At 44.7% G+C, this 288,358-nt stretch overlaps 1 protein-coding gene, 1 long non-coding RNA gene and 2 pseudogenes across 13 annotated transcripts; 1 reads left to right on the top strand and 3 right to left on the bottom strand.

Annotated features, from left to right (window-relative positions):
* Positions 1–12,457: 12,457 nt before the first annotated feature.
* Positions 12,458–106,987, bottom strand: LOC135917133 (uncharacterized). Of its 12 annotated transcripts, none has more exons than XR_011508064.1 (16): positions 106,954–106,987; positions 105,129–105,414; positions 99,253–99,380; positions 88,206–88,565; positions 86,263–86,404; positions 74,510–74,598; positions 67,496–67,855; positions 60,359–60,500; positions 48,542–48,630; positions 40,047–40,406; positions 37,371–37,512; positions 28,251–28,339; positions 22,116–22,475; positions 20,210–20,351; positions 17,300–17,388; positions 12,458–12,691 (listed from the first exon to the last, which is right to left on the bottom strand). XR_011508064.1 is itself a non-coding variant. In XM_070524073.1 (6 exons), the coding sequence occupies exons 2-5, from the start codon at positions 99,286–99,288 to the stop codon at positions 74,510–74,512; spliced, it is 627 nt and encodes a 208-aa protein (XP_070380174.1). In that variant the 5' UTR covers positions 99,289–99,380; positions 105,129–105,577; the 3' UTR covers positions 69,038–69,112. The 12 variants fall into 12 exon arrangements, 2 of the variants coding, with proteins under 2 accessions (XP_070380174.1, XP_070380173.1); XR_011508063.1 differs by lacking the exon at positions 106,954–106,987 and adding an exon at positions 105,537–105,583; XR_011508062.1 differs by lacking the exon at positions 106,954–106,987 and having other exon boundaries at positions 105,129–105,577.
* Positions 34,277–35,758, bottom strand: LOC139049303 (uncharacterized; annotated as a pseudogene).
* LOC139048694 (uncharacterized) lies at positions 83,092–84,743 on the bottom strand (annotated as a pseudogene).
* An 18,690-nt stretch (positions 106,988–125,677) lies between the features above and the next one.
* On the top strand, positions 125,678–284,889 carry LOC135915650 (uncharacterized). The gene is made up of 3 exons (XR_011507761.1): positions 125,678–126,647; positions 127,367–127,503; positions 284,771–284,889. It is a non-coding gene; the product is annotated as an uncharacterized lncRNA (long non-coding RNA).
* The last annotated feature ends 3,469 nt before the right edge of the window (positions 284,890–288,358 follow it).

Raw genomic sequence — 288,358 nt, 5'->3', positions numbered from 1 at the left:
ATTTCCAGCGAGACTGTGTCGACCTTGTCTTCTTAGCGTCGATACTTGGCTGACTCGCACCTTTTTTTGACCAAGGGACAAGGGGGGTAGATTCTGGGCACAGCGCGGTGTGTAACGCCATGTAATTATATTGGCAATGATTACGCTCGTTAGCCCGTAATTGTGCGTACTCTACAACTAATTATCGCTTCTTGTGGGCACTGGTGAAGTCGCCTTCCAGTCTCCATCACCTCCAGCAAGCCCTGCTCGGTCTAAGCAGACTCGCTTCATTTGCCAAAAGTGTGCTGTGCGGCGACTTTGCCTCACCATGCCTATAACTACTGTGGTGCACCCTTTACAGGAGAATAGTGTTATGGTCAATATATATATAAAAATATATATATTGTATTTAATTACGCCTTTACCGTCAACTTTAGCTGCTCTTCGACAAATCTTAGTTTTGAGCTTGTTGAGGCCTACATTTCGATAGCCCTTGTGATTCGCTAGGATGTACTGGAGGCACGAAAGGTCCGTTTGTGTTCTAGAAGAGAGAGAGTGAAAGGATGACATACAAAGGGTAGGGAGGTTAACCTCTTGTTCCGCTAGTTCTAGCTAGTTCCGGACGGCTACCCTGCACTGGGTGAAGGGGAGGGGCACAAAGAGAAGGAGAGTGGAAGGGGAAGAGAAAGAAAGACATCGAGAGATGAGCACAAACCAACCGCGTTTACTGGAAGCGGTTTTCAGATACCCAGATACCAAGATACCAAGCGCATCTCGTCCCAGATGCTGCACTGTTTTCCAAACTTGTACTCGAGAAAATAGGGCTCGAAGTACCACTTGGCTCTCGCATACGAATAAGTCATGGAGCTAAAGGGAGCGCAAACCATAACACATAGTGTGAAATAATGGCGCAACTAACCACTTGCCCAAGGATACTAGACGTATTCTCGGGTTTAGTCCATAATTGTTAATGCGTTACTATTAAGAGTGCCAAAGGGGAAAAAAAAAGTCTACGTGTGTGGAGTCTAACGAACTATTTTGCACTGTATACATATCGTCGCGTTGTAGTGACGTTGAAGAACACAGTATAGACAAAACTGTTAATCACGAAACCAACTTTTCATTGGGCAAACTTGTGCCCGCAAGAGCAAGTGACACCGAGGCACAACGATAGCTGAGCACAGTCGGCGGTCGTCGAAATCTGATCTCCGAATCAAGCACGTCGGCTTGCATACGTGACTCATCGTAGATTCGAGCGCAATCGCTGTGGCCGCGTGCCTTCTAGAATATACTCCAGAATTCGCGTCCCGCATTCAATCAGATAACACAAGGTCCGGTAACAACAGACAAATAAAGAAATACGTGTCCTTCCACTCTGTGAAGAAGGATGACCAGCGAAGCTGTGTATGTCCTTAGTGGCGAACTGCGTCTCCGCCGCGGGTCGGCCTGGGATTGCACTATCTTCGGGATCGGCCCATGTAAGGAGAGTGCTTAACGCCTGCTTCCCCTCCGCCGCGGGTCGGGCCGGCATTGTCTCCGGGGAGTTTTTGCTTACCATACCGACAGAAAATTTTCTTGGACGGTAGAGGTATAGAGCTTCAATGTAAAAACCATCGATAATATTCGAGAATCTTACGAGACATGCAGGCGCGCTCGGCACTGAGCGATAGCGTTAAACATTTGTTAGCGAGTAAAAAACGGTCACCGGAGATGTGTGTATATACATATGTATAACAGACACATCTCATCAGTTACAGCATTATTTCTAATAGTTATTGCATGTCATTAATGACTAATGTCAGGCCTAGTGTCTCCCGTTCTATCTTGATTGCGCGGCCGTCAGGCCCATCTCAAGTTCGTAGTACATTTATTGTAGTCCTATGTGTGGGCATAAATAGGCACACAAGATCCCTGAAGATGCTATCAAGGACTGCCTATAGTCAGGAGCTGGTATGGTCTCGGTGTTGGATACCTCAGTGTCTCGAAGCACGCGCTTAAAGCGCGGTCTCTAGCAGTATAGCGGAAAGGCCAACGCTATTCTTATATATATATATATATATATATATATATATATATATATATATATATATATATATATATATATATATATATATATATATATATATATATATACATACAGGAATATCGTTTCGCATATGATATATTTTCGCATAATGATACCATATCGTTCACTTCTACTTCACTCATAAATAGTGCTCATTGCGACTCGGCATAACCGATGTCATTCAAAACTGCATCCACAGAAAGAATATTCATTTTTCTTCGTTTCGTCACGAGCACGATCATGTCGGCTCTTATACATAAAGCAACATCTCGATGTGTCCAGACACATTCTGAGTTTAAAGTGCTTGGAGAAAGGTACGCCATAGGAATCTAACAGCCCGTCTCGATGTGTTAAGATCTGTGGTAGAAAAGAAATATTGGCTATACAAGTATCATGCATCGCATTTCGTCATTGTCACATCGCTGGGTATACGTCTCACACTGTACATCCACGTGATTTTGATTTTGCATTTCGGCATAGCGTGGGAACTTGTTTTCTTAAAGACTCACGAAGGGGTATTACATAAGATATCTGACGGCCGCAGCTTGACGACGAAAACCGAAGAAAGAGCAAAAGGAAGCCACACATTTCAAATCTCAAAACAAGTTTTATAAGTTGTTTTTGTTGCAGTACATTGTTGTCTTACAGCAAGAGCACGCTCTACAGGTGCGAACGAGCCGTCCAGATTTACCTTGCAATGTACTGCGAAGCGTTCGAAATGTAACTGCCCTAAAAGGACTAATAGCCAGCAACGGTTTTTTACTTTCACTTTACTTTTACTTTATTTACTTAACGACCCCACTGCACAGATGGTGAGTGTACAAACAATGTTATATATACCATAGACCATAAATCAGTTTAGAATAATCCTCAGTTGGGTGAACTGGTGAACGTTCATTATGAAAAAAACGCTGCTAAAACGGAGACCTAGGAAGGACACGGCACAAAGCGATACTAGCAACTGTAAATTTTATTTAGAAAAAGGAGTTCTTATATACAGAATGAATGCACGTCACCACTAAGCCACTATACCGTTGAAAACCAGAATGCAAAGCGATATATCAAGACGGAAACACGAGTGCCTTCAATCACAACCAAGGCACGTGCCAGAACCCCATTATTCAATCTAAGACGCAAAGGCCTCTGTCATTCTTTATCGAAAAAAAAAGCAACTTCGCAGTTTGAAAGAAGAACTTACGGCTGGCAGACACAGCCATCCCCAATTCCTCAATGCGATAGCCTTCAATGACCTCTATAACGGATTGACTCGTGTGCATGTCAATGACGTCAGCAAGTCGTCAGCCATGCCCGGTGGCTGACGACTCGGCGCGGCCTAGGCCAATCGTGTGAGGTAAAACTGAACGCAAACAGAACGCGCGCTTTGAACAGCGATCTCCAGTCGCACCCCCGAGAGCCACTGCTACACAAGTAACTTGAACCTCTTGAGAGTGTGCCAACTGCGGCATTATCGTATATCAGTCGGGAAGATGAGTAGGGGGCGCTGGCAGCTGCTAGGAACCAGCGAGTACAATGTAAGTCTCACCTAATATTGGATAAGTGGGTGAAGTGTATTTCATTTCCGTAGAGAGATACGTTACAAAAAGAAGAAACAGAAATAGGGGAAGGGGTCGAAACGCAGGAGCTCACAGGAGAAGCGTGCGTAGCATAGCATTAAGAAAGTACGTAACGCGTACGAAATGGCGCAGACCCGTCCTGTCATTGGTCTAAATGTCCAGAACTTATTCAATATCAGGTCGCGCACTTTCAAACGGAACCGTTTTGGTCTAGGAGACTCCAACAGTACATCATACTGAGATAGGTTGCACACATCAAGAAAATCCAGCACTTCCCATAAGCGATTTCTTTCAATGCGGTACGCCGTGCGTGCTATCGGAGCGGTGCTGCGAGTTTCGCTTACATTGCAATTAGGCTGCACGCAGACAGCACTCTCGTCAATGTAAGGAACTATACAACCATCATTTGCAATGATGTGCGCACCGTGTGAAATTAGCGGTTGCGAAAAGCAACGTAGAAAATTTTATCGACTGGCGGCATCACGGACAAAGTGCAGATAAGGAATACCGAGATGTAGGACGATATACGTGATGTACGATGGTTTTAGCAAGCTTATTCACGCTAGCCAGAATTTAAGGTGTTGCGCCGTGATATTGAGTATTCCGAAACGGTGAAGCCAAGTCGCAAGGCTGACACTCTAGGCTCGAAATTCAAACTGGCCAGAGTTTCAGGCATGATTGTGAGTCCTCAGAAGCGGTGAAGCTATATCATAAGGCTCAAACGAAAATCAAACAAACAAACAAAGAACGAACCAAAGAAATAAGATAAATACAATGAATAAATAAATAGATAAAGAACGAACTGACGGATGAAGGAAATTGCGTGTCTCAGAACTTCACTGTAAAAATTAAATTAGGCCTTGGCAACTACCGCGCTGATGCCAATATCTCAGCACAGCTTCGTAGTTTTCCATTATGTCTGAACCATTAGGATTTTACTATATTAGCGTATATTGTGTGCTACACAAGAAGCTGGCCATGGTAATTTGCCCGTGAATTGGGCAGTCAAGGCGACGCTAATGGCAACGAGGCCAAAATTTCCTCTCTGAACGTTGAAGTTTAGATCGTGTAAAGGAGGCCGCTATTTTCAGAAGGAGGGAAGAAAGCTCTTTCAAGGTTTTCTGCAGGGAGCACTTCTATGTTAAACCTGGTAATTTGCATACTGAGCTGCCGTAAACTTTTGCTGAGGCCACTGGTCATGAGTGAGAAATGTCTGCTACAGCGTAGGCGACATAGAAGTTTTCTACTAGGTTATTATTACTTTTTTTTTTGCTCAGAATGTCTCTGTTTGCGGCTGAGGCAATCTTCCAATTTAGGGCAAGCTGAAAGGCTTTCACTTGAACGCTAAATAGTTCAGTGCGAAAGTCGAGTGAATGGAAAAGGTGTTTGGTGAACATTGATGGGTTTTGGGACAACCTAACTCTTGAAGCGCAGTTCGGTTGACGTGTCGTGGGTGAAAAAGTACTGTGACGAAAATTTGCGGCCCTGCGAAAGTGCTCTCTACTGAACGAACGGTAATATATGGTCAGCGCCTGCGATTTTCGAGAACAGTCAATTTAGGCTCCCTATAGGTGACGGTCTGACCACGGGTAAAAATTTTGCATCCGCCCTTGCTCCTCTTTGGAAACTTCTTGCCGGCTACTCAAATGATGACTTCATTGATACTAGGCAAACGCTCGTAGTCTTGTTTCTCAGAATCACTACTACCCGTAGCAACATTCAGGATACGCAAGTATTAGCTTGCGGCAAATCCCTCAGAGAAAAAGTAACAACTGTTGTTTGCTTACTGTAGGAATCTATTAGGTGAGCATTCAGAGTTTACGAGAAGCTTGTTACAGTGATGTTCGCCGCCCTTAGCAACAGTGCGAATATCAAAATGCCAGGATCGAAATACGCGTTAAGTAGGAAGTACTCATTAGGTGAGTATTTAGAGCTTATGGCATGCTTCCTACCATCCAGGCCATAGCCTTTAGGAACAGTTGAGGTAGACTAGCAACAGTAACTAAGCAAGACTTAAGGCATTAGCGCGTAAACGCTTAACATTAAGGATGTTGGCAAGATAGACGCGTTGCATGTTCTTTGGGCATTTTCGACAAGCAGGCGCATGCAGTGGGAAATGATGGACTTTTGGAATCTCTTGTGATATTTATAAATATAGCTATGTAGTTGTCTCATTTCAAGTTAGTACTTAACAACTACATATCCAAGGGGTATGTTGATATTCCATGAGACTGCGACCTATGTGACATAGACGTCGTTGGCCACTGGGGAAAAGAAAACGACGATTGTAAAGATTGTCTTTCCGCCATCTGGGCAGTGCTGCAGCTCGCTGTGGAAAGTTTGTAAATATATTTTCATTTATATTTGCTCCCGTGGGAGTATATATATATATATATATATATATATATATATATATATATATATATATATATATATATATATATATATATATATACGTGTGCGTGTGTTTGTGTGTGTAGTGGGAATGGAGGCCAGATTGTGTTAGACAAAGGTGCGCAGTTTCTGTAACCCATATAGAATCCTCACTATAGAATCCTATAACGCACGCACACACGCACGCACACACACATGCACGCACACTCACGCACACGCACACACACGCACACGCACAAACACCCACACAAACACGCGCGCGCGCGCAGACGAAATGTGGGGTCGCCAGTGGTTAAAGCTTGTAGCATTGCATCGGCTGTGGACGCAAGTGAACGCAAACTACAAATAATAATTACCAGCAGGCTTCTTCCATCCTCCATATTTCTGCAAGGTCTGTTTGCTTAGTCTCAGCATAGACCATAGATTTTAGTGTGGTGTAATTTGAAAATGTCCATACCAAAATGGTGATAGCACCAACATTTACAGTTGCGTAATTTCGTTGCGTACGCTGCCTGAGCCAGTCCAGGCACTGTAGCACAATGAATGTACTACTGTGTTTAGGAAATTGCACCTATATCGAGCTATCATCGTTTCGTATATAGGTTAATTACATCGCTAAACAGCGAAGGTCCTACAAAAAGAAAAGAAAGAAGAAAATGTCATCCTCTCAGTAATGATATTTCGTATCCGGTATAAATCCACGATAACCGTACTCAAGTCTCTGAGCTTGAAGTTATAATAAACATCGCAATATCCTGTCCCAGAAGCCACATGATAATGAGTATGAGCTTTCGAACTTTGCGAGGAGTGCACGAAATGAACAGTACTTGTTCTCTCTGCCGCAAGCTGTGTTTCATGCTTGTACGGACATCATATGGGCGAAATGCTGGTTAATAAATAACCGGTAAGCTATTGCTCTTCTGAACTGAAAATGCTGGGACCTTGTTCTCGGTAACACGTAGAGAAGGACGGCTAATCCGATTCCTTCAGTCTCGCTCCGAGATAGCACGTCACTATGAAAGATTGCGCTGACCCACATTTCCTAACGTACGCTTCTACGGTGAGAAATTGTGAAAGGTCCCAATTTCTCGTGCCATTCCACGCCAGGATAAGGGCCTGCTGGACACGTTCCTGTATTTGACTGGTGTCAAAGCAAAGCGGCTATGCTAGCAGCACAAACCGTATGGCAACCCTAATAGTATAACATTCACGAAGACGAAAGAAATGCAACGAAGCAATGCCAAAAGAAAAATGGCATCTTATAAAATTTACAGGTGCTTTCATGCCTTCCTCATTTAACAATTTATTCTTCGTAGAAAAAGCCGAGACGACCTTGCTACCATCAATTTGAGATTGATCCAAACAGAAGAAATGGATCTGTTTCTAACTTGATGAATCCATACTAGGAAATGCGTGCTTCTTGTACGATTTACCTGTTCATCCGTGAAAGGTATCAGAAGTTGCTGCACTTTGTAAGCGTTGCTTCCTTCGTCTCGATTTCATACGCAGGAGGCCTTGTTCTGAGGGCTGCTTTCCTTCATTCCGACTCAATGCTCTCGCATCGTTCCTTCTTTGGTTGAGGCTTACGGCGGAAGAAGGCTGCCTTCCGGAATATACGTCTCACGGCTGAGGTGTTAGAGGTTGGCAGTTACCTCCTCCGACATAGGGCCAACGAGCCACTCAACTAAGCCATGAACGTATAGGCTCATTCACTTCCCCCGCGTTCTGTATGCAGGGGGAAGCCAAGGCACATTCCACGAGGTGACGGGGAAATGTCCCAAAGAGTCGTAGGCAATAATCTACCGCCAGAATTCTATGCTTATCCTCTCCAACTCTCTCGCTTGCATCTGCCGACGAGTAGCTCCATACCTCCACACTTGACAGTGACACCATCCATAACGCGTCTATTTGTTGCATTCATTCTTTTCTCTCCATCTGCTTATCCTTTATTCCCAGTATTGATGACCGTCCGCTCTGTTAGACCCTATAGTGTGACTTTCTTCTATGCAGCCTGCATCTGACTTGTTATCACTGCCGATTTGTTGGTCTCTGCTCAATCTTTCTTGTGTGATTTTCAATGCACTTTCCCTCATCTTTTGTTTCGTTATACGATGTGTACCGGCGTTGTATATAGTTCTGTCAGCCTTTTTTCCCGGTCGTTCAACGCATGCCTTAGATCCCGTCGTTCGTTATCTTTCGCTGGCTGCACTACTGAAGAAGTGTCTACGCATAGCTTCCCCTATACTCTGCTTATTTTTTATTTGCAGACCTTTTCTTCCGCAGACCCTCTCATAGCCACACAAGCTCTTATGTCTTGCAGTTCTTTTAAATCCTTCTTACTTCTTGTTTTTCGGATAGCGCCCGCCTGCGGTGCGAGAAGAAACCATTGCGAGGCTTACTTTTTTTCCTCTTTCTATCTTGATTACTACATAACCTTAGTCTTTCGATCCCGATCCTTCATTTGAACTTTATCTGTTTGTATATTTCTCGTTTCCGTTGCCTCATTGTCACGAGTATTTCTCTACGAAACGCTTACCTTAAGAACAAAAGGAGTTTAGGCCGTGCCTGTCTGCGAGATATCTTGGTCAGCGTCGTTTGATCGCCTATCGTCATTTTTTTTTCCTTGATGTTATAGTGTTCCATAGAGTCAGTTTCCTAGCGTTTATCTTCGCTGTCCCACACCCGTCTTGTCCACAATAGAACACCAACTTCTTTTATTGTAGCCTGTACTTGTTTTTGCTCATTGTCTGGGCATACTAATCTTGCGGGCCGCCACGTTCTGTGTCACACCGACTCTTTGCAGCTTCCCGCCAGAAGCACCCACGGGGCGCTGCCAACGTTACGCAATACTTAACGACTTCGAATGGCATGCATAACCTAAAATAGGACGAGTTAGCACAAAACGGTCCGGAAAGAAAAGATGAAACTACATCACAATGCCACTAGAAAAAAAGAAGGCAGACCGAGCTTACTTCGACTTGAAGCTGCCCTCTCCTTACATTATATAAAAAGTTACAACAGAACCCATCTCACGAAGAATGTAGACGTTACTTCGATTAGCATTTGACTGAGGCAGTGATGCCCTATGTTGCCAATCCCGAAATGCATATGCAGTCGGGCCCCTCCCACGGGTGAAAGTTTTGCAAAACAGGCGTGGCACTGCTTTCCGTGAAATCCTTGAATCGGCCCGTGACACGAGAACGCAAGAAGCGGCACGCTAATGCGCTGCTCCAGAAAAAAAAGAAAAAAAGAAAATCTGTGCTCAGCTATGCAAGATGCAGGGGGGGGGGGAAGTCTTGTAAAGTTCATTTCTATGACCTCATGCAGTGAATCGTATTGAAGGAACCCAAACAGCCATGGCGTTTATTTCTAGTACCATTGAAAGAGCAAGGCAGGTGTGGCACTGCCATTATGTGCATCTAACTTGCATATATGCGCTCAAGGGCTGAAAAGTTAGAAGATATGCCTTTAAAGAAATGCTCCATGCGTGATACGTATGGTACGTCTGTGCAGTTACATGCCGTGTCTATTATCAGTCTTTAGAAATATTTGTGTGTTTGTACGTTTTGTGCCCAGCCTCGCTGTCGGATGTCAGGGGGTTGAGGGAGCTTGAATACGTCTATTTGCGGCTTTTGCGTTAGCTTTCTTTATTTCTAAATGGGAAATTTTGATTTATTTATTTATCGATTGACTGACTGATTGATTAATTGATTGATTGGGTGAGTGACTCAATAATTGAACGCAATCATTGCAGTTGAAATTCAAAAAAAGAAGGTAGGTAGCAGCATGCGTACAAAGGATATCATGCACACAGTTTACATCTTCTTGCAGGTATTTTCTTCTTTCTGTTGTCAAAAATATATGTCAGTCACTTTTGTCACCTTGTTGTGGCACTGTCACAAAAACATTGGCTGTGAAAAAAGCATGACCGGAAGTTTTTCTGCCATGAATGCCGTGAATGAATACGCTGCTGTCACGTCGCGGGTAAAAAAAAGGTCTATAAATACGTATGGCGTGCTTGTTTCTTTATTTTAGATGATAGAAATTTTAGATAACCGCCCATGGCAGGTAGCATAGTCCTTGTTCTTCAGCTGGATTACTGAGATGAAAAGTTTAAATGCACAATAGACAAATTAACAAATATTCACTAACTTTCTCATTACTTTACATTCCGGTCCATGTTTCAATTTAGAACTTGTAGCCCGCGAGTTTGAGAAATATGTCTTCTTGCAACGATATTGAAGAACCCCCCGCGGTTCGAGACCTGCGCTATGAAAGTTGCCGTAAACGTGCATCCTTATTCCTTTTACTTTACTTTTCTACCGAACCGTCGCTTTATGCAGTGAAGCCCAATGGTAACTGGAATGCTCACGTATTTCGCCGCACAATTTGGGGAATGAACGCCTGGGAATTTGCGTCAGCCTCAAAATTCATTCCCAAGTGGATACGCCTTGCCATCTCTCCGGCTACAATTAGTAAGCTGCAATATCGGCCACATTGTTATTATTTAAAAAAAGTGAATGAGAAAATTCCTGTTAAACAGTCGACTAGGCATTTCGACTTCTCACGCAAGTGATGTCCACCTCTGAGTAATCCAGCTCAATGTGCACAATTATGTTATCTGCCACATGCGATTTTTTAAAATTCCTCTATGGCCTAAAATAAAATGCCCAGTATCCGTGTGTCTCTGCGCACGTGTTTGTACTTCAGTGTGTTCACAGTCGCAGCACAGGTGTGAGTGCCGCAGAAACCCACAGCACAGCGCCTCCAGCTAACATCTACATATATCTTTGGTGGGTGCCCTAACACCCGCCGTGGTTGCGCAGTGGCTATGGTGTTAGGCTGCTGAGCACGAGGTCGCGGGATCGAATCCCGGCCGCGGTGGCCGCATTTAGCTGGGGGCAAAATGCGAAAACACCCGTGTACTTAGATTTAGGAACACGTTAAAGAACCCCAGGTGGTCGAAATTTCCGGAGACCCCCACTACGGCGTGCCTCATAATCGGAAAGTGGTTTTGGCACGTAAAACCCCATAATTTAATTTAATTTTTTTTGGTGCCCTAACATTTACGCTATAGTGCGACTGTGGCCTTTTGTAGCGTAGTATCGTTTGACATCGGCACGTTACTGATAAATTCTGTACCTCAGAGCGAGCTATTTCTTAGGTTTAACAACGGCCGATTACAAAATGCCAGTTCGCCGACTACGCCAGGATGCATGCGCAGGAAAGCGGTGAACGCTTCGCTTTGAGCCTTACTCGGCGAGTTCCGCAGTGCGGCAAATCGGAGCAGCAGCAGTAGCTCCGCGCCCGAGTTGCCATCGTGAATGTCTCCGCGCTTTGGGCTGGAGGAGCGCAACCGTCCCTCGCGTGCCTCTTGAAGAGCCCCTTCAAAGTGGTCGTATCAACTGAGCAGGAATACCATCACAACTGATTTCGGCACCGCTGTTTTCTTTCCTTATTTTATTTAATTTCTTCTTTTTCCTTTTTGCGGCGACATTGACGCGGCGACGTTGAGGTAACCAGCGTTATTTGTAACGCTGTCAATCATGTATAATTATTGTGATAGCAACTATACGAATACTCAAGGCCCGTTTTTGCCGTCGCCATGATGTTTTGCATAAAGTCCAAGGGTGACAACACCGTTACTTAGCGTTTAGTTACTTAGCAAAGCAGACGAGGATTGTTGTTGTGGGGACAAGACAAGGCCCAAAGCAAGTAATCCTTTTTTTTTTGAGTGGGTACACTGTAGGAGGATCTGTTGAGCAGCTTCGACGCGCGCGAGTTGCCAGCCGACACCATTGAGGTGCGAACGCGGGAGGCCGCTCAGGAAACACTTGCTGGCTTGCTGGACCAATGTGCCCTCGGATCCCTGCTACTCTACATGAACTAACTATACTAGAGGGCAGGGCTGGATTAGAAACACTTCGCCGAAGTATCAGTCAAAGCTAACTACGGTTTCTCGTGATTACATCCCCCTTTTGGTTTATTCTACAAGGTGTCCCGGCTAACTTTAGCCAGATTTTAAAGATATGCAAATGCAACGTAGCTGGAGAGAACAAAGGTAATTTTATTTGCTGTCACTTGGAGATATTCAAACTACTTTAATTTCATGCGGCGTGAGAAGATAATTTGTGGTAATTAATGAACTTTTCTACTATTATAATTACATTAAACGTGCCAATGAGAAAATTGTAGAGTGAATGAAAAACTCCCGATACAGCTTTCTGCTGCTCAATACGTCGCACATAAATGTTTTTTTCCGAGCATTAAAGAAGCCCGCGAATACATGCAAAGTGCCTGAAGCGGCCAGTCGCATGGCACTTTTGATAAACTTTGATAAGCTTGAGCGGTTTGGTAAAAGAGGAGACTGGGGATCAGCATAGTCAGTGGAAGATACTCCAACCAGCCGTCAGTGACGGCCGCAACCTTCTGAGGAAACAATATATCGACTGCTTTGTAGTATATTGTGAAAACAACGAAACATCGACAGGTTCATTAGAGGCCATAATTCTTAACCCAAGCACTTCTTTGAGTGCAAAGACACAAAGAGGGTCCCGGTGCATCTCTGTTGCTTGGAAGTAATTAAGGACGACATTTTGCTTAAAGTTCAGTTACGAAGTTGTAACGAGGTCACGAACTTCATCGAAGATCTGAAGAGAGACTTGGGAATCCGGATTTGCTGAAATAAACAAGAGCGAAAAATCAATAAACAATGAATTGAGCAAACACCGAAGTAACCGGACGCTAGCGGCAAACCTTTCGCTTGACCTAAGATGCCGGATGAAAGCTAATGAGCGTCCCAGGACGCTTCGCACGGCTAGCTTGACGTTAGCTAAAACTGACGAAACCTGTGGAGTTGCATTGCTCTTTTTTTTTCTTTGTGCTTTACAATTCTGTTTTTGAAATATCATTGATGAGATGCTTATATCAAACAGAACTAGCACAGCATATAAGTAATTAGCTACAGCGGATCGTGCGTTGTAATGACAAGTGCTATACGTACACAAAGAAGAGTAGATTGAAAAACAGGTGGTGAAAGCAACGGTGATAGCGTCAGATAACTGGCTACGCTAGTCCCAACGAGAGCCGCTGATACTGATTCATCATCGTTTATATGAGGTACTTTAAAGGAAACTGAGAAGAAAGATTGGTTATTTCACACTGACAAAGTATTGTCTGTTTCTACTTTCGGAACTTCATTATCGCCAATTGAGCGTTAAGAAGTTGTTTACTAGGAGAACGCGGGAAAGTCTAAAATCCACTTCATGACATTAGTGCTGTAACGCAAGCGCCTCTCACTTATTCGGTGATGTTCATTCGCCTAGTTCAAGAATTGTTCCGCAATAACCATTACCATAAAATAAAGAAACAAACGTTAAATTCAGTTTATTGCTGCTTTAGAAAGCAATTCGATTTCCCACAACCAATGCAACGTTTGCTTGGCTTTAGGAGGTGCCGCAAAAATCTACGACTTCTTAGTGAGTTGTTGCGCCTATTTTTTCATCTCTGCGTCTTTAATAGCTTCATACTGTAGTCATGGGCGACTTCAAAGCAAACGTGGGGAAAAAGCAAGCTGGGAAACGAGCAGTATGGAACTACGGCATCGATTCTAGGAATATTTGAGATATATTGCTAGAATTGACGGGAAACAAAGTAAGACTACGAGTAAAGAACCCCTTCTTCAGGAAGCACAATTGCATGAAACGGAGAAAAAGAAGAAATGAAATATATTTCATACTCTCCGCCAATCTCTGCATAGTGCAGGATGTAGAAGTCAAAGTGTCAGCACTTCAATCTCTTTGCAGCTTTATCACGCACTAATGGGGCACTAATATGCTACAAAAATGAAATTACTAAAATAAGGTACCTCGTCAAACTCCTATTTTTGCGGTTGAGAAACAAAAAAGTTTGATAGGTGGCGAAGAAACTTAAACATAAGGACGGAGTAACGAATGAAAAAAACAAACACAAGATATGTTGCTTTTCACTGTTCGTTTGTAAAGACTCTTGCATGATTGGAACAGTAAATTAAGATAAAGAAAAAGTTACAACCTCGCTGGAATAAACATAAAGAAGTGATAGCAAGCTGCCCACTCTCTGGGGCGTAGACCAGAAGCATAATCACGAGGCGCTTGCCTAACCGAGCAGCCGTGTTTCCATGGTGACGCCTGTATAATTACGTGCACGACGCCATAACTTTGCCATGCAAGTGTCTTCCCCTCAGAACACTCACCGCCGTAATAAGCAGGGCTCAACTGCTTGATTGATGTGTCTGTCTGCGCAAGCGTGGGCGCCGGCGCATATCATAAGGCCATGCCGGCGTAGACCCTTCGCGCGGGCCATTTTGATGCCCACTGCCAGCGGTCTCTTTGCCCAGCGAAAGGCAGCCTGCTAGAGTAAAGTGATTTTTTTTCTCCATAGGCTGGTTCCTGGTCGTGCTACTTTGCCGCAGTGAGGGCCGGTCTGAGTTTTTCCTACAAACTCGTGCAGCGGTGCAGCCGAGTGCAGCCTAATATGGGGCCGTTGAGCTGGTATGCGAAATAGGATCATACGCTCACTGGTGGCTTTTTGAAAAAATGCATTTCTGAGAGCCAGCGTTACTGCAAAGGCTGAAAGTTTTTTTTTTTGAGGTTAGTCCCTCGTTAGCGACCACCCCTAGCTTTCTTTCTGCAATACAACCACATGCATAGTCGTAGCAATAAATTTTTTTCTCTCGGGTCAGCAGCCACTGGGACATCGGAAAGCCAATCAGTCTGGTACTACTGCTAATGAGAATAGTCTGATATGCAGAAGGCAGTATAAGGATCTCCATCGCTTGTCCCTCCTGTTGACGAACTCGGGAAGACCACTAAGGTTGCGTTCTTTGGCGTTTCATTGCCAAGCTACCAAATTCTACAAATGTCAAATAATACTGGTATCAGGCCAGTGGTCGACAACTTCGCAGGCTTGGTGATTGTCTTCTATCATGAAGTACACATTTTTCATCCGGTGCCTCACGCACTCTTCATTTCCCATCAACATATTGGGCTGGAATCTTTGTGGCCAGTCTGCTTAAATTACATCAGCTCGAGAGCGTCTTGCTCTTGGAATGGTGCGTTTTATTTTCACAATACCTAACCGGCTAGTGTAAAGTGTGAAAATAAGCAAACCTGAGTTGTAGATTGATTGACGAAATGAGCTCTCTTTGAACACATTCTTATGCATTTAGAATTACTATTATTTCAGTGTACATTGAAAGATTAAGTACTATTTGCCTACATTACAGCTTGCATACTACGGTTTATTGTAGTATGCAATTCCGGCTCAGTTTCTTGAAGAAGGCATTTTCTCGTTGATTTCTTGCACAGAACAAATTTAATTATATGCCGTTATTTCGCGACGCACGTTCATCTTCACAGAATTTGTTCTAATAAACTTCTGACGAGTTCTGTGGCCATTCTGTCACGGTAACGCTATGAACTGGACTCATATTCTTTTTGTGGGGCGAAGTCGTATGCTTAGTTTTTCAGTTAAGATATTTACCACTGGTTGCCTTGTACAACCCCGCGAGGAGAACCGAAGAATGATCATACTAGGTAAGGGAATTTCGCAACGTAAGGCGTGTTTAGTATCACAATCGGGAGGAAGTCCGGTGTCTGCCAACCACCTTGGAAACAAAACTGCATTCCCATTAAATCAGCGTAAGTTTCTGGCATGTTTAGTTGGTTTGGCTGCTTCTGGTTCACTACAACTGTTTACTTCCTGATGCGACAGTAGGAAAACGTAAGCGTATTTGCATTCGATTAGCCCGTTTAGTAAACAGGTCAAGCGTAAGCCCTTTGATGCTGATTTATCGAGGCCTCTGTAACAACGCATTGCGTTTAGTTCAGCGTGTTCGCGTGGTGTGACGGGTGTAACTGCGAGATAGTTATCCAGTGGACCGATGCGCTGCAGTGTAGAATTGAGCCTGTTTAGATCGGAAGCACCACTTCGATTGGGTGAATAAAAGCGGGGAATCCTCACTGCGTTCCATATTGTATGGAAAGATGTGAACCGGAGAAGCCATTTAGCGCAATCCTCAGTTCCCAAATTTAGTGCAATAGACGAGATACAGATGGGAGCCATAGCACAGGAAGGAAGACTTCTTCCCTGGAGTACATTGATTGGAGTACATTGACTGGAGTACATTGATCCTGGCAGCGCGTTTATTACAGCGGCTTTGACTCTAGTGCTGACCGTGCGCGTCTCCATACCGTCTCTCTCTCTCTCTTCAATCTCTTCCCCTTCCTCTTTCCCCCAGGGTAGGGTCGCCACCCAGACTCTCAACTGGTTAACATCCCTTCCTTCCTTACATCTCTCTCTCTCTCCGCGTTCCTGAAGTCTGTCCCCTTCCTTTCCGGATTGCAAGAAACTACGAGGGGACATCATACAGATTGCAAAAAACCTGGTCGTTTTATAATCAAAATCACCATCATCATTATCATCAGACCATTATCGCTCAACTTTCGCAGAGATTGACTGCTCCAGCAAGCGCGGCACCAAAAAGCCGAGCATCACTCAGGGAAAGGGGGTGGACGGGGGGAGGGACGTGTTTTTAGTGGTCACCGTGACCTGTGGGGGCTTCACGCAAACCTACTCACAGTTAAAGATTATTGCATTCCCTTACTGTGAAGGTTACTGCCAACTACCGAAAGAAAAAGTACGCAGTTCGCATCGCAGGGCTTTGCGGAAGCATTTAATTATGAGGTTACAGATTATGTAAGCATAACCTTCTGTGTAGGATAACGTGACGGGACGTGTTTTCATGGAATTTCATTAAACCCGTTTTATTGACAGTTCTAACAGGAAACAAGAATATTTGGCAGGCTCAGCCGTAGTTAGTGAAACCGGCATAGCAGCTGATGGTGACAAGGCAACGATTACGACTCGTAAGGCCTACAGGCCTGTAGAAGAGGCTGTATAGCATCAGTTGCGGTTCACACTGCCACAAGCACAGCTGTGCTGTGTAAGTGTGTGGCGATAGGCACCAGTTGCAATTGTGCTTGTGCTCCTCCTATATCTGTCTAATTTTCTGCCCCTTCACTTACGTGCCCCGTTGGCCACTGTGCGGTGTAAAACAGGATTGAAAACAACAAACAGGGTTGAACAACATTGAAAACAGTTGTAAAGCTGATTAGCTATTAGAAACAAAGTGTACCACAGTGAAATACAACTAAGTTAGCATATACTTAGCATATGGTCATGTTTGGCATTGTGGTTATACTAATTAATTATTCTTTTGCGCAAGTATAAGTCTGAAGTTACTTACTTATATGTAGAAGTAGCCCATTGTGGTGAGGAAAAAGAGAGAGTGGACTACACCAACCACTACTTCACCGACAACGAAAACGCAATGGACTGAAAGAAAAGAAAAAACGGAGCATTGTTTTTTTTTTTTAAAAAGCAGTACCTCAACCAAGCTTCATTGCCATGCAGTGCTGCTGAAAGCAGGCTCTGCACCAAGAACAGATATCGCAATTCTGTAAACTGGACCCCCTAAACATTCAAAGCGGGCAAATTTGATTCATACATTTAAATTTTATGTGAATATTTTAGATTATTTACAGGGGTCTTGCAATGGTTCTACTCGAATCTTAGTGGTTTATTGGAAAGGCATGTATATTATATCAATATTGTCCGAATGGAAATTGACCCAGGCTACCTTTAAAAGTTGAACAATTCAACGAGGCTGATTCTTGGGCTAGTTGGTACGGTTTACTCATGATGGCAAAGCCTCTAGCACAATTAAAAAAATTGGAGGACGCTTAAGCTTCGCCTTCAAGAGTGGAACGTGACAGCGTTCCCGTCGACCCGCCAAGGGGTGTAAGACAATGGGCTACGGCGCAGCGACTACGCGCCCCGCATCGGACTCAGTGAGCGTCGAGCAACGCAGCGTTCGGGGCGGCAACGACATGTGCGCCTGAGCAAGTGACGCACGCCTGAGCCTTAGAAACAGCTCGTTTCTAAGGCAACACCGCATTCACTAGAGGCGCTTATTGTACCGCTTTGAAGCATCGAACTCGTGGCTGAGTGGTAGCGTCTCCGTCTCACAGTCCGGAAACCCTGGTTCGATTCCCACCCAGCCTATCTTGCAAGTTGTTTTTTATTCATGAAGTGCCTGCTGGGATTTATCGCTCACGGCCAACGGCACTGACGCCAACGCCGACACCGACGACACCGGCTTTTATGTGACACGAGCTCCTTAACGCTGTCACGTTAAAAGAAGAGGGACGTGACAGAGACACAGGACGGCTCTATCTTGTGTCTATCTCACGTCCCTGTTTTCTTTAATTGCGAGAAAGCCTTTGTCATTATGAGTATAAGATCTTATTTGGGATATATTTGGCTTAAGGCAGATTAGAAGAACTGGTGAGGTTTATACAAAGCTGACTAACGGCCATGTCCTCTGCTCTAGAGGTCCCTAAATAAGAAGATACGGTGTGGGATTCATAGTCCATAAGGACGTAGCAGTCAACGTTGACGAATTCTACAGCGTTAATGAGAGGGTAGATGTAGACGTTATCAAACTTAGGAGATATCGATCAAAGGTAGTACAAGCCTACGTTCCGACATCCAGTCACGATGACGATAAAGTAGATCAGTTCTATGAAGATGTTGAATTTGCGATGAGAAAAGTACAAACACAGTATGCTGTAGTAATGCGCGACTTCGATGCAAGAGTGGGGAACAAGCAGGCTAGTGAACGACCAATTCGAAGCTAAGCTGCCGATTCAAGGAACGCTAGAGGAGAGGTGCTGCTAGAATTCGCAGAAAGGAATGATCTGCGAATAATGAACACTTTTTTCAGGAAGCGTAGCAACAGAGAGTGGACCTGAAAAAGCCCTAATAGTAAACCGGAAATGAAATTGATTTCGTACTTTCTGCCGATCCCAGCATAGTGCAGGATGTAGAAGTGATAGGTAGAATAAAGTGCAGTGATCATAGGCTAGTGAGGGCTACTATTCACCTCAATTTGAACAGAGATAGAGTAAAATAGGTCAAGAAAAAACACGTAAACTTAGAGGAAGTAAAGGTAAAATCAGACAAGTTCAGGCTGGTACTTGCAAAGAAATGTGTATTTTTGAAGAAAAACGTCGTTTTCAAGGGGGGCGACATACATTAAAACTCACAAATACCTTAGCCTTCCCATAAATAATGATCTGTCATGGGATATGCATGCTTATGCCAATCGCATATTAGGATATCTTCATCGTAATTTTTCTACTGTTCCTACACCTCTAAAACTAACACTCTACAAAACCCTACTTTGTTCAAAACTACAATACGCATCTGCCATCGAAACTCGTGTGTAAATGCAGTGGCGTTATGAAAAAAAAAAGAAACTTGGGTTGCCCATGAATACCACCACGTGAACATTCAGGGGCGTCCACAAGGAAGGAACGACGCAGCAAGTGAAATGTAGGGGTGAGGGTTCACGTGTTGGCATAGAACACACTAAGGATCACAGATGCATGTGGAGATGCATGTTCCTTTTGTTCTTTGTTTAAGTTACTGCAACTTCTGTGAGATCAAGGAGACTGTCAGTACACCTCCACCTGCTTATATGATACCCGTATGGTAAGCTCCACTGACCTACGAGTTCGGCGAACTGCATTCCATTGCATTCTTTTTTAAAAACTGTTCTTATACAAATTTCACGCGTGTATGAAAAAAAAGATAAATGACCAATTGTGTGACATCAACATAAGAGAAGGGCGAGAAGAATCTAACTAGCGCGTTATTTTTTTTTAAATATGTGAATAGCTAGCTTTCTCTGGCCCTTTTACCCGTATTTGCGGCGGTCGGTTGCTGATGGTCGGTAGTCACACCTTTGCCGCCAAAGATGCCGATGCAAAGGCCATGTGCTCTCACACGACAGTTGTGATGCTCAACATAACAAGTACAGCTCTTTGAGGCGCGCACTGCACCGTGACAGCTCGGAGTGCCTAAACCCATCAATACATTGGTGGAATGCTCATGAATGACTGCCCGCTACTTCTAATTGAAGCAAATACCTCGCTAGAATCACTTGGCTATTCGCTCCCACTGACAATCACCATTGTTGTACGCACACTCATTTCCTCCTCTTATTGAATTTTTATATTGCGAGAAAGTCTAAGAAAGTGTTTGCAAAGGAGAAGCTATGAAAACAAAAATGTAATTATCCACATTCACTTACCCAGCGCTACGGAAAACGGGTAAAAATCACTCGTCCTGCAGTACATCGCGATCAGCTCCTTCGCCGCTCCACTAAGTAACAACATGCAGGAGCATACGTCGCTCGCGGACACCAGGACGTAGGATATCTGTCGGTACCAGGCCTGTAACAGAAAACAGCAGGTAAGTTTTGCCACTGTGTCATTGTCACATATTATATATATATATAGGAATGCTTAACGAGACGTGACTATCCATTTTGGAACATTATGATCAAGGTTGCATATGCTTAGCTTATAAAGTAGAATATATCGCACACTTTGCCAAAGGCTTTAGAAAAATGTAAACATATGAAATTGGCAAAAGAAGAAGGGTCAAGTATTTGGTATAGTGTTTGATTAAACGTTAATACTTGCGATTCATATGAGAATGATTTTTGATATCCATGTTGTGATGAGGAAAAAATTAATTAAACTCAAGAAAATCTGCAAGCTTAGTAAAGATATGTTCTAGTAGTTTGCAGCAGGTGCTGTTTAATCATAATTTGTAGGCGATGATTTGCTGGCGAATTTGTGCGAAGGAATAATTTTTCCTGTTTTCATTTTGACAGAACAGTTTATGTGTTTAGCGATTGTTGGAATGTTTTAGTTAATATAATGAAATTGTAAGAGCAGGTGTTTTTCATAAATTTAGCACTGATGTTACCAAAGCCGGGGAACGAATGTTTATTCAATGAATGTGTTAGTCAAATAACACTAGAAACTTCAACAGTCACTGGAGAAATAATTAAAAAGTCTGCCACTCAAGACCGGTAGTTCAATATCCGTAGTGCACGAGAAATTTTTAACAAAGGTATTATTCGGGAGAGTTGCGCATAGGTTCTTGGGAAATAGGTTCTCAGAGCAATTGTTAAAAGCGATAGAAACATCGGAAAGCGGATGTATGACGCACCATAATTTTTTTTTACATTAGTTGTCAACGTACATGGTAATGTGGTTTAGAAGAGCGTTTCTTGAGCGCATTTGAGTGTGGCTACATACGCGTTAGTTGCTAATGTGTAGGCTTTCCATCATCAGTCAGTGGGTGATTGCTTTGCAGAACGACAGTCCTGTATTTTTGTCGGATAGCCGCTTTAAATGAGTGTTGTACCAAGGCTTGCGCGGGTTGCAAGTTATAGTACGGGTTGGGATGTGCTTATTGAAAAGTGATTTACCTCTGTCGAAAATATATTCCGGTTTGACTGCACAGTAAAATGCTCAAAATCCCTCGAGAATATGATAAGAAATAGATACGGCTCTTTATTTATTGCTTCAAAGTTAGGTCTCTTAAAGTCTCTAATGATTTTTTATTGTTACTATTTGGAAGTTTCGGAAATGAAGTATTAAGGTGAATATTTAGTATTAGATGGTCACTAATACTGGATAAGCAATAATAATAATAATAAATATTAATAGTTATAATCGGGACGATTGGTTAAGATCAAATTGAGAATGTTTACGGAATCGGATGCGATTCTTGTGGATTGTGTAGCTAACCGATTTCACGGAAACGTCGTACAAATAACCAAGAATTCTTCTGAATCAGAAAAGGATAGTAAGTTAGGTAGATGGTTGTTCCAAACCATGTTAGGAAAATTAAAGTCGCCAATAAGAAAGGAGATGAAGAAAACTTTGTGATAATAGGAGCGAATTACATCATGGCATGTAGATTGTCCCTTGTGCACGCCTCTACCACCACTTTCAGAACTGGCCGAGCCTCTAGTGCATAATCGTAAACTACATAAAGAATCACAAAAGCATGCTTTATAACATGCTTCATGATATTACGATGACCAATCGTCTTCCTCCGCATGGCAATATCTTTTCTTCACACGTGTGCACTAATCCATCACACAATTGTGCACAAAAGCTTATAGTGAAAACACGTACTGCGACCACAGGTCGTCCTAGTGCCAGCAGTTTTCTCTGTTGATGAATAACGTGGACTGTGATGATCAGGTAGACCACCAAGAAGCAGCCATGCGGGACACTGTATTTTCTCGCATCGATGTACGGCAGCGCGGCTAATGCCAGGTCAGCCAATGTGGCGAATCGCATATCGGATGATTCCGATGAGAATTGGTGCCGCTGGTCTTCGGCAACGTGCGGCGCCCGACTGATTAAGTAGTTGGCCAGCTGGTTAAGATAGACGCCCTTAATGCAAGCAGTTAATAATAAAATCGCCGTCCATACACCTCGTCCTCTGCCAAAACTCATGCAGCTCGAAACTGTCGGAAGGATCGGTGTAACCTGGGAACGAGAACCAAGGAAGACGTAAATAGCAAAGGAATTAGGACACTTAATAAATACAAAACCACGCAAAATATTGGTGTAAAGAACTAGTTTAATGCGGCAGGTGTGAACAATGCGCCAAAAAGTAAGGCAGTGCAGAAAAAGCACACAAGCACCATCGAGCTATCATCACGTAATATACAAAGTTAGGGTAATAATGAAAATATTGCATCCCTCTGCAAATCCGACCAAGTGTTGTAAAACAATACTAACACAACAGTAATCTTCTCATTTTCAGGTTGAATATTGTATTGACATGGCAAGCGGGGCGAGTGGGTGACGGAACATATTCCTAGGGGTGGGCAGCACAACCCGGACGAAGGACAAAAGGAAGTGCGCGTTACGAGTGCAGACTAACAACTAGTTTATTTCTCACACAAGTGAATAAATATACAGGGAATACGATCATGTGAAGTACCGTGTACAAGTGGTGAAAGAGTGTCAGCCTATCTTTCTATTGAAGAAAACTCTATTTCCTTATTATGCTGAATGATAAGTCTGACTAATGCATGCGGTTTAGTTGACATGCTTGAAGTAGGTTCCATAATTTCGTGGTTGATTTGATTTCTATTTTTTTATAAGATTTCAGTTTTTTTTTCGAACAAGATTTGCATGGGCAATTTCAACAATACCTGCCCAGATTCGAGCCTGTTGCATTCCCGGCCGCACCTTGGTGCTCCCTAAGGTGGATGTTAAGGCAATGTCCCGTCTACCCAAAGTACTTTTTGCCACATGAAAGTGGAACAACGTAGACCACTCCCACAGAGCATGCCACAAGCTGCCCCATGTATTTGACGCGGGGCAGCTTGGACGCCTGTTTTGGTCTATTGGCGCGATTGGAAATATTGTTTAACGAGTTTTTAGCTGAAAAGACGACTTGTACACCATATTTCATGGCTGTCTTTTTAACGCATGCCCCATCTGATCTAAATAAGGGATGACTGCAAACTTTTTTGCCGTTTCGATCTGGTTCTGGGGTGCTTCCACTTTTTCTATGTTCTTCATGATCCCTTCACATATTGATACGACAACAGACACTTAAAAAGTAACCTTTTCTAGACGATTAAGCTGTTTCAAAAAGCTCAGATTGGCGATTTGATGGCATTCTTTAGCATTGCCTCTTTTCACTAGTTTTGGTTCACTAGAATTGGTTTTCTTGTGCTGAGCTACTACTGCCAACAAACACATTGTGCAGTTAATATTCCCTGTAAATCCAAAAATAAATTTCATTACTAATCGGAAGTTCATGAGTAAATCTGGGACCCATTACGTCTTTACAAAAGGCTGTGGGAATAACGCATATATCTTTGGAACTTGTTCTACAGTCGATAAGTGCTAAGTAGTCGTCAATAATCCTGAAGCGTTTAATCATTGTTCATGCCAAGGTGGTTTCAAGTTCCCGGTCGAAACTAGCAAGAAAGATCTTGCCATGAATTCGTGCGACATGAGAGCCAATGCAGACCTCCTGCTTCTGAACCCTAACTTCGTTATCCCACGTAATTAACGAGGAATTTAAATAAAAAACCAAGAACTCGAGAAATGAGTTAACCGGGACGTCACCGTCTTTCTTGAGCTGAAACTCATTGTTATCCATAATGAATCTTTGATGGTCGTCATCAACTGATTTCCAGAAAGGCAATAATATAAATCAGTGACTTCAATCGTGGATACACCCCTTGTTGAAAAAAAAAGCGAACTTCTGACTTTTTATCTTGTAAAGGGCGTTCTACCATGAGCCCTGTTGAGTTCTTCTGAATATAACCAGAGACTACGTGATGCGAAGTGTTGCAACCTATCGCCAGGGAGAAGAAACCTAAGCCCACGATCAAATTGCTGAGCCTCACCGATATTGTAGTTCCAGGTAAGCGCATGAACAGTCTTAAATTATGCAAAAAGTTTTAGCTAGAACCTTGCCTACACACTGTCAATAATATAGCCGCCGTTACATCAGTGTCCTGGCATGAAAAAGTATATGACCAATTCAGGTGCACTTCTTAGTGCGTCGACTTGTTCGCCAGATCTCAAGGAAACCGGAATGAGAAAGTGCAAAAAGTTCCAACCCCTTAAGCAATATTTAAGAGATAACGAAATGAAAGTATTGACCACTGATAAAGAATGGTATTTCGTCCTCCTAACCGAAGGGCGGTTTTCTGTGAGAGCGTCAACTGCTTTAACAAAAAACGTGCAGAAGGCACACACTGAACCTAAAGAGTCTAACATCAAGCGAATAAATTGTTGCTGGAGTTGAACCTTGAGCGTCTATGTAGTACAGTAAAAAAAAAGCCAGGAGTTGAAGTTTGAGGTTTTCTTTTTGATAGAAACGCATACAAGTGAGCATCCTTCGTGCACCATTCTGCCTGAGAGAAACAGTTTGGAAGACATAGACTCTTGGCTTCACTAAAACTTAACAGGCATTCAAGTAGAAAAGCCAATCAGAGCAAAAAACTCAGAAGTCGTTCGGTTTTTTCCAAGAAGTGGTGTATCCACCCTGCACAGCCTTCAGTGGTGGCATCAGATTTACATTATCCACTTCCTAGAGATCAGTTGATGATGACGGAGATTGCATTATGGATAACGATGAGCTAGCTTAGTAATGCGGAAATTTTTTTATTGCACCTACGCAGGTGAAATGTACTATCGCATTCAGTACGAGTTGCGGTGGGGCATAGACTAGTCAGTAATTCTAATTTCTAATAAAAAAAGCAGTGCCACTTCCCTTATTAGCATGGCGCGAATAGTGCTGTTGCGGTATGGCACTATTAGCAACGCTTTTCATTGGTTTTTCTTTTTTTTGGGGTGTGTGTTGGCTCACCAACGTACCATGGCAGTGGCTTCACAGAAAAAAAAAGATAAGAAAAAAAAACGGACGCTAGCGTTCCAACTCGCATTCAGCTCGACAGTATGCGGCAAGATGTGTACGCAAGTGCACCCATTCCATATTTAGGCAAGGTTGCTTGAGGAATTAGGTTACTCCAATCACGCGCAGGCGTCTGATTACTGCAAATCATGCCAGAACAGATAACGTATTCCGTGCTGCAGCGCTCGGACAAGGGTCCTCATAAGTTACAAAAACTTGGAGTAACCGAAACAATCAAGCGATAGCAGTCGCAAAAGACACTGCGCTGAACAAGCGAGCATCACTATGCTGAACTACGCGCCTTTCTCAGTGACGTTTCTCATAGCGCTTACGCGGCAGCGACTGCTAGGTATTTAGTGCAAGAACAGCTTCACTGTGTTTGCCAATACCATTTCGCTATCGATAGAATAACAACTTTCTTTGTTGTGCTTATATACAATTGTGAGGTAGCGACTGCCAAGTATTTCATGCTAGAGCTGCTTGACTGATTGTGCCAATATCGATTTCCTATAAAAAATTACCAACATTCTTTGTTGTGCTTCCATAAAATTGCGTGGTAGTGACTGCTGAGTATTTCGTGCAAGAGCACCTTGACTGAGTCTGCGAATATCATTTCCCTATCGACAGAATAACTACACATATTGCATCGAGGTTACGCGGATCATCTACTTTAGAGACACACGAAACACAATTTATTTATTCAGCTGGTTCACTTTCCATTATATCTCGCCAGCATTTTTAATCAGACTAAAAGTTGCCCCCTGAAGATGTTCACATGGCGTTCCCATGTGCTTCCGATCCAGCATTCCGGCTGCCGTCGCATACATTACGCTAACTGTTGGTGTGTATAATGTTCTAGCGTCCCTGAACTAATGGTGTAATGAATCGACACTGCTACTCGCTTACACATATATCATGGCGAAATCCTATGGTTGAGACACCGCAAGAAAAAACACGTGTTTTGTTGCCTGCACATCGCTCTTTCCCACACGGTAAAATATAGTCCTCAACAAAACAACACAAAAGAGTATCGTTCCGCGTTTATAGCTTCCGAGATCACCACTGTGAAACAAGGCGCGTCAAACCTGACATGAATCTCAAAGGCCATACAATATGCAGAGTAGTTGCAGTTTATTCTGTCAGGTAGCAGCATATGATAGAGAGCGTCTTTGAGGTCCTCTTTATCTGTAGCTACATACTTTAGGAAAATCGGTTTTACCAATCACATGCGTCACGTATAATGCCCACCAGTGTTCTCAATTTTGCCCTCTAAGACTGATGTAGTGACTTTTGGTCTTTGCTTTTTAGTTTTTTGCCTTCTTTCCCAACATAATCAGTTGTAAATTCGACGGTGGCGAAAACATGATTTTTCATCACTTTTCGATACTTTTCATTAAAACAAAATTGACCACCTCAATAAAGAACTCGTAACCAACAGTCACCAAATTGAAATTTTCTTTAAATGTCACAACCATGAGCCAATTTGGGGCAGCGGTTGTCGAGAAAAGCCAATTCTCCTTTTACATGTATTTTGATAGGAGCACCCGAGCTAAAGCTTCCTTTACTTAAATTGGGTTTGAATATCAGAAGGAATTCATTTCTTGCCAACTTTGGCCGTATCTTTCTCAGAAATATGCGTATTAATATTTTGAAATTATTTTAGCACACTCCGTAGTCACAGGTGAAAAGAAAGAAAAATTATGGTAGCTGTAGAAATACCGCAATTTATACAAAAAATTATGAAAACAAAATTTTTATTGCTTTTTACTGGGCCGAAAAATTACACGGCACATTTTAAAAGGCATTGAATTATGACGTCATAGGAAAGAAGGTTGCCAATACAATGTGCTAAAAACAAATTAGCTGTTGGACCTAGATTCAGACCTGAATAAAAAAAACTTACCTCCAGCCAACATTTGCACCTATGCAGAAATTTGAGAGCGCTCAGGTGATCGAAACATTTTCTTCTACGAAAATGCTTCAGTGAAAGCTTATTCACACAATAGCCACGTAACCCAATTTTTTAAAAGAAAATATATGAGTATCACTTTTAGGTCTGGGGCGTTTCTCGTGGAATAACCCCTGTGTACAGATTCATTCCCGGCCCCTACGTGCAACACTGCCGTGAAGGAACGCTAAGAAAAGAAAGACACAGTCACGCTCATTTCTATGTGCGCTTGTTGCGACCATTAGCTGACTCGATCGAGAATTACCGCCACCTTGCATTCTATGCGAGCCCTACATTTCCAAGGCAAAACTATTGCCTTCTCATTTATGTACGCTTGAATGAACGCTCCGGCTGGCATTTCTATATCCAGCAGCCCCCTGACCACAATGTTTCACAGCAGAGGACTGATGGGTGAACTCTGTACGCTGAATGGCGCAGAAGACGAACTGCACCTGCACAACGCAGGAAGGATCCTGAGCAGAAAGTATCAATCTACACAGTAGCCAGATTGGCTGGCACGCCAATGAGGCTCATCAATGAATTGGCCATTAAAAGCGAAGCCAGCAGATAGCGATGCATACATGGGGTAGCACGGTCGGGTAATTTTGGGGTGATTCCGGAGACGAATGTGGTTGGTTATGTCCATCGGCAGGGCAATTTCGCTCCGTTAAAACGCGGTGTTAAATACATGGACCTCCATGGCTTCTTTAAAAGTCATTTCATTTATTTCGTTATATCCATAATTTCATCATCCTGTTCTGTGATAACGAGGTTCTAGTTCACTTCACGCGATTCATTAAACAACATTCAAAAGAGTTGTAAAGGTAATTAGCTATTAGAAGCAAAGTGCTATTAGAAAGCTATTAGAAGCAAAGAAACAAACTAATTAATTATTCATTTGCACAAGGTTAAGTCTGAAGTTACTTACCTAAAAAGCCAGGAACCACATTGTGGTGATAGTAAAGATGCTGTGGACCAACGCCACAAGCACCTCCAAGCAAACAAAAATGATATGCACTGAAAGAAAAGAAGAGAAAATGGAGCATTGTTTTTTAAAAAAAAGCAGCATCTCATCCAAGCTTCATTGCCATGCAATGCTGCTGAAAGCAGGCTCTGCACCAAGAACAAATCTCGCAATTCTGCAAACTGGATCCCCTAAACATTCAAGCGGGCAAATTTGATTCATACATTTATATTTTGTGTGAATATTTTAGAATATTTACAGGGGTTTTGCAGTGGTTCTACTCGAATCTTAGTGGTTTATTTGAAAGCCATGTATAATATATCAAGTTTGTCTGAATGGAAATTGACCCTGGCAACCTTTAACAGTTAAACAATTCGACAAGGCTGATTCTTGGGCTGGTTGGCACGGTTTACTCATGATGGCAAAGAATACAGCAAAATTAATAAAAAAACAGGGATGCGACAGAGACACAGGACGGCGCTATCTTGTGTCTATCTCACGTCGCTGTTTTCTTTAATTGTGCGAAAGGTTTGTCATTATGAGTATAAGATATTATTTGGGATATAATTGGCCTAAGGTAGATTAGAAGAACTGGTGAGGTTTATACAGTGCTGTCTAACGGCCATGTACTCTACTCTAGAGGTCCCCAAATAAGCAATACGACGTGGGATTCATAGTCCATAAGGACGTAGCAGTCAGCATTGACGAATTCTACAGCGTTATTGAGAGGGTAGCAGTAGTCGTTATCAAACTTAATAAGAGATATCGATCAAAGGTAGTACAAGCCTACGTTCCGACATCCAGTCGCGATGACGACAAAGTAGATCAGTTTTATGAAGATGTTGAATTTCCGATGAGAAAAGTACAACCACAGTATACTGTAGTCATGCGCGACTTCGATGCAGGAGTGCGGAACAAGCAGGCTAGTGAACAAGCAATTGGCAGCTACGGCGCCGCTTCTAGGAACGCTAGAGCATAGGTGCTGGTAGAATTCGCAGAAAGGAATAAGCTGCGAATAATGAACACCTTTTTCGGGAAGCGTAGCAACAGAGAGTGGACCTGGGAAAGCCCTAATAGTAAACAGGAAATGAAATTGATTTCGTACTTTCTGCCGATCCCAGCATAGTGCAGGATGTAGAAGTGATAGGTAGCATAAAGTGCAGTGATCATAGCCTAGTGAGGGCTACGATTCACCTCAATTTGACCAGAGAAAGAGTAAAATAGGTCAAGAAAAACACGTCAACTAAGAGGAAGTAAAGGTAAAAGCAGACAAATTCAGGCTGGTACTTGCAAACAAATGTGCGGCCTTAGAACAGAGAGATGAAGATGACATGAAGGTAATGAATGAAACCGTAACTAGGCTGGCTTCAGAGTGTTACGTATTCGTATTGCGTATTACGTATTGGGAACAGACGACCAACGCAGCGCCAGGAAGACAATCACCTTTATTCGTTCGGCGACGCGCTTTTTGAGCGCTAAGCAGCCAATCAGGGAGTGGCAAAAGAAAGGATGATATCGTGGCAAGCGGGGCAATCTTATCTGGCGAATGCGACCAGCACCGCGAATGTTACAAGAGGCAGCAATTGAAGTGGGAGGCAAGGCACCAGGGCAACCAGTAGGCAAGCTCTCCCATGTAACAAAGGACCTAATAAAGAAACGACAAAAAGTGAAAGCGTCGAACTCAAGAGATAACATAGATTTCGCGGGACTGTCAAAACTGCTCAACAAAGCGAAAATAACTGATATTCGAAATTATAACGTGAGAAAGACTGAAGAAGCCAAAAAAATGGACGCAGCCTGAAATTAAAGCGAAGAAAACTTGGTATAGGACAAACCAAGATGTATGCACTGAAAGATAAACAGGATAATATCATCAGCTATCTTTAAGATCTAGTAAATGCAGCGCAAGAATTCTATACTGACTTGTACAGTACCCAGAGGCGTCAGGATGCCTCAATTACAAACAGTAATGAACAGAATACAGAAGCTCCTCCTATAACTAGCGATGAGCTGAGAAAGGCCTTGAAAGACATCAAACGACGAAGAAGGGCAGGAGAAGATGGACTAACAGTCAATTTAGTCGAAGATGGAGGAGACATAATGGCTGGAAAATTCGCGGCTCTCGATATGAAGTGTCTATGGACTGCAAAGGTCCCAGGAGACTGGAAGCATGCAAACAATAAACTAATAACGAAAAGGGAGACGTTAAAGAATAGAAAAATTAAAGGCCCATTAGCTTACTCCCAGCGTTATATAAAATATTCATCAAGATATTATCCAATAGACTAAGGGCAACATTGGACTTCAGCCAACCAAGGAACAGGCAGGTTTAAGGAAGGGATACTCTTTAATGGATAACATCCATGTCATCAATCAGGTATTCGCTGGGCAGGTCATGTAATGCACAGGAGAGATAGACGTTGGACCATTAGGGTTACAGAATGGGTACCAAGAGAAGGGGAGTAGGGAACCGCGGAAGACTAGACAGGGTGGTGAATTTAGGAAATTCGGGGTGGCTACTTGGAGTCGGTTGGCGCAGGAGAGGGGTAGTTTGAGATCACTTTGAGAGGGCTTCGTCCTGCCGGGGATATAAAATGGGCTGATAATGATGATGGTGGCGGTGGTGGTGGTATAGTATTCAATATACGGAATTGTGATATTCTTTCGTTGCCTAATTGCAGAGCTGTAAACTTTATAGGTAGTTTCTAGTGCTGAAAATGTGTGATTCTGAACAATTCCTGCATAATATTTTGACGACCTCAATCACCAATTCACTAACAATAATGCCTAGTTTACCATTCTATTATAAGAATTTTATTATAATAATTCCTATTATAATTCTATTATAATCTAGATTATAATTAGATTCGAATAATTCTAGATTATAATATCGATTCGATTATAATTCTATTATAATCTCTATGTACGTGGATGTACGTGGAGTCATCTTTCCGTAATTAGTATGACATAAAGGCAACAAGAAATTTCCTTGTGCTGCAAACCTTGTGTGATTGGGATTAAAAAGGAGATCAGAACTAACAATGCTCTAAGAAACTTGTTGAGTTAGTAATCTGAACAATAATATTGCTAAATGATAGTTAAACAAATCAGTAACTTGAATGCGGTTTGTACGCAGTTGTGAAGAGGCGTTAGAGAAAAAATGGCTTCGCGTTATAATGCGGATAGCCTGATTTTGAATGTGCTGAATAGAGGAATTACCCCAAGAAGCGATACCATAAATGATATGACTACATATGAAAGCGAATTAAAACGATAATAATGCTTCTTTGGAAAAAAATGCACGTGATTTGAGTAGTGCTCTAATGTCAAATGCTGTTTTTTGTTTGAAGTGTGCAATGTGGTTAGTAAATTTAAGGTGGGGATCTAATTTGATGCCGAGGAAAGAAACACAAGTGGACGCAGGAATGTCATGCCCATTCAGAGTTATGGTCGGAGAGCAAGGTAAATGCCTCTGTGATGACTTAAATAACATGAATTGCGTTTCAGCAGGGTTTATAACTAGAAAATTGGCGTTACAACATTCAGTAATTTTTCACAGATCACTGTTTAGTTTCAATGTTAGCGAAAGTAATGATTTAATGAGAAAGCAACAGTCGTATCGTCGGCGTATAATACAGGTAGAGTATAATTAAGGCAGTCAGGTAAATCATTTAAATAAATGGTAAATAATAGTGGACCTAAAATCAAGCCCTGAGGCACTCCTTAGTTAATAGTTTTGCTCTCAGCAAAAGCCCCGCCTGCGTACACTGTTAATTCACGATTAAACGGATAACTTTTTAATAAATTAAGAGCTGGACCAGAAATGCCAACAGACTCCAGTTTAGTAAATAAAGCTTTGTGTTTTATTGTATCAAAGGCTTTAGTAAAGTCTAAAAAGGCCGAGCCAACAAAGTATCCGAGATCAAGTGAATGTCGAATATAATCAGTTAATGCTAGCAAATCCAAGTTAGTCGAGCCTCCTGAACTAAAACCGAAATGACAGGGTTTCAGCAAGCTAAATTTGTTAAGGTAAATGTTAATACGACGAAGTATTAATTTTCCTACAACTTTACTAATTGAAGGTAAAATACACATGGGAGGATAGTTCGCGACTTGAGCTTTCTCACCCTTTTTATGAGCAGGAATGACTTTAGCTTTTTTAAACTTCTAGGGAATATACCGGTCTTGAACATAAGGTTAATTAAGTTACTGAGAGCATCAGAAATCGTCGGAGCAACAAGCTTTAAATGAAATGCGGAAATTCCATCAAAACCAGGACTTGTGTCCTTAAAGTTGCAAATCTCAGTAAGGACTTCATATGCTACAGGAAACAAAAAGAAAGATTTATCGCATCGGCTCGTATGATAAGCAGAAGGAACATGGGTAGTATTATAAATTTCATAAAAGTGATTACTGAATGCGCGAGCAATGCTAGGCGGCTCAGTGATAGTCACAATATTGCAGATTACTTTTTCAATGGAACTGCCAGAACGCGGCACATTCAGAAACTCGTTGATAAGTTGCCCTTGTTTTTTTGGATGAAACTTATTTTTCATGAATTCATTTTCGTAATATTGTCTTTCAGATGTCTTCAATAAATTACTCAACATGTTGCAATATTTCTTATAGTGTAATGCTAAATTCACATTGAAAGGCTGTTTTTTATTCTTCCTATACGTGTTTTCTTTTTTCCTCATGCTCACAAGTAGCCCATTAGTGATCCAAGGATTATGCGGAAATTTAAATTTCTTTTTGCACTTAACAGTGACAGTGTTAGCATGAACAGTTTTTAAAAGTAAAGAGGAAAATAACTGAAGCGCTTCTTCTGGATTTAGTTTGGTAGCTATAACTGTCCGGTCAATTTTCTCAATTGCATCAACAAAATTTATAATATCAAGACGAGACGTAAGATAACAAGGATCTGACCTAGGAGGGTTAGATTTGAATGTGACGAATACAGGGTAATGATCTGATATGTCTATGTCAATTACACCAGACTCTGGTGAAGGCGAAATATTAGTGAGGGCATGGCCGAAGAGGGAGCTGCTTCCTTGAGTGGAAATCCTGGTGGCCGAAATTATTAATTGCTCAAGCCCAAAGCCAGAAAAACAGTCCGAATAAGCGCATACAGTACTATTGTCGACATCGAGAAAGTTAATATTTATATCATCTACAATTTGGACAGGCTTGCTTTCACTAGTAATTGTTCGAAGAACTAAGCTAAGATGACGAAGGAAATCAGGTATGTAAGAAGGTGCAGAGTAATGTTCCAGAAAGAAGATGGGAAGTGTTATCAGAGCATATTGGTTTATTCAAACGTTATGACTTCCTGCGCAACAACAGCCCTCATGTAAAACCCCCCTCCAGGGGCATTTGAAGAATAAAAAAACAACTGAAAGTTGTGTTGTGAAAAAAAAAATCAAATAAGTATCCCAAATATGTCGTATACATCATTGCAAGATCGTGGGAGGCTAACAGTCATCAGTCTCATAGCTGGGCCCTTCCTTAACTGCCATGAGTGATGGGCATATTTTGGGTAATAGTAATTGAATTCTGACTAGTTTTCACTTTATGGTCTAACATACTTGAAGGGTCTTTTTAAGCAGCCCTTGTTAAGGCAAACTCAAAGGAATCAGTTTAGGATCAAAACCTAAAAAGATTTGTAAAAAGGTGACAACATACCCTAACTGATGCTGTCAAAGTGTCATTCAGTACATAGCTACACTGATCAAACATCACATGCACATCGATTTAACTTGCTAGCGTTAAGTTTCATACGCCATTTGTTAGACTAGAGTGACACATTGTAGAAATTCCTGTGAAGCTTATATGGATCATCAAGGTTTGTGATCTTTCGGTATATTTTACACAATTATCTGCAAACAGAATAATTGATTATGATGTTACACATTAGGGAAATTATTGTGATCGTGTGATCGCTTAGCAGCTCGTCGTTTTTTTTTTCGGGCTTGTTTTTTGTCCGCCGTTGACTAGCGCTTGGCGTTCTTCAAGCCTCTTCGGTACCTGCTTTGGCAAGCTACTGTGGTGTAGTAGCCAGTATCGACACCAGCCTGCCTGAAGATGTCCACCGTGCCACTATTTCCATTGTTGAAGTGACATACAATCGTATAGTTCGAACCAAAGACTGCGCAGGCCTATACATAGACATCTTTAGGGAGGCGCTGCCAGAGCATCCCATTGAAGCAATTATTCGCATTCTGTGTTTTTTCTTGGAGACATTTCGTTGAAAGTTCATCAGAAGAGAGGTTTGCATACAGAGGTTTCACTTTGTTCAGGATGTCACTGGAAAAACCTGAACTGTGCTTATAGCGTTCTGTGCCCAGAGCTCTCACTCGGTTGTAGGCACACCAAATTTTCACACCGATAGGACACAAGCCATGTCTAGGAGTTCCATCGGTCAAATTACAGTGAAGGACTTGCTAATGTGGCCTGCTTCATAGCTTGTAGGTTCCCCAGATTTCCTCTGATTGCGACAACGTAACAAGTTTGCGATCTATCGGTCATAACATCCGTGAAATTCCCTTTACCTCCAAGTCCACGTACTGTCTGTTTCAGGTTCCTCAGTCGGCATCCGACACGCTTTTCCACATGCCCAATGAATTCAAGTTTGCGCACAGTGCAAGTTCCGCACATATGTTTGACAGCCGCATGGCTTTTCGAGTAGTCGTCTCCATAAAGATCAATGTTCTCACGCGTCGTTTCGGACCGCTTGAACACACGCTACCCTTCTGCCGCCTCCATGCTACCAGCGCTGCCTGTCTGGTTGGCTTGGTAGTCAGTGTGGTTCACCTTCCATTCTTCGAACTCAATGCTTGTGGAACACTTCTTCATATTTCCACATGCCTTGCACTTTTTGGACATTACTTCCTCGTCAATCACCTTTCCTGTGTCCGCTGATATAAGAGACACGCAACAATTCAAAGAGTGCCCACGCTTTAGCCAAGTGCCGTCGCCCGATACGCCACACTCGTTACTGCCGACAACCTGGCGCCCTTCTGCAGGAGCATCCATCACTGACTTTCACGCGATAATTTTCGCAGCATCACAGAGCTTGTAAGAAACCTTGTCATAGGCGGAATGACAAAGTGGCAGTGGCATATTCATAACCTTCGAAAATGTCAGTGCGCCAGTACGTCCTTTCCCCAACTGGCGCATAGCGTAGACAAGCGGAACGTTGTTTTCAGCTGCACTTGCTTTTTATTTGATGAGAAAATCAAATGTTAGTGGGCACATGCACTACATACCACGGTGTATACAAAACATACCCCTTGGCGTGAACGCTCCTCAAGCTTCAGTGAAATGTTTTTGCATTCCGAGAATGCCAGCGATGCCAAAACTGAGGAAAGAATTTTGGCATCTATAATCCTGTGCCCCTGCAACACACCTTCTGGTGGCACTTCACAGTCTTCCTGCAACTGGCCCAGTTTCACTTCACTTGCGGAAACAGCCATATTCACGTCACACTTCGCCGAGTAGTTCGTCGAGTACTGATTGCCGCAGAACTGGCGTTTCGCCCTTTGCTTCGCTCGGAACTTAGCCGTGACTTGCTATATTGTGTAGGAAAACAATCTAGGACAATGAAGTGACGAAACAATAACTTTAAAGGGCGGTACAACGCGTCGCCGCAGTGTAAATACGATGTCAGGTCATGCGCCCCCGCTTGACAATTTGTTCAATTTGAATAAAGAAATGATTGCGATCACCATTGCTCAATTCTATCAACCTTTAATATACGTCGCCATAAACTTATCTAAATGTATGCTGCATATTCGAGCACAAACATAAGTTTGGTTTAATGATTGAAATGTAGGTTTCATATTTACAAAATGTCAGTCTGAGTTTCAGAGAGGTCTGCCAGTACTTGTATAAACATCATAACTTTTGAACAGAAACAGATAAAAGCATAATTTTTGCAGCAGCACAATTCTGAATGTCTGTAGGTTGTTAAAATTTTAAAAAAATTATTTCACTATTTTTGAACAAAAACATCGTTTTCACGGTTGGCGACATACCTTAACGGTCACAAATACCTTAGCCTTCCCATAAATAATGATCTGTCATGGGATATGCATGCTAATACTAATCACATGTTAGGATATCTTCATCGTAGTTTTTCTACTGTTCCGACGTCTATAAAACGAACACTCTACAAAATCCTACTTTGTTCAAAACTACAATACACATCTGCCATAGAAACTTGTGTGTACATGCAGTGGTGTTATGAAAAAAAAAACTTGGCTAGCCCAAGAATACCACCACGTTAACATTCAGTGGCGTCCAAAAGGAAGGAACGACGCAGCAAGTGAAATGTAGGGGTGAGGGTTCACATGTTAGCATAGAGCACTCTAAGAATCACAGATGCCTGTGGAGTGTTCCTTTTGTTCTTTAAGTTACTGCAACTTCTGTGAGGTCAAGGAGACTGTCAGTACACCTCCACCTGCTTTTATGATGCTCGTATGGTAAGCTCCACTGACCTACGAGTTCTGCGAACTGCATTTTATTGCACTCTTTTTTAAAAACTGTTTTTATAGAAAGTTCATGGGTGTATGAAAAAATAAAAGATAAATGACAAAAATATGTGACATCAACATCAAAGAAGGGCAAGAAGAATCCAACCAGCGCAAGTGATCTTTTTCTTATATGTGAATAGCTTCTCTGGCCCTTTTACCCGTATTTGCGGTGGTCGGTTGCTTATGGCCGGTGGCCAAACCTTTGCCGCCAAAAGGTGCCGATGCAAAGGCCATATGCTGTCACACGACAGTTGTGATGCTCAACCTAACTAGTACAGCTCTGTGAGGCGTGCACTGCACCGTGACCGCTCGGAGTGTCCGAACACTTCAATGCTTCGGTGGAGTGCTCATGAATGACTGCACTCATCAACTTCTAATTAAAGCAAATACCTCGCTAGAATCACTCGGCTATTCGCCCCCATTGACAATCACTATTGTTGTGCGCACACTTATTTTTTTCTCTTATGAAATTTAATATTTTGAGGAAGTCTAAGGAAGTGTTTGCAAACGGGAAGCTATGAAAAGAGAAATAGAAATATTCGCATTCACTTACCACTCATAAGAACAAATCCATAGAAAATGTATTCACTAAAATACAAAGCGATTATCTTCTTTAGCGATCCAGTTAGTAGTAGAATATCGCCGAACCAGTCGCTGACCCTGATGAGTCTATCGCGTGTAGTTCTGAGGACCCCCTGTAACAGAAAACAGCAGGTAAATTTTGTCAATGAGTCAGTGTCTCATTACAAAACTATAATGTTTGTTGACAGCTTGTATTTGTACATATATATATGCCGGGTGTCCGAACTACCATGTACCAAGATTTAAAAAATATGCAAATGCCACATAGCTGGACAGAACCAAAGTAATGTCGGCCGTCGCTTGGAGATACTCATATTAATTTCTTGCATTCCGCCTAATTACATATTTAGAGTTCGCATATTAACCAACTTGTCAAATATTATAGTTAGATTAAATGTGTCAATGAGGAAATTGTAGAGCAACATGAACTTCTGATACAGCTTTCTGTTGCTCACTAGGTGCTACATGAAAGTTTTTCCAAGTGTGAAAGAAGCCCGCAAATACACGCAAAAATGGCGCGTGACTGGCTGCTCGAGCAAGCGGTTGGCTTGCTCGAGCAGCCGACGTATCCGACGTGATGATTCCACATTATTTTCCGCGTTATATCCACTCCTAAATACTTACATGAACTTGTCGTTTCTAAAGCAACATTATTCAGGTAGTACACAGGCAGGTTATCTTAAGACCGGGAATCTCTCATGAATTTATACTTGCTAATGTTGAGTTCCATTCACCACAATCGGCACCGATTGCTGCCGTTACTATGGTCGCCTTGGAGCAGGGTGATGTCGTATTCGTTAGTTATTTCTCTGAAGACTATACATTTATCTCCGAATAAGTGAACGTCATAAGTTATTGCTGAAGGTAAGTCATTAAGATGGATAAGGAATAACAGAGGTCAAAGAACGGAGCCTTGTTGCACACCAGGCTGGACGTCGCTATGTGGTCAGTTATGACCATTAGCTGTCATAGCTGCCACGAACTGGGAATGGTATCTTTGTTAGAACATTATGATCAAGGTTTAATTTGCTTAGTTTATAAAGTGTATGGCACATTTTGTCAAAGGCTTTTGAAAAATCTAAACATATGCAATCGGCAAAAGAGAAACGGTCAAGTATTTGGTGTTGTGTTTGAGTAAACGTTAATACTTGCGATTCGTATGAGAATGATTTTTGATATCCGTGTTGTGATGGCGAAAAATAAATTAGACAGAAGAAAATCTGCAAGGTTATTAAAGATATGTTCTAGTAGTTTGCAGCAGGTACTGTTTAATGATAATTTGTAGGCGATGTTTTGCTGGCGGATTTGGGCAAAGGAATATTTTTTTCTGTTTTCATTCTGACAGAACAGTATATGTGTTTAGCGATTGTTGGAATATTTCAGTTAATATAATGAAATTGTAAGAGCAGGTGTTTGTCAGAAATTTAGCACTGATGATACCAAAGCCGGGCGACAAATGTATCTTCAATGAATCTATTAGTCAAATAACACTCGAAACTTTAACGGTCACTGGAGACAGTTAAAAAGTAAGTCACTCAAGACAGGTAGTTCAATATCAGTAGTGCACAGGAAATTTTTAACAAAGGTATTATTCAGGAAAGTTGCGCATAGGTTTTTGGGCACAGGGTTCCCAGGGCAATTGTTAAGAGCGATAGAATCATCAGAAAGCGGATGTATGACGCGCCAGAATTTTTTTACGTTAGTTGTCAACGTAGATGGTAGTGTGGTTGCTAAGCATATTTCTTTAGCGAATTTGAGTGTGGCTACATAAGCGTTAGATGCTAATGTGTAGGCCTTTGAACATGAGCCTGTGGGAGAGTGCGTTGCAGAATGATAGTCTTTTTTTTTTGTTGGATAGCCGCTTTAAATGATTGTTGCACCAAGGCGCGCGCGGGTCGCAAGTTATAGTACGGGTATGGATGTGCTTATTGATTAAGGGATTTGCCTCTGTCGAAAATATATTCCGGTTTGATTGCACAGTAAGATGTTCAATGTCGCTCAATAATATGTCAAGAACTAGACTCGCCTCCCTATTTATTGCTTCAAAGTTAGCTCTCCTATAGTTTGTAATGACTTTTTACTATTTGGAAGTTTCGGAAATGGAGTATTAAGATAAATATTTTGTATTAGATGGTCACTAATACTGGATAAGTAATGGATAAAAGAGGCTTAATCTGGACGGTTGGATAAGATCAAATCGAGAGCGTTTACGGAATTGGATGTGATTCTTGTGCCTTGTGTAGCTAATCGAGTTCAAGAAAATGTAGTACAAATATCCTAGAATTCTTCTGGATCAGAAAAGGATACTAAGTTAGGTAGATTGTTGTTCCAAACTATATTAGGAAAATTAGAGTCACCAAATAAGAAAAGAGGTTCAGAAAGCTTTGTCATAATAGAAGCGAGTTACATCATGGCATGTAGAGTGTCCGTCGTGCACGCCTCTGCCTCCACTTTGAGAACTAGCCCAGTTGCAAGTGCATAATCGTAAAATACACAAAAAATAAGAAAAGCATGCTTGTTAACTTAACATGCTTCATGATATTACGATTACCAATCGTTTTGGTCCGCATGGCAATATTTTTTCCTCACACATATGCCCTAATCCATCAGAAAATTATGCACAGAAGCGTACAATGAAAACACGCACCGTCGGACCACTGTTGCTTTGGAGCATCAGGCCGTGCTGCTTGTGTTGCTTGTATGATGAAAACAGAAGATATTCGCATAGCAACAATGCGTGCAGCAGTAGGTACTCTTCAGCATTGAAATACGGGAGGCCCGCCAGGCATACATCCGCGATAAATGCAAATCGCAAATAAAAAACTTCTGAAAGAAACGCTGGCCTGTTGCCTATGTCTATATTTCTTGCTTCTTCCACAAGTAAATTGCACACCCGTTGGAGGGTGAACGCCTTGATGAAGCTCACAACAATCAGGACCACTGTCCAGCCTTCCCAGCTATGCCCCCAGCTGAGGCATGCGGAAATCGTGGGAAGAGGTCCCGTCACCTGGGTACGAGAACCAAGGAAAACGTAAATAGCAAAGGAATTAAGACACTTATTAAGTACAAAACCATCGCAAAATATTGGTGTAAAGAACTATTTCAATGCGGCAGGTGTGAACAATGCGCCAAAAAGTAAGGGAGTGCAGAAAAAAAACACCATCACCATCGTGCTATTATCACGTAATATACAAAGTTAAGGTAATAATGAAAGTATTGTATCCCTCTGCAAATCCGACCAAGTGTTGTAAAACAATACTAACACAACAGTACTCTTCTCATTTTCAGGTTGAAGATTGTATTAACACAGCAAGCTGGGCGAGTGGGTGATTGAACATATTCCTAAGCGTGGACAGCGCAATACAGACAAAGGACAAATGGAAGTGCACGATACGAGTGCAGACTAACAACTAGTTTATTTTTTCACACAAGTGATTAAATATACAGAGAATGCGATCATGTGAAGTACCGTGTACAAGTGGTGAAAAAGTGTCAGCCTATCTTGTCATTCAAAAACACCGTTTCCTTAGTATGCTGTAAGATAGAAGTCTGACTAATGCATGCGGTTTAGTTGACATGCATGAAGTCGGTTCCATAATTTCGTGGTTGATTTGATTTCTATTTTTATAATATTTCAGTTTTTTTTTCGAACAAGATTTGCATGGGCAATTTCAACAATACGTGCCCAGATTCGAGCCTGTTGCATTCCTGGCCGCACCTTGGTGTTCTTTAAGGTGGATGTTAAAGGGAAGCTGAAATGTTTTCCAGAAAAAATGAGTGAACATGTGTACATAATGGTTTTAAACCCTCCGAATTCGAATATCGTATTGAAATTGAGCGACAGAAAGCGCAAATATATTTTATTTCGACGAAAAGTGCAGCAGCGGACACGCCCAGCTCGCGCGTCTCGTTTCCGCCTGTGATTGGTCGGGCGACCCGTGACGTCAACTTTAGCGACCGACCGCTGCCGCTCCACATGAAGCGCGGTGCCAGGTAGTTTGGTGCCGTAATGGAAAATTAAGAGGTAATAGAAAATTTAGAGAGACTGCGTTTTTCTGAAGAGTTCGGCGTTGCTCCCTACACGTACGAGCCGATTGCAAAGAGCCGGCCTCTCGAAGAAGCAAACAATGCTGGTGCGAGCAGTGCTTTCTACGAGAACGAAAGCGAAGTCTTGGGATCTCCTCGTGTTGGAAATGCTCTTTGGTGAGTATGTTTTTTGCAAAGCGATCTAGTGATCTCGCCGATCTTTCGCTGATCTAGTGAGCTCGTTTCCGGTCAAACAACTCCAGTGTTGTGTTCCTGCATGCCTCCTCGTGGAACGTAAGCGGGGATGCGATTGTCGGCATTTGTGCGCTGTCCAAAGCTGTCGGCAACCTACAAAGACGGTTCAAACGCGTGAGAAGCTTCCCGGTTCATGCAGTACGTGTAGTGACCTTCATCTGTGCGCCATCCGCACACTACTCGTAACCGAAGTCGTAAAGGCGGCGAATTCTGTCGGCTACGTGAGACGGTCGGTTTCTCGCTCTGCGCGAGAGACGGGGGGAGCGTAGCGTCCTGGCGTGCGCCGGCTTTCCAGCACATGGAAACTCTACATTTGCACTGCGTTAAGGTAGCTGCGTGCAGGCTGTTTTACAACACACTTGCAAATAGAAAATTCGCGGCGCTTTGCGACGAAACCTGCGTCGAGGGCGGGAAATAAACATGCACCTTCCGTTCAGCGTGCTAACATGAAGGAGCTCGCAGTAAATCAAAATCCAGGTTTGGGCGAGTTCGTGTATTCATAAGGCCTTCCAACACCAGTTATCATCAGTCAGTCCGCACTCGTGCCGTCTTTGTTTTCGTTGCTCCGATCTTTTCGCGCTGCGTTTAGAAAGCCTGCTAGTAGAAATTCTCGTGATAATCGTCGTCACGGAAGTGGTTGGAGCATAGCAGTGTTGTTCTTGAGGGCTTGAAATTCTTTCGCTTTACAGCAGCCTCCCACTTCCTTAAAAGCTTCTTGTCTTGTGGGAAGCAATGGAAGACAACATCGTCGCGGCCGCTGGTGTTCGTGCAACCGTAGGCTGCACAGAAAGACGGCATGATCGGCCCACCACATCAGTTGATGCTGCGCACGTTGACCACCACTTTACATACACACAGACGCACCAACAAAGAAATGCAGGGTTGATCGCAGCAGATTACGACGACACGCACGCAGAAACAAGCACGGTCAGGCACGGTCGCGCAGGCTGCGAAGGAGCAAAACACTAAAGTTGACGTCACAACACCGCGGTTTCAAGTCTCCGCTCGCATCGTCAGCGTCAGCAGCAGCGCGCGGCATTCGACGGGGGGCGGAACTACATCGCAATTTCAACCGACGATTACGTCGCTTCTATTGGAAAAAAAAACAAATTTGACCTACATGTTTTATAAGGTTCCCGCATCCGTATATGAGCGTCTTATTGAATTCGACAGACTCTTCAGCTTCCCTTTAGGGCAATGTCCCGTCTGCCCAAAGTGCTTTTTCCCACATGAAAGTGGAATAACGTAGACCACTCCCACAGAGCATGCCACTAGCTGCCCCATGTGTTTGACGCGGGGCAGCTTGGACGCCTGTTTTCGTCTATTGGCGCGATAGGAAATCTTAATTAACGAGTTTTTAGCTGAAAAGACAACTTGGCACCATATTTCATGGCTGTCCTTTTTTTAACGCATGCCCAATCTCATGTACATAAGGGATGATTGCAAACTTTTTGCCGTTTCAATCTGTTTCTGGGGTGCTTCCACTCTGTCTATGTTCTTCACGATCCCTTCACATATTGATACGACAATAGATATTGAAAAACTGACCTTTTCTAGATGATTAGTCTGCTTCAAAAAGCTCAGATTGGCGATTTGATGGCATTCATTAGCATTGCCTCTTTTCACTAGTTTTGAGTGCGCCGGCGCGTTGTTTAGAATTGGTTTTCTTGTCCTGAGCTACTACTCCCAACAAACACATTGTGCGGTTAATATTGCCTGTAAATCTAAAAATTAAATTTCATTACTAATCGGCAGTTCATGAGTAAATCTGAGACTCATTCCTTCCTTATCAAATGCTGCGAGAATAACGCCAATATCTTTCGAACTTGTTTTGGAGTGGATAACTGCTAAGTAGTCGTCAACAATCCTGAAGCACTTAATCATTGTTCATGACAAGGTGCTCTCAAGTTCCCGGTCAACACTGCCGAGAAAGATCTTGCCAAGAATTGGTGCGACATGAGAGCCAATGCAGGCCTCCTGCTTCTGAATCCTAACTTCGTTATCCCACATAATGCACATGGAATTTAAATAAAAAACCAAGAGTTCGAGAAATAACTGAACCGGGACGTCACCCTCATTCCTGAGCTTAAACTCATTGTTATCCATAATGCATCTTTGATTGTCGTCATCAGCTGATTTCCAGAAAGGCAATAATATAAATCTGTGACGTGAGTGCTATAGGCTGCGCATGCCGAATACACCCCTTCTAGAAAAAAAAAAAACTTCTGAGTTTTTTACTTTGAATCGGTCTTCTACCTGGAGCCCTGTTAAGGTTTTCTGGATATAACCAGAAACTACGTGTTGCCAAGTGTTTCTCTAAGACACAATTGTGTGTAAAGGTTGCTCAGGTTTATGCTTTTTTATCCTAAAGAAAACCTCAAGGTTCAACCCCTGACTTTTGTTCACTGTGCTACATAGACGCTTCAGGTTCATAAAACCGCAAACAGACTTGAGGCAGTCCCGCAGTATCTTGGCCTGGCTCATTCCATCAGGCCGCAAGATCTTACAAATTTTCTGGTTTGACCAAAAGTGGGGCAGAAAATTCCGCGCAGAGGCACAACTTATTCTGGACACGTGTCATGGCTAAGATTGCAAGACGTGCAAGACGTCCAAGATGCCAAGAGGTGCAAGGGTTGCGTCTTGGCCTTTCACCAGGGCACGTGTCCAGAAGAAGTTATGGCTCCGTACGGAATTTTTTGCCGCACGGTTGGCCACACGAGAAGGATCTGCAAGATCTTGCAGTGCGAATGAATGAGCCAAGCCAGGATGCTGCGAGACTGCGTCAAGTCTGTTTGCGGATTCATGAAAGGAAGACAACGAGAGTGCCCTCGATACCACGAGTTGTCTAGGACAAGCCAGTATTAGCCGGAATTAGTCTGTAGCAACGTCCGGCGCAACCTATCCCCAAGGAGAAGAAACCGAAGCTCATGACCAAAGTGCTGAACCTGACCGATATTGTCGTTTTAGATAAGTACATGAACATTCTTAAATTAGGCCAAAAGTTATGCCTAGAACCTTGCCTACATCCAGTCAACAAGATAGCCACCGTTAGATCAATGTCCAGGCATGCAGAAGTAAATGTCAAATTCAGGTGCATTTCTCAGTGGTTTTACTTGTTCGCCAAATCTCAAGGAAACCGGAGTGGCAGAGTGCAAAAGATCCAACCCCTTGTGCAATTTTTAAGACATAACGAAGTGAAAGTATTGACCGCTGATAAAGAATGGTACTTCGTCCTCCTAACCGAAGGACGGCTTTCTGTAAGAGCGTCAACCGCTTTAACAAAAAACGTGCAGAAGGCACACACTAAACCTAAGAAGTCTAAGATCAAGCGAAGAAATTTTTGCTGGAGTTGAACCTTGAGCGTCTATGTAGTACAGTAAAGAAATGTCAGGAGTTGAAGTTTGAGGTTTTCTTTTTGATAGAAACGCATAAAAGTGAGCATGCTTCGTGGACCATTCTGTCTGAGAGAAACACTTTGGAAGACGTAGTCTCTTGTTTTCTTCACAAAACCTTAACAGGCATTCAAGTAGAAGACCCATTCAGAGCAAAAAACTCAGAAGCCGTTCGGTTTTTTCCAAGAAGAGGTGTATCCGCCAATTTCAGCCTTCAGTGTTGACATCACAGATTTACCTTATCCACTTCCTAGAAATCAGTTGGTGATGACGGAGATCGCATTATGGATAACGATGAGCTAGTTTACTACTGCGGAAATTTTTTTATTACACCTACGCAGGTGAAATGCACTATCGCATTCAATACGAATTGCGATGCGGCATAGACTAGTCAGTAATTCTAATAAAACAAGAAGTGCCACTTCCCTTATTACCACGGTGCAAATAGTGCCGTTGCGGTATGGCACTATTAGCAACGCTTTCATCGGTCTTTTTTTTTTGTATGTGTTGGCTCACAACGTATGATGGCAGCGGCTTCACAGAAAAAAAAGATATGAAAAAAAAACGGTTGCTAGCGTTGCAATTCGCATTGAGCTCGACAGTGTGCTGCAAAATGTGCACGCAAGTGCACCCATTCCATATTTAGGCAAGGTCGCTTGAGGAATTAGGTTACTCCAACCACGCGCAGGCGTCTGATTACTGCAAATCATGCCAGAACAGATAACGTATTCCGTGCTGCAGCGCTCGGACAAGGGTCCTCATAAGTTACAAAAACTTGGAGTAACCGAAACAATCAAGCGATAGCAGTCGCAAAAGACACTGCGCTGAACAAGCGAGCATCACTATGCTGAACTACGCGCCTTTCTCAGTGACGTTTCTCATAGCGCTTACGCGGCAGCGACTGCTAGGTATTTAGTGCAAGAACAGCTTCACTGTGTTTGCCAATACCATTTCGCTATCGATAGAATAACAACTTTCTTTGTTGTGCTTATATACAATTGTGAGGTAGCGACTGCCAAGTATTTCATGCTAGAGCTGCTTGACTGATTGTGCCAATATCGATTTCCTATAAAAAATTACCAACATTCTTTGTTGTGCTTCCATAAAATTGCGTGGTAGTGACTGCTGAGTATTTCGTGCAAGAGCACCTTGACTGAGTCTGCGAATATCATTTCCCTATCGACAGAATAACTACACATATTGCATCGAGGTTACGCGGATCATCTACTTTAGAGACACACGAAACACAATTTATTTATTCAGCTGGTTCACTTTCCATTATATCTCGCCAGCATTTTTAATCAGACTAAAAGTTGCCCCCTGAAGATGTTCACATGGCGTTCCCATGTGCTTCCGATCCAGCATTCCGGCTGCCGTCGCATACATTACGCTAACTGTTGGTGTGTATAATGTTCTAGCGTCCCTGAACTAATGGTGTAATGAATCGACACTGCTACTCGCTTACACATATATCATGGCGAAATCCTATGGTTGAGACACCGCAAGAAAAAACACGTGTTTTGTTGCCTGCACATCGCTCTTTCCCACACGGTAAAATATAGTCCTCAACAAAACAACACAAAAGAGTATCGTTCCGCGTTTATAGCTTCCGAGATCACCACTGTGAAACAAGGCGCGTCAAACCTCACATGAATCTCAAAGGCCATACAATATGCAGAGTAGTTGCAGTTTATTCTGTCAGGTAGCAGCATATGATAGAGAGCGTCTTTGAGGTCCTCTTTATCTGTAGCTACATACTTTAGGAAAATCGGTTTTACCAATCACATGCGTCACGTATAATGCCCACCAGTGTTCTCAATTTTGCCCTCTAAGACTGATGTAGTGACTTTTGGTCTTTGCTTTTTAGTTTTTTGCCTTCTTTCCCAACATAATCAGTTGTAAATTCGACGGTGGCGAAAACATGATTTTTCATCACTTTTCGATACTTTTCATTAAAACAAAATTGACCACCTCAATAAAGAACTCGTAACCAACAGTCACCAGATTGAAATTTTCTTTAAATGTCACAACCATGAGCCAATTTGGGGCAGCGGTTGTCGAGAAAAGCCAATTCTCCTTTTACATGTATTTTGATAGGAGCACCCGAGCTAAAGCTTCCTTTACTTAAATTTGGTTTGAATATCAGAAGGAATTCATTTCTTGCCAACTTTGGCCGTATCTTTCTCAGAAATATGCGTATTAATATTTTGAAATTATTTTAGCACACTCCGTAGTCACAGGTGAAAAGAAAGATAAATTATGGTAGCTGTAGAAATACCGCAATTTATACAAAAAATTATGAAAACAAAATTTTTATTGCTTTTTACTGGGCCGAAAAATTACACGGCACATTTTAAAAGGCATTGAATTATGACGTCATAGGAAAGAAGGTTGCCAATACAATGTGCTAAAAACAAATTAGCTGTTGGACCTAGATTCAGACCTGAATAAAAAAAACTTACCTCCAGCCAACATTTGCACCTATGCAGAAATTTGAGAGCGCTCAGGTGATCGAAACATTTTCTTCTACGAAAATGCTTCAGTGAAAGCTTATTCACACAATAGCCACGTAACCCAATTTTTTAAAAGAAAATATATGAGTATCACTTTTAGGTCTGGGGCGTTTCTCGTGGAATAACCCCTGTGTACAGATTCATTCCCGGCCCCTACGTGCAACACTGCCGTGAAGGAACGCTAAGAAAAGAAAGACACAGTCACGCTCATTTCTATGTGCGCTTGTTGCGACCATTAGCTGACGCGATCGAGAATTACCGCCACCTTGCATTCTATGCCAGCCCTACATATCGCAAGCAAAACTATTGCCTTCGCATTTAGGTATGCTTGAATGAACGCTCCGGCTGGCATTTCTATATCCAGCAGCCCCGTGACCACAATGTCTCACAGCAGAGGACTGATGGGCGAACCCTGTAGGCTGACTGGCGCAGAAGAAGAACTGCACCTGCACAACGCAGGAAGGAGCCTGAGCAGAAAATACCAATCTACACAGCAGTCAGATTGGATGGCATGCCGATGAGGCTAATCAATGAAGCGGCCATTAAAAGCGAAGCCAGCGCAAAGCGATGTATACATGGGGTAACACGGTCGGGTATTTTTGGGGTGATTCTGGAGGCGAATGTGATTGGTTATGTCCATCGGCAGGGCAATATCTCTCCGTTATAACGCGGTGTTAAATACATGGACCTCTATGGGTTCTTTAAAAGTAATTTTATTTATTTCGTTATATCCATTATTTCATCATCCTCTTCTGTGATAATGAGGTTCTAGTTCACTTCACGCGATTTATTAAACAATTTGAAAACAGCTGTAAAGCTGATTAGCTATTAGAAACAAAGTGCACCACACTGGACTACAACTAAGTTGGCATATACTTAGCATATGGTCATGTTTTGCATTGTGCTTATACTAATTAATTATTCATTTCCACAAGTATAAATCTGAAGTTACTTACTTATATATAAAAGTAGACCATTGTTGTCAGATAAAACACGGAGTGGACTGCCGCAACCACCACTTCAAAGGAAACAAACAGGCAGTGAGCTGAAAGAAAAGAAGAAAAAATGGAGCATTGTGTTTAAAAAAAAAGCAGCATCTCATTCAAGCTTCATTGCCTTGCAATGCTGCTGAAAGCAGGCTCTACCCCAAGAACAAATATCGCAATTCTGTAAACTGGACCCCGTAAACATTCAAAGCGGGCAAATTTTATTTATTTATTTATTTATTTATTTATTTATTTATTTATTATTTATTTATTTAAAAATAATTCATTTATTTATTTAGTATATACTGCAGACCAGATCGGTCCAAGCAGGAGAGGGTACACACATTTGTTACTAAGCACTATGCCTTAGGATCATCAACGATGGTGAAGGTACAATTTACATCCAGAAAATATAATATCAAAACTAAACAAGGTTACAAAGGAAATACAATTTGTGAGAGTACGTGCCCCAAATACAGGTACATAGACAAAAAAGCACACTATGCACAGTTATAAAGTAATCATAATTTCTAACCATATATATATAGATACCTATATACAGGCTCTCAAGAAGTTGAAGAAAGGAGAGGTGAGTCATGAGGCAGGGAATTCCAGTCGGATATTGTTTTAGGGAAAAATGAATGTTTGAACAAATTTGTGCGGGCAAATATTGGCTTGATGGTATGACTATGTTTATGTCATTTATGACATTTATATTCTATGCGAATATTTTAGATTATTTACAGGGGTTTGGAATGGTTCTACTCGAATCTTAGTGGTTTATTTGAAAGCCATGTATAATATATCAACTGTGTCCGAATGGAAATTGACCCTGGCAGCCTTTTAACAGCTCAACAATTCAACAAGGCTAATTCTTGGGCTAGTTGGTACTGTTTACTCATGATGGCCAAGCCTCTAGCACAATTAATAAACAGGAACCTGACAGAGACACAGGGCGGTGCTATCTTGTGTCTATTTCACGTCCCTGTTTTCTTTAATTGCGCGAAAGGCTTTGTCATTATGAGTGCCAGATAATGTTTGGAATATAATTGGCTTAAGCCAGATTAGAAGAACTGGTGAGATTTATACAGCGCTGACTAACGGCCATGTCCTCTGCTCTAGAGGTCCCCAAATAAGAAGCAATACGGTGTGGGATTCATAGTCCATAAGGACGTAGCAGTCAGCATTGATGAATTCTACAGCGTTAATGAGAGGGTAGCAGTAGTCCTTATCGAACTTAATAAGAGATATCGATCAAAGGTAGTACAAGCCTACGTTCCGACATACAGTCACGATGACGATAAAGTAGATCAGTTTTATGAAGATGTTGAATTTGCGATGAGAAATGTACAAACACAGTATGCTGTAGTAATGCGCCACTTCGATGCAAGAGTGGGGAACAAGCAGACTAGTGAACAAGCAACAGGCAGCTACGGCGTCGATTCTAGGAACGCTAGAGCATAGGTGCTGGTAGAATTCGCAGAAAGGAATAAGCTGCGAATAATGAACACCTTTTTCGGGAAGCGTAGCAACAGAGAGTGGACCTGGGAAAGCCCTGATAGTAAACAGGAAATGAAATTGATTTCGTACTTTCTGCCGATCCCAGCATAGTGCAGGATGTAGATGTGATAGGTAGGATAAAGTGCAGTGATCATAGCCTAGTGAGGGCTACGATTCACCTCAATTTGAACAGAGAAAGAGTAAAGTAGGTCAAGAAAAACACGTCAACTAAGAGGAAGTAAAGGTAAAAGCAAACAAATTCAGGCTGGTACTTGCAAACAAATGTGCAGCCTTAGAACTGAGAGATGAAGGTGACATGGAGGTAATGAATGAAACTGTAACTAGGCTGGCTTCAGAGTGTTACGTATTCGTATTGCGTTTTAGGTATTGGGAACAGACGACCAACGCAGCGCCAGGAAGACAATCACCTTTATTCGTTCGGCGACGGGCTTTTTGAGCGCTAAGCAGCCAATCAGGGAGTGGCAAACGTAAGGATGATATCGTGGCAAGCGGGGCAATCTTATCTGGCGAATGCGACCAGCACCGCGAATGTTACAAGAGGCAGCAATTGAAGTAGGAGGCAAGGCACGAAGGCAACCAGTAGGCAAGCCCTCCCATGTAACAAAGGACCTAGTAAAGAAATGACAAAAAGTAAAGGTGTTGAACCCAAGAGATAACATAGAATTCGCGGAACTCTCAATACTGCTCAACAAAGCGAAAATAAGTGATATTCGAAATTATAACGTGAGAAAGACTGAAGAAGCTGTAAAAAATGGATGCAGCCGGAAATTAGAGCAAAGGAAGTTTGGCATAGGACAAACCAAGATGTATGCACTGAAAGATAAACAGGGTAATATCATCAGCTATCTTTAAGATATAGTAAATACAGCGCTAGAATTCTATACTGACTTGTACATCACCCAGAGGCGTCAGGATACCTCAATTACAAACAGTAATGAATAGAATACAGAAGCTTCTCCTATAACTAGCGATGAGCTCAGAAAGGCCTTGCAAGACATCAAACGAGAAAGAACGGCAGGAGAAGATGGACTAACAGTCAATTTAGTCAAAGAGAGAGGAGACATAATGGCTGAAAAACTGGTGGCTCTCAATATGAAGTGTCTATAGACTGCAAAGGTCCCAGGTGACTGGAAGCATGCAAACACTACACTAATCCACAAAAGGGAGACGTTAAAGAATAGAAAAATTAGAGGCTCATTAGCTTACTCCCAGCATTATATATAATATTCATCAAGATAATCTACAATAGACTAAGGGCAACATTGAACTTTAGTTAACCAAGGAACAGGCAGGTTTAAGGAAGGGATACTCTTTAATGGATAACATCCATGTCATCAATCAGGTATTCGCTGGGCAGGTTATGTAATGCACAGGACACATAGACGTTGGACAATTAGGGTTACGGAATGGGTACCAAGAGAAAGAGAGGTGGAGTAGAGAACCGCAGAAGACTAGGCGGGGCGATGAAGTTGGGAAATTCGTGGGCGCTACTTGGAATCGGTTGGCGCAGGAGAGGTAATTTGAGATCACTTTGACAGGGCTTCGTCCTGCCGTGGATATCAAATAAGCTGATGATGATGATGATTGTATGGTATGCAATATACAGAATTGTGATATTTTTTCGTAACATATTGCAGAGCTGTAAACTGCATAAAATGCGTAAATTCCTGCGTAAATTCCTGCATAAAATTTTGACGGCCTCAATCACCAATTCACTAAAACAATGCCTAGATTATAATTTTTGTTTTACATGCAAAAAACGTCATCAAATTTAGTGCAGCTATTGCCGAGAAAACAATTTCTCCTTTACAATGTATTTAGAAAGGAGTCCCCGAGCTAACGCCTTCCTTTAAACACACACACATGAATCTACTTTGCAGAAGTAAAGTAACGGATGTGAACACAGCGGATAATGTCAAGTTTTTTTTTTAAGTTTAGGAGCTTGAGGATTGTCCAAGTGTAAAAAAAAAAGATGTGTGGGAAGTTGGTTACGTTATATATACATATATATATATATATATATATATATATATATATATACATATATATATATATATATATATATATATATATATATGTATATATATATATATAGAGAGAGAGAGAGAGAGAGAGAGAGAGATGTAGGCACGAAAGCACACTGGCTCCGTTGGTATAGCATAAAAGAAAATAAACACCACATTCTTGTACCATGACTGGTAGGCCAGCGTTGGTCAAGTTGACTCTGGCATCATTCTGACAAAGGGAGGTCTTCCAGCGGAAACTGCTGACAGTAAAAAAGCAGGTGTTTTCTCGTGCATCTCATTTCTTCTGTGCTATATACAGGCTGTTTCCGAGAAAATTTTAAAAATTTTTACACTTTGCCTGTCGCAGATAGCCCAATTCTATTTTGTGAGCTGGTCTACTCAAACTGGACATTACTTGCAAAAAGCTTATATGCATAAATGACTAATTAACAAAGATTATCTAAATATGTTTTAACTAATTAACTTATGGCCCATATTGAAATTTGCAAATTCAAGCCGTGGAGTTCACAAGGCAGATCCAGTTGGAATGAATTCTCATGATGACACCAGTCTCGAGATATTCCCAAACTTTGCGGAGAAACGCATCAGCGTGCCAGTAACTTCCCTCACAAAAAGTCATTTTGTGCATTGAAGCACAAAAGTTTTGGAACACCAATGCGTTTATCCGCAATGTTTGGTGAATTATTGCCTCGAAGCTGGTGTGAACCACTTTTAACTTAAATATGGGTTTTTACATGCTAAAACAATGATCTGGTTATGAGGCACGCCATAGTGGGGGACTCCAGAAATTTGGACCACCTGAGGTTCTCTAACGTGCACCTAACTCTAAGAAGACGGGTGTTTTTGCATTTCGGCCCCATCGAAATGCGGCCACCGTAGACGGGATTCGATGACACCACCTGATGCTTAGCTGCCTAGCACGATAGCTACTAAGCAACCACGGCGGGTGTGCTAGCCGGAGAACTCGTTCCAAGTGGACTTGCCTTGTGAACTCCAGGGCTAGAATTTGTAAATTGCAATATGGGCCATAACGTGATTAGTTAAAATGTTCATTAGCAGATTTTTCTTAATTAGTTGATTGAGGACTTTAATTCTTTTGTGTGCAAGTAGTGTCCGCCGCATTGAGTAGACCACCTTGTGAACAATAATTACTTATTTATATGATTAATTAATTACAATGCCCTCAAGGCCTTCAGCCGCGTTGCAGATGGGGTGGGTAAAAAAACAAACAAAAGAGTACAGCAAAAAGCAAAAATCACAATGGAGATGCGTGTTAAATGATATGCATTGTGATGGCTGTTTTGAAGGATGGCGTGTCTTCAATGCAGGCAATAAGAGGCGGAGGGTAGCTCCACTCTGCGCTAGTCTTAGGTGAGAAAGAATTAAAACCACGCTTGCTGGTTTAAAATGAGTGCATTTTACCCGTACTGACATGAGGGACGGAGACTTGGAGACTGACAAAGAAGGTCGTAAACAAGGACCGTGCAAGGGGCGATGGAACAAAGAATGTTAGGCGCAACGTTGAGATACAGAAAGAGAGCGGTTTGGATTAGAGAGCAAACGGGTATAGCCGATATTCTGACTGACCTCAAGAGAAAAAAATGGAGCTGGGCAGGTCATGTAATGCGCCAGTTAGGTAATGGTTGGAGCATTAGGGTTACAGAATGGATGCCAAGAGAAGGGAAACGCAGTCGAGAACGGCAGAAGACAAGGCGAAGCGATGGAATTAGGAAATTCGCGGGCGCTAGTTGAAATCGGTTGGCGCAGGACAGGGTTAAGAAGATGCCTTCGTCCTGCAGTGGACATAAAACAGGCTGCTGTTGCTGGTGATGATTACAAAAGTAACTTCAAATTGGATAGAGCCTCAGAGAAGTTTCTGCGCATAAAACCAAGGGGGCGGTTCACATTGTTTGTGGCATATTCGATGTGCACGCGCCAGGATGGGCTGTTAATAATGTGAACACCAAGATATGTATAAGATAAAACACTCTCTAGTGGGACTCGATTAATCTTGTAATCGAATATTTTGGACGGATCAGTGTGACGTGGGATGGACATAAGTTTAGACTTAGACGGTTTAAGAACCATACACCGTCGCTCACACCAATTATATGCGTTGTCAAGATCGCAGTGAAGGGCTCAACTATCCTTAGGGTTAGGAAAAAAAGAACCCAGTCGTCAGCAAAAAGCTTAAGGGAAGAGTTCATTCCGATCGGAAGATCATTATTATATATTAGAAAGAGTAGGGGCCCAAAACAGAACCTTAGAGAACAGCAGATGTGACGGCACGTGTTGATGATAACGAGTCTTTAGCTGATAAAAACTGAGAGCGGTTAGTCAACAAACATTCAATCCTTTTGAAAAGATTAGGGTCAATATTCAGGAAACTAATTTTAAGATGGAGTAATTGATGTGACACCTTATCGAAAACCTTAGCAAAGTCTAGAAAGATACAGTTGGTTACCAAACCACTATATAAAGCCGATGCTAAGACATTAGTGAAAGAGTTGAGTCACGCAAGAAAAATTCTTTCGAAGGCATTGCTGACTAGAACTAAATAACCAGTTGCGTTCAAGAAAAGAAACGTGATTAGAGTATACAATGTGCTCTAGAAGTTCAGAGGGAATGCTTGTTAATGAAATAGGCCTGTAGTTAAGAAGAATTTGGATTACCTTGTTTCAAGTGTGTAACCACCCTTGCTACCTTTCAATCAGCTGGCATTGTGGAGTGTTCAACGGATTGAGTGAAAAGGTGCGCTAACTATACACAGTAGAGTCTTTCAAAAACGCTAGACGATAACTTCAGGCCCTGTATGAACTTCACAACACCTGTGAAATCGATGACAATGGGGCCCATGGGCAAAGATTATTCTGTCTGCTACAGGCAGCCTTCACAATATTTTCAAAGTGTACGCTGAGGCATATATATGTGCATGTGTATATATATATATATATATATATATATATATATATATATATATATATATATATATATATATATATATTTTAACTTCACCATTGTAAACAAGTCAGGCAGAAAACATGAAGATGCTGACACGCTATCACGAGCACCTGTTGAATCCCAGAATCCTGACGAGGAAGACGACAGCGCCTTCCTGAGCGCCCTCAGAGGGCCGGATATGCTCAATAAACAGCGATCGGACGCTGAGGTAAGACCCACCATCGATCACTTAGAAAGCGGCATCGCGTCCATTCCTCGCCCTATTTCGCGACAGTTGTCGTCATTTTGCCTAAGAGAGGGCATCGTATACAAAAAGACACAGGTGCCGGCGACAAACCACATCTTCTCGTAGTGCCTCAAGCCCTTCGCGATGACATCCTATTAGCTTGCCACGACGAGCCGACATCTCCTCACTTTGGACTCTGAACAGCGTGCGACAACTGTATTACTGACCTAGACTGACTGCTTGCATCAAACGCTACATGAAAGGATGCTGTGAATGCCAGCGCCGCAAGTCACCACCCTTCAAGCCTGCAGGCCTTCGATAACCCTTTGACCCTCTGCGTACGCCATTTGATCAAGTTGGAAGGGACCTTATTGGACCATTTTCCTCGTCTGCCTCCGGCAATAATTGGATCGTTGTCGTAACTGATTACTTGACGCGTTACGCTGAGATGAAGGCACTACCGCGCCGGACAGCATGTGAAGTTGCCGAGTTTTTTATGCATCACATTGTGCTTCGACATGGCGCACCGTCATTCATCATCACTGACCGAGGTACGGCATTTACGGCGAAGCTTCTGGACAACATCTTCAAGTTGAGTTACACGAGTCATCGAAAGGCCACTGCATACCACCCTGAGGCTAACCGCTTAACAGAAACACTAAACAAAACACTGGCAGACGTCATCTCTATGTACGTGGAGGTGCAGCACAAATCGTAGGACGAAATCCGGCCGTACGTAACATTTGCGTACAACACTGCCCCGCAGGAAACTACACGATTCACGCCGTTTCGCCTTGTTTATGGTCGAAATGTTCAAAATATGCTAGAGGCCATGATTCCGTATGAAGACATCGATCAGATCGACCAGTTAGCTCTTGAAGTCGAGGAGTACATTCAGCAGACCGAGGAATCACGTTAACTGGCCCGTGTGCGCATAAGACAGCAGCAGTGTATAGATGCAGTAAGGCACAATCTCCACCATCGACAAGTTACCTATGAGCGTGGTGACCTAGGTTGGGTTTGCACTCCCATTAGACGACGAGACCTCAGCGAGAAACTCTTGAGCAAGTACTTCGGACCATACACAGTACTAAAGCGTTTAAGCGACGCGAACTATGAAGTGATTCCAGAAGGAGACCGGCCATCGCCCAAGCGCTGATTACCACGCGCAGAGATTGTACATGTTGTCCACCTCAAGCCGTATGTTACACGGTGATGTTAATATAATGTACTGGTGAAGCAAACTTTATTTTTTTTTTGCTGTAGTTCCGTCGTCCTTCAAAGAACTGCGTAGCATTTTTTTTTGTTCACGGCCACAGAACCCATTTTTTTGCCTCATGTGCATGTCCGTATGTGTGCTAGTGTGTTTCTTGCTTTTTGTCTTACCCGATTTTTGCATTTTCCGTGTACGTCTTGCGTTTGGGCATCGAGTCGACACTTCATTGGGAGGAGAAAGAATGCCACCTGGTCTTTTGAGCCAGCAAACGGTCGGCATTGCGTGCCCAGCAAAAAAGGCGAAAAAGACGACAAAGATAAAAGAGATCCTGAGCCAGCTGTAGAACCGTCCCTTGGTTTCTGGCTGCTGGTACTGTTGCTTGCTCTTGCCTTAGCGTGGGACAATATATACACCCAAATGTGCTGTCTTGGATTAAGCTTTTCCCCAATCGAGCTAAATATGCCACAGCCAATAACTATTCATCTGCTCTGTCATGAGTTGCATCCGGAGTGCCATGCGGATATGAAACAGCCCTCATGTGAATCCCCCCTCCAGGGCATTGGAGGAATAAATAAAAAAAAGAACTGAAAATGATGTTTTGAAAACAAAAAAGACAAATAAGTATTCCAAATATGTCATATACATCACTGCAAGATCGTGGGAGGCTAAATGTCCCTAGTCCCGTAGCTGGACCCTTCCTTAACTGCCATGAGTTCACCGTGTGATCGTTCAGCAGCTCGTCGTTTTTTTTTTTCGGGCATGTTTTTTGTCCGACGTTGACTGGCGCTTGGCGTTCTTCAAGCGTCTTCGGTCCCTGCTGTGGCAAGCTACTGTGGTGTAGTAGCCAGGATCGACACCAGCCAGCCTGAAGATGTCCAGCGTGCCACTATTTCCATTGTTGAAGTGACATATACCATCGTAAAGTTCGAACCAAAGAGTGCGCAGGCCTACATAGAGATCTTCAGGGAGACGCTGACAGAGCATCCCATTGAAGCATTTATTCGCATTCTGCGTTTTTTCGTGGAGACATTTCGTCGAAAGTTCATCAGAACAGAGGTCGGCATACAGAGGTTTCATTTTGTTCAGGACGTCACTGGAAAAACCTGCCCTGTGCTTATACCGTTCTGTGCCCATAGCTCTCACTCGGTTGTAGGCACACCAACTTTTCACACCCATAGGACACAGGCCACGTCTAGGAGTTCCATCGGTCAAACTGCAGTGAAAGAAACTTGCTCATGTGGCCTTCTTCATAGCTTGTAGGTTCCCCAGATTTCCTCTGATTGCGACAACGTAATAAGTTTGCAATCTATCGGTCATAACATCCGTCAAATTCCCTTTGCCTCCAAGTCCACGTACGGTCTTTTTCAGTTTCATCAGTCGGCATCCGACACGCTTTTGCGCGTGCCCAATGCATTCACTTTGCGCGCAGTGCCAGTTCCGCACATATGTTTGAGAGCCGCATGGCTTTTCGAGTCGTCATCTCCATAAATATCAATGTTCTCACGCCTCCATGCTACCAGCGCTGCCTGTCTGGTTGGCTTGGTAATCAGTGTGGTTCGCCTCCCATTCTTCGAACTCCATGCTTGTGGAACACTTCTTCATATTTCCACATGCCTTGCACTTTTTGGACATTACTTCCTCGTCAATCACCTTTCCTGTGTCCGCTGATATAAGAGACACGCAACAATTCAAAGAGTGCCCACGCTTTAGCCAAGTGCCGTCGCCCGATATGCCACACTCGTTACTGCCGACAACATGGTGCACTTGTGCAGCAGCATCCATCACTGACTTTGACGCGACAATTTTGCGGCATCACAGAGCTTGGAAGAAACCTTGTCATAGGCGGAATGACAAAGTGGCAGTGGCATATTCATAACCTTCGAAAATGTCAGTGCACCAGCATGCCCTTTCTCCAGCTGGCGCATAGCGTAGACAAGCGGAACGTTGTTTTCAGCTGCACTTGCAGCTTTCTTTTTTTATGAGGAAAACAAATATTCGTGGGCACATGCACTACATCCCACGGCGTATGCAAAACATACCCCTTTGCGTGAACGCTCCTCAAGCTTCAGTAAAATGTTTTTTGCATTTCGGGCACGCCAGCGACGACAAAACAGGTAAGAATTCCGACATATATAATCCTGTGCCCCTGTAGCACAACACCTTCCGGTGGCACTTCACAGTCTTCCTGCAACTGGCCCAGTTTCACTTCACTTGCGGAAACAGCCACATTCACGTCACACTTCGTCGAATAGTTCGTCGTGTACCGATTGCCGTAGAACTGGCGTTTCGGCCTTTGCTTCACTCGGAGCTTAGCCATGACTTCTTATATCATGTAAGAAAACAATGTAGGCCACTGAAGTGACAAAACAGTAACTTTAAATGGCGGTACAACGCGTCGCTGCAGTGTAAACACGATGTCAGGTCATGCGCCCCCATGTGGCAATTTGTTCAACTTGAATAAAGAAAATATTGCGACCACCATTGCTCAATCCTATCAACCTTTAAAATACGTCGCCACAAACTAACCTAAACGTATCCTGCGTATTTGAGCACAAGCATAAGTTTAGTTTAATGATTGAAATGTAGGTTTCATTTTTACAAAATGGCAGTTTTGGTTTCAGAGAGGTCTGCCGGTACTTGAAGAAAAATCATAACGTTTGGACAGAAACAGATAAAAGCATAATTTTGCAGCAGCACAATTCTGAATGTCTGTAGATTGTTAAAATAATAAAAAATGAAATTCGCTACTTTTGAACAAAAGCGTCGTTTTCAAGGGTGGCGACATACACTCACAAATACCGTAGCGTTCCCATATATAATGATCTGTCATGGGATATGCATGCTAATGCTAATCGCATGTTAGGATATCTTCATCGCAATTTTTCTACTGTTCCGACGTCTATAAAACTAACACTCTACAAAACCCTACTTGGCTCACAACTACAATACGAATCTGCCATAGAAACTCGTGCATAGATGCAGTGGCGTTATGAATAAAAAGAAACTAGGGTAGCCCATGAATACCACCGCGTGCACATTCAGTGGCGGCCACAAGGAAGGAACGAGGCAGCAAGTGAAATGTAGGGGTGAGGGTTCACATGTTAGCATAGAACACACTAGGGATCACACCAGCCTTTGGAGTGTTCCTTTCGTTCTTTGTTTAACTTACTGCTACTTCTACGGGATCAAGGAGACTGTCACTACACCTCCACCTGCTTATATGATACCCGTATGGTAAGCTCCACTGACCTACGAGTTCGGCGAACTGCATTTCATTGCATTCTTTTTTAAAAACTGTTCCTATACAATGTTCAGGCGTATATGAAAAAAAAGATAAATGACAAATTATGTGACATCAACATAAGTGAAGGGCGAGAAGAATCTAACTAGCACAAGTGATCTTTTTTTAATATGTGAATAGCTAGCTTTCTCTGTCTTTTTTACCCGTATTTGTGGCGGTCGGTTGCTGATGGTCGGTAGTCAAACCTTCGCCGCCAAAGATGCCGATGCAAAGGCCATGTGCTCTCACACGACAGTTGTGATGCTCAACATAACAAGTACAGCTCTTTGAGGCGCGCACTGCACCGTGACAGCTCGGAGTGCCTGAACCAATCAATACATTGGTGGAATGCTCATGAATGACTTCCCACAACTTCAAATTGAAGCAAATACCTCGCTAGAATACCTTGGCTATTCGCTCCCATTGACAATCACCATTGTTGTACGCACACTTATTTCCTTCTCTTATTAAATTTTTATATTGCGAGAAAGTCTAAGAAAGTGTTTGCGAAGGAGAAGCTATGAAAACAAAAATGTAAATATCCACATTCACTTACCCAGCACTACGGAATCCGGGTAATAATCAGTCGTCGTGCAGTACATCACCATCAGCTCCTTTGCTGCTCCAGTAAGGAGCAACAGGAAGGAGCTTATGTCGCTCCCGGGCACCAGCACGTCTGAGATCCGTTGGTACCACGCCTGTAACAGAAAACAGCAGGTAAGTTTTGCCACTGTGTCATTGTCACATATTATATATATATATATATATTGTTACGGTTAATGTTAAACCGGCTTTATTCAAGGGACGAGATGGATGATAAAGTCAAGATGGCGTCCTGAGGCTGCACCAGCTCACTTCTTCTTCCTCTTCTCCTCGCCCGGCTCATGCCGTAGCAATCCCCGGTTGCCAGACGAAGCCCGCTGGGCAAGTCCAAATCACTCGGAAGGCGTAGGGTGAAACCGCTTAAGACGGGCAACATGTACTAACTGGGTCCGGCTAGACCGACGACCAGTCGACGTCAAGCGTGCCACTACGTACGTCAAGTCACTCAAGCGATCTACAATGACAAATGGGCCCGTGTACTGGGGTAAAAACTTTTCGCATAAGCCACGTTTACGTTGCGGAGTCCACAACCACACAAAGTCTCCTTTGGCGTACGAGACAGACTGGTGTCGGCTGTCATAGCGCTCTTTCGATCGGTCTTGGGATGCCACAGTACGAAGACGAGCGATACGCCGGGCTTCTTCGGCAAGACAAAGCGTCTTGGCAACAGAGTACTCGCTGTGAAAGTCAAACGGTAGTATAGTGTCAATGCAGCTTAGCGGTGAACGGGCGTAAAGGAGATAAAAAGGACTGTAATCGGTCGTCTCATGCTTTGCAGTATTATACGCATAGGTGATGAAGGGGAGTACGTCATCCCAGTCCTTGTGATCGGAAGATACGTACATGGCCAGCATGTTAGTTAGAGTTCTGTTCGTACGTTCGACAAGCCCATTTGTCTGAGGGTGATAAGGCGTTGAATGACGGAACTGCGAACTGCAGAGACGAAACAGTTCTTCTACGGCGTCCGCAACGAACTGCCGACCGCGATCGCTAATGATCACACGGGGGGGACCATGTCGAAGAATAATGAATCGAAGCAAAAACGTTGCAACGGACGCAGCTGTTGAAGATGGCACGGCCGCCGTTTCCGCGTAACGGGTCAGATGGTCGACACATACGATCACCCATCGGTTGTCATTAGATGATCGGGGAAATGGGCCCAGAAGATCGATACCCACTTGTTCAAATGGCAGGCGAGGCGGCGGCAGAGGTTGGAGAAGACCTGGCGGAGCGGTCGTAGGGCGCTTGTAGCGTTGACATTGTTCGCAACTGGCGACGTAGTGCTTGACCGTGTCCCGCATTCTGGGCCAGTAAAAACGCTCCTGTGTCCGGTTCAAAGTTCTTATGAATCCTAGATGGCCAGAGGTCACATCGTTGTGCATGGCTCTCAGTATGTCCGTTCGCAGACTCTGCGGCACCACCAGAAGGAAGCGTGCGCCTTTAACAGAATAATTGGTCTTGTAAAGCAGGCCGTCACGGACACAAAATCGACCGGTGGCTCCAGGACGCGATGCGGCTACAAATATAGGTTCCAAACCAATATCATTTTCCTTCTCTGCTTTGAAAGTCATCGAGTCTGGGAATGTAGAAGAAATGGGAGCAAAACAGTCATCAAAATTGTCTTCGTCACACTCCGTCGTCGTCAGAGGAAGGCGGGAGAGACAGTCCGCATCTGCGTGGCGACGCCCGGACTTGTAGGAAATAACGAAGTCGTACTCCTGCAGTCGAAGAGCCCAACGTGCCAGTCGTCCACTCGGGTCACGGAGATTCACCAACCAGCACAACGCGTGGTGGTCAGTAATGATAGTGAACGGGCGTCCGTAGATATAAGGTCGAAATTTGTGGACAGCGAAAACAGCTGCCAAGCATTCTTGCTCGGTCACAGTGTAATTGCGTTCCGCCTTAGTCAAAGAGCGACTAGCATAAGCCACAACGTGTTCAGCTCCTTGATGACGTTGCACAAGTACGGCACCGATGCCGATGCCACTGGCATCAGCGTGCACTTCCGTAGGTGCGGATGCATCGAAGTGACGCAATATGGGCCCTGATGTTAGGAGAAATTTCAGCTGACGGAACGCGTCGTCGCAAGCCGATGTCCAGTTGAAAGGGACGGCTTTTTGGAGAAGACATGTTAGGGGGTACACCACGTCGGCGAATCTTGGGACGAAGCGCCGAAAATACGAGCACAGGCCCAAGAAACTCCTCAACTCCCGCACTGACTTCGGTGCTTCGAAGGAGCTGACTGCCTCAATCTTCCGTGGATCTGGCCTCACACCGTTTTTGTCGACCAGATGCCCAAGCACTAACGTCTCGGTTTCTCCAAAACGACATTTCTTGGCATTTAGGATCAAGCCGGCTTGTTTGACACAATCCAGAACAAGATTGAGACGGCTGTTATGTTCACTCAATGTGCTGCCAAAAATCACCACATCATCGAGGTAGCACAAGCAAATTTCCCATTTAAGTCCTCGGAGGATAGTATCCATGAATCGTTCGAATGTTGCTGGCGCGTTACAAAGGCCGAACGGCATAACGTTAAATTCATAAAGACCGTCTGGTGTCACGAAGGCCGTTTTCTCCTTATCGTCTGGGTGCATGGGTATCTGCCAATACCCTGATCGCAAATCCAGTGATGAGAAGTAGGCAGCGGAATGTAGACAGTCGATGACATCATCAATTCTAGGAAGCGGATACACATCCTTTTTGGTGACCGCATTCAGTTTCCGATAATCAACGCAAAACCGCCACGATCCATCCTTTTTCTTTACTAAGATTACTGGTGCTGCCCACGGACTAGAAGACTCTTGGACAACCCTTTTCCGCAGCATGTCTTTCACCTGTTCAGCAATAACTGTCCTCTCTGCTGAAGAAACGCGGTAAGGCTTTTGCCGAATGGGGTGCGCAGATCCGGTGTCAATTCTGTGGCGAGCACGGGAACGAGGGAGTGAAGCCTGCTTGTCGCCTTGTGCGAAATCGAATACAGAAAGATGTGCCCACAAAACTTGTGCGAGAGCGCGGCGCTCATGTGAGGGCAGTGCTTTGTTGATCATTCGTAGGATCTGCTCTTCAGAAATGCTTCTTTGGGGATCGCTAGCATGAGACTGCTCCTCCTCGCTTAGCACTGTAATGGAGCTGTAAGTAATCTCGTCAAATTCAGCAAGCTTCATATCACGCGGGAGAACGGCAGGGACGCAAGAACAATTGAAAGCCCACAAATTGGAGGCGCCATTCACTACTCTCACGACAGAGCGTGGTACAAGTACATCTTTCTTTGCGCAGCTCGACGTAAGTGGCTGGACTTGCGCGTCAAACGATGAAAGGTCGGCAGCAGCGAAATTGACAGGGATACGTGACAGCGACCAAGGCGGTAGCAGCAAATCGTTCGAAACAACACAATAGTTTTTCACTGGTAAGGATGTGTCGGCAAGGGTGGCGAGAAGCGCGCTATTCAAAGTAATTTCGCCTGTGCCACAGTTAACGGATGCACCACAATCCTGAAGAAAGTCAATCCCGAGAATCACATCGTGAGTGCATCGCGGCAGTACGAGAAATTCTGTTTTAAGATCTTCTCCTCCGAATAAAACACTTGCAACACAAATACCAAGGGGAACTAGGCACTCTCCGCTGACACCACGAAACGTCACACCATCATTCCACGGGAACATAACTTTCCTACCCAGTCTCTCTTTGAAAGTCACACTCATGACGGAAACGGTAGCACCAGTGTCCACTAATGCCGTTGCAGGTACACTATCAATTAACACACGCACTTTGTTCTTCACCATCATAATAGGCAGAGGAGTATTTCGCAGATACACAGACTGTCCGGCGACCTTACCTCCATCGGCCGCGCCGGCTAGTTTCCCGACGGCGGTGGAGACGTAGCACGTCGCCGTGGTGACGGTGAACGGCGTTGGCGACTGGTTGGGGGCGTCAGGCTGCGGTCAGAAGCTGGCGAGCCACTCCTTCTACTATACTGACGGAAGGTATTCCGAGGTGGCGCGCCTGTGGTGTTTGCAGGGTCTATCGGCCAACGATCGTCGTAACTATCACGTTCAAAATTATGCCACGTTGGTGGTGGGCCATATGTTGTTGTCTGTCGGCGCCGGCGACAAAAACGAGCAATGTGTCCTGAGGCGCCACAGCTGTAACATACAGGAGATGCGCGACCGACGTTGTATGCCTCGGAGTCAACCCTGGGACGCTGCGAATAATAAACGCGATCTTCCGAATTGCGATTCGTGGTGGTAGCTCGACGAGTTCGTTGATCGTGCGTCATGTCGTCGGGAAAGGTACGTCGGTGCTGTCGCAGCTGATCAACTCGACAGTCTGGAACGCCTGGCGTGGCAGACAATGCTGACACAGCAGATGCATGTTCTTGAGGTTGGTTGGAAGTGCAACCAAGCTGTTCGACATCCGCCCCTTTGGTGTGTCGTTCAAGTTCTTCACGGACTATTTGCCTTATAGTTGCCGCAAGGTCAAATTGAAAGCTGTAGTTGTTTTCGTCAACGCTTGCCACCGTGGTGACATTGGCTAGCCTGCCAAACTTTGGCGTGATACGGCGCAGCTTCAAGGCCTCAAATGTGCGGCAATGCTTGATGAGGTCGGCGACCGAGGCGAGACTCTCCTTGCCGATTAAATAATTGTACACATCCTCGGCTATGCCTTTGAGAAGGTGTCCAACCTTGTCCTCTTCGGACATTCGAGGATTGACAGTCTTGCAAAGCTTCAGGATCGCCTCTATGTACGTAGTACAGGTCTCACCTGGGACTTGAGCGCGCTGAAGCAATGTCTGCTCCGCCCGCTTCCGTTTCGTGGTGGAATCGCCAAAGCACTCTGTGAGGTGAGTAACGAAGCTGTCCCACGTTGTGAACGTATCTTCATGGTTCTCGAACCACACTAGCGCCGTGTCTGTGAGGAACAGAACCACATTGTCGAGCTGAGTCGTGGAGTTCCAGCCGTTGTACTTGCTCACACGCTTGTAGTGGGTGAGCCATTCCTCCACGTCCTCGCCGAATTTTCCAGAGAAAGGGCGGGGCTCCATCTGATGCATCCAGGCGCCGGTTGTTCGCACTGGAGCAGCCAGAGAAGGCTGTTCGTCGCTGCTGTGGGACATCGGGATCTCAAGTGGTGTTGGAGGCAGTCGAGCGAGGCGTCGGCTCCGGCGTGGCACTTGCTGCAGCAGCTCCGTCGTCTTGGTTGAAGTACCCCGCACCTCCACCACAAAACTGTTACGGTTAATGTTAAACCGGCTTTATTCAAGGGACGAGATGGATGATAAAGTCAAGATGGCGTCCTGAGGCTGCACCAGCTCACTTCTTCTTCCTCTTCTCCTCGCCCGGCTCATGCCGTAGCAATATATATATATATATATATATATATATATATAGGAATGCTTAACAAGAAGTGACTATCCATTTTGGAACATTATGATCAAGGTTGCATATGCTTAGCTTATAAAGTAGAATATATCGCACACTTTGCCAAAGGCTTTAGAAAAATGTAAACATATGAAATTGGCAAAAGAAGAAGGGTCAAGTATTTGGTATAGTGTTTGATTAAACGTTAATACTTGCGATTCATATGAGAATGATTTTTGATATCCATGTTGTGATGACGAAAAAATTAATTAGACTCAAGAAAATCTGCAAGGTCAGTAAAGATAGGTTCTAGTAGTTTGCAGCAGGTGCTGTTTAATGATAATTTGTAGGCGATGATTTGCTGGCGAATTTGTGCGAAGGAATAATTTTTCCTGTTTTCATTTTGACAGAACAGTTTATGTGTTTAGCGATTGTTGGAATGTTTTAGTTAATATAATGAAATTGCAAGAGCAGGTGTTTTTCATAAATTTAGCACTGATGTTACCAAAGCCGGGGAACGAATGTATATTCAATGAATGTGTTAGTCAAATAACACTGGAAACTTCAACAGTCACTAGAGACATAATTAAAAAGTTTGCCACTCAAGACAGGTAGTTCAACATCCGTAGTGCATGAGAAATTTTTAACAAAGGTATTATTCAGGAGAGTTGCGCATAGGTTCTTGGGAAAAGGGTTCTCAGAGCAATTGTTAAAAGCGATAGAAACATCGGAAAGCGGATGTATGACGCATCATAATTTTTGTTTTTACATAAGTTGTCAACGTACATGGTAATGTGGTTTAGAAGAGCGTTTCTTGAGCGCATTTGAGTGTGGCTAGATACGCGTTAGTTGCTAATGTGTAGGCTTTCCATCATTAGTCAGTGGGTTATTGCTTTGCAGAACGACAGTCCTGTACTTTTGTCGGATAGCCGCTTTAAATGAGTGTTGTACCAAGGCTTGCGCGGGTTGCAAATTATAGTACGGGTTGGGATGTGCTTATTGAAAAGTGATTTACCTCTGTCGAAAATATATTCCGGTTTGACTGCACAGTAAAATGTTCAAAATCCCTCGAGAATATGTTAAGAAATAGATACGGCTCTTTATTTATTGCTTCAAAGTTAGGTCTCTTAAAGTCTCTAATGATTTTTTATTGTTACTATTTGGAAGTTTCGGAAATGAAGTATTAAGGTGAATATTTAGTATTAGATGGTCACTAATACTGGATAAGCAATAATAATAATAATAAATAATAATAGTTATAATCGGGACGATTGGTTAAGATCAAATTGAGAATGTTTACGGAATCGGATGCGATTCTTGTGGATTGTGTAGCCAACCGATTTCACGGAAATGTCGTACAAATAACCAAGAATTCTTCTGAATCAGAAAAGGATAGTAAGTTAGGTAGATGGTTGTTCCAAACCATGTTAGGAAAATTAAAGTCGCCAATAAGAAAGGAGGTGAAGAAAACTTTGTGATAATAGGAGCGAATTACATCATGGCATGCAGATTGTCCGTTGTGCACGCCTCTACCACCACTTTCAGAACTGGCCGAGCCTCTAGTGCATAATCGTAAACTACATAAAGAATCACAAAAGCATGCTTTAAAACATGCTTCATGATATTACGATGACCAATCGTCTTCCTCCGCATGGCAATATCTTTTCTTCACACGTGTGCCCTAATCCATCACACAATTATGCACAAAAGCTTATAGTGAAAACACGTACTGCGACCACGGGTCGTGCTTGTGCCAGTAGTTTTCTTTGCTGACGAATAACATGGACGGTGATGATCACGTAGACCACCAAGCAGCCGCCATGAGGGACACAGTATTCTCTCGCGTCGATGAAAGGCAGTGCCGCCAATGCGAGGTCAGCTAATGGGGCAAATCGCAGGTCAGATGACTGCGATGAGAACTCGTCCCGCAGGTCTGCGGCCACGTGTGTAGCCCGACTGATCAAGAAGTTAGCCAGCTGGTTAACATAGATGCCCTTGATGCAAGCAGTTAATAATAAAATCAGCGTCCATGCACCTCGTCCTCTGCCAAAGCTTAAGCAGCTCGAAACTGTGGGAAGGATAGGTGTTACCTGGGAACGAGAACCAAGAAAAACGTAAATAGCAAAGGAATTAAGACACCTAATAAGTACAAAACCATCGCAAAATATTGGCGTAAAGAACTAGTTTAATGCGGCAGGTGTGAACAATGCGCCAAAAAGTAAGGCAGTGCAGAAAAAGACCACCATCACCATCGAGCTATTATCACGTAATATACAAAGGTAATAATGAAAATATTGTATCCCTCTGCAAATCCAACCAAGTGTTGTAAAACAATACTAACACAACAGTACTCTTCTCGTTTTCAGGTTGAATATTGTATTGACACGGCAAGCGGGGCGAGTGGGTGACTGAACATATTCCTAGGGGTGGGCAGCACAACCCGGACGAAGGAAAAAAGGATGTGCGCGATACGAGTGCAGACTAACAACTAGTTTATTTTTTCACACAAGTGATTAAATATACAGAGAATACGATCATGTCAAGTACCGTGTACAAGTGGTGAAAGAGTGTCAGCCTATCTTGCTATTGAAGAAAACTCTATTTCCTCATTATGCTGAAAGATATGTCTGACTAATGCATGCGGTTTAGTTGACATGCATGAAGTAGGTTCCATAATTTCGTGGTTGATTTGATTTCTATGTTTTTATAATATTTCAGTTTTTTTCGAACAAGATTTGCATGGGCAATTTCAACAATACGTGCTCAGATTCGAGCCTGTTGCATTCCTGGCCGCACCTTGGTGCTCCCTAAGGTGGATGTTAAGGCAATGTCCCGTCTGCCCAAAGTACTTTTTGCCACATGAAAGTGGAATAACGTAGACCACTCCCACAGAGCATGCCACAAGCTGCCCCGTGTGTTTGACGCGGGGCAGCTTGGACGCCTGTTTTGGTCTATTGGCGCGATTGGAAATCTTGTTTAACGAGTTTTTAGCTCAAAAGACGACTTGTACACCATATTTCATGGCTGCCTTTTTTTTAACGCATGCCCAATCTGATGTCCATAAAGGATGATTGCAAACTTTTTGCGGTTTCAATCTGTTTCTGGGGTGCTTCCACTCTTTCTATGTTCTTCACGATCCCTTCACATATTGATACGACAATAGATATTGAAAAACTGACCTTTTCTAGATGATTGGGCTGCTTCAAAAAGCTCAGATTGGCGATTTGATGGCATTCTTTAGCATTGCCTCTTTTCACTAGTTTTGAGTGCACCGGCGCGTTGTTTAGAATTCGTTTTCTTGTCCTCAGCCACTACTGCCAACAAACACGTTGTGCGGTTAATATTATCTGTAAATCCAAAAATTAAATGTCATTACTAATTGGCAGGTCATGAGTAAGTCTGAGACCCATTCCTTTCTTATCAAAGGCTGCGAGAATAACACCAATACCTTTGGAACTTGTTTTATTGTGGATAGCTGCAAAGTAGTCGTCAACAATCCTGAAACACTTAATCATTGTTCATGCCAAGGAGCTCTCAAGTTCCCGGTCAACACTGCCGAGAAACCCGCCGTGGTTGCTCAGTGGCTATGGTGTTGGGCTGCTGAGCACGAGGTCGCGGGATCGAATCCCGGCCACGGCGGCCGCATTTCGATGGGGGCGAAATGGGAAACCACCCGTGTGCTTAGTTTTAGGTGCACGTTAAAGAACCCCAGGTGGTCAAAATTTCCGGAGTCCTCCACTACGGCGTGCCTCATAATCAGAAAGTGGTTTTGGCACGTAAAACCCCAAATATTATTATTTAACACTGCCGAGAAAGATCTTGCCAAGAATCGGTACGACATGAGAGCCCACGCAGACCCCCTGCTTCTGAATCCTAACCTCGTTATCCCACATAATGAACGTGGAATTTAAAAAACCAAGAGTTCGAGAAATGACTGAACCAGGACGTCACCCTCATTCCTGAGCTTAAACTCATTGTTATCCATAATGCATCTTTGATTGTCGTCATCAGCTGATTTTGAGAAAGGCAATAATATAAATGTGTGACGTCAATGATGAAGGCTGTGCATGCTGGATACACCCCTTCTAGAAAAAAACGAACAACTTCTGAGTTTTTTACTTTGAATCGGTCTTCTACCTGGAGCCCTGTTAAGTTTTTCTGAATATAACAAGAAACTACGTGTTGCCAAGTGTTTCTCTCAGACACAATTGTGCGCAAAGGTTGCTCAGGTTTATGTTTTTTTATCTCAAAGAAAACCTCAAGGTTCAACCCCTGACTTTTGTTTACTGTGCTACATAGACGCTTCAGGTTCATAAAACCGCAAACAGACTTGAGGCAGTCCCGCAGTATATTGGCCTGGCTTACTCCATCGCACCGCAAGATTTTACAAATCTTTCTGGTTTGACCAACCGTGGGGCAGAAAATTCCGCGCAGAGGCACAACTTATTCTGGACACGTGTCATGGCTAAGATTGCAAGACGTGCAAGACGTCCAAGATGCCAAGAGGTGCAAGGGTTGCGTCTTGGCCTTTCACCAGGGCACGTGTCCAGAAGAAGTTATGGCTCCGTACAGAATTTTTTGCCGCACGGTTGGCCACACGAGAAGGATCTGCAAGATCTTGCAGTGCGAATGAATGAGCCAAGCCAGGATGCTGCGAGACTGCGTCAAGTCTGTTTGCGGATTCATGAAAGGAAGACAACGAGAGTGCCCTCGATACCACGAGTTGTCTAGGACAAGCCAGTATTAGCCGGAATTAGTCTGTAGCAACGTCCGGCGCAACCTATCCCCAAGGAGAAGAAACCGAAGCTCATGACCAAAGTGCTGAACCTGACCGATATTGTAGTTTTAGATAAGTACATGAACATTCTTAAATTAGGCCAAAAGTTATGCCTAGAACCTTGCCTACATCCAGTCAATAAGATAGCCACCGTTAGATCAATGTCCAGGCATGCAGAAGTAAATGTCAAATTCAGGTGCATTTCTCAGTGGTTTTACTTGTTCGCCAAATCTCAAGGAAACCGGAGTGGCAGAGTGCAAAAGATCCAACCCCTTGTGCAATTTTTAAGACATAACGAAGTGAAAGTATTGACCGCTGATAAAGAATGGTACTTCGTCCTCCTAACCGAAGGACGGCTTTCTGTAAGAGCGTCAACCGCTTTAACAAAAAACGTGCAGAAGGCACACACTAAACCTAAGAAGTCTAAGATCAAGCGAAGAAATTTTTGCTGGAGTTGAACCTTGAGCGTCTATGTAGTACAGTAAAGAAATGTCAGGAGTTGAAGTTTGAGGTTTTCTTTTTGATAGAAACGCATAAAAGTGAGCATGCTTCGTGGACCATTCTGTCTGAGAGAAACACTTTGGAAGACGTAGTCTCTTGTTTTCTTCACAAAACCTTAACAGGCATTCAAGTAGAAGACCCATTCAGAGCAAAAAACTCAGAAGCCGTTCGGTTTTTTCCAAGAAGAGGTGTATCCGCCAATTTCAGCCTTCAGTGTTGACATCACAGATTTACCTTATCCACTTCCTAGAAATCAGTTGGTGATGACGGAGATCGCATTATGGATAACGATGAGCTAGTTTACTACTGCGGAAATTTTTTTATTACACCTACGCAGGTGAAATGCACTATCGCATTCAATACGAATTGCGATGCGGCATAGACTAGTCAGTAATTCTAATAAAACAAGAAGTGCCACTTCCCTTATTACCACGGTGCAAATAGTGCCGTTGCGGTATGGCACTATTAGCAACGCTTTCATCGGTCTTTTTTTTTTGTATGTGTTGGCTCACAACGTATGATGGCAGCGGCTTCACAGAAAAAAAAAGATATGAAAAAAAAACGGTTGCTAGCGTTGCAATTCGCATTGAGCTCGACAGTGTGCTGCAAAATGTGTACGCAAGTGCACCCATTCCATATTTAGGCAAGGTCGCTTGAGGAATTAGGTTACTCCAACCACGCGCAGGCGTCTGATTACTGCAAATCATGCCAGAACAGATAACGTATTCCGTGCTGCAGCGCTCGGACAAGGGTCCTCATAAGTTACAAAAACTTGGAGTAACCGAAACAATCAAGCGATAGCAGTCGCAAAAGACACTGCGCTGAACAAGCGAGCATCACTATGCTGAACTACGCGCCTTTCTCAGTGACGTTTCTCATAGCGCTTACGCGGCAGCGACTGCTAGGTATTTAGTGCAAGAACAGCTTCACTGTGTTTGCCAATACCATTTCGCTATCGATAGAATAACAACTTTCTTTGTTGTGCTTATATACAATTGTGAGGTAGCGACTGCCAAGTATTTCATGCTAGAGCTGCTTGACTGATTGTGCCAATATCGATTTCCTATAAAAAATTACCAACATTCTTTGTTGTGCTTCCATAAAATTGCGTGGTAGTGACTGCTGAGTATTTCGTGCAAGAGCACCTTGACTGAGTCTGCGAATATCATTTCCCTATCGACAGAATAACTACACATATTGCATCGAGGTTACGCGGATCATCTACTTTAGAGACACACGAAACACAATTTATTTATTCAGCTGATTCACTTTCCATTATATCTCGCCAGCATTTTTAATCAGACTAAAAGTTGCCCCCTGAAGATGTTCACATGGCGTTCCCATGTGCTTCCGATCCAGCATTCCGGCTGCCGTCGCATACATTACGCTAACTGTTGGTGTGTATAATGTTCTAGCGTCCCTGAACTAATGGTGTAATGAATCGACACTGCTACTCGCTTACACATATATCATGGCGAAATCCTATGGTTGAGACACCGCAAGAAAAAACACGTGTTTTGTTGCCTGCACATCGCTCTTTCCCACACGGTAAAATATAGTCCTCAACAAAACAACACAAAAGAGTATCGTTCCGCGTTTATAGCTTCCGAGATCACCACTGTGAAACACGGCGCGTCAAACCTGACATGAATCTCAAAGGCCATACAATATGCAGAGTAGTTGCAGTTTATTCTGTCAGGTAGCAGCATATGATAGAGAGCGTCTTTGAGGTCCTCTTTATCTGTAGCTACATACTTTAGGAAAATCGGTTTTACCAATCACATGCGTCACGTATAATGCCCACCAGTGTTCTCAATTTTGCCCTCTAAGACTGATGTAGTGACTTTTGGTCTTTGCTTTTTAGTTTTTTGCCTTCTTTCCCAACATAATCAGTTGTAAATTCGACGGTGGCGAAAACATGATTTTTCATCACTTTTCGATACTTTTCATTAAAACAAAATTGACCACCTCAATAAAGAACTCGTAACCAACAGTCACCAGATTGAAATTTTCTTTAAATGTCACAACCATGAGCCAATTTGGGGCAGCGGTTGTCGAGAAAAGCCAATTCTCCTTTTACATGTATTTTGATAGGAGCACCCGAGCTAAAGCTTCCTTTACTTAAATTTGGTTTGAATATCAGAAGGAATTCATTTCTTGCCAACTTTGGCCGTATCTTTCTCAGAAATATGCGTATTAATATTTTGAAATTATTTTAGCACACTCCGTAGTCACAGGTGAAAAGAAAGAAAAATTATGGTAGCTGTAGAAATACCGCAATTTATACAAAAAATTATGAAAACAAAATTTTTATTGCTTTTTACTGGGCCGAAAAATTACACGGCACATTTTAAAAGGCATTGAATTATGACGTCATAGGAAAGAAGGTTGCCAATACAATGTGCTAAAAACAAATTAGCTGTTGGACCTAGATTCAGACCTGAATAAAAAAAACTTACCTCCAGCCAACATTTGCACCTATGCAGAAATTTGAGAGCGCTCAGGTGATCGAAACATTTTCTTCTACGAAAATGCTTCAGTGAAAGCTTATTCACACAATAGCCACGTAACCCAATTTTTTAAAAGAAAATATATGAGTATCACTTTTAGGTCTGGGGCGTTTCTCGTGGAATAACCCCTGTGTACAGATTCATTCCCGGCCCCTACGTGCAACACTGCCGTGAAGGAACGCTAAGAAAAGAAAGACACAGTCACGCTCATTTCTATGTGCGCTTGTTGCGACCATTAGCTGACGCGATCGAGAATTACCGCCACCTTGCATTCTATGCCAGCCCTACATATCGCAAGCAAAACTATTGCCTTCGCATTTAGGTATGCTTGAATGAACGCTCCGGCTGGCATTTCTATATCCAGCAGCCCCGTGACCACAATGTCTCACAGCAGAGGACTGATGGGCGAACCCTGTAGGCTGACTGGCGCAGAAGAAGAACTGCACCTGCACAACGCAGGAAGGAGCCTGAGCAGAAAATACCAATCTACACAGCAGTCAGATTGGATGGCATGTCGATGAGGCTAATCAATGAAGCGGCCATTAAAAGCGAAGCCAGCGCAAAGCGATGTATACATGGGGTAACACGGTCGGGTATTTTTGGGGTGATTCTGGAGGCGAATGTGATTGGTTATGTCCATCGGCAGGGCAATATCTCTCCGTTATAACGCGGTGTTAAATACATGGACCTCTATGGGTTCTTTAAAAGTAATTTTATTTATTTCGTTATATCCATTATTTCATCATCCTCTTCTGTGATAATGAGGTTCTAGTTCACTTCACGCGATTTATTAAACAATTTGAAAACAGCTGTAAAGCTGATTAGCTATTAGAAACAAAGTGCACCACACTGGACTACAACTAAGTTGGCATATACTTAGCATATGGTCATGTTTTGCATTGTGCTTATACTAATTAATTATTCATTTCCACAAGTATAAATCTGAAGTTACTTACTTATATATAAAAGTAGACCATTGTTGTCAGATAAAACACGGAGTGGACTGCCGCAACCACCACTTCAAAGGAAACAAACAGGCAGTGAGCTGAAAGAAAAGAAGAAAAAATGGAGCATTGTGTTTAAAAAAAAAGCAGCATCTCATTCAAGCTTCATTGCCTTGCAATGCTGCTGAAAGCAGGCTCTACCCCAAGAACAAATATCGCAATTCTGTAAACTGGACCCCGTAAACATTCAAAGCGGGCAAATTTTATTTATTTATTTATTTATTTATTTATTTATTTATTTATTATTTATTTATTTAAAAATAATTCATTTATTTATTTAGTATATACTGCAGACCAGATCGGTCCAAGCAGGAGAGGGTACACTCATTTGTTACTAAGCACTATGCCTTAGGATCATCAACGATGGTGAAGGTACAATTTACATCCAGAAAATATAATATCAAAACTAAACAAGGTTACAAAGCAAATACAATTTGTGAGAGTACGTGCCCCAAATACAGGTACATAGACAAAAAAGCACACTATGCACAGTTATAAAGTAATCATAATTTCTAACCATATATATATAGATACCTATATACAGGCTCTCAAGAAGTTGAAGAAAGGAGAGGTGAGTCATGAGGCAGGGAATTCCAGTCGGATATTGTTTTAGGGAAAAATGAATGTTTGAACAAATTTGTGCGGGCAAATATTGGCTTGATGGTATGACTATGTTTATGTCATTTATGACATTTATATTCTATGCGAATATTTTAGATTATTTACAGGGGTTTGGAATGGTTCTACTCGAATCTTAGTGGTTTATTTGAAAGCCATGTATAATATATCAACTGTGTCCGAATGGAAATTGACCCTGGCAGCCTTTTAACAGCTCAACAATTCAACAAGGCTAATTCTTGGGCTAGTTGGTACGGTTTACTCATGATGGCCAAACCTCTAGCACAATTAATAAACAGGAACCTGACAGAGACACAGGGCGGTGCTATCTTGTGTCTATTTCACGTCCCTGTTTTCTTTAATTGCGCGAAAGGCTTTGTCATTATGAGTGCCAGATAATGTTTGGAATATAATTGGCTTAAGCCAGATTAGAAGAACTGGTGAGATTTATACAGCGCTGACTAACGGCCATGTCCTCTGCTCTAGAGGTCCCCAAATAAGAAGCAATACGGTGTGGGATTCATAGTCCATAAGGACGTAGCAGTCAGCATTGATGAATTCTACAGCGTTAATGAGAGGGTAGCAGTAGTCCTTATCGAACTTAATAAGAGATATCGATCAAAGGTAGTACAAGCCTACGTTCCGACATACAGTCACGATGACGATAAAGTAGATCAGTTTTATGAAGATGTTGAATTTGCGATGAGAAATGTACAAACACAGTATGCTGTAGTAATGCGCCACTTCGATGCAAGAGTGGGGAACAAGCAGACTAGTGAACAAGCAACAGGCAGCTACGGCGTCGATTCTAGGAACGCTAGAGCATAGGTGCTGGTAGAATTCGCAGAAAGGAATAAGCTGCGAATAATGAACACCTTTTTCGGGAAGCGTAGCAACAGAGAGTGGACCTGGGAAAGCCCTGATAGTAAACAGGAAATGAAATTGATTTCGTACTTTCTGCCGATCCCAGCATAGTGCAGGATGTAGATGTGATAGGTAGGATAAAGTGCAGTGATCATAGCCTAGTGAGGGCTACGATTCACCTCAATTTGAACAGAGAAAGAGTAAAATAGGTCAAGAAAAACACGTCAACTAAGAGGAAGTAAAGGTAAAAGCAAACAAATTCAGGCTGGTACTTGCAAACAAATGTGCAGCCTTAGAACTGAGAGATGAAGGTGACATGGAGGTAATGAATGAAACTGTAACTAGGCTGGCTTCAGAGTGTTACGTATTCGTATTGCGTTTTAGGTATTGGGAACAGACGACCAACGCAGCGCCAGGAAGACAATCACCTTTATTCGTTCGGCGACGGGCTTTTTGAGCGCTAAGCAGCCAATCAGGGAGTGGCAAACGTAAGGATGATATCGTGGCAAGCGGGGCAATCTTATCTGGCGAATGCGACCAGCACCGCGAATGTTACAAGAGGCAGCAATTGAAGTAGGAGGCAAGGCACGAAGGCAACCAGTAGGCAAGCCCTCCCATGTAACAAAGGACCTAGTAAAGAAATGACAAAAAGTAAAGGTGTTGAACCCAAGAGATAACATAGAATTCGCGGAACTCTCAATACTGCTCAACAAAGCGAAAATAAGTGATATTCGAAATTATAACGTGAGAAAGACTGAAGAAGCTGTAAAAAATGGATGCAGCCGGAAATTAGAGCAAAGGAAGTTTGGCATAGGACAAACCAAGATGTATGCACTGAAAGATAAACAGGGTAATATCATCAGCTATCTTTAAGATATAGTAAATACAGCGCTAGAATTCTATACTGACTTGTACATCACCCAGAGGCGTCAGGATACCTCAATTACAAACAGTAATGAATAGAATACAGAAGCTTCTCCTATAACTAGCGATGAGCTCAGAAAGGCCTTGCAAGACATCAAACGAGAAAGAACGGCAGGAGAAGATGGACTAACAGTCAATTTAGTCAAAGAGAGAGGAGACATAATGGCTGAAAAACTGGTGGCTCTCAATATGAAGTGTCTATAGACTGCAAAGGTCCCAGGTGACTGGAAGCATGCAAACACTACACTAATCCACAAAAGGGAGACGTTAAAGAATAGAAAAATTAGAGGCTCATTAGCTTACTCCCAGCATTATATATAATATTCATCAAGATAATCTACAATAGACTAAGGGCAACATTGAACTTTAGTTAACCAAGGAACAGGCAGGTTTAAGGAAGGGATACTCTTTAATGGATAACATCCATGTCATCAATCAGGTATTCGCTGGGCAGGTTATGTAATGCACAGGACACATAGACGTTGGACAATTAGGGTTACGGAATGGGTACCAAGAGAAAGAGAGGTGGAGTAGAGAACCGCAGAAGACTAGGCGGGGCGATGAAGTTGGGAAATTCGTGGGCGCTACTTGGAATCGGTTGGCGCAGGAGAGGTAATTTGAGATCACTTTGACAGGGCTTCGTCCTGCCGTGGATATCAAATAAGCTGATGATGATGATGATTGTATGGTATGCAATATACAGAATTGTGATATTTTTTCGTAACATATTGCAGAGCTGTAAACTGCATAAAATGCGTAAATTCCTGCGTAAATTCCTGCATAAAATTTTGACGGCCTCAATCACCAATTCACTAAAACAATGCCTAGATTATAATTTTTGTTTTACATGCAAAAAACGTCATCAAATTTAGTGCAGCTATTGCCGAGAAAACAATTTCTCCTTTACAATGTATTTAGAAAGGAGTCCCCGAGCTAACGCCTTCCTTTAAACACACACACATGAATCTACTTTGCAGAAGTAAAGTAACGGATGTGAACACAGCGGATAATGTCAAGTTTTTTTTTTAAGTTTAGGAGCTTGAGGATTGTCCAAGTGTAAAAAAAAAAAGATGTGTGGGAAGTTGGTTACGTTATATATATATATATATATATATATATATATATATATATATATAGAGAGAGAGAGAGAGAGAGAGAGAGAGAGATGTAGGCACGAAAGCACACTGGCTCCGTTGGTATAGCATAAAAGAAAATAAACACCACATTCTTGTACCATGACTGGTAGGCCAGCGTTGGTCAAGTTGACTCTGGCATCATTCTGACAAAGGGAGGTCTTCCAGCGGAAACTGCTGACAGTAAAAAAGCAGGTGTTTTCTCGTGCATCTCATTTCTTCTGTGCTATATACAGGCTGTTTCCGAGAAAATTTTAAAAATTTTTACACTTTGCCTGTCGCAGATAGCCCAATTCTATTTTGTGAGCTGGTCTACTCAAACTGGACATTACTTGCAAAAAGCTTATATGCATAAATGACTAATTAACAAAGATTATCTAAATATGTTTTAACTAATTAACTTATGGCCCATATTGAAATTTGCAAATTCAAGCCGTGGAGTTCACAAGGCAGATCCAGTTGGAATGAATTCTCATGATGACACCAGTCTCGAGATATTCCCAAACTTTGCGGAGAAACGCATCAGCGTGCCAGTAACTTCCCTCACAAAAAGTCATTTTGTGCATTGAAGCACAAAAGTTTTGGAACACCAATGCGTTTATCCGCAATGTTTGGTGAATTATTGCCTCGAAGCTGGTGTGAACCACTTTTAACTTAAATATGGGTTTTTACATGCTAAAACAATGATCTGGTTATGAGGCACGCCATAGTGGGGGACTCCAGAAATTTGGACCACCTGAGGTTCTCTAACGTGCACCTAACTCTAAGAAGACGGGTGTTTTTGCATTTCGGCCCCATCGAAATGCGGCCACCGTAGACGGGATTCGATGACACCACCTGATGCTTAGCTGCCTAGCACGATAGCTACTAAGCAACCACGGCGGGTGTGCTAGCCGGAGAACTCGTTCCAAGTGGACTTGCCTTGTGAACTCCAGGGCTAGAATTTGTAAATTGCAATATGGGCCATAACGTGATTAGTTAAAATGTTCATCAGCAGATTTTTCTTAATTAGTTGATTGAGGACTTTAATTCTTTTGTGTGCAAGTAGTGTCCGCCGCATTGAGTAGACCACCTTGTGAACAATAATTACTTATTTATATGATTAATTAATTACAATGCCCTCAAGGCCTTCAGCCGCGTTGCAGATGGGGTGGGTAAAAAAACAAACAAAAGAGTACAGCAAAAAGCAAAAATCATAATGGAGATGCGTGTTAAATGATATGCATTGTGATGGCTGTTTTGAAGGATGGCGTGTCTTCAATGCAGGCAATAAGAGGCGGAGGGTAGCTCCACTCTGCGCTAGTCTTAGGTGAGAAAGAATTAAAACCACGCTTGCTGGTTTAAAATGAGTGCATTTTACCCGTACTGACATGAGGGACGGAGACTTGGAGACTGACAAAGAAGGTCGTAAACAAGGACCGTGCAAGGGGCGATGGAACAAAGAATGTTAGGCGTAACGTTGAGATACAGAAAGAGAGCGGTTTGGATTAGAGAGCAAACGGGTATAGCCGATATTCTGACTGACCTCAAGAGAAAAAAATGGAGCTGGGCAGGTCATGTAATGCGCCAGTTAGGTAATGGTTGGAGCATTAGGGTTACAGAATGGATGCCAAGAGAAGGGAAACGCAGTCGAGAACGGCAGAAGACAAGGCGAAGCGATGGAATTAGGAAATTCGCGGGCGCTAGTTGAAATCGGTTGGCGCAGGACAGGGTTAAGAAGATGCCTTCGTCCTGCAGTGGACATAAAACAGGCTGCTGTTGCTGGTGATGATTACAAAAGTAACTTCAAATTGGATAGAGCCTCAGAGAAGTTTCTGCGCATAAAACCAAGGGGGCGGTTCACATTGTTTGTGGCATATTCGATGTGCACGCGCCAGGATGGGCTGTTAATAATGTGAACACCAAGATATGTATAAGATAAGACACTCTCTAGTGGGACTCGATTAATCTTGTAATCGAATATTTTGGACGGATCAGTGTGACGTGGGATGGACATAAGTTTAGACTTAGACGGTTTAAGAACCATACACCGTCGCTCACACCAATTATATGCGTTGTCAAGATCGCAGTGAAGGGCTCAACTGTCCTTAGGGTTAGGAAAAAAAGAACCCAGTCGTCAGCAAAAAGCTTAAGGGAAGAGTTCATTCCGATCGGAAGATTATTATTATATATTAGAAAGAGTAGGGGCCCAAAACAGAACCTTAGAGAACAGCAGATGTGACGGCACGTGTTGATGATAACGAGTCTTTAGCTGATAAAAACTGAGAGCGGTTAGTCAACAAACATTCAATCCTTTTGAAAAGATTAGGGTCAATATTCAGGAAACTAATTTTAAGATGGAGTAATTGATGTGACACCTTATCGAAAACCTTAGCAAAGTCTAGAAAGATACAGTTGGTTACCAAACCACTATATAAAGCCGATGCTAAGACATTAGTGAAAGAGTTGAGTCACGCAAGAAAAATTCTTTCGAAGGCATTGCTGACTAGAACTAAATAACCAGTTGCGTTCAAGAAAAGAAACGTGATTAGAGTATACAATGTGCTCTAGAAGTTCAGAGGGAATGCTTGTTAATGAAATAGGCCTGTAGTTAAGAAGAATTTGGATTACCTTGTTTCAAGTGTGTAACCACCCTTGCTACCTTTCAATCAGCTGGCATTGTGGAGTGTTCAACGGATTGAGTGAAAAGGTGCGCTAACTATACACAGTAGAGTCTTTCAAAAACGCTAGACGATAACTTCAGGCCCTGTATGAACTTCACAACACCTGTGAAATCGATGACAATGGGGCCCATGGGCAAAGATTATTCTGTCTGCTACAGGCAGCCTTCACAATATTTTCAAAGTGTACGCTGAGGCATATATATATATATATATATATATATATATATATATATATATATATATATATATATATATATATATATATATTTTAACTTCACCATTGTAAACAAGTCAGGCAGAAAACATGAAGATGCTGACACGCTATCACGAGCACCTGTTGAATCCCAGAATCCTGACGAGGAAGACGACAGCGCCTTCCTGAGCGCCCTCAGAGGGCCGGATATGCTCAATAAACAGCGATCGGACGCTGAGGTAAGACCCACCATCGATCACTTAGAAAGCGGCATCGCGTCCATTCCTCGCCCTATTTCGCTACAGTTGTCGTCATTTTGCCTCAGAGAGGGCATCGTATACAAAAAGACACAGGTGCCGGCGACAAACCACATCTTCTCGTAGTGCCTCAAGCCCTTCGCGATGACATCCTATTAGCTTGCCACGACGAGCCGACATCTCCTCACTTTGGACTCTGAACAGCGTGCGACAACTGTATTACTGACCTAGACTGACTGCTTGCATCAAACGCTACATGAAAGGATGCTGTGAATGCCAGCGCCGCAAGTCACCACCCTTCAAGCCTGCAGGCCTTCGATAACCCTTTGACCCTCTGCGTACGCCATTTGATCAAGTTGGAAGGGACCTTATTGGACCATTTTCCTCGTCTGCCTCCGGCAATAATTGGATCGTTGTCGTAACTGATTACTTGACGCGTTACGCTGAGATGAAGGCACTACCGCGCCGGACAGCATGTGAAGTTGCCGAGTTTTTTATGCATCACATTGTGCTTCGACATGGCGCACCGTCATTCATCATCACTGACCGAGGTACGGCATTTACGGCGAAGCTTCTGGACAACATCTTCAAGTTGAGTTACACGAGTCATCGAAAGGCCACTGCATACCACCCTGAGGCTAACCGCTTAACAGAAACACTAAACAAAACACTGGCAGACGTCATCTCTATGTACGTGGAGGTGCAGCACAAATCGTAGGACGAAATCCGGCCGTACGTAACATTTGCGTACAACACTGCCCCGCAGGAAACTACACGATTCACGCCGTTTCGCCTTGTTTATGGTCGAAATGTTCAAAATATGCTAGAGGCCATGATTCCGTATGAAGACATCGATCAGCTCGACCAGTTAGCTCTTGAAGTCGAGGAGTACATTCAGCAGACCGAGGAATCACGTTAACTGGCCCGTGTGCGCATAAGACAGCAGCAGTGTATAGATGCAGTAAGGCACAATCTCCACCATCGACAAGTTACCTATGAGCGTGGTGACCTAGGTTGGGTTTGCACTCCCATTAGACGACGAGACCTCAGCGAGAAACTCTTGAGCAAGTACTTCGGACCATACACAGTACTAAAGCGTTTAAGCGACGCGAACTATGAAGTGATTCCAGAAGGAGACCGGCCATCGCCCAAGCGCTGATTACCACGCGCAGAGATTGTACATGTTGTCCACCTCAAGCCGTATGTTACACGGTGATGTTAATATAATGTACTGGTGAAGCAAACTTTATTTTTTTTACTGTAGTTCCGTCGTCCTTCAAAGAACTGCGTAGCATTTTTTTTTGTTCACGGCCACAGAACCCATTTTTTTGCCTCATGTGCATGTCCGTATGTGTGCTAGTGTGTTTCTTGCTTTTTGTCTTACCCGATTTTTGCATTTTCCGTGTACGTCTTGCGTTTGGGCATCGAGTCGACACTTCATTGGGAGGAGAAAGAATGCCACCTGGTCTTTTGAGCCAGCAAACGGTCGGCATTGCGTGCCCAGCAAAAAAGGCGAAAAAGACGACAAAGATAAAAGAGATCCTGAGCCAGCTGTAGAACCGTCCCTTGGTTTCTGGCTGCTGGTACTGTTGCTTGCTCTTGCCTTAGCGTGGGACAATATATACACCCAAATGTGCTGTCTTGGATTAAGCTTTTCCCCAATCGAGCTAAATATGCCACAGCCAATAACTATTCATCTGCTCTGTCATGAGTTGCATCCGGAGTGCCATGCGGATATGAAACAGCCCTCATGTGAATCCCCCCTCCAGGGCATTGGAGGAATAAATAAAAAAAAGAACTGAAAATGATGTTTTGAAAACAAAAAAGACAAATAATAAGTATTCCAAATATGTCATATACATCACTGCAAGATCGTGGGAGGCTAAATGTCCCTAGTCCCGTAGCTGGACCCTTCCTTAACTGCCATGAGTTCACCGTGTGATCGTTCAGCAGCTCGTCGTTTTTTTTTTCGGGCATGTTTTTTGTCCGACGTTGACTGGCGCTTGGCGTTCTTCAAGCGTCTTCGGTCCCTGCTGTGGCAAGCTACTGTGGTGTAGTAGCCAGGATCGACACCAGCCAGCCTGAAGATGTCCAGCGTGCCACTATTTCCATTGTTGAAGTGACATATACCATCGTAAAGTTCGAACCAAAGAGTGCGCAGGCCTACATAGAGATCTTCAGGGAGACGCTGACAGAGCATCCCATTGAAGCATTTATTCGCATTCTGCGTTTTTTCGTGGAGACATTTCGTCGAAAGTTCATCAGAACAGAGGTCGGCATACAGAGGTTTCATTTTGTTCAGGACGTCACTGGAAAAACCTGCCCTGTGCTTATACCGTTCTGTGCCCAGAGCTCTCACTCGGTTGTAGGCACACCAACTTTTCACACCCATAGGACACAGGCCACGTCTAGGAGTTCCGTCGGTCAAACTGCAGTGAAAGAAACTTGCTCATGTGGCCTTCTTCATAGCTTGTAGGTTCCCCAGATTTCCTCTGATTGCGACAACGTAATAAGTTTGCAATCTATCGGTCATAACATCCGTCAAATTCCCTTTGCCTCCAAGTCCACGTACGCTCTTTTTCAGTTTCATCAGTCGGCATCCGACACGCTTTTGCGCGTGCCCAATGCATTCACGTTTGCGCGCAGTGCCAGTTCCGCACATATGTTTGAGAGCCGCATGGCTTTTCGAGTCGTCATCTCCATAAATATCAATGTTCTCACGCCTCCATGCTACCAGCGCTGCCTGTCTGGTTGGCTTGGTAATCAGTGTGGTTCGCCTCCCATTCTTCGAACTCCATGCTTGTGGAACACTTCTTCATATTTCCACATGCCTTGCACTTTCTGGACATTACTTCCTCGTCAATCACCTTTCCTGTGTCCGCTGATATAAGAGACACGCAACAATTCAAAGAGTGCCCACGCTTTAGCCAAGTGCCGTCGCCCGATATGCCACACTCGTTACTGCCGACAACATGGTGCACTTGTGCAGCAGCATCCATCACTGACTTTGACGCGACAATTTTGCGGCATCACAGAGCTTGGAAGAAACCTTGTCATAGGCGGAATGACAAAGTGGCAGTGGCATATTCATAACCTTCGAAAATGTCAGTGCACCAGCATGCCCTTTCTCCAGCTGGCGCATAGCGTAGACAAGCGGAACGTTGTTTTCAGCTGCACTTGCAGCTTTCTTTTTTTATGAGGAAAACAAATATTCGTGGGCACATGCACTACATCCCACGGCGTATGCAAAACATACCCCTTTGCGTGAACGCTCCTCAAGCTTCAGTAAAATGTTTTTTGCATTTCGGGCACGCCAGCGACGACAAAACAGGTAAGAATTTCGACATCTATAATCCTGTGCCCCTGTAGCACAACACCTTCCGGTGGCACTTCACAGTCTTCCTGCAACTGGCCCAGTTTCACTTCACTTGCGGAAACAGCCACATTCACGTCACACTTCGTCGAATAGTTCGTCGTGTACCGATTGCCGTAGAACTGGCGTTTCGGCCTTTGCTTCACTCGGAGCTTAGCCATGACTTCTTATATCATGTAAGAAAACAATGTAGGCCACTGAAGTGACAAAACAGTAACTTTAAATGGCGGTACAACGCGTCGCTGCAGTGTAAACACGATGTCAGGTCATACGCCCCCATGTGGCAATTTGTTCAACTTGAATAAAGAAAATATTGCGACCACCATTGCTCAATCCTATCAACCTTTAAAATACGTCGCCACAAACTAACCTAAACGTATCCTGCGTATTTGAGCACAAGCATAAGTTTAGTTTAATGATTGAAATGTAGGTTTCATTTTTACAAAATGGCAGTTTTGGTTTCAGAGAGGTCTGCCGGTACTTGAAGAAAAATCATAACGTTTGGACAGAAACAGATAAAAGCATAATTTTGCAGCAGCACAATTCTGAATGTCTGTAGATTGTTAAAATAATAAAAAATGAAATTCGCTACTTTTGAACAAAAGCGTCGTTTTCAAGGGTGGCGACATACACTCACAAATACCGTAGCGTTCCCATATATAATGATCTGTCATGGGATATGCATGCTAATGCTAATCGCATGTTAGGATATCTTCATCGCAATTTTTCTACTGTTCCGACGTCTATAAAACTAACACTCTACAAAACCCTACTTGGCTCACAACTACAATACGAATCTGCCATAGAAACTCGTGCATAGATGCAGTGGCGTTATGAATAAAAAGAAACTAGGGTAGCCCATGAATACCACCGCGTGCACATTCAGTGGCGGCCACAAGGAAGGAACGAGGCAGCAAGTGAAATGTAGGGGTGAGGGTTCACATGTTAGCATAGAACACACTAGGGATCACACCAGCCTTTGGAGTGTTCCTTTCGTTCTTTGTTTAACTTACTGCTACTTCTACGGGATCAAGGAGACTGTCACTACACCTCCACCTGCTTATATGATACCCGTATGGTAAGCTCCACTGACCTACGAGTTCGGCGAACTGCATTTCATTGCATTCTTTTTTAAAAACTGTTCCTATACAATGTTCAGGCGTATATGAAAAAAAAGATAAATGACAAATTATGTGACATCAACATAAGTGAAGGGCGAGAAGAATCTAACTAGCACAAGTGATCTTTTTTTAATATGTGAATAGCTAGCTTTCTCTGTCTTTTTTACCCGTATTTGTGGCGGTCGGTTGCTGATGGTCGGTAGTCAAACCTTCGCCGCCAAAGATGCCGATGCAAAGGCCATGTGCTCTCACACGACAGTTGTGATGCTCAACATAACAAGTACAGCTCTTTGAGGCGCGCACTGCACCGTGACAGCTCGGAGTGCCTGAACCAATCAATACATTGGTGGAATGCTCATGAATGACTTCCCACAACTTCAAATTGAAGCAAATACCTCGCTAGAATACCTTGGCTATTCGCTCCCATTGACAATCACCATTGTTGTACGCACACTTATTTCCTTCTCTTATTAAATTTTTATATTGCGAGAAAGTCTAAGAAAGTGTTTGCGAAGGAGAAGCTATGAAAACAAAAATGTAAATATCCACATTCACTTACCCAGCACTACGGAATCCGGGTAATAATCAGTCGTCGTGCAGTACATCACCATCAGCTCCTTTGCTGCTCCAGTAAGGAGCAACAGGAAGGAGCTTATGTCGCTCCCGGGCGCCAGCACGTCTGAGATCCGTTGGTACCACGCCTGTAACAGAAAACAGCAGGTAAGTTTTGCCACTGTGTCATTGTCACATATTATATATATATATATATATATATATATATATATATATATATATATATATAGGAATGCTTAACAAGAAGTGACAATCCATTTTGGAACATTATAATCAAGGTTGCATATGCTTAGCTTATAAAGTAGAATATATCGCACACTTTGCCAAAGGCTTTAGAAAAATGTAAACATATGAAATTGGCAAAAGAAGAAGGGTCAAGTATTTGGTATAGTGTTTGATTAAACGTTAATACTTGCGATTCATATGAGAATGATTTTTGATATCCATGTTGTGATGACGAAAAAATTAATTAGACTCAAGAAAATCTGCAAGGTCAGTAAAGATAGGTTCTAGTAGTTTGCAGCAGGTGCTGTTTAATGATAATTTGTAGGCGATGATTGGCTGGCGAATTTGTGCGAAGGAATAATTTTTCCTGTTTTCATTTTGACAGAACAGTTTATGTGTTTAGCGATTGTTGGAATGTTTTAGTTAATATAATGAAATTGTAAGAGCAGGTGTTTTTCATAAATTTAGCACTGATGTTACCAAAGCCGGGGAACGAATGTCTATTCAATGAATGTGTTAGTCAAATAACACTGGAAACTTCAACAGTCACTAGAGACATAATTAAAAAGTTTGCCACTCAAGACAGGTAGTTCAACATCCGTAGTGCATGAGAAATTTTTAACAAAGGTATTATTCAGGAGAGTTGCGCATAGGTTCTTGGGAAAAGGGTTCTCAGAGCAATTGTTAAAGCGATAGAAACATCGGAAAGCGGATGTATGACGCATCATAATTTTTGTTTTTACATAAGTTGTCAACGTACATGGTAATGTGGTTTAGAAGAGCGTTTCTTGAGCGCATTTGAGTGTGGCTAGATACGCGTTAGTTGCTAATGTGTAGGCTTTCCATCATTAGTCAGTGGGTTATTGCTTTGCAGAACGACAGTCCTGTACTTTTGTCGGATAGCCGCTTTAAATGAGTGTTGTACCAAGGCTTGCGCGGGTTGCAAATTATAGTACGGGTTGGGATGTGCTTATTGAAAAGTGATTTACCTCTGTCGAAAATATATTCCGGTTTGACTGCACAGTAAAATGTTCAAAATCCCTCGAGAATATGTTAAGAAATAGATACGGCTCTTTATTTATTGCTTCAAAGTTAGGTCTCTTAAAGTCTCTAATGATTTTTTATTGTTACTATTTGGAAGTTTCGGAAATGAAGTATTAAGGTGAATATTTAGTATTAGATGGTCACTAATACTGGATAAGCAATAATAATAATAATAAATAATAATAGTTATAATCGGGACGATTGGTTAAGATCAAATTGAGAATGTTTACGGAATCGGATGCGATTCTTGTGAATTGTGTAGCTAACCGATTTCACGGAAATGTCGTACAAATAACCAAGAATTCTTCTGAATCAGAAAAGGATAGTAAGTTAGGTAGATGGTTGTTCCAAACCATGTTAGGAAAATTAAAGTCGCCAATAAGAAAGGAGGTGAAGAAAACTTTGTGATAATAGGAGCGAATTACATCATGGCATGTAGATTGTCCGTTGTGCACGCCTCTACCACCACTTTCAGAACTGGCCGAGCCTCTAGTGCATAATCGTAAACTACATAAAGAATCACAAAAGCATGCTTTAAAACATGCTTCATGATATTACGATGACCAATCGTCTTCCTCCGCATGGCAATATCTTTTCTTCACACGTGTGCCCTAATCCATCACACAATTATGCACAAAAGCTTATAGTGAAAACACGTACTGCGACCACGGGTCGTGCTTGTGCCAGTAGTTTTCTTTGCTGACGAATAACATGGACGGTGATGATCACGTAGACCACCAAGCAGCCGCCATGAGGGACACAGTATTCTCTCGCGTCGATGAAAGGCAGTGCCGCCAATGCGAGGTCAGCTAATGGGGCAAATCGCAGGTCAGATGACTGCGATGAGAACTCGTCCCGCAGGTCTGCGGCCACGTGTGTAGCCCGACTGATCAAGAAGTTAGCCAGCTGGTTAACATAGATGCCCTTGATGCAAGCAGTTAATAATAAAATCAGCGTCCATGCACCTCGTCCTCTGCCAAAGCTTAAGCAGCTCGAAACTGTGGGAAGGATAGGTGTTACCTGGGAACGAGAACCAAGAAAAACGTAAATAGCAAAGGAATTAAGACACCTAATAAGTACAAAACCATCGCAAAATATTGGCGTAAAGAACTAGTTTAATGCGGCAGGTGTGAACAATGCGCCATAAAGTAAGGCAGTGCAGAAAAAGACCACCATCACCATCGAGCTATTATCACGTAATATACAAAGGTAATAATGAAAATATTGTATCCCTCTGCAAATCCAACCAAGTGTTGTAAAACAATACTAACACAACAGTACTCTTCTCGTTTTCAGGTTGAATATTGTATTGACACGGCAAGCGGGGCGAGTGGGTGACTGAACATATTCCTAGGGGTGGGCAGCACAACCCGGACGAAGGAAAAAAGGATGTGCGCGATACGAGTGCAGACTAACAACTAGTTTATTTTTTCACACAAGTGATTAAATATACAGAGAATACGATCATGTCAAGTACCGTGTACAAGTGGTGAAAGAGTGTCAGCCTATCTTGCTATTGAAGAAAACTCTATTTCCTCATTATGCTGAAAGATATGTCTGACTAATGCATGCGGTTTAGTTGACATGCATGAAGTAGGTTCCATAATTTCGTGGTTGATTTGATTTCTATGTTTTTATAATATTTCAGTTTTTTTCGAACAAGATTTGCATGGGAAATTTCAACAATACGTGCCCAGATTCGAGCCTGTTGCATTCCTGGCCGCACCTTGGTGCTCCCTAAGGTGGATGTTAAGGCAATGTCCCGTCTGCCCAAAGTACTTTTTGCCACATGAAAGTGGAATAACGTAGACCACTCCCACAGAGCATGCCACAAGCTGCCCCGTGTGTTTGACGCGGGGCAGCTTGGACGCCTGTTTTGGTCTATTGGCGCGATTGGAAATCTTGTTTAACGAGTTTTTAGCTCAAAAGACGACTTGTACACCATATTTCATGGCTGCCTTTTTTTAACGCATGCCCAATCTGATGTCCATAAAGGATGATTGCAAACTTTTTGCGGTTTCAATCTGTTTCTGGGGTGCTTCCACTCTTTCTATGTTCTTCACGATCCCTTCACATATTGATACGACAATAGATATTGAAAAACTGACCTTTTCTAGATGATTGGGCTGCTTCAAAAAGCTCAGATTGGCGATTTGATGGCATTCTTTAGCATTGCCTCTTTTCACTAGTTTTGAGTGCACCGGCGCGTTGTTTAGAATTCGTTTTCTTGTCCTCAGCCACTACTGCCAACAAACACGTTGTGCGGTTAATATTATCTGTAAATCCAAAAATTAAATGTCATTACTAATTGGCAGGTCATGAGTAAGTCTGAGACCCATTCCTTTCTTATCAAAGGCTGCGAGAATAACACCAATACCTTTGGAACTTGTTTTATTGTGGATAGCTGCAAAGTAGTCGTCAACAATCCTGAAACACTTAATCATTGTTCATGCCAAGGAGCTCTCAAGTTCCCGGTCAACACTGCCGAGAAACCCGCCGTGGTTGCTCAGTGGCTATGGTGTTGGGCTGCTGAGCACGAGGTCGCGGGATCGAATCCCGGCCACGGCGGCCGCATTTCGATGGGGGCGAAATGGGAAACCACCCGTGTGCTTAGTTTTAGGTGCACGTTAAAGAACCCCAGGTGGTCAAAATTTCCGGAGTCCTCCACTACGGCGTGCCTCATAATCAGAAAGTGGTTTTGGCACGTAAAACCCCAAATATTATTATTTAACACTGCCGAGAAAGATCTTGCCAAGAATCGGTACGACATGAGAGCCCACGCAGACCCCCTGCTTCTGAATCCTAACCTCGTTATCCCACATAATGAACGTGGAATTTAAAAAACCAAGAGTTCGAGAAATGACTGAACCAGGACGTCACCCTCATTCCTGAGCTTAAACTCATTGTTATCCATAATGCATCTTTGATTGTCGTCATCAGCTGATTTTGAGAAAGGCAATAATATAAATGTGTGACGTCAATGATGAAGGCTGTGCATGCTGGATACACCCCTTCTAGAAAAAAACGAACAACTTCTGAGTTTTTTACTTTGAATCGGTCTTCTACCTGGAGCCCTGTTAAGTTTTTCTGAATATAACAAGAAACTACGTGTTGCCAAGTGTTTCTCTCAGACACAATTGTGCGCAAAGGTTGCTCAGGTTTATGTTTTTTTATCTCAAAGAAAACCTCAAGGTTCAACCCCTGACTTTTGTTTACTGTGCTACATAGACGCTTCAGGTTCATAAAACCGCAAACAGACTTGAGGCAGTCCCGCAGTATATTGGCCTGGCTTACTCCATCGCACCGCAAGATTTTACAAATCTTTCTGGTTTGACGAACCGTGGGGCAGAAAATTCCGCGCAGAGGCACAACTTATTCTGGACACGTGTCATGGCTAAGATTGCAAGACGTGCAAGACGTCCAAGATGCCAAGAGGTGCAAGGGTTGCGTCTTGGCCTCTTCACCAGGGCACGTGTCCAGAAGAAATTATGGCTCCGTACGGAATTTTTTACCGCACGGTTGGCCACACGAGAAGGATCTGCAAGATCTTGCAGTGCGAATGAATGAGCCAAGCCAGGATGCTGCGAGACTGCGTGAAGTCCGTTTGCGGTTTCATGAAAGGAAGACAACGAGAGTGCCCTTGATACCACGAGTTGTGTAGGACAAGCCAGTATTAGCCGGAATTAGTCTGTAGCAACGTCCGGCGCAACCCACCCCCAAGGAGAAGAAACCGAAGCTCATGACCAAAGTGCTGAACCTGACCGATATTGTCGTTTTAGATAAGTACATGAACATTCTTAAATTAGGCCAAAAGTTATGCCTAGAACCTTGCCTACATCCAGTCAATAAGATAGCCACCGTTAGATCAATGTCCAGGCATGCAGAAGTAAATGTCAAATTCAGGTGCATTTCTCAGTGGTTTTACTTGTTCGCCAAATCTCAAGGAAATCGGAATGGCAGAGTGCAAAAGATCCAACCTCTTGTGCAATTTTTAAGAGATAACGAAGTGAAAGTATTCACCGCTGATAAAGAATGGTACTTCGTCCTCCTAACAGAAGGGCAGTTTTCCGAGAAAGCCTCAACCGCTTTAATAAAAAACTTCAAGAAGGCACACACTGAACCTAAGAAAGTCAAAGATGAAGCAACGAAGTTGTTGCTGGAGTTGAACTTTGAGCGGATATGTAGAACAGTAAAGAAAAGTCAGGGGTTGAACTTGGAGGTTTTCTTTATGATAAAAATGCATAAACCTGAGCAACCTTTACGCGCAATTCTGTCTGAGAGAAACACTTTGCAAGACGCAGGCTCTGATTAAATTCATAAAAAGCTTAGCAGGGCTCCAGGTAGGAAACCCACTCAGAGTAAAAAACCCAGAAGTCGTTCAGTTTTTTTCCAAGAAGGGGTGTATTCAGCATGCACAGCCTTCAGTGTTGACATCACCGATTTATACTATTCCCTTCCTAGAAATCAGTTGACGAAGACGAAGATTGCATTATTGATGACGATGGGTAAGTTTAGGAGTCAGAGTGGCGTCACAGTTCAGTCATTGATCGAACTCTTCCTCATTTATCTTAGTTTCACATTCGTTATCTGAGACAACGAAGTTATGATTCTGATGCAGGGGTTCAGATGCAGGGGTTCTGCATTGGCTCCAAGGTCCCACCAATTCTTAGCAAAATTTTTCTCTGCAGTATTGACCGGGCGCTCGAGAGCGTCTTGGCAGGAACAGTGATTATGTGCTTCAGATTTGTTGATGACTACTTGGTAGTTATCCGCTCTGAAACAAGTTCCTAAGATATTGGCGTTAATCTCGCAGCCTTTGATAAAGAAGGAATGGGTCTCAGATTTACTCATGAACTGTCCATTAATAAAGAAATTCAATCTTTAGATTTACACTTAAGATTAACAGCACAACATATATGTTGGCAATATAACCCCAGAACAAGCAAACCAATTCCAAACAATATGCGTTGGCACATTCAAAACTACAACGTGTTTAGCTCCCGCACTTAGAAAGTTGTGCCATCGGCCACCTCACCAATGTGATATTTTCGCTACAGCTTAGTCGTCTAGAGAAGTACGGTTATCCAATATCTCTTGTCGTGTAAATACGTTAAGGGATAGTGAAGAAAATAAAGAAGGGAAGCACCCCAGAAACAGAATAAAACGGCAAAAAGTTTGCAGTCATCCATAATTCGCGCCGAATAGGGCATGGGTTAAAAAAAGTCAGTCATGAAACATGCTGTCACAAGTCATCTTTTCAGATAAGAACTTGTTAAACAAGATTTGCAATAGCGTCAATAGACCTAAACAGGCATCCAAGACCATGCGCCGCGTCAAACAAACGGGGCAGGTCATGGCAGTTCGGTGGGAGAGGTCTACGTTATTTCACTTTTGTGCGGCGAAAATACTTCGGGCAGATGGGACGCTGCCTTAACATCCGCCTTAGGGAGTACCGAGGTGGGGCCAGGAATGCAACAGGCTCGAATCTGGGCGCGTATTGTTGAAATTGCCCATGCAAATCTTTTTCGAAAAAGCTGAAATATTATATAAAAATAGAAATCAATTTGAGCGCGAGATTGTGGAAGCCGACTTCATGTATGTCAACTCAGGCACAAGCGTCAGCCAGACTTCTATCTGTCTGCATGATAAAGAAATGGAGTTTTTGAATGGCAAGAGGCTGACACCCTTTCGCCACTTGTACGCGTCACTTCATCAAATGATCCGATTCTCTGCATAATTATTCGCTTGTTTGAAAAATAATCCAGTTGTTAGTCTACACTCGTATCATTCCCTTCGTTTTGTCCTTCGTCTGGGTTGCGCTGCTCGCCTCTAGAAATATGTTCAAGGTTGTGCCCCTTCGCGCTCAAAACAAGCTAAAGTTTCTAGGCTGAATAAGAGCGCTCGATATTGACCTATGTTCGTTCATCATGCTTGCACTTTCTTACATTCAATGTCTTCATGCTCTTTGAAATCCTCTAGATATTTGTACTGCGGACAATATCCATAAGCAATTATTTCGAATCTTACTGTCGCAGCTGCAAAAACAAATTAGCAGCAGTGCCAAAGACTATAGCTGCTTGGGATGGCAGTGTTCTTTGGGGACAGTGCCCATTTGTGCCAAACACATGCCCAGCGCACTTTCTGCCCACAAGCAACCCATTGTTCACACTGCACTTTTTTCAACATAGTTTGATTAGGCACACGCTTTAGCAGGCATGCGCAGCCACCTAAAGAAGACGCTCACAATACCATGAGCTGGCCCGGTAGCTTGTCTTCAGCACTGACCCATGAGGAAGACAGCAGTCTTTGCGTCTCATGGTTTGAAAGTGCGTTTGCTTAGAAATGCCCTGAAGAGGCATCAATAATTACAATCTGGCACGTACCCAGGATATTTCTTGGGAGGGGACCTAATGCAAGGTAACTTTTCTATGCAAATGAGGGGGGTACCTTTCCTACAAAAAATGTGAATAATGCCCAATGTTCACCGTAAAGAGCCGTAAACCTGCAAAAAATAAAAATAAAAAGAAGGCGTATGTCACAAGTACGCCTGTGAGACACACCTGATCTTTACTAAACGAACAAAGAACCACATCAAATGGACTCGCTCAGGAAAGAAGCACTGGAATACTGCCAAGAACAAGTAAACAAACTAGAGTGACAAATAAAGATATCTAGTAGCGTTCTTTGAGCTATCTCCGTAAATATTATACAAATATATATATTTGTGGAGCGCAGTTCACTTGGATCCCTTCTTTCCTGCTCTACCGAGTGCCAAAATGGACTCGTATTGTTATTTGGGAAGTTGCGTAACGATGCGCGACTGCCAGTCCCGTACAACCACGTATACTTGCGGCGTCCACTGCGGAAGGTTAGTAAAACACCCAGATAAGCACATCACAGAAGTGGCTATGGCAGGCGGCTCGACTGACCACTGTAAAAGCTTCATTCAAAACACACGGAATAATTCTCCACTTCCAGTGGTGCTTTCTGTACTTCCTTTTTAAAAGAAAGGTGTATATCCATAAATATTTCCATAAACAACTGGTAAATTTGTTAATTTTCGCTTTTCCTTTATGTTTGGCTACTGCCTCGGCTCTCTCCCTTAGTATAACGGTTAATTTATAAACCAGATGAGGTAACGGGTGAAAATTCACAGTGCTTTTGTGTCTTGGGTTATTGCATGGTTTGATGATGGACGCTGTTTCGCATGATTTTATTTTGCACCTTATGTAACCCATATAACGGGTATATGGTTCCGTGGAGGATCTGCCAACGTCGCGGAGAGCCGTCACTCGAGGAAATACTGAAGCAAGGGGAAAAGCTAGATGCAAGTGGCATTTTCTCCGGCCACAACTCGTTCAACGAGCATGCAGAGGCAGAATCGTATAATGGTTTGGAAAATTCACCATTGACTTAGCCGCTTACGTCACTAAATGGGCCACTCCCAAGCTGCTGTAGGAATAAGGGGAGAATGCGACCAATAAAAGAGAGGGTGCCACCACAGAGTTTCATACAATAATTACTAGAGGGAACTCTAGCGCTAGTGTCTACGGGAGCTGCAATGACAATGGACGAGAGGTTCATTTGAGAGATCGCCAGTCGTTCTTGCGTGGGCGCGAGAGAAAAAATCAGGGGGCTTTTGCCCCTTGAATATACAACCGTGCCCAGGTACTGTGGAGGAGTCTTCTTAGCGCGTGTTGTAGGCTTTTGTCTCTAGGCGTGCCGAGATTGCGGAGTGGGGTCGAGTTTGCTTACGCTCGGACGCTGGCTGCCAGCGCGGCAAAGTAGGTGAAGCAGCGGGCTCAGTCAGCCACGATGGATCGTAGCTTTCTCGCGTCTAACGACAATGTACCTTGTAATTGTACAACGTTACAGATCTCTCTGTGGGATCAACAGCGACCGTAGTAGAGCCTGAGCCGCATACATTGAAAATCAACCGCGCCTTAGCGAGCGCGGTTGAATGGAAGTGGCTGAAAGGCCGGCGGTGGCGATGACTGAATCATGATCAGTGCCGTTGGTGCGCGAAAATGTGTCCGACGTACCTTCAGACGTAAAGTTCTGACTGGTGTTGCAGAAGTCGCGGGGCGCGGTAGTGCTGAAGTTAGCGTCACAATTTGGTGGCTGGACGTAATTATATTTACTCTCTCGAATTTTTTTCCAATTGTAATAATGTGTCATTATTTCGCATTATTGGCGGTGCTTCCAGGTCACAAAAGCGACTACGGGCACAGCAAAGCTAGAACCCTGACTGGTCCGTGGGTTGGGGCTCGCCGAGGCTTGTGCGTGCCAGGAGTGTATAAGATCTACAGCGAATTTTTTATGCGGGCACCCCTGGCACGCTTCGGCCTCTGCGGCCCCAACCCACGGACCACCACGCTACCAGCTTTGATACCCCCGCTACCCCTTGAGTGCCCTGGGGATCCTGCGCTACCTGCTTTATTATAACCACAGATTCTCTCCTGAGGCCTCCGTTCGACGGTCACATGTACCCTCCTTGAGCAGTGCTCGTAAAAAATCCAAGCTATCGTCGCGACGAAAAAAGCGACCCGCGACTTATAGAACACCAGTCAGAACCTTGCCACTTCAGACGCGGCGATCGCCAAATGGGGCGTCCGTGCCAATTGCTTCACCGAGTGGGCAGCCAGCGGTGGAGCGTAAACAAACTCGACCACACTACGCAGTGCCTGCAAGTGTAGGGACCATACGCATAAAACGCGTGCTAAGAAACCTCCTCCGTAGTGCCTGGACAGAGTCATATATTCAAGGAGCAAAAGCCCCAAAAGAAGGACGATCCCTTGCGTTACTTGCATTCTTTTCACCCGCTTAAGCACGTCATGCCCTTGGCCTCCACTGCACATTGGCCAAGGTGAACTACATCGCATACATCTTTGTACAGTGTTTTACGTTTCACAGAAAAAAATGGCACTCCTTTGAACATCTAACGGACAAGAACCATACGCTTAAAATAACGGCCTTAAGAGAACCAGAAGCAGGGATGGTCATATTCTCTGTACAGACTACATAACCAGGTAACGCGCTCCTTAGCGTCCCATGGCACAACCTGCGCAAGAAAGGACCCCTTAAGTCGCGGAAGAATAAAAACCGGTTTATGACCTGTCGCATAAAGAGGTGCATCATTCCCGAACCTCCGTCTTTAACTCGTCTGAACATATTCGTTGGGATGCGGCGTTCCCAGTTCGAAGCCCAAATAAGTATTTCAAAGACTCGGTGCAACTTCTCTATATTTATGCTTGAACAATGCAATACCTGCACTACATCTGCAGTTTTGGAGTGACGCCTGACACCGGCGAAAGATGCTGAGGGTGAGTTTGGCTACACTACTCCAGGTACAACCAAATTAGGAAGGCCCACTAAGCTTGAACACTGCCTCCCCAGAAGAGGAATTAGCCTCCCCAGTGCAGTATTTGGCCATGACCTCCCTGATGATATCTAGAATTAACCAATGGCCCTCAGCCCCCAGCAGCTGTGAAGCACATGACCAAGCGGTGGTCAGACATGTAATGTAGGAGAGGGTGCTAAGAATCTCTGGCTCCGGACAGGCCCCCAATGGAAACTGACCCTTGCAACGTTTGACTCCCGAACCCTCTCGAGCAAGGCTAGCTTAACAGGACTCTTTGAGGAACTATCAGACACTGTTTGGGATATTATCGGCCTTAGTGAGATTGGAAGAACAGGTGAGGCTTACGCATTGCTAAATAACAGGCATGTCCTCTGCTATAGAGGTCTCCCAGATAAGAAGCAGTGCGAGGTAGGATTCCTATTCCATAACGACATAGCAGGCAACATTTATGAATTCTTCGGCGTTAACGAGAGGGCATGAGTAGTCGTAATCAAACTCAATAAGAGGTATAGATTAAAGATAGTACAAGCCTGCGCTCCAACAACCAGTCACGACGATAATGAGGTAGATCAGTTTTATGAAGATGTTGAATTAGCATTGCGAAAGTGACTACTCGGTATACAGTAGAATTGGGTGACTTCAATGCAGAAGTGGAGAAAAAGGACGCGGGTGAATAGGCAATTGGCAACTACGGCGTCGATTCTAGAAACGCTACAGGAGAGATGCTGGTAGAATTCGCAGAAAGGAATAAGCTGAGAATATTGAACATATTTTTCAGGAAACGTAGCGACAGAAAGTGGACCCGGAAATGCCCTAACGGTGAAACAAGAAATGAAATTCATTTCGTACTTTCTGCCGATTGTAGTATAGTGCAGGATGTAGAAGTGATAGGCAGGGTAAAGTGCAGTGATCATAGGTTAGTGAGGGCTAGAATTCATTTCCGTTTGAACAGGTCAACCTCGAGGCAGTCAGGGTAAAAGCAGAGAAATTCAGGCTCGTACTTGCAAACAAATATGCAGCCTTAGAATAGAGAGATGATGATGATGATGACATTGAGAAGTGGATGAAAAAACAACTTGCCGCAGGTGGGAACCGAACCCACAGCCTTCGTAACGAATGAAACCGTAACGAGGCTGGCTTCAGAGGCAGCAAATTAAGGGGGAGGCAAGGCACCAAGGCAACCAGTAGGCAAGCTCTACCAAGTAAGGAAGGTCCTAATAAAGCAACGGCAAAGAATGAAAGTGCCCAACTCAAGAGATAAGACAGAATTCGCAGAACTGTCGAAACTGATCAACAAAACGAAAATAGGTGATATTGGAAATTATAACGTGAGAAAGACTGAACAAGCCCTAAAACATCGACGCAGCCTGAAATCAGTGAGATGGAAACATGGCATAGGACAAACCAAGATGTATGCACTGAATGATAAGCAGGGTAATATCATCAGCAATATCGATGACACAGTAAAAGCAGCACAAGAATTCTATTCTGACTTGTGCAGTACCCAGAGGGCTCAAGGATACTCTATTCAAAACAGTAATGAACAGTATATAGTAACTCCTCGTATAATTGGAGATGAGGTCAGAAGGGCCTTTCAAAGAATGAAACGGGGAACAGCCACAGGAGAGAATGGAATAACAGTCAAGTTAATCACAGATTGAGGAGACATAATGCGAGAAAAGCTGACGGCTCTCTATACGGAGTGTCTATCGACGGCATGGGTCCCAAAAAACTGGAGCAATGCAAACAATATCCTAATCTACTATAAGGGAGACGTTGAAGAGCTGAAATATTACATGGCTCAATGGCTTACTCGCAGTATTGTTAAAATAATTACCAACATAATCTCCAATAGAATAAGGGCAACCCTGGACTTTAGTTAACCAAGGGAACAGGCTGACTTCAGGAAAGGACACTCTACAATAGATAACACGCATGTCATTAATCAGGTTATCGAGAAATTTGCTAAGTGCAATAAGATTCTCTATATGGCTTTCATAGATTACGAAAAAGTATTTGACTCAGTAGACATACCAGCAGTTATAAATGCAATATCCTCGAGCTCCTACTCTGCAATCATTTGTAACAACACATCACTGCTTTGGTCTTTAACCATTGTACCACTTGAGCTATCACTAGAATTCAAAGATCACTTTAAATTCCCAACCAAAACAAGCTCCTTATCAATGTACATATACTGTACGTTTTGGGTTAGAAAAGAAATATACGCGTTCCTGTGCCACACTTGGAGCATAGAAACACGTAAATCACCGTGCAGTAGCACTATGTGGGAAATCACACAGCAAAAATCTACCGGGAGCACATGAAGAAACGTTTGGCACTTACAGTGCTGGATTCCTTCGAACAAGGAGGACGCACCATCCGGACCTGTCAATAGCGTGTCTCACAACGGTGGGGTGCCGTGCAGTGAACCTCCGCACCATGTTCGCCGTCTCCTCTTCCACTTTCGTCTCCTGCACAGCCAAGACGTCGAGATCTTGTTCAAATACCAACTGGTACAGTTGACTTTGTTTTTTCGCAGAGTCCAGACCTCTAACGTTTAAAGTGGCGAGCGTAAGTGACGTTTGAGGAGGCATTGTTGATTTGTGGAAATGGTAGGTCCGAAGCATGGCGCTTACGTTGCGCGTCTAGCTCAATGCTAGACGCCTCCAGGACCGCCCGGTGGGACGGCCTCACCACCAGGCCAAAGTGGCTTGTCGTCAACTTTCCTATCCGCCGTTCCCCAAAAAAGTGGCTTGTCAACTTACCTATTCGCCGTTCCCCTAGGCCTTGCTCTGAGGTTCGTGCGCCTACCCGTTGCTGTCTTCGCAGGTGGTCCCTTGATGCATCGCGCGCCGACCTTGTCTCCTTGGCTTCTGGCGTCTTCCAGGAGTCTTTTAAGCGCCGAGCTGACGCCGGTACTCCCAGAGACGCCGCTGGCGTTTGCTGACGCGCCGACAGCGTCCAGTTCGACACTTGCACTACGAGAGACGCTTTTCGTGGCACCCCGTTTAGACACCAGTGCGGACGCTTCAAATACTTGAGAGCTTACATCTTTTGCAACGCCGTCTGCTCCCTCAGCTGGTTTTGCTGCAGTGTCCGGCGGAGTGTGTGCTGCTTCTAATCGATCTTGACTTGCAGAAGCTGAGGCGTCGCGATGTAGCCCAGCAGCGGTCACATCTCCGCTACCTTTCGCGGCGTCCTCTGCCTCGGTCACGTATACATAATGTGCACCGTTGAATACTCTTCATCGGCTGTTCCCGTCACTGCGGCGTAGGAACGAACGCACTCGGCGTCGACGTGACCGAACCGCTGGCAGTGTGAGCAACGTTGCACCTTGCACTCTCGATGTACATGCCACGAACCATGGCAGCGCAAGCACTGCATAGGCCGACCTGGTGCAACCAAAAGCGCTAGTTCACCGGCGGCGCAAATCTGGTGTGGCAGGTCGTCAACATTAAGACCACTCTTGAGCTTCAGGAGCACAGTCCTGGTTTTCGAACCTTTCTCGTTCACTCTCCATACACCAGCTCTCCCGAGTAACCTCGATCACTTCGCCAAACGCCGTCAACGCCGTGCGCACGTCGTCATTTACCATGCCGTGTAGCAGCTAATGAAGCCGGAGCGCCACCTTCTCCTCCTGCTGGTCGATGACGAGGCAGCATTCTAAGACAGCAGCACAATGACGAGATGACGAGACCGCAGCAAGTTCCTTCAATCCAGCCAACCGCTTCGTCATTTGCCGACTTTTAATGTCACTATCTACACGTCAGGGAGCAGCCGTTCCTTGTGCAAAGCGTCCCGGAAAGCTTCGACCCTGAAGGGCCACGCTCGAACATCTCCGTAGAAGAACACTATGTTCAACACGACACGTTCTGTAGACGAATGCGGCAAAATAATCTCAAAGTCCTTACGTCTTCAGCTACAATCCTGTTGCCGGTGCCCGGGTGGGCCACTGAGACCGCTCGTGAAGAGCAGGACATTCCGCGTCCGCTCACCTCGGGGGCTGAAGAGGAAGTACAAGCCACGGACGCATGTATCGGGAAGCGAATGAAACGCCCTTATGAATTTATCGCGGGCATGCCGGTGCCTTGAGACGCTTGGCGCGTTTCTATTTGGCCCGCTGGACAAGCTCAATTGTTGCAATTAATAGCAATTGTGCGCGTTCGTGGCGTCTTCTGCACTTCGAGAAGTATAAATTTCGCTAAAATTTACAAAAATATGATTTACATAGCGTAATATACCAAGTCACAAGAACGTTTGCATCCACAAGCACGAGGATCAGACAAATCCATGTACTTCCCATCATTCACATGGTGGTACGAATGCCAGCGTCGGAGTTCCCTCTTGTAATTATTGTATAAAACTCTATGGATGCCGCCTCTGAAGTGTGCGTCATGATATGACGAGCTAATCTACAAACTGCAGCATATTTAAGCTTGCTCATTAGATATATATGTAATGTTACGCGGCAACTTCTAAAGTGTAAACGTGCGGTCCCGGGCGTTTACGCAATACTCAAAGTAATTTATTAATGTCATTATTTTTCTATCTTCCAAACGTAAATGTGTTGGCAAAGCGCAGCGCTCTGTCATCTGCTACCAGTAGATTGCATGTTAGAATGCACTGCCAGCACTCCATAATTAGCGAGCGCAACCAAACTGTGAACTGGTTCTTGGAGCCAGCTTTACTAGCCGAGAGTGGGCGCTATACTGGACATTCCGCTACACTCTAAGAACAGTTTACACCCTTTGGCGTGCCCCTGCTGCCACGCAACAATAATCGTCATCTTCCTTGACGCGTTTCCTTTATTGAAAACGCCGCGCCCGCTACTTTCCTGTCGGGAATGCTATCATGCTGATAACGCGCATGCCGTTCGTTACTGGGAATTGCCGGGCTCGCTGCGTTAAAGAAAGGAAACTCATCAAGGCAGATGACGATTATCGTTGTGTGGCAGGAGGGGCACGCCAAAGGGTGTGAACTGTTCTTAGAGTATATTTTCTTAGATGCGTGACGTAGATGCGACGCGAATAAATTGGCGCAGATGGCCCCATTTAGCTTTCGTAACGTGACGCCAACTTGACGTTTTGCCTATAAAACTGAAATGAAGAGACTGAATGTAAGGTTCTCGGTAAGGCAAAACAGTTTTCCTCCGCAGTAAAAATAAAGCAGCTAGCTCAATGCGCATGATTATTCCGTCGAAAACGCTTCTCGCTCCCGTCGTCTGCTGCGTACAAGCCGTCGTCTGCATTATTAACTAGGACATAGAGTAACCTAGTAAATGACAAGAGTGGACACTCGAACCGTTTCGCGACCGAGCTATGGAGCTTCGCCTATTCCGCTAGGTGGCAGAGCACATCAAGAAAAACGTGGCTGTGGCTGCGGCGGTGGCTATAGCAGCTTGACAGGCTGCACGGCCACTGGGCACGACTCAACACGTGCGAAGCCTAGCCAGGCCACGCCCGCCGGGCTCTTTGTGTAAAATGCACCTGAACATCGTTGTTGGGCTCTTTTGCTAGCGTCTGCTGCATCGCCGTTTCATGGTAAGGCTACAGCAAGTTCGTTTGCGCATTGTTAACGACTTATTCTCTTCGCATTTTGTTGTGTCACTATTAGCCGCATGAACGAGTGACGGCGGCCTTGCAGCCATGCTCAGCTGCTGCCCATTTTGCTACGCTGACTTTCATTTCGCCTCCCTCTTCTTTTATGCACAGCAATGAGTGGTGATGCTAGCGATAACAGCGACGCGGCAGCGTCCGAGCTGCGAGGCACGTTCGATACAATGACGAAGTTCGCAAATAAAATGGTTCATTAAGAAATGCGGCCCATGAACACATGCCATTCGGGGCACAGAGCTTTATGTTACGCGCACCGATTGATAAAAAAGTATGGTGCTCTACTTTTACAAAAGAAATGTAGGTATTTCTAAAGCGGTACACGGTGCAATATTTGCCGTTTGGCAATAATGCACTCGCTCTCATCCTCTGTAGCAGACTATGTGCGCTCGATAGTGGTTAGCTGTTCTGCATTGGGCTGATGATACGTGTTTTCATGTTTTGAATGTGTATGGAGTCGTTACCGTAGAAAGTTCCGTGTTTTACAGCATTTATAACAGTGTTTCCTTAACCAAAGAACTATGCATTGCATGAAGGAACACAGCATCTCCATTATAAATCTCTGTAGGCTCCAGTATTGCTTATACGAAGGAACGTAGCGTCCACATTCAATAGCTTTGAAGTTTCCCGTATTATTTACCTTCCGTCTGTCATTCTATGTTCTAAAACTGGTAGAGTGCACAATAAAAATGAATAAAAACAAGCCGAGCCGGCCAGATACAGGAGCAGAGCGCTCCAGTATCTGGCTGGCTCAGCTTGTTCCTTCCTTTCTACGGTGCGCTGTACCAGTTTTAGAATGCAATACCAACTCGCCCAATCTTCAACCCTAGCGAAGGTCATTCTACGTATTGCAGGAATCTCTACAATTTCCTCAAAATACAGTGTACAGCCGAAGGACATCATGCGTAATCAAGGGTAAAATTCCAAGTATCGGAAAACGATTGCAAGGCTTCGGAGACAGCAGGTGAAGACTCCCAACACAAAGTGCCTAATTGCAGCCGTTTAATGACGGGCACACTGGCTTACACATTCGAGATGAGTATGCTGGTGCCTGCCCAATTATTTTTGCAGCCATCTTATTTCTGCGCGCAGACATTAACCTAAATGTGTTGCTCTAATTTACCCTTCTTCGCTGAAGTACATGAAAGAACGGCATATTTTTTCCTTGTAAAGCAATCCCATTTTGAGCAAATTAATTGATGGCATGTATGATACCCATGCCAAAGTCCACAGTTACAAAATGAAGGCTTCTCGCAAATTGCATTCATAGCAGCAGCGCCATATGTCTTCACATATATGACTTTTCGGCCGTTCCCTAGATTCCCCTGACCGATAGAAATGCCTAAAAAAGTGCAGCAATAACATTTGAAACAAGCCATTCGTGTGCAAAAACAACTATTCTAACAAACGATACGTGTACAAAGCAGTTTCAAAGGCCGCTTCGACAGAGCAGCTCGATCGGTGCACATAAGAAAAGGGAGTGGATATTGTGACAGCTGCCGCTATTTTACCGCCCCCGGCTAATGTGTCTGTCGGCCAGCTGGCTGTCGCGTCTACGAGACCACAGCCCAAAATTTATTTATTCCTTACAGTAGGTTCCCATAATTAAAAGTAATTGCCCTGAGTACCAGCAAATAAGATGAGCTAAAATCGCACCATTGGCTGGCTCCCATAAAATTAGTGCCACGCACCCGGACCAGAGCTTACGTGCAGCACAAAGCCCGTGTGCCATACGTGGGTGAGGCGTGTGCTTACGCCGTTCCTACTTGTCGTTCTTACGTGCATACGCTTCAGAGTGCGGCTCTTGGACGCCCATTGCTGCGTTAAGAGGAAGCATGAGCTCGGGCCCAACTCCAACGCCGCCTATTCAAATACATGCAAAACGCAAAAGCGTTTTCCTGAGGTAACCCCTGGACCGATATTAATGAAATTTGTTGCATTTGAGATAGAAAGTTAAATTATAGTTAGTGTTGGAAGCAAAATTTCTATTTGTGAACTGCATTTCGGGAAACAAATTTTCAAATGTACGAAAGTTGGGAGAAAATAGAAGCACGAAGTTTACAAATTAATAGCTCTGCATCAATAACAGATATCGCGGTTCTGTGAACGGCATCCATTAGAATATTCATAGCGGACAAATTCTATACGTCAATTAAAACCTTACGTGAATTTGTTATGTTGTGTACAAGGGTTCTGCTAAAGCTGGACTTCCATATTACTATTTTTATTAGATTCATATGTAACATCTCAATTTTGTACGCTTTAGATGTACTATTAGATGCAATTAACATAATTGTTATATCATTTTTTTATTGCTGAGTGACAGAGTTGTACACTTGATAGTTTCGTTTTTTGAGAATTTTCTATTTTCGCCAACTATTAATGAAAAATTGACGACGTAAATCGAAAATTCAAATTCGACAGTCACTACATGTGATCGTTACGATCGTCACGTCGCAAGGTGTGTGACGCGGGGAAGATGGAGGAGACGGGCCGTGATGAGCAAACACACGACAATTATATTAGACGGCACCTAAATACGAAGAATATCTTAAACTAGACCCACACATGCAAGGTTGTTCGTAAACAGGAAAAAAGTAGTCTCACGAGTTTGCGGCTGAAGTCCGGAGCGTGGTGACCGGCTTGGAAGAGCAGACGCAGCAGCACGGGGTCGGAAAAGGTGGACGCGTCCCACAGCTCCGTAGACGGGAACAGTCAAGTCCGAAGTCTCGAGCAAGATGACGGCCCAAGGCGCTCGTTTCGATGACGGACGCCCGGTCACCCCGAACCTCACGCGTAGAAGCTGGTTCCGAGATGTTAGCAGGCCGACCTGGGGCCTCGCGCAAGGCGACGACCCGAGGCGCTCCTCATCTCGATGACGGACGCTCGCACTCTGGAACATAGCGAGTAGATGCGGGTTCGAGGCTGCAGCAGGCCGCTCCGAGGTCTCGCGCCGTACAACGACCCGAGGCGTTCTCTGTCCCGAAGACGGACGCCCGGTCAAGTGAACCTCACCGGTAGACGTGGGCTCCGTAGGCCCGGCTGCCCTAGTTCATGCCCGCGTTCCAACGAGCTCCGTTGCGCGAGCCCCTTCTCGTTCGCCGCTCGAGCCTCCCTCGTCTTTCTTTTCCTCTTGTTGAGGACGGCCGCAATGTCATCTGCTCTTGCGCTCGGTACTTTGTGCGTACTTCTTCACACTAGATATTAGGTTTTTTTTCTTTTAAATGCAACAAACCTCGTCAAATTTGTTGCAGTGGGTGCCGAGGAAAACGAATTCTCCTTTTGCATGCATGTAGATAGGAGCACCGGAGCTAAAGTAAGACGCCAGAAAAGATAAAGCTTCTGGCGTCTTCTGGCGTTTAAGACGCCAGCTTTAGCTGGCGTCTTAAATGTCGGCGCGCCTCGGCGTCGTACCTAGTGACCGAGCGAACAAGCCCAGCGAAACACGAGAGCGAAGGCGAATCGGGAGATCGAAGACGCAAGCTGCAAACGGCGGAGACCAATGAGAGCGGCCCCTTCAGTGACGTGCGCGTGGAAAACGTGTCACGTGGACTCGCCCGTAGCTGTATGCGTACTCGTATATGGTCTTGGCCGGAGCGCTCGTTTCGTACTATTGTCTGCCCGTGTCAGCTATCGCTAGCGCACACGGGTTGAAATCTGGGCCAGTTCGTACATACTTGAACGAAAAAGCCAGTCAAAAACACAAAGGACAAGAGGAGAGGTTCAGTCCAGTCGAAAGTCCAGTCGTTGTGGTGTGAACCTCTTTTCTTGTTCTTTGTGTTTTTGAGTTTTTTTTGCTCAAATATCGCTGGCGCCTTTTTCACGTGGTGGTGCTCAAGCGTGAACGTTAACGCACATTGTCGGAAGTATTCGGGCGTGTGATCTGGACTCTGGGTGCGATAACACGACTGTTCCAAACTGAAATTATTCCAGTCCGGACGTCAAATTGACGCGGCTCTTTGTAGGAATCGGGCGGGAACTCGCGATGTTTTTAATAGGGCCAATCAGAAGCCTTCATCGTTGCCGGAAGCGTAAACGTGAGTTTGCCGTGTCGGTTTTCGAGCGTTGCTGACATCTCTTGACAGGGGCAGAATGAGCGCGGCTTGCAAAATTTAGGCCAGTAACCGGCAAATAATGGCGGATCTGGAATAAAATCACTTTCGAATAAATTTACGTTATACCGATCCTGTCTGCTACCTTTGCAGCAATACATTAACTCTACTGCGCATGAAGCAGATAAGACCTACCAAAAATCCATGCAATTGGGGGTTTGCGAATGCGGGCGCCGTTGACAGGAAATTAGTTCTCGGCCGGATGCTCATCAGCGAAACATCGCATCGACTGGCCCATAGCTAGAGCTGCAGTAAAACGGCTCAGTCGCTGCAACGCAGATATGCGTTTCCCTAGCTCCGCGCAAACCTGCATTACTCACGTTTTTCGGGTACTTGGTTCGGAGAGGAAAGCCACGCTTCTTCCAGGCTCTTGCAAGGCAATCCTCGTAGCCAGTCATGAAAGAAGCGCAACACAGAACATAACACCCGAGCACGCGCATTCGGAGAGAAAACATTGCCATTCGAACGCTCGTGATCTACTGGAACGTACCCGCTCTGGGACATCGGCCAGTAATCGTATTGAGTATTATAATTTGCATAATAATTCAAAATCTTGTAGTAGGTAAGCTATAATGGACCGATGGAGATTGTAGAGCCTGCACGGTTTTGTGAAACTGAAAACTCTACCATGTTCATAAAGTAAAAACAATTCAAGTACAATTTTGGTGGAAGAAAACGCAAGAATGTTTGTATTGATTCTGAAGAAGAGGCGTCTCGCGGCACAGCCACATCGCTAACGCGTGGCTTGGCTCGGCTCACGCTGTTGATGGCTGGCGTCTTTTTGGACAGTGCTTCGGGCTGTCTCGCTGTTCCTGGTCGCTGTGCCTTTGCACAAAGAGCTACAAATAAACCTCTTCTCAATTGGTGGAAGTGCTGGGACTAAAACCCCGTCACTTGAAACCCTCGAGCTCCGATCAAGAACGCTACTGCCCATCATGACCGACAGCCCATCCCAGACGGCGCTGACGCCACAATTCGTCACCTGCATCCATAGAGTTTCCTACTAAAGGAAACTCTATGCCTGCACCGGTGTTCCACGACAACGGGACCCCAAGATCTTCAGCGGTGCAGACGACGAAGACGTAGAAGACAGGTTTGCGTCATATGAACGGGTGAGCGCGCACAAGTGGGATGATCCAGCGAAGTTAGCCCGCGTCCTTGTTTATCTGGCTGGTGTTGCCCAACTCTGCTTTCACAACCACGAAAGAGACGTACCCAAATGGTCAGTCTTCAAGACAACCTTTACGGAAGTGTTCGGCCGACCGCAAGGTGCGCGCTGAACAACGCTTGCGCGCCCGAGCACAACAGACGGCAGAAACGTTCACGAGCTACATTGAAGACGTCGTGGACCTTTGTAAGCAAGTCAACGCCGCTATGCCCGAAGCTGAGCGAAATCATCATATACTGAAAGGCATCGGTGACTGCGCATTCCAGATGTTGGATGGATGGATGCTGGATGGATGGAGACAGATGGATGGATTTTTAACAGAGGCTGCCCGCCGTCGACGCTGACGCTGGTTCGGTCTGGCGTACGAGCGGAGACTGAGATACCAAGTATGCTTGTCATACTTATTAAGCACTCAGACCATCACGAACCGTGATCAAACATGCTCCGGCGGCCGCTACATCTGGCGCGGTGGCACGATCCTAGTCTTGAAAGCGATCGGCGAGAGCTGCAGGGTGCGGAATGTGCGGACAGCATCATGAGCGGTGCGTTTTTGTAGCTTCGTTGGCGTTGAAGCGAGATGAAGCACGCAGGTGAATTCGCTCCCTTCATCGGGCGCTTTGTTGAAAGTGATCTTCTTATGGGAATAATGGAGGGACCGTTTCTTCCTTTTGCTAAGGATAGAAATGCCTGCGTATTTAAAGCAATCAGATTTCAGTGAGCCCTTATTATCGTGAATTCGTAAGCGCCGTTGAACACCAACTGCTGTCACGTGTTCGAGTAGGTGTTCTTCTGCAGCTATGCAGTACAGAGTCCGCTTTATCACATCTTCAATGGCTCTTTCTTGATGACCGACGCTTGAATTATACGGGAGACATACGTTGTCCATGCCTTGAATTTATCTGACGTCCGTCTCGATCATGTATCATAATATTTCACGTAAACCCAAATAAAGAAATTGACTGGAAAGGGCTCAGGTCGCCTAACCGGCCAATTTGGAGGCCCATGCCACCCAAGTTATCGCATGAAAAGTCGCATCCAGTCAGTTTCGCACTGGGCTGCTGCTGTGTGCTGTTACCCCATCTTGCTGACACCCCAGAACTGGAAGACGTGACAGCTGGACTTCGCTGAGAAACTCATCCACCACTCAATTCAAGGATTTCGTCTTCGTAACGCTGTCAGTGTATGATCGAATAAGATGGGACCGATTACAGCACCGTTCTAAATTCCGAACCAAACACTGAACGACCACTTTTACTCGTGGCGAGTGCACGATACTCGGTGTGCACTGCAGTCACTCTAATTGTGTGCATTTTGCAGATTTATCTGGCCGTTTCTGCAAAAGCTCGCTTTTTAAAAGAACAGGATGTTGCTCAACAAGTCCAGTGACTCGTCGGCTCTTGTGAGGAGCAAATTAGAGAAATCTATACGACTCTGCAGCTCAGTGTCATCCAACCATTGGTGCAGGTTAACGTGGCGCGGGTGAAAATCAGTCATTTAGAATCCTCCAAACACATGACCTCGAAAGTGGTACCTGGACGGCCACGTCCAGCACGCTAGCAAGAGAGTTTGAGGCCATAGATGTCAAAACATCCGGGCGTTGGCTACGACTCAAAGATGGAGTCTCCCGCCGCTGTTTGTCGAAGCAGCCGGCTTGTCTCAGGTTATAATTTTGGATAGTCGAATCCTTTAGTTGACTGACACACTCCAATCTGTGACATATAATTGCTGCCTTTCTCTTATTGTCATTTGCAGCTGCCAAGGCAAGGATGATGTTTCCATTCTGCTCATAAGAGCAAGACATGGACATTGGAAGGAAACACACCGAACAGTTGTAACTTTGTACTGACGTTGTCACTTCGCTTTTGTGATGATAAGCTTTGTGGCGAAAAAAAGAAAAAAACGCCATCGGTGCACTTTGTATATGCTAACACAACAGCTATGGCAGCTTGTTTCGAACTAACACCAAGCGCGACTTGTTATTTCAGCCCGACTGGTGTAGATAAGGAACTAGCCCGATCACAATGGTTTTATTTATTTCCTTTATTTTGTTCTGCCAAACTTAGAGGGCGCTTGTTCGAGAGGGCTACATTATCATGCGGGTGGGAGCATAGTGACACGGTATTCTTCAGGATTCGCGCGGTATATTTATGAGTCGGAAAACTTAATACGCATTAGTACGTCGATGAGAATAGCGAAATTAGATGTACCTTGGCAGTGCCGACAAATGCCTCAGTGTCACTTCTATAATTAGGACAGTACGTCTCGAGGTAGATAGTTAATTACATTATACTTAGTAAATATCAGTAATTAAAAAATTAGCGGCAGCTTCCACCGTACCGGAAACAATATGCGCTAGGTTTTCTTCGGGTAAAACAATTGCTCTTTTTTAAATCTGGGTGCATCATAATTAGTTGGGACACCATGTACACATTTATCACCTCTGCGTGCAAATGATGTTTTCATCCCTAATACATGCTTCAAATTATCGCAATATTTATTACTAATGTCCATGCGTCGTTAGCATTGCTTATTAGAAAGAGAAGCGGTACTGAGACACATATCATTCACGTGCATTTAACACGCCGATGATAATAAACTCTTGCGAAGGGGTCACTGAAGTCTGCAGGTATGTTTCTTTTTTTCAGAGTAGAGAAAAGCACACAGTCATTTGAAGTGAGGTGAACATACCGCGACATATTCCGTTTCTATAGGCATATGCTATTGATACATTTAGAAATTATTGTTCAGAGAAATTTTAAGCAAGAATGGTCGCGGCAAAGTCAAAAGAAACCTGAAATAATGTGGGGGACAAAAAACTCAGTGCCCTTCCATTCTGTGAAGAAGGATGACCAGCGAAGTTGTGTACGTGGGCCCCTTAATAGCGAACTGCACCTTCGCCGACAGTCAGCCCGGAATTGCACTATCTCGGGATCGGCCCACGTATGGGGAGTGCTTAAAGGGCCCCTCGCCAGGCCCCATTGCAAATTTTGGTTATGCGCTGAAAGCTATTACGTGCGCTATAGGGAGCGTTCTGACGGAAAAGTTTTTCAGATCGGCTCATTAATAGCCTAGATAAAAATATTACGGTGCCGCGAACACATGATTTGAGCAGGCGGGCTCCACTGCCAAGCAAGACGCTCTCTCTATTCGCCCCGTCTGGCCTCCGCACGCGAAATTCCTTCCCTGGGTTCTGTCATACCAGACCTCAAGGATCGCGTGACACATACGTCCCAGGACAAGCCTTCAAATTTTTTTGCGGATGCGCCCCCCAACGAGGAGGCGCACTCAGCGGCAGTAGGTTTGACTGACCGTGCGCCGGGTAATGCGTACTCTCCTGGGCGACCCGAGCCTCTGCGCTCGTACAACGAGATCAGCTAACACAATAATCTATCAAGAACACTCCTGCCTTTGACGCACTCCTTGCTGTGAGAGGTTCACACCACAACGACAGGACTATCAATTGAGTTTTATTAGAAACGGCGTAGCCCTTGCAGGGCAATCAGATCATGCGCAACAACAGCATCACTAATCATAGAGCATGAAAAGTCTTGTTATCGCATTTCAAGTCAAGTGATCGCAAAAGTCAAGTAAGCGCACCGAGGTAGTACTAATGCAGCCGTCACCTAATAAACTGATGTACTAGGATTCTAGGATTTTCCGCTCTTCTTTGCCCTTGTCCCTACCAAGAATCGTTACATTGTTGTACAAAGGCTAAGAGCGACATTCATTGCAATGGCGAGGCAAGCTTGCACCGTGGTTGGACCCCATGCAGGACTGGCGCTCACGCCGGCGTTTAATAATACATAGAGCAAATTCGGCCTATGTAACCTCTCTTGCATGTGGGAGAAAACGTATACACAACCCCTGCGAAACATGCCGTAAAGCAGTTTTTGTGCTGCGTTGTGCAAACGTTGTTCTCAGGTAAGAAGTTCGCTAAAACCTTTAAAAAGATACAACTTTATAGGCGCACATTAGAACAAACTTTGCCCCTCCGTTCGGGGGTATAGTCCAGTCTCCAACTACAGTGATATTGAAAAAGCAATCAGACATATGTTTCACCACTTAGCGACGGCCGCACAAAGGTGGGAAAGGTTACCACACAAAGATATATAAGCAGCCATAATGTCTTCTCCAAATAACCGAGCCGTAGCCGAGCAATAAGACTTTGACTTCGGATTTGGTAGGCGGTGGCTTTCAAGCAATTTCACCGCCGGTGGTTATTTGTGACCCAAGTTGGTCGATCTATCCGCAAAAAAAAAAATATCGACCTAGGATGCAGTGATGATTCGAAACAAAAGCTACACGCGTGCAAGGTCCACGTCGTTTGCGAAAGCCCTCGCGGGGGCCTCGATCGCACTGAGTGAGCGCGCGGTATCTACGGCACTACGACTCTGGTTTACAACCATAGCGCAGGTTTCCAAACCGCCAGTCTCGGGTAAGTCGAGACGTAATGATTTTCGGGGCTGGTATGACAATTGTCCTCCGTCTATCTCGCTCCGGCGATGGCCGCGTTGGTCTGCCAACAGCAGTCACCACATGTACTACAGCCGTGGCTGGTGGCGAGGTGGCGATGCGGAATCATGCCGGTCCCGACGCCATCGGCAGCACAAGACCACTCACAAGTATTTGTTTTGTCGCTTATCCTCTCAGTGTCATCTTCATCATCATCATCAGCAGCAGCAGCATATTTTATGTCCCCTCAAGGTCTCTCCCAGCGATCTCCAATTACCCCTGTCCAGCGCCAATCGATTCCATCTACTCTCGTAAATTTCCTGATTTCGTCACACCACCTAGTCTTCCGCCGTCCTCTACGGCGCTTCCCTTCTCTTGGTAACCATTCTATCACCCTAATGGTCCAACGGTTATCTAACCGGCGCCTTACATGACCTGCCCAGCTCCATTTTCTTCCTCTTGATGTCAATTAAAATATCTCCTATACGTGATCGAAACCGCTCTCATTCTGTCTCTTAACGTTATACCTAGCAATCTTCATTCCATCGCTCTTTTCGCGGTCCTTAACTTGTTCTCAAGCTTCTTTGTCAGTCTGCAAGTTTATGCCTCGTATGTATGCAATGGTAAAATGCACTGATTTTATACCTTCCTTTTCAATGATAATGGTAAGCTCCAAGTCAGGAGCTCGCAATGCCTGCCGTATGCGATCCGACTCATTTTAATTCTTCTGTGAATTTCCTTCTCATGATCAGGGTTCCCTGTGATGAATTGACCTAGGTAAACGTACTCCTTCACAGAACAGAGGCTCGCAGGCGAACCTGAGCTCTTGTTTCTTTGCCCGGTTATTCATCCTTATCTTTGTTTTCTGCATAATAATCTTCAACCCCACTCTTACACTCACCCTGTTAAGGTCCCCAATCATTTGTTTTAACTCGCCTGCAGTGTTGCTGAATAAAACAACGTCATCCGGAAGTAGAAGGTTGCGGAGGTATTCGCTGTCGATCCTTACTCCTAAACCTTCCCAGTTGAATAGCACGCAGTGAATAGCACGCAGTGAATAGCATTTTACTTTCAGCACGCAGTGAATAGCATTTTGGACAGAGTGTGTCTTCTTGTCTGACCCCCTATAAAACTTCCTACAATTCTTGTGTAGAATTAAGGTAGCTGTGGAACCTCTGTAGATGTTTTCAAGAGTATTTACATAAGCGGTCTCTACTTCTTAATTATGCAATGCCTCTAGACTGCTGGTATAACTACTGAACGACATGGATGTGATTCATTGTAGAGTATCGTTTCCTTAAGAGAGCCTGTTCCCTTTGTTGACTAAAGTCCAGTGTTGCCCTTTTCTATGGGAGAGAGAGAGAGAGAGAAAAACTTTATTGGTTCTATCAAGGAGGTTAGCGGTGAGCCGTCTTGCGCTTGCTGCCTGGCTTCTCAGCATGGGTGTGCCCCTATTCCAGGGCTCCACTGAGCCTGGCCACTTCGCACGCGTGCTGCACGATCGCCCTTTGGGCGGTGAGCTCGCTGCTGGTGAGCAGGCCCTCCCATTGCTCCGCACTCGGGTTTTTATGTTTATGGAATGTGTAGTTATGCTTACATTCCCATGTTATGTGGTAAAGAGTTGGTATTTCTCCGCACCATGGGCAGGAGTTTCTGTATTGTGTCGGGTACATTTTACTTAATATGTGTAGATTATAGAAAGTTCCGGTTTGTAGCCTTCTCCAGTCGGCTGCTTCCTGTTGTGTAAGTAGTGTGTGTGGCGGAGGATATTTGATTCTCTGCCCTCTATAGTAGTTTAATATTTCCGCACACGTCGGCTCCACCGTTGTAGGGTTCTCGAGAGGCTCTATCTGTCCAGCTAGGTATGTGATCTCGCGAACTAGACTGTCTGCTCTCACGTTCCCTTCTATCCCGGTATGGGCCGGTATCCAGAAAAGTTTGTGTGTCACTTTATTTCCGAGGGTTCCTGCTAATAATTCTATGGGAGATTATTTTAATAAATAGATTATATATTACTGGGAGTAAGCTAATGGTTCTGTAATTATTCATTTCTTTAACCTCTACCTTTTTTCTGGACAAGTATGATGTTTGCATTCTTCCAATTTTCTGGAACGCTCTCAGTCGATAGACACATCGTAAAGAGAGCCTCCAATTATTCTAGCATTTTGCCGCCTCCAACTTTGATTAAATCGACTTTTATTGCATCTTCTCCTGCCACTTTTCCCCTTTCCATGTTTTGCAATGCCCTTCTGACATCATCTCTAGTTATAGGAGTTTCTGTATCCGGTTCATTATTGTTTGGAATGGAGTACTCCCGAGCCTTCTGCGTACTCTACAGGTCCGTAGAGAATTTAAGCGCACTTTTTATTAAGCCTGCCAGATTGTTGCTGATATTACCCTGCTTATCTTTCAGTGCATAGATCTTGGTTTGTCCTATACCAAGTTTTCTTCTGACTGATTTCAGGCTGCGTCCATTTTTACGGCTTCTTCAGTCTTTCTCACGTTATAATTCAGAATATCATTTATTTTCGCCTTCTTGATCTGTTTTGACTGTTTCGCGAATTCTCTCTAATCTCTTGACTTGGTTACTTTCATTCTTCGTCGTTTTTTTATTAGACATTTTGTTACTTGAACGACCTTGCCTACTGGTGGCCTTTGTGCCATGCCTCCCACTTATACTGCTGCCTCTGAGGCCAGCCTCGTTACGGTCTCATTCATTACCTCTGTGTCATCATCATCTATCTGTTCTAATAGTGTATATTTGTTTGCAAGTACCAGCCTAAATTTGTCTGCTTTTAGCCTTACTGCCTCGCAGTTGACTTGTTTCTTCTTGATCAATTTGGTGATTGATCAATTCTTGATCAATTTGGTATTTGGTGAAGAATGGTGATGTTCTTTAGCGTTCCTTGAATATCATCCACGCAGCCGCTGGCTGTTTGTATGGCCTCACTTGCAGGCTTCCGTAACTTGTGGTGTGATGCTCAATGCTTCACAAGCCCACCAACGCCGTTGCAAGCATTTTTGCCGTATCCAGTGGCCGAAAACATCCATTTCGTCTCTTGAGATTCACTGCGTTGTAGCTAATGAAACTGATATTTTTTCTTGAAGTGAGCGGAAGCCCCGTCCCTAACATGTGTTGTCTTGGTATAGATTGGCGCGTTGTCTTCGAGGTGTGCTTTGATTTTCGACAGAGCCAAGCATGCATGAGCTGAATCATGAGATATATCGTCGGAAAGAGCGGTGGAGCTCCGAGTCGATTTTCTTGACGTGACAACGCAGGTAAACACGGTGACCTGCTTTTCCTGCCAATGGTACACTTGTACTGCGTCTGGAAGCACAACTGTCCAGTTTTCGGCGATATCAAAACGCAAAACAATTGCACTTCTCTCGCAGCTGTGTTTTCTTCATGTATTGCTTTTGCTTGCACAGATCTGATGTAATTGTGGGGAATTCATTTCATGGCCCCATTCTTAGAAATTCTCTCGTAAACGATGAAGCGGTCAGAGTTCTTTTTAACTACCTCACCGTATTCCCATGAAGCAATCAATACCTCGTCCTCGCTGCTCATTTCAAAATTTTCCAAAGTGAAAACGCCAGCTTGTGGACAGTGCTCACAATTCCTGAGGAAACATGACGTAGTAGGTTCCTGGCATACGCAGAGACTCTGCATATCATCGGCAGAAAACGACCTTCCGGAGGCGTTCTCCAGTCCCATGAGGCACAACTGAAAGTTTGCACAGCACACACAAACACACACTTGCCACTGTGGCGACCATTTCACCCACATAGGACGCAATGACATGTATTTTGTGAAGCCAACCTGGGAGGCAGGGTGAGCTTTCTTGTAGAGGCGGAATGCTTCTCGCAAGGACCCCGTCATGAAGCGTTTAGGTACCCATTCCTTCTCTCCCTCCTTTTCGATTCTCACAACATCCTTTTTGTTCGGTGTCTGTCTAGAGCAATCGACCTCATCCATGCTGTAATATTCTCAAATGGTGGTAATGTCTTCGTGTTGTAGTTTACATCTTGTATATCTCTCCTGTGTTGACCATATGCCTTCTTCATCCACCGTGTTCTTCGATTTTTGTATAACGCTTCTCGTTGCCTCTGGAATAACTCCCTGCACATATTTCACGGTTAGGTTGTGTGGTAACAGTGTCAGCAGCTGACAACGCTCTTGAAAGGACGTACACCTATTTTAGGCAGCATGTTGGTTGTCTTCCCAGCTGCTGCATTACACTTGCGAAGCCTCTGGGATATTATATGCTGCCTGTATCCCGGATCGGATTTTTGTCACCATAGCTCTTGCCACCTCTTCCTGCTTTCGCTTTGCATAGCAAAGCCTGAGGCGTTCTTTAGAGCGCTCGGTGGCTTTAGGGGTGATATTTCGGAGGTAAGGCTGACACTGGAGTTTCAATTCTCTACGATTTCTTCCCCAGGGTGGAATTCTTCGAATGTTTCTGTTGACTCTGCCTGCATATTATCTACGTCTTCCTTGAACCGACGGTAACAATTCTGACAGATGAAGTCACTTTCTGGTACTCAAAGAGCGCCTTCGGGAAGTAGGAGTTTTTCGAGAGCAGCGACATTGAGTGTCTTTACACTGCGAAAATTACATCCTTTTTCAATTCTCTGTTTGTGCCTTTTTCGTAGTCGGCACAAAACGTTCCCCGCGGAAATCTCTTCATGAATGCAAAAGCTCACCGCTTCCGAAGATTATCTTGGGACAGAAGAGCAGGTGGCGGATGCAGGGCCCAGGGCTGCTTTTCAAAAAAAAAAAGTAGGTGGACAGGTGGATAGATGGATGAACGGCCCGCTGAGGTGAAAGTTTTGCCAGCCGGTTGCGACAGCAGCGTCAACTTTTCCTGGAACGCCACCGCAACCCTCTAGCCACACGGCGTCACTAAGTCTACTGTGGCCGCAGGACAATGCGCCACGTCCGCCACTCTGTGTCGCGGGATTGCCGAGATGAGTTCGACGAACCAGGCTTTATGACTGAACACGCCACCACCGACCTGTTCTGCCGCGAGTGGGGGAGTTGCCAAGGGAACGTCTTCGGAAGCCCCTTCCCACGCGCGTTTCAAGACGCAAGACAATGGAGCACCGGCGGCCGCGCTGCGGTGGTCAGCTCGGGGAATAAGACGCGCCTTTCCTGACATAAGCCCTGAGTTCAGCGAAGACCATCTGACGTCGGTGGGGATCGCGAACCTGTGCGGAAGTGTGCGTGTGTGTCCCTCCCGCAGAGAGGCGGCTCGTCTACGGTGCCTGGTTGAACGTTTCCCTCACCTTGGGATCGAGGGAGGACCGAGTGTTTATAAACCGCTGTTGTGCGGCTGCTCAGTGTGCTTTCTCTCGCAGTCATGCTCGACTGATGAACTACAACGTCCTCATGTAGATACTGTAAATAAATCCACATTCCTCGTTCTCGATGAGAAGCAGTCCTTCCCTTCAACAACGGCCTCAGCATGGATAAGTTGGACAACGGCGTGGGCCAGCTACCATTGAATTCATTGCCGATTTCAATCTTGACAACTGGTTACGAATGGTGGGATTGACCTCCCAATCCTTACAATAGCTATACCAGCGGCTGCCAAGCGCGATTCATCCCTGGAGTGGCGGCAGCTCGTTAAAGGCATCCTGAGAGTAGTGACAGGTGCATTAAATGTTTGCATAGACTATCACTAACCCCACGTCACTCCAATATAACGTGCTAAAATAGGCTTACAGTAATTCACGTCCCACTGTTAGAGGAGTGCTAAAAGCGCAATAGGAGCTTTAGACCTTTGATTGTAAGAGAAAAAAAAACACTTACAAATTACACTTGTGAAATGAGCAAGTGCAGCGTTTAAAGTTTACTCACAAAGCACCAATACTAAATCCAGCTTCTCAAGATTGCGCATCCTAAGAGGGAATACTGAGCAGTCATAGGGCTTGAAATCATGAAGTCTGTCTTGTATTTATTTTCATATCTTAAAACAATATAATGCAACACTTTTTCTGCCTTATAATTAACGAGTATTGAGGATTATTCAGGCAAATTTTAATGAAATTCGATGATGATGTTTTTCATATACAAGTGAAAGTGGTCATTACTTTGAGGTTTTTGAACTTCGGCCAATTTCGAGGCCATATTAAAGAATATCCGTCTAGTGTAGAGCTACAAAACTTGCCTAAAGTGAGCAAAAGTAGCTGGGAAATACTGAGAAAAAGGTTCAGTGTGGATATCTTCACGCATGTTGCCCTAAGTTTGCCCTGAAAAGTGCCTTTTTTGTACTGCATAGCTCCAGAAGCGAAGTTTGCGATTTTTTTTTTCTTGGAAGATTGACGCAGCAAAAAAAATGTTTTTTTTTATTTGTTCGTATAGTAAATGTTGCAGAGAGGTAAAGAAAAAAATACTTATGGGCGGAAAAAAAAATTATTGTGCATGCAGTGAGGCTCCAAACTTGGAACGTTACGAAGTGGTAAAAACGACATTTTCCACCTCTTGTGACATACCAGACCACTCAAATCTAGGAAGTCCGGAGGGCTCGCGAGAGGGCCGTTCGGTTTCACTTGATGGTCCCCGATTGGGCCTAGCCAGGTGACGTCGAGTTTACTCGCGTCTATTGTAGACCAACTAAACCTGTTTTGACTCACTCACTCCTCGCTTTTTTTTTCGGCGTTACACACTTCCACTGACGGCGAAGTGCGCGAGCTGTTGTCTCGTTCGCTCAGCGCACGCCTTTGAACACTGTGCACAAGGAAACATGACTTGCGGTATAGTTCAGTGCTACACGAATACTAAGGCAGCACAAGCGAATCGCAGAACATGATTACGCGCTAGAGCATGGCAGAAAAAGGGATAGGTTTGGTACCTATGCAGGGGACCGCTCTACCATGGGAACAAGCAGACGAAGAAAGTACATCTCTCTCGCTTCGGTGCTCTAAACCTCAATTCGTCAATTCAAGCAACAGATCGCACACATTACAAATGCTGTCTTGAATAGCTCTCGAAGTCACGTGTCACCACGAGTGACGTCACACTGCGGACAAGAGTGCTTAGGCGCCCGGGCATGACTACGTTATCCTTCGGCTTGGAGCGCGGTGGCCGCGAGGAGAAGGAAAAGCGGCGTTCGGTTTAAAATTTCAGATCTTTCCGCGGCGCGTAGCGATGTAATACTTTGCAGATACGATCTTTATCGCTCAATGTATCCTCTGCGCCTGTGACCTCAAAATGGCCCGACCTTGTCAGGGGCCCTTCAAGATGAAGCTTCAGCTCGGGCCTAATTCCGACTTGGCCTATTCAAATACTGGAAAAACGCTAAAACACCTGTTCCGACAAAGAGTCGAAGCTGCCGAGGAGCCTTCTAAACAGTTCATCAGAGACTTAAGGAAGATTGCAGGATGCGGCAACTTCGGTGCAATAGAAGACTCAATTATTCGGGACCAAGTTGTGTACGGAAGAAACAGCGAGAAAGTTCGCGAGAAACTACTGCGTGGTAACCAATTAACGCTAGCCAAAGCCGAGTAAGTGTGTCGTGCGGCAGAACTGTCGGCGGCGTAGGACGAGGTATGGCGGCGGCAACAACAAGCCAACCATGTCTACAAAACTGCTAAGGAACAACCCTCAACCTTCAGATGTCGTAGCTTTGGGCGGGCACATGGTCCACGAGATTGCCCAGTGTTAGGGCACTCTTGCCGAATATGTGGAGGTGAAAACCGCTTTAATGCAAGACGCAAACATGCAAAAGAGGTAACAGAAGTCAAGAGTGGTGAAGATGACTTCGAGATTCTTGACGTCTCAATAAGGAGCGCAACTAATCAGCGTGATTGGATCGTCCAAGCTCAAAGTGGCAAACGGAGACATGTCCCTAAAGGTAGACACAGAAGCGCAAGTCAGTCAGTCAGGAACTTTATTGAAGCGCAAGCAAACATTTTTCCTTCCGTAGAGCACACATGGTAAGCTCAACCTAAGGTGCAGCTAACACCCAGCAACTCGGTGCGGCGTTCTTATGGGGGAGCAGTCACCAACCCCATCGGAATCACCACGCTAAAGGTAAGCATCGGCAGCAAGACCGTCTACATCCTCTTCTTTGTTATTGAAAAAGGACGGCAAGCGATTCTTGTCTTGCGTGTGAGTGAACAGCTTGGCCTATTCACAAGGTTCATTAGCGAAATTACAAGGGGAACCAATGAAGAAGCGGTGAGTCAATACTGTTTCGGGGTTAAAAACCGTGAGACGTATATTTACAGGATATTTACAATAATCGTAGCGGCTGACGTGATGGTAGACTGCGAGCGAAGTCCAGAGCGCCTTCTTCTTCCGACCAAGCTGACATCTTCGTCAGCGTGCCACGTGGTCCCCGGCGTAGGAAGCACCGGCTCGGTGATGGTTAGTAGGCGGGCGAGTGATACAACTTAAGACGCGCGACATGGACCACGTCGGAGTGATGCTGAGCCACGGTTGGCTCAAGAGGGTGATTTCGTACGTGACGTCAGTTACTTTACGGAAGACAATACGAAAATGACTTCTGAGGTATTGGAAGCATTCAACGGTCATACAAAATGGTACTGCTACCAGGCAGTGCACCTACAGTGCAAATAGCCAGACGACTCACGTTTGTTCTCCCGTGACCACTTCGAGCAGCGCTCGACCGGATGCAGAGGGCCGGCATCATTACGAAGCTGGAAGAGCCAACAGGCTAGGTAAGCCTTCTAGTGATCACCACAAAGAAAGTCGGCAAATCGCGCGTAAGCTTGAATCCCAGAAAAATTTACGAGTGTTTGATGCGCGAGCATTACGATATGCAACGCCGAGAGGACATAGAGGCAGAGCTTGCAGAAGCGAAAATTCTCTCACCTGGACACCAGGTCTGGGTTCCAGCAGATTCCCCTTGATGAGGAGATTGCAAGAACATGCACGTGTGCCACCCCTTTTCGTCGCTATAGACTCCTCAGGCTTCCCTTCGGAATAGCGCCAGCCTCTGAGATCTTTCAAGATTGTATAAATGAAATATTTGACTCCATTCCGGCTACACCAGTGCACGTTGATGATATCCTGTTATGGGGTAGCACGAGAAAAGAGCATGACGACAGGCTACGCGCAGTTCTGCAGTCCACGCACACAGCGGGACTAACGTTCAACCCCACGAAGTGTCCAATAGGCGTCACAAAAATTTCGTTTTTGGTGACGTAATATCGGCGTAAGGCATACGCCCGAGCCTCACGTCAGCCTCTTCGGTGGTATAAATAGCGCCCCCAATCGACAATCACGCTGTGAAGAGGATGTTATGAGTGGTGAACTATTAGGCGAAGTTTTTACCAGCGCTGGCAGAAGAAACGAAACTGCTCCGAAGCTAATAAAAAATGACAACGTTTTCGAGTGCAATGCTAACCATGTGAAAGAATAGGATCGCATACTTCGCACTCTGAATGAGCAAACCATGCTAGCTGTTTTCGACCCCAATCGACACACTAAGATAAGCTCAGATGCGTCACGAGACGGCATCGGCTCGGTTCGACCACAGTGGCATGCTGACGTTTGGAGACCGGTTGCTTATGCGTCCTAAGTTTTAACGAATGTTCAGGAACGTTATTCCCAGATCGAAAAGGAAGCCATGGCGGTGTTATACCGATGCGAAAAATTGCACCATTTTGTACACTGCCGCAAAGCGTTGCTTGAAACAGACAACCACCCACTAATAGGAACGTCCCAAAAGGCCATTGGTGACACGCCGCCGAGGTTGTAGCAAATACGATTTTACCCTACAGTTTGCTCCAGGAAAGTGCTTGCTGTTGGCTGATATGCTTTCACGGGCACCCGTTGGCATGACCCGAAAGGACCACGTTGAGGAGGGCATCGAAGTTCATGCTGTAAGTGTCATTTCATCCATTCTAAACGTGGCAACGTTACGCTTACTAATAAAAGCTACAAGCGAGGACAGCTACTCGAAAAACGTCATCGTATACCTAAAGACCAACAAACCCGCGACAGCCAAGCTAAATCCTTTGCAACAGAGCTGTCGACAGTCAACTGCGGTGTTATGAAGGGATGCAAAGTCGTTGTCCCAACCACTATGCGTACCGAAATTTTTCACAGAATTCATGACGGGCATATCAGAGAGAAAGAGAGAGAGAGCAAGGACAGCAAAATGGTTGAAATCTGGTTGAAATGGTTGAAATCCCCCCCCCCCCTCAGTTCGTACATAGTTGAAGGAACACAACCAATCACAAAGACAATAGAGAATAACAGAGGTTCACACCACAACGACTGGACTATCAACTGAGCTTCATTAGAAATGGCGTAGTCCTTGCAAGGCGAGCAGATCACGCGCAACAACAGCATCACTAATCACAGAGCATGAAAAGTCATGTTATCGCATTCCAAGGCAAGTGATCGCAAAAGTCATGTAAGCGCACCGAGGTTGTACTAATGCCGCCGTCACCTAATAAACTTCTGCAGTAGGCTTCCAGGATTTCCCGCTCTTCTTTGACCTTGTCCCTACCAAGAATCGTTACATTGTTGAACAAAGGGTAAGAGCGACATTCATTGCAATGGCGAGGCAAGCTAGTACCGTGGTTGGACCCCATGCAGGACTGGCGCTCACGCCGGCGGTCATTAATACATAGAGCAAATTTGGCCTATGTAAGCTCTTTTGCATGTGGGAGAAAACGTATACACAACCCCTGCGAAACAAGCCGTAAAGCAGTTTTTATGCAGCGTTGTGCAAACGTGGTTCTGAGGTAAGAAGTTCGCTAAAACCTATAAAAAGGCACAACTTTATAGGCGCACACTATAACAGGCTTCACCCCTAAATTCGGGGGTATAGTCCGGTCTCCGAATACATTGATATTCAAAAAACAATCCGACATATGTTTCGCCACTTAGCGACTGCCGCAAAAGGGTGGGAAATGAAACTACACAAATATATATGAGCAGCCATAAAATCTTCTCCAAACGACCAAGCCATAGCCGAGCAATGAGACTTTGACTTCGGAGTTGGTAGGCGGTGGCTTTCAAGCAATTTCACTGCCGGTGGTTATTTGTGACCCAAGTTGGTCGACCTATCCACAAAAAAAAAACAAAAAAAAACGACCTGGGGTGCATGATGCTTCGAAACATGATATGCGCGCTAGCTCCAGATGTGCGAAAGGCGTCGCGGGCGCCTCGATCGCACAGACCAAGCAGCGGTATCTACGGCACTACGACTCTGGTTTACAACCATAGTGCAGGTTTCAAAACCGTCAGTTTCGTGTAAGTCGAGACGTAATGATTTTCGGGGTTGGTATGACGATTCTGCTCAGCCTATCTCGCTCCTGCGATGGCCGCGTTGTTCTGCTAACAGCTGGTCTGCCACATGTTCTGCCACATGTACTACGGCCATGGTTGATGGCGGGGTGGCGATGCGGAATAATGCCGATCCCGACGCCGTCGGCAGCACAAGACCACTCACAAGTATTTGGTCTGTCGCTTATCCTCTCGGTCATGATCATCATCAGTAGCAGCAACAGCAGCAGCATGACGCTACGGAACAGCCGCCACACTAAAAGCCATAACGCGACTTCCCAACACAGCTGCTACGTCATCCTGTGACGACCTCTTCCACCAGCCGTCGTGATGTGACAACTTGACCCGCATCATTCGTCGTGATGTCGAAGCGGCATAGCCAGTTGCCCCTTCATTCCCGTTAACTAATCATTCTCCAGTGACAATCTACTTGATCGAAGTCGTCGTCTGTCACGAGTTGTCCAACGTCGGCATGCAATCCATTCGTTCCGTACGCTCGGAACCTTCTTCTTTACGCACGTCCCCACCCCACTCTTCTTACTCCTTTTATGGACAGCGCAACCCCTCCGAATGGCACAACGTGGACGACAAGCCGTTTACTTATCATACTGTTTTTACTTATCATACGCGATGATTTAGTATCAAAAACGTTGCCTGTTACTAGTACGCATAAATTTTTCTTGGCTGCCAAAATATCTAAAGCTTCTTGGGTATAAGATGGTACGATTATTACTTCTAAAAACATCTTACCAAGAGACTCGGCAAATTCTTTATCAACTTCACAGTTAAATGCAACAATGCCACCAAATGCTGAAATTGGCTTACACGCAAGAGCTTTTTGCCATGCTTGATAAGCATTTTTACCAGAAGCAATACCACAAGGATAAGACATGTCGCTCGCCACTGCCGCAGCCGCTGGACTTCTCCGACGCGCTATTCTTTTAATTACCACCCTCACCCCTCTAGCGCGTCCTTTCCTTCGCTCCGCCTATGCCCGCCCAATCATCTCCCCCTGCGACACCTTTGACACGACCCCGCTACTCCCGCTAACCTTCTCCCTCCCGCCGCCAATCTCGCTCGCCCCCGTCACGCCGTGCTCCTTCTCCGACCTACTCGCCGCAAACTAGACAGCGCAGCTTCTGGAGGGGAAGCTGCAATGACGACATTGGCACGAAATCCTCGCTTCACCTTACCCACGAACAAGAATCTTTTGGACGTTCTCGTCGACAATGTTCCTGTGTGCGCGCTGATTGACACCGCGGTGCATGTGTTAATTATCAGTGCTCCTCTTTGCCGTCGGCTCAAGAAAGTTATGACGCATGCCCCGAACTGAGTTGTACAAGTCACCGACGGAGGGAATGTCGCTATTGCTGGCATGTGTTCTGCCCGGCTCACCATTGCTGAGAGACACACCGTCGTTCTCTTCACCATCATCGAGCATTGCCCTCCCGAACTCATTCTCGGACTGGATTTTCTTGCCAATCATTCTGCCCTCATTGACTGTTTGGCCGACTCCACCTTGACTTGCCCCTCCTTGCCGACCCTGTGGACCCGCCTCCGAGCCATTTGAGCTGCATGAATTTTATTCGTCTACCGCCTCACTCTGTGACACACGTCGACTTATTTTCCTCACCAGCTGTACCTGACAGCAATTACGTGGCTGCACCGATTCCGGCCGTTATGTTTACACATGGTGTTACCGTACCGCACACTGTGGTAAAATTACTGGCAACCGCACCTGCCTTCCCCTTTTCAATTTCGAGCTAACCGCGCCAGTTCTGCCTCAGGGGATCTCCTTGGCAATAATTAGCGCTTTGCAGGATGATGAGGTCGAGCCATTCACAGTAGAAGATCGTTACAGCTCAGCCCATACCATGACGTCATCGCACGGCACTGACGTCGACATTCAGAAGATGGTTTCCTCTGGCCTTACATCTGCTCAAGCTGAAGCTCTTTGCCGCGTCCTTGAAGGCTATCACGACATTTTTGAATTTGACAATCGACCCTCAGGTCAAACGTCCATCGTGACCCATCGCATAAATACTGGCACTGCAAACCCTATTCACCGACGTCCATATCGAGTTTCTGCGTCGGAACGAGCTGTTATCCATCAGGAAGTCAAAAAGATGCTTGCAAAGGACATTATCGAGCCTTTCTGTAATCCCTGGCCATCTCCCGTCGTACTTGTCAAAAGGAAGGATGGAACGTGGCGCTTTTGTCTAGATTATCGCCACCTGAACAAAATCACAAAAAAAGGACGTGTATCCTTTGCCACGTATTGCTGACGCTCTAGACTGCCTGTACGGTGCCACGTATTTTTCTTGTATCGACTTACGGTTCGGCTACTGGCAGATATCCATCGACGACATGGACCTAGAGAAGACTGCGTTTGTTACCCCTGACGGCCTTTATCAGTTCAAGGTCTCTGTAACGCGCCCGCCACCTTGGAACGGATGATGTACTCTTTGCTTCAGGGGTTCAAGTAGTCCACCTGTTTGTGCTATCTGTACGACGTCATCATTTATTCCGTCACTTTCGATACGCACCTAGACCGTCTTTCAGTGATTCTTGACGTGTTCCGCCGCGCCGGTCTGCAGTTCAACTCGTCAAAATGTCACTAAGCTACAGCGCTGCGGCGACACGAGCTGCTGGGGTCGGCGGCGCAAAGAGAATGAAGCAAGCAGAGTACTGCAAGTGGCAGTGCCAGGTGCGGTGATGACGCTCCGTTCATTCTGAGCCGTCATCGCTCTTTAGCGCTGTACTCATCCGCGTCAAACCATTATCAACCGTTCTCCGGCGGCGTCTGCTTGTGACACGGCCGCGCGAACCGCATCTTGCAAGTGAACTGCAATGCGGACAGAGTGTGCCCACTGCTGAAAACTTCACGCGTTGTGTTCTCGCCGTTTAGTTCGCTTTGAAAATAGACACGCGTACACCCATCTTGGAAGTGATCTGCGAAAAGCGCGTAGTGCGGCATGTGCTGAGAGCTTCGTGAGCGCTGTGTTCTCGCCGCATGGGTCACGTTGAAGCGAGAGCTAGCACGAAGGTGAATTCACTCGCTGCTGCGGGTTCTATTTTGAAAGCTATCGTGCGGTACGGATTGACGGACGGATGGTTTTTCTTGTTGGGTATGTACACGAGAGTGGCTTGTTGGGCTAGTTCCTGTCTTCCTGTCTTCCTGTCTTCCTTCCTGTCTTCCTGTCTCCTGTCTTCCTTCCTGTCTTCCTGTCAGGACCTTCCTGTCTCTTTGTCTATGTCTGCCTCTCGATTTTTTCCTGCTCTAAAGCTGGCTAGCATTCTCCTAGGGTATGTACACAAATGCTTATGGTATAAAAAAGTCGCAGGGTTGGCGAATTTCGCGATAACAACCAACACCAACCTATTCCCCTTCTCCCCCTCCCCCTCCCCTCACTGTGCAAGCCGTCTTGGTTGCCCACTCCTCACCCCCTCCTCACCATCCTGTTAATTTATGCCGGCGCTCGTTCATCTCAATATTAAGCGATTACTGTCCCCGAGTACCGGACGATGCCAAACTTGTGAGGTGTAGCAAATGCGGGAAATGCAAAGTGGCGTGGCTGCAAGTTCCTCTTTTTACGTTTCTTGCATTCAAAGTCAACAGACACAGTATCACTGATTTATTTCTATTTCTGCTGTACTTGATCAACCTAATGTGACAACTGTATTTGTTCTTTAATGTTCTCCATTTATTGTATGTTCAGCTTGGTTGCCAGGAAACACTTGAATTTTTTTTCAGTATACAAGTGATGGAATATTTCACTGACGGCCGTGTGTGAAACACACAAGATGACAAAACTGATAGCAAAATAATGAGATATTTCTTTTATAGAGATTGGACTCGACTTTTGGTGAGGCTGTCGATCGACCTTGGGCCTGGTGACAGCATACCCGACATGGCCAAAGTGCAGCCTGTCAGTTGAGTGCCCCCGAATGGACCATGAACATCGCAAAATGAAGCAGAGGCAGGTAGGGGCAATTTCCACTTTGTAACAGAATAGTGACAGCTGCTTTTTTTTTAAGAACTAAATAACACATTTACAAAACAAACCTTTCTCTTTGTGCAGCGTACATATAATTTTTTTGCTTGTTATACAGATCCTCAGAAAGCAGTTGTTCTGAACCCTTTTTGCATGCACAGATTAATAAAGAGTGCACTTTCTGAAGAAATTGATGCACTGAAATGTGCATTCGGCACACACAGAGATGCAAAGTAACCAACAACCTTAAGGCCGTAAAAAAAAACTGGTTTAAAAGATGTTCTAGCATCCTAACCCACCTTGGCATACGGAGCTGGATATACTACCAACAGAGGTGCATGCAGAGAAGTGTTTGTGTATGTTTTCAAGGTATGGACATTGTCTAAGAAATTGTTTTTATTTACTCGGAGCTTCATGGTGCCATGGTAGTGATGTAAAAGGTCAAGATGATGTCCTGCTTCCAATAAAGCACCTTTAGATTTTAAAATTAAATTCTGTGTTTTTACATGTCAAAGACGCAACCTCATGTTTTGGGCACCTGGCCTTCTTTAATGTGCACCCAAATCTAAGTGCATAAGCGTTATTGCATTTTATCCCCATTGGAGGACAGCTCCCATGGCCTAGATTGAAGAAGGGTTGAAATCTGGGCCAGTAGGTACATACTTGAACGAAAAACCAGTCAAAAACACAAAGGACAAGAGGAGAGGTTCACACCACAACGACTGGACTATCAACTGAGGTTTATTAGAATCGGTGTAGTCCCAGCAAGGCCCACAGAGCATGCGCAACTGCATCATCGCTAATCACATAGCATGAAAAGACAAGAAACGCTTCTATCGTGACCGACTTAGAAATTCAAATTCTTTTTCAAGTAAGCGCACCGAGGTTGTACTAACGCAGTCATCACCTAATAAACTGATGTAGTACGCTTCCAAGATTTCTCGCTCTTCTTTGCCCTTGCCCCTACCAAGAATCGTCACACTGCTAAACAAAGAATAACAACCACACTCATTGCAATGGCGAGGCAAGTTTGCACCGTTATCTGACCCCAGGGAGGAGTGGTGCTCACGCAGGCGGTCATTAATACATCGACCGGTTTGGCCTATGTAAAATCTTTCGCACGTGAGAGGGAACTTATAGACAACCCCTAAAGCACATGCCGTAAAACGATTTTCATGCTGCGTTATGCAAACGTGGTTCCTTGCCCTGCCTCGATAAATGCGCGAGCACAGACCCGACAGCTTACAAGGGGCAGAAAACACAACACTTACTCCCTGCTTGGCGGCAACCTTCTTGATATTGTGGCTCACTTCATGCACATACGGCATAACTTCAAGTTTCCTACGTTCAGTAGCCCCACCAACTACCAGCTTCGTACGTTCCTTCTTTAGCCTCTGAAGCAGTGATTCATCCACCGCTTTCAAAAGAGGCGGAGGGAACCCTGCGGCTTCTAAACGTTGGGATTGTGCGTCAAAGCTACTTTTAATGGCGTGGTGACAGCTTCTTTCAAGTGCATTGCCGAAACAATGTATTGCAATCCATCTTTTTACAATCTTTGAATGTGCAGATCCAAATGGTTAAAGAGCTTTCTTGCCCCTAGGTGAAAACATCCTGAAAAGCTGAAACTGAACTGAACTGAACATCCTGAAACATCCTGAATAGCTGGTAGATGGTGGAATTTTCAAAATGTTGAAATTTAGAAAAATAGAACCACGAAGTTTACAAATTAATATTTCTGCGTCAAGAACAATCATATCGCTGTTCTCTAACGGCATCAGCTGCATCACTCAAAGCGCCCAAATCAAATTTGTCAATTTATATCTTACGTGAACTCATGTTGCGTGCGAGGCCTATGTAAAACCTGTATTTCCATATTACTACATTTTTTGAAAGTCATGTGTAACATATCAATTTTGTGCGCTTGAAATGTATTATTGGATGCAATTCATAGAATTGTGTTATCATATTTTATTGCTGAGTTAGCGTTACAAACGTGATAGGTTCGTTTTCTGAAAATTCGCAATTTTCACCAGTTTTAATAAACAATGAAAATACAAAGCGAAAATTTGAAACCAATGTTGACTAGACTAAGTTGTTATTTTAAATGCAACAAACCTCGTCAAATTTAGTGCAATGGTTGCCAAGAAAAACGAATTCTTCTTTTACATGTATTTAGATAGGAGCAGCCGAGCTAAACCTTCCTCTTAAAGCGAACTGAAAGCTTTTCTTTCTTTTTCTTTCTTTTTTTTGAAGCAATGATCTTAACTTTACCTTGAGCCATCGCGCGTCAGTGCTCACGAATCCGTAGGAAGTACGAATAATGCAATCTCGAGTTTAGGAGAAAGTAATGGCGATTCCCTGCATGCTCGGCGTAAAATATCAGTGCATGGGACGTCAAGGCTTAGCCGTCTATAATTTGTTGATTCAATCATTTCCATGTACTGCGTGCTGCATTAAGAAAAAAGGCAGAGGTCTAGCGAGAACAGCCACCTTTTGGACGGCCTTTAACAGACCGAAATAATGAATAGCTGTTAGGCTTCATGACAAAGACACATTGCGTAGGTTAAACCTATGAGGGGCATTCACGCTGCATCCGAATATCATTTCAAGTATACTTCCACCAAACAGGGCACGAATCCTCGCCAGAACTCCGAGTTCGTCGATTGTAAACGAACAGAGGGGAAATGTAGTGCACGCGTTTCGGATAGCATGCCCAAACTCCGGCGTTCAAACTCGAGGGTTCCGGGCATGGTATGAGTGGCGCGGAATTTAATTATCCGAGCGGTGCACTCCGGTAGAGGCATCCCCACTCCGACTGCCTTAATATTTGTAGCTTTTGGACGAAATTCTGTGCAGCGGCAAACAAGGCGCTAACTTTGGCACATGCCCTCGCAAACGAAAGATAGATGGGAAAAATTACCTTCACTCGTGCCACGTAAACAATTGTCACTCCCCTATTCCGTTTCCTTTTTTTTTTCGCAGTATGCCATTCTCTGCCCGTCGAACAGTTTTAATTAAAAGCAAACCACTGAATCTAGGACAATACAACCAGGAGCTGAATGCTAGACCACGAAGAATCAAATCAAGAATCAAATACCTTAGAGGAAAACCACTCGAACGCGTCCGGTTCCACAACGGTTTCTCGGACAGTCACGGTGGTGCGGCGCATTCCGGGAGGACGAGTATCGAGGGCGGAAAATATTCACGAAACGCCCGAGCATCGTGGAAACAGTTTTTTTCCGCCTGAGGATATGTTCTCAACGCACGTACGTCTCTCGGCTCACACGGTTAGTGGCACTTCCGAACACGAGCAGAGTTTATTTGGTTCAATATACCAGCCAACACTAAACCAATGCAATGCTTATGCGGTCATGCAATCCTGCTATTGAGCTCAAGGTCGTCGTGAGTTCGACTCCAAACTGCGGTGGTGGCGGCACTTTTATGGTGACGGAATGAAAGCACGCTCGTGTACTTTTTTTAATTGAATTCGGCGTTAAGGATAATCTTACCCTGGTGCAGCTTACCCCGGTGCATATTACCCGGTATAAGTTAGCCCGGTGTAACTTAGCCCGGTGTAACTTAGCCCGGTGTAACTTAGCCCGGTGTAACTTAGCCCGGTGTAACTTAGCCCGGTACAACTTAGCCTGGTGCAACTTAGCCTGGTGCAACTTAGCCTGGTGCAACTTAGCCTGGTGCAACTTAGCCTGGTGCAACTTAGCCCGGTTCAACATAGCCTGGTGCAGTGTAGCCGACTGGACAGCTGATCCTTCGCTTAACCTCACTCACTTCCATCTCTTTTTTTTTCGTTCTGCGATGCTGTGCGGGAATCTGAGAGAGTCGACCTTACGCTTTCCTTCCACATTCAGACGCAGTCGTTCAGCAGTGACATAGCTTTCGGTTTTACCAAATTGCCGCTCTTTCCCACTTTGCAAGCCGTCCTGGAACAAGTTGTGCAATGCGTCAGTTAGAATGAAAGGCGGGGATGGACTGTTTCAACCACCGGCTTGCAAGCGAGAATGCATGTTCTGCGTGCATTTTTTTTTTGCTTCGCCCGTTTAGCAAAGGCGGGAAAACACATGTATGTCACGGTGTGCGAAGCGGTTATTGGAACAGTTTCAAGAAGGGCAACGTAAGCTGTTGTAAATGCTTCACCGTGTTTTAATGGTTCCCAGTATAATAAATTACGTTTTGAGAGACGCTTTAACGTGCACTCTTAATTTTTGTGGTGCGTGAAAGGTCCTGAAAAATTATCCTTCCTCTAAGACGTCCTTTGCGCTGCATAGGACCAGAAAAAAACGTGAGAGTCGAAATAATGTCTTTTAAAAATTACTGCTCCATTAAATGGCCCACATGTAGCTTATAGTGTGACCATGATGAGTTATTGTATGAAATAAAAGTCTTGCTTGATAAATTGATTCGTCGATATTTGAAATGATTCTTTTAGCACCAAGCTGTAAATAACACATGCTCCAACGTGCGGGGAAGAAAACACTACGAGTGAAAATGTACGTTTACTGCCATTACGCCTCAGTAAAGGAATTATTTATTATCCAACCTACTTCCAATTTTTTTGTCTCTCTTTAGCAGCATTAGGTTCAAACCAAGATGCACCTTGAGAGCCAATCAGTCCCAATCGCAATTAGCAACGATATACCAGGACCGCAGTAATATAGTTGAGCCTGAGGCAAAACAAAAAGGCGTATTTGGACGCAACGACGAAGTGGTGTAGCCATTCACTCTAAAAGCAGCAATTAACATATGCCTAGAGTGTAAATTAAGCAATGTTTCTGTGTCATTAACCGCAATGAGGGCCTGTATATCAAGCGGCAGTGGCAGAGGCTGTCTATACAATTCCTCTTTTGTTTACACTTTTCCCGAGATCCCAGTCGTTTACATACGGGAGCCTTGTTCCGACTGTTGCCCTACAAGTTGACTAACAGCATTGACGTCCTCTCTCTCTCTCTCTCTCTCTCTCTCTGTGGTTTCCACGTGACCTGCAGTGTCATTGAAGAACCTGTCTCGCTGCGCGCCATGAGGTTTTCTTTATATAATTCTTCTATTTGGTGCGCTTATTAAATACCGCTGTCATTTGCAAGTAATACGCAATGTCGGTGTGGAAAAGGGGGAGGAGGGAAGCTTCGAAACAGGTGCGATACAAAAAAGGGACTGCGTCCTGTGATCAAACATCAGTTTCGGAAGAAAAAGAAAGAAACCGCGCCGAATTGTCGAAGCATACGGAATTCATAGGAAAGGCCCCATTTGCGTCAGGGCGCCATTACTTAGTCTGATTGATAAACAGCTAAAGTATCTTGAAACGCTGGTAGCGTGACCAAGTAGGTGACTTAACTGTGAGTCGAGGCTACTACGTTGTTATTTTGTATCGTGTGGTACTGGTTTTAACTCTTTGCGCACCATCACATGTATGCTGCAGGGCGATTATTTTTTTAAGTTTTACGGAATTTTTCAAATATCGCCGGTGGCAGGTAGCATATTTATTTTCGTTGACCTGAATTACTCTAAAATGCAGTTACTATCACGAGAAGTCGAGACAAATATTCAACTCATGAACAAAAACAATTAACTTCTCAGACAGTTACATTACGGCGCATGTTGCAATGAACGAATTGTAGCCGGTTAGATAGCGAAACGCTTCCACTTGAAATGCATTCCAAGGATGGAACCAGTTTCGAGATATTTGCAAAGGTGGGGGATGAAATACATGCGCATTCCAGTTACCTTTCAGTTTCAATGAATAAAAGAGTATCTTGTTATAATAGTAAGTGGACGAACAGTGTATATTTAAGGTTAGTTTGATGGCGCAAATCTCCAAACTGGTGTCATTCTGGAATTTCATTCCAAGTTGATACGCTTTGCAAGCTCACCGGCTACAATTCGAAAATTGCAATATGTGCCAAATCATTATTTACAGCTTTAACTAGGGAATATTTGTTAACTAGGTGAATATGTGTTTCGAGTTTTTGTGCAAGTAATGTCCGCCTCTCTGAAAAATTCAGCAGAAGGGCTGTTAGCTGCAACAGGCAATTTTTAAATATTCCATAATACATTAAAATGATTAACCCGTACATGTTCGTTCACATAAAAGTCGTCGTTAGCTTTTGCTATGTGTTGTCTATTCTCCAATGCTACCCCAAATTTTCCGATTTAGCACGTGGCGCTGATTTAACCTGGATGCTCACTATTCACGTTACAAAACTTCCTGCACCCTTTCTGACCTTTATCGACACAAATACCTTAACCAGAAAAATATTTATAATATAATTTGAAATGGTTGTTCTAAGTGAGTAATAGGAAGGTTCTTAAAGCTCAGTTTTATTCCGGCACTTCAGGTTTTGCAGTGGCGACAAATGCCCTCAACACAGGCGGAGGGCAGCCAAATAAGCTTTGATGCACTTACAAATCGCGATTGCTCAAGGAAGAACCTGAGTGCGCCAGCCAATCTACAAGCACGCCTTTAAATAGTGTGCGTGTGTGCGTGCGTGAGCTTGCGATCTTGTATTGCATAGACGAGGCCAAAAATACCGTGCGTTCTCCGAATGAAAGTTCGTCCTTGCAACGAAACCATTTCTGGGAACCCCAGCTTGAGCATTTCTCAATCGCTGCTTCATCGGTGTCACGGGATGATTTTTATTCCTCATTTCTCCACATATAGTATGTCATAGCTTTCCAAGAGCGTTGAACGTCAGTTCTACGTACACATGTGATACTCGGGCGGTCGCATGTGCAAATATATGAAGAAACGTTCTTTGCTTGGACGATGTTATATGTTCGCGAAAGAAGAGCGCGGAAAGGGCTCGGAACACGAGTATTTACCTCTGCACCGAGTTTAGCACAGGTGGTATCTATGGAAGCCGCATCGACGTCCTTAGAAGAGGCTTCGTTCCACGAAGACGTTGCGATACGGGGTCTCTAAAGGCAAGGAATCATGAATGGCACTTGAGAATGAGCAGTGTAGCTGCCGAGAAAAGGAAATGCGGTTATTCTGGGGATGGTAAGGCATCGAAAAATGTAAAAGGGCACTGAACGGGCTTTCTTTATTTGATAGCTAGAAATCGCTTTGCTGTTGCTGTGTTGTTATTCCTGTGATGAGCTTCAATTTCCTAATAGGCGAGAAACATCGTACGAAGCCAACAAACACGGACACCAAAAACAACATAGGGGAAATTACTTGCGCCTAATAAACGAAATAAGGGAACGATAAATTAATAGAATTGAAAGCGGATGAAAAAAAAAAAAACTTGCCGCAGGTGAAGAACGATGCCATAACCTTCGGAGGTGGGATCGTTCCCCACCTGTAACAAGTTTTTTTCATCCACTTTCATTCCCGTTTATTTATCGTTTCTTTATTTCGTTTATTAAGCACAAGTAATTTCCCCTATGTTGTCCTTAGTGTTTGTTAGCTTATGATATTACTAATAAAAATTGGGCCTCTCGGTTAATTCACTTTCTTCTCGTTGTTAGATGAGAAAGCAATATGATTAAAGCAGAAACTAAAATAACGTCATGGGGGCCACCGAACCCACAAGCACCGTATGATCCCCACAAACCTCTGCATTAGAGCCACAGCAACGGCAGCAATCCTTTCGTCCCTTTTCCGTTATAAGCGTGTATTTATTGCAGTATCAGGGTTTTCAGTTAATACAGGGTAGTTGTCTCGTAGCAGAGCAATACAGAGTAATTGGCGAGTAGCACAGGGGTTACAATGGCCAAGATGGTGCGGAGCAACCTTTGCCTCGGCTTCATCGGTGTCGTCCTAACGACGCAGTCTTTGAACGAAAAAACCAGTCAAAAACACAAAGGACAACAGGTGATGGACATTAGGTGATGACTGCGTTAGTACAACCTCGGTGCGCTTACATGAAAAAGAATTTCAATTTCTAAGTCGGTCCCGATAGAAACGTTTCTTGTCTTTTCATGCTATGTGATTATGATTGATTATGTGATTATGCTATATTATGATTATGATTACGATGATCTATCTATCTATCTATCTATCTATCTATCTATCTATCTATCTATCTATCTATCTATCTATCTATCTATCTATCTATCTATCTATCTATCTATCTATCTATCTATCTATCTATCTATCTATCTATCTATCTATCTATCTATCTATCTATCTATCTATCTATCTATCTATCTATCTATCTATCTATCTATCTATCTATCTATCTATCTATCTATCTATCTATCTATCTATCTATCTATCTATCTATCTATCTATCTATCTATCTATCTATCTATCTATCTATCTATCTATCTATCTATCTATCTATCTATCTATCTATCTATCTATCTATCTAATCTTCGTCCCTATAGCCATTCCCCCAATCCAGGGTAGCAAGCCGGGCGTGCGTCTGAATAACCTCCCTGCCTTCCCGCTCTTCTATTTCGCTCTCTCTCTCTCTCCTGCAGCAGCTATAAATAAACTTCCCATCTGCAGTGCAATTATACTTTATTTAAATAAGTTCACAGATTGTCTCATTAAAGCATTTCTCAGATTTAAGTGTATTTGAATAGGCGGCACCATAGTTGGCTCTGCGTTAAAAGCTTGCTCTTAATGCGAGAAACTGTGGAGGGATAGCAAATTTGCTGCCGACACAAAAAAATTCTCCTTGTTGGAACACTGGCACCCGGCAACACTCCTTGTTTGCCAATGTTAATAATTTACTCCTACAGCATGTGGAATATGGCCTCTTTTTTATGGAATCGAACACTTGACATTTACTCTTCAGCACTGATGCTGCGGCGTTCACAAGTAGATATGTTGAAGAACAGGCTCTTAAAGATATGTTGTTCAGAAAAAAAAGGTTATTTCAATTAAAGACGATACGAACTCTTAGAGTCACTATGACGGTACCATTCCACCAGGACGATAACATACACAACCTGCGGAACAATGGCGCGTTTTCAAAAGAAAGGAAAATTACGCGAGTCCATACTGGCCCGCGGAGACACCGTTAAACATATGTACTAGAAAGGCTGACAAGGAAACTTATTCACCCGTAGGCACGCTTACAACTGTGGTAAAAACGAAAAGTACAATATGAGGTACATCACATGTAATACGTCATACTTGATGTAAGGCGTGAAAGTATTGATAATACTTTATTGTATCAATTGCACGCGAAATCACTGCGCTCAGGCTACCGTAAACAAGCACCGCAGTACCTAAAGTATTTTATCGGGCTTTTAACATAGATGTTTTTCTTGGCTAGAGCGAAGCTTAACAAGGAAATGTCTTACGCAGTACGTGTGAACAGCGGGACAGTACTTTTATTCTAATCTCCATGTAAACAAATATATTAGGGTGATACAGCATAATTTGAGCATGTGAAATAATTAGTTTTACTTCATGGCGTGCCCTGTTAAAGATGGTCACAAGGAGTCTGAACTCTTTTGTACTTCAACGAAGATGTTTATATCAGAAAAATCGATCACTATACGTTAACGGACCTTACTTTTCATCGCATGCCTTCTTTTTTTTTTAACGTGAGCAATCCTTTACTTGAATAAGGTTAAAATGCGGCTTATGCTATTGCACGAAGGTAAGACTTAGAGAGAGTCTATAAATTATTTCCTTTTCTTTTTATAATTTTATTATTTTGTTTACTCAGCATTCTCTTTGGAAACAAGTTCACATCAATTTAGCGCACACAAACACAATACACACAAAAACAATTCGTAACTTATAAGTAGGAAGCTTAAGATTGCACCTTATTTGGGAACCCTATATGAATTTGCTCTTGGAAGTATTTCTGCGCATATATTCCTAGAAATTATTTACTCAAGAATCTGAGTAAATATTAATAAATAATCAATCTCTCTTGTGTACCTTTATCCGAAATGTTCGCAGAGAATGAAGAAAAAATTGCTACGCTTAAAAAAATTTTCTAGCCTTTTGCTGTAACAAACTAAACTGTCATGTCCAAGAGGTCATGTCAGTCTCATGTGCGTGCTCTGAAGCCCATCATGTTTCTTCTCCCAGGTTTGTTCTGAATTCATGGTCTGTGCAAGAGTATTTGGTATGTCTGTATCCAAAAATCAGTCATAATATAATTAATAATATTACATGGGCCTATACGGTGACGAGCTTCCATCATGGAAGCTCGTCACGGAGTTTGCCCCGCGTTATATAATAACTAATCCAATCAAGAATGAAACTCTCCTCTGATTTAGGTTCGTGCAGCTTCAGCATCGCAAACACTTGCATTGTAGCTGCGATGGTGGTTTATTACCCAATAACACTTTGCCGATCGCGCTCACAGATATGGCGTGGGCGTGACTGTACTGCCGGTCTCGACTGTACGCTATGCAGCGCATGACGTCGGTCGAGCTCACCAGTTGCACCGAGTCGTACCTACATACACACAGCGCATTGCCAAACATGGTCTTACTCGCATATCAGGGAGCTTTGCAACGGGCTGGATTGACCACGTTGATACTCACCGACGGAACGGTACAAAAAAGAATGTAAACGCAAATATGCCTGCAACTATCGGAAACTACGGCGCGGCTGGCCATATCGCGGCGCCATTTTGAAAATGGAAGACCGGATACTTGCAAGTAAGGACACCTTTCACGCCTAATGCATTCGTTCTCTCTTGATCCGGTGTTCAGATTGGCTTGTAATAAGCTTTGCTTCTTTTTTGCCGGGGCTGATTATTGGTGGTACACCTATCGACGCGACGAGCACTTTTTCCGGCTGGCGATCCGGTCGGCGACCAGAAATCTTCCCGTGGGACCGGGGATTTTCGAAGAACGGGCGGCCAAAGAGCGTGGTTTACTAACTTCTTTGACTTCCACTTACTAGGAAACAACCTGCGACGTCAGAGATGCAAGCCTGGCGCTCTTTTTTGAGAAATGCAAATGTGTGACCAGCAGTAATTGCGGTTGCTCAGTGGATATGACGCTCAGCTGCTGAACCTAAGGTGGCTGGCTGGATTCTTTTCTGTGGCGGTGAACAGCCCAATGAGGAACAAGGCAAAGCTGGTGGCGAACACAGATTAAGGTACCGCACGTTTAACCCCAAAATTATTAATATTACTTGAGAGCAGAGCACTTAAGCGCCCTTTGCTGCTGCGAACGTCCGCTTCGGCTTCTACCTCGTAACCGGGCGAGCGAGCGAGCACAGCTAAAGAGCGATCGCGGAGCGCAGCGGCGGAGGGGGGGTGGGGGGGGGAAAGCGGCGAGACGGAGAGAGAGCGAGGAGGAAAGCGGAGGAGGAGGGTATTGCGCAAGCGTGAGAACGAAAGCACAGTGCCGCCCACGAGGGGCTTCGCGGCGACGATGGCTACGAGGTGGCGCTTGAGTAGCACGCGTCGTCTCTGTGGAAACAAAGCGCTGCGTGAGCGGAGTTTGTCTGCGGCGGCTGTTGTGAATCGCGCCCACGCGCCACCCACGCGCTGCCTCTCACGATCTCCCGATTAAGGAGGCAGTCGCGCCACACTTAGCTCCGTTTGGAACGTGCCGCACAAGACAGACTGTGCGCGCCAACCATATACCGCATTATGAAAACACGCATACAGCTGCGCTCGAATTTCGCATTAGCGAGTATCGTAATCGCCGGTGAATATTTTTTTTTACATTTCGGTGCATGTTTAGAAGGGCAGGTAGTACACTTCAGAATTTTCCACTCTGCAATCACCTATAGCCCCTGTCTCGTGTTCGGACACTGAAATGTTCTTTCAGCCAAACAATCGGCCATCATACCAAATAAAGCAGTCTATTCATCTTGCAAAAGCCTGTATCGTGCATGGAGTGATGACGCACTAGGGTCACGTAAATAAAATATTCTATTGTGAAACGGGCACTGGCCACTATGATCATTTATATCTACTGTTTATCGACAACCGTTTGCACCGCTTGTAAGGACGCAGAAGGCACCTTGTGCAAAAATCTGATTTCGTGTGTGACGCAAATAGCGGTGTACATTATAGAACTTATACGAGCACGAGCGATTACACTGCAAGGCTCATTGAGCCAAATATAAGTAGCCGAGGCGTCTGGTTTCGACAATCGAGGAGTCTGCTCACCGCTATCATTATGCTGAGTGTTACTTGTGTCGATAGGCGCAGGCTCGGCCGATAAACAGTTAGTTTCGTGATTCACAGTATTTGCTGCTGGGTTCTTCGCAGTCACATAAACCCGCACAATATATATCTTCATTCTTCAATTGCAGTCTGTCGGAAGACTACGCGTTCTTTACTGTTAGTCCTGGTCCAGGCTCCCTTCATGTTGCGCGGACGTGGATGTTTGCCTCCTCTTGGAAATGTACATAAAAGGTCTGCTTTTTTGTCCAGTGTCGTTGCCCTGTCACCTTTTCCTCCTTTCCGCCGGTTGGGGTTTTCGACTAACGACCTTGTCCTCCGAGATTCTCGATGGATACTCAAAAGGGCATTGAAGTTAAGGGAAATTGAAAGAATGACTGATGCTGTAAAATAATAAATGCCGAACTATTGACCCAGTTAGTAATGAGGCGACGGCGGTTACCTTTCTTTTCAGTTTGGTGCTATGCCTACGGGAATAAATATTCCTGCGCGACCAGTTGTGCATAGATATTGTACCATCGGCATCGCAGGATGCCGACGTGAACGTAAACGCCAAGTGGCATCCTTCGTTTGGTGTGAAGGGAAATGCGTCCGAAGGATGAGGTTGTGCGTGCTGCGCTTAATGACCGACAAGGGCTGATGTGTTTCGCAAAGAAGAAATAAAGATGACGTAGCAAACGCGCAACGACTGGGTTAAACTACTCTACCTAATTGCCCTACTCCACGCATCTGCTTCGGAGATACGCCTCCCCGCCCCCTCTGAACGAAGGTCACGTTGTAGAGGTTTCTCTGCTTAACTAGATTATGAAGCAAGGTTAAGCACGCTTAATGTACAAGATAATACGTGAGAAAACATATAAAGTGGGACCGTCGAGTCAATTGCTCCAGCGTCAATGTTCGCCAAGCGGGAAAAAACGTAAAGAAAGGGATCCTAAGCATTAGCTGCGGCTGAGCACTCTTACTTAATTGCGTAAGATGGCGCTAACTGGGAATGCTCAAAGTATTATGCGTCTAGCCGTAATATCATTCGGGAGCTACGGTGCTTATCACCAGACAGGAACGTTGGCACAAGGAGCTGCATTAATATAACGATGGGGCTGTGCTGAATAATAAATAAATGGAACTCAATGTTATACTCAATTACACTGGCAGGACGTGCATATTTTTGTTATGCAACTTAACCCAAGCAAAAAAAAAGAAAAAAAATATTTCTTGGGACGGAAGGCGAATCCAGTAAATGCCGATGTGCTTCCAGCGAATAAAGTGTTTTGTTCTGCTCAAGTTCGTGACATCTCCCGTATTTGAAAAACCGGTACATCCGGGCACCTTGACGAACAGTTGATGAAATTCAGAATGCCATTTGTTTGTAAAGGCTGCTTACCGTTCGACCTTGACGTTCCCTAATACGTCGAATGTCATTATAGATGACAGCTGCTGTTAATAAGTGTTCATACATAATTTCAGTTCGACCACGGGCCAAGGTTGCTATTGAGCTCTCTGGAGCACCGCATGGAATATACAATATGCAGTGAGTGCCTTCGTGAAGTTATATAGTATTGTGTTACATATGTCCATTTTAGACAACCTAACCAAGATGGTGTTCATACCTGACGCATGTTCCTTAGTGCATGGTGAAACCGTTGCAAAATATCTTTTTCAATTTCTCGATTTGAAAACGTTGAGACCGTAACGAAATTCATGCTTCCAGTGGCCGGCAGAACAAAGCTATCTCTCTTCGTTGAAAAACAATTACTTTATATCGCCCTAGTGAGATCTCAATGAACGCGTACGGGCGTTTTATACGTATTTTCATAGACAAATATCAGATGTCCCCAAAGTTTCCTCTCAATGCCGGAATGCCGGAAACGTAAAAGCGTAATGAACTAAAGACAGCGTGTCCGACATCGAACTACGAACAAGCGCCATCCGTTCATACTTTCTAGTTTTTTTTTTTCGTCCCATGAGTCCATGTATAAGTAAACGCAATACTGGCGCAATAGCATTGCTATCCAACCTATAAATAATCCATCTCGTCGATGCGCTAAAGAATGACCGACTGGAGCCGCAAACTGGAGGCGAGGTTAATCTCATAATGTCGTTCAATCTTTTGCCTTGTACGCAGTGTACGAAGCCCGCAATAAAACAGCCGCTTCAATGGAAGCTACCGCTTTAAAGTGGTCTTGGTTTAATTTCATATAAAATTAGTTTAGGCCTTTACGAAAACCTAGCAGCTGCGTTATTATTGGTCTTGGTGCGTGTTTTACTTTGTTCTGGTGTGAGCTACAGCTTTTTCGCAGCCATACTAATGCAGAGAATGAGCAGACTGTGTCCAAACCGGAAGTGGTCACCCGGAGCCGTCTGTTATGTCCAAACGCAGCACAAGCAACGACTGCAAGGAGACCCCGGATGAAAGTACGGGGTTGATCGATTTCGGTGCCGTCTTCGTCGAAGCCTAACCATCGGTATTGAGCGAAAAGGAAATCTCGTTAGCCTTGAAGTGCGCAGTGCCATCAACACTGACGAAGCGATGCAGCGTCGAGATCGTTACCCGTAAGAAGAAAAATTGCAGACGATCCTTGGCATCTTGGTGGGACCCACGGTGTCTTCGCAATTGTTCTGCAGAGAGACAAAGAAAGTCTATCGTTCATCGTGGCATTCTTTGTTTCAGAGAGCAAGCTTTTAGGGTTTACTTCTGTTTAGCGTGTGCTTTGTCGAGTGATGGGTGATCGAGTGAACCACAAGCAGAAAATATTGGCCTGGAAGATAGTCTGTGAGGAAACCGAGTCTAGATACCCCAAATCTGGCTCTGCAAGAAACGCCCCGAATGCTCCGAGCCAATCATCACCGCAAACGAAGCGGATCGTGGTTTCTAAATGCATTTCCCTGCATTTATCGCAGCTTCTTCCTTAGTGAAAGTCAGTAAATTGAAAGCAAGTACAACTTTATGAATCTGACGAGATCGAATACGTCGCTTGATTCGCTTGCAGGCAGAATCGCTGAGTTGTTTTGCCTGATGAAGGGGACTAGAGTGTCTTCTTTCGGTGTGAAATAAATAAAATTAGGAAAGACACTCAGTTAAAGGAGCCTTCTGAAGTTATGTGGCAGCTCTACAGGCAACGTTCAACGTAGAACCGATCTACTTCACTTAGATGTCTGGAAACGAGACATGAATAACCTCAGCCTATTTACGGCCAGACATATCACTTTGTCGATCTGAGCGAAGGAAGGGGCTTTGGGTTTTGTATGGACAAGGAGGCGGTAATTGGACAACACTGTTGCGACATTTAGGATAATTCATCCAAACTTTTATCTCTACATGTTTATTTACACTTTGACTGCTGGCCAGATGTCAGGGTCATCGGAGGCGACATTAGCACCTCTTGTATCCGCAGTGGCTACTGGATGCAAGAGACAGCAGAATATTTGTCAGTCTTTTCACTTAATACGACATGAAAAAGACAGTGTTGATGTGGTGCTTGCGCAGCCCGATATTTCCCGAGTCCTGGAACACCAATGGATATTATTGAACAAGATTGCCGCCTATCCATCCAAACGACAGTACAGATGTGCGTATTGCGATTCAATCTGCAGCTGTTGGGACTCTCCTAACACACTGTTTACACTACTCCAGCTTAAGTTGAATCTCGTATAACAAAGTCGCTTGCGAGCATCTAAATCGGCTAGTTCTAATGCAGCTACAAGAAGGGCCAAACGGTACAGGCCTTCCTCTTGACCATGTTGTTGCTAACGCGAAACACAAACTCTATGCTCGAACCAGCCCACCACCTTTTTTCTATGAGTCAAACGGTAGCTGTTCTTGAGAGAAATCTTGAGGTCGGGTGCTCCGATATAAGTACTTAAAATTAGAGACACAGTTTTCTTCAGCAACTACTGCACCGAATTTGGTGATGTCTGCTGCAAGTAAAAGAAAAGATTAAAATCTAGTGACGGAAGCAAGCTTATTTTTTGTATGCCATAAATATTTTTTGAGAACTGTTCAATAATGGAAAATTTCAAAAATACACTTATCTGTCATGTTTACAATTCTGTAAGTCAGCAATGAAAATACCAAATTTTTTATCGCATTCCTTTCCGTTTTCACTGGTCCCGTGGTCTGTGCTGTTTGGGCATATAATGAAACCTGTGTGCGGAAGAGAATTCGGTTATGGAGAGCTGATACAATTCGTGTAACGTACACCAAACGAAATTATATTATTATTGTGTGTGTAGTACTGTAGCAAAACCCTTGAACATACACATTCTAACGAAATGTAGCAAGCTGGACTTTCATATTTCAAATGTGCCCCCTTCAGATGCCTAACGGATGTTGTTTAAATAACTCTGATATCTTCTATTGGTGCCTATTTAGAGATTTGTGTTCTTCGCGCTGATAATTTTTCTACCATACTAAAATTCCCAAATTGTAAAAAAAATATAGGCCCTAAATCAAAACTTTGGCTTCCTATGGTTACTCTCATCAAACTTTTCCTTCCAAAAGCGTCAGATTTATCCAGATTGGTCAAGAGGTTATCTCATCACTGTTTCTTTTTTTCGTGTATTTGAATATGTGGCATCAAAGTTACCGCGAACTAAAGCTTCTTCATAAACAAGTAGCCTAGCCACAAACCAATATCTGAATATTCCAGTTGCTTGCTCTTCGGCGAATATGTATAATCCCAATTTGAATGTAACAAACAATGAATGGGATGACAAATTTTGAACTAAAATTGAATGCTTCGTTCACTGATTCAGTAATATATACTACTAAGCATTGAGTTGGCTTCGCGGCATATTATATGACAATAGACGCCAAGAAGCTCTAACAAAATAAGCGAATCAGCCTCGAGTTTAAATGTAAAACCGAAACATACGATCCGGAGTGAACACATCTAAATGGAAAACCATCCGATAGGTTCCGTTTACTACTTTCTACTAGCGCGGAAGAGACGCACTTCGCGGGAGCAGTCATTGAGAAACCTTAAACCCACGCCTCAACGCAGCCAGCATGATTTCCAGAATTGTCGGTTGCGTAAGAATTACCGGGAGAGAAAGTTGTGGAAAAGACGTTGAACGAAAATGCAGAATACAGATGCACGTCAGTGCATCTCCAAGTGCTAGTTCGACGACAACATGCCCGCATATCGCATACTTAGTCTAAGGTTTGAAGGTTAAACCATTTTGGCAGTTGCAGAGGGTAATAACTTCTACGCTGTTTCCGTGGCTCGCGACAGCTAAAGGCAAAACGGGGCACCTTTTGCGTTTATGTTTTCGGAAAATAGCACTGCTTAGAAACAGGAAATTGACCAACCTTTTTCTCGCGCCAAATGTAAGTGTCACAGCAGATTCAAGCCAATCGTCATGTCGGACATGTACGTAAAGGTGCCTAGCCAACGGACAAACAGTCAACTGCAATGAAACAATACCTGAATTCCGGCTCAGGGCCTTTATTTTCTAGCCATACCCATTACGATGCACGTCGGTTCCGTGCTTTACGCGCTTCTATAGTGGTCAGAGTGACGCTCCGACTGTGTTGTCAATGAGACGAGCCGATCGCGAACAGTGGATGATAAGAGTCGCATAGGATATAACGGCGAGGCATTACTATGAAACCATGGCCGCTATCTCGTGCAATGAATGAGTTTCTTTTTGTTATATTTTTTACCCCGTCTAATCGGCCACCGCATGAAACCAGCCGATTTGGTTGATGTTGGTGGAGCACCACTCAAACCATTGACGACGCAAGCGCAGCAAAAGAATGAGAATTGTTACACTGTTGCTGTCTAGCTCTCCGATGTGCTCTTTGAGAAATGAGGCGTCAGTGAAGGTGCTTCCCCGCGAAGCGCTTCACATGCATCACGCTGAAAGCTCGGTTACGTGCCTACATGTGCGTTTCAAAGTACGTAGAGCCAAGGCCCCCAGGGCCTTGAGCACTCAAAGTAATCGCAAAAAAGGTAGGCCCCAGTAGTTTGACTTTCCGAGTATGTGTCACAACACGCAAAGTCCATTAGGTGTTACACACTCTGGGTGTTCAAAATTGAGTGACAGAGGCGTAATAACAAAAACTCCATATATTGAGCACGTGTTCAAAGTTTCAGTGTTCGCAAACACCTTGTTTTTTTATCCAAAATAAGACTCTTTGCTACCACTCTAGGGATTTCAGTCAGTGAAAGTCGGCCTTGTTCTTTGCTACTTTTCTCCCGAAGGTGCGGGAAAAGTGAAGTTTACGGAAAGCCCTCTGGCGTCTGTTGCCCTTGCGAAAGCTGGCTGATGCCACCACACACGTCTTAGTGTTGTCTATCTTGTATCTTTCATGCAGTATATACGCCTGTGGGCCTCGCTGACCATATGAAACGGTACTGCATTTTTACACGCGTTGTTTAAATCAGCGTCCTTGCATCACCACTTTTATAGAAGGGCGCTTCTTAAAGGTAAATTATTTCTTGTTACTAGCTGCTGAGGCTGTTTTCTCTTATGGCGTGCTTAATACATGTTGAATCACACAATTTATTGTACAAAATTTGAGTGAATTCAAGGCCTTTGCGGTATTTTTGAGTGCGCAGAGTGTGAACCAGATGAACCCAGATGAACCAAGACCTAGAGCAATGCCTGATTAGTACATTTACAGCAGGTCTATCACAAGTTTTTGAAAGCTGGACACAAAACACGTCCGCCGTGAGAATGTTCCTTTTCCCTTCTTCGTCCTCGAAAGTCACCGCCCACAGATAGTTCATCTGATACGCACTCAGGATCAACACTTATGCATGACAGACAGTCGTGCAAGAGTGTCGCGAAAACATTCCACTCTGCAAGGCCTCTCCTTAACATCAACGTGTAAAAAAACTACGAGAAAAGCTTACATACCTGTTTGGCAGCGATGACAAATTCAGCTTGCAATCCTTGCCAGGTTTTTTCGTTCACCTGATATTAAAATGCGTTAGGTCTGCGTTGGAAGCCTTTGGTAATGGCAGTTAGAGCGACATAAACATTTGTGACATTTACTTCAAATTTCAAATTCATGATTTTGTTTTCTGTATTGCACTTGTAAGCACCACACTTGAATGAAAAAAAAGCCTAACACACCGTTACTGTCGTTGAAAACCTCATTTGAAGGTCTGTGATCCGTGTGTTTAGAGATGCTAACGATTTTTTTATCTTTTTAAGGTTCTCACCAAGGGACATAGTAGATAGCGCTCCACAGAATATTTCATCGGTTCGGTTTTTAAGGGCTGCTTTCACGACAATGACCATGTCTGCTGGATGGTTGCATCCCGTACTAAGAAAGCCCTAATACCTTATGATTAAAATAAAGAACAACATTCGTCCGTGTCTGACGCCACTTCACTGTATGCTCGTCCTTGTGTAAACAAGCGTTCACACGCGCTGTGTTCTTCTTATATTATCATATATGCTTGTACTCGCAGCATATCTGATAAACTATCCAATGACCACGTTCACCTGTGTGCTGCTCTAATAGATATCACACACATTATACTGGGCGGCTGCCAAAAAATATGGGATAATAGTTCTACTGTGAAAATTTTAACCTGCAGATGATCGGAAGCAAGTGTTGTTATTCGTTTAAATGACCACTGCAAGAATTATTAAATTTATCTAAATTTCTAACAAGTGGGTCCTGTATATCACTGGAGCCATTTTACCAAATCTGAAGGGCTTCCAGATGTCAAATTTTTTATCATTGATTTTTAAATACGGCCTAGAAAGACGACACATGCCCCAGAGGATTAGCGGATATGACGCAAGTCACAACATGGCGGCGGCGACACTCTTCAGCGTGCCAACGGAAACAGCGGCCCTTTCGTGGTCATCCGAACCATTACGATGGGTAACTTTTCTTTGTGCGAAAATAGGTGGACCCTGGTCACCGACCAAATCAACGGAGATTAGCTCTAAAAGGTTTGCGGGATTTCCTGCGAGGCAGTGACTTCAGAAATTTGTTGCGAACAGTATTTTACGTGAATTTTAGTTTCCCCCACGATCCCGTGACCTGGTCACGCTTATGGTGATTCTGCAGTTCTGTAACCCATTGTTTTCCCTTTACTGTTCGTGTTTCCCCCTTTACTTCGTGGTTCTCGGACATGCTTTGCTTGAGTTCTGCTCTTCTATTATAAACTTTTGGCAGTGCTTTGCATTTTAGTTATTCTTTTGGATTTGTTGATTTTTGTAGCCAACATTCTTTTTTAAATGGCCGTTTCCGTAGCAAGACATCCCACACAGCACACTTACAAAAGAAAGAAGTGGTCAAGTAGATGTCTTCCATTATTACTGACGTGTTCGAGGGCACATTTGCGGTCACATGTTAAGAGCCCATTCCTTCTCTATTTAGCTGTCATTGTTTCTTTCCCTCGCATGTGGCCAAGTACTCTGTTTAGCCCTTCTGTCCCTTCTGTTATGAGACGACTGATCAGAATTGCTCTATCATCCTCTGGGTAAACATCCGCACACCATAGGCTTTGTGCCTGAGAGGTCAGTAATGGAGCTTGATAAAAGCCATGCAGCTCCGCGTTATGATGGAAGGGGGTGAGGGTGGAGGAAGTCCTTCATATATAGACGCGACGTGACGGAAAACTTGCTCTGCCACTTGTCTAATTTCCTTGCACAAACGTGACACGTTTCCTGGATGGGAGGCTTAGCTTACGAACATCTTGCGCTTGACCTGCCTGTTCTGACGTGCTTAGCCTTGGGGATGCCCAGAGTCGATAGGCGGTCATCGTGGTGCCCTGTTGACCCTTTCAATCGTGTTGGTATCAGCTGATTATATTAAGAAAAACGTCACAGACAATTAATGAAACTAAGTAAATAGAAATAAGTTCTCAACTCGTAGTCAACATAGTCTTGAGACAATTGTCAGAACTATAGGTCGAATGAGACCAGATAAAAAGTGTTCTGAGGTAAAATGAAACAAAGAAAAGTATTAGTAGCAGCAAGGACCTTTGTTTCATTTTAGGAGGTTGTAAACACCAAAGAACTTGTGGCTTGATAATCTTACTGTAGCAGGCCTTTTACGAGCAGGTGTTTTATTTTCAAAAGAACGGTTCTCTTGGAACAAGTAGCTCCGAGCTGTGCGCCGAGAAAATTTGGCTATACAGAAATATAGCCGATACATTGATGCTTTTCTGAATAAACATATATAAAAATAATTTTACATTCCAGGACAGCTCCTTTTACAGAGTGGCATACCTCCAGGCGTTGTACAGCAGCTCAGCTCCTGAGCGTAGAGATAACCAGTATTTTTTACGTTATGCGAACAGCGTCCGGTTTCGGCTTGTCATGAAACCGCGAAGCGGGCAATACCTCTGCCCAAAACAAAGGACAAAAGTGGTATGCTTGCGATTTGGTGGTTTCCAAGTATTTAGTTCTTTCCATTTATGCATGCTTTGTGACTGAAGTTTGTTAATATTTAGTTGCCTTTATTTTGTTCAGTGCGACATTGTGTTATGCACCGTCATAATTATTTTATTCGTGTTTCAACGAACGTAAAATGATTAGTAGTCGACCTTACATCTCGTTAACGTTGATGTATTGAAAAACCCACTACACAAAGCAAAACAAAAATAGTTAGCACTCTAAGCATATGATCAGCAAAAGAAAGAGAGGGAAGTGTAGGGAGCTGACGCATACGGTAAAGACAACAACAACAACAAACATAGAGTACAACCAGGCACTGTAAAACTAAAGAGAGAATATGCATTATTGTATTAAGTGCAAATATGACTAACCTCCCTATTATCCTCTTCTAGAAGCTAATGAACGCAGCACAGTACCACCCGGCTACTTAAAAAACACTACGCTTCTAAAGACTTGTGGGGGATTGTCACTAATGCGCAGCGACTATTTACGTCGAGGAACTGCACTGCCATCAACATTCCAGAGACGAGGCGGAATGTTGAGTAGAGAAACTGACAAATACGGGGGTGAATGCACCTTCTGCAAGCTTTTCTTTTTTTAATTTTTGCGCCAGAGCTGGCACGAGAAACTGCGTCATTATCCTTTCAGCGTTTAACAGCTCTCTACAGCTGCGCCTACCGCTCGAAGTTTAGCATTTCTTTTTCTCAAGAAGGAAGCCGACGAAAACACAGTGCGTGTCTTGTACCTCCCAACCACGCCGAAAATAGCGAACAAGCTTAGTGCCACGCTCAATGTCAACATTAATTCAGTTTGCTCCCAGCTGCACGGAGTGTATTATGTTCTGCGCCCGAAAATAAAACGAGTACCTTGTTTGGAGTGTTGGCGTCGCGAGCACACGAGTGCACACGACGCCATTCGACTGGCGCCTTTCAGAAAGCGAGTCTGTTGCCCGTGAAAAGAAAAGCCGTATCAGGAGCACGAAGCTATGTTTGTTTTTGTTGTTGCGGTGATGGTCGCAGAAGTGGGTTTAGCGATTTCATGCTAAGCAATTCAAAGAAGCTTCTCCTGATGACTTATTCCCTTTGGGAAGTTCCCTTGGCTGCTGCATTGCATAATGAGGTGCTCCTATCGGGACGAGAGTGTTTTTCTTATGTTTAGTGTCTTGGTGCACAGGAGAGTATGCAAAATTGAGAGTAACCGAGTAAGACTCAGTTTTTTTTTAAAGAAAAAAAAACAGGTGCTCTGGTTACAGAAATGAGGACAAAAGTCTATGAAAAAGCGACAAATCTGTCAATGTTGCTTCATTGCGAAAAAAAAAAAACAAGAACTGTGAACCACGTTGTAGGAGGGACGACACCGGCAGGCCTTTTTTAACAAAGTTGAAGCCACGCTAGGTCGTTTTCTTTTGCTCTGATTTAACATGCTGCAGAAGGAATAAAGATGCGAGGGGCGCATAGAGGGTGACACAATTGCATGCAAGACTTGAAGCTCCAAAATTTCGAAATCTAGCATGTACCTAGACTCAAAGCACGTGGCCACGTACCATTTTTAAGTAGAACGCTGGCGAAGGAACGAAACGGGCAAATAGTAGTCAACCTTCCTGCTTTCTTCTGCGGCTTGAGCCACTGTGAATACACATCTCCCAACCAGTACTCGCTTAACAAACATAAAACATCGTCTTCATCCCGATAACATCACTGAATCAATGCCTACATCTCAATGCTTCCATTCGAATGAACAGCTGTTTGCATTTCAACATAGATTGGGAGCAATTTAATGACTTAACGTAACGATTCCGCGCTATTACACGTTGTGCAAGATGGCAATAATTGTAGCCATTTAATGTAACTGTATAGATTTCAATTACTCGCTGTACGATAGGTTTGCTCCGCTTATATTCTGGCAGGTGTGTTGGAATTGCACAGCGTTATTTTATTATTTTGTAGTAACTTTGTTGCAGTGGAACCAGACCGAGGGATCGCAAGTACACCTTTGGTTTGATGAACCGAAGTTGCAGAGCCACCAAAGCAAGATCGAGTGTGGATAAAGAAATGAATGTTAATTATGAGAGTACTCGATATACAGTCCGGTTGCATATTGTCTAAAGATATTGAACTATGTATGGACATGTGGAAATCATGTATAGACATATCAAGGGAAGTATAAAAAAAAAGGAGGGGGGGCTATAAGGGGCTAAGCGGATACGCACTGCTTACGCACAATTTAATGAATTTGCTGTCAGGAGGTTCTGCACTGCAAATAGGGATATATGCAGTATTTGTGATTTTTTTTCTTTACAATTGGGAGACGTCGATTCCAGTTCTTCGCATGTGTTGAATGTATGCGATGTTCAAGCGAAACTGGCGTAGCAAGATCTTTGGAATTTTGGGCATCGAGCCACACTGAACACCCCAGTGACAGTGGCTACCAAATACACCGACATTTCTTTGCCCCTAAACCGTAACGCTCAGAAACGCGGCGCAGCAAAAAGGAAGACATTTTGCAAGCTATAGAAAGATAATTCTTAACGTTATCGTTAAAGCAGCGATTCTATTTAAATGCTATTATGTTTCGAGCTTCGTCAATGATCAGAGTGGCGCTCCGCCCACGTGATCAGAGAAATTGGTCCGCTGTGAGCGGTGAATGATAAAAAAGTTATGGAAACTAGCGAAAGGAATCGTTACATTATGCAGCATCTACGTTCGTGGTCTTTAAACTGATATGATGGTTTTGTGTCCTATGACAACGGAGCTTTTTTTTATTTTCTCAGTTTGGGGGGTGGAAACAGCGCTTAAATCTTCGGCACACCATAGTCTGCCGCTGTTACAGCTATTTCATTTTTGACGCCCTTCCACAGACACGAAATATAAAAGAAAGCAGTTGACTCGTTCGGTTATCGCGACAGAACCAGTCATTACCATGCCACTAACGTGTTGCCCAGTGCGGAAGCATATTACACGAGAAAGGAGGTTCGGGGGCAATATTGCTAAACCTCCGAAGCGCGGGAATGCATCAACCAGAAGCATTGCGGTCGCTATTTATCGTGTTTAAAGAGAATCCCATTATCTGCAAACCGCAGCACTGGATGTCTTCCTATTTTTTTAATGGCGGCTGCATTCAGAATATCGAAGCCGTACACATGCCCACGCAGCCATCAAAAGGGACTAACTGCCCTCTATGCGAGATCGGGGACCGCGTGATGAATGTTCTCTCATTCTAACGCACAATAAATCATCTGACTTGTTGCTTTTCTTTTTAAAGGCGAAGCCTCCTTGGCTCTTCTGCCTAATTTCCGGGAGTTTGTGCTGCTGCTGCGATCTTCCTCGCAGGCGCCACTGGGTTTCTTGCAACCCCACAAGATGGCACCCGCCTCCTAGTGTGCTGAGCATGGTGGCAAGCTGAGCATGGTGGCAACTGCCATCACCCCGTTTCAAAGGGGACGCTCCTACCTTCCTTCCTTCCTTCCTTCCTTCCTTCCTTCCTTCCTTCCTTCCTTCCTTCCTTCCTTCCTTCCTTCCTTCCTTCCTTCCTTCCTTCCTTCCTTCCTTCCTTCCTTCCATCCATCCATCCATACATGTTCACACGTACCGCTGGGTTTCTTGCGACATCACCAGGTGGCGCTCGCTTCCGCTCATGCAGACGACATTGTGTTGCTCGCAAACAACCAAAGTGATTTGCAACGTCTGGCTAATATTTGTGGACAGGAAGGCAACAATTTAGGTTTGAAATTTAGTGTTAGAAAATCAGGTGTTATTGTATTCAATGAAAACAGTGAACAGACAGTGGAGATACAGGGCCAAGAAATACCTCGGGTAACAGAATATAAATACCTTGGTATATGGATAAACGAAGGCAACGGATATATGGAAACACAGGAAAAAACCATAACAGTCAAGGGGAAGAGAAATGCAGCCATAATGAAGCACAGAGCGCTATGGGGATACAATAGGTACGAGGTCCTCCGAGGTATGTGGAAAGGGGTAATGGTTCCAGGACTTACTTTTGCAAATGCGGTTGTTTGCTTTAAATCAGGGGTACAATCAGGACTCGACGGGAACCAAAGGTCAGTGGGTCGCCTCGCATTGGGCGCTCACGGGAAGACTACAAATGAAGCTGTGCAAGGGGATATGGGCTGGACTAGTTTTGAAGTGAGGGAAGCTCGCAGTAAAATTGAGTATGAAGAACGGCTGAGGAATATGGAGGAAAGTAAGTGGGCGGGGAGAGTGTTCAGGTATCTGTACAGGCAAAACATTGATTCACAGTGGAGGAAAAGAACTAGGAAGCTTACCAGCAAGTATGCGGCCTGTGGGGTGGGCAACACAGCAACAAAGAAGGTCAAGCGGAAAGTCAGAGAGGCTGAATTAATCTCATGGGTGGCGGCAATGGAAAAGAAACCTGCCATGAGTAACTACTTAAGGGGAAAAAACGAAATTAGGAAAGAAACCATTTATGATAACTCAAAGGGAAGCTCATTACTTTTCGAAGCGAGATCGGGATGCCTTAGAACACGCACGTATAAAGCGAGATATAAGAAGGAAGAAGAAGCATGTGCTTGCTGCGGTAAAGCTAGGGAAACGACGGAGCATATTTTATTAGAATGTGAAGACATCTATCCAGCGGTCGATTTAGGCACCACTGGCCTCCTTGAAGCCCTTGGGTTCAGTGGGAGCAGTGGTAAAGCAAACAGGTCCGCAATAGACATCAGTAAGAGGCGATTGGAGGATTGGTGGAAGAAAAGTAGGGAAACGACAAAGGACGGAGACGTACAAAAGCACAGTTCGCAATAGGGTATCAGAAAATTTGGACGTGGTAGTTCATAGTGTGTTTTTTTTTCTCATGGGTTAACCTAGGTAGGATATTAGGCAGCATAGTAGCAAGAGCTTGGTGGCGCAAGCCACCGCCCCGTTCCAAAGGGGACGCTCATAACATCCATCCATCCATCCACGGCCGGCGCCGCCGCGGCAGCGTTTCGCAGTTTGCGCGTATATGGCACGTGCGGCACGTGTTTTCCTACGCGGCTCAAATGCAGAACTGGGGTGTAAAAGCGCGAATAAAACAAAGACATGAAGAAATAAATATCGCAGACAAGCGCTGTGTGCAGTTGCTGTGCAGTTGCTGTGCAGGCGCGCGCTGAGCTGGGACGGTGTAAACACTACAATAGCTCATAGCCTGAAGAGAGCGCCTGGAGTTGGCGTCTGGGTGTAATGTGTGTAATAAAAATTCCCTAGAATAGTGTGTAATAAAAAAACTCCCTAGAAGAAGACGGACGTGCTAATAAAGCAAACATTTCTTGGTTAGTGCAACAAGTTATCAATTATAGCTCCACAGAAGTTGCTATGATGAGTTCAAGAACTTCGCACTATCCATACGTTCAATGACTGCTAGAATGCCTGAATTCTACTGTAACTTTCTCTCAGGAGAATAAACCTGTTCAGGGCACTGGCTGAAGTCACCATAGAGATGCGGCTTGCCCTGACGTATTGTATGAAGACCAAATTTCATTTATTACGTCTAGCAAGATGTCCTGGGCCATTGTTTTGGTCACTGCAGATCTTTGAAATCATTTAAATAATTGAAATCAATGCTTATATAATGAAGGCCACAAGTGAAGCACATGACAAACAAAGATGTTCCGTAAGACAAATGATACCGATTCTTATCAGTGGGGTATTCGGTTGAAAGCATATTGCGAAACAGAATTAGTATCTGATGCTCTCATTCGGAAAGGGCTGATGAGGATATAGTTGACTCATGAAAACGACTGTAATTCTAGAAAAAGCATTAGCTTTCATGTTTGTGTCGAGTTTTCCTAGTGACAAGCCATTTTCTAGACTCGAGAGTACTAGATATTAAAGCTGATGGCTTTGTTTGGCTTTATCGCCCGTTTTTATGGTCAGTAGCTGGCAGCCGCAGTTTTTACATGTCTTAACTGACATGAGATAAAAAAATTTGGAGCAAACGCACCTACGCAGAGGATGTGCTCGCTCATTTTACAGGCGCGTTCGTCTCCGAACGCCACCACTCATAAACCTTTGATACGGGCGGGCCCGCCACCTATCCTACCGCTAGAGATATTCTGACAAACGGCTCTCCCATCTACGAAATTACGCAATGAAACAAGAAAGTACAACGTAAATACGTTCGTTGCAGCAAATGTATGTCGTGAAACGCACCATCTTTCAAATAAGGCGAATAGCTTTCTTAAGGTGCTCAGGTATATTTGCCTATATTAGTTAATGATCGTTGATGGTTTCTGCACAATTTTCGTTTTCTTTATTGAAAGCGTATACTATAATACAACCTCAAAAATAACTTGCCAGAATTCTTAAATAATAAATATTTCGTTTTCTGACAAAGCATCCACTTGTCACTTCTGCTAGAAACACCCGCACAGTACAGCAGGAAGGACATTTTCGAATAATAAGGAAAATATCCAATGAATTAAGCTTGCGTGCTTTTATAGGTTCTTGGAAAATTTCTGTCCGCATTGAAATTTCATTAGGCTCACTGGTATATAAAGGTGCTTTGTTCCAAAACACTTCTGAAGTCTTGCGTCGAGTTCTAGCTTTTATTTTTGTCTCCTCAATAAAGAATAGGCCGGCAATGGCGCAGCCTGAAATGTCGCCGCACACTTTTGGGCCAAATTGTTCATTTATTTGCTTACTGGTACTCAGTGGATCCTAAAGTGCATCATTTCTACCTCTGAACTTTAACCGAAGGGCAATTTCAGAGCCCCTTTGACCAAAGCTGCTTATCGTCAGTTCACTGACTGCCGAAGTGCAAGCAACCGCCTCAGAGAGTTCCAGACAATTTGATTAAGGAGACCGGGAAATGGCGTACCACTCTATACCTGAATGAAAGCCGTTATCGCAAACCAGCTATTTGAAAAGAGAGCGGCATTTCTCACCCCAAGTGCTTTACGTCTGATGTGCCTTTCTCGGTATCTCATTGGTGGGACTCCGGCAATCAGTTATAAGAGTGAGGTAATGCTTGCACCAAGACGGCATCGATTTCTCTTATTTGTGTTAGCTAAACTATGCATTTTCTTTTCTTTTCACGGTCGAATAATCATTTTTCCAATGTCCATTAGGCTTTATTAGCTTTTTATCAGCAGGCTAGTAATTTGTAGGAGCTGATGGTTATTACTTATGTTATGTATTTTATTTTATTGTACTTTCCCACACATGCCTGTCAAAGCAGCGTCGACGAATATAAACTCTAAAATCCACGTCAACGCTAAAAAATTCACATCATTTGATAATGGGAATAGTTTCATGCCAGGAAGATTTTCAGTCACTTGCACGGGAAAAGATATTTTGTGGCACGTTGAAAAATGCCTGTACGTTTAAAATATGGGGCCAGAAACTCAAATTGCTAGTGTCTGGTATGTCTAGGTGTCAAATGATTAAAATACAGTCAAGGTTGAATTACGTATTTATTAGCAATCAGTAAAGGAAGCCTGTCTAGTAGACGCCTTTCTTTCTCTGAGGATCAAGATACTGGGTACCCGTTTATGATTTCTAAAATGAGCTTTACCGAAATCCCAAATATTCGTAAAAGATTATTTTATACCACCCTGAACTTGTACAATGGTGCAAGTTCCGCATAAAATAAGAGTAGAAAGAGAGCCTTCGCAGTAGAAAGGCCATTTCATCTGGTTTGTGCATTGCAGCCGCTGTCTCCTATTTTCTTTGGGAGTGAAATAAACATATTTTAAGGTCAGAGTACAGAAAAGTTTTGAATCAACTCAGATTGATAACGTCTTTTTTTAAACCTCTATTTTTTTTAACATCGCGGTATTAGTCAGAATAATAAAAAAGGAAATGTAGGTATAAGTTCCATATTTGGAATGTCTAGCGTTTTTTGATAATTTTACTGTCGCCACGTGCACAGTGATATCCCGAACTGCGATGTGGCCTTTCTGTTCGTATTTGGGCCATTGTATCTGTTTAAATGTACTTGAAACTTGCTGGGTTCATCTATAGCTCATTTGGCATACAATATAGTCATTTTTCGCCAATAAAAAGCTCAATGCCCTTCCGCTCTGTGAAGAAAGATGACCAGCTACGCTGTGTAATGTGTGCTCCTTAATGGCGAAATGCACCTCCGACGCGGGTGGGGCCGCCTTGCACTATCTTCGGGATCGGGCCTGCTATACTTATATGGTGTGGGCTGAGGTTCTTATATTTATTATTTACGTGCCTAAAACTAAAAAAAAAATGTCTTCGGGATTGGCCCACGTATGAAAAATTGTTGGTCTATGTCCATGGAGAGGAGATCCGCGAGAACAGCTTCGCTTTAAAAGCTCGAATTGCGGACGAAGGTCGGACAAAAAGGAAGGAGAAAGCCGGTACTAGTTTTATAGTGTAGGACACCACTGCAACTAATGAGCATACAACTCCTGAAAAATGACGTTATCATATTTTAAGCTAAATGCTATGTGTTGATTGAAAAACCACCATTTAAAAAAAAATCACCTGCGGCGGATAGCACAATCCCAGTCCTCAATCTGGATTACGTGAAAAGGCGGACATTACTTACTGGCAAAGTTTACAATTTACCAAAGAAAAATTCCTTAATTAGGTATAAATGCACATTGTAATTTACGAATTCTGTCCGGTAGTATTGCTAGGCATGCAAAGAATGCTAAGGATGACACTACTTTCAAGATATGCGCCAACAAATTTGCGCGAACGGTGCACTGTTCTCCTTTTCTAGCAAAACGTCGTATTATGAATTCACGTACTTCGTTGCCCACTTCCAGAGGGAATATCTCTAGACTAGTGCCATCTTTGAAACTAATTGGTAAGGTTGTCGAAGTTTATTAATCCATCAGTTATGTAGTTTGGTTTCTCATGCAAATAATGTCCACTTCAACTAGAAATCCCGCTGAAGGACAAGAATAAGGCTATCTTGCCCAGGCAAATGAAGAAGAAAAAAAGCTTTGCGCTGTTCCCTAAAGCACCCGTTATATGTGCTGCCAGGTCATCTTTAGCAAGAAAAAATGATCTGGCGTTCTATTAGTGAATTATTTACGAAGCCCAGTTTTTATAGAGATGAGATTGCTCATTCCATGGAACGGCATTTAAATGAGGCGCTGCACGGAAGGCATAGGTAATATTATTCCTAATTTATTGTATGATATGGCAGACTGGGGGTAATATTGAATATTGATTGCTATAAACGCTGAAGAAAAATAAAAACGCTGCAATTTCTTGTTTGGACAGCCTTTTCCATGACAGATTAGCCGGAACACTGTGCCTTTCGGACTGCAGCAACAGAAACATGTTATTCTGACGGTACAAATTCACTAGTAACCTTCGTTTGTGTTCTTGTGTATTTCTCTTTATATTGGTTTCCAGTTATTACGATGTTTATTTTTCGTGTGGAGTGTTGTTGCATTTGACGATTTCGCAAGAAACAAGAACTAACCATTCGGGACCGGGTGTAAAGCCTCTGAAATATATCTGCACAGTCTAAAGGACTCAAACTAAAGCTAAGTACGGTCGATTACATTTTTATAGCCAAATTTCATACAGGAAAAATAGGAGAAAAGCAACACTTTCTTAGTCCATCCCAATATTTTTTTTCAATAGAAGAATACATGGAGCGGCATTAGTACTTTAGAACTTTAGGACTTTAGAAATACACGACAAAATACGCCTTTTATTGAAGTTATCCGAATAGCAACGCGTATGCAGAGATCGGTCCTTCCGTCCCTTCCTACGCACACGCGCACGCAGTGAGAGGGAAACCAACAGTAGATAAAAAGAAGCCTTACTGTTTCGAATAGCGCTTATTCAAGCAACAAGGAAACCACGACTGACATTACCTTCGTTTGGGAAGGTTGGTTCATCTTGACACTTTTCATAAAAATACGGTAAAGACGAAAAAGAAAGGAAGGCATACGACATGACGGGCGCTGAACTTCCAACTGGAATTTATTCGAAACAATCACCTATTTATGCTGAGTGCGTCAGGTACTGCATCATGCACGTATTATCACACATAAAAGTCAATGAGTTCATACATACGATTGTATGGTCAATCAGTTAACGTGCCTAGATACCTCGAAAGAAATGTAATGCTATGTAATGTACGCTATGTATGCTATGTAATGAACGGGAAGAAAGGAAACCGAGGGGGCCCGATTTTTATTAATCGCAATCACAATAAGCCCATGGACAATGACACGATCGAAAGCGCAGGGGAAATTATTTGTTGTTGCTACTGCATGTGCGTGTAAAACGTGCGCGTGTAAAATAAAGACAAGCGTAATTTCCGCGAAGGAACCGGTAACTTAACAACGCATTCTAACGACGCTTTGTTTTCGTTGTAAAAAGTTATTCTAAGAAAGAAAAAAACAAACCACAAGGTGACAGTGTTTCAAACTATACCCCCAGCTGAGGATTAGTCTCGTAACCCTGGCCTCACCATTTACGGCAATGGCGCCAACTTGGGTCGCAGACACGCCACCGGTGGCGTTCGCGAGTCTCATTCTGCCTCCCGCCACCTACCGCGCCGAAACCAAGCGCAGTGAGCGTTCAGTCGTTGGCTGCGGTGGTGGTAGTAGGCACCGGCAAGACTATATAGCTCGTGATTCTGCCTTGACAGCAGAAATCGGGCTAAAGGGGGCCAAAAATATTCCATTTTTCCTGCAACGCCGAAGACGGACAAATGACGCACTTGTCACCTGCCTTCCCTATAAAACGCGCTTCAACTATTTCGATTTTTATTCTTGTTTTTTCTTTCTTTCTTTAAGAAAGTGGTGTCGCCAAACATGGATGTCAATCGGCACTTTTTGCAGCGCTCAGCCAAGTGACTACCGTATGATGTTCCAACGTCATTATTGTGCTGTCTAACCCTGCCGTTAACGACGTTGTAGCAGACTGCCTAAAAATGTTCACTAAGCTTTCCCGGGGGCTCAGGTTTACTTTTGAACTGCCCAATGATAACTGTATTCCGTTTCTGCATCTTACGATTTTCTTTTCGTCAGATGACAACACGTACTGAAGATACAAGCCAAGATCCAAGAAAAGTGTTCTACATTTCGATATCGCATATTCGACATTGATAAAGAGGAGTACAGCCACCACATGCCTTCATGGTGCATTGCGAAAGTCAGGTGAAATTAGTGCCTATTGGAAGTCTAGCGCTCGTCCAGTCGTTTGTGTTCCTTTCGTCTTCGTCTTTAGCACATTTTTATGCAAACTGTCGCGATCGGCAATAACTCAAGCTTGCGCGTTGGGCGTACTCTTTCGAACGACATACGAAAGATATGTCGCGCTTATTGTTCCGTGGAGAACGTGTTCTTTGGCAGTCCCAATGATGTCGACGTTTCATTATGCTACCGTCATCGTCGCGTTTCCATCGGTGCAGGTAGTTGAGGAGCGGAGCGAGGGGCGTTCTGCAGATTGCAATATCCTTAGCATGACGAAAAATCGGATAGAGCAACTTATGTTGCAGTAAATAGTTTAATAAGAGGAAAAAAGTTTTGAAGCTTGCTTATTTTTCATCCCTCATGAGTTTTCTTTTCTCACAAAGCTGAGTTCCATATTTACGTTTACATAAGGGAAGATATCATTATGCGCAAACACGAAAAAAAAACCATAATCCTTTAGACAACGAAGCTTTCCTCCTTAAATAGTAAACTAAATAATGCAGCAAGCACGCAGCAACGCCTGTAGTCCGAGCCTTATGGTTTCGCTCGACTCGTTTATGGGACGTAAATGACCCATGCTATGTGGGCCTGTAAAAAAAAAACAAGTTGTTACATTTTGTGGTGGATGAAAGTGGACGTTCCTTCAATTTTCATGCTGCACAGAAAGAAAATGAACACAATTTTACGCATCGCCGTTGGTTGTACAGGATTCAATGCAAACTGCTTGACTAATGTTTTGCTTCACATGGATTGCTATATGCGCGCTGGTTCTGTATAATGTCTTTTTCTTTTTTCATTCAATATTTCCTCCCTTTGTCGGGCGCGTCATCGAGCTTATAATAGCATTATTCTCAATACCCGTGCACCCCTGACATTTGTTTGAGTTTTCAAAGACGGCACTGTAGTAGAGTGGCCATAAGTGGGAGACAGCAGGAGCGGTGATATATATACTTACACCCGTAGACCCCTGAAATTTGCTTGAGTTTTCAAGACAGCACTGTAGTAGAGTGGCATTAATCGGGGGACATCAGGAGCGATGAAAAACTTTGTACTTACACATGTCAGGTTATACCATTACGACTGGTACAACATTGTGGGCATCCTTTGTATGTTACGGATCCCTGCTTGTTTTGGTAATGCGATAAAGACCATTTCGCAATGACGACGCTGGTAATGGAACTCCTCTGAAAGCAGCACCGATGGGGTGGATGTGTTGCGCTTCAGCCTAGGTTGCGTTCTAGAGGCTTCTTCCCTAAAACAAAGTTCGTGCTGTGTGCCGTAACATATCGTTTCTAATGTAACGTCCCAACGTCTGACGCATTTCGAGCAAGCCCTCACTCCATGGCGTTACCCGACACCCGCACTCTTTTGGGATGGCAGCGACCCAAGTCCAATCGAGAGTTACTGAAGCGCTGACAGCAATGAACACTGCTGAATCTGGCTCTTTCGAGGGATTCGTGGCCTCTACCGGGTTCGTTTTGCGCGAGCTAGCACTCAACGTCTCAGCTCTCAATCGATGCTTCGGAGAATTCACTTGACAGCTGTCATTATCGAAAGTGCTGACCTCATAAGCTTTCAACGGACACTGAAGAGCTTACGCGGGTTTCTTGTGCGGTCATTCACTCAAAGTTTAGGCACGTCTTTGTAAATGTTCATTGAGGCAGTTTTGCAAGGAAAATTTCCATAAATGCTCATTTGATAGCTGGACGTGCCTGTGCATGCGTACATTGCTGTCATCCACAGGGTGGAAGAAGCGTGGTAAACCTTCAGCTTGGATCTGTCGTAAGTATGCCCTCATATTGAACTTCTGAGCAAACTGTCCGTGCCAGCTTCATCAGACGCATTTTATGCGAGAGCCATACGGCAATCAAAGAAATACATACTGCCCGAGGTATACCTCCTAGAGTCTTCAAGAGAGAGAGAGACAGAGGCGAAAAAGCAAACAAACGCAAACGGCGCTTGCCAACTTCGGCGTGCGTTTCGAGAACCTACACGTGAAGAACTAGAAAGGGGGAAGGAAAGCAAAAACAAGGAAGGAGAGGGAGCGCACGCACATGAGCTGGCGAGTTCATTCAAGTGTACTCAAAAGTGCTCGCACAGGGTGAATGCCTTCAATAAGCGCAAAGTCACTCTTGTGGCATAAACAAGACTTCTTCGACAGAGGCAGGAGAGACAAGGAAAAGGTAGGGAAACTTACGCAGGTTGAATCGCGGTTTCGCTGTTTTGCACTGGGGAATGGAAGAGAGGGGATTAAAATATGATCATAACGACGGAAGAAAAGTACTCAATTAGAACAATTCGCCCAAATCGCTATCCTAAGTTAATGGCGTGAATTAAGCGCAAAACACCGAAGCGAGGGAGGATCGGTTTCTGGTTAGCTGAAATACCTAGAAGTGCTACGACACACAACGGTATTCCTGCTATTTCTCGCTTCACGGGCTGCATTCAAGCCATGAAGTTAAGGAAACGTCACGGTACACAGATGCGCACACAAGCACCAACGTTAATTATACAACCAGAAACTCTATCACAGCCATGGTGCAGCCAAGAATGAATCGGAATAGCTGTGTAAAGCAGGGTTTCCGAACTCGTTGCTGGTTTGCCTATAGCAGAGGGGTTGAAGAAAAGGTGTCTAGAACACAACACTGGAAAGACAGCAAATGAACAGACGCAAAACAAACAGAAGGTATAGCGGTTGTGCCCTACCTACAAAGGGCGGCGCACCGTCTCAAAAAAGATTGGTTGTCGTGTGAACACGAGCGTTCATTTTCACGTCCAGAAGAAGCTTAGCAGAGTCTTTGGTGGACAGACCCGGGCCGAAAAGGTGCGGTTGGGTGTTTCTAGAGGCACGGGAATTCTTTTGAGCAAATATAAGGTCAGCGGCGTACGAGTCGGCCCTACACATCGTTTAATGTTCTAGTTCCAGGACACTGGTCCAGACGGGTTTCGGCACTCAAGGCCTTAAGGGCATTGCTCAAGTTCTTAAGGACATGTGAATTGTGCGAACGCCTTTGACTATTGTTGCGCGTAACATCGTGGTACTGTGTGCATTCTCTTGTTTTTTTTTTCTCTCTCTTCCTTCTCCTTTTATTCCCTTTAGCCCTTTCCCCAGCACAGGGTAGCCAGCCGGTATTTACACTGGCTAACCTCCCTGTCTTTCCTTCCCTTTTGCCTCTCTCTCTCTTAATGTTCTTCTTACCGCCGTCCCGCGATAAGAACACAGGACCGACGTGACAATGTCTTAGTGACCGCTTAAGAGAGCATTGTTTAAGTGTGAAGAACCACCGTGACGTTAATCCGTAGGTTCACTGTCAGCTAGGAATGCAGCAGCGCACCTTTGTTTTGTGATTGTGTGGTTCTTGGCAGGCACAGAGATAAATATGTGCGCGAAATTATTGAGGCGCAGGTTATCAAACGGAGTGGCTAAAGCTGTGTAAATACTCCGTCTATCGAACTGTTAGATAAAAAAAACGGCCTTTTCGGAAAACTCAGTTTGGCATATTGGTCAGTTGTGGCGCTTCCGTGGGTCGTTTATAATGATGTTTTATTTTTTTTATTTCTCGGAATAAATTTCTTGAGGGTAGCGCATTGAGTTGTCAACGTCTGCCTTCCGTCCTCGTGCGCTGGCGGTAAATATGTCTTCGAAGTTAGTGTGCCAACATGCCCAACGTACAGCAGTTCATGCTCACGTTCATACGTTCACTAGTTTTATGCGAAGCATATTACTAGAGCTCAACCCAGCTCCTCAGGCACGGCGGTGTCGCCTTCAATACCACGTGACACCGTGACGTCACGACAGAGGAGAAACGGGGCTCCAACTCGCGCCGTCACTCGCGGCGTCGCGGCGGCATATAAGCAGCTGCGCTTGCCTCTGCTAGACACTCACGAGGTGAGATGCCTCCTGGAGACAGAGCTGCTTGTTGGAATGAGAAGCGAAGGTTGCGGCGTGCTACAGAGACTGTTTCTAGGTGGCTTTGCTACGGCGCAGCGACTACGCGCCCCGCATCGGACGCGGTGAGCGTCGAGCAACGCAGCGTTCGGCGCGACAACGAAATGTGCGCCTGAGCAAGCGCCGCACGCCTGAGCCAACGCCGACGACACCGGCTTTTCTGCGACACGAGCTCCTTAACGCTGTCGCGTTAAAATAAAGGCTAGTATGCTTCGGATCCTGGGCTTAACCTTAGCTAAGCCACAGCCAGTTCTTTTTGTCGTGCCTAGAAAGGAAATGCAGAAAACGTAGACAAAAATTACTTAAGCCACGGCTTGATGGGGTCAATGTTCTGGTGTCGTCCTCACGCGCGCGCGCGCGCGATGAGTGGAGAGATTACGTCAACGACTGAGCTTCCATAAAACGAAAATCTGCGCATGACTTCGAGAGAAGACATTTTCTGCGGCAGAATTGTGCAGTAATTTCTTTAAAACAGTATGTGCGTCGACGTAATAAATTGTGGAAAGTAATTTCAAACATTTTAAATTCGTAATGCAACTGCTTAAAAGAAACAGATTCGCTCAAAACTGGGCATTGATTCTGCCATGTCACAGAGACTGGTTCTCCTTTTGGTAGATATATAAGGGGAAAGTATTGCATGAAAGGTTCACGCGCTTATCAATTTGTCCTAGCAAATGCTAGTTTAAAAACAAGCAAGAACGAATGAAGTGTTGGATAAGCGGCGCTCCACAGCTTTCGCCGGAGACAAACTTTATGAAGTTATGAGAAAGAAATTTGAACAATACTGTGAGTGCAAATAGGTGTTTTCTAAGCTAAGATGCATTGCCCCAACTGCTCTCATTGGCTCGATTGGCAATGGAACTCTCTCTCAAGTGATGATGATGATGACAAAATGTATTTATTAGGGGATGGCACGAAGGCCTATAATGGGGAATAGGAACAGGTGGGGTGAGGCGTATTGAGAGCCGTCCTAGAAGCAACGCGTCCTTGGCGAAAGCCAAGAGCGAGTCCAGAATGGCCCTGTCGGAATCCATCGAGCCAGTTGCCGGTCTAATCCACTCCTCGTAGGACGACACTCGCACTGTCCTCAGGTGGTGGTCCCGCTGTTGAGCGCGTCGCTGGCACTCCCAAAACAGATGGGCTGCGGATGGCCGCATAGCCATGTCGCAGTCAGGGCACCTGTGTGGCGTCTGGAGCACTTCTTGGTCCGCGGAGGCTGTGGGATAGCCGGGTTCCTGCGATGGAAGGGAGTTGGGCGACGGAGATGGAGCGCGTCTTTTCCGGCGTGGCCGGTACTGTCGCCACCGCTCCAGCACATCCGGTGTGAGGACGAAGCCGGAACGGAGCAGCAGCACCTGCCCCGACTTGGAATTTTTAAGTTTGTATTAGGAAAAGTTAGCTTAAAAACAACAAAAGAGGCATGGAGATTTACATCGGCGGTTGTTTACACTTTTCTTTGCAGATATCGTAAGTAAATAATTGGAATACAAGGCAAAGTGTACCTCGAGCAGCACTGTGGTTTTCTATGCTACCGTATGTTACCAGAAGGTACATTAATCGGCTCCCTTAGGACATACAACGCTGGATGGTTGCCCACACGAGTTTATAAGAAACTGTCGCTACTTTAAACCGATAATAATGCATTACCGTCATGACTTCACTTCCCTAATAACTTGTAATGAAACACGTTCATAACTGTCTAGCCTAAATGCAATGGCCGATACTGAAGGCAGCATACTTCTAACACAGCGTCTCAAAAAGATAGCTCGCACAAAGAAAGAGTACGACAAACTGGAGCGTCACCAACGTGCGTCATCTTTCAAAGAGTGACTTTCGCATTGCAAAATTATGCATGTGATCGCGGCTTAATTGCTGGAGCATTGTGCTGCTGCGTTGAAAGACGGAAACGATTCCGCCATCGCAATGCCGTTATACGTGAACTTCGCCCACTTTCAGAGTATCCAACACAAAACTTCAGGGGTGTTGAACAATCGACAAATCACGCGAGAAATTGCACTTTTGTAGAGGGTGCGATATGTAGGCACGCCGCTTTGATTAATGACACTTTGCGTAGGAGCACCCGAGCCCAGATTTCCATGTTTCACTATTTATTTAGATGAACGTGCGCCTTTCTCTTTAGATCGTAGGAAAAAAAAAAAAGCTTTTGTGCTCACTCTTCCTCTGTTATTACTAACATTTTCCAGAAAGATTGCGTCTAGCAGTCCCGATAGGTAAATGTCACAATTGTCACAACTGTGACCAGGTGGGAAGTTAGCCATGGGAAGTTAGCCATGGCGAACTTGACGCTAGCAAAAATTGTGTCGCCACCTGTTGGCCGTACAGAAAAGCAGCTATTCCAGGAGTGTTGCCGCATGCAAGAGCCCTTCGCTCTCGCTAGACAAGGTTTATTTTCTTAAAATACATATCGTAATGGAACCATTTATTCACCGTTGTGCGCTAAAGTGCTCATTTTAATCTCCTATGTTTAGGCAGTTATGCGTCAACTGACTCTTAATAATCTTGTGGCATCATGTTTATCGGTGCGACCTTGTTGTCCTATTAATGTGAGGTACCGCTGAGGTGTCAATCTAGCAAACACTTTCATCTTGTGTAAAACATTCACATTTCGATTTCCTTCGTTCACGAAGGCAAGCTTCTAACACCAGGTCTACTGACATGACAGCAGCGTGACAGTTGCGGAGAACTGCTGTTTTAGAAGTCCTTATGCACCACTTTTATCAAAGTCAGTTCTAGCATAAATCATTATTTATGGCCACCAGTGAGGAGCTATTTGCCGCATTAAACTCTTATTGCGTTTCAGGCAGGGCGAGTTGTTTCGAGGATTTCGCCAAGGGATCATATCCCTCTTTCATCTGGAGTTCTACAACTGACGTCAAGAGAGCAATAACAAGGTGCAGCCTAGAAAACTTGAGCTATCTCATACTTCCTATACATATCAGATGCCGATGGCGTTCTCGCTCTCAAGTCGTCGTTGGGATTTATGTTGCAAATGCTTTGGAGGTTGTAATCAACCAGCAACTCTATTGTCGGCGTTCCTTCTATATGGCATCTGCAAAGGTTAAAGGGATAATCATTGTTGTCATGTACTCAGCATTTTTGTCGCCGATGCTGTTATTGTTGGCACGATAGCGAAGAATTTGAGACGTACACACCGCCACCTTGTCAACAACCATTGCTATGCGGTATGTATAATGTAACATTCGTCTAAATACGGTTTCGTCATATTGGTCAGCGCTTTTCATGTATAGAAGCCATTCCTCTAACAGTGTAAGTCAACGTCAAAGCCTGGAAGTAAATGTCCTGTACAGTTATTCACAACGATTGAAGCCAAACAATAATGATGCCTAGAAACGCTTAGGACAAGTTGCTTCTAGCTTTCATTGATGTATACAAATTATGAAATAAACGGAAGTGAAAGCGAACGCACTGAAAACTTGCCACTGGCGGTAGCCGAACCCAAGACACTCTCATTACGCGTGAACTGCATTACCACTTGGCCCGCTACCGCAAAATTACCATAATGCGAAGGTGCTGGGTTTTTCTCGTCAAGCACTGATTTTGCAAACCTGCTGTATTTTGCAAGGCTAGACACAACTGAATACCTAAGAACGACTTCCTCCTCTGCGTGGGTGCTACATACTTTCTTTCGTGTAAGTTGGAAGAGTAGAAGGATCGTTTGTTCTCTATCGCCCCGGCACAAGTTGCAATAGTGCGGTTAAAGCCATAATAAACAATTTCTTGCGCCTATCCTCCTGCCATGTGGACGTGCCGCTGAAGAACTGTAGCCCATCAATGGAAATTATATTTCTGACGCGCATTTGTGAGGCATTCCTACACTAGAAAGACTGTATTCGTTACCTCCTTTGTAAGCAACGACCAATTTGATTTGTGTAGCAAGGGGCGCGTTTCACTAGCGGCAGAGTCGAACTTGGATGTCGTTATGAGATATCCTCCTTTCTTATTTTCTGAAGCTGTGTTTTGCTCTCGTCCCCCAGACAGTCATTGCAACTGGCCAACTCCTGGGCTTTCCGTTCAGAATGCTTAAACTATTTCTCAGGAGAGATTCCTTTAATGGTCAGAGCAATGTTTTGCGATAGCGACTGCACCAACACTAACGCTGAGGGCGCGTCAATTTTTCAATTGACAAAGCCAGGTTGCAGTTTCCAACCTTTATCTGTACACTTATGTAATAGTTATAGCGACTCGCAACTGGATAATGTCTCACTGGGCCGGTGAGCTTAAGGACGTTGAGGAGGAATTGTTGCTTGGTTTTGCGCGATTAGATTATACTAAAGAGTGTTGAGGACAGCACAAGTACATACCAGAGAAATGAGAAGCAACTTATCGAATTGAAACTTATATTTCTGTGCTATCAAGCAATCACATTTACTTTACGTATACTATTTCTCCGCGTTGCTACCTCACATTGATAAAATAATAAACCACTGCACCTCTCCCCATCTAATAAACCGCCCTGTCATTGTTGGTTTCTTATACAGTTCACCGTAGTCTGAGAACGCAAGTATATGAGAAAGAAAGAAAGCTAACAAAAATAAGACAGTAGATCTTCACTAAGGAAGAATGCGGCCGTCGCAGTAAGAAATTGAATGCAGAAGGAGTCGCTGAAGTTAGGGCTTTTATTGCGATAACAACTATATAGACTCAGAAAAGTTTGGGTGCGAGCTAATTGGTATGGATCATTCATATTTAGAACAGCGCCAAAAAACCCGGACAAGGGAGGACAAACAAACACACACACACACACACACGCATATATATATATATATATATATATATATATATATATATATATATATATATATATGTCAACGTCGCCGTAAGGATCCGTACGAGGGAAAACGGGTGAGGGTGAGTCTTCGAACGCGGTTCCAGCTCGCGTGCGCAAGCGAGGTACGTGACCCGGATGCGTGCCCTCTCCTGTGGCGCGCGAGGCAGTAGGGTCAGGCTAGGGAAGAGGGGCGTTTTTCTCCGTCAGTTCCTACGGTGCTTTGATGTCTTCCTCACCCACCACTCCATACAGAGCGGAGACAAACGCGACGTCTACTACGGCGTTGGCCAGGCGAATCGCGGACGCCGTAGTAGACGCCCTTGGCAGACGCCATAGGGACGCGTTGCCGGCGCTGGTGTGTCATGAAAGCGGTCTGCGACGTGGCAAAAGTGCACGCCCGCGCGGGCCTCGTCTTCAAAGCGTCTGCGATGTTTGCAGAGTGTGCGTAGTGCCGGTAGCTTCGCATGCGCTGAGCTTTCAGTGTTTCGTTCCCGTTGAAGCGACACATGCACGGAGGTAAATTGGCTCGCGGCTACTGCCGCGATTACTAACTCCAGAATTTTCACAGACAGCTACCGCTGTCCTCGAGCGATGTATGTTCATGTTTGCCTGATCGCACGTGCAGCGTAATGGTTAATTTCAATAAAACCTGTTGACGGTCTAGCTGGTTTGCATCCATGATAGATTGTGTAAGCGTGACTGAACCAGGACGTAGAAAAAAGCAGACACACGAAGACAGCGCTGTCTCCGTGTGTCTGATTCTTTCTACGTCTTCGTCGAGTCACGCTTACGCATTCTTTCATTGTTAATTTAGTTAGAAAGCGAATGTTTACTTCTTTATATGGGCGATAAAACTACTATCCTCACTTCGTACAGCTATCTATCAATTTGCTATAGCAGTGAGTGCTTCGCCTTTCCGGTGGAACTGCGAATTTTTTCTTACGCTATGAGTAACTGGGCGGCGTTTGTTGGTCGCTTGAATAAGTCTTACAGAACACAGCCGGTGACCCGCGCATCTCTTGCGTCATAGGATTGATGCTTGTATGCGCGTGGTGAATGATGAAGAGATTACGTCGGTAATGCAGGTGCCACAAAACTAAAATCTGCTCAAGGCCTCGAGAAGATGCGGTTTCCGCAGCTCAATTCTAAAATGAACTGCTTAAAAACTTTATATGCGGGTACTTAATAAATTGTTCAAGGTCATTACAAATATCTTTGTAAATATCTTTGTCGAAATGTGGTTGTGTACACTCTGCGCATTTGCCGCCTATTTCTGAAACTGATCTTTATGCTATAATGCACCAGATGAAGAAGCGCCTGGGTATGATACCATGGGTATGATACATGGGTATAATAAAATTCGCCTTAGAGATCTGTTCTACCATTTTAATAAGTAAAGGATGTTATCCTCAAAATACTAAATGCAATATTTCAAACGGGTGATATACCGGATGAAATAAAGCTATCCATGATAAGACCATATTATATAGGAATGGCAAAAAGTCAGAGAACACTAACTATAGGTCAAAAACCATTTTATATTCCCTAGCTCAAATAATGAAAAAAAATACGTCTACCATGCAATTATTCTGCGACAACCTATCATTGAATAACACAGCGTAGTTTGGATTCCCAAAGAACAAGAACACGGTTACACACGTGAAGAATTTGCACATTTTATCAACAATGTATTTGAATATAACCATGTATACTAGCACTATTCATAGACCTAACCAAATGATTTGACAAAATTGACCACAGTACGCTGTTGGAAAAGCTAAACTGCTTGGACTTTCGAAATGTGTTTTACCATTTCTTTAGTAACTACTTTAATAATGAAGTACCGTGTGTCAGATTTCGTTAACTTCATGGCGCCTTTCGACCAATAAATTATGGGGTGCCACAGGGTAGCACGCTCGAACAGTTGCTTTCCAACATACGTGTATCTGAGCTGGGTCTGTTAAACTAATTCGAAGCTGTTGCAATATGCAGACGATACACCACTTCCCCTCGAGGTATCTGAATATGAAGTACACAATCAAACCTTTCAGCATGATATCAGCAAAACACTAGACTGGTTTCAGAAACTGTAATATTTGTAAATCGTAAAAAAAAACAAAGCTAGTAGGTTTCAGAAACCCGTACCAGAATATTTTTCTACAGCTGCCTTTATAAGTGCGTGGTTCGATATGGTCCCGATACCTAATTTTAGAGTATGAACCAGATTACAAGTACCTGGGTGTTCTTTTTGACCAACACATTATACGGACTGAACATGTTAACTATACATCTGGAAGGATGAGGGCCGCTATGGAATTGATGTACAAATTGCGAGGTGAAACTCTACTGATTTTGCAGATAACCATATACAAAGCTTTAGGTGAATCTGTATGAACGTATGCTACAAATTTATATAGCACTTGGTAAGATTATAAAACCAAACCTTGATCAATACAATTAAACGAATTGTAAATACAGTAACGTACGGTACTCCATATCAGCTGAAATAAAAAAAAGCATGTGTTCTTCTTGTTGTACTCCGAATACAGCAACTCTTTATTTTGTAAAAGGATAGACAGTTGGGCGAGTTGGTACGGTAACATGATTTTGGCTTCTAGCGCGAAGTGAAACACGGACACAGAAAGGAGCAGACAGGATGAGCGCTAACTCTCGACTAAATTTTTATTGAAACGAAGAACATATATATAAGTGATTGCAAACACCGTAGCATAAGAACATGACAAGGTAAAAAAGGTAAAAGGACCAGTTAAACATGTCAGTGAGTAAGGAAGTCAAAGAACAAAAATTATTTCAGATTAGTACACGTATTGCGAAGGTACTCGAATTCGCAATCTAACAGAGACAACGAAGCATGACTGACACAAGTGTCTCCTAATCTTTTTATGTGGAAAGCCTCGATAATTTCCCGCGTGGTTTGGCATCTGTGTCTAGAAAGAATTTTCGTGTCTTCAAATTTTGTTTTGCTCTCGCGCTATTACTTCTCGAATGATTACAAGAGGTCAGTTCGCAAAAATGTAACATTTCGTACAACAGAGAGTTTCGTTATATCACGTTGTCAAACTAATTGTGCTAGTTAGACGCGCGAACATTACGTGCTATGTGCTTTAATCAAATTGGCGATGACTGGTTCGGAATTACCTCCAACAGAAAAAATGCATTATTAAATTAGAAAATCGTCTCGGCTGCAGAGCGCAATATATCAAGTAACAAGAAGGTTCTTACATGTACTGCATTGCCTTGACATCAAATACACTTTGATATCTTCATGCACTTTTTTTAGGCAAATCATTGATCTCCGTGTATAAAATCCTATTTTGTAAGATGCTGCTAAATGCAGCTGGAATATCATTTGTCTTTTTGAATTGTTGAATTTGGTAAAAATAAGGGCCAGCATTTCATTTTGAGACAATACCTCGGTGGCACAATTTTATTATATAAATTTAGATACTCTATCAACTGCATGGTTGGTCGATAAACGTAATGTGCTTCGACAAATTGAGTAAATGCTATAATTAATAATTGTGTTTCTTAAGTAAATAGTGAAATTGAATTGAATCCTAAATTCGTAATGCAGCTGTCTAACAGAAAGTGCTTCGATGAAAACTGCGCCGCGATTATCTTAAATCGCTGAAGCCCGTTGTTCTTTTTGGTGATATGTGGGTGGCAAAGAATACATAAAAGCTTGAGGCATTTATTAATTTGTCTTAGTAAATGCGAGCTTAATAACAAAGATGCACGTATGAAGTATTTCACTGTTGGGTATAAATAGTTTATACAGGTATATAGGTATATGCAGGAATTGGAATGAAACTTCAAAGATACCTTGAACAGTAATGGGGTTTTCAAAGGTACGCCATGCTAGGAGAGTCTACATTCATTGGCTCCGTTTGCACTACTTCGATCCCAAAGATCATGGTAGATTTCATTAATCAAGTTTCCAGCCGTGCTTCTATAGCGATAACAATACACCTGTGCACCGACCCAGTTGGGACTTAGCACACTGGTGTAACTGGTTGGCCCGAATAACGGGGCCGGTACGAAAGAGAGTGCTTTCCAAGGCAGCGTCTGGAAGAGCGAGGCCTGACGAGCAAAAGATTTATAGGAACTGGAACTCGACGCGGGCACCTCACCTTTCAAATGGGGACTTCGGCATGGAAGAAGCATTCTTGCGATTGTGACGTAATTGCTAGAGCATTGTGCTGCTGCGGTGAAAGACAGCATCGATTCCAGCTTCGCCCGTGCATTTCGCTATACCACCATAGGCGGACTTCTTCACATTCAAGGTGCCTAACACAAAATTTCAGGCGTGTTAAGGGAACGACACAATATCGCGATATTGCCATTCTCAAAGCGATGCCAGGTACAGAAACGTGGCTTTGAGAAATGAGAGTTTGCGAAGACTGCACACGTGTGTAGCGGTGCAGACATCTCAATTTAGGAACAGGGATGAGCTTTTCTTGCATACTCACGCAAAAAATGTTTAGTGCTCACTGGTGCTCTAATCTTAATAAAAGTTGAAAGTGACACTCACCACTGTCACTTGCCTCGTTCCAAGGAGAAAAATGTGTGTTGTCCTTGTCAATGGCCAAGCTAGCCAGAGCGAAGGCGACACTAGCATACATTTGTGTCACCGTCTGTTGGCCGCTGTGGAAAGCTGCCAGCCCAGGAGGGTCGCCGCGTGATGATCCAGAGGAGCGAGACAGACGAGCTAAATCTTGATGCAATACGATACGCAATACAACTTCTTGGCACAAGGAACAATTTTCAGCCTACCACCTTGCGTATGCCAACACTGATGCGATGAGGGCCACCATGTGACATTGAAGGTGGCACTCATTTTCGCTAAAAGAGAGAAGACAAATGGGGAGCAGCACTCGTCATTCAGCGCCCAGTGAATCTGAAAGTTTGACGGGTCTAAAGAGTTCTTAAAACCTACTTGCTTTGAAGCTTGAATCTTTGAATTATCCGGGGCAGCGTCAGCTTTATATATAACAGAAAAACATATGTTTGGATCCCTCAAGATACTATCACACACATTATTTTATGGTGACCTTTTTTAGCGTATTCTCGGGCATACAAAGCGCCCGCTAAGGCGAAACGTGCCAGTTCAGGTTATCCAGAAGTGTGATTTACTAACTCAGCCTTACGAAATATTCATTTTTTATTATCGTTTTACATTGTGAAGGACAATATCCGGCAAAAAGTCCTTGTCAGCGTCTTCAAGCTCTCCGACCGGGTTACATAGGTTATCCAGTCTCGAGTAGATAACTAATGCCTAAGTGTTCAAAATTATGGGGGATACTAGAAGCTCAAATTGTCGCCAGAAAAATGGATGCGCACTTCAGGTTGGTGCAGTCACCATCGCAATAACGTTTCCGGCCACAAAAGCAATCTCTCCAGAGAGACACTCTAGGCATCGGAAAGGCCAGCCCAGGAGTTGGTCCGTTGTAGCAATTATCGTGGCGAGACGCTCTCAGCGTTCAGCTTGGTAATAAAATGTGTAAACGCCTAAAATAGAGTAAAAGTTTAGAATAAGTGCTAGTCAAGACAGGTGCGAATAAATGTTACCAAAACGACTAACATATTAAAATACAAAATCTAGCCTACTTAGACCAGGGTAGTCCGAAAGCGCTAATGTCGGCCCGTATAGGTAGTTCGAATTGGACAACTTGCACCATTACATCATACTAAAGGATTTTGAGGAGATTGCACGGACAAAAAAAAAAGACTGAAGAAATTTATCCAATTCGCACTAATATTTCTTTACTATCACGCAGGTATATATACCCTAAATGTAGTAATATTTTAGCATTTATTCTTTACATTATTACACCATTAAACCACTGTACTTGCCCGCTTCTAATAAACTGCCCTATAATTGCTGCGTTCATGTCCAGTTCTCTGTAGTTTGCGAACGCATGAAAAAGCAGGCAAGCAAGCACACCTACGACGGTAGTCCACACCACGACCTAGTGTATAAATACTATAGGTCGCGGTCCACACTGTGGTAGAATGCTGCCGTAGCAGTAAAGAAATCAGTGCAGAAGCAGTCGCTGAAGTTATGCATTTTTCTTACACTGCGAATAATCAGGTAGCGTTTGTTCGGTTTGTTGGATACTTCCGTAGAGAACAGAGCCGGTGACCCGCGTATCTCTAGCGGTATCTAGCGAATCTCTAGTGCGCAGTCATGCGTGGATGATTGCGTCGATGACGGAGCTTCCGTAAAATGGTAATCTCCTCAAGATATCAAGAAAAGACGTTTTCATTTTTATTTTTATTTGTTTCTTCTGTGTCCACACGTTGATGTACTGTAAATAATTTTCTCCCAGTTTTGTTTTTGTATTGTATTGGCATTCATGCACAGTTCTTTGCCACACTGATGTAACGTTTACCCTATGTAATATATCCTCCCTAGAAGGCCTTTAGGGTTATTGTAAAACAATATTCTGCAGTGAAGTGCTCCAAAAAGCAATTTGTGGGTATCATAAAAATATGCATGATATTTACAAACACACTGAATTGTACTGCAACTGATTTAATAAAGAAACAGCATCACTCAGAATTGGACCGTGAGTCTGCTAAGAAGCTCAGGCCCGTTTTCCTTTTTGGTAATATCTAGACAGCAAATATTGTATCATAACTTGCAGCGCTTATAAGTTTGCATTAGTAAACGCTAGCTTAAAAGGATGAAATAACGTATGAAGTACTCCATCAATAGTTATTTACGCTTCTCGATCTGGAAAATATTTAAAAAAATATTTATAAAAACTCAACAAAACCTGGAGCAGCAATGGGGATTTTCTAAGCTGCTCCGAGAGCTGCTCTAAGCTGTAACCGAGAGAAATATGATAACATACTATCATCGCCTGCAGCCATGGCACTATTAGGAAGTAAAGTGAAATTTGGGGATGAGAATTATGTGACATGGTCGCAATTTTCATAGCGACAATGATGCATTAGTGTCATAGGTGCACCTACCCAATTTTGACGTACAGCCAGCAATAAGCGGCTGTGTGGTAAACGTTTGACCTAAGTACCAGGACCGATACCAAGGGCAGTGCCGTCTAACACAGTGTCTCAAAGCACCACCTCTCACCAAGAAAGAGTTCGAAAAACTGGAACGTCTCGGACGTGCGTGATATTTAAATGAGCGACTTTGACACGACATAATCTTGTTTGCTATCCTGGCTTCATCCGCTATTTTTTTTTTTCATCTTCCTGTGCTGCCCTCTGCCGCACGACGCTGGAAACGCTTTTGAAGGGTGCCGGAGTATTGCCCGCTTGATTTGTGTACCTTGCGCCCATGTTGAGTGCACGTCGGTTGTGCGTTTCGTGGAACGCGAATGATTATTGATGGCTTCTATGGGGCGGTATGTCGTTCCCGGGAGACCCTGTAACACTCACCGACTACATGTAATAGATGAGCAGGCCTGACATGCGCTGTTGTGGCAACAGTGCGGCCGATAAAGGCATGCTGGGTTCCGTCTGCTGATACGGCTGCCTTGGAGTTTGTTGTCGCTGATGTTTGCTGCTGCCCCTCGCCTTTTGTGTTCCTTGTATACGATTATTAGGCATTTCGCGTATTCAACAAGTTTTTCGAACGCAGCCTCTCGAGGTCGTATTTGCTAAAGCGGTGCGTTTGTTTACATTATCGAAAGATTCGGATATTGGAGAAACGGAGCGCTACTGATATAAAATAATGTGAAAACGTAGCAAAACATGCATATCTGCGCATATAAGCCGAGTTTTTTTATACTTACACGTGTCAATATGATCGGCTCAGCCACTTAAACAACGGCAACTGCGATCCACACGCATAGATTACGGGTTGTTATTACTGATTCTCGCTTTTATTTAAGTAATTCATTCTGAAAGTTTGCGCGTGCTGTAAAGTATTATCGCAGAAAACTAAGCTCATCATGTGCGCTCACTTATAAGCCGTGTTGTTCTCTCGCGAAAACGCGCATGAAATCGCGGACGCAGTTGGTAACTCAGCGAAGCGGTTGTTTGGGCTGCTGTACCGAATGCACTATCACTCCTTTCCCATTTGACGCAGATGTGAAGAGTGGTTCTCTGGAATGAAGAAATATGTCAGCATAACAACCCACCCGCTATGTAGCGAATGCAACCGGTAGCCTTCGGGAACGGCAACAGTCATACACATTTTCGCACAGCGCTGTGTTGCCAGTTGCAGCTTATTGCCTACGCGCTGTGCTACATGAGCAGCAGTTATCATATCGCTCTATTGCCTAAACTGAAATATGATGCAGTTTCCTGCGTCATAAGCACTTGTTCTTAATGTTAGTTCCATCGGTAGCGTCTGCACGAACTTGACGGGTCCGGGCTAAACTCACCCTTCGCTAAACAGGATCAACATTGGCTCAAACTTCATGTGCATGGCCTAAGAGGACTGAAGGTTGTGGATTTCAATTTCGAAGGCGTGTTTCGAATTATGAGCGCTACGCTGATCGCGTTGTCGCATCGACAACCGATCGTGTGGGGTTCGGTCTAGCGACCGGGGTCGGCACGCTGGTTTTGTCGGCACCGTCGTCGACGAAAAATGGCTGTGGCTTAGCTAAGGTTAAGCCCAGGATGCGAAGCATACTAGCCTTTATTTTAGTTGTTGAACCACTGTTTATCCTGGTGAACTGCTGTTGCTTGGCTATATTTTGTTCGGCTAGACGAAGAAACAACTCATGCGTTACTCTGCTTCGCCTTCAAGAGTGGAACGCGACAGCGTTCCCGTCGACCCGCCAAGGGGTGTAGGACAATGGGCTACGGCGCAGCGACTGCGCGCCCCGCATTAGAAGCGCTGAGCGTCGAGCAACGCAGCGTTCGGCGCGGCAACGAAATGTGCGCCTGAGCAAGCGACGCAGGCCTGAGCCTTAGAAACAGCTCGTTTCTAAAGCAACACCGCATTCACTAGAGGCGCTTTTGTACCGCTTTGAAGCATCGCACTCGTGATTCAGTGGTAGCGTCTCCGTCTCACACTCCGGAGACCCTGGTTCGATTCCCACCCAGCCCATCTTGCAAAAGTTGAGCCAAAGCCACTTCTCCTCTGTCGTGACGTCACGGTGTCACGTGGTATTGTAGGCGACACCGCCGCGCCTGAGGAGCTGGGTTGAGCTCTGGTAATATGCTTCGCATAAAAAGCACGTTGCGCTACAACTCAAGCCCATCCCGTGAGTTGTCGTCGCTCTACGATGAGAAAACGGGCTCAGCGACGCATTGTGCAGAATAGTTGACGTCAGCGTCTTGTAGATCTCGTACCGCCACAGTCTTACCGCCTCTTAAACGAGTACGTGAAGTCAGGCACGCGCTGCCACCAGCAGCAAGCGAGAGCCGACGCTGCGTGAACGCTTCGTCAGCAACGCGATGTTTCCGAAGTGTTGCCCAAGTGTAACCAAGGGCTTCTCTAATAATTTTCTAGCCATCAATGCAAGGCAGCGACTATGTAGTTTACGGTGCAGTCCGGACGAAGTCCTGTATCTTTCTTTTTTAATGTGGAGTTTACGCTACGCTCGTTTTCGGCACCGCACCGCGACGTAGATTCATATAACAATGTCCAACGCGGTACGTGGCACGGGTGTTTGCTTCAGTGCACGTCCGTGCGCTTTTTTTTTTTTCGAGAGATTTTCTCTGGATATTGGGTCACGTGGCTACCCCCGCGTCCGTTCCAAAACATTTCGCGACTAATCAGCTGGGGCAGGGCGCAGGCGCCGTCACGCCATGAAAAAGGCGGATTTCTACAGTACTGGCCTGCTGCCCTGAAAGACACGATCGATCCCAGAGTAGCTCGGACATGTCTCTATTAGGCAGATATTCCCTACTTTCAGGGTATATAACGCAAAACTTCAGGTGTGTTGAGCGAGCGAAACAATGTGCGCGGCATCGCAATTTTTAAGAGATGCGAGGTATAGACATCTCGTTCGGATAAATCCGAGTTTTCGAATACGAAGCACGTCAGCAGCTGTCCTGACGTCCCCATTAAAGTACAGGGACATGCGCCTTTCTCTCAAAATCGCCCAGAAACGGTTTGTGCTCACTGCTGCTGTATACATACTAAACATTTAGCAGGAAAATCGCGACTCATTGACAGCATATCTGTCTACGTTGCACAACAACACAGACAACGCGGTAAAACACATTATTATGCTTCAGGTCCATTCTCCTCCTGCAAGCGTGGGTGTTTCGCTTGATGGGAACCACCATGGTCTGCTAGTTGCTTTACTGTTGCGCTGCTAAGCAACTGGTCGCGGTATCAAATCACAGCCATGGCGGTCGCATTTCAAGAGGGGCCAAATGCAAGAACACTCGTGAGCTTGAATTTATGAGCACATCCAGGAACCCAGGGGGCTAAAGTTATTTGGAGGCCTTCCACTACGGCATGTCTCATAATAGGATCGTGGCTTTGCCCCCCCCCCCTCCCTAACACTCCATAATTAAAAATAAAGACAGCCTGGTAAGTAAGACATTTCGGTTCCAGACGTCATGCGACTCCTTTAAACTACCGCATGTTAAAAGAGGCTATTATTATTGGCTCCATTAGCACTGCATCTTGCGGTTTCATCATCGCGGGGTACTGAATCATAAAGTGCCGTGTATTGTTAAGGCAATATCGCAATTTTCAAAAGCAATAATAATGTATCAGCATCAAAGGTGTGCTTACCCAATTTACACCTATAACCATTAATAAACGCTCCGGTATAAATGTTTGTTCTAAATACCAGCGGCCATACCGACAGCAGTGGTGCCTAATGGTATCTTCGACTGGTCACCTCCATCCCCCGAAGCAGATGCAGGCAGATCCCGCGTTCCCTAACTCAGCGGTAAAGACAAGCGCACAAGATGAACATGCTAATCGCTCTGGGAGCAGGAATTGGGAGATGCGAAACCACGTGACAGCTGCCAAAATACAACGTTCGGCCCAGGGCTTCGCCTGTCCAAAGCTCCCAGCACCGCGGGTAAAACCGGTGGGGGCGCAGGTGGGACAAGCACTCGTTGAGACGCTAGCATGCAACGGTGCCCAGGTTACAGTGGACCGTAGCCAACAGTGGTGATTCCTTGTTGCTATGGTGTTGCGAGAAACGCTCTCGATCTAGATGATTGCTGCGACGACAGTTATCGGAGTGGCTCAGAGCGCTCGAAGGTGTCGGAGAGCGATCGAGAACCAGGAGAACGCAGGACACGCTTAATTTCAACCAGAGTGGTCGACAGCGCTGCTTCGAAACGGCAAGCTGAAGATTCCATACGACTGCGTCTCGACAGGCTAGCTATCAGGAAGCGAGAATTCTAGAAACTGGAACGTGACGCACACGACTGTTTCAAACAGCGATTTCGGCGCGGCAGAATTGTGCTCGCGATCGCATCACAAATGCGACACCATTGCACTTCTGCGTTGAAACACAGAATGGGCGGCACCTTCGCTCAGGCATATCTCTATACTATAAGGGGCACAATTCTCCTAATTTGAAGTGCCCCACACGGGCCCAACGGTCCACATATCAGCGTGTAATTGCACAGACGTGCGCCTTTCTCCTAAAATCACTGGAAAGAAGGTTTTGCGCTCACTTCAGCTTAACTCTTACAAAACTTTATCGATAGGTCGCGTCTTGTCGTCCAGATAGTACAATGTAACACTTATCATCTCGTTTTGAGAAGAAGAATGCAAAGTAGCTTTTGTCACTTGGTAAGTTTGCCACCGTGTAGGTGGCACTATAGCATAAATTTGTGTCGACGTCTCTTGGCTGCTAAGGAAAGCATCTATGCCAGCATGGTTGTCGAGTGGTCGAGAGGAGTGGGAAGCGTGAGCGACATGTTGACGCAACACAGTACTCAAGGCAACTCCTACTTGGCAGGAGGAAGAGTTTTCAGCCTGGCACCCTTCGTGTCAAAACAATGGCTTGATGAGCAGCCACCAGGTAGCATCGCAGGAGTCGCACATTTGAAGCTGTGCAGGGTGATATGGGCTGGACTAATTTTGAAGTGAGGGAAGCTGGCAGTAAAATTGAGTATGACGAACAACTGAAGATTATGGAAGAAAGTAAATGGGCTGGGAGAGTCTTGAGGTATCTGTACAGGAAAAGCATTGATTCACAGTGGAGGAAAAGAACTAGAAAGCTTACCAGCAAGATTCTGAAATAATCGCATCCGTAGTGGCAATTGATAAGAAACCTGTCATGAGTAACTAATTAAGCGGAAAAAACGAAATCAGGAAAGAAAGGATTTATGATAACTCAAAGTGAACCTTATTACGTTTCGAAGCGAGGTCATGATGCCTTAGTACACGCACCTAAAAGCGAGATATAAGAAGGAAGAAGAAGCGTGTGCTTGCTGCGGTAAAGCTAGTGGAAACGGTGGAACATGTTTTATTAGAATGTGAAGACATCTGCCCTGTGGTCAATTTAGGCACCACTGGCCTCCTTGAAGCCCTTGGGTTCAGCGAGAACAAGGGAAAAGTAAAGATGTCCGCAATAAGGATTAGTAAGTGGCGATTGGAGGATTGGTGCAAGCAAAGTAGGGAAACAACAAAAAAAATGGCTGTGGCTTAGGTAAGGTTAAGCCCAGGATGCGAAGCATACTAGCCTTTATTTTAGTTGTTGAACCACTGTTTAGCCTGGTGAACTGCTGTTGCTTGGCTATATTTGGTTCGGCTAGACGAAGAAACAACTCATGCATTACTTCTTCGCCTTCAAGAGTGGAACGCGACAGCGTTCCCGTCGACCCGCCAAGGGGTGTAAGACAATGGGCTACAGGGCAGCGACTACGCGCCCCGCATTGGACGCGGTGAGCGTCGAGCAAAGCAGCGTTCGGCGCGGCAACGAAATGTGCGCCTGAGCAAGAGACGCACGCCTTAGAAACAGCGCGTTTCTAAGGCAACACCGCATTCACTAGAGGCGCTTTTGTACCGCTTTGAAGCGTTGTACTCGTGGCTCAGTGGTAGCGTCTCCGTCCCACACTCCGGAGACCCTGGTTCGATTCCCACCCAGCCCGTCTTGCAAGCGTTGAGCCAAAGCCACTTCTCCTCTGTCGTGACGTCACGGTGTCACGTGATTTCATGGTCACCGCCGCGCCTGAGGAGCTGGGTTGAGCCCTCGTAATATGCTTCGCATAAAACTGAGACGCACAAAAGCACAGTTCGCAAAAGGAGATCTGAAAATTTCGTTGTGCGAGTTCATAGTCTTTTTTTCTTGTTTAACCTAGGTAGGACATTAGGCAGTATAATAGCAAGAGCTTGGTGGCACAACCCACCAACCCATTCCAAAGGGGACGCTCATAACATCCATCCATTTATCCATTTGTGGTGTGTGAGATGAGACCAATGGGAAACCATTGGCGTCATTCAGTGCCCAGTGGAATACTACACAAGGTATTTTTGACGTTTACGGTGCCTTGTTCTCGGACCAGTGCAGACATGCAGCAGCTCAACAGGAAAGCTGCAATGTGGTCATAGCACCGAGTGAACAAAGCTGAGGCCCCTGCTATGCCACCGAAGTGACTGAGTTGGTGCGCGCGCTTCGCTTCGGCGATTTTGCTGTTAAACCTGAACCGAGTCCCTGAACACATTTCATAATCCTTGTTGAGCGAGTCCAGCACGTCACGCCACACGGGACAGCACTACAACGGCAGCGGCGGTGCCGCCTACGGCGTGGTTTCTACTACAACACACAGCACACACTTGGACAAAGATAAGAAAAGACGAAGACAAGCAACTTCACTGAGGTAGAAACTTTCGGCGAGTTAGTGTACCATAGTTCAAATTAAGGGAGGCCTGCGCTGAGACTAAGTACACAGAATAGAGCGACATACGTATTGCCCTACACCCAGTGTCAAATACATCCTCCAGAACAAAAAGGCAAGCGCACTGAAATCGTGAGCGTGTGACGGAAACAAAACCGTTATGCGTAAATTATTATTGCTGCTGACAGCAACAAGAGCTAAGCAGAGCGGTCATTGAGAATTATTTTCCGCGAGCTCTGGTTGAACTCAGCCTCACAAGATGGCAGCACTGGCATTCTCACTGCCGTGCGCGTCTGCCTTGTTCATGTATTCCATAAACTGCAATCTCAGTTGGTGCTAAGCTTCTCACACTAAGTTTTCCCGTTGTCATGACTGCTCAGCCGAAAGAGGCATGGCTTGGCCTGCCATAGTGCGCTTTCCATATGACGTGAGCAGCCAGAATGCCCAATTTATTAATCACATGAATAATATTTTAAAATATTAATAATAGATTATTATTTAGAAGGAAAAAACTGCGAATATATGACACCAGAGTGATTAACAATTTAACAAACTAAACCTAGCCAACTTAGAGCGGGGAGTCTAAAAGAGCGAATGTCTACCCATACAGATAGTTTTAATTCAGCAACTTCCACCATTGCATCGTACTAAAGGATGTTGAGTACATCACACAAACAAACAAACGTCAAAAGCAAATATATATATATATATTTAAATATATTATTATTATTTCTCATGCTGCAACATAATATTAACAGAACAATAAACGACCCCAGCTCTGCCTTTTAAGGAACCACCGTATAATCATTGGGTTATTGTCAAGTTTGCTAAAGTGGGTGAAGGCAACTATTTGAGAAAAAAGGCAGGCTAGCAAAAATAGGACGGTACTGTCTACTGGAGAAGAATGCTACGGTCGCAGGGGAGAATACAGAGGAGATGGTGTCACTGAAGATACGGATTTTTCTTAGACTAAGAATAATTACGTTGCGTTTGTTGGTTTATAGAATACTTCTGTAGAGGACACAGCCGGTGACCGACGCATCACTAGCGGCAGTGCAGATGGTTGTATGTGCGCGGTCATATAGGGAAGAGCTTACTTCGACTATGTAGCTTTCGTAAAACGAAAATATGAGTTTGACCACAAGAAAATACATTTTCAATGGCAGACTTGTGCAATAAAGTGCTTAGAAACGATTTATGCGCCAGCGCCATAAATTGTCGAAAGTAAATACAAACATTTTAAATTTCCAATGCAACTGCTTGAAAGAAACAGCTTCGCTGAAAACTGGGCCGATTCGGCAATGTCGCCGGAGACCTGTTCTCCTTTTGGTTGATATTTAAGGGGCAAGTAATGCATGGAAGCTTCACGCACTTATTGGTTTGTCCAAGCAAACGCTAGTTTAAAAAAAAAAGCATGAACGAATGAAGTATTTCATAGGCGGGTCTGTACAGTTTTCGCTGGAGATAATCTTTATGAAGGTGTTAGAGAGAAAGATGAAGAATACCTTGAGCGAAAATGGGGGATTGCTAAGGTAACTGACGTTACCAGAGTTACATAGCTTTGGCTCCATTAGGACACCGTAGAGGTTCAGCTTTGAATGCTTGCTTTAGATTTATCTCCTGTTTATATTTCCTATCACAGGCTACTTAAACCTGAAATTTGCTTCCCTGCTTCCTCATCACAAAAACTTGGCGTCTAGACATCCGCCCTCTATATGACGCGCGCTCTTGTCAAGATTCTTGGGCGCTTCTCTTTCTAGATCTGATCAAGAATCATAGGACGTGCTCAAAGTGCAGTGGCGTCTGCATTGTTTAGTTGAAGGACGTACACTCAGAGGACATATATGGATACTCCTAGGAAACTCCGTATTGCCCTTCGGCGCAATCAACTGACTCCGCTGATGCGGTCATGGAGACATGAGCCACGGAGGCGTTTCCAACGGCTTATCGCAGCGTAGTTTTTGCCAGTTACTGCTTGGCTATGCAGATGTAATCCCTGCGCACTTCCTGAAGTTCTACTCATTGCATGAAACTCGCTCTATAGAGAGCCGAATGCATTCGGTTTTGCGGCTCCAGGATGACTTATTGATACGTCGCCTCCCGCGTAGAATTATTCGCTCCTTGAAACACATTTTGGAAACATGGTGCCTACGACTATGCAAATGAATCCTGCTTTTCGAGGATCTCGCACGATGCTTAGTGGGCTGCCACAAGTTCCAACCGAGGTAGCTGACCGTCTTTGTTCACGACCATGAGCTGATGAGGTGAAGGCGGTATTATCTTCCGTGAAGCGTGGCTCAGCCTAATGGGTTAGCCGGATGGGTTACCCGTTGAGATTTATCTAACGCGCTGGGAAGGTATTGGTGCCACTTTCCTACCTCTTATCAGCTGCTGCTTCGATAACATTGAATTCCCGGCTAGTTTTCGCGACTCCGGTATTCTGCTGACAGTTGAGCACGATCTATCACGAGTTCGTCCAGAGGAATGGAGGTCAATCCGGCTTTTAAATGCTTGCTACAAAATCTTCACTACAAAATCTTCAGGTTTTCTTTCGTGTGCATGCTTGTACTCACGCCTGCGCAAATACGGCTCGCGATTGCTGAAATGAGACCCTCGTTTTGTCAATGGGGAACCAAGCTGCCGCAAAGGCGGCGCTAGCATAAGTTTGGGTCGCCGTCGCTTGGCCGCTGAGGAAAACAACCATTCCAGTTGGTCTGCCACGTGTTCCAGAGGATCGAGAAATGAGAGCGACATGATGGCGCAACAGCAGCACGCAAAACAACTGCTACTTGGCGGTAGGAACAGGTATTAGGCTGGTACAAGGCGTATCACAACGCAGGCGCGATAAGTGCCACCATGTCACGCTGCAGGTGTCACACATTTGTGGTGTGTCAGAGGAGACGAAGGGAGAACAGTTGGCGCTATTCAACGCTGAGTGGAAAAATTTAAAACGCTATTATAACGTTTAAGGTTTTCACCTAACTTGGGCATGCCAGAAGATAGACGTGGTAATACCAAACCCGAGTGCGGAGCAATGGGAGGGAGTGCTCTCCAGCGATCGCCGGGTCGACCAAGTAGGTCTGATTCGGCGAACACAACTGGCAGCAGCATCCAGTGGTGCCCTGGACTAAAGGCAACCGACCTTGGTGCTAGAAGATGGACAAAGCCATCTGAAGACCGCAAAAGACCAGCGAATCTAGAGCTAATAAAGTTTTTCGCTCACTCAATCACACTCCTCTCAAACTAATGCCGACATGCAGCAGCTCAGCAGGAACGCTGCAATGTGATCACAGCCGCGTGCGCAGGCACCATTTCTACGCCACCGAAGTCGCTGACCATAGCGTTGGTGGCATGGGTGATTCGCTCGGTCCTTTTTGCAGGCAAAGGTAATCAGCAGCTATAGAAGCCCGCTATAATCTTCCGCGCGCGAGCCGCCGCAGGGGCAGCACAGGAACGTCCACGGTGGCAGCGCCAACAGCGTCAATGCTACTACAGCCACTGAACAATACTACTAATCACGGCACACGTCGAGGAGGACCGATTGAAGACGAGGAACTTCACTAAGGGAGAAACTTTGGTCCACTTAATTTAACATAGTCCAAGGCAGACCAGCGCTTGGACTAAATGCCCATAAGAAAACCAAACATTCGTTGCGCTATACACGCACTAATACGCCTAGCATAGCGTGTATCTGTCGCTATTGTGTTTGTTTTCCGTCGGAGCGTTGGTCTTCCAGAATATAGACAAGCACCATGAAAATCCTGACTGTTCCTTGAGAGTCCGCCTAAACGCTATCGAGCGTCCGCCTAAAAGTTCTCGAATCATAGCATATATACTCCAGCTATCAGCGCTGAGCATGTGCAAAAAGAGTGGTCAGTGACCCCTCTTGTTGCACATGCTCAGCGCTGATAGCTGGGGTATATATGTTCTGTTTCTTTCCGAAAATAAAACAGTTGTGAGTAAGCGCTCGTGTGCCCCCCCTTCTTCACTGTGTCCTTGTCAATTGCACGCGCAAAAATATTTACCTATGAATTCGCACCAACTCGCCCAACCATCAGTTCTGCCATGAGTAACTACTTAAGAGGAAAAAACGAAATCAGGAAAGAAAGGGTTCATGATATCTCAAATGGAAGCTTATTTTTCGAAGCGAGATCATGATGCCTTAGTACACGCACTTATAAAGGGAGATATAAGAAGGAAGAAGAAGCATGTGCCTGATGCGGTGAAGCTAGGGAAACGATGGACCATGTGTTATGAGAATGGGAAGACATCTGCCCAGCGGTCGATTTAGGCCCCACTGGCCTTCTTGAAGACCTTCGGTTCAGCGAGAGCAAGGGAAAAGTAAACACGTAAACAGAAGTATGGCTTCTCAAGTAAGAAGTAAACAGAAGCATGGCTTGGCCTGCCATAGTACGCTTTCGAGATGACGTCAGCAGCCAGAATGCCTATTACCTATTATTATTTTATGTTATAATGACAAATAATTAATTTAGAAGTGAAAAACTGCGAACAATTGATACCAAAGTCATTAAAATTTCAACAAACTAAGCCTAACAACTTCCTGCGGGGAGTCTGAAAGCGGTAATGTCTATTCATGTAGGTACTTCTAATTCCACAACTTGCACTATTTCATCATACTAAATGACCTTGAGTATATCACACACATAAAAAAGTCAGAAGCAACTGTATATATCAATAAATAGAATAATAATATTCTTCTCATATCGCAAGATCATTTTAACAGTACAATAAATGACTGCAGCTCTTTCCTTTTAGTGAACCGCAGTATAATCATTAGGTTCTCGTCAAGCTTGCTAAAGTGGGCGAAAGCAACTATTTGAGAAAAAACGCAGGTTAGCAAAAGATAGGGTGGTACTGCCCACTGGAGAAGAATGTTGCTGTCGCAGTGAAGAATAAGAGCGACGTTGGTACTGAAGAAACGTCTTTTTCTTACACTGAGAATCATTAGGTGGCGTTTGTAGGTTTTTCGAGTAATTCTGTAGAGAACACAAACGGTGACTGGCGCATCGCTAGCGATAGTACAGATGGTTGTACATGCACAGTCATAGTGGAGAGATTACGTCAACGATCGAGCTTCCATAAAACGGAAATCTGCGCATGACTTCGAGAAAAGACATTTTCTGCGGCAGAATTGTGGAGTAATTTCTTTAAAACAGTATATATGTCAACGTAATACATTGTGGAAAGTAATTTAAAACATTTTAAATTCGTAATGCAGCTGTTTAAAAGAAACAGATTCGCTCAAAACTGGGCATTGATTCTCCCATGTCACAGAGACTTCTCCTTTTGGTAGATATATAAGGTGCAAGTATAACATGAAAGGTTCACACACTTATGAATTTGTCCTAGCCAACGCTAGTTTAAAAACAAGCAAGAACGAATGAAATATTCGGTAAGCGGCGCTGCACAACTTTCGAAGGAGACAATCTTTATGAAGTTATTAGAAATAAATTTCAACAATACTGTGAGTGCAAATAGGGGTTTTCTAAGCTACCATGCATTGCCCCAACTACTCTCATTGGCTCCATTGGCTGTACTATTGCTCGACTAGTACATAGGCCCCTTGACTGCCGTGTGTATTCAACTCTCTTAACATCGCCGAAAACTATGTAAAGGCACATGTACCCTGTATATGTGGAACATGGGTGTGTGTGTTATACATATTAGTGATTGTGGACTCGGACACTTGTTTCAAAACGTGTCTAGTATGCAATGTTTCGTACTTTTTATATGATATCGTCCTGGTAGATGTGTGCCGTGATTGTGACTGAGCGTTCGTATCGTCTCTTGTTGAAATAAACTTTTTCTAAACACCACTGTTTTACTTTCATCTCCTCTTTACACTTGGTCATCAGTGAAACGTTGGCGTCCAGACATGCGCGTTCTTCACGACGCGCGCTCACGCTCTTGTTCAGAATCTCGCGAGCCTCTATTTCTTCATTTGGCCCACAGTCACGGGACGCGCTCAAGGTGCAGTAGCGTCTGCATCGTTCAGTTGAAGGACGTGCGGATACGGCCACGAAGCTCCGCACTGCCCTTCCGATCAATCAACTGGTCTGTCGCGATGCGCTTGAATGTATACGCGTTCCCATCCGCGTCTGTCCGCTGCCAGCTGCTTGCTCTGCGATTTCCGCTCCGCCTGTTACAGCGTGATCGGTGTCCTGCGCGCGAACCCGCATGCTAATGCGGAGTTTTAGTATAGGGGCCCCTATAGTTTGGGGCCCCAAAGAGCTTTGCGGGTGTTAGCGTTGGGGCACGTAGGAGTGAAGAGTTTTAGAATAGGGTTATACGTTTGCGAATAGCGTCTTGCGTTGACAGCGCCACTACGGCGTTAAAGAAAAGCTATTAGAAATATTTAAATAAAATATGCCATTTTATGATAGGAATAATAATTGGTAGTTCTGAACTTAGTGTCACACATTACTTCCCCCCTTTTTCTTTGGCTTCTGGATTGGATTGGCGCGGCTCGCTACGTGCTTGCGCGCGCTTTTCCGAGCGCAGATTGGTGTGCGCCTGGTTTCTGCACTAGGCTGTTATGCGATCGCTTTTTCGAGCGCAGATTGATGTGAGCCTGGTTTCTGCACTAGGCTTTTGCACGATCGCCTGCTTTTTGCACTGGGCTTTCAGAAGGCGAAGTGAGCGTCGCTTACTGCAGGCGGCAAGTGATTTGGCTCATGTACTGCGTGAGCAAAAACATAGGCACGTGGCTCATGAAGGAGATGACCGGCGACTTGCTTAATCTGTCGGACCATGTCATCGCCGACTGGAGGAACTACGCTCGTGAGGTCGTGCGGGACGAGCTGCTGGCGCGACCCCCACTCGGTGGCCCCGGGAGGATTGTGCAAATTGATGAATGCCTCCTTCGCGGCAAGCGAAAATACAATCGAGGCCGCCTGATGACGGGCGACAACGTTCCGCCGAGCCGCCAAAATTACGGCGGCATTGCAGATCGTGGACCATGGGTATTCGGCATGATCTGCGTGACCACCGGGGAGCTCCGACTATTCAAGGTCGACCGACGAGACGCGGCGACGCTAGGCCAACGTTGAACCGGGAACCACCATCCACAGTGATGAATGGGCCCCATACAACTGCATCCCGAACTTGGTGGGGGCTAACGGAGCAAGACTGAATTTGCAATGGGAGGCTGTTAACCACAGCATGAACTTTGTAGACCCAATCACGGGCGCTCACACCCAGAAAATCGAAAGCTACTGGCAGAAGGTGAAGCGCTACCTCGACTCCGCCGGCTACAGGGTGACTCCACAGCTTCTCGAGTCGCACCTGATATGGCTATGGTGGGCATCGATTAATGGGCACATGCGCTGCAAGGACTCGTTTCTGCGTTTATTTGAAGCGATCGCACGGCGCTACCCACTGTGACATAGTAATGGAAAATAAAGCGCACTTTTCTGACCCTTTGCTTTTGTATGAATGTTTCCCGGCATTGCTGCGCGCTTCCATACACGGTAGGCCCGCGGCGCTGCACTTCCGCAGTAAGCGCGGAAGTTGTTCTTTACGCTCACTTCGCCTTTTGAAAGCCCAGTGCAAAAAGCAGGCGATCGTGCAAAAGCCTAGTGCACAAACCAGGCTCACATCAATCTGCGCTCGAAAAAGCGATCGCATAACAGCCTAGTGCAGCAACCAGGCGCACACCAATCTGCGCTCGGAAAAGCGCGCGCAAGCACGTAGCGAGCCGCGCCAATCCAATCCAGAAGCCAAAGAAAAGGGGGGAAGTAATGTGTGACACTAAGTTCAGAACTACCTAATAATTTTGACTTGCGTGTATTCGCATTTAATTACAATTTAGAGGCTATTCTGTGTGTAGCAAACAATTAGTTGCCTTTAGTTTTGAGCAAACCAACTTTACTAGACTTCACCAGCCAAGCTTAGCCGTGCTAGGCCTACGAGCCATAATATCCACAATCGAATTCAAAATCCGTGGCGTCTAATGAGTCAGTCTTCATAACACACGCTAGTTGAGAGAAAGCGATAACCGCAGTCACTTCTCCTAGCTTGCGAACTTCACGCGTTACCGCGAATCGAACCCAGTTTGGTGCTAGGTTAGAGCCGTCGCTTCGATGGGTGCCGTCATGTTTGCCGACGCAAAACTTTTGGGGTCGCTGTTTGGGCTCCCGCTAAATCGGTGAAATAGCGTTTCCAACGCAAAACCCAAAGGCAGTTTGCGTCTAGCGCATGCGCGGTGGCTTCGACGCTACTTCTTTGGGGCCCCAAAACGTTTGGGGCCCCTATTCTAAAACTCTCTATTATTTCCTTGGCACAAAAACCCGTTACATGTTACCAGACGCGAACTTAAATCACGGACCGCAACTTTTAACCGCACCCGTATTTTACTCGGCGGCCGTGGCATTTTATTGCCAGAAACAACAAGTATAGCCTGATGTACATGTTCACGAAAAGCGTGTTGTAGAACCAGTGTCAGCCCTAATGCTTCCTCTAGTTTCCCGCCGGTGTTCTCCCCGCTTACTTAGAGTTGTAGTGAAGTGAATCATAGCCACGAAACGCAATTTCCAAGCATCTAATTAACGAAGATGACGTGGAGAATACAACGACAAATAATGTATCCCATGTAATATTCATAGGGCACGTCTCGATCAGATTAAAAGAAAAGTGAGATAAAAAGAGTATGCAACGTTGCTTTTTATTTATCTTTTGTTTTTTCTTTACTGGAGGTATTTATGGTGCAGGTTGTTGATGCGTTATGTAAAGATGCCATTATTCGAGGAATTTCGCAAACACGTACAGAAAGGAAGCCGGAGCCTCTCACGGCTCAAAGCATTAATTTAAGCACAGGAAATACTCGTTAAAACAGCAAGGAATAAAAACGTGTGCATTTCTCGGAAAACATTATGACTGCGTAAACAAGGTACGCCGCACATTGTGTTCTGCACGGCTCGTATGCCATTACATCATTCAATAGAACGAATCACCAAAACTTTGTCATCAATATACTGCAATAGAACACGCACAGCTTTACCACACACTCTCTCATAACGAGCAAAAGGCAGATATTGCTCACTGAACTCAAAAACAAGAAGAAATACGAAGGAACTTGTCGTGCTTTCGCCAATGGAAAAAGGAATGTATAAAACAATGTTTAGAGATTTTTTTTTACATTTTATAACCTAGAGAAGACGATAAGAAATAGAAAGTTTCAATATGATATTCGTTGTGCGGTGGCATGTATTATCCTCCTGAACAGGGAGTCATAAATACTCTGCCTTGATAAGATAAGAGATATAAGATTACAGATATTGTTATAATGTAACAAGGAGTTTTTTTACAGCAAAGCGTCAAATATGCAAGGAAAAGATTCGCTAAACCTACGTAGAATCAGCTTTCAATTACGATCAGTATAGCACGTGATTCAGGAAAGCATTCGTTGTTGCGAAATCAGGGCTTGAGCAATTTCCATCACTGGTGCCGTGCCAGGTGTCAGGCGATGTAGAGTCCAGAGAAATGAATAAGTGAACTTTATGTGTAGTATTTGGATGCCAAGGTTTAGAAGGAAAAGCGCCGCGAGACCGTAGTGCTCTCCTCCTAAATTACTTTACTGTCCACCCAAGCTCCTATAGCCTTTCCCGAATTAATTCACGGCATTTTTTGCCAGTAGCAGCGCCCAACAAGGGGCTTTAACTCACGCTGAGGTTGTGTAAGTCTTGTGACCCTTCACAATTGCGCGCCTTCTTTCCTACCAGCCGGGCGGGTGTGGTTTTGCAAAACTTTCACCATTGTTCATTCGGGTTCTGAACTACAGCAGAGATCGGCCCAGCAATGCGGGCTTGACGCCGTGACTAGCCCCCATTCCCAGCAATAAATGCGCTCAAAACTACAACGGAGACTGGGAACATTTAACGTCACTGCCAGCGATAGGGTGCACACTTGAGCGACAACCTGGACAATGACTCTTGTGAGCGAGGGGCCAGTGGGTGGGTCCTGTCACTTATAGTTGCTTCGCCGTTCGCATCAAGCTGAAACGATTACTTGTAATGAATCACTGGCGAGCCCAAATCACCACCATCTTTGCTCAATTTTGTCTAATATAGGTGAGGTCAACACTTTGATTGGCGCCGGCTACTCCTTTTAGCTGGCGAGCAATATTGAAAGCACGAAGGTGGTGACTTGCAGTATTTCATCATAATGTAGTTTCAGTTCATCACTAAAAGAAAGTCACGACCAGTTTTTTCAATTCACACTGTTATTTCTGCACAATGTCGCAATGATATATGTCTTTAAAGCAATGCCAAAGACAAACGTGGAGTCAGCGTGGACTGTTGAAATACCATTCTAGAAACCTCACAACGGTTGTTTCGAGCCATGAAAAAACTTTTTGGAGAAAATCGCCCTTGAAGGGTCAGGATAACTTTAGCGCAATTCAAATCGCCCGCCCCCGAGTGGGGCACTGTTGACGTTGCATACGCGATGCCCGCCTTTGCAGCCGCCTGTCAGCAAAATACCGCCCGGCAGACGGCGCTACGTGTTTTTGCGCGAAACGCAACCACGCGATCAGGGAGGAACCGAGCCAAGACAAAGCGCTGGGTTTGCCCATGGAGAAAGGATGAAAACTGAGGACGGGCCCTGACATCAATATTTGGGAAGCTAATGCTATCTTCGGCTGGTCGTTTCTGAGCGCTCTGGAGCGCTCTCGCGAGCGGCGTTGTCTTCGGCTGGTTGGAAGAAGGTGCGCGCCCTGCGTTCGGCTGGTTCTCGATTGCTCTCCTCCATCGTGGAGCGCTCTGAGGCGCTCCGAGCCCTGTCGTCGGGGCAGTCATCGAGATTGAAACGTCATCGCAGCGCCGCGTCGCTGCTGTTGGCGACGGCCCACCGTAACCTTGGCAACCTAGGCCGCTGCATGCTGGCGTCTCGACGAACGGTCGTCCCGCCGGCACGTCCGCCGGTTTTTCCGGCAGCGCCGGGACCTTTGGATAGGCGAATCATCGGACGTTGGCAGTAGTCACGTGGTTTCGCATCGGCAATTACCTCCTCCGAGAGCGAGTCGCACGTTCGGCTTGCGCGCTTGTCCTCTACCTTTGAGCTCGGGAAACGCCCGATCTACCCGACTCTGCTTCGGGGCGTACAGGTGACCAGTCGAAGATACCATAAGTGAAGCCGGAAGTTGGTATTGCTCCGCCGTCATGTCGGGCAAGTTCTCCTCTCTCGTTTACATTTCTCGCGAAACCACGCCCCTCTGCCCGCAACCGGGCTGCTCGGACGCGCACATTCCGCAGCATTACTAAACAAGAGGATGTAATCGCAATGTCTTATCGCATTACCGTTGCCGAAGACATGTTGAAAGAAGTTCATAATGAGCTAAACGCCATGTGCGGGCGATGTATTCATTTGTGCAAGGTGACTGACTACAAGCATTTCACGTTCGTAATGCAACTGCTTAAAAGAAGCAGCTTCACTGTAAACTGGACCATGATTCTATAAAGAAGCCCAAACCTGCAGTCCTTTTTGGTAATATCCATGTGCCAAGTAATACATCATGGTTTCAGACATTTATCATATTGTATTAGTAAACGCTGGCCTAAAAAGAACGAAGAACGCGTAATGCATTGCATCACTGTTTATTTAAACTTGTCACAGGAGGCCACCTTTATAGGATAGTTATAAAATCAGCTCGAGAATACCTGGAGGAGCAATGGGGTTCTGAAGGATACAGTCTGTCACCACTGCTCACAATGATTGGCTCCATCAGCACTATCTGCGATGAATGCGAATCGTCGGAATTTTTGTCTCTATAATGACGCATTAGAGAAAAATGGCTGTGGCTTAGCTAAGGTTAAGCCCAGGATGCGAAGCATACTAGCCTTTATTTTAGTTGTTGAACCACTGTTTACCCTGGTGAACTGCTGTTGCTTGGCTATATTTGGTTCGGCTAGACGAAGAAACAGCTCATGGGTTACTCTGCTTCGCCTTCAAGAGTGGAACGCGACAGCGTTCCCGTCGACCCGCCAAGGGGTGTAAGACAATGGGCTACGGCGCAGCGACTACGCGCCCCGCATTGGACGCGGTGAGCGTCGAGCAACGCAGCGTTCAGCGCGGCAACGAAATGTCCGCCTGAGCAAGCGACGCACGCCTGAGCGTTAGGAACAGCTCGTTTCTAAGGCAACACCGCATTCACTAGAGGCGCTTTTGTACCGCTTTGAAGCATCGTAGTCGTGGCTCAGTGGTAGCGTTTCCGTCTCACACTCCGGAGACCCTGTTTCGATTCCCACCCAGCCCATCTTGCAAGAGTTGAGCCAAAGCCATCTAGAAAATCAGTCTCTGTAGCACGCCGCAACCTTCGCTTCTCATTCCAACGAGCAGCTCTGTCTCCAGGAGGCACCTCACCTCGTGAGTGTCTAGCAGAGGCAAGCGCAGCTGCTTATATGACGCCGCGAGCGACGGCGCGATTTGCAGCCCCGTTTCACCTCTGTCGTGACGTCACGGTGTCACGTGATATTACAGGCGACACCGCGGCGCCTGAGGAGCTGGGTTGAGCTCTCGTAATATGCTTCGCATAAAACTAAAGGTATAACCAGTAATAGAGGACTCTGGTGCAGCTGCTTGGCTTAAGTACCGGAGTCGATACCAAGGGCAATGCTCCGAACACAGCGTCGCAAGCACTTGCTATCACGAAGAAAGAGTTCGAGAAACTAGAACGCGATACAGGCGTTCGAAATGCCCCTTCGGCCAAAGCCACCTAGAAAAAAGTATAAGGCCTTCGCATGGTGGTGTGACGTCACGCTAGTCGAATGGGCCGGACAGTCGACGCCGTCGGCGTCTCCGCGCCTAGGTTCGTTGCTCTTGGAAGGTGTCTCTTTGCGCGTAGCGCATACTATGGCATGGGAAAATTAGTGCTGTCCTTAAAGTGACAGCAACCTATAAATCGTTGAAGAAGTTCTGATCTCAAAGTCGGTTAATTTGCAGCAGGGCCTTCATAAAAGACTCGTCTAGCCTGAAAGCGAAAGAGAGGCTAACACAGCTACCACCAAATTAATTGCGAGGTGATCATCAATACTAGAAGTGAATTGAAAGAAAATAACCATTAAAGGGGACTTCAAGTTTCATGGTTATTTCAAATGCTACTCTGCCGTCATGTTAGCCGGGTCGGTGTTAGGAGATCGCCCCAAGCAAGCGATGGAAAGACGAAAGTGTGTATAACACAACTTATAAAATACCTGTTACACTGACCCGAAAACGCCGCCTCACATTAATAGCACACAAATAAATAAACATAAACATGATGCACTAAGATTATATGCAGCAAATACGTTCAAATAATAAAATGTTAAACAACAATCTAAATGAAGTAAGGAACTAGAATAAACGATTTTTCAAACAACAGAACATAAATAGTTCCCGTATGATATATATTTAAAGATAAATAAATCAAGCTCACTTAGACTGGGGCAGTCTGAGAGAGCTATTGTCTGTCCAATAGGTAGTTGGAATTACGCAACTTACACGACTGCATTATACTTTAGATGTTCAATACGTCACAAAAGAAGAAAGGAAAATCACGCCCACTTTATCAAATTTACAGCATTAATTTTTCAATATCAAGTAAAATATATACACGTAAATATTATTATGTAATTTTTACATAGGTTAGGTAATCCCTATTAATAGAATATTACATGACTGCAAGCTCCCTCCATCTAATAAACCGCGCCATAAGCGCTTGTTTCTTGTCCAGTTTGCCGTAGTTTGCGAACGCGGTGATAAGAGAAAGAAGGCAAGCTAGCAAAAATAGGACGGCAGTTGACACTTTTAAAGGATGCTGCTGTCTCACTAAAGAACTCATTGCTGAAGCAAATGCTGAAGTCGTGCCTTTCTCTGACGGTGAGAATATCTAGGTAGCGTTTGTTGTCTTGTTGAGTATTAATGTGGAGACGACAGGCGGTGTCTGACACATCTTTAGCTGTACAGTGCAGATGGTTGTATGTGCATGGTCACGGGTGGAGCGGTTCCATCGGTAGCGTAGCTTCTGTAAAAGAGAAATCTGATCAAGACATCAAGAAAATGTGTTTTCTGCAGTATTATCCCAGAATAATATGCTCGCAAGTGGCATATACGGGTAACATATGAAATTGTGGAAGATATTTGCCAATATGTTGAATTGTTAATGCAATTGCTTTAATAAAGAAACAGCTTCACTGAGAACTGGGCCGTTATTCTGCTAAGCCGCTCAGGCCAGCCGTTCTTTTTGGTAATATCTAGACGGGAAATAATAGATCACAGCTTCAGGTATTTATCAGCTTACATTAGTAAACGCTAGAATAGAAAGAATGAAGAACGCATAAAGTAGTGCATCGCTAGTTATTTACACATTTTTTTTGCTGAAGGAATTTTTATAAAGTAAGTATTGAAAAAATGTTCAAGAATTCATGAAACAGCAATGTGGGTCTTCTAAGCTACCGCGTCTTAGCAGAGCCTACTTTCATTGGATGTATTGTCACCTCATAGTGTGTTCGATTTTGTTTTCTTTCCTGAATCGTTAAGTGCCCGGTCAAGCTTATATGATATGGTCGCAATTTTAATAGCCATATACATTAGCGCCGTAGGTGTACTCACCAAATTTAGACGTATAACCATTTATAAAGGACATTCGTATAACTGCTTGGCCTAAATAACGGGGTGGTGAAAAGGCAGTTCTGTTGAACACAGGATCTGAAAGCACTAAGTTCTCACGAGTAAAGAGTTCTGAAAAATAGATTTGGATGCCGGCACCTTACGTTAAAAACAGAGACTTCAGCGCGGCAGATGCATGCTTGCATTCATGACGTGATAGATAGAGCACTGTGCTGCTGCGCTAAAAAATACGATCGATTCCACTTCCGGTCGGATAATTTCGCTTTACCATTATAGGGGTACTTCCCCTACTTTTCAGGGTATCTACCACAAAACTTGAGGTGTGTTGAAAAAGAGGCAGAATGAAACCTTTATTTGAAGCAGTGACTTGTCAGTCGAGGTGGGAGGGTCCCTTATTCCAGGAACCCTCTGGCTTGGATCGCCCTCCGGGCCCGGGCGACTAGTTCGCGCTGGTGGACCAGGTCAGGATTGGAGATCGCAGCCTCCCACGTTTAAGCGAGGAAGTTTTGGTCTGCGTCTGCTGGAGCTACTAGTGGTGCCGCTGTGATGGTTTCTCGGGTTTTCTTGCATTGCAGTAGGAGGTGTGCCAGGCTGTCTGGCACGTTGCAGTGTGGACAGGTGTAGCTGTACAGCGTCGGATGGGAATGATGGAGTAAGCTTCCATGGGTAAAGGTATTGCTCTGGAGTCGCCTGTAGTCAGTGCCTTCGTTTCTCGTTAGTTTTGGATGTGGTGGAGCGTAGACCCTGCGTCCAACGAACGAGCAGCACAATATGCGTGATAGCGCAATTTTGTGAGAGATGCAAGGTGTAGACAGGTGGCTCAGATAATTGAGAGTTTCTGAAGACGGCACACGTGCCCAACTTTCAAGATATCAACATTTAAGTACAGGGACATGCGTATTTTTTTCTAAATTTGCAAAATAAAATGTTGTATGCTGAGTGCGGGCTCTAGCCTTACTGAAATGCTGCAGAAATATCGCCTTTCACGTCCCGACAGTGCAAAGTAACGCGCTCATTACACGCACTCTTTGCTGTTCAAACGAAATTAGCCACTATTTGCGAAGAACGTATCACCTTGCGCGTGGAGGAGTTCACGTGCAGCATCTTCGTAGTCTAGGAATGCCCTCCAAATGAGTGATAGAACATTAGGTTCGATCGATGAACTAGTGTGCTTCAGTGGCACATCAGCACGAGAGGAGGAGTTCGCGCAAAAAGTTATTAACTGTGGCTTCAACAACACTTCTCCAGCTTGTGAAGGGTGATAGACCACGAACCATTCTTCTACTGTTCCAAGTTAGTCGAAACCATGTATGTAGCACCCGCACAGAGGAGGAACAGGTTGTGAACTATTCAGGCGAATCTAGCCTTGCAAATGCATTCTGGCAACAGCACCTCGTAACGAGCCCAACGCACAATTCTCGCTTTATGCAAATGTTTAGTTAGAACTGAAGTGCTTTTGCGTTGCACGCGTAATGCTAAGGTTTTCGGCTTCGCTCCCACCGGTGGAAAATTGCCTTTTTGTTCTCTTTATTTTCTTTTCATCATTTCTATACCTCAATTAACACTACAAACAACGTGCCCTACGGTCCCCTTGGCTTGATTATTTTTGGGATTTTATATTAGTGAACTGTACAGGGCATTTATTGCGAGTCTTGGTCTTCACACTGACTGCGAGAGTAGTCACTTCTGTACATAAGATCCAGTGGTCAAATAGACGAACACTTTGCTGAACGGGCACTACATTATGCGTTCCGTATCGCAATCGTTGTTGAGAAGCTGACGGTGTGTATGCGTGACATTCTTCGGCATCGTTCTCACAGAAACAGCATAGGTGCTCTAGCAGAAGCGTGCATGACAGCGATGATGATAACCTTCAAACATTCAAGATGTCCATAAAAGTGTAACGCCTAGAATAGACTTGTAGGTGGAATACAACGTCGAAAGCATTTCAAACATCAATCGCAACGGCGATTTCCGAGCGACAATGCCAGTTACATTACACTATGGCTCAAAGGATGGGGAACCGCATTGTGCTCTGCATAGCTGCATCGGAGATGCACAACAAACATGAAATAGGTCTAATTTTGTAGATGACACTGAGCCATCACTCTCGTTACGTCAGTTTTAGAGGAATTCTGGAACTTAGAGGGTTATTATCCCCTGATGAGACCTTCGAATGAACACGTCCAGCCTAAAAGGAAAAAAAGAAGTGTTTAACGCAGAAATACCTCCTCACCTGTGACCCTAAATAATGACTTATCTAGAACTGAGGTTTAAAAAAAGTAGTTTAAGAGGACTTCAAATTCGCAGGCTTCCTCAAATACCATGCTGCTGTCATGTCCGTCAGGTTTGTCTTAGAAGCTCGCTCCGTGGAATGATGGCAATAGAAATGTTTATGTATTACAAAAGTGCTAAAAGCTAGTTACCCTGCCATAATAACGCCACCTCATGCTGGTAGCACACAAAGGGAACACAAATAACCACGATGCGAAACGATTATCGGGAAATATTATGTTCAAATGGCTAAATGCATATCCACCTGAAAAGAGCAAATGATTAGAATGAGCCTTTGTCCCGACCCTTGCGAATAAATGGTTCCCAAATCATTAACATTTTACCTAAGCCAATCTACCCTACTTAGAGCGGAGAGAGAGAGAGAGAGAAATAGAAGAAGGAAACCGGGCATTTCAAAGCGCTTATGTCTGCACCTATAGGTAGTTCGAATTCCACAACTTGCACTATTACATCATACTAAAGGACGTTGACTACACCAAAGGTACACAAAGAAGTACGAAGCAGTTATGTACACCCTCAAAAATAACAATAATATTGCTCTACTTATTGCAACATCATATTATTACAATAATGAACCACTGAAACTCTGTCCTTTTAATGAATTGCCGTATAATCGCTGGGTTCTTGCCTAGTTTGCCAATGTGGGCGGACACAATTATTTGACAAAGAAGCCAAGCTATGAAAAGTAGGACCGAAGTCTCCAATGTGGAAGAATGCTGCTGCCAGAGTAAAGAAGTCAGGGAAGACGTGGCTGAAGTCATCTATTTTCCTTACAGTGATAATAATTAGGTAGAGTTTGCTCTTTTGTACAGTAATTCCGCAGAGAACACAGCCAGTGATCGGCTCATTTACAGTTCTTGTATAGATGGTTGTATATGCGCGGTCATGACGTATGTGTGCGTGGTCATGGGTGGACAGATTACCTCGATGACGTGGTTTCCGTAAAACGAAAATCACCGCAAGGCTTCAGGAAAAGAGGTTTTCAACCGCAAAATTTCGCAATAAAGTGCAATAATTGTGCAAGATCTCTACGAACATTTTAGATTGTAATGGAAGTTTTTAAAAGGAATAGCTTTACTCTAAACTCGGCGGTGATTCTGCTCAGTCGCTCAGGCGTTTTTGTCCTTTTTGTCCTTTTCACTCCGTTTTGGTATTATATAGCCTGAAATAATACATCATATCATCACACATTTTTCAGTTTGTGTTAGAAAATGTTAGCTTAAAAAGAACAAAGGAGGCCTGAAGTGTCGCATCGACAGTTGTTTAAACTTTTCTCTGCAGTTAGCGTAAGTAAATAATTAGAACACAACACAAAGTGTACTTCGAACAGCAGGGGGGTTTTCTATGCTACTGTACGCTACCAGAAGGTACATTAATCGGCTCCATTAGCACATCGACGCGAGATTTGACCATGTGCCCACACGAGTTGATAAGACACTGTAGCTACTTTAAAGCGACAATAATGCATTACGGTCATAACTTCACATCCCTAATAACTTGTAATGAAGCACGTTTATAACTGTCTAGCCTAAATGCGATACTGAAATGCGATACTGTATATTGAAGTCAGTATACTCTCTAACACAGCGTCTCATAAAGCTAGTTCTCACAAAGATAGAGTTAGAGAAACTGGAGCGTCACCAACGTGCATCATCTTTCAAAGAGTGACTTTCGCATTGGAAAATTATGCATGCGATCGGGGCATAATTGCCAGAGCATTGTGCTGTTGCTTTAAAAGACGGAAACAATTCCGCCATCGCTAAGCCATTATAGGCGAACTTCGCCCACATTCATTGTATCCAACACAAATCTTCAAGGGTGTTGAACGATCGACAAATCACGCGAGAAATCGCAATATTGTAAAGGGTGCCATATATAAGCACGCCGCTTTGATTAATGACACGTTGCGTAGGCGCACCCGAGCCCAGATTTCCATATTTCACTATTTATTTAGATGAACATGCGCCTTTCCCTTTAAATCGCAAGAAAAAAAAAGCTTTTGTGCTCACTCCATCTCTATTATTACTTACATTTTCCAGAAAGATAGCGTCTAGCAGTCCCGACAGTTCCATGAAACACTTATCATAACTGTCGCAGGGTTTCAAGGAGAAAAATGCAAAGTAGCCTTTTTAATTTGGGAAGTTAGCAACCGCAAAGTTGGCGCCAGCATAATTTCGTGTCGCCGCCTGTTGGCCGCTGAGGTTAGCAGCTATTCCGGAATTGTTTCCGCATGCAAAACTCCTTAGCTCTAAGTAGGCAAGATTTATTTTCTTAAAATACGTATCGTAATGGAACCATTGTTTCTCCGTTGTTCACTTAAGTGCTAATTTTAATCTCATTTTTAGGCAGTTATGCATCAACTGACTCTTAATAATCTTGTGGCATCATGTTTACCTGTACGACCTTGTTGTCCTATCAATGTGAGGTACCATTGAGGTGTCAATCTAACAAACGCTTTGAACTTGTGTAAAACATTCACATTTCGGTTTCCATCGTTCGCTAAGGCAAGCTCCTAGCAACAACTCTACTGACATGACAGCAGCATGGCAGTTGCGGAGACCTACTATATTAGAAGTCCTTATGCAGCACTCTTATCAAACTCAGTTCTAGCATAAATTATTATTTATGGCCACAGGTGAGGAGTTATTTGCTGCGTTAAACTCTTATTGCGTTTAGGGCAGGACGAGTTGTTTCGAGAATCTCGCCAAGGGGTCACACCCCTCTTTCATCCAGAATTCTACAACAACTGACGTCAAGAGAACAATAACAAGGTGCAGCCTAGAAAAGTTGAGCTATTTCATATTTCCTGTACATATCCAATGCCGATGGCGTTGTAGCACTCAAGTCGTCGTTGGGATTCATTTTGTAAATGCTTTCGACCTTGTAATCAACCAGCAACTCTATTCTCAGAGTTCCTTCTATGTGGGCATCTGCAAAGTTTAAAAGTAATAATCACCGTTGTCATCTGCTCAGCATTTTTGCAGCCGATGCTGTTATTGTGGGCCCGATAGCGAAGAATTTAACAGCTACACACCGCCACCTCGTCAGCAACCATTGCTATGCGGTACGCATAATGTAACGCTCGCCCAAATAAGGTTTCGTCATTTTGGTCAGCACTTTTCATGTATAGAAGCCACTGCTCTTACACTGTAGGTCAAGGTCAAAGCCTGGAAGCAAACGCCCTGTAGAGTTATTCACAACTACAGAAGCCAAGAAATAAAGAAGCCAAGAAAAGCATACGACGAGTTGCTTCTAGCTTTCGTTGATGTATACCAAACATGAAATAACGGGGAATGAAAGCGAACGGAGTGAAAGTTTGCCACCGGTGGTAGCCGAAACCAAGACATTCTCATAATGCGTCAACTGCATTACTACTTGGCCCCTACCACAACATTCTCATAATGCGAAAGTGCTGGGTTGGGCTCGCAAGCACTAACTGCCTCGAGCGCCACAGGAGACGGCACGCATCCGCGTCGCTTTTGTCAAGGCTTTTGTGTTTGTTAGGTCAAGCTAGGGAAGCGGGGTGTTTTTCTCCGGTGGCTGCTAAGGTCCTTCGATGTGCTCATCGCCCGCCACTCCGTACAGAGTGGAGAGAAACGCGGCGTCTGCTACTGCGTTGTCCAGGCGAATCCCGGACGCCGTAGTAGATGCCCTTGACAGACGCCGTAGGGATGCGTTGCCGGCGCTGGTGTGTCATGAAAGCGGTCTGCGACGTGGCGAAAATGCGCGCACACGGGGGCTTCATCTTTAAAACGATCTGCGATGTTTGCAGAGTGCGCGTAGTGCGAGTAGGGCCGGTAGCGTCGTATGCACTGTGTTTTCGACGTTTCGTTCATGTTAAAGCGACAGATGCACGCAGGTGAATTGGCTCGTGGGCGTTGCCGCGATTCCTAACTCCATTATTTTCACAGTTTCCTCTGTTATAGAGCGATGTGTGTTGATGTTTACCTGTGCGCTCGTGACACCATGCTAGCCAGTCTAGTTGAAACCCATTGACGGCCGTGTTGGTTTGTATCCATCATAGAATGTGCAAGTGTGACTGAAGCAGGACGTAGAGAGAAGCAGACACACAACGACAGCGCTGTTTCCGTGCGTCTGATTCTTTCTACGTCTTCGCCGAGTCACGCTTACACATTCTTTCATTGTTAATTTAGTTAGAAAGCGAATGTTTACATCTTTACATGGGCGATAAAACTACTATCCTCACTTCGTACAGCTATCTATCAATTTGCTATCGCAGTGAGTGCTTCGCCTTTCCGGCGGAACTGCGAACTTTTTCTTACGCTGAGAGTAACTGGGCGGCGTTTGTTGGTCGCTTGAATAAGTCTCACAGAACACAGCCGGTAATAATAATAATAATATTTGGGGTTTTACGTGCCAAAACCGCTTTCTGATTATGAGGCACGCCGTAGTGGGGGACTCCGGAAATTTTGACCACCTGGGGTTCTTTAACGTGCACCTAAATCTAAGCACACGGGTGTTTTCGCATTTCGCCCCCAGCGAAATGCGGCCGCCGTGGCAGGGATTTGATCCCGCGACCTGGTGCTCAGCAGCCCAACACCATAGCCACTGAGAAACCACGGCGGGTAACACAGCCGGTGACCCGCGCATCTCTTGCGGTATAGGATTGATGCTTGTATGTGCGTGGTGAATGATGAAGGGATTACGTCGGTAATGCAGGTGCCACAAAACGAAAATCTGCGCAAGGCCTCGAGAAAAGGCGGTTTCCGCTGCTCAATTCTAAAATGAACTGCTTCAAAACTTTATATGCGGGTACTCAATAAATTGTTCAAGGTAATTACAAGTATCTTTGTAAATATCTTTGTCGAAATGTGGTTGTGTACAGTCTGCGCATTTGCCGCCTATTTCTGAAACTGATCTTTATGCTATAATGCACCAGATGAAGAAGCGCCTGGGTATGATACATGGGTATAATAAAATTCGCCTTAGAGATCTGTTCTACCATTTTAATAAGTAAAGGAAGTTATCCTCAAAATACTAAATGCAATATTTCAAACGGGTGATATACCGTATGAAATAAAGCTATCCATGGTAAGACCATATTATATAGGAATGGCAAAAAGTCAGAGAACCCTAACTACAGGTCAATGGCCATTTTATCTTCCCTAGCTCATATAATGAAAAAAAAAACATTCCGTCTACCGTGAAATTATTTTGCGACAACCTTTCATTGAATAACACAGCGTGGTTTGGATTCCCAAAGAACAAGAACGCGGTTACGCACGTGCAGAATTTTCGCATTTTATCAACAATGTATTAGAAATAAACCATGTATACTAGCACTATTCCTAGACCTAACCAAATGATTTGACAAAATTGACCACAATATGTAGTTGGAAAAGCTAAACTGCTTGGACTTTCGAAATGTGTTTTACCATTTTTTAGTAACTACATTAAAAATGAAGCACCGTGTGCAAGATTTCGTGACCTTTATGGCGACTTTCAACCAACAAAGTAGGGGGTGCCACAGGGTAGCACGCTCGAACCGTTGCTTTCCAACATACATGTATCTGATCTGGGTTTGTTAAAAACTAATTCGAAGCTGTTGCAATATGCAGACGATACACCACTTCCCCTCGAGGTATCTGAACATAAAGTACACAATCAAACCTTTCAGCATGATATCAGGAAAACACAAGACTGGTTTTCAGAAACTGTAATATTTGTAAATCGTAAAAAAAAAACAAAGCTAGTAGGTTTCAGAAACCCGTACCAGAATATTTTTCTACAGCTGCCTTTAAAACTGCGCGGTTCGATATGGTCCCCATGCCTAATTTTAGAGTATGAACCAGATTACAAGTACCTGGGTGTTCTTTTTGACCAACACATTATACGGACTGAACATGTTAACTATACATCTGGAAGGATGAGGGCCGCTATGGAATTGATGTATAAAGTGCGAGGTGAAGCTCTACTGAATTTGCAGATAACCATACACAAAGCTTTAGGTGAATCTGTATGAACGTATGCTATAAATTTATATAGCACTTGGTAAGATTATAAACACAAACCTTGATCAATACAATTAAACGAATTGTAAATACAGTAACGTACGGTACTCCATATCAGCTGAAATAAAAAAAGCATGTGTTCTTCTTGTTGTACTGCGAATACAGCAACTCTTTATTTTGTTTTGCTCTCGCGCTATTACTTCTCGAATAATTACAAGAGGTCAGTTCGCAAAAATGTAACATTACGTACAACAGAGCGTTTCGTTATATCATGTTGTCAAACTAATTGTGCTAGTTAGACGCGCGAACATTACATGCTAAGTGCTTTAATCAAATTGTCGATGACCGGTTCGGAATTGCCTCCAACAGAATAAATGCATTATTAAATTAGAAAATGGTCTCGGCTGCAAAGCCCAATATATCATGTAACAAGAAGGTTCTTACATGTGCTGCATTGCCTTGACGTCAAATACACTTTGATATCTTCGTGCACTTTTTTAAAGCAAATCATTATTCTCCGTGTATAAAATCCTATTTTGTAAGATGCTGCTAAATGTAGCTGGAATATCATTTGTCGTTTTGAATTGTTGAATTTGGTAAAAATAAGGGCCAGCATTTCATTTTGATACAATACCCCGGTGGCACAATTTTATTATATAAATTTAGATACTCTATCAACTGCATGGTTGGTCGATAAACGTAATGTGCTTCGAGAAATTAAGTAAATGCTATAATTTATAATTGTGTTTCTTAAGTAAATAGTGAAATTGAATTGAATCCTAAATTCGTAATGCAGCTGCCTAAAAGAAACTGCTTCGATGAAAACTGCGCCGCGATTATCTTAAATCGCTGAAGCCCGTTGTTCTTTTTGGTGATATGTGGGTGGCAAAGAATACATAAAAGCTTGAGGCATTTATTAATTTGTCTTAGTAATTGCGAGCTTAAAAACAAAGATGGACGTATGAAGTATTTCATCGTTGGGTATAAGCAGTATATACAGGTATATAGGTATATGCAGGAATTAGAATGAAACTTCAAAGATACCTTGAACAGTAATGGGGTTTTCAGAGGTACGCCATGCTAGGAGAGTCTACATTCATTGGCTCCGTTTGCACTACTTCGACTGCGAAGATCGTCGCACACATAGCGAATATGAAAGCACCAACAGAAGTTAAAGAGATTGAGTGGCGAAGGAATTGGAACATTTTACCAACACGACAAAGACTGGCAGCCTGGGGCATAGTCCCACATGATAAGTGCCCCAACTGCAATGAAAGAGAAACATTGGAACATGCACTGTTCAAATGTCACGCAGTACAAGCTACGTGGAAACTAGCTAAGAAACTTTTAAATGTAGACATATCCCATAAATACACAAGACAAACACGGATACAACGGTTAATAAAAATTATTGTAATGATGTACCTATGGAATCGAAGAAGTCTCGCCGAGGCATCACGACGACCTGTAAGAGCGACATTTCCAACAGTACGAAAAGCAAGAATACACGTGTGGAAAGAGCTAAACGCTCAAATGAACACAAACAAAGAAGACAGATTTCTGCGAAAATGGCACACCCGTTTTATTTTTGAAAGGAAAGGCAAACTGGAAACAAACATTGTTCCATTCTAAAAAAAAAGAAAAGAAAAGGAGGAAAGCATCCTCATGTTGTCTGTATTGAATATGTAATCCCATCTCCACTCAGGTTACCATTGCGTCAAAAATTGTATGATTCATATTATGTAACGAGACCATACCATGTGAAGATGTAAACTCGATACATCAGTCTTTTGCTGTTGTTACATGTGCTTTTGTTCAATAAAATTCCCTTTGTGTAGATTTCATTAATCAAGTTTCCAGCCGTGCTTCTATAGCGAAAACAATACACCTGTGCACCGACCCAGTTGGGACTTAGCGCACTGGTGTAACTGGTTGGCCCGAATAACGGGGCCGGTACGAAAGAGAGTGCTTTCCAAGGCAGCGTCTGGAAGAGCGAGGCCTGACGAGCAAAAGATTTATGGGAACTGGAACGCGACGTGGGCCCCTCACCTTTCAAATGGGGACTTCGGCATGGAAGAAGCATTCTTGCCATTGTGACGTAATTGCTAGAGCATTGTGCTGCTGCGGTGAATGACAGCATCTATTCCACCTTCGCGCGTGCATTTCTCTATACCACCATAGGCGGACTGCTTCCCATTCAAGGTGTCTAACACAAAATTTCAGGCGTGTAAAGGGAGTGACACAATATCGCGATATTGCCATTCTCAAAGCGATGCCAGGTACAGATACGTGGCTTTGAGAAATGAGAGTTTGCGAAGACTGCACACGTGTGCAGCGGTGCAGACATCACAATATAACAACAGGGATGAGCTTTTCTTGCATACTAACTAAAAAAGGTTTCCTGCTCACTGGTGCTCCAATTTTAATGAAATTGTGCGAGAAGATAGCGTCTTGCAGACCCGACAGTTTAATGTGACACTCACCACAGTCACTTGCCTCGTTCCAAGGAGAAAAATGTGTGTTGTCCTTGTCAATGGCCAAGCTAGCCATAGTGAAGGCGACACTAGCATACATTTGTGTCACCGTCTGTTGGCCGCTGAGGAAAACAGCCAGTCCAGGAGGGTCGCCGCGTGATGATCGAGACGAGCGAAACAGACGAGCTAAATCTTGGTGCGACACGATACGCAAGACAACTTCTTGGCACAAGGAACAGTTTTCAGCCTAGTACCTTGCGTATGCCAACACTGCTGCGATGAGGGCCACCATGTGGCATTGAAGGTGGCACACATTTTCGCTAAAAGAGAGAAGACAAATAGAGAGCAGCAGTCGTCATTCAGCGCCCAGTGAATCTGAAAGTTTGACGGATCTAAAGAGTTCTTAAAACCTACTTGCTTTGAAGCTTGAATCTTTGTATTATCCGGGGCAGCGTCAGCTTTATTTGTAACAGAAAAATATATGTTTGGATCCCTCAAAATACAATCACACACACTATTTTACGGTGACCATTTTATGGTCTTCTCGGGCAAACAAAGCGCCCGCTAAGGCGAAACGTGCCAGTTCAGGTTATGCAGAAGTGTGATTTACTAACGCAGCCTTACGAAATATTCATTTTTTTTATTATCGTTTTACATTGTGAAGGACAATATCCGGCAAAAAGTCCTTGTCAGCGTCTTCAAGCTCACCGACCGGGTTACATAGGTTATCCAGTCTCGAGTAGATAACTAATGCATAAGTGTTCAAAATTAGGGGGGATACTTGAAGCTAAAATTGTCGCCAGAAAAATGTATGCACACTTAGGGTTGGTGCAGTCACAATCGCATAAACTTTTCCGGCCATAAAAGCAATCTCTCCAGAGAGACACTCTAGGCATCGGAAAGGCCAGCCCAGGAGTTGGTCCGTTGTAGCAATTATCGTGGCGAGACGCTCTCAGCGTTGAGCTTAGTAATAAAAGGTGTAACCGCCTAAAATAGAGTAAAAGTTTAGAATAAGTGCTAGTCGAGACAGGTGCGAATAAATGGTACCAAAATGACTAACATATTAAAACACAAAATCTAGCCTACTTAGACCAGGGTAGTCAGAAAGCACTAATGTCTGACCGCATAGGTAGTTTGAATTCGAACTCTTGCACTATTACATCATACTAAAGGATGTTGAGGACATCGCAACGGACAAAAAAAATGAAGCAATTTATCCAATTCGCACAAACATTTCTCTGCTATCACGCAACTATATATACCTTCAATCTAATAATATTTCAGCACTTCTTCTTTATATTATAAAAACATTAAACCATTTTACTTCCCCGCTTCTAATAAACTGCCCAATAATTGCTGCGTTCATGTCCAGTTCTCTGTAGTTTGCGAACGCATGAAATAAAATGGCTGTGGCTTAGCTAAGGTTAAGCCCAGGATGCGAAACATACTAGCCTTTATTTTAGTTGTTGAACCACTGCTTAGCCTGGTGAACTGCTGTTGCTTGGCTATATTTGGTTCGGCTAGGCGAAGAAACAACTCATGCAGGCGAGCGCACGAGCTGAAATCCGGCTATGTAGCTACGCGGCCGCAAGCGAGCGCACGAGTTGAGCCTCCGCTTTTGCAGCTGTTATGACGTCATATGGCAGCTACGCGGCCGCGCGCGGCGCAGCAAGGAAGACCGTGGTTGTGCGGCTTTTATGCTTCGCACAAAAGCAGGCAAGCTAGCACACCTACGACGGTAGTCCACACCACGACCCACTGTATAAACACAGTAGGTCGTGGTCCACACCGTGGTAGAATGCTGCCGTAGCAGTAAAGAATTCAGTGCACAAGCAGTCGCTGAAGTAATGCCTTTTCCCTACACTGAGAATAATCAGGTAGCGTTTGTTTGGTTTGTTGAGTACTTGCGTTGAGAACACAGCCGGTGACCCGCGTATCTCTAGCGGTGTCTAGCGAATCTCTAGTGCGCAGTCATGCGTGGAGGATTAAGTCGATGACCGAGCTTCCGTAAAATGGTAATCTGCTCAAGATATCAAGAAAAGACGTTTTCATTTTTATTTTTTTTGTTTCTTCTGTGTCCACACGTTGATGTACTGCAAATAATTTTCTCCCAGTTTTGTTTTTGTATTGTATTGGCATTCACGCACTGTTATTTGCCTCACTGATGTAACGTTTACCCTATGTAATATATCCTCCCTAGAAATACTTTAGGGTTATTGTAAAATAAAATTTTGCAGCGAAGTGCACCGATAAGCTATCTGTCATAAAAATATGCAGGATATTTACAAACACATTGAATGGTACTGCAACTGATTTAATAAAGAAACAACATCGCTCAGAATTGGACCGTGATTCTGCTAAGTAGCTGAGGCCTCCTTTCCTTTTTGGTAATATCAAGACAGCAAATACTGTGTCACAACTTGCGGCACTTTTAATTTTGTTTTCGTAAACGCTAGTTTAAAATGATGAAATAACGCATGAAGTACTCCATCACTGGTTATCTACGCTTCTCGCTGGTGCAAATGTTTTAAAACATATTTATAAAAACTCAACAAAACCTGGAGCAACAATGGGGATTTTCTAAGGTACCGTATGTTATAGCCTACAGTCATGGCTGTGATGTGAACTTTCGTTATCAAACTCATGTCATCTGGTCGCAATTTTTAGAGTGATAATGATGCATTAGTATCATAGGTGCACCTACCCAATTTTGACGTACAGCCAGTAATAAGGGGCTGTGTGGTAAACGTTTGACCTAAGTACCACGACCGATACCAAGGGAAGTGCCGTCTAACACAGTGTCTCAAAGCACTACCTCTCACCAAGAAAGAGTTCGAAAAACTGTTGGTGGTGGTGGAGGTGGTGGTGATGTTGAAGCAGGCGGGGTTAGCCTGGCATACATACAGTTCAGGGGTGTGTCACCAGGTGTCGATGAGCCCCGTGTCTCGCAGGAAGGCTATCAGCAGTCGTTGCGCTCTCTTCCTGAATGCCGCAGGCCCTCCGGGGAAAACAACGTCTTCGAAGGTCCTGTGCGTAATACCGCTCTTTTGTAGGTTGTCGACCATCGCTATTCGAAAAACTGGAACCTCTCGGACGTGTGTGATGTTTAAATGAGCGACTTTGACACGACAGAATCTTGTTTGCGATCCTGGCGCAATCCGCCTTTTTTTTTCATGTTCCTGTGCTGCCCTCTGCCGCACGACGCTGGAAACGTTTTGGAAGGTTGCCGGAGCTTTCGCCGCTTGATTTGTGTACCTTGCGCCTATGTTGAGTGCACGTCGGTTGTGCGTTTCGTGGAACGCGAATGAATGATTATTGATGGCTTTTCTGGGGCGGTATGTCGTTCCCGGGAAGCCATGTAACCCTCACCGACTATATGTCATAGATGAGCCGGCCTGACTGCTATGTTGTGGTAACAGTGCGGCCGATAAAGGCAAGCTGAGTTCCGTGTGCTGATACGGCTGCCTTGGAATTAGGTTATCGCTGATGTTTGCTGCGGCGCCTCGCCTTTTGTGTTCCTTGTACACGATTATTAGACATTTCGCGTATTCAACAAGTTTTCAACAAGTACGCAGCCTCCCGCGTCGTATTTGCTAAAGCGGTGCGTTTGTTTACATTATGGAAAGCTTCGCATACTGGGGAAACGGTGCGCTACTGATACAAAATAATGTAAAAACGCAGCAAAGCATGCATATCTGCGCATATGAGCGGCGTGTTATTAACCTTAGACTTGTCAATATTTATGGCTCAGCCACTTTTTTTTTTTTTATTCGAAAGCATGCCCTTAGGCATAATACAAAAGATGTTAGAAATACACGAACAGATTCGACTCGTGCAAAAAATCTAGAAGTGAACGATGATGGGGTCCATGAATCCAACGTTCAAGGTCGGGTGGGCGGCCAGGCCGAAGGCCTGTTGCCCGGAGATGGCGGAGACGGCTTAGATGAAGCCCTGGGCACGTCCATAATAGGTGTGTTACTGTCACATTTTGGATTCCTGTGTTGCAAAATGGGCACGATGAGCCGTAAGGACCATGGTATTGTTGTGGCCAGAGAGCGGTCACAGACGGGGTGAGCGCGACCCCGACACGTAGCCTCCTTAACGTAACCTCCTCTCGGCGGGTTAACCCGCCAGGGAGGTCTGACCCACACGGAGGTATGAGAGCTCGTGTGGTACGTCGGAGGTTCTCCTTTTCCCGGATCAGTCGTCCACAGGCGTCTTCAGGAAAATGTGGAAGTGGGTATGTTGTAATCTGTGGGTGGGTTGCCATATCTGCTTCAAGGAGACCCGGCAGGGCTGCTCGAGGCACCCACTGGACGCGTATGAGGATATTCGTAGTGGCAGCAAGACGGTGAATGCTATCTGACAATAGGGTGGACCGAGATACCCTACGTATGTCGTGGATGGCTTGAGTCGAGTCTGTGCGAATGATGAGTTGAGAGTATCGAGCATCTTGAACAGTAGGTAGCAACGCGGCCAAGCCGTCTCGTATGGCAGCAACTCGGCAAGGTAGGCCGGTGGTGCAGGATCGGCAACATACGAGCACGTTTGGCCTGCCTCTGGTATCAATGGACACACGAGAGCTGTGTGAATCATGGTGCCATTAACACTGGCATCAGTGTATGCTACAAGAGTCGTATCGTCTTGGTTGTCATCGGCGCGATGAAGGCGGGAAATATGGGCATTCGCCTGACGAGGAACCGGGCTATACAGACGACCAAGAGGCTTATTGTCACTTAATTGTACCCTTTCCCACGGAGCTACATCGGGTCTCGTAGATGCTGGATTGTCTATTTCGTGCCCCATGTACCGGGCCAGTGAAGCAGCCGAGCCGAAATATGATGGCTTTAGGGCGCGCGCGCACCGACGTTGGTGTACGAGGTCGTCAATAGTGTTGAGTTGGGACTCAGCCTGTAGAGTTGGCAACGGAGTGAGACGTGGTAATCCCGTTATGGCCCGCATAGCTTCATTATTAATGGCCTCAAGGCGAGCCCATTGTGCCTTCGTGAGATGATGAAACTGGGCTCTGTAGACGAGTCGTGGTTGCAATACAGAACGGACCAGAAGGCGAGCCATGTTGGTGCTCGCTCCACCAGATTTCTTCGCAATCCGACGTATCAACTGTATCGTTTCTGTGGCCTGTTGCTTTGCATTCTTGACCCATGGTCCCGCAGATCCGGAGGAATCCATTTCAAGGCCGAGTACACGGAGAGTTGCAGCCTCGTGTAATGGTTGCTGATTCAGAGTTAACTGAAGAGGCCGGAGTGCCAGTAGACGGCGCCCATACTTGTTCGCTACTGACATGTACGTCGTCTTGTCCTTGGAAATGTCAAGGCCTATCTGAGCACACCAGTTGTGCGTCATGTTCAGGGCCTCTTGGAGCGCTTGTTCTTGGTGGCAGATTTCAGGATCAACTGACCAGACAGTGATGTCATCTGCGTACATTATGTACTGTGCGTTATGTATCGTGGCTAGCTTCCAGGCTAGTGGAAGGAGAGCAATATTAAAAAGGACTGGTGCGAGCACAGATCCTTGTGGGACACCCCGATGTGCGACGAACTGACCTACTGCTTGGCCAGCCAGGCGAATGGAGAAGGTGCGAGCGCACAGGAAGGCTTCGACGAATGTGCAGACACGGCTAGGGAAGTGAAGCCAATGGAGAATTCCGACAATTGCTTCGTGACTCACATGGTCGTATGCTTTACGAATATCCATTGCCAGAATCGTGCGAATTCTTCGGGAGCGGCCTCCGATGAGAACCATAGAAGATAGGTACGCAAGGCCATCCTCTGCGCCTAGATGAGCACGGAACCCGATTTGGCCAGGATGATACCATGAGTACCGCTCGAGCCACCATGTTATACGTGTCGCGAGCATACGCTCCATCAGCTTGCCTAACGTTGAGGTTAGTGCTATTGGGCGCATATGAGCGATATTATCTTGGGGTTTTCCGGGTTTGGGAATAGGGACCATTTCTGCATGCCGCCAAGAATTGGGAATGACTCCTGTAGCCCAAGCTTCGTTTATGGCCCCCAACAGCACTTCGAGAACCTTGCCTTCCGTGTTTTTATAAAGTTCATACGGTATGCCATCCGGTCCTGGTGCCTTGCATGGCTTCGACAGGTCGATTGCCGCTAGAAATTCCGCCATAGTGAAAGGAGCTTGTATACCCTCGATGTCAGAGAGCGTAGGTGGCGTGCCTGCGTCCGCAGGAAGGCAGTTTTGAACAACGAAGGGAGGCGGTGCTGTGTCCAAAGCCGGAAAAAAGGTGTGGGCGACAGTTTCTGCGAATACTGCTGGTGTCTGGCCCGATGCTAACAGGGCGCAGGCTGCGGGCTCTGGAGGGCGCCGACCACGTTCCATTACTCGGAAGGTGCGCCAAATGGAGGCATTGGACGACGAAGGTCCGAGAGAAGAGCACCAGTCCATCCAGCGGCCACGTTCTAAGCGGTGTTCATGGCGCCGAGCTACTGCAGTAAGGCGTTGGGCCTCTAAGCGAAGGGTATTTGATGCAGGGTCACGTTCTGATGCAAGTTCTGCTTGGCGGCGCGACGCCCAGAGACGCAGAAGTTGCAAATCAGGAGCGGTTCGAGATTCATCAACCCACGACGTACGTGTCGCCTCAACCAATGCCGCCTTAAGACAATGGGACGGGTCCACCATGAAGTTGGATACATTGCTTTCTGATACCACCCTGTATCGATCCCAGTCCACCACTCGACATAGGCGGCGGAGGCGGCTTGTTCCGCCCGAAGATAAGCCAAGGTGAATCGGATGATGGTCGCTACCCCAGCAGTCGGGTTCACATGACCACGAGATGGTCGTCCTTCCTAGCCACCAAGATAAGTCCGGTGAGTGTGGCGGTGCGCAAGGGTGGTCTCGCCGACGAGTAGGCACTGACACATTATTAAGGAGAGTGAATTGGGCGTCCGTAAATGTGTCCAGCACACATGTACCACGCGCACTGGAAATAGCGTATCCCCATGTGGTGTGGGGCGCGTTAAAATCTCCTGCGACCATAATGGGGCAACCAGGATGTTTCTGTCGTAGGTGCGCCAGCCAGCCGAGACACAACCGAGCCGCACGACCGCTGTAAGGCCGGGCATAGTATGAAACGATGATAACGTCCGTGCGTTGGAGACGAACCAATACGGCCACGACTTCTTGCCATAGAGTACACCACCGTGAAAGATCAACACGAGTCTGATGAAGAGTGCATCTTACATACGCTGCAACCTTTCCTGGAGGGACATCGGGCGTAGCACTCCTACGATCCAACATTGAAGGCGATGAGTATGCCACAAATCCTGGAATGGGTGGCAGGCCGTTGGATTCCTGAAGTAGTAGAGCCCGAGCACGCAGCTTCCCATATCTGAGACGCTGACGCAGCTCTCCGACCTTCCCCGCGATGCCGCGACAGTTCCACTGTAAGATGCCTTCTGGCACTCTTGAAGACGTAGCAGCCATCATAGATTAAGATTGGCCAGTAGAACCGAGGTGAGATGCTGGAGCTGTTGCGCAACGAAGCGCAGGAGTTCTTGGGGTGAAAGAGGCTTCGACACAGATGCCGGGTTAGCCATATGAGCAGGACTAGACGACGACGGCGAATGCGACGGCCGCGCTCCGTCATGACGACGCCGGAGCACTGTACGGCGGTCCTTGAGACGTTGGATCTCCCTTTCAAGGTTGGCGAGGCGAGCGTCGATCTCGAACTCTTCGTCTGCCAAAGGAAGCGGCGTGTCTTCTATCGATTGAGATGCCCGTTGCGGCCGTGAAGTGGACGACCTAACAGCTGCGCTATAGGTACGAGTGGCAGCATCACTTGTCTCTCTACATGCTTCTGTCACCTGGCTAGCATCCTCTTCCAGAGAGGCCAGAACGGCGTAACGGTTGTACACAGGGACTTGTTTCATTGATGAATCTCGAGGGGTCCTTGCTGGCTGTCGAGAATGGCGTTGCCGAGCCTTCTTAGTGGCCTTCAACTTCGTAGGACACGTCGTGGAAGTGATGTCATGATCGTTTGTTTGGCATAGGCCGCATCTAAACGATGCCGACGGTTCAGGCTCCATGGTGTCGTCCTTAGGTGGGTAGGGGCAGGATGATTTCATGTGTCCCTGTCTAAAGCAAGAGTAGCAGTACACAACGGAAGGCTTGAACGGACGCGGGCGCAGTACGCAGCCGTAATACAGGATACGTTCAGGTGGGGAATTAGGACCTTGAAGCGTGATTAGGCACGTACGACCGCTGCCTAGGTAGCGAGCAGCCACGACCTTGCGTGTGGGACACGATAGTTCCTGCAGGAGCCTCTCGGGTTCTTCGTCAAGGTCAACGCCATTAACCACGTAGCGTCTTAAATCTGTACCACTGGCGAGGTACGCCTGGACTGGAAGGACACACTCTTCTGAGACTTGTATTTGTTGCAGTTCTTCGAGTTTATAAACTAGTGCCATAGCAGACACCCATACTGAGACCGTATTAGTGGGTTTGTGTAGAGCAAAACCTTGAAATCGGGAAGTGTCGAGGCAGGCGTCCAGGGCTGCTTGAATGATACGATTGTGCAGAGTGGACATGTCATATCTAGCACGAGGCTTGATAACCACTTTGTACCACGATGTCGTTGGCGACTCCGGAGACGTGCGTGTCGGTCGTGCAGGCAGGCCTTGTGATGAGCGAGGTCTTTTCGGGGCTGCTGGAGCTACATTTTCATCCGATGGGAGGCCAGTAGCTTCCTTCGTCCTCTTGGGCTCAGCCACTTAAACAACGCTAACTGTGATCCACACACATATATTACGGGCTGTTATTACTGATTGTTGCTTTTTTTTAAGTTTATCACTTTTAATGTTTTCGCGGGTCATAATGTATTATCACAAGAAACTAAGCTCGTCAAAAGCGCTCACTTATAGGCAGTGTTGTTCTGTCGCGAAAACGCGCATGAAATCGCTGACGCAGTTGGTAACTGGGCAAGGCGGTTGTTTGGGCTGCTGTACCGAATGCACTATCCCTTCTTTCCCGTTCGACGCAGAGTTAAACAGTGTTTCTCTGGAATTAAGAAATATGTCAGCATAACAACCCACCCGCTACCTAGCGAACGCAACCGGTAGCCTTCGGGAACGGTAACAGTCATACACATGATCGCACAGCGCTGTGTTGCCACTTGCATCTTATTGACTAATCCGGTGGGGCAGGGCGCAGCCACCATCGCGCCATGAAAAATGCAGAGAGAGACAGAGAGAGAGAGATGCAAATGAGAGAAAGGCAGGCGGATTGCTACAGCACTGCCCTGCTGCACTGAAAGACACGATCGATTCCAGGGTAGCTCAGGCATTTCTCTATTAGGCAGATTTTCCCCACTTTCAGAGTATATAACACAAAGCTTCAGGCGTGTTGAGCGAGCGAAACAATATGCGCGGCATCGCAATTTTTAAGAGATGCGAGGTATAGACATGTCGTTCTGATAAATCAGAGTGTGCGAACATGAAGCACGAGAGAAGCTGTCCAGACGTCACCATTTAAGTACAGGGACATGCGCCTTTCTCTCAAAATCGCCGAGAAACGCTTAGTGCTCACTGCTGCTCTATACTTACTAAATATTTAGCAGGGAAATCGCAACTCATTGACAGCATATCTCTCTACGTTGCACGACAACGCAGACAACGCGGTAAAACACATTATTATGCTTCAGATACATTCGCCTCCTGCTAGCGAGGGTGTTTCGCTCGGTGGGAACCGCCGTTGTCTGTTAGTTGCTTCACTGTGGCGCTGCTAAGCAACTGGTCGCGGTATCAAATCGCGGCCACCGCGGTCGCATTTCAAAAGGGGCCAAATGCAAAAACACCCGTGAGCTTGAATTTATGAGCACATTCAAGAACCCCAGGGGGCTAAAATTATTCGGGGGCCTTCCACTACGGCATGTCTCATAATCAGATCGTGGTTTTGGCACATAACACTCCATAACTAAAGATAAAGATAGCTGGGTAGGTAAGACATTTGGATTCCGGAAGTCATGCGACTGCTTTAAACTACCGCATATTAAAAGAGGCTTCAATTATTGGGTCCATTAGCACTGCATCTTGCGGTTTCATCATCGCGGGGTACTGAACCATAAAGTCCCATGTATTGTTAAGACAATATCGCAATTTTTAAAGCAATAATAATGTATCAGCATCATAGGTGTGCTCACCAAATTTATACCTATAACCAGTGATAAAGGACTCTGGTATAAATGTTTGTTCTAAATACCAGGGGCCATACCGACAGCAGTGCTGCGTAATGGTATCTTCGACTGGTCACCTCCATCCCCCGAAGCAGATGCAGGCAGATCCCGAGTTCCCTAATGGAGCGGTAAAGGACAAGCGCGTAAGCCGAACATGCTAATCGCTCTGGGAGCAGGAAATGGCAGATGCGAAACCACGTGACTACTGCCAATATCCGACGTTTGGCTCGTCCAAACGGTTTCGCCCGTCCAAAGCTCCCAGAACTGCCAATAAAACAGGTGGACGCGCAGGTGGGACGAGCGTTCGTTGAGACGCCAGCATGCAATGGCCTATGTTGGCCTGGTTAGAATGGACCGTAGCCGACAGCGGCGATTCCTTGTTGCTATGGCGTTGCGAGAAACGCTCTCGATCTCGATGACGGCTCCGAAGGCAGTGCTCGGAGCGGCTCAGAGCGCACGAAGGTGGCGCAGAGCGATCGAGAACCAGGAGAACGCGGGACCCGCTTAATTTCAACCAGCCGAGGGCAACGCCTCTCGGTAGAGCGGTCTAGAGCGCTGCTTCGAAACGGCCAGGCGAAGATGCAATAAGACTGCGTCTCGAAGCACCAGCTCTGACGAAGTAAGAATTCGAGAAACTGGAACCTGACGCGCACGACTGTTTCAAAAAGCGATTTTGGCGCGGCAGAATCGTGCTGACGATCGCATCATAATTGCGACACCATTGTGCTCGTGAGTTGAAAGACAGAATTGACTGCACCTTCGCTCAGGCATTTCTCTCTATCATTACAGGCATAATTACCGCACTTTTTAAGGCCCCACACTTGACGAGCTGTTGACATATCAGCATGCATATAAACGGACATACGCCTTTCTCTTAAAATCGCAGAAAGGGAGGTTTTCTGTTCACAGCTGCTCTAATCTTACAAACATTTATCGATAGGTTGCGTCTTGTCGTCCAGATACTTCAATGTAACACTTATCACAGTTACTTGCCTCATTTTAAGAAGAAGAGTGCAAAGTAGATTTAGTCCATTGGCAAGTTTGTCACCGCGAAGGTGGCACTAGCATAAATTTGTGTCGCCGTCTGTTGGCTGCCGAGGAAAGCATCTACGCCACGATGGTTGCCGAGTATTCGAGAGGAGAGAGAAACACGAGCGATTTTTCACGCAACGCAGTACTCGAAGCGACTCCTACTTGGCAGAAGGAACAGCTTTCAGGCTAGTACCGTTGGTCTCAATACAATGGCGTGATGAGCAGCCACCACGTGGCATCGCAGGCGCCGCACATTCCTGGTGTGCCGCATGACACCAATGGGGAACGGCTGGCGTCATTGAGCAGCCAGTGGAATAGTGCGCAAGGTTATTTTCACGTGTACGGTGCCTTCTTTTCGGACCAGTGGAGACATGCAACAGCTTAACAGGAAAGCTACAGTGTGGTTATAGCGGCGAGCAAACAAAGCTGCTGCTGCTATGTCACAGAGGTGACTGAGTTGGTGGTGCGCGCGCACGGCTTTTCGTTTTTGCTGTCAAACCTACACCGAGTCCCTGAACACCCTCAACATTCCTCGTCGAGCAAGCCTCGAACTTGCTGTCGCGCGGGACAGCACTACAACGGAAGCAGCGGCGGCGCCGACGGCGTGGTTTCTACTACAAAACACAGCACACACTTGGACAAAGACAAGCAACTTCATTGAGGTAGAAACTTTGGGTGAGTTAGTGCAGCAAAGTTAAAATTAAGGGAGGCCTGAGCTGAGACTAGGTACACAGAATGCAGCGACACACGTATTGCGCTACACCCAGTGTCACACGCAGCGTAATCTCTACGTGTCGCTCTGTTGTACGTGTTCCGTCGGAGTTCTCGTCTTCCAGAACAAAGAGACAAGCGCACGGAAATCGTGAGTGTGGTAGAAGGACAAAGCCGTTATGCGTAAATGATTGTTGCTGCTGACAGCAGCGAAAGCTAAGCATAGCTCTCATTGAGAATTATTTTCCGTGGGCTCTGGTTGAACGCAGCCTCACAAGATGGCAGCACTGGCATTCTAACGGCCGTCCGTGTCTCCCTTGTTCATGTATTCCATAAAACGCAATCTATGTTGATACTAAGCTTCTCACACTAAGTTTTCACATTGCCACGACTGCTCAGCCGAAAGAAACATTGCTTGACCTGGCATAGTGCGCTTTCCATATGACGTGAGCAGCGAGAATGCCTATTTAATAATTACATAAATATTTTTTTGAATTATAATAATAAATAATTATTTAAAAGTGAAAAAGTGCGAATAAATGACACCAGAGTGATTAACAATTTAACGAACTAAACCTAGCCAACTTAGAGCGGGCAGTCTAAAAAAGCTAATGTCTACCCATATAGATGGTTTTAATTCCACAACTTGCACCATTACATCGTACTAAAGGGTCTTGAGTACATCACACACACAAAAAAGTCAGAAGCAAATAAATATATTTTTAAATATAATATAATGTTTTTTCATGCTGCAACATAATATTAACAGAATAATAAACGCCCGCAGCTCTCCCTTTTAATGAAGCGCCGTCTAATCATTGGGTTATTCTCAAGTTTGCTAAAGCAAGCGAACGCAACTATTTGAGAAAAAAAAAGCATGTTAGCAAAAATAGGACGGTACTGTCTACTGGACAAGAATGCTACGGTCGCAGCCGAGAATACAGAGCAGGTGGTGTCGCTGAAGATACGTGTTTTTCATAGACTGAGAAAAATTAGGTGGCGTTTGTTGGTTTTTCCAGTAGTTCTGTAGATAACACAGCCGGTGACCGACGCATCACTAGCGGCAGTACAGATGGTTGTATGTGCGCGGTCATATAGTGGAGAGGTTACGTCGAAGACGTAGCTTCCGTACAACGAAAATCTGCGCGTGACCTCAAGAAAATACATGTCCAGAGGCAGTCTTGTGCAATCAAGTGCTTAAAAACAATTGTTGCGCGAGCGCCATAAATTGTGGAATGTAATTACAAATATTTTAGATTCGTAATTCAACTGCTTGAAAGAAACAGTTTCGCTGAAAAATGGGCCGTGAGTCCGCAAAGTTGCCGAGACCTGTTCTCCTTTTGATTGATATCTAAGGGGCAAATAATATATGAAAGCTTCGCGCACTTATTAATTTGTCCTAGCAAACACTAGTTTAAAAAGAAGCATGAACGAATGAAGTACTTGAGAAGCGGGCCTGTAGAATTTTCGCTTGAGATTATCTTTATGAAGCTATTAGAAAGAAAGATGCAAAATACCTTGAGCGAGAATGGGGGATTCCAAAAATAATTTACGTTACCAAAGCTATACAGATTGGCTGCATTAGGACATAGGATGTAGATAGTTTTGTAGTTTTGCGTTACATTTATCTTCTGTTTATATTTCCGATCACAGGCTACTTAAACGCGGAATTCGTTTCCCTGCGTCCTCATCACGAAACTTGGCGTCTAGATATCCGCCCTCTACATCACGCGCGCACGCGCTCTTGTCAAGAGTCTTGCGCGCTTGTCTTTCTTGATCTGACCCAGAATCTAAGAAACTCAGCGGTAAGAATCTAAGAATCTAAGCTCAAAAGTGCTCAAAGTGCAGTGGTGTCTGCATTGTTTAGTTCAAGGACGTACACTCGGACGACGTATCTCACAAGAACTGGTGGATGCTCCCAGGAAACTCCGTATTGCCCTTCGGCTCAATCCACTGACTCCGCTGATGCGGTCATGGATACATGAGCCACGGAGGCGTTTCCAACGCCTCATCGCAGCGTCGTCTTTGTCAGTTACTGCTTTGCTATGCAGACGTAATACGTGTGCACATCTTGAAGTTCTACGCATTGCATGAAACTCGCTCTTTAAAGAGCCGAATGCATTCGGTTCTGTGGTGCCAAGATGACTTCTTGTACGTCACCTCCCGCGCATGATTATTCGCTTTTTGTAACGCATTTTGAAAACATGGCGCTTACGACAATGCAAATAAATCCTGGTTTCCGAGGACCTCGCACAATGCTTAGTGGGCTGCCTCGGGTTCCACCCGAGCTAGCTGACTGTCTTTGGGCACGACGATCCCCTGATGAGGTGAAGTCGGCATTATCTTCCGTGAAGTGCGGGTCGGCTCCAGGGCCGGACGGGTTACCCGTTGAGATAAATCTAACGCTCGGGGAAGGTATTCGTGCCACTTTCCTATCTTATAACAGCCTCTGCTTCGAGAACATTGAATTCCCGGCTAGTTTTCGCGACTCCCGTATTCTGCTGATAGTTGAGCACTATCGATTATCAGTTCGTCCAGAAGAACGGAGGCCAATCATACGCTTCTAAATGCTGACTACACAATCTTCACAACTGTTGTCACTCGACGCTCGGGAAGCCTGATGCCATAAATAATAGGACAACATGAGGCCTGCTTGGTCCCTGGGAGAGAGACACACGGTCTTTCTTTCGTCACACGTGGTATAAGGACGTACTCGCTGACCGAATCAGAACGAGGTCCCTTGGGTTCTCTAAAGACAGAAAAAGGCATTCGATCGCCTTGAACATAGCTACATACATATTCAATGTACTGACCTAGTTCGGCTTTTAATAAAAAAGTTGTCGAACTTACTACGTAAGGCCATTAAAATGCCAAAAGTACATTATTTCTTGATCGTCGTGAAAGTGCGTCATTTTCCGTCACTCGTAGTGTTCGTCAGGGGGGTGTTTTGTCCGCAGCACTCCTTCTGCTAAGCGTGCAGCCAATTCTGGGCTCGGTACTGAGATATCCTTACGTGTGTGGTCTCCCTATGCCTGGTAGCAGTGTTGTGAAGGTGACAGCCTCCACTAATGATATCTCACTGTATCGCGGGAGTGAAGACATACCGTAGCCTTCGAATTTTCACCGAGTATGGAAATACTTCAAGTGCTGCGCTACATTTTGAAAGTGCCGTTACTTCTACGCTGGTTTTCCAGGTACATACTTAAGTCCCCTTTTCCGTCTTCAAAAGGGCGATTCTATTCGCATTTTAGGCGTTGGTTACACCCATAAAAATGGCATATAAGACTCTCTGTGGCTCTGAATTCTTGCACATGTAAGACGAAATATTCACGACGTTCAAGGGTGTGATTTACCGCTATTAGAAACAAGGTACTTAGATCAGTCTGTATGTTGCGGCCGAGTGTGGTACGTTTGTCACGTTGTACAGGCACCATTACGAGTTACTGGGTCCTAGCAGTCCCTTCTTGGGTCCTTCTCAGAAGCAATTATATATATCTTTAAATGTAATATTAATATTTTTTCATGTTGCAACATCATATTAGCAGAATAATAAACGACCGCAGCTCTTCCTTTTATTTGAACCACCGTATAATCATTGGGTTATGGTCAGGTTTGCTAAAGTGGGCGAACCCAACAATTTGAGGAATAAGACAGGCTAGAGAGAATAGGACGGTACTGTCTACAGAAGTATTCTACGGTCGCAGTGGAGAATAAAGAGCAGATGGTGTCACTGAAGATACGTCTTTTTCTTAGACTGAGAACAATTAGGTAGCGTTTGTTGGTTGATCGAGTACTTATGTAGAGGACACAGCTGGTGACCGGCACATCGCTAGCGGCTGTACAGATGGCTATATATTGGAGAGGTTACGCGGTCATAGTGGAGATAGTATGTCGGCGACGTAGCTTCCGTAAAACGAAAATAAATGTAATAAATAAAACGTAAAAGAAAAGACATTTGCAGCGGCAGATTGTGCAATCAAGAGCTACAAAAGCACTTTATGCGTGAACGCAATAAATTGTGGAAGGTAATTACAAAAATTGTAAATTTGTAATGCAACTGCTGAAAAGAAACAGCTTCGCTGAAAACTGTACCTTGACTCTGCGAAGACGCCGAGAACTGTTCTACTTTTGGTTGATATCAAAGTGGCAAAACTTAGATGAAAGCTTTCCGCACTTATTAATTTGTCCTAGGAAATGCTAGTTGAAAAAGAAGGACGAACGCATGAGATATTTCCTACGTGGGCCTGCGCAACTTTCACTGGGGACAGATCTTATGAAGTAATGAGAAAGAAAGCTATACAATACTTTGAGTGGGAACGGGAGTTTTCTAAGTTACTACACGTTACCAGAGCTTCATTCATTGGCTCCATTGGAACGCTGCGATCTGCGGAACTCCCGATATAGTCTTAAACGTATGATTGCTTTTATGCTTTCTTGTAAATAGCTTAATTAAACTTTTTGTGAACAGTATTCGCTAAGTATACATGTATGCAGGTCCCCTTTATTTCTGTGTGCTCTCGTATGCATGATAATCTTTGTACACACACGTCGCATAACATCGCTTCAAAACTATGTAAAGAAACATGATCATCCTAGATAACCATTGTGGGCACGGTATATATTGAACGTAGGTCTGTGTATTTATAGGTTAATTTGTGTGGGCTCCGACACTTGTTTCTAAACGTGCCATGTATGCAATGCTTCCTAGATTATATATGTTATCGTCCTGGTGGAATTGTGCCATGATTGCTACTCGGCGTTCCGTATCGTCTCTTCTTTAAATAAACTTTTTTTCTAAACACCACTGCTTCACCGTCTTCTCCTCTTTATGCTACCGGTCACACCAGTTATACTTGAAGTTGGCTCCCCTGCTTCCACATGAGTAAAACATTTGGGGTTTGCATTGTTCGTTTGACGGACGTGCACTCAGACGAAGTATGCTAGAAGTACCGGCGCATACTGGGATGAAACTCCGCATTGCCCTTCGCATGAATCCACTGACTTGTCGCACTGCGCTTAGTCAACTACGCTCTCGCGATTGGTTCACGTTCCCATCCGTGTCTGTCCGCTGCCGGTTGCTTGCTCTGCCATTTCTGCTCCGACTGTTACAGCGTGATCGGTGTCCTGCGCGCGAACCCGCCTGCTATTCCCTTGGCTCAAAAACTCGTTACATGGTACCGGGCGTGCACTTAAATCGCGGACCACAACCGTTAACCGCACCGGCATTTTACTCTACGGCCGTCGCATTTTATCCGCAGAAACAACAAGTGTGGCCTGATGTAGATGTTCTCGAAAAGCGTATTGTGGAACCAATGTCAGCCTTACTGCTTTTTCTGGTTTCCCGCCGGTGTTCTCACCACTTACTTAGCCTTGCAGGGAAGTGAATGATAGCCACGAAACGCAATTTCGAATGCTCTCACGAAGATGAGGTGGAGAATACAACGACATATGATGTATACCATGTAGTATCCATACGGCAAGTCTCGATCAGACTAAAGGAAAAGTGACATGAAACGACTATGCAACGGTGCATTAATTTGTTTATAGTTATTGTTTCAATATTTAAAAAACGCTGTTTGTTGGAGGTATAAATGTGTAGGTCGTTAATCCGGTATGTTAAGCTGCCATTATTCGAGAGATTTCACAAACACGTACAGAAAGGAAGCCGGAACCTCTCACTTCTTAAGCCATTAATTAAAAGGAATGAAATTCTCGTGAAAACGGCTTGGAATAGAAACGTGTGCATTTCTCGAAAAACATTATGACTGCGTAAACAAGGTAGGCCACACACTGTGTTCTACACGGCTCGTATCTCCTTGCATCAATAAATAGAACCAACGACAAAAACTTTGTAACCAATATACTGTCATATAACAAGCACAGCTTCACCACGTACGCTCTTTTAACGAACAAAAAGCAGATATTGCTCACTGAACTTAAAAACAAAAAGAAATACGAATGATTTTGACGTGCTTTCACCAAGGGATAAAGCAACGTAAAAAGCCATATTTAGCCATGTTTTTTTTTGCATTGTGTAACCTAGAGACGACGACAAGAAATAGAAAGTTTCAACACAATATTCGTTTGGCGGCGCCATCTATTATCCTCATGAACAGGGAGTGATAAATACGCTATCTTGATAAGGTAAGAGATATAGGTCTAGGTATTGCTACAATGTAACGGGTAGTTTTGTTACAGCATAGCGCAAAACACCTAAAGAAAAATCAGTGAACCCTTACATAGAACCAGCTTTCAGGTACCGTATGTATATAGCACGGGATTCAGAAAAGCATTCGTTGTTGCGAAATGCGGGTTTCAGCGGGCATGGAGATTGCCATGAATAGTTCCGTGCCAGGTGACAGGCGAAGTAGAGTCCAGAGAGATGAATAAGTGAACTTTATGTGTAGTGCTTGGATGCCGAGGTTAAGCTTCGCACTCACCGCTTAAATGACTTTTCCATAAACCCAGCCTCCTATAACCTTTCCCGAATTAATTCATGGCATTCCATGCCAGTAGCAACGCCTAACAGGTGGTCTTGAACTCACGCCAAGGTTACGTCCGGCGTGTGACCTTTGGGAAGGGGCCGCGTTCATTGCTACCAACCGCGGTAGAGTGGTTATGTAGAACTTTCATCGTTTTCCATTCGGGTTCTGAACTATACGGGAGAGATTGGGACAGCAATGTGGGCATGAAGCCTTGACTAGCCCACATTCCCAAGCATTAATTGCGCACAAAACCCCAGCGGAGACAGGGCACATTTAATGCCACTGTTAACGATAGAGTGCACACTTGAGCGACTACCCGGACAATGGCTCTTGTGAGTTACCGGCATGTGCGGGAGTCTTGTCACTTATAGTTTCTTCCTCGTTCGCATCACGCTGACACAATTACTTGCAATGAATCACAGACAAGCACAAATTACCGCCATCTTTTTTCAATTATGTCTAATGTAGGTGAGGTGAACACTTTGATTCGCGCCTGCTACTCGTTTTAGCTGGGCGAGCGATATTGAAAGCACGAAGGTGACGACTTGCACTATTTCATCATAATATAATTTGAGTTCAACACTAAAAGAAAGTCACGACCAGTTTTTTTTTCAATTCACACTGTCATTTCTGCACTATGTCGCAATGATATATGTCTTTAAAGCAATGCCAGAGACAAACGTGGAGTCAGCGTGGACTGTTGAAATACCATTCTAGAAACCTCACAACGGTTGTTTCGAGCCATGAAAAAACTTTTTGGAGAAAATCGCCATTGAAGGGTCGGGATACATTTAGCGCAATTCAAATCGCCCGCCCCCGAGTGGGGCACTGTTGACGTTGCATACGCAATGCCCGCCTTTGCAGCCGTCTGTCAGCAAAATAGCGCCCGACAGACAGCGCTACGATTTTTTGCGCGATACGCAACCACGCGATCAGGGAGGAACCGAGCCAAGACAAAGCACTGGGTTTGCCCATGGAGGAAGGATGAAAACTGAGGACGGGCCCTGACATCTTTATTTGGGAAGCTAATGCTATCTTCGGCTGGTCGTTTCTGAGCGCTCTGGAGCGCTCTCGCGAGCGGCGTTGTCTTCGCCTGGTTGGAAGAAGGTGCGCGCCCTGCGTTCGGCTGGTTCTCGATTGCTCTCCTCCATCGTGGAGCGCTCTGAGGCGCTCCGAGCCCTGTCGTAGGAGCGGTCATCGAGATTGAAACGTCATCGCAGCGCCGCGTCGCTGCTGTTGGCGACGGCCCACCGTAACCTTGGCAACATAGGCCACTGCATGCTGGCGTTTCGACGAACGGTCGTCCCGCCGGCACGTCCGCCGGTTTTTCCGGCAGCGCCGGGAGCTTTGGATAGGCGAATCATCGGACGTTGGCAGTAGTCACGTGGTTTCGCATCGGCAATTTCCTCCTCCTAGAGCGAGTCGCACGTTCGGCTTGCGCGCTTGTCCTCTACCTTTGAGCTCGGGAAACGCCCGATCTACCCGACTCTGCTTCGGGACGTACAGGTGACCAGTCGAAGATACCATAAGTGAAGCCGGAAGTTGGTATTGATCCGCCGTCATGTCGGGCAAGTTCTCCTCTCTCGTTTACATTTCTCGCGAAACCACGCCCCTCTGCGCGCAACCGGGCTGCTCGGACGCGCACATTCCGCAGCATTACTAAACAAGAGGATGTAATCGCAATGTCTTATCGCATTACCGTTGCCGAAGACATGTTGAAAGAAGTTCATAATGAGCTAAACGCCATATGCGGGCGATGTATTCATTTGTGCAAGGTGACTGACTACAAGCATTTCACGTTCGTAATGCAACTGCTTAAAAGCAGCAGCTTCGCTGAAAACTGGACCATGATTCTATAAAGAAGCCCAAACCTGCAGTCCTTTTTGGTAATATCCGTGTGCCAAGTAATACATCATGGCTTCAGACATTTATCGTATTGTATTAGTAAACGCTGGCCTAAAAAGAACGAAGAACGCGTAATGCATTGGATCACTGTTTATTTAAACTTGTCACAGGAGGCCACCTTTATAGGATAGTTATAAAATAGGCTCGAGAATACCTGGAGGAGCAATGGGGTTCTGAAGGATACAGTCTGTCACCACTGCTCACAATGATTGGCTCCATCAGCACCATCAGCTATAAGGGCGAATCGTCGGAATTTTTGTCTCTATAATGACGCATTAGAGAAAAATGGCTGTGGCTTAGCTAAGGTTAAGCCCAGGATGCGAAGCATACTAGCCTTTATTTTAGTTGTTGAACCACTGTTTACCCTGGTGAACTGCTGTTGCTTGGCTATATTTGGTTCGGCTAGACGAAGAAACAGCTCATGCGTTACTCTGCTTCGCCTTCAAGAGTGGAACGCGACAGCGTTCCCGTCGACCCGCCAAGGGGTGTAAGGCAATGGGCTACGGCGCAGCGACTACGCGCCCCGCATTGGACGCGGTGAGCGTCGAGCAACGCAGCCTTCAGCGCGGCAACGAAATGTCCGCCTGAGCAAGCGACGCACGCCTGAGCCTTAGGAACAGCTCGTTTCTAAGGCAACACCGCATTCACTAGAGGCGCTTTTGTACCGCTTTGAAGCATCGTAGTCGTGGCTCAGTGGTAGCGTTTCCGTCTCACACTCCGGAGACCCTGTTTCGATTCCCACCCAGCCCATCTTGCAAGAGTTGAGCCAAAGCCATCTAGAAAATCAGTCTCTGTAGCACGCCGCAACCTTCGCTTCTCATTCCAACGAGCAGCTCTGTCTCCAGGAGGCACCTCACCTCGTGAGTGTCTAGCAGAGGCAAGCGCAGCTGCTTATATGACGCCGCGAGCGACGGCGCGATTTGCAGCCCCGTTTCTCCTCTGTCGTGACGTCACGGTGTCACGTGATATTAAAGGCGACACCGCGGCGCCTGAGGAGCTGGGTTGAGCTCTCGTAATATGCTTCGCATAAAACTAAAGGTATAACCAGTAATAGAGGACTCTGGTGTAGCTGCTTGGCTTAAGTACCGGAGTCGATACCAAGGGCAATGCTCCGAACACAGCGTCGCAAGCACTTGCTATCACGAAGAAAGAGTTCGAGAAACTAGAACGCGATACAGGCGTTCGAAAGGCCCCTTCGGCCAAAGCCACCTAGAAAAAAGTATAAGGCCTTCGCATGCTGGTGTGACGTCACGCTAGTCGAATGGGCCGGATAGTCGACGCCGTCGGCGTCTCCGCGCCTAGGTTCGTTGCTCTTGGAAGGTGTCTCTTTGCGCGTAGCGCATACTATGGCATGGGAAAATTAGTGCTGTCCTTAAAGTGACAGCAACCTATAAATCGTTGTAGAAGTTCTGATCTCAAAGTCGGTTAATTTGCAGCAGGGCCTTCATAAAAGACTCGTCTAGCCTGGAAGCGAAAGAGAGGCTAGCACAGCTACCACCAAATTAAGTGCGAGGTGATCATCAATACTAGAAGTGAATTGAAAGAAAATAACCATTAAAGGGGACTTCAAGTTTCATGGTTATTTCAAATGCTACTCTGCCGTCATGTTAGCCGGGTCGGTGTTAGATCACCCCAAGCAAGCGATGGAAAGACGAAAGTGTGTATAACACAACTTATAAAATACTTGTTACCCTGACCCGAAAACGCCGCCTCACATTAATAGCACACAAATAAATAAACATAAACGTGATGCACTAAGATTATATGCAGCAAATACGTTCAAATAATAAAATGTTAAACAACAATCTAAATGAAGTAAGGAACTAGAATAAACGATTTTTCAAACAACAGAAAATAAATAGTTCCCGTATGATATATATTTAAAGATAAATAAATCAAGCTCACTTAGACTGGGGCAGTCTGAGAGAGCTATTGTCTGTCCAATAGGTAGTTGGAATTACGCAACTTGCACGACTGCATTATACTTTAGATGTTCAATACGTCACAAAAGAAGAAAGGAAAATCACGCCCACTTTATCAAATTTACAGCATTAATTTTTTAATATCAAGTAAAATATATACACGTAAATATTATGTAATTTTTACATAGGTGCGGTAATCCCTATTAATAGATTATTACATTACGGCAAGCTCCCTACATCTAATAAACCGCGCCATAAGCGATTGTTTCTTGTCCAGTTTGCCGTAGTTTGCGAACACGGTGATAAGAGAAAGAAGGCAAGCTAGCAAAAATAGGACGGCAGTTTACACTTTTAAAGGATGCTGCTGTCTCACTAAAGAACTCATTGCTGAAGCAAATGCTGAAGTCGTGCCTTTCTCTGACGGTGAGAATATTTAGGTAGCGTTTGTTGTCTTGTTGAGTATTAATGTGGAGACGACAGGCGGTGTCTGACTAATCTTTAGCTGTACAGTGCAGATGGTTGTATGTGCATGGTCACGGGTGGAGCGATTACATCGGTAGCGTAGCTTCTGTAAAACAGAAATCTGATCAAGACATCAAGAAAATGTGTTTTCTGCAGTATTATCCCAGAATAATATGCTCCCAAGTGGCATATATGGGTAACATATGAAATTGTGGAAGATATTTGCCAATATATTGAATTGTTAATGCAATTGCTTTAATAAAGAAACAGCTTCACTGAGAACTGGGCCGTTATTCTGCTAAGCCGCTCAGGCCAGCCGTTCTTTTCGGTAATATCTAGAAGGGAAATAATAGATCATAGCTTCAGGTATTTATCAGCTTACATTAGTAAACGCTAGAATAGAAAGAATGAAGAACGCATAAAGTAGTGCATCGCTAGTTATTTACACATTTTTTTTTGCTGAAGAAATTTTTATAAAGTAAGTATTGAAAAAATGTTCAAGAATTCATGAAACAGCAATGTGGGTCTTCTAAGCTACCGCGTCTTAGCAGAGCCTACTTTCATTGGATGTATTGTCACCTCATAGTGTGTTCGATTTTGTTTTCTTTCCCGAATCGTTAGGTGCCCGGTCAAGCTTGTATGATATGGTCGCAATTTTAATAGCCATATACATTAGCGCCGTAGGTGTACTCACCAAATTTAGACGTATAACCATTTATAAAGGACATTCGTATAACTGCTTGGCCTAAATAACGGGGTGGTGAAAAGGCAGTTCTGTTGAACACAGCATCTGAAAGCACTAAGTTCTCACGAATAAAGAGTTCAGAAAAATAGATTTGGATGCCGGCACCTTACGTTAAAAACAGAGACTTCAGCGCGGCAGATGCATGCTTGCATTCATGACGTGATAGATAGAGCACTGTGCTGCTGCGCTAAAAAATACGATCGATTCCACTTCCGGTCGGGTAATTTCGCTTTACCATTATAGGGGTACTTCCCCTACTTTTCTGGGTATCTACCACAAAACTTGAGGTGTGTTGAAAAAGAGGCAGAATGAAACCTTTATTTGAAGCAGTGACTTGTCAGTCGAGGTGGGAGGGTCCCTTATTCCAGGAACCCTCTGGCTTGGATCGCCCTCCGGGCCCGGGCGACTAGTTCGCGCTGGTGGACCAGGTCAGGATTGGAGATCGCAGCCTCCCACGTTTAAGCGAGGAAGTTTTGGTCTGCGTCTGCTGGAGCTACTAGTGGTGCCGCTGTGATGGTTTCTCGGGTTTTCTTGCATTGCAGTAGGAGGTGCGCCGGGCTGTCTGGCACGTTGCAGTGTGGACAGGTGTAGCTGTATAGCGTCGGATGGGAATGATGGAGTAAGCTTCCATGGGTAAAGGTATTGCTCTGGAGTCGCCTGTAGTCAGTGCCTTCGTTTCTCGTTAGTTTTGGATGTGGTGGAGGGTAGACCCTGCGTCCAACGAACGAGCAGCACAATATGCGTGATAGCGCAATTTTGTGAGAGATGCAAGGTGTAGACAGGTGGCTCAGATAATTGAGAGTTTCTGAAGACGGCACACGTGCCCAACTTTCAAGATATCAACATTTAAGTACAGGGACATGCGTATTTTTTTCTAAATTTGCAAAATAAAATGTTGTATGCTGAGTGCAGGCTCTAGCCTTACTGAAATGTTGCAGAAATATCGCGTTTCACGTCCCGACAGTGCAAAGTAACGCGCTCATTACACGCACTCTTTGCTGTGCAAACGAAATTAGCCACTATTTGCGAAGAACGTATCACCTTGCGCGTGGAGGAGTTCACGCGCAGCATCTTCGTAGTCTAGGAATGCCCTCCAAATGAGTGATAGGACATTAGTTTCGATCGGTGAACTAGTGTGCTTCAGTGGCACATCAGCACGAGAGGAGGAGTTCGCGCAAAAAGTTATTAACTGCAACAACACTCCTCCAGCTTGTGAAGGGTGATAGAGCACGAACCATTCTTCTACTGTTCCAAGTTAGTCGAAACCATGTATGTAGCACCCGCACAGAGGAGGAAGAGGTTGTGAACTATTCAGGCGAATCTAGCCTTGCAAATGCATTCTGGCAACAGCACCTCGTAACGAGCCCAACGCACAATTCTCGCTTTATGCAAATGTTTAGTTAGAACTGAAGTGCTTTTGCGTTGCACGCGTAATGCTAAGGTTTTCGGCTTCGCTCCCACCGGCGGAAAGTTGCCTTTTTATTCTCTTTATTTTCTTTTCATCATTTCTATACCTCAATTAACACTACAAACAACGTGCCCTACGGTCCCCTTGGCTTGATTATTTTTGGGCTTTTATATTAGTGAACTGTACAGGGCATTTATTGCGAGTCTTGGTCTTCACACTGACTGCGAGAGTAGTCACTTCTGTACATAAGATCCAGTTGTCAAACAGACGAACACTTTGCTGAACGGGCACTACATTATGCGTTCCGTATCGCAACCGTTGTTGAGAAGGTGACGGTGTGTATGCGTGACATTCTTCGGCATCGTTCTCACAGAAACAGCATAGGTGCTCTAGCAGAGGCGTGCATGACAGCGATGATGATAACCTTCAAACATTCAAGGTGTCCATAAAAGTGTAACGCCTAGAATAGACTTGTAGGTGGAATACAACGTCGAAAGCATTTCAAACATCAATCGCAACGGCGATTTCCGAGCGACAATGCCAGTTACATTACACTATGGCTCAAAGGATGGGGAACCGCATTGTGCTCTGCATAGCTGCATCGGAGATGCACAACAAACATGAAACAGGTCTAATTTTGTAGATGACACTGAGCCATCACTCTCGTTACGTCAGTTTTAGAGGAATTCTGGAGCTTAGAGGGTTATTATCCCCAGATGAGACCTTCCAATGAACACGTCCAGCCTAAAAGGAAAAAATAAGTGTTTAACGCAGAAATACCTCCTCACCTGTGACCCTAAATAATGACTTATACTAGAACTGAGGTTTAAAAAAAGTAGTTTAAGAGGACTTCAAATTGGCAGGCTTCCTCAAATACCATGCTGCCGTCATGTCCGTCGGGTTTGTGTTAGAAGCTCGCTCCGTGGAATGATGGCAATAGAAATGTTTATGTATTACAAAAGTGCTAAAAGCTAGTTACCCTGCCATAATAACGCCACCTCATACTGGTAGCACACAAAGGGAACACAAATAACCACGATGCGAAACGATTATCGGGAAATATTATGTTCAAATGGCTAAATGCATATCGACCTGAAAAGAGCAAATAATTAGAATGAGCCTTTCTCCCGACCCTTGCGAGTAAATGGTTCCCAAATCATTAACATCTTACCTAAGGCAATCTACCCTACTTAGAGTGGAGAGAGAGAGAGAGAGAGAGAGAGAGAGAGAGAGAGAAATAGAAGGAAACCGGGCATTTCAAAGCGCTTATGTCTGCACCTATGGGTAGTTCGAATTCCACAACATCATACTAAAGGACCTTGACTACAGCACAGGTCACATACGAAGTACGAAGCAGTTATGTACACCCTCAAAAATAATAATAATAGTGCTCTACTTATTCCAACATCATATTATTACAATAATAGACGACTGCAACTCTGCCCTTTTAATGAACTGCCGTATAATCGCTGGGTTCTTGCCTAGTTTGCCAATGTGGGCGGACACAATTATTTGACAAAAAAGCCAAGCTAGGAAAAGTAGGACCGAAGTGTCCACTGTGGAAGAATGCTGCTGCCAGAGTAAAGAAGTCAGGGAAGACGTAGATGAAGTCGTCTTTTTTCCTTACAGTGATAATAATTAGGTAGAGTTTATTTATTTGCACAGTAATTCCGTAGAGAACACAGCCAGTGACCGGCTCACTTACAGTTCTTGTATAGATGGTTGTATATGCGCGGTCATGGCGTATAGATGGCTGTGTGTGCGTGGTCATGGGTGGACAGATTACCTCGATGACGGGGTTTCCGTAAAACAAGAATCACCGCAAGGCTTCGGGAAAAGGGGTTTCTAACAGCAAAATTTCGCAATAATGTGCAATAATTGCGCAAAATCTCTGCAAACATTTTAGATTGTAATGGAAGTTTTTAAAAGAAATAGCTTTACTGTAAACTCGGCGGTGATTCTGCTCAGTCGCTCAGCCGTTTTTGTCCTTTCTGTCCTTTTCAGTCCGTTTTGGTAATACCTAGACTGAAATAACACATCATATCATCACACATTTTTGCGTTAGTATTAGAAAACGTTAGCTTAGAAACAACAAAGGAGGGCTGAAGTGTCGCATCGGCAGTTGTTTAAACTTTTTTCCGCAGTTACCGTAAGTAAATAATTAGAATACAAAGCAAAGTGTACTTCGAGCAGCAGGGGGGTTTTCTATGCTACTGTATGCTACCAGAAGGTACATTCATCGGCTCCATTAGCACATATTGACGCGAGATTTCGTCATGTGCCCACACGAGTTGATAAGAAACTGCAGCTACTTTAAAGCGACAATAATGCATTACCGCCATAACTTCCCTAATAACTTGTAATAAAGCACGTTTATAACAGTGTAGCCTAAATGCGACACTGAAATGCGATACTGTGTATTGAAGTCAGTATACTGTCTAACACAGCGTCTCTTAAAGCTAGTTCTCACAAAGATAGAGTTCGAGAAACTGGAGCGTCACCAACGTGCATCATCTTTCATAGAGCGACTTTCGCATTGCAAAATTATGCGTGCGATCGGGGCATAATTGCTAGAGCATTGTGCTGTTGCGTTAAAAGAGGGAAACAATTGCGCCATCGCAATGCCGTTATAGGCGAACTTCGCCCATTTTCAGAGTATCCAACTCAAAACTTCAGGGGTGTTGAACGATCGACAAATCACGCGAGAAATTGCAATTTTGTAAAGGGTGCGATATATAGGCACGCCGTTTTGATTAATGACACTTTGGGTAGGAGCACCCGAGCGGCGATTTCCAGATTTCACAATTTAATTGCACGGACGTGCGCCTTTCTCATTATATCACAAGAAAAAAAAAGAGGTTTTGTGCTCACTCTCTATTATTACTAACATTTTCCAGAAAGATAGCGTCTAGCAGTCCCGACAGTTCAATGAAACACTTGTCATAACTGTCGCAGGGTTTCAAGGAGAAAAATGCAAAGTAGCCTTTGTCACTTGGGAAGTTAGCAACCGCGAAGTTCGCTCCAGCATAATTTTGCGTCGCCGCCTGTTGGCCGCTGAGGTTAGCAGCTATTCCAGAATTGTTTCCGCATGCAAGACTCCTTAGCTCTAAGTAGGCAAGATTTATTTTCTTAAAATACGTATCGGAATGGAACCATTGTTTCTCCGTTGTTCGCTGAAGTGCTAATTTTAATCTCATTTTTAGGTGGTTATGCATCAATTGATCCTTAATAATCTTGTGGCATCATGTTTATCTGTGCGACCTTGATGTCCTAACAATGTGAGGTACCGCTGAGGTGTCAGCCTAACAAACGGTTTGAACTTGTGTAAAACATTCACATTTCGGTTTCCATCGTTCACTAAGGCAAGCTCGTAAAACCAACTCTACTGACAAGAAAGCAGCGTGGCAGTTGCGGAGACCTACTATTTTGGAAGTCATTATGCACCACTTTTGTCAAACTCAGTTCTAGCATAAATTATTATTTATGGCCACAGGCGAGGAGTCATTTGCTGCATTAAACTCCTATTGCGTTTCAGGCAGGCCGAGTTGTTTCGAGGATCTCGCCAAGGGATCATACCCCTCTTTCATCCAGGATTCTACAGCAACTGACGTCAAGACAACAATAACAAGGTGCAGCCTAAAAAACTTGAGCTGCCTCATACTTCCTGTACGTATCCAATTCCGATGGCGTTGTCGCACTCAAGTCGTCGTTGGGATTCATGTTGTAAATGCTTTCGACCTTGTAATCAACCAGCAACTCTATTCTCAGAGTTCCTTCGATATGGGCATCTGCAAAGTTTAAAAGAGATAATCATCATTGTCATCAACTCAGCATTTTCGCAGCCGATGCTGTTATTGTGGGCACGATAGCGAAGAATTTCACACGTACACACCGCCACCTTGTCAACAACCATTGTTGTGCGGTACGCATAATGTAATGCTCGTCCAAATGCGGTTTTGTCATATTGGTCAGCACTTTTCAAGTATAGAAGCCACTGCTCTCACAGTGTAGGTCAAGGTCATAGCCCGGAAGTAAACGCCCTGTAGAGTTATTCACAACTGTAGAAGCCAAGAAAAGCACAGGACAAGTTGCTTCTAGCTTTCGTTGATGTATACCAATCATGAAAAACGGGAAATGAAAGCGAACGGACTGAAAATTTGCCACCGGTGGTAGCCGAACCCAAGACATTCTAACGACGCGTCAACTGCAATTACCACTTGGCCTCTACCACAACATTCACATAATGCGAAAGTGCTGGGTTGGGCTCGTCAAGAACTGCTTTCGTCAACCTGTATTTTGCAAAGCTAAATACGACTGAGTAGCTAACAACGATTTTCCCTCTGCGTGGGTGCTACATACTTGGTTTCGTGTAAGTTGGAAAAGTAGAAGAATCGTTTGTTCTGTATCGCCCTGCACAAGTTGGAATTGTGCGGTTAAAGCCATTATTAACAACTTCTTGCGCCCATGCTCCTGCCATGTGGACGTGCCGCTGAAGAACAGTAGCCCATCAACGGAACCGATATTTCTGACATGCATTTGTGAGGCATTCCTACCCTGCAAAGGTGGCTAATTTGATTTGTACAGCAAGGGGCGCGTTTCACGATTGGCAGAGTCGAACTTGGATGTTGCTATAAGACGTCCTGTTTTTTTATTGTTTTTTTTTGAAGCTGAGTTTTGCTGGCGTCACCCAGAGAATCGTTGCAACGGGCCAACTCCTGGGCTTTCTTTTCGGAACGCTTCAACTATTTCTCAGGAGAGATTTCTTTTATGGTCGGAACCAAGTTTTGCGCTGGCGACAGCACCAACACTAACGCTAAGTGCGAGTCAATTTTTCTATTGACAAATAGGCTGCAGTTTCCCACCTTGTTCTGTCCACTTATATTTTTAGTTAGCGACTCGCGACTGAATGAAGTCTCACCCGGTCGGTGAGCATAAGGACGTTGAGGAGGACTTGTTGCTTGGTCTTGCACTATGCGATCATGCTAAAGACTCTTGAGGACAGCACCAGTACACACCAGAAAAACCAGAAGCAACTTAACGAAGTCAAACTTACATTTCTGTGCTATCAAGCAATCATATATGCTTTAAGTACAATACTTTTCCCCTTGGCTACTTCACATTCACACAACAGTAAATCACTGCACCTCTCCCCTTCTAATAAACCACCCTGCCATTGTTGGTTTCTTATCCAGTTCGCTGTATATATAGTTTGAGGACGCAAGTATATGAGGGAGAAAACAAGCTAACAAAAACAAAACGGTATACTTCCACAATGCAAGACTATGATGCCTTCGCTGTCGGCGTCGCGGTGAAGTTCTGCATGAGTGAAAGCGGGTAAGGGTAAGCCGTCGAACGCGGCTCAATATCATGTGCGCGGGTGAGGAACGCGACCCGGATCAAGCCCGGATGCGTGCCCTCTCCTGTGGCACTCGAGGCAATAAGGTCAGGCTACGGAAGAGGGGGCGTTTAACGCGATAGCGTTAAGGAGCTCATGTCGCAGAAAAGCCGGTGTTGTCGGCGTCGGCGTCGTCGGCGTTGGCCGTGAGCGATAAATCTCAGCAGGCACTTCATGAATAAAAAACAACTTGCAAGATGGGCTGGGTGGGAATCGAACCAGGGTCTCCGGAGTGTGAGACGGAGGTGCTACCACTCGGCCACGAGCTCGATGCTTCAAAGCGGTACAAAAGCGTCTCTAGTGAACGCGGTGTTGCCTTATAAACGAGCTTTTTCTAAGACTCAGGCGTCCGTCGCTTGCTCAGGCGCACATTTCGTTGCCGCGCCGAACGCGGCGCTGCTCGACACTCACCGCGTCCGATGCGGGGCGCGTAGTCGCTGCGCCGTAGCCCACTGTCCTACACCCCTCGGCGGGTCGACAGGAACGCTGTCGCGTTCCACTCTTGAAGGCGAAGCTTAAGCGTGCTCCAATTTTTCTCCAGCGGCTGCTAAGGTGCTTCGATGTCCTCCTCGCCCGCCGCTCCGTACAAAGTGGACACAAACGCGGCGTCTGCTACTGCGTTGGCCAGGCGAATCCCGGACGCCATAGCAGACGCCCTTGGCAGACGCCATAGGGACGCGTTGCCGGCGCTGGTGTGTCATGAAAGCGGTCTGCGACGTGGCAAAACTGGGCGCACACGAGGCCCTCATCTTTAAAACGATCTGCGATGTTTGCAGAGCGCGCGTAGTGCGAGTAGGGCCGGTAGCTCCGTATGCACTGTGTTTTCGACGTTTCGTTCATGTTAAAGCGACAGATGCACGCAGGTGAATTGGCTGGTCGGTGCTGCCGCGATTCCCAACTGCATTATTTTCCCAGTTTCCTCTGTTATAGAGCGATGTGTGTTGATGTTTACCTGTGCGCTCGTGACACCATGCAAGTCAATCTAGTTAAAACCCATTGACGGCCGTGTTGGTTCATATCCATCATAGAATGTGTAAGTGTGACTGAACCAGGACGTAGAAAAAAGCAGACACACGAAGGCAGCGCTGTCTCCGTGTGTCTGATTCTTTCTACGTCTTCGTCGAGTCACGCTTACGCATTCCTTCATTGTTAATTTAGTTAGAAAGCGAATGTTTACATCTTTACATGGGCGATAAAACTACAATCCTCACTTCGTACAGCTATCTAACGATTTGCTATCGCAGTGAGTGCTTCGCCTTTCCGGTGGAACTGCGCATTTTTTTTACGCTGAGATTAACTGGGCGGCGTTTGTTGGTCGCTTGAATAAGTCTTACGGAACACAGCCGGTAATAATAATAATAATAATAATAATATTTGGGGTTTCACGTACCAAAACCACTTTCTGATTATGAGGCACGCCGTAGTAGAGGACTCCGGAAATTGTGACCACCTGGGGTTCTTTAACGTGCACCTAAATCTAAGCACACGCGTGTTTTCGCATTTCACCCCCATCGAAATGCGGCCGCCGGGGCCGGGATTCTATCCCGCGACCTGGTGCTCAGCAGCCCAACACCATAGCCACTGAGCAACCACGGCGTGTAACACAGCCGGTGACCCGCGCATCTCTTGCGTCATAGGATTGATGCTTGTATGTGCGTGGTGAATGATGAAGAGATTACGTCGGTAATGCAGGTGCCACAAAACGAAAATCTGCGCAAGGCCTCGAGAAGAGGCGGTTTCCGCTGCTCAATTCTGAAATGAACTGCTTCAAAACTTTATATGCGGGTACTTAATAAAATGTTCAAGGTAATTACAAATATCTTTGTAAATATCTTTGTCGAAATGTGGTTGTGTACACTCTGCGCATTTGCCGCCTATTTCTGAAACTGATCTTTATGCTATAATGCACCAGATGAAGAAGCGCCTGGGTATGATACCATGGGTATGATACATGGGTATAATAAAATTCGCCTTAGAGATCTGTTCTACCATTTTAATAAGTAAAGGAAGTTATCCTCAAAATACTAAATGCAATATTTCAAACGGGTGATATACCGTATGAAATAAAGCTATCCATGGTAAGACCATATTATATAGGAATGGCAAAAAGTCAGAGAACACAAACTATAGGTCAAAAGCCATTTTATATTCCCTAGCTCAAATAATGAAAAAAAAATACGTCTACCATGCAATTATTCTGCGACAACCTATCATTGAATAACACAGCGTAGTTTGGATTCCCAAAGAAAAAGAACGCAGTTACACACGTGAAGAATTTGCACATTTTATCAACAATGTATTTGAATATAACCATGTATACTAGCACTATTCCTAGACCTAACCAAATGATTTGACAAAATTGAGCACAGTACGCTGTTGGAAAAACTAAACTGCTTGGACTTTCGAAATGTGTTTTACCATTTCTTTAGTAACTACTTTAATAATGAATTACCGTGTGTCAGATTTCGTTACCTTCATGGCGCCTTTCGACCAATAAATTATGGGGTGCCACAGGGTAGCACGCTCGAACAGTTGCTTTCCAACATACGTGTATCTGAGCTGGGTCTGTTAAAAACTAATTCGAAGCTGTTGCAATATGCAGACGATACACCACTTCCCCTCGAGGTATCTGAATATAAAGTACACAATCAAACCTTTCAGCATGATATCAGCAAAACACTAGACTGGTTTTCAGAAACTGTAATATTTGTAAATCGTAAAAAAAAAACAAAGCTAGTAGGTTTCAGAAACCCGTACCAGAATATTTTTCTACAGCTGCCTTTATAAGTGCGTGGTTCGATATGGTCCCGATGCCTAATTTTAGAGTATGAACCAGATTACAAGTACCTGGGTGTTCTTTTTGACCAACACATTATACGGACTGAACATGTTAACTATACATCTGGAAGGATGAGGGCCTCTATGGAATTGATGTACAAATTGCGAGGTGAAACTCTACTGATTTTGCAGATAACCATATACAAAGCTTTAGGTGAATCTGAATGAACGTATGCTACAAATTTATATAGCACTTGGTAAGATTATAAAACGAAACCTTGATCAATACAATTAAACGAATTGTAAATACAGTAACGTACGGTACTCCATATCAGCTGAAATAAAAAAAACATGTGTTCTTCTTGTTGTACTCCGAATACAGCAACTCTTTCTTTTGTTTTGCTCTCGCGCTAATACTTCTCGAATGATTACAAGAGGTCAGTTCGCAAAAATGTAACATTACGTACAACAGAGCGTTTCGTTATATCACGTTGTCAAACTAATTGTGCTAGTTAGACGCGCGAACATTACGTGCTAAGTGCTTTAATCAAATTGGCGATGACCGGTTCGGAATTACCTCCAACAGAAAAAATGCATTATTAAATTAGAAAATGGTCTCGGCTGCAGAGCCCAATATATCATGTAACAAGAAGGTTCTTACATGTACTGCATTGCTTTGACATCAAATACACTTTGATATCTTCGTTCACTTTTTTTAAGCAAATCATTGATCTCCGTGTATAAAATCCTATTTTGTAAGATGCTGCTATATGCAGCTGGAATATCATTTGTCTTTTTGAATTGTTGAATTTGGTAAAAATAAGGGCCAGCATTTCATTTTGAGACAATACCTCGGTGGCACAATTTTATTATATAAATTTAGATACTCTGCATGGTTGGTCGATAAACGTAATGTGCTTCGAGAAATTAAGTAAATGCTATAATTAATAATTGTGTTTCTTAAGTAAATAGTGAAATTGAATTGAATCCGAAATTCGTAATGCAGCTGCTCAAAAGAAACTGCTTCGATGAAAACTGCGCCACGATTATCTTCAATCACTGAAGCCCGTTGTTCTTTTTGGTGATATGTGGGTGGCAAAGAATACATAAAAGCTTGAGGCATTTATTAATTTGTCTTAGTAAATGCGAGCTTAAAAACAAAGATGGACGTATGAAGTATTTTACCGTTGGGTATAAATAGTTTATACAGGTATATAGGTATATGCAGGAATTAGAATGAAACTTCAAAGATACCTTGAACAGTAATGGGGTTTTCAGAGGTACGCCATGCTAGGAGAGTCTACATTCATTGGCTCCGTTTGCACTGCTGCGATCGCAAAGATAATCGTAGATTACATTAATCAAGTTTCCAGCCGTGCTTCTATAGCGATAACAATACACCTGTGCACCGACCCAGTTGGGACTTAGCACACTGGTGTAACTGGTTGGCCCGAATAACGGGGCCGGTACGAAAGAGAGTGCTTTCCAAGGCAGCGTCTGGAAGAGCGAGGCCTGACGAGCAAAAGATTTATAGGAACTGGAACGCGACGCGGGCACCTCACCTTTCAAATGGGGACTTCGACATGGAAGAAGCATTCTTGCGATTGTGACATAATTGCTAGAGCATTGTGCTGCTGCGGTGAAAGACAGCATCGATTCCAGCTTCGCCCGTGCATTTCGCTATACCACCATAGGCGGACTTCTTCACATTCAAGGTGCCTAACACAAAATTTCAGGCGTGTTAAGGGAACGACACAATATCGCGATATTGCCATTCTCAAAGCGATGCCAGGTACAGACACGTGGCTTTGAGAAATGAGAGTTTGCGAAGACTGCACACGTGTATAGCGGTGCAGACATCACAATTTAGGAACAGGGATGAGCTTTTCTTGCATACTCACGCAAAAAATGTTTAGTGCTCACTGGTGCTCTAATCTTAATAAAAGTTGAATGTGACACTCACCACAGTCACTTGCCTCGTTTCAAGGAGAAAAATGCGTGTTGTCTTTGCCAATGGCCAAGCTAGCCAGAGTGAAGGCGACACTAGCATACATTTGTGTCACCGTCTGTTGGCCGCTGTGGAAAACAGCCATTCCAGGAGGGTCGCCGCGTGAATATCAAGAGGAGCAACACACACGAGCTAAATCTTGGTCCAACACGATACGCAATACAACTTCTTTGCACAAGGAACAGTTTTCAGCCTACCACCTTGCGTATGCCAACACTGATGCGATGAGGGCCACCATGTGACATTGAAGGTGGCACACATTTTCGCTAAAAGAGAGAAGACAAATAGAGAGCAGCAGTCGTCATTCAGCGCCCAGTGAATCTGAAAGTTTGACGGATCTAAAGAGTTCTTAAAACCTACTTGCTTTGAAGCTTGAATCTTTGTATTATACGGGGCAGCGTCGGCTTTATTTGTAACGGAAAAATATATGTTTGGATCCCTCAAGATATTATCAGACGCATCATTTTATGGTGACCCTTTTTTCCGTCTTCTCAGGCATACAAAGCGCCCGCTAATGCGAAACGTTCCAGTTCAGGTTTAGGTTTTTCAGGTGCCAGTTTAAGTGTGATTTACTAACGCAGCGTAACGAAATATTCATTTTTCTATTAGCATTTTACATTGTGAAGGAAAACATCGGGCAAAATATCCATGTCAGCATCTTCAAGCTCGCCGACCGGGTTACATAGGTTATCCTGTCTCGAGTAGATAACTAATGCCAAAGTGTTCAAAATTAGGGGGGATACTAGAAGCTCAAATTGTCACCTGAAAAATGTATGCGGACTTATGGTTGGTGCAGTCACCATCGCAAAAACGTTTCCGGCCATAAAAGCAATCTCTCCAGAGAGACACTCAAGGCATCGGAAAGGCCAGCCCAGGAGTTGGTCCGTTGTAGCAATTATCGATGCGAGATGCTTTTAGCGTTGAGCTTAGTAACAAAATGTGTAACCGCCTAAAATAGAGTAAAAGTTTAGAATAAGCGCTAGTCGAGACAGGTGCGATTAAATGTTACCAAAATGACTAACATATTAAAATACAAAATCTAGCCTACTTAAACCAGGGTAGTCAGAAAGCCCTAATGTCTGGCCGTATAGGTAGTTTGAATTCGACAACTAGCACTATTACATCATACTAAAGGATGTTGAGGACATCGCAACGGACAAAAAAAAATGAAGCAATTTATCCAATTCGCACAAACATTTCTCTGCTATCACGCAACTATATATACCTTCAATCTAATAATATTTCAGCACTTCTTCTTTATATTATAAAAACATTAGACCATTTTACTTCCCCGCTTCTAATAAACTGCCCAATAATTGCTGCGTTCATGTCCAGTTCTCTGTAGTTTGCGAACGCATGAAATAAAATGGCTGTGGCTTAGCTAAGGTTAAGCCCAAGATGCGAAACATACTAGCCTTTATTTTAGTTGTTGAACCACTGCTTAGCCTGGTGAACTGCTGTTGCTTGGCTATATTTGGTTCGGCTAGGCGAAGAAACAACTCATGGAGGCGAGCGCACGTGCTGAAACCCGGCTATGTAGCTACGCGGCCGCAAGCGAGCGCACGAGTTGAGCCTCCGCTTTTGCAGCTGTTATGACGTCATATGGTAGCTACGCGGCCGCGCGCGGCGCAGCAAGGAAGAGCGTGGTTGTGCGGCTTTTATGCTTCGCATAAAAGCAGGCAAGCTAGCATACCTACGACGGTAGTTCACACCACGCCCCACTGTATAAACACAGTAGGTCGTGGTCCACACTGTGGTAGAATGCTGCCGTAGCAGTAAAGAATTCAGTGCAGAAGCAGTCGCTGAAGTAATGCCTTTTCTTACACTGAGAATAATCAGGTAGCGTTTGTTTGGTTTGTTTAGTACTTGCGTAGAGAACACAGCCGGTGACCCGCGTATCTCTAGTGCGCAGTCATGCGTGGAGGATTACGTCGATAACGGAGCTTCCGTGTAATGGTAATCTGCTCAAGATATCAAGAAAATACGTTTTCATTTGTTTCTGCTGTGTCCATACGTTGATGTACTGTAAATAATTTTCTCCCAGATTTGTTTTCGTATTGTATTTGCATTCACGCACTGTTCTTTGCCTCACTGATGTAACGTTTACCCTATGTAATATATCCTCCCTAGAAGGCCTTTAGGGTTATTGTAAAATAAAATTCTGCGGCGAAGTGCTCCGAAAAGCTATCTGTCATAAAAATATGCAAGATATTTACAAACACATTGAATCGTACTGCAACTGATTTAATAAAGAAACAGCATCGCTCAGAATTGGACCGTGATTCTGCTAAGTAGCTCAGGCCTGCGTTCCTTTTTGGTAATATGTAGACAGCAAATATTGTATCATAACTTGCAGCGCTTATAAATTTGTTTTAGTAAACGCTAGTTTAAAGGGATGAAATAACGCATGAAGTACTCTATCACTGGTTATCTATGCTTCTCGCTGGTGAAAATGTTTTAAAAAATATTCATAAAAAAAATTACCGACGATTACGTTACTTCCTAATGCGAAATTTGAGCGCAGCAAATAAGCTGTTTCACCTTTTCGATAGATTGAGGCAAAGAAATCGAGCAACACATGTATGCGCTATCACAGAATTTTTTTTTTATTTTTCACACGTATTCCTTTAACAAAGACTGCACTAACAGTTCTTGACAGTCATGAAGGAAGCTTTGTGGTCGGAGAAATAGACTGATATATGTTCGACTTGGTACACCAATGCTTGATTCTCAAAGACGAGATCTATACAAGTGCCTCGCGAGGTTGTCACAGCCGTGGGACGCGTTACGAGCGAGAGGAACGGGATGTTCTCCCGCATAAGTGTTAGGAAATTGCTGTTTGTCTTTATGTCAACATTCAAGTCCCCACTACTAACATCGGTGTGGATCGATGGACGGTTAATGCGAGTTGCAGGAAGTGCACGACGTCTTTCGTGAGTGCGGTAGCGGACTCACGAAAGCGGTATCAGTCGGTCGCTGCTAGCGCTGGGGGGATGAAAGGGGGGCGGAGCTGGTTACGAGGCCGACGACAACGCCGACGCGAAACCCAGGAACGGACGCCAAAGAGCCATTTGTGTAGCCAGCCCTCCTCCACAGTATCTCCTCCTCCCTTCCATCATCCTCCCTCGCCCGGAGAGCCGACAGCGCGCATGCGCGGCGGCGGAGCAGCAGATTCGTCGGCGAGCTGGTTACGAGGCCGACGACAACGCCGACAACGCCGACGACAACGCCGACGACGACGCGAAACCCAGGAACGGACGCCAAAGAGCTGCGCTCTAAAACTCAACAAAACCTGGAGCAGCAATGGGGATTTTCTAAGCTGCTCCGAGAGCTGCTCTAAGCTGGAACCGAGAGAAATATGATAACATACTATCATCGCCTACAGCCATGGCACTATTAGGAAGTAAAGTGAAATTTGGGGATGAGAATTATGTGACATGGTCGCAATTTTCATAGCGACAATGGTGCATTAGTGTCATAGGTGCACCTACCCAATTTCAACGTACAGCCAGTAATAAGGGGCTGTGTGGTAAACGTTTGACCTCAGTAGCAGGACCGATACCAAGGGCAGTGCCGTCTAACACAGTGTCTCAAAGCACTACCTCTCACCAAGAAAGAGTTCGAAAAACTGGAACGTCTCGGACATGCGTGATATTTAAATGAGCGACTTTGACACGACAGAATCTTGTTTGCAATGCTGGCGTCATCCGCCATTTTTTTTCATCTTCCTGTGCTGCCCTCTGCCGCACGACGCTGGAAACGCTTTTGAAGTGTGCCGGAGTATTCCCCGCTTGATTTGTGTACCATGCGCCCATGTTGAGTGCACGTCGGTTGTGCGTTTCGTGGATGGCGAATGAATGATTATTGATGGCTTCTCTGGGGCGGTATGTCGTTCCCGGGAGACCGTGTAACACTCACCGACGATATGTAATAGATGAGCGGGCCTGTCTGCGCTGTTGTGGCAACAGTGCGGCCGATAAAGGCATGCTGGGTTCCGTCTGCTGATACGGCTGCCTTGGAGTTTGTTGTTGCTGATGTTTGCTGCTGCACCTCGTCTTTTGTGTTCCTTCTATACGATTATTAGACATTTCGCGTATTCAACAAATTTTCGAACGCAGCCTCCCGCGTCGTATTTTCTGAAGCGGTGCGTTTGTTTACAATGTCGAAAGCTTCGGATATTGGCGAAACAGTGCGCTACTGATACAAAATAATGTAAAAACGCAGCAAAACATACATATCTGCGCATATGAGGCGCGTTTTTTTATCCTTAGACTTGTCAATATGATCGGCTCAATCACTTAAACAACGGCAACTGTGACCCACACACATATATTACGGGCTGTTATTACTGATTGTCGCTTTTTTTTAAGTTTATAACTTTTAATGTTTTCGCGGGTCATAATGTATTATCACAGAAAACTGAGCTCGTCAAAAGCGCTCACTTACATATGCAGTGTTGTTCTGACGCGAAAACGCGCATGAAATCGCTGACGCAGTTGGTAACTGAGCAAGGCGGTTGTTGAGGCTGCTGTACCGAACGCACTATCCCTTCTTTCCCGTTTGACGCAGAGTTAAACAGTGTTTCTCTAGAATTAAGAAATATGTCAGCATAACAACCCACCCGGTACGTAGCGAATGCAACCGGTAGCGTTCGGGACCGGTAACGGTCATACACATGATCGCACAGCGCTGTGTTGCCACTAGCTGCTTATGGCGCACGCGCTGTGCGACATGAGCAGTAGTTATCACATCGCTGTATTTTTTTTTTAATTATTGGGTTTTACGTGCCAAAACCACTTTCTGATTATGAGGCACGCCATAGTGGAGGGCGCCGGAAATTTCGACCACCTGGGGTTCTTTAACGTGCACCTAAATCTAAGTACACGGGTGTTTTCGCATTTCGCCCCCATCGAAATGCGGCCGCCATGGCCGGGTTTCGATCCCGCGACCTCGTGCTCAGCAGCCCAACACCATAGCCACTGAGCAACCACGGTGGGTCACATCGCTCTATTGCCCAAACTGAAATATGAAGCAGTTTCCTGCGTCGTAAGCGCTTGGTTTAAAAGTTAGGTCCATCGGTAGCGACTGAATGAACTTTACGGGTCCGGGCTTAACTCAACCCTCGCTAATCATGATCAACATTGGCTCAAACTTCATGTGCATGGCCTAAGAGGACTGAAGGCTGTGGATTTCAATTTCGAAGCCATGCTTCGAATTACGAGCGCTAGGCCTATCGCGTTGTCGCTTCGACCACCGATCGCGTGGGGTTCGGTCGAGCGATCAGGGTCGGCACACTGGTTTGGTCGGTGCCGTCGTCGAGAAAAAAGCACGTCGCGCTATGACAACTCAAGCCCATCCCGTGAGTTGTTGTCGCTCTACGATGAGAAAACGTGCTCAGCGATACATTGTGCAGAATAGTTGCCGTGAGCGTCTTGTAGGTATCGTACCGCCACAGTCTTATACAGCGTCTTAAACGAGTACGCGCTGCCACCAGCAACAATCGAGAGCCGATGCTGCGTGAACTCTTCGTCAGCAACGCGATGTTTCTGGAGTGTCGCCCAAGTGTAACCAAGGGCTTCTCTATTAATTTTCTAGCCATCACTGCAAGGCAGAAACCACGTGGTTCACGGTGCAGTCCGGACGAAGTCCTGTCCGCTTTCTTTTTTAAAGTGGAGTTTACGCTACGCTCGTTTTCGGCACCGCACCGCGACGTAGATTTATATACCAATGTCCAACGCGGTACGCATGGCACGGGTGTTTCAGTGCACGTCCGTGCGCTTTGTTGTTTTTCGAAGGACTTTCCCTGGACATTAGGTCGTGCGGCTACGCCCGCGTCCGTTCCAAAACATTTCGCGACTATTCCGGTGGGGCAGGGCGCAGGCGCCGTCGCGCCATGAAAAAGGCAGAGAGAGAGAGACAGAGAGAGAGAGAGACAGATGGAAATGAGAGAAAGCCAGGCGCATAGCTACAGCACTGCCCTGCTGCACTGAAAGACACGATCGATTCCAGAGTTGCTCAGGCATTTCTCTATTAGGCAGATTTTCCCCACTTTCAGGGTATGCAATACAAAACTTCAGGTGTGTTGAGCTTCAGGTGAATTTTTAAGAGATGCGAGGTATAGACATCTTGTTCTGATAAATCAGAGTGTGCAAACGCGAAGCACGTGAGCAGCTGTCCAGACGGCCCCATTTAAGTACAGGGACATGCGCCTTTCATTCCGCATGTTAAAAGAGGCTATACTTGGTGGCTCCATTAGCACTGCATCTTGCGGTTTCATCATCGCGGGCTCCTGAATCGTAAAGTGCCATGTATTGTTCAATTTTTAAAGCAGTAATAATGTATCAGCATCATAGGTGTGCTTACCCTATTTACAACTATAACCAGTAATAAAGGACTCTGGTATAAATGTTTGTTCGAAATACCAGCGGCCATACCGAGAGCAGTGCTGCCTAATGGTATATTCGACTGGTCACCTCCATCCCCCGAAGCAGATGTAGGCCGATCCCGCGTTCCCTAACTCAGCGGTAAACGACAAGCGCGCAAGCCGAACATGCTTATCGCTCTGGGAGCAGGAATTGGGAGCTGCGAAACCACGTGACTACTGCCAAAATTCGACGTTTGGCCCGGGGTTTCGCCTGTCCAAAGCTCCCAGCACCGCCGGTAAAACCGGTGGACGCGCAGGTGGGACGAGCATTCGTTGAGACGCCAGCATGCAATGGCCTAGGTTGCCCAGGTCAGTGGACCGTAGCCGGCATCGGCGATTCCTTGTTGCTATGGCGTTGCGAGAAACGCTCTCGATCTCGATGACGGCTCCTAAGACAGTGCTCGCAGCGTCTCAGAGCACTCGAAGTTGGCGGAGAGTGATCGAGAACCAGGAGAACGCAGGACACGCCTAATTTGAACCAGCCGAAGGCAACGCCGCTCGGTAGAGCGGTTTAGAGCGCTGCTTCGAAACGGCCAGCTCTGACGAAGTGAGAATTCGAGAAACTGAAACCTCACGCGTACGACTGTTTCAAAAAGCGATTTCGGCGCGGCAGAATCATGCTTACGATCGCAACATAATATCCACACTATTGTGCTCGTCAACTGAAACACAGAATGGACTGCACTTTCACTCAGGCATTTCTCTATGTCAATACAGGCATAATTACGGCACTTTTAAAGGTCCCACACTTGACCAGCTGTTAACATATCAGCATGCATTAAACAAACATGCGCATTTCTCTTAAAATCGCAGAATAGGAGGTTTTGCGCTCACTGCTGCACTAATCTTACAAAAATTTATCGATAGGTTGCGTCTTGTCATCCAGATACTTCAATGTAACACTTATCACAGTTACTTGCCTCATTTTAAGAAAAGGAATGCAAAGTAGCTATTGCCACTTGGCAAGCTTGTCACCGCAAAGGTGGCACTAGTATAAATTTGTGTCGCCGTCTGTCGGCTGCTGAGGAAAGCATCCACGCCAGGATGGTTGCTGAGTGTTCGGGAGGAGTGAGAAACACGAGCGACATTTTCACGCAAGGCAGTACTCAAAGCGACTCCTACTTGGCAGAAGGAACAGTTTTCAGCCTGGTACCGTTCGTCTCAATACAATGGCGTGATGAGCAGCCACCATGTGGCATTGCAGGAGTCGAACATTTGTGCTGTGCGACAAGATACCAATGGGGAACTGCTGGCGCCATTTACCACTTAGTGTAAGATTGCGCAAGGTTACTTTGACGTTTACGGTGCCCTCTTTTCGGACCAGTGGAGACATGCAGCAGCTGAACAGGAAAGCTACACTGTGTTTATAGCGGCGAGCAAACAAAGCTGATGCCACTGCTATGTCACAGAGGCGACTGTGTTGGTGGTGGCGTGCATGGCTTCTTCGTTTTTGCTGTCAAACCTACACCGAGTCCTTGAACACCCTCCATAATCCTCGTCGAATGAGCCTCGAACGTGCTGTCGCTCGGGACAGCACTACAACGGAAGCAGTGGCGGCGCCGACGGCGTGGTTTCTACTACAACACACAGCACACACTTGGACAAAGACAAGCAACTTCATTGAGGTAGAAACTTTGGGTGAGTTAGTGCAGCAAAGTTAAAATTAAGGGAGACCTGCGCCGAGACTGAGTGCACGGAATAGAGCGACACACGTAATGCCCTGCGCCCAGCGTCGCACACACAGCGTAACGTCTACGTGTTGCTCTGCTGTGTGTGTTCCGTCGAAGTTCTCGTCTTCCAGAAAAAAAAAGCAGTCACATTGAAATCTTGAGCATGTGACAGGGGCACAGCCGCCATGTGTAAAGGATTGTTGCTGCTGACAGCAACAAGTGCTAAGCAGAGCTGTCATTGAGAATTATTTTCCGCATGCTCTGGTTGAACTCAGCCTCACAAGATGGCAGCACTGGCATTCTCACTGCCGTCCGCGTCTCCCTTTTTCATGTATTCCATAAACTGCACTCTAAGTTGGTAGTAAGCTTCTCAGACTAAGTTTTCACGTTGTCACGACGGCTCAGCCGAAAGAGGTACGACTTGGCCTGCAATAGTGCGCTTTCCATACGACGTGAGCAGCGAGAATGCCAATTCATTAATTACATAAATATTATTTTAAACTATAATAATAAATAATTATTTAGAAGTGAAAAAGTGCGAACAAATGACACCAGAGTGGTTAGCAATTTAACAAACTATACCTAGCCAACTTAGAGCGGGCAGTCTGAAAGAGCTAATATCTACCCATATAGATTATTTTAATTCATTTAATATAGATAATTGAGAATACAGAGCAGATGGTGTCACTGAAGATACGGATTTTTCTTAGACTAAGAATAATTACGTTGCGTTTGTTGGTTTATAGAATACTTCTGTAGAGGACACAGCCGGTGACCGACGCATCACTAGCGGCAGTGCAGATGGTTGTATGTGCGCGGTCATATAAGGGAGAGCTTACGTCGACTATGTAGCTATCGTAAAGCGAAAATATGAGTTTGACCACAAGAAAATACATTTTCAGTGGTAGACTTGTGCAATAAAGTGCTTAGAAACGATTTATGCGCCAGCGCCATAAATTGTCGAAAGTAAATACCAACATTTTAAATTTCCAATGCAACTACTTGAAAGAAACTGCTTCGCTGAAAACTGGGCCGATTCTGCAATGTCGCCGGAGACCTGTTCTCCTTTTGGTTGATATTTAAGGGGCAAGTAATGCATGAAAGCTTCACGCACTTATTGGTTTGTCCAAGCAAACGCTAGTTTAAAAAAAAAACATGAACGAATGAAGTATTTCATAGGCGGGTCTGTACAGTTTTCGCTGGACATAATCTTTATGAAGGTGTTAGAGAGAAAGATGAAGAATACCTTGAGCGAAAATGGGGGATTGCTAAGGTAACTTACGTTACCAGAGTTACATAGCTTTGGCTCCGTTAGGACACCGTAGAAATTCAGCTTTGAATGCTTGCGTTAGATTTATCTCCTGTTTATATTTCCGATCACGGGCTACTTAAACCTGAAATTTGCTTCCCTGCTTCCTCATCACAAAAACTTGACGTCTAGACATCCGCCCACTACATGACGCGCGCTCTTGTCAAGATTCATGGGCGCTTCTCCTTCTAGATCTGACCAACAATCATAGAACGTGCTCAAAGTGCAGTGGCGTCTGCATTGTTTAGTTGAAGGACGTACACTAAGAGGACATATATGGATACTCCTAGGAAACTCCGTATTGCCCTTCGGCGCAATCAACTGACTCCGCTGATGCGGTCACGGAGACATGAGCCACGGAGGCGTTTCCAACGGCTCATCGCAGCGTAGTCCTTGCCAGTTACTGCTTGGCTATGCAGATGTAATCCCTGCGCACTTCCTGAAGTTCTACGCATTGCATGAAACTCGCTCTATAGAGAGCCGAATGCATTCGGTTCTGCGGCTCCAGGATGACTTATTGATACGTCGCCTCCCGCGTAGAATTATTCGCTCCTTGAAACACATTTTGGAAACATGGTGCCTACGACTATGCAAATCAATCCTGCTTTTCGAGGATCTCGCAAGATGCTTAGTGGGCTGCCACAAGTTCCAACCGAGGTAGCTGACCGTCTTTGTTCACGACGATGAGCTGATGAGGTGAAGGCGCTATTATCTTCCGTGAAGCATTGCTCAGCCCTAGGGCCGGATGGGTTACCCGTTGAGATTTATCTAACGCGCTGGGAAGGTATTGGTGCCACTTTCCTACCTCTTATCAGCCGCTGCTTCGATAACATTGAATTCCCGGCTAGTTTTCGCGACTCCCGTATTCTGCTGACAGTTGAGCACGATCTATCACGAGTTCGTCCAGAGGAATGGAGGTCAATCCGGCTTTTAAATGCTTGCTACAAAATCTTCACTACAAAATCTTCAGGTTTTCTTTCGTGTGCATGCTTGTACTCACGCCTGCGCAAATACGGCTCGCGATTGCTGAAATGAGACCCTCGTTTTGTCAATGGGGAACCAAGCTGCCGCAAAGGCGGCGCTAGCATAAGTTTGGGTCGCCGTCGCTTGGCCGCTGAGGAAAACAACCATTCCAGTTGGTCTGCCGCGTGTTCCAGAGGATCGAGAAATGAGAGCGACATGATGGCGCAACAGCAGCACGCAAAACAACTGCTACTTGGCGGTAGGAACAGGTATAAGGCTGGTACAAGGCGTATGAAAACGCAGGCGCGATGAGTGCCACCATGTCACGCTGCAGGTGTCACACATTTGTGGTGTGTCAGAGGAGACCAAGGGAGAACAGTTGGCGCTATTCAATGCTGAGTGGAATAATTTAAAACGCTATTATAACGTTTAAGGTTTTCACCTAACTTAGGCATGCCAGAAGATAGACGTGGTAATACCAAACCCGAGTGCGGAGCAATGGGAGGGAGTGCTCTCCAGCGATCGCCGGGTCGACCAAGAAGGTCTGATTCGGCGAGCACAACTGGCAGCAGCATCCAGTGGTGCCCTGTACTAAGGGCAACCGACCTTTGTGCTAGAAGATGGACAAAGCCATCTGATGACCGCAAAAGACCAGCGAATCTAGAGCTAATAAAGTTTTTCGCTCGCTCACTCACACTCCTCTCAGACTAGTGCCGACAAGCAGCAGCGCAGCAGGAACGCTGTAGTGTGATCACAGCCGCGTACGCAGGCACCATTTCCACGCCACCGAAGTCACTGAGCGTAGCGCTGGCGGCATGGGCGATTCGCTCGGTCGTTTTTGCAGGCAAAGGTAATCAGCAACTATGGAAGCCCGCTATAACCATCCTCGCATGAGCCGCTGCAGGGGCAGCACAGGAACGTCCGCAGCGGCAGCGCCAACAGCGTCAATGCTACTACAGCCACGGCACAATACTACTAATCACGGCACACGCCGAGGAGGACCGATTGAAGACAAGGCACTTCACTAAGGGAGAACCTTTGGGCCGCTTAATTTAACATAGTCCAAGGCAGACCAGCGCTTGGACTAAATGCCCATAAGAATACCACACATACATTGCGCTATACACGCACTAATACGCCTAGCATAGCGTGTATCTGTCGCTATTTTGTTTGTTTTCCGTCGGAGCGTTGGTCTTCCAGAATATAGACAAGCACCATGAAGATCCTGACTGTTCCTTGAGCATCCTCCTAAACGCTATCGAGCGTCCGCCTAAACGTTATCGAATCATAACATATATACCCCACCTATCAGCGCTAAGCATGTGCAACAAGAGTGGTCAGTGACCACTCTTGTTGCACATGCTCAGCACTGACAGCTGGGGTACATATGTGCTGTTTCTTTCCGAAAATAAAACAGTTGTGAGTAAGCGCTCGTGTGTCCACCCTTCACTGTTTCCTTGTCAATTATACGCGCAAAAATATTTTACCATGAATTCGTATCAACTCGCCCAACTATCAGTTCTGCCATGAGTAACTACTTAGGAGGAATAAACGAAATCAGGAAAGAAAACGTTTATGATATCTCAAATGGAAGCTTAATTTTCGAAGCCAGATCATGATGCCTTAGTACACGCACTTATAAAGGGAGACATAAGAAGGAAGACGAAGCGTGTGCCTGATGCGGTAAAGCTAGGGAAACGATGGAACATGTTTTATGAGAATGGGAAGACATCTGACCAGCGATCGATTTAGGCACCACTGGCCTTCTCGAAGACCTTCGGTTCAGCGAGAGCAAGGGAAAAGTAAACATGTCCGCAATAGGGATTAGTAAGAGGCGATTGAAGGATTGGCGGAAGAAAAGTAGGGAAACAACAAAAAACGGAGACGTACAAAATGACAGTTTGCAAAAGGGGATCAGATTATTTCGTTGTGCGAGGTCATAGTCTTTCTTTTTTTTGTTTGACTTGGGCAAGACATTAGGCAGTATAATAGCAAGAGCTTGGTCGCGAAACCAACCGCCCCGTTCCAAAAGGGACGCTCATAACATCCATCCACCCATCCATCCATCCATTTGTGGTGTGCGAGATGAGACCAATGGGGAACCGTTGGCGTCATACATTGCCCAGTGGAATAGTACACAAGCTTATTTTGGCGGTTACGGTGCCTTCTTCTTGGACCAGTTCGGACATGCAGCAGCACAACAGAAATGCTACAATGTGGTTACAGCACCGAGCGAACAAAGCTGATGCCCCTGCTATGCCGCCGAAGCAACAGAGTTGGTGTGCACGCTTCGCTTCGGCATTTTTGCTATCAAACCTGAACCGAGTCCCTGAACACATTTCATAATCCTTGTTGAGCGAGTCCAGCATGTGACGCAACATGGGACAACATTACAACCGCAGCAGCGGTGGCGCCAACGGCGTGGTTGCTACTACAGAGCACAGCACACACTTGAACAAAGAAAGGAAAAGACGAAGACAAGCAACTTCACTAAGTCAGAAACTTTGGCCTAGTTAGTGGAGCAAAGTTCAAATTAAGGGAGATATGATCTAAGAATAAGTACACAGAAAAGAGTGACACACGTATTCCGCTACACCCAGTGCCACCCACAGTGTAACCTGCACGTGTCGCTCTTTTGTGTTTGCTAAGTCAAAGTGCCCGTCTTCCACAAAAAAAAAGACAAGCACACTGAATTCGTGTGCGTGTGAAAGGGACAAAGCCACTATGCGTAACTGATTGCTGCTGCTGACAACAGCAAAAGCCAAGCAGAGCTGTAATTGAGAATCATTTTCCTTGTGCTCTAGTGGAACTCAGCCTCACCAGATGGCAGCACCGGCAGTGTCACTGCCGTCCGCGTCTCCCCTGTTCATGTATTCCGCATACTGCAATTTAAGTTCATACTACACTTCTCACGCTAAGTTTTCATGTTGTCACGACTCCTCAGCCGAAAGAAGCATGGCTTGGCCTGCCATAGTACACATTCGATATGACGTCAGCAGCCATAATGCCTATTACCTATCAATATTTTATGTTATAATGAAAAATAATTTATTTAGAAGCGAAAAACTGCGAAAAATTGATACCAAAGTCATTAACATTTCAACAAACTAAGCCTAACAGCTTCGAGCGGGGAGTCTGAAAGCGGTAATGTCTATTCATGTAGGTACTTCTAATTCCACAAATTGCACTATTTCATCATACTAAATGACGTTGAGTATATGACACACACAAAAAAGTCAGAAGCAACTGTATATATCAATAAATAGAATAATAATATTTTTTCTCACATCACAAGATCATTTTAACACTACAATAAGTGACTGCAGCTCTTTCCTTTTAGTGAACCTCAGTATAATCTTTGGGTTCTCGTCAAGCTTGCTAAAGTGGGCGAAAGCAACTATTTGAGACAAAACGCAGGCTAGCAAATGATCCGGTGGTATTGCCCACCGGAGAAGATTGTTGCTGTCGCAGTGAAAAATACAGAGCGACGATGTTACTGAAGAAACGTCTTTTTCTTAGACTGAGAATCATTAGGCGGCGTTTGTAGGTTTTTCGAGTAATTCTGTAGAGAACACAGCCGGTGACTGACGCATCGCTAGCGATAGTACAGATAGTTGTATAGGCGCGGTCATAGTGGAGAGATTACGTCAACGACCGAGCTTCCATAAAACGAAAATCTGCGCATGACTTCGAGAAAAGACATTTTATGCGGCAGAATTGTGCAGTAATTTCTTTAAAACAGTATATGCGTCGACGTAATAAATTGTGGAAAATAATTTCAAACATTTAAATTCGTAATGCAACTGCTTGAAAGAAACAGTTTCGCTAAAAACTGGGCATTGATTCTGCCATGTCACAGAGACTTCACCTTTTGGTAGATATATAAGGTGCAAGTATAACATTAAAGGTTCACACACTTATGAATTTGTCCTAGCAAATAGTAGTTTAAAAACAAGCAAGAACGAATGAAGTATTCGATAAGCGGCGCTGCACAACTTTCGAAGGAGACAAACTTTATGAAGTTATTAGAAATAAATTTCAACAATACTGTGAGTGCAAATAGGGGTTTTCTAAGCTACCATGCATTGCCCCCAACTACTCTCATTGGCTCCATTGGCGGTGGACTTGTCCCTCTAGTAAATAGGCCCCTTGATTGCCGTGTTTATTCAACTCTCTTTACATCGCCGAAAACTATGTAAAGGCACATCGGCATCGTAGATAACCCTTTTGTACCCTGTATATGTGGAACATGGGTCTGTGTGTTATACATATTAGTGATTGTGGACTCGGACACTTGTTTCAAAACGTGACTAGTATGCAATGCTTCGTACTTTTTATATGTTATCGTCCTGGTGGATGTGTGCCGTGATTGTGACTGAGCGTTCGTATCCTCTCTTGTTGAAATAAACTTTTTCTAAACACCACTGTTTTACTTTCATCTCCTCTTTACGCTTGCTCATCAGTGAAACGTTGGCGTCCAGACATGCGCGTTCTTCACGACGCGCGCTCGTGCTCTTGTCAAGAATCTCGCGAGCCTCTATTTCTTCATTTGGCCCACAGTCATGGGACGCGCTCAAGGTGCAGTAGCGTCTGCATCGTTCAGTTGAAGGACGCGCGGATACGGCCACGAAGCTCCGCACTGCCCTTCCGATCAATCAACTGGTCTGTCGCGATGCGCTTGCATGTGTAACCACGCTATCGGGTTCAGTTCGCGTTCCCATCCGCGTCTCTCCGCTGCCAGCTGCTTGCTCTGCGATTTCCGCTCCGCCTGTTACAGTGTGATCGGTGTCCAGCGCGCGAACCCGCAGGCTATTATTTCCTTGGCACAAAAACTCGTCACATGTTACCAGGCGCGAACTTAAATCACGGACCGCAACTTTTAACCGCACCGTATTTTACTCGGCGGCCGTGGCATTTTATCGCCAGAAACAACAAGTATAGCCTGATGTAGATGTTCTCGAAAAGCGTGTTGTAGAACCAATGTCAGCCTTACTGCTTCCTCTAGTTTCCCGCCGGTGTTCTCCCCGCTTACTTAGAGTTGTAGTGAAGTGAATCATAGCCACGAAACGCAATTTCCAAGCACCTAATTAACGAAGATGACGTGGAGAATACAACGACAAATAATGTATCCCATGTAATAATCATAGGGCACGTTTCGATCAGATTAAAAGAAAAGTGAGATAAAAAGAGTATGCAACGTTGCTTTTCATTTATCTTTTGTTTTTTCCTTACTGGAGGTATTTATGGTGCAGGTCGTTGATGCGTTATGTAAAGATGCCATTATTCGAGGGATTTCGCAGACACGTACAGAAAGGAAGCCGGAGCCTCTCACGGCCTAAAGCATTAATTTAAGGACAGGAAATTTTCGTTAAAACAGCAAGGAATAAAAACGTGTGCATTTCGCGGAAAACATTATGACTGCGTAAACAAGGTACGCCGCACATTGTGTTCTACACGGCTCGTATGCCATTACATCATTCAATAGAACGAATGACCAAAACTTTGTCATCAATATACTGCAATAGAACACGCACAGCTTCACCACACAATCTCTCATAACGAGCAAAAGGCAGATGTTGCTCACTTAACCTTGAAACAAGAAGAAATACGAAGGAATTTGTTGTGCTTTCGCCAGTGGAAAAAGGAATGTATAAAACAATGTTTAGAGATTTTTTTTTTCACATTTTATAACCTAGAGACGACGATAAGAAATAGAAAGTTTCAATATGATATTCGATGTGCGGCGGCATATATTATCCTCCTGAACAGGGAGTCATAAATACTCTATCTTGATAAGATAAGAGATATGAGATTACAGATATTGTTATGGTCTAACGGGTAGTTTTGTTACAGCAAAGCGTCAAATGTGCAAGGAAAATATTCGCTAACCCTACGTAGAATCAGCTTTCAATTACGATCAGTACAGCACGTGATTCAGAAAAGCACTCGCTGTTGCGAAAGCAGGAATTGAGCAATTGCCATGAGTGGTGCCATGCAAGGTGTCAGGCGAGGTAGAGTCCAGAGAAATGAATAACTGTCCTTTATGTGTAGTATTTAGACGCCGAGGTTTAGAAGGAATACCTGTGAGAGCGTCGTTTCAGCATAGTGCAAAACACGTAAGGAAAAATCAGTGAACCCTACTTAGAACCAGCTTTTAAGTACCATATGTATAGCACGGGATTCAGAAAAATATTCGTTGTTGCGAAATGAGGGTTTCAGCGGGCAAGGAGATTGCCATGAGTGGTTTTGTGCCAGGTGTCAGGCTAAGTAGAGTCCAGAGAAACGAATAAATGCATTTTATGTGTAGTATTTACATGCCGAGGTTTAGAAGGAAAACCCGTGAGAGCGTCGTACTGCCCGCTAAAATGACTTTACCGTCCACCCAAGCTCCTATAGCCTTTCCCAAATAATTTCACGCCATTTCTTGCCAGTAGCAGCACCTAACAGCTGGCGTTAACTCACGCTGAGGTTGTGTCCAGCTTGAGACCTTCGGCAGTTGCGCGCGTTCTTTGCTACCAGCCGCGCGGGTGTGGTTTTGCAAAACATTCACCATTCTCCATTCGGGCTCTGAACAACGGTAGAGATCGGCCCAGCAATGTGGGCTTGACGCCATGACTAGCCCCCATTCCCAGCAATAAATGCGCTCAAAACTACAACGGAGACCGGGAACATTTAACGCCACTGTCAGCGATGGAGCGCACACTTGAGCGACTACATGGACAATGACTCGTGTGAGCGAGTGGCCAGTGCGTGTGTCCTGTCAGTTAAAGTTTCTTCGCCGTTCGCATCACGCAGAAACGATTACTTGTAACGAATCATTCATCATCATCATCAGCCTGGTTACGCCCACTGCAGGGCAAAGGCCTCTCCCATACGTCTCCAACAACCCCGGTCATGTAATAATTGTGGCCATGTCGTCCCTGCAAACTTCTTAATCTCATCCGCCCACCTAACATTCTGCCGCTCCCTGCTACGCTTCCCTTCCCTTGGAATCCAATCCGTAACCCTTAATGACCATCGGTTATCTTCCCTCCTCATTACATATCCTGACTATATGCCCATTTCTTTTTCTTGATTTCACATAAGATATAATTAACTCGTGTTTGTTCCCTCACCCAATCGACTCTTTTCTTATCCCTTAACGTTACACCCATCATTTTTCTTTCCATAGCTCGTTGCGTCGTCCTCAATTTAAGTAGAACCCTTTTCGTACGCCTCCAGGTTTCTGCCCCGTAGGTGAGTACTGGTAAGACACCGTGAATGAATCACTGGCAAGCCCGAATTGCCACCATTTTTTTTTTCAATGATGTCTAATACTGGTGAGGTGAACACTTTGATTGGCGCTGGCTACTCCTTTTAGCTGGGCGAGTGATATTGAAAGCAAGAAGGTGATGACTTGCACTATTTCATCATAATATAATCTGAGTTCATCAATAAAAGAAAGTCACGACCAGTTTTTTTCAATTGACACTGTCATTTCTTTACTATGTTGCAATGATATATATATTTAAAGGAACGGTAACGACAAACGTCGAGTCAGCGTGGACTGTTGAAATACCATTCTAGAAACCTCACAACGGTTGTTTCGAGCCATGAAAAAACTTTTTGGAGAAAATCGCCCTTGAAGGGTCGGGGGACTTTTAGCGCAGTTCAAATCGCCCGCCCCCGAGTGGGGCACTGTTGACGTTGCATACGCAATGCCCGCCTTTGCAGCCGTCTGTCAGCAAAATAGCGCCCGACAGACAGCGCTACGATTTTTTGCGCGATACGCAACCACGCGATCAGGGAGGAACCGAGCCAAGACAAAGCGCTGGGTTTGCCCATGGAGGAAGGATGAAAACTGAGGACGGGCCCTGACATCATTATTTGGGAAGCTAATGCTATCTTCGGCTGGTCGTTTCTGAGCGCTCTGGAGCGCTCTCGCGAGCGGCGTTGTCTTCGCCTGGTTGGAAGAAGGTGCGCGCCCTGCGTTCGGCTGGTTCTCGATTGCTCTCCTCCATCGTGGAGCGCTCTGAGGCGCTCCGAGCCCTGTCGTCGGAGCAGTCATCGAGATTGAAACGTCATCGCAGCGCGGCGTCGCTGCTGTTGGCGACGGCCCACCGTAACCTTGGCAACATAGGCCACTGCATGCTGGCGTTTCGACGAACGGTCGTCCCGCCGGCACGTCCGCCGGTTTTTCCGGCAGCGCCTGGAGCTTTGGATAGGCGAATCATCGGACGTTGGCAGTAGTCACGTGGTTTCGCATCGGCAATTTTCTCCTCCGAGAGCGAGTCGCACGTTCGGCTTGCGCGCTTGTCCTCTACCTTTGAGCTCGGGAAACGCCCGATCTACCCGACTCTGCTTCGGGGCGTACAGGTGACCAGTCGAAGATACCATAAGTGAAGCCGGAAGTTGGTATTGCTCCGCCGTCATGTCGGGCAAGTTCTCCTCTCTCGTTTACATTTCTCGCGAAACCACGCTCCTCTGCGCACAACCGGGCTGCTCGGACGCGCACATTCCGCAGCATTACTAAACAAGAGGATGTAATCGCAATGTCTTATCGCATTACCGTTGCCGAAGACATGTTGAAAGAAGTTCATAATGAGCTAAACGCCATATGCGGGCGATGTATTCATTTGTGCAAGGTAACTGACTACAACCATTTCACGTTCGTAATGCAACTGCTTAAAAGAAGCAGCTCCACTGAAAACTGGACCGTGATTCTATAAAGAAGCCCAAACCTGCAGTCCTTTTTGGTAATATCCATGTGCCAAGTAATACATCATGGCTTCAGACATTTATGATATTGTATTAGTAAACGCTGGCCTAAAAAGAACGAAGAACGCGTAATGCATTGCATCACTGTTTATTTACACTTGTCACAGGAGGCCACCTTTATAGGATAGGTATAAAATAAGCTCGAGAATACCTGGAGGAGCAATGGGGTTCTGAAGGATACCGTCTGTCACCACTACTCACAATGATTGGCTCCATCAGCACTGTCCGCAAGGAAGGCGAATCGTCGGAATTTTTGTCTCTATAATGACGCATTAGAGAAAAATGGCTGTGGCTTAGCTAAGGTTAAGCCCAGGATGCGAAGCATACTAGCCTTTATTTTAGTTGTTGAACCACTGTTTAGCCTGGTGAACTGCTGTTGCTTGGCTATATTTGGTTCGGCTAGACGAAGAAACAGCTCATGCGTTACTCTGCTTCGCCTTCAAGAGTGGAACGCGACAGCGTTCCCGTCGACCCGCCAAGGGGTGTAAGACAATCGGCTACGGCGCAGCGACTACGCGCCCCGCATTGGACGCGGTGAGCGTCGAGCAACGCAGCGTTCGGCGCGGGAACGAAATGTGCGCCTGAGCAAGCGACGCACGCCTGAGCCTTAGAAACAGCTCGTTTCTAAGGCAACACCGCATTCACTAGAGGCGCTTTTGTACCGCTTTGAAGCATCGTAGTCGTGGCTTAGTGGTAGCGTTTCCATCTCACACTCCGGAGACCCTGGTTCGATTCCCACCCAGCCCATCTTGCAAGAGTTGAGCCAAAGCCATCTAGAAAATCAGTCTCTGTAGCACGCCGCAACCTTCGCTTCTCATTCCAACGAGCAGCTCTGTCTCCAGGAGGCACCTCACCTCGTGAGTGTCTAGCAGAGGCAAGCGCAGCTGCTTATATGACACCGCGAGCGACGGCGCGATTTGCAGCCCCGTTTCTCTTCTGTAGTGACGTCACGGTGACACGTGATATCAAAGGCGACACCGCGGCGCCTGAGGAGCTGGGTTGAGCTCTCGTAATATGCTTCGCATAAAATTAAAGGTATAACCAGTAATAGAGGACTCTGGTGTAGCTGCTTGGCTTAAGTACCAGAGTCGATACCAAGGGCAATGCTCCGAACACAGCGTCGCAAGCACTTGCTATCACGAAGAAAGAGTTCGAGAAACTAGAACGCGATACAGGCGTTCGAAATGCCCCTTCGGCCAAAGCCACCTAGAAAAAAGTATAAGGCCTTCGCATGCTGGTGTGACGTCACGCTAGTCGAATGGGCCGGATAGTCGACGCCGTCGGCGTCTCCGCGCCTAGGTTCGTTGCTCTTGGAAGGTGTCTCTTTGCGCGTAGCGCATACTATGGCATGGGAAAATTAGTGCTGTCCTTAAAGTGACAGCAACCTATAAATCGTTGTAGAAGTTCTGATCTCAAAGCCGGTTAATTTGCAGCAGGGCCTTCATAAAAGACTCGTCTAGCCTGAAAGCAAAAGAGAGGCTAACACAGCTACCACCAAATTAAGTGCGAGGTGATCATCAATACTAGAAGTGAATTGAAAGAAAATAACCATTAAAGGGGACTTCAAGTTTCATGGTTATTTCAAATGCTACTCTGCCGTCATGTTAGCCGGGTCGGTGTTAGGAGATCGCCCCAAGCAAGCGATGGAAAGACGAAAGTGTGTATAACACAACTTATAAAATACCTGTTGCACTGACCCGAAAACGCCGCCTCACAATAATAGCACACAAATAAATAAACATAAACGTGATGCACTAAGATTATATGCAGCAAATACGTTCAAATAATAAAATGTTAAACAACAATCTAAATGAAGGAAGGAACTAGAGTAAACGATTTTTCAAACAACAGAAAATAAATAGTTCCCGTATGATATATATTTAAAGATAAAAAAATCAAGCTCACTTAGACTGGGGCAGTCTGAGAGAGCTATTGTCTGTCCAATAGGTAGTTGGAATTACGCAACTTGCACGACTGCACTATACTTTAGATGTTCAATACGTCACAAAAGAAGAAAGGAAAATCACGCCCACTTTATCGAATTTACAGCATTAATTTTTTAATATCAAGTAAAATATATACACGTAAATATTATTATGTAATTTTTACATAGGTTAATTAATCCCTAATAATAGAATATTACATGACTGCAAGCTCCCTCCATCTAATAAACCGCGCCATAAGCGCTTGTTTCTTGTCCAGTTTGCCGTAGTTTGCGAAACACGGTGATAAGAGAAAGAAAGCAAGCTAGCAAAAATAGAACGGCAGTTTACACTTTTAAAGGATGCTGCTGTCTCACTAAAGAACACATTGCTGAAGCAAATGCTGAAGTCGTGCCTTTCTCTGAGGGTGAGAATATTTAGGTAGCGTTTGTTGTCTTGTTGAGTATTAATGTGGAAACGACAGGCGGTGTCTGACACATCTTTAGCTGTACAGTGCAGATGGTTGTATGTGCATGGTGACGGGTGGAGCGATTACATCGGTAGCGTAGCTTCTGTAAAAGAGAAATCTGATCAAGACAACAAGAAAATGTGTTTTCTGCAGTATTATCCCAGAATAATATGCTCCCAAGTGGCATATACGGGTAACATATGAAATTGTGGAAGATATTTGCCAATATATTGAATTGTTAATGCAATTGCTTTAATAAAGAAACAGCTTCACTGAGAACTGGGCCGTTATTCTGCTAAGCCGCTCAGGCCAGCCGTTCTTTTTGGTAATATCTAGACGGGAAATAATAGATCACAGCTTCAGGTATTTATCAGCTTACATTAGTAAACGCTAGAATAGAAAGAATGAAGAACGCATAAAGTAGTGCATCGCTAGTTATTTACACATTTTTTTTTGCTGAAGGAATTTTTATAAAGTAAGTATTAAAAAAATGTTCAAGAATTCATGAAACAGCAATGTGGGTCTTCTAAGCTACCACGTCTTAGCAGAGCCTACTTTCATTGGATGTATTGTCACCTCATAGTGTGTTCGATTTTGTTTTCTTTCTTGAATCATTAAGTGCCCGGTCAAGCTTATATGATATGGTCGCAATTTTAATAGCGATATACATTAGCGCCGTAGGTGTACTCACCAAATTTAGACGTATAACCATTTATAAAGGACATTCGTATAACTGTTTGGCCTAAATAACGGGGTGGTGAAAAGGCAGTTCTGTTGAACACAGCATCTGAAAGCACTAAGTTCTCACGAGTAAACAGTTCTGAAAAATAGATTTGGATGCCGGCACCTTACGTTAAACACAGAGACTTCAGCGCGGCAGATGCATGCTTGCATTCATGACGTGATAGATAGAGCACTGTGCTGCTGCGCTAAAAAATACGATCGATTCCACTTCCGGTCGGGTAATTTCGCTTTACCATTATAGGGGTACTTCCCCTACTTTTCAGGGTATCTACCACAAAACTTGAGGTGTGTTGAAAAAGAGGCAGAATGAAACCTTTATTTGAAGCAGTGACTTGTCAGTCGAGGTGGGAGGTTCCCTTATTCCAGGAACCCTCTGGCTTGGATCGCCCTCCGGGCCCGAGCGACTAGTTCGCGCTGGTCGACCAGGTCAGGCTTGGAGATCGCAGCCTCCCACGTTTAAGCGAGGAAGTTTTGGTCTGCGTCTGCTGGAGCTACTAGTGGTGCCGCTGTGATGGTTTCTCGGGTTTTCTTGCATTGCAGTAGGAGGTGCGCCAGGCTGTCTGGCACGTTGCAGTGTGGACAGGTGTAGCTGTATAGCGTCGGATGGGAATGATGGAGTAAGCTTCCATGGGTAAAGGTATTGCTCTGGAGTCGCCTGTAGTCAGTGCCTTCGTTTCTCGTTAGTTTTGGATGTGGTGGAGGGTAGACCCTGCGTCCAACGAACGAACAGCACAATATGCGTGATAGCGCAATTTTGTGAGAGATGCAAGGTGTAGACAGGTGGCTCAAGATAATTGAGAGTTTCTGAAGAGGGCACACGTCCCAACTTTCAAGATATCAACATTTAGGTACAGGGACATGCGTATTTTTTTCTAAATTTGCAAAATAAAATGTTGTATGCTGAGTGCAGGCTCTAGCCTTACTGAAATGTTGCAGAAATATCGTGTTTCACGTCCCGACAGTGCAAAGTAACGCGCTCATTACACGCACTCTTTGCTGTGCAAACGAAATTAGCCACTATTTGCGAAGAACGTATCACCTTGCGCGTGGAGGAGTTCACGTGCAGCATCTTCGTAGTCGAGGAATTCCCTGCAAATGAGTGATAGAACATTACTTTCGATCGATGAACTAGTGTGCTTCAGTGGCACATCAGCACGAGAGGAGGAGTTCGCGCAAAAAGTTATTAACTGTGACTTCAACAACACTCCTCCAGCTTGTGAAGGGTGATAGAGCACGAACCATTCTTCTACTGTTCCAAGTTAGTCTAAACCATGTATGTAGCCCCCGCACAGAGGAGGAACAGGTTGTGAACTATTCAGGCGAATCTAGCCTTGCAAATGCCTTCTGGCAACAGCGCCTCGTAACGAGCCCAACGCACAATTCTCGCTTTATGCAAATGTTTAGTTAGAACTGAAATGCTTTTGCATTGCACGCGTAATGCTAAGGTTTTCGGCTTCGCTCCCACCGGCGGAAAGTTGCCTTTTCGTTCACTTTAGTTTCTTTTCATCGTTTCTATACCTCAATTACCACTACAAACAACGTGCCCTACGGTCCCCTTGGCTTGATTATTTTTGGGCTTTTATATTAGTGAACTGTACAGGGCATTTATTGCGAGTCTTGGTCTTCACACTGACTGCGAGAGTAGTCGCTTCTGTACATAAGATCCACTGGTCAAACAGACGAACACTTTGCTGAACGGGCACTATATTATGCGTTCCGTATCGCAATCGTTGTTGAGAAGGTGACGGTGTGTATGCGTGACATTCTTCGGCATCGTTCTCACAGAAACAGCATAGGTGCTCTAGCAGAGGCGCGCATGACAGCGATGATGATAACCTTCAAACATTCAAGATGTCCATAAAAGTGTAACGCCTAGAATAGACTTGTAGGTGGAATACAACGGCGAAAGCATTTCAAACATCAATCGCAACGGCGATTTCAGAGCGACAACGCGAGTTACTTTACACTATGGCTCAAAGGATGGAAAACCACAATGTGCTCTGCATAGCTGCATCGGAGATGCACAACAAACATGAAACAGGTCTAATTTTGTAGATGACACTGAGCCATCGCTCTCGTTACGTCAGTTTTAGAGGAATTCTGGAGCTTAGAGGGTTATTATCCCCAGATGAGACCTTCGAATGAGCACGTCCAGCCTAAAAGGAAAAAAGAAGTGTTTAACGCAGAAATACCTCCTCACCTGTGACCCTAAATAATGACTTATCTAGAACTGAGGTTTAAAAAAAGTAGTTTAAGAGGACTTCAAATTGGCAGCTTCCTCAAATACCATGCTGCCGTCACGTCCGTCAGGTTTGTGTTAGAAGCTCGCTCCGTGGAATGATGGCAATAGAAATGTTTATGTATTACAAAAGTGCTAAAAGCTAGTTACCCTGCCATAATAACGCCACCTCATACTGGTAGCACACAAAGGGAACACAAATAACCACGATGCGAAACGATTATCGGGAAATATTATGTTCAAATGGCTAAATGCATATCCACCTGAAAAGAGCAAATGATTAGAATGAGCCTTTCTCCCGACCCTTGCGAATAAATGGTTCCCAAATCATTAATATTTTACCTAAGGCAATCTACCCTACTTAGACCGGAGAGAGAGAGAGAGAAAAAGAAGAAGGAAACCGGGCATTTCAACGCGCTTATGTCTGCACCTATAGGTAGTTCGAATTCCACAACTTGCACTATTACATCATACTAAAGGACGTTGACTACAGCACAGGTCACATACGAAGTACGAAGCAGTTATGTACACCCTCAAAAATAATAATAATATTGCTCTACTTATTGCAACATCATGTTATTACAATAATAAACCACTGAAACTCTGCCCTTTTAATGAACTGCCGTATAATCGCTGGGTTCTTGCCTAGTTTGCCAATGTGGGCGGACACAATTATTTGACAAAGAAGCCAAGCTAGGAAAAGTAGGACCGAAGTCTCCACTGTGGAAGAATGCTGCTGCCAGAGTAAAGAAGTCAGGGAAGACGTGGATGAAGTCGTCTTTTTTCCTTACAGTGATAATAATTAGGTAGAGTTTATTTATTTGTACAGTAATTCCGTAGAGAACACAGCCAGTGACCGGCTCACTTACAGTTCTTGTATAGATGGTTGCATATGCGCTCATGGCGTATGTGTGCGTGGTCATGGGTGGACAGATTACCTCGATGACGGGGTTTCCGTAAAACAAAAATCACCGCAAGGCTTCGGGAAAAGGGGTTTTCAACAGCAAAATTTCGCAATGATGTGCAATAATTGTGCAAAATCTCTACAAACATTTTAGATTGTAATGGACGTTTTTAAAAGAAATAGCTTTACTGTAAACTCGGCGGTGATTCTGCTCAGTCGCTCAGCCGTTCTTGTCCTTTTTGTCCTTTTCAGTCCGTATTGGTAATACCTAGACTGAAATAACACATCATATCATCACACATTTTTGAGTTTTTATTGGAAAACGTTAGCTTAAAAACAACAAAGTAGGGCTGAAGTGTCGCATCGGCAGTTGTTTAAACTTTTTTCTGCAGTTAACGTAAGTAAATAATTAGAATACAATGCAAAGTGTACTTCGAGCAGCAGGGGGGTTTTCTATGCTACTGTATGCTACCAGAAGGTACATCCATCGGCTCCATTAGCACATTAACGCGAGATTTGGTCATGTGCCCACACGAATTGATAAGAAACTGTCGCTACTTTAAAGCGATAATAATGCACTACCGTCATAACTTCACTTCCCTAATAACTTGTAATGAAGCACGTTTATAACTGTCTAGCCTAAATGCGACACTGAAATGCGATACTGTATACTGAAGTCAGTATACTGTCTCACACAGCGTCTGAAAAAGCTAGCTCTCACAAAGAAAGAGTTCGAGAAACTGGAGCGTCACCAACGTGCATCATCTTTCATAGAGCGACTTTCGCATTGCAAAATTATGCGTGCGATCGGGGCATAATTGCTAGAGCATTGTGCTGTTGCGTTAAAAGAGGGAAACAATTCCGCCATCGCAATGCCGTTATAGGCGAACTTCGCCCATTTTCAGAGTATCCAACTCAAAACTTCAGGGGTGTTGAACGATCGACAAATCACGCGAGAAATTGCAATTTTGTAAAGGGTGCGATATATAGGCACGCCGTTTTGATTAATGACATTTTGGGTAGGAGCACCCGAGCGCCGATTTCCAGATTTCACAATTTAATTACACGGACGTGCGCGTTTCTCTTTATATCACACGAAAAAAAGAGGTTTTGTGCTCACTCTTTCTCTATTATTACTAACATTTTCCAGAAAGATAGCGTCTAGCAGTCCCGACAGTTCAATGAAACACTTGTCATAACTGTCACAGGGTTAAAGGAGAAAAATGCAAAGTAGCCTTTGTCAATTGGGAAGTTAGCAACCGCGAAGTTGGTGCCAGCATAATTTTGCGTCACCGCCTGTTGGCCGCTGAGGTTAGCAGCTATTCCGGAATTGTTTCCGCATGCAAGACTCCTTAGCTCTAAGTAGGCAAGATTTATTTTCTTAAAATACGTATCGGAATGGAACCATTGTTTCTCCGTTGTTCGCTGAAGTGCTAATTTTAATCTCATTTTTAGGCGGTTATGCATGAATTGACTCTTAATAATCTTGTGGCATCATGTTTATCTTTGCGACCTTGATGTCCTAACAGTGTGAGGTACCGCTGAGGTGCCAACCTAACAAACGCTCTGATCTTGTGTAAAACATTCACATTTCGGTTTCCATCGTTCACTAAGGCAAGCTCCTAAAACCAACTCTACTGACAAGACAGCAGCGTGGCAGTTGTGAAGACCTACTATTTTAGAAGTCCTTGTGCACCACTTTTGTCAAACCCAGTTCTAGCATAAATTATTATTTATGACCACAGGTGAGGAGTTATTTGCTGCGTTAAACTATTATTGCTTTTTGGGCAGGACGAGTTGTTTCGAGGATCTCGCCAAGGGGTCATACCCCTCTTTCATCCAGGATTCTACAACAACTGACGTCAAGACAACAATAACAAGGTGCAGCCTAAAAAAACTTGAGCTACCTCATACTTCCTGTACGTATCCGATTCCGATGGCGTTGTCGCACTCAAGTCGCCGTTGGGATTCATGCTGTAAATGCTTTCGCGGTTGTAATCAACCAGCAACTCAATTCTCACAGTTCCTTCTATATGGGCATCTGCAAAGTTCAAAAGTGATAATCATCATTGCCATCAACTCAGCATTTTCGCAGCCGATGCTGTTATTGTGGGCACGATAGCGAAGAATTTCACACGTACACACCGCCACCTTGTCTACAACCATTGCTATGCGGTACGCATGATGTAACGCTCCTCCAAATGCGGTTTCGTCATATTGGTCAGCACTTTTCATGTATAGAAGCCACTGCTCTCACAGTGTAGGTCAAGGTCAAAGCCTAGAAGCAAACGCCCTGTAGAGTTATTCACAACCACAGAAGCCAAGAAATAAAGAAGCCAAGAAAAGCACAGGACAAGTTGCTTCTAGCTTTCGTTGATGTGTGCCAATTATGAAATAACGGGAAGTGAAAGCGAATGGACTGAAAATTTGCCACTGGTGGTAGTCGAACCCAAGACATTCTCATGACGCTTCAACTGCATTACCACTTGGCCCCTACCACTACATTCGCATAATGAGAAAGTGCTGGGTTGGGCTCGTCAAGCACTGCTTTTGTCAACCTGTATTTTGCAAGGCTAAATACGACTGAGTAGCTAACAACGATTTCTTCTCTGCGTGGCTGCTACATACTTGGTTTCGTGTAAGTTGGAAGAGTGGAAGAATCGTTTGTCCTGTATCGCCCCGGCACAAGTTGGAATAGTGCGGTTAAAGCCATAATTAACAATTTCTCGCGCGTATCCTCCTGTCATGTGGACGTGCCGCTGCAGAACAGTAGCCCATCATTGGAAACGATATTTCTGACGTCCATTTGTGAGGCATTCCTACTCTGCGAAGATGGCTAATTTGATTTGTACAGCAAGGGGCGCGTTTCACGATTGGCAGCGTCGAACTTGGATGTTGCTATAAGACGTCCTGTACTTTTATTGTTTTTTTTTTGAAGCTGAATTTTGCTGGCGCCACCCAGTGAATCGTTGCGACGGGCCAACTCCTGGGCTTTCTTTTCGGAACGCTTCAACTGTTTCTCAGTAGAGATTTCTTTTACGGTCGGAACCAAGTTTTGCGCTGGCGACAGCACCAAAACTAACGCTAAGTGCGAGTCAATTTTTCTATTGACAAATAGGCTGCAGTTTCCCACCTTGTTCTGTACACTTATATATTAGTTATGAACTCGCGACTGAATGAAATCTCACCCGGTCGGTGAGCGTAAAGACGTTGAGGAGGACTTGCTGCTTGGTATTGCACGATTACATCATGCTAAAGCCTGTTGAGGACAGCACCAGTACACACCAGAAAAACCAGAAGCAACTTACCGAAGTCAAACTTACATTTCTGTGCTATCAAGCAATCATATATGCTTTAAATACAATACTTTTCCCCTTGGCTACTTCACATTACACAACAGTAAATCACTGCACCTCTCCCCATCTAATAAACCACCCTCCGATTGTTGGTTTCTTATCCAGTTCGCTGTATATATAGTTTGAGGACGTAAGTATATGAGAGAGAAAACAAGCTAACAAAAACAAAACGGTAGACTACCACAATGCAAGAATGCTGCGCTTCGCAGTCGGCGTCGCGGTGAAGTTCTGCATGAGTGAAAGCGGGCGAGGGTAAGCCGTCGAACGCGGCTCAATATCACGTGCGCGGGCGAGGAACGCGACTCGGATCAAACCCGGATGCGTGCCCTCTCCTGTTGCACTCGAGGCAGAAAGGTCAGGCTAGGGAAGAGGGGGCGTTTTAACGCGACAGCGTTAAGGAGCTCGTGTCACAGAAAAGCCGCTGTTGTCGGCGTCGGCGTCGTCGGCGTTGGCCGTGAGCGATAAATCTCAGCAGGCACTTCATGAATAAAAAACAACTTGCAAGATGCGCTGGGTGGGAATCGAACCAGGGTCTCCGGAGTGTGAGACGGAGGTGCTACCACTCAGCCACGAGCTCGATGCTTCAAAGCGGTACAAAAGCGTCTCTAGTGAATGCGGTGTTGCCTTAGAAACGAGCTGTTTCTAAGGCTCAGGCGTCCGTCGCTTGCTCAGGCGCACATTTCGTTGCCGCGCCGAACGCGGCGCTGCTCGACACTCACCGCGTCCGATGCGGGGCGCGTAGTCGCTGCGCCGTAGCCCACTGTCTTACACCCCTTGGCGGGTCGACGGGAACGCTGTCGCGTTCCACTCTTGAAGGCGAAGCTTAAGCGTCCTCCAATTTTTCTCCGGCGGCTGCTAAGGTGCTTCGATGTCCTCCTCGCCCGCCGCTCCGTACAGAGTGGACACAAACGCGGCGTCTGCTACTGCGTTGGCCAGGCGAATCCCGGACGCCGTACCAGACGCCCTTGGCAGACGCCATAGGGACGCGTTGCCGGCGCTGGTGTGTCTTGAAAGCGGTCTGCGACGTGGCAAAACTGCGCGCACACGGGGGCCTCATCTTTAAAACGATCTGCGATGTTTGCAGAGTGCGCGTAGTGCACGTAGGGCCGGTAGCTCCGTATGCACTGTGGTTTCCATGTTTCGTTCGTGTTAAAGCGACAGATGCACGCAGGTGAATTGGCTCGTGGGTGCTGCCGCGATTCCTAACTTCATAATTTTCACAGTTTCCTCTGTTATAGAGCGATGTGTGTTGATGTTTACCTGCGCGCTCGTGACACCGTGCTAGTCAATCTAGTTAAAACCCATTGACGGCCGTGTTGGTTTGTATCCATCATAGAATGTGTAAGTGTGACTGAACCAGGACGTAGAAAGAAGCGGACGCACGAAGACAGCGCTGTCTCCGTGCGTCTGATTCTTTCTACGTCTTCGTCGAGTCATGCTTACACATTCTTTCATTGTTAATTTAGTTAGAAGCGAATGTTTGCAAGTTTATACGGGCGATAAAACTACTATCCTCACTTCGTACAGCTATCTATCAATTTGCTATCGCAGTGAGTGCTTCGCCTTTCCGGTGGAACTGCGAATTTTTTCTTACGCTGAGAGTAACTCGGCGGCGTTTGTTGGTCGCTTGAATAAGTCTTACAGAACACAGCCGGTGACCCGCGCATCTCTTGCGTCATAGGATTGATGCTTGTATGTCCGTGGTGAATGATGAAGAGATTACGTCGGTAATGCAGGTGCCACAAAACGAAAATCTGCTCAAGGCCTCGAGAAGAGGCGGTTTCCGCTGCTCAATTCTAAAATGAACTGCTTCAAAACTTTATATGCGGGTACTTAATAAATTGTTCAACGTAATTACAAATATCTTTGTAAATATCTTTGTCGAAATGTGGTTGTGTACACTCTGCGCATTTGCCGCCTATTTCTGAAACTGATCTTTATGCTATAATGCACCAGATGAAGAAGCGCCTGGGTATGATACCATGGGTACGATACATGGGTATAATAAAATTCGCCTTAGAGATCTGTTCTACCATTTTAATAAGTAAAGGAAGTTATCCTCAAAATACTAAATGCAATATTTCAAACGGGTGATATACCGGATGAAATAAAGCTATGCATGGTAAAGCTATCCATAAAGTGCACTCTAAGTTGGTAGTAAGCTTCTCACACTAAGTTTTCACGTTGTCACGACGGTTCAGTCGAAAGAGGTACGACTTGGCCTGCAATAGCGCGCTTTCCATACGACGTGAGCAGCGAGAATGCCAATTCATTAATTACATAAATATTATTTTAAACTATAATAATAAATAATTATTTAGAAGAGAAAAAGTGCGAATAAATGACAACAATTTAACGTACTAAGCAATTTTCAATTTTTAAACAACTAATTAACAATTTAACGAACTAAACCTAGCCAACTTAGAGCGTGGAGTATAAGAGAGCTAATATGTCTACCCATATAGATGGTTTTAATTCCACAACCTGCACCATTACACCGTACTAAAGGGTCTTGAGTACATCACACACAAAAAAAAAGTCAGAAGCAAATAAATATATTTTTAAATATAATATTAATATTTTTTCATGCTGCAACATAATATTAACAGAATAATAAAAGACCGCAGCTTTCCCCTTTTAATGACCCGGTGTATAATCATTGGGTTATTGTGTCAAGTTTGCTAAAGTTGGCGAACGCAACTATTTGAGAAGGAAAGGCAGGCTAGCAAAATTAGGGCGGTACTGTCTACTGGACAAGAATGATGCGGTCGCAGGGGAGAATACAGAGCAGATGGTGGCACTGAAGATACGTGTTTTTCATAGACTGAGAAAAATTACGTAGCGTTTGTTGGTTTTTCCAGTAGTTCTGTAGATAACACAGCCGGTGACCGACGCATCACTAGCGGCAGTACAGATGGTTGTATGTGCGCGGTCATATAGTGGAGAGGTTACGTCGAAGACGTAGCTTTCGTACAACGAAACTCTGCGCGTGACCTCAAGAAAATACATGTTCAGCGGCAGTCTTGTGCAATCAAGTGCTTAAAAACGATTGTTGCGCGAGCGCCATAAATTGTGGAATGTAATTACAAATATTTTAGATTCGTAATGCAACTGCTTGAAAGAAACAATTTCGCTGAAAAATGGGCCGTGAGTCTGCAAAGTTGCCGAGACCTGTTCTCCTTTTGATTGTTATCTAAGGGTCAAATAATACATGAAAGCTTCACGCACTTATTAATTTGTCCTAGCAAGCACTAGTTTAAAAAGAAGCATGAACGAATGAAGTACTTCAGAAGCGGGTCTGTAGAATTTTCGCTCGAGATTATCTTTATGAAGCTATTAGAAAGAAAGATGCGAAATACCTTGAGCGAGAATGGGGGATTCCTAAAATAATTTACGTTACCAAAGCTGTACAGATCGGCTCCATTAGGACACAGGATGTAGCTAATTTTGTAGTTTTGCGTTACATTTATCTCCTGTTTATATTTCCGATCACAGGCTACTGAAACGCGGAATTCGCTTCCCTGCGTCCTCATCACGAAACTTGGCGTCTAGACGTCCGCCCTCTACATCACGCGCGCACGCGCTCTTGTCAAGAGTCTTGCGCGCTTGTCTTTCTTGATCTGACCCAGAATCATAGGACGTGCTCAAATTGCAGTGGTGTCTGCATTGCTTAGTTGAAGGACGTACACTCGGACGACGTATCTCACAAGAACTGGTGGATACTCCCAGGAAACTCCGTGTTGCCCTTCGGCTCAATCCACTGACTCCGCTGATGCGGTCATGGAGACATGAGCCACGGAGGCATTTCCAACGCCTCATCGCAGCGTCGTCTTTGTCAGTTACTGCTTTGCTATGCAGACGTAATACGTGTGCACATCCTGAAGTTCTACGCATTGCATGAAACTCGCTCTTTAAAGAGCCGAATGCATTCGGTTCTGTGGTGCCAAGATGACTTCTTGTACGTCACCTCCCGCGCATGATTATTCGCTCTTTGTAACGCATTTTGAAAACATGGCGCTTACGACAATGCAAATAGATCCTGGTTTCCGAGGACCTCACACAATTCTTAGTGGGCTGCCTCGGGTTCCACCCGAGCTAGCTGACTGTCTTTGGGCACGACGATCCCCTGATGAGGTGAAGTCGGCATTATCTTCCGTGAAGTGTGGCTCGGCTCCAGGGCCGGACGGGTTACCCGTTGAGATAAATCTAACGCTCGGGGATGGTATTCGTGCCACTTTCCTATCTTATAACAGCCGCTGCTTCGAGAACATTGAATTCCCGGCTAGTTTTCGCGACTCCCGTATTCTGCTGATAGTTGAGCACTATCGATTATCAGTTCGTCCAGAGGAACGGAGGCCAATCATACGCTTCTAAATGCTGACTACAAAATCTTCACAACTGTTGTCACTCGACGCTTGGCAAGCCTGATGCCTTCAATAATAGGACAACATGAGGCCTGCTTGGTCCCTGGGAGAGAGACACACGGTCTTTCTTTCGTCACACGTGGTATAATGACGTACTCGCTGACCGAATCAGAACGAGGTCCCTTGGTTTCTCTAAAGACAGAAAAAGGCAGTCGATCGCCTTGAACATAGCTACATACATATTCAATGTACTGACCTTGTTCGGCTTTTAATAAAGAAGTTGTCGAACTTACTACGTAAGGCCATTAAAATGCCAAAAGTACATTATTTCTTGATCGTCGTGAAAGTGCGTCATTCTCCGTCACTCGTAGTGTTCATCAGGGGGGTGTTTTGTCCGCAGCACTCCTTCTGCTAAGCGTGCAGCCATTTCTGGGCTCGGTACTGAGATATCCTTACGTGCGCGGTCTCCCTATGCCTGGAAGCTATGTTGTGAAGGTGACAGCCTTCGTTAATGGTATCTCACTGTATCTCGGGAACGAAAACATGTCGTAGCCTTCGAATTTTCACCGAGTATGGAAATACTTCAAGTGCTGCGCTACATTTTGAAAGTGCCGTTACTTCTACGCTGGCTTCCCACATACATGCTTAGGTACCCTTTTCCGTCTTCAAAAGGGCGATTTTAATTGCATTTTAGGCGTTGGTTACACCTATAATGGCATATAAGACTCTGTGTAGCTCTCAATTCTTGCACATGTAATGCGAAATATTCACGACGTTCAAGGGTGTGATTTACCCCTATTAGAAACAAGGCACTTAGCACATTCTGTATGTTGCGGTCGAGTGTGGTACGTTTGTTACGTTGTACAGGTACCATTACGAGTTACTGGGTCCTAGCAGTCCCTTCTTGGGTCCTTCTTCTCAGAAGCAATTATATATATCTTCATTTGTAATATTAATCTTTTTTTATGTTGCAACATCATATTAACAGAACAATATACGACCGCAGCTCTCTCTTTTATTTGAACCACCGTATAATCATTGGGTTATGGTCGGGTTTGCTAAAGTGGGCGAACCCAATAATTTGAGGAAAAAGACAGGCTAGAGAGAATAGGACGGTACTGCCTACAGGAGAAGAATTCAACGGTTGCAGTGGAGAATAAAGAGCAGATGGTGTCACTGAAGATACGTGTTTTTCCGAGACTGAGAATAATTAGCGTTTGTTGGTTGTTCGAGTATTTATGTAGAGGACACAGCCGGTGACCGGCACATCGCTAGCGGATGTAGAGATGGCTATATATTGGAGAGGTTACGCGGTCATAGTGGAGATATTATGTCGATGTTGTAGCTTCCGTAAAATGAAAATAAAAGTAATAAACAAAACGTCAAAGAAAAGTCATTTGCAGTGGCAGACTTGTACAGTCAAGTGCAACAAAAACGCTTTATGCGTGAACGCAGTAAATCGTGGAAGGTAATTACAAAACTTAAATTTGTAATGCAACTGCTGAAAAGAAGCAGCTTCGCTGAAAACTGTGCCGTGATTCTGCGAAGTCGCTGAGAACTGCTCTAGTTTTGGTTGATATTGAAGGGGCAAAACTTACATGAAAGATTCACGCACTTATTAATTTGTCCTAGCAAATGCTAGTTTAAAAAAAAAGGAAGAACGAATGAAATATCTCCTACATAGGCCTGCACAATTTTCACTGGGGACAAATCTTATGAAGTAATCAGAAAGAAAGCTGAAAAATACTATGAGCGGCAATGGGGGCTTTCTAAGTTACTATACATTACCAGAGCTTCACTCATGGGCTACTTTGGAACACTGTAATTTCCTCAGCTCCGGATATAGTCTTCAACGTATGATTGCTTTTATGCTGTCTCGTAAAACATCAAATAAACTTTTTTTTAAACAGTATTCGCTCTCTATACTGTATGTCGGTCCCCTTGATTTCTGTGTGTTCTCGCATTCATGATAACCGCTGTATATACACGTCTCATACCATCGCTAGAAAACCATGTAAAGCAGCACGATCATCCTAGACAACCACTGTGTGCACTGTATATATTGAACATAGGCCTGTGTAGTTATAATAATAATAATAATATTTGGGGTTTTACGTGCCAAAACCACTTTCTGATTATGAGGCACGCCGTAGTGGAGGACTCCGGAAATTTCGACCACCTGGGGTTCTTTAACGTGCACCTAAATCTAAGCACACGGGTGTTTTCGCATTTCGCCCCCATCGAAATGCGGCCGCCGTGGCCGGGATTCGATCCCGCGACCTCGTGCTCAGCAGCCCAACACCATAGCCACTGAGCAACCGCGGCGGGTGCCTGTGTAGTTATAAGTTAGTGAGTGTGGACTCTGGCACTTGTTTCGAAACGTACCATGTATTCAATGCTTTGTAGATTGTATATGTTATCGTCCTGGTGGAATTGTGCCGTGATTGTTACTAAGCGTTTGCATCGTCTCTTGTTGAAATAAACTTTTTTTTTCTAAACACCACTGCTTTACTTTCCTCTCTTGTTTGTACTTCCGATCACACCAGTTACACCTGAAGTTTGCTCCCCTGCTTCCTCACCAGTAAAACCTTTGGGGTTCAGACATCCGCGTTCTTCACGACGCGTGCTCGCGCTCTAGTCAAGAGTCTTGCGCGCCTCTCTTTCTCGATCTGACGCAGAGTCATGGGACGCGCTCGAGGTGCAGTGGCGTCTGCATTGTTCAGTTGAAGGACGTGCACTCAGACAAAGTATGCTAGAACTACTGGCGGATACTCGGACGAAGCTCCGTATTGCCCTTCGGATGAATCAATTGGTCTGTCGCGTTGCGCTTGGGTATAACCACGCTCTCGCGCTGGGTTCGCGTTACCATCCTTGTCTGTCCGCTGCCGACTGCTTGGTCTGCGCTTTCTGCTCTGCCTGTTAAAGCGTCATCAGTGTCCTTCGCGTGAACCCGCCTGCTATTTCTTTGGCTCAAAGACTCGTTACTTGTTACCGGGCATGCACTTAAATCGCGGACCGCAACTGTTAACCACACCGGCATTTTACTCTACGGCCGTCGCACTTTATCCGCAGAAACAACAAGTGTGACCTGATGTAGATGTTCTCGAAAAGCGTGTAGTAGAACCAATGTCAGCCTTACTGCTTCCTCTAGATTCCCGCGGGTGTTCTCCCCGCTTACTTAGAGTTGTAGTAAAGTGAATGATAGCCACGAAACGCAATTTTCAAGTCTCTAACGAAGCTGACATATAATCTGTTCCATGTATTATCCATACGGCATGTCTCCATCCAACCTAAAGAAATGTGAGATAAAAAGAATATGCAACGGTGCTTATTTATTTATTTTTTGTTTTAATACTAAAAAAGAAACGCTGTTTGCTGGAGCTATGAATGTGTAGGTCGTTAATCCGGTATGCTAAGCTGCCATTATTCGAGAGATTTTACAAACACGTACAGAAAGGAAGCCGGAGCCTCCCACTGCTTAAGGCATTCATTAAACGACAGGATATTCTCGTGAAAACGGCAAGGAATAAAAGCGTGTGCACCTCTCGAAAAACTTTATGACTGCGTAAACAAAGTAGACCTCACATTGTATTCTGCACGGCTCGTATGTCCTTGCATCATAAAATAGAACCAACGGCAAAAACTTTATATTCAATATACTGCGATCAAACACCCATAGGTTCACCACACAATCTCTTATAGAGAACAAAAGGCACATATTGCTCACTGAACTTATAAACAAGAACAAATACGAGGGATGTTGTCCTGCTTTCACCAATGGAAAAAGAATGTATAAAACATTGTTTAGATAATTTTTTTCACACTGCATAACCCAGAGATGACGATAGGAACTAGAAAGTTTCAATACGATATTCGTTGTGCGGCAGCATATATTATCCTCCTGAACAGGGAGTCATAAATACTCAATCTTGATAAGATAATAGATATAAGATTACAAATATTGTTATAACGTAACGGGTAGTATTGTTACAGCAAAGCGTCAAATATGCAAAGAAAATATTCGCGAACCCTATATAGAATCAGCTTTCAATTACCATCAGCATAGCACGTGATTCAGAAAAGTATTCGTTGTTGCGAAATCAGGGTTTGAGATATTGCCATGAGTGGTGCCGTCCAAGGTGTCGGGCGAAGTAGAGTCCAGAGAAATGAATAAATGTACTTTATGTGTAGTATTTAGATGCCGAGGTTTAGAAGGAATACACGTGAGAGCGTTGTACTCCCCGCTTAAGTGACTTTTCCATCCACCCAAGCTCCTATAGCATTTCTTTCCAGTAGCAGCGCCTAACAGGTGGCGTTAATTCACGCCGAGGTTCTGTCCGGCTTGAGAGCTTTGGCAGTTGCCGCGTTCTTTGCTGCCAGCCACGCGAGAGTGATTCTGTCGAACTTGCACCATTGTCCATTCGGGTTCTGAACTATACGGAAGAGATTGGGCCAACAATGTGGGCTTGCCACCGTGAGTAACCCACATTCCCAAGCCTTAAATGCGCACAAAACCCCAGCGGAGACAGGGAACGTTCAATGCCTCTGTTAACGATAGAGTGCCCACTTGAGCGACTACCTGCACAATGGTTCTTGTGAGTTACCGGCAAGTGCGTGGGTCCTGTCACTTATAGACTCTTCCTTGTTCGCGTTACGCTGATACAATTACTCGCAATGAATCACTGACAAGCCCAAATTGCCACCATCTTTTTTCGATGACGTCTAGTATAGGTGAGCTGAACACTTCGATTGGCGCCGGCTACTGCTTTTAGCTGGGCGAGAGATATTGAAAGCACGAAGGTGACGACTTGCACTATTTCATCATATTATAACTTCATTACTAAAAAAAAAGTCACCACCAGTTTTTCCAATTCACACTGCCATTTCTGTACTATGTCGCAATGATATATATCTTTAAATTAAAGGGACGCTAAAGACAAACGTAAAGTCAGCGTGGACTGTTGAAATACCAGTCCAGAATCCTCACAACAGTTGTTTCGAGCCATGAAGAAACCTTACTTGGTGAAAATCACCTCTGAAGGGTCGGGATACCTTTAGCGCAATTTAAATCGCCCTCCCCCGAGTGGGGGACTGGTGACGTTGCATACGGCATGCCCGCCTTTGCAGCCGTCTGTCAGTAAAATAGCGCCCGGCAGACGGCGCTACGGTTTTTTGCGCGAAACGCAACCACGCGATCAGGGAGAAACCGAGCCAAGACAGATCGTTAGGTTTGCCCATGGAGGAAGGATGAACACTGAGGAGGGGCCCTCACGTTACTCTTTGTGAAGCTAAGCGAAGCGGGAAGTTGGTATTGCTCCGCCATCATGTCGGACAAGTTCTTCTCTCTTGTTTACATTTTTCGGGAAACCACGCCCCGCTGCTCGCAACCGGGATTCTCGGACGCGCGCACTCCGCAGCATTACTAAACAAGAGGATGTAATCGCGATGTCTCATCGCATTACCGTTGCCGAAGACATGTTGGAAGGACTTCATAATGAACTTCGCAAATGGGGACGTGGGGTCAAATCGGCTTTTTTTACCGGTTTCCCGAAAATAAACATGCTTTATTAGCCCCGCCAACTAAATTGTTCTCATCATCCGCAGATACCTGTAGCCGCCCAGTTCCTCAGTGTTCTTTCGAAAAAGGTCACCTTCATGGCTCACTTCTACGTGCTTTTCTCTGCTTGGAACACCTGGGGCTCTCGGACGGACTAGCGGGCTTGACGTCCGGCCATACGAAAAAAGAATGTACGCATTCCCACTGAATTACAAGAATTCACTGAAGATACGTACGACACTCTCACCCACTTGCGATCCATCTGGAGTTTATGAACACAAACATGTATTCTCGCTGTGGCTTGAGGAATCATCGAGCTTTTTTATACAAACTTCAGATGGCCGCGCATCACTACGACAGCGTACCGGTGACGAAGCAGAGCGTCATTTCTGACTACGCGTTTAGATTCAATGACTGCAGCCTGAGCTGCCTTCTTTTCACGGCGACCCGCCGTGGTTGCTCAGTGGCTATGGTGTTAGGCTGCTGTGCACGAGGTGGCGGGATCGAAACCCGGCCACGGCGGCCGCATTTCGATGTGGGCGAAATGGGAAAACACGCATGTACTTAGATTTAGGTGCACGTTAAAGAACCTCAGGTCGAAATTTCCAGAGTCCTCGACTACGGCGTGCCTCATAATCAGAAAGTGGTTTTGGCACCTAAAACCCCATAATTTTTTTTTTCCCACTGCAAGTGAAGCTTCCCGGAGCCAAATTTTTCTGATAGTTTGCGCACGGTGCCGAATAGTATACACGCGTAGACCTGGCCTACGTGCGACCATGGAACAGCCGTTTGATGTGTTTGTTAGTGTACGTTTTGTGGAGCCTTGCTAACTCTTGCAGCGGATCCGCTAACCTTCACTTCCCTGCACTTCTCGCGCACACAGATGAAATACGCCTGCGATAAGAAGGATTCGTTCCTGAATAAGTCAAAGCAGCCGCTTCTTTCCCTCTTTCCCGGATGAAGCGTCGACTAGCCGGCACACGGTGCCGAAGGCAGCAAAATGCACATATTCGGCGCAACGTTCAATCAGTACGTGTGTTGTCGTAAACCTGCATGGGTGTGTATGAACCGCGAACGCGGTCTGCTTAAAAGACTTCGTGCTGCCGCAAGTAGTGCAAGGAACAACCAACAGTCGAGCAACATGTGTTTTAATATGCACTAAAGCAAGTTTTTACTGAACACGAAGTTCTAAATCCAGAATTATGCATTCTTGAATAACGTACGTTCTAAGTGCCATGACTGCACCATGCGCTGTCAAGAGCAGGAATCACTGACCTGCAAGGCGTTCATTGACAGATTTTGAAACGCATCGCTTTCTACCTGCGATGGTACGTTAGTACATCCCGCCGCAAAATTTCCCGCGGACATTCCTTCGTCAGTTGCCATTGCCGTGGCCAGGTACATTGCGTACAGCGTTGCATGCGCGTTCAGTTCAGAAGCTCCACTTCCTGCTGGCCCACCTGGCCACAGCAACATCCGGGAGACCGCGGTTCAGATAAACACGGTGCAACAAAACGCGGAGACTAACGCAAACTGGCCCACACGACGCCTGTGTAACGATGCGAAACCTAAGGAGCAATACGTGTGGCGCACAGAACCATAGTGACCTCAAAAAATGGCCGCTACAGCAAAAGAAAGAAGAAAAAAAAACAAGAAACGGAAAGTCAAACGTGTCGTTTTCTCCACACTTTTCTCCTACCGACGCAGGGGTTAGGGCATCTCCTTATTAAATGTTTTCCTTCCTGTATCGGGAGGTGCTGCAGTTGCACTTGGTCAAGTGGCGTGGACCGTACGGGCATCCCACGACATCACGTGGAGGAGGAAATGTCTGCTGCTTGCAATTTGAGGGAGTTTGGCGAACCAGCAAAACCAGCGCAGCGCTAGGCGATTATGAAACTACTGAAACGCGAAGCCGTGGGCGGCATAGTGTCGAATGAAAGCGAAGCATTTCCACCGCTTGCCTCATTGTCAAAAGTAACGTCAATGAGTCCTTCTTGATAAACACGAACAGAACTGGACGAGTACCAACTTATTTCGTCTTGTAATGCAGTGCAGTCATCTTTTTATAAGGAGAGGTTCACTGCCGATGACATAAATAAAATCAGGAGTGTCTTTGTCATCGGCCTAATACTTGAACATCGCAGGATAAGAGCAAATTGTGTATTACATTTACCTCGATTTCTCGGTTACTAAAAGCCATGTTCGCGATAATACTTATGCCGTAGGCTTCCATGAGCAAGAATATATCAATTTAGTTAACTTGCTTTTTGTATGTAGTGTAACGAATATATAATAATATCTTTTGTTTCTTAAATTATTACTTATACAATAATAAACGACTGCGGCTCCCATGGTATATTAAACCGCCCCATAAACCCCGGGTTCTTGTCCAGTTTGTTGTACTGACTGAGCGCAATTATTCGGGGAGAGAAAAGAAGCTAGCAAAAATAGGATGGGTGCCTCCACCGTGGAAGAATGCTACTGCTGCAGTTAAGAAGTCTGTGAAGAAGGAGTGACTGAAATTGTGTCTTTTCCTTGCGGCGAGAATAATTAGGTAGCGCCTTGTTTTGTCAAGTAATTCCGTAGTGAACATAGCCGGTGATCGGCGTATCTATAGTTGTAGTATATATGGGTGTATGTGCTGGCCATGGGTGGACAGATTACGTCGATGATGTAACTTCTGTAAAGCGAACATCTGCGCAAGAGGTCACGAAGAGAGGTTTTCCGCTATAGAATTCCGTAGTGAAGGACTTCTTAACGCCGTCTGTGGGCGATGTATTCATTTGCGCAGGGTGACTGACTACAAGCATTTGACGTTCGTAATGCAACTGATTACAAGAAGCAGCTCCGCTGAAAACTGGGTCATCATTCTACATAGTCGCTAATGCCTTCATTCCTTTTTTGGTAATATCCAAGTGGCAAGTAATACACCATAGCATCAGACATTTATCATATCGTATTAGTAAAGAGTGGCCTAAAAAGAACGAAGAACGCATAATGTATTGCATTACTGTTTGTTTACACTTTTCACAGGAGGCCACCTTTACAGGGCAATTGCACAAGAACCTCAAGAATACCTGGAGGAGCAATGGGGGTTTTGAAAGCTACCGTATGTTACCCGAGCTTTCTGTCATTGGCTCCATTGGTATGTCCATCCTTTTTCTTCGCAATCTTTGTCTCTATAATGATGCATTAGAGAAAAAACTAAAGTTATAACCAGTAATAGATGACTCCGGCGTAGCTGCTTGGCTTAAGTACCGGAGTCGATACCAAGGGCAGTACTCCGAACACAGCGTTTCAAAGCACTAGCTCTCACGAGGAAAGAGTTCGAGAAACTAGAACGCGATACAGGCGTTCGAAGAGCCACTCCGGCACGGCAGAAGCTTCGTTGGGATCATGGCGTAATTGCTAGAGCATTGTGCTGCTGCACTAAAACACCGTATCTATTCCACCTTCACTCGGGTAATTTCGTAATACCATTATAGGTGGACATCTCCCACTTTCAAAGTGTCTAATACAAAACTTCAGGTCTGTCGTGCGAGCCACACAATATGCGCGAAATCGCAAATGTTTCTTTAGAGATGCGAGGTATCGACACGTTACTTTGATAAAGGAAAGCTTGCATAGACGGCAAACGTGCCCAGCTTTCCAGGTATCACCATTAGGGTACAGAGACGTTCGCCTTTCTCTTAAAGAAAAGTCACGGAGAGCTAGACACGATATGGCTTGCACAAGTGAAGATACTGCTCTAGAAGAGGAGGCCCGGTCTCTACCACGGGTCCTGCTGCTCCGCCGGGGAAATCAGTGATGTTATTTTTTAGGTAGATCGCCGTTACGCGCGAGAAAGGTATAATCCTGCATTACTGACTTCGCAGGAGCGAGAAAGTGCTCCTTCTTCACGTCCGATATAACTTTAGACACAGCGTTAACGTTTTCGGAGTGTTCGTTGATCTCACTGATTTTGCGATCACTTCACGAGAAACCCAAGGTTTCCTATGTTATCGTTGCCACCCACACAAAAAACGCACGCACGCACACACACGCACGCGTGCGCGCACACACACCCCCACAAACACACGCACACACACGTACACGGACGCACACAAGCACACACACGTACACAGACGCACACAAGCACACGCACGCACACACACACACACACACACACACACGCGCGCACGCGCACACGCGCACGCACACGCGCACGCGCGCGCACACACACACGCACACACACACACGCGCGCACACACACACACACACAAGCACACACACACACACACACAGACCCATACACACGCATACATGCGCCCATGCACGCACGCACGCAGGCCTTCAAGTCGCAATGCTTGCACGCAAGAAAGTTATCCGCAGTACCTAGGCAAAATGAGACATTCAAGGAGCAAAAGGATCATAATTTCTTTCGAGCGCATGCTTGTACTCACGCCTGCGCGAAAGCGGCTGGCGACTGCTGAAATGAGACCCTCGTTTTGTCCATGGGGAACCCAGCTGCCGCAAAGGCGGCGCTAGCATAAGTTTGAGTCGCCGTCTCTTGGCCGCTGAGTAAAGCAACCATTCCTGTTAGTTTACCGCGTGTTCGAGAGGATCGAGAAACGAGAGCGACATGACGGAGCAACGGCAGCACGTAAAAGAACTTCTACTTGACAGAAGAAATAGTTCTCAGGCTGGTACAAGGTGTATCACAACGTAGGCGTGATGAGTGCTATCATATCGCGTTGCAGGCGTCACACATTTGGGGGTGTCAAAGGAGACCAATGGGGAACCGTTGGCGCTATTCAACGCTCAGTGGAATAATATAAAACGCTATTATAATATTTAAAGTTTTCGTATCAAACTAGTGCCGACATGCAGCAGCTCAGCAGGAACGCTGCAGTGTGATCACAGCTGCGCGCGCAGGCACCATTTCTACGCCACTGAAGTGACCGAGCGAAGCGTTGGTGGTGCGGGCGATTCGCTTCCTCGCTTTTGCAGGCAAAGGTAATCCGCAACTATGGAGGCCCGCTATAACCCTCCGCGCATGAACCGCTGCAGTGGACAGCACAACAACGTCCGCAGCGGCTGCGCCATCAGCGTGAATGCTACTACAGCCACGGCTCACTACCGCAAATCACGGCACACGTCGAGGACGACTGGACGAAGACAAGGAACTTCCCTAAGGCAGAACCTTCTGGTCACTTAGTTTAGCAAAATCCAAGGGAGACCAGTGCTTCGACGAAATACTTATAAGAAAACCACACACAATTCAGGAGAGCACGTTGTTGGGCGAATCGGTCGTACATACATAGCCGGCGCCCGTCCATGTCCTTACTCGTCCGTGTCTTTTTTTAGCGCAATTCCCTTCTTTAAGTAACCACACACTCGTTGCGCTATGCACGCACTGAGACACCTAGACTATAACGTGTCTCTGTCGCTCTTTTGTTTGTGTTCCGTCGGAGCGTTGGTCTTCCAGAACATAGACAAGCACCGTGAAAATCCTGACTGTCTCTTGAGTGACTGCCTAAACTAAGTGTTCATATCGTCTGATGTTAAAATAAGCTTTTTCCAAACACCACTGCTTTACCTTAATCTCCTTTTTACACTTCCGACCACACCAGTTATACCTGATGTTTGCTTCCCTGCTTCCTCATCTGTGAAACCTTGGCATCCAGACATCCGCGTTCTTCACGACGCGCGCTCACGCTCTTGTAACGAGTCTTGAGCGCCTCTCTTTCTTGATCTGACCCCGAGTCATGGGACGCGCTCAAGGTGCAGTAGCGTCTGCATTGTTCAGTTGAAGGACGTGCACTCAGATGATGTAGGCTGGAAGTACCGGCGCATACTGGGACGAAGCTCCGTATTGCACTTCGGGTGAATCCACTGAATTGTCGCACTGCGCTTAGTCAACTACGCTCTCGGGACCAGTTCACGTTCCCATCCGTGTCTGTCCGCGGCCGGTTGCTTGCTCTGCCATTTCTGCTCTGCCTGTTAAAGCGTGATCAGTGTCCTGCGCGCGAACCCGCCTGCTATTTCCTTGGCACAAAAACACGTTACATGTTACCAGGCTTGCACTTAAATCGCGGACCACAACCGTTAACCTCACCGGCATTTTACTCTACGGCCGTCTCATTTTATACGCAGAAACAACAAGTGTAACCTGATGTAGATGTTCTCGAAAAGCGTATTGTGGAACCAATGTCAGCCTTACTGCTCTCTCTGGTTTCCCGCCGGTGTTCTCACCACTTACTTAGCCTTGCAGTGAAGTGAATGATAGCCACGAAACGCAATTTCGAATGCTCTCACGAAGATGAGGTGGAGAATACAACGACATATGATGTATACCATGTAGTATTCATACGGCAAGTCTCGATCAGACTAAAGGAAAAGTGACATGAAACGACTATGCAACGGTGCATTAATTTGTTTATATTTATTGTTTCAATATTGAAAAAACGCTGTTTGTTGGAGGTATAAATGTGTATGTCCTTAAGCCGGTATATTAAGCTGCCATTATTGGAGAGATTTCACAAACACGTACAGAAAGGAAGCCGTAACTTCTCACTGCTTAGGGCATTAATTTAAGGGAAAGAAATTCGCACAAAAACGGCAAGGAATAAAAATGTGTGC

This window comes from Dermacentor albipictus, chromosome 8 (genome assembly GCF_038994185.2).
Source record: "Dermacentor albipictus isolate Rhodes 1998 colony chromosome 8, USDA_Dalb.pri_finalv2, whole genome shotgun sequence".
Taxonomy (NCBI): Eukaryota; Metazoa; Arthropoda; class Arachnida; order Ixodida; family Ixodidae; genus Dermacentor; species Dermacentor albipictus.
This window is presented reverse-complemented; position numbering and strand designations above follow the sequence as displayed.

Bases quoted from the DNA above. Each gene is read 5' to 3' on its own strand.
- LOC135917133 (XM_070524073.1), bottom strand. From the start codon at position 99,288: ATGGTGCGTCCTCCTTGTTCGAAGGAATCCAGCACT. The intron at 88,566-99,252 runs GTAAGTGCCAAA...TCTCGTTCCCAG, and splicing joins GTTCGAAGGAATCCAGCACT to GTAACACCTATCCTTCCCAC. The intron at 86,405-88,205 runs GTACGTGTTTTC...TTTCTGTTACAG, and splicing joins AAGCACGACCCGTGGTCGCA to GCGTGGTACCAACGGATCTC.